Raw genomic sequence first — 243793 nt, forward strand, 5'->3', positions numbered from 1 at the left:
CATTCTGAAGAAGAACCTAGAAAGCAGAAGTGGAAAGGAGAATGTGGAGCTAGGGGTCATTTGGTGTCTGCACAAAAGAGCCAGGTGTTCATTCCACAAGTCTGGTTCGGTCTCTGGGTGCACAGGGTACTGGAAATACGGACAGGTGAGAGCCTGGGGTGGGTATGGCTTTGACTCGCTGAGTTTGAGGCATTTCCTTCCCCCATGGAAACACCCAGCTGTCAAGCAGACGTATCAGTTAGCGTTTCTAACAAGAACCACAGGCAAAGGAGGCCTCCCAAGCTCCAGGCAGGTGGCTTGAGGCTGTCTGTTTCCAAAGGATGCTCTCCAGAGGCCTTTGACAGCTTGGGCTATTTGCTTACACTGCTTAGGAAGACTTGGAGACTCTCCTGTTTTCCTAATTCTCATTTTGTCTGAGTCCTTGCCAGGAATCCCTGATGTTTTCACTTAACACCAGAGTTCCAACCAAAATTAGCAAACAGCCCAGAAGGTTGGACCCAAGGGTGAGAGGCTGACCTCTTCTCCCCATTGTCAGCCCTAGAGAACAAGGGGAGGGTGGTAGAGACCTAGAACCACAGGCCACAGAGGCTTTCAGAGCAAATCCTGCCCGTTCCAGAAGATGGCCTCTCCCTCCCAGGGTTTCCTGATAGGTTTTGGAGCCTCTGGATAGACATTAGAGGCAAGGAAAAGAGCAAGGTTTGCAGAGGAAAGACCCTCTGCCAGCTCTCTAGCAGCCAGCCTGCTGCTGGAGCTGCAGGGTGAGTCTAGCCCAAGTATCACCTGCCCCAGGACACAGCCTTGTCCCGCTCAGAGAAGACAAGACCACTTTGGACGGTGCAGGCCTGGGCTCTGCAGGACCGGGCTCATCTGGAGAAGCACTGTTTGAATTGAGACTGGTGATAGGCAGCCTGTTTTCACTCAGACTCTGGATGTGGCAACTTGGATCTCAGTTGTTTACCTAATCTAGTGTTGGGTTATTTTTTTCCCCCTTTCTTGCTTGCAAGAAAGTGCCAAATAGAATCAGCTCCTCAGTGCCACCACTGTTCTCTGCCCAGAGCCTGAAAAAAATCAGACCTGGAAAAGGATCACTTCCCAAGCTAAAACAAGTCCAGGTGCCCTGTTGCAGCTTTATTTCTTACTTTCCCCAATATGGACCCCACCTAGAGAGTTCGGTCTTGTCACAATCCACTCAACCTACACTTCCTGCTCCAAGCTGAGATCCCTGCCTGCCCTGTCCATCCCATCTCTTTAACCAGCTGAGATCCCATTTATCTCTCAAGGCTGAGCCTGGCCACCATTGCTTGTGGCCCATAAGGACGGGGTCCTCATTTTATGTTTTTTGGTCTTAGTCTGGCTGTTGATCTGTATGTGTGATAATTAACTCTATAAGGACTTATATAAATAATTGACTCTGATGCTGGCAAAAAAGGGAGGGTGGAGGGAAAGAGGGAAAAAGAACTGAGATGTTTCATGTACATGTACCAACTCCCCACAGTGAACGCAATCATTATGTACTGCAAACATAAACCAATTTAAAAACTTTTAAATAATGGGATCTTCATCAACTCTGAAGACAAAGGAAGGATGTGACTGAGACTCTGTCTTCCCACAGCTTCTTACACAAATTGGAGGCAGAATGTGTGCATCAACTACTTAATCCCAGCACTCTGGGACAGCTGTGGCAGGAGGATTACAAGTTCGAGCCCAGAATGGGCAACTTAATTTTGTGAGACCCTGTTTCAACAAAATATAACTACATCACCCTAAAAAAAGATAAATGTTTGAGGAGATAAATACGTTACCTGGATTAGAACACTGCACAATGTATACATGTATCAAAACATCACATTGTAAGCTATAAATATGTATAATTTTATATAGCAATTAAAAGTTAAAAAACAAATATATCTATAGGAGGAGAAAGAAATTCCTCGAGTGTATAAAGGAAATCCTCAAGTACACGTAGCCCCTTGTCTTCCTAAGTTCTCCCAGGAGTGTTTGTTTGTTTGTTTGTTTGAGACAGTGTCGCGCCATGTACTCTAGGCTGGCCTTGAACTCATCACATAGCCCAGGCTACCCCCAAATTTGCAGTGATCCTCCTGCCTCAGCTCCCAAGTGCTGGGACTACAGGCAAGCACCATCAGGCCCAGCACTCCCAGGAGCACTCGCCTGTCCCCTGACCATCACGACACATACTCCCACCCTAGGTTGGGGTATGAGCTAGAGTTGGTCCCAACCTTCCTAAGGTTGACAATTTATGTTGCATTAAATCTCCCTTACTCTCTAGGCTCTGGAAGTACAGTGCTTGCCATCTACTAGCACCTCAAGAGTGTGTGCATCCTCCTGAGTCTCAGTCCCTCATTGCAAAATAGCTACCTCACTGCACAGGAGGATGCAATGATCATTTGCATAAAGCATTCAGTATCTGCATACAGTGCTTATCCATCAGGCCCAAGCTGGCATCGCTGTGCTTCACTGCAGACCACCCCCACGCCAACCCCTACAGGAAAACAAGTGTTTTGTGTGATTGAAGAAGAGAGGTTCTGGAGGGAAAATAACTCAGGCAAAGTTGGTCTTCCTCCCCTTTCTATATCTGCCATCCATTTCCCCCAATCCCACTTCCTCTAACCAGTCCTGGCTTCTCTGCCCCTTTGAAACATACCTGAAGAAATAATTCCAGAGAGAAAGAAAGAAAGGAAGGTAGGTGTCTGTACAAAGATGTTCCTCACATCTTCATTTAAAAGATAAATTTCAGGGCTGGGGATTTAGCTCAGTGGTTCCACCGCCTGCTGCGCAAGCTCAAGGACCTGAGTTCAATCCCCAGTACCAGACTAAAGATGAATTTCAATCTTTAACTATTGGGGAACAATTTAAATATGGCACCGAAAAAACATGAAAGAGGCCCTACAGATATTAGGATGGATCAATCTGAAGACAAGATTATGGAAACATGTTTATAAACTGGTTGTAAGTAAAATAAACAGAACACAAATGTACTTATAAACACTGATTAGAACTAAGAAAAAGTGTGTATTTCTTTGGCACAGATAAATGAAAATGTGTAAGCGTAGGTAGGATCATACATTGGCTGTTTTCCCTTTAAATTTTCCCCTTTAAATTCTTTTAGTGTTATTGTAAAATTATGTTAATAATAAAAATGTCATATAAAATTTAAAATGCCAACCCCCTGTCCCATTCCATGTAAGCTCAACTCAAGACGATCACAACTCGCACTTACCTTCCCCTGCTTGTATACTTGGATCTGACAGAAGTTTCCCAGGAAGGGGACTTCTTAAGTGCAAGAGGAAACTCAGAGCCGAGGTCTCAGGCAGGCCGAGCAGAGCAGGCTGTCTACTGCACCAGCGCTGGCACTTCTGTCTCCTCGCAAGGCTGAAGAATTCAGGCTCCAGTGATCCTGGTGGCCACAGACCACCGCACTCCTCTGGGCTCCTCTCATGGGCTGAGTCCCCAGAGGTCACAATGGCAAGGAACAAGACACTGACCTCAAAAGAGGAGGAAGAGTTCAGAGATGACACAAGCGATGTGGGTGAGGCCCAAGCTGGGAGTCAGGATGCTCCAGGAGAGAAAATAGGGACATTGGAGCATTATTTAGATCCCAGTTCCATCACTTACTACCAAGGTAACCAAGAGCAAGCTATTAATCTCCCTGGTCCTCAGTTTTCTCATCTGTGCAGTGGACATTTAATGCTCCCCACCTGAGTGTGAAGAGAAGTCAAGGACCTGAAAGCCCTGTGCCTATACGTGCCAGATACTCAGTAAATGCTGGTTTCTAACACTTATTCTTCATGGAGCTGGAAGGCAACCAAGGAAGCCTGTGTCCAAGTCCATAGTGTTCCCAGCAAGTCACAGGCTGGGACAAGAAGAGCCCTGCAAATCAGGACAAGAGGCATAGAAACGCCAGGAAGTCTCCAAAAGGACCCAGGGTATGTGTAGCTCAGAAACTTTCTCTGGGCACAGTGCTTTCTTCCATATTTTTACTTATACAGTTTATGTTTTATCACAGCCATCTGTATCAGTATCTGTGACACAAGAATCCTAACTATGTTCCCGAAGATTCGGGTGCTATGTCTCCAAAGGACTTTCCCATTGTGTTTGAGAAAGGTCAGGGGGAGTAGAATGGCGGCTCCATGGTTACTCCAAGCAAGCTCTCTTTGGACCCCACAAGCACTTCAATGCACCACGATTCTCAGAATCCATGGGGGTGAACAAGTGCTTGTCAAGAGAGTACTCATTCCCAACATTTCTTGACTACATTAGGTGCCCACCCAACACCTAAATTGTAAAATGTACAGCTAGAGGGAGTCTCCTTGTGTGTCATTTTGTTAAATAAAATCATAGGAGATCATGGATTTGGACCCAGTACCTGCTCTGGGGCCAATAGACCAAAACCAGGTAGAGTTTAATTACACTGACTGATCTTTGGTAGGTTGCAGAAGGCCCTGAACATGGTTAACTAATGACTGGTTGGTTGGCTAAGTTGTAGCAAAGTAAGTTGTCCTCTCTGTGTTGCTTCCATTTTGCTATAAATGCCACCTGATGATGCTGGCTGGAATTTTGAGAACCTACATTGGTTCTGGGAGCTGCCCCATTCACGAATCATTTTTCTTTTGCTTTTCTTAAGCTCCAATGATTTAATTACTACAAAAATTTTCCTTTTGACCTCTGCCATGGGTGACAGAAAGAAGGTTGGACTAAGATTCAGGACCTGGGGCTGGGTTCATGCCCCAGCCCTGCTGTGCACTACAGGTCCATGGCAAAGGCCTTGACTGCTGGGCTTCGGAGTCCCCATCCGATCAGTGAGGGCTCTGGGCTTGGGCAGTGGCTTCCACTCCTACCCACTTCAGGGTCACCCAGAGAACAAGCAAAACTGAACAAAATGATGGGCACCCCCCACCCCAACAGAATCTGGTTGACATGAGGCCGAGGGATGGGTATTTCTTTAAAGTTTCCTAGGTCACCTTTTTTTCAAATTTGGCTGGGTATTAGTCACCTGGTGTGTGAGTCAGCTTTCCATACTGTCACAACTACCTGAAATAACCAACATGAAAAGACGAACGATTTGTTTCTCTCGCCTTTCAGAGCTTTCAGCCCATTGTCTGTTGCTCGGGGCCTGTGGTGAGCAGAGCACATCCTGGCAAAGGTGCAGGGCAGAGGAATCTGATCACCTCCCTGTGGCAGGGAAGCAGAGAGAAAGAGGAAGAGGAGGGGCCAGGGTCCCAATGTCCCCCTCAAGGATGCATCCTCAGTAACAGTACTGCACCCCTCTCCTGATGATTCCGCCACCTCTGAAGAGGTCCACAGCTCCAAGCCTTCAACACATGGGCCTTTGGCACTGGAAATTTTAAAGAAATCAATGCCTGGGTCTCCCAGAGGTTCTCAGCTGTGGTATAGGCGTAGCCTGGATGTGGGTGGTTTTCAAAGCCCTTCAGGTAATCCTCATGTGCAGCACAACCACATCTGTGTGGTGGCAGCTCCACAGGAGGCTCTCGTGGCACCCGCTGGTTGATGCTTGCTTGGTTTTGTCAGACTTTTAGCGCCCGCCTGCCATTATGGGATTCCCGTACACACTTCACCACAATTCTCAGAACCCAGGCCAGTGAGTCAATGCCTGTCGAGAGAGTATTCATTCCCATTCCCTGCAAAGGCATCCACCACTGAATGCTCCTTAGAGCCCAAGAAGGGACCTGGGACCCTGGGTGGCTGCTCACCCGGGGGTCTCCATGGTTTTCTCTTTATGTGGACCTCAGTGCAGAGCTGCCCTCGCTGTGTGCTCCTGGGGTCTCACAGAGAACTTACAGAAGTCATTATCTCCTGGCCTTGCTGTCCTCTCCTTAGGACAACGCATCTGCCCTGCCTTCTGCCTTTCCTTTCCTTTCCTTAGGCTGAATTCTTCCCCATGAGGTTCCATGGTCTCTCCTAGAAATGGGCCCCAGCTGACCCCAGCATCTGGAATCCTGGGACCCACACATAATGTTGGCAATGGGGAGCACTCAGCACTGAAAGTCAAGCCAGAGAGTTACACCATCCAGTCTCCTGTTTAGACAAGAATCTGGAAAGCAGAAAACTCATTTGCCACTTTTGAGCAGTTGACACCGAGACTGGAGCATCAAGTGAGGAGGTGTCGCCAGCACAACTCCTCATACCTTCGAAGGCTGTGCACCAACTTTTTCTCAAGGGACTCATGACCGGCCTTCGAGGTGGGAACTGCCATGCCTGTTTCACAGCTGAACAGATTGAGACTCAGAGAGCTGAGAAAATTTGTCCAGGTTACAGGGGTAGGACAAAGACCCCAACTCCACATTTTCTGGCTCCAGAAAACTCCTGGCTATATTCAGCTGCTGACAGCATTTCAAAAACTATGAAGTGTTACACACATGTCAGGCATTAATAATTATTATTACTTCCACCTCCCGGATCTTGGCGTGAACACCCAGTACATCAGAACTGCTGCTCCGCACACTCAGCCTTCCCTGAAGGGCCACTCTGAGAGTGGGGGCAGCTTCGGAGAAACCTGTGGGTGCAGCCTCTAACTCCAGCTTTGCCATCTGCTTGTCTGGACCTCAAGTGTGTCAAGAGAATGAGCTTCTGCAAGCTGCATCCACTGTTCCAGAAGCACCAGGATGGACAAGGGCTTCCGGCCTGTCTCATCTGGGGCGAGGCTGGAGGGACCCAGCCTTGAGGCCTCTGTGGCTCCGAGGCAGGCATCCTCTTGGAGTGCAGCCTTGGCATCTCCCCGGGGGTTCGCTTTTGCTAATGTGAATTCCTGTTCTAAAGTGTTGGGAGCGATGTGTTAATGCAGAAGGCAAGGAGAGGGAAGTGGGGGGAGGTTTTGAAATTTTGGGAAGTCAAATACTCCCCAGGAAACATTTTAATGTGAAAAAGACAGAGACGTATGGATTGAATTTTCCCAGAGTATACACATGGATTTTAAAATTTAAAGATAAGGGTGGGGGTGGGGGTTTTTTCCTATGATTTGGTGTTTTTCCCCCAAAGCACATTTTAGGGAATTTTACTGGCAGCCAAAGCACTCAAAACATCCTGAGATGTTAACCAGACACAGAGTCACCTAGGTGACCTGTCACCCGGCTTGGCTGGTTAGCACGCTGTCTGCTCCGCCACACAGCACACCTTCCTGCTTGCCCCTGCCTGGCCGACACTTCACACGTGGTAGCTGAGGAAAGGATGGTTTCCCGTGCCAGGTAGCACACCTTGGCTGTGGCCTGCAAGCTGCTTGCCTGCCTCACCCACTATAAACGCCAGTGGAATCCAGTGGGTCTGACCTTAACCGCTCAGTCTCTCAGGACCACAACTTCCTCACCTGAACAATGGGAATAATGATAGCACTTATCTGAGAGGGCTATTGAGAGAGCTAAGTGGGTAAGTCCATGTAAAATGCTTAGATCTGTGCCCTGTAAACTTCAAAGTACATGGCACTCAAAAAATAATAATCATGGCCAGGTGCAGTGGTACATGCCTGTAAACCAAGGAGGCTGAGGCAGGAGGATCCCCATGAGTTCAAAGCCAAGCTGGACCACATAGTAAGATCCTGTCTCAAAATAACAACAATAATAATTATGAAATGTAGGTCAATAGCCTCAGTGGGGTTCTTTAACTCAGGGGCTTTATGAGGATGACAGTAGAATTTATTGACTATTCAACATAAACTTATTGAAGGTCTGTCTACTGAGTCAGCATCAGCTATATTATTCTGCAGTAACAAACATCCCCCCTGTCACAGTGACTCAAAACAACAAGGTTCCTTTCTTGCCAGTGTTCCCTGTCCATCTCAAATTGTAGGGGCTCTGTTCTATCTGACATGAGGGTTGACAAAGCCCCTCTCCCCCGCCCTGTGAGTTACTGTCAGTCACCACAGCAAATGAGAGAGAAATTGTGGTAAGTCATGCCCTGGCTCCTAAACATTCCTTCAGGAAGTAGTGTGCTTCGCTTGGTTTTTTTTGGGGGGGGGAGTTGGGGCTTTTTTCCCCTCAGTATTAAGAATGGAGCCCAAGGCCTTGCCCAAGCTAGGCAAATACTCTACCACTGAGCTACATGTTTGACCCTTTTCTATTCTCCACTTTCAGACAGGGTCTCATGAAGTTTCCCAGACTGGCCTCAAACTTGAGATCCTCTTACCTCAGCCTCTCAAATAGCTGAGATTAGAGGTGTGAGCCTCTGTGCCCGGCCACATGTCACTTTTAGTCAGTATTCTAGTCAGAAGAAAAAACAAGCTCAAAGGCATCTAAAATCAAACGCAAAAAAGGACAGGGGGTATGACACAGAGTTGGCACTGAGCTCCTCATGTGAACCAGGGCTGTGCTGAGAGCTGCTCCTCCCACCCAGCCAGCCTCATCACGCAAGTCTTTAATTCCTTGTGGACTGTGAGGTGGTCAGGCCACATCAGCCCTACACAGTCAGTTCAGGTTACCCAGAGGATGAAAGTCTTCAATTACTTTCACCCAACCAGCCACAAACCCATCTACCCAGTTCTGATCCAGACCTTCCTCCAGCTCGACCTCGAGGTTGTAGCAAGAGTCTTCACGAAGGATGCGCTGCTCTCGGAGACTCTGAGAGTCTAACAGCCCATGAATCCTCCATCTCGTGATCCCACTGCTAAAGGGAGTAAGACCATTCCCTCTGCTCAGGGCTCACAAATTGAGATTGCTTAATAATCATTTCAAAAGGTTTTGCCAAGGTTCTCGTTTGTTGGTTTTGGAATCGCCTTCCTTTTCCATTTTTATAAAATTGGTTCAGCATCTGCCAGTCTCCTGGTAGCTCTTGCCTTCTGCAGGGCTCCTCATGGAGGACAAGGCAGAGTCTGGACCTGGCCCCAGGCCCTGAAGTGGCTGAGAGGTGCAGGTCATGCCTTCCTCCCAGCCAGACGACTTCCTGAGGTCTTAACCTGCATGTTCTCTCACCGAGACACAGCCTGGCGAAGGCTGCTGGGTCTTACACATTCATTCCCTCTGGTGGGGTGTTCTTTACAATGAAGCCAAAACACAGAGGTACCCACTTGGCCGTCTACTCCAGCATTAGTTGGAGAGATTGTATTTTCAGTGGCAACTGGAAGAGTAAAAGACAGAATTCCCCGAGAGGGAAAAAAAAAGTCATGAAGGCCAGGGAGGCACAGGAGTAGGCAGTGCTAAGGAAGTGGGCAGACCTAAGTCTGGGGTGGCATCATGCCCTGCAGGAGGGCAGAGCACAGAGCCCAGAGTGCCCCACCTCCCCAACAACTTCCACACACCAGTAGCACTGAACAGAGAAAACCTTCAAGGGTCCACTTTGTGTGTAGACAAGGGGGTGTCAGCCATAGCCCTAGCAGCCTGGCACTCTCTGGGCCTCAGTTTCCCCATGTGTAAAATGGGAACACTAGTGTTATTTGTTTCAGGATTGTTGTGAGAATTAAATGAGTTAATACCTGGAAATTCTTAGAACAACAGCACACTGTTGTTGATGGTGATTGATTGTTCCACAGCTCTTGATTTTTAAAAAATATTTCTTTCTTTCTTTTTGTTTGTTTGTTTGTTTGCAGTGCTGGGAATTGAACCCAGGGCCTTTACACTGAGCAACATCTCCAGCCCTTTTTCAGTTTTTTATTTTGAGACAGGGGGTCACTAAGTCACTAAACTGCCAAGGCCAGGCTCAAACTTGCAATCTTTCTGCCTCAGCCTCCCAGAGCTCTAGGACCACAGGCATGTGTCCCCATACTCGGCATGCTCCGGCTAAATTCTGGGGAAAAGAGACAGCCTTATTTCCTTAGTTACAATTTAAATTGGGTTTCCTGAGAGCTGGCATGGTAGGAACTTGGATTCAGGTTGAAGTCAATGGAAAGAATAGAGAATGTGCTTTTGGAATTTGAATTTGTGAACCAAGATTCTCATTTGCTACGCTGTCTCCTTAAAGTTATGTGCTTTATCCTTTATGGAGCAGAGCTTTTGAGTAGACTCTGACATCTACTAACACTTATCACTTTCCCAAACAGTGGGTCACCACTTTCTTTTCTTCAATCTTTCTATTTATCTTCTTCCAAAGAAATCTGTGGTTGCCAGCATGGTCCCCCAAAGATGTCCCATCACAAACCCCAGGTTTGATGAATGAATGTGTCACATGACAGAGGAGGTAGATGGAATTAAGGAAACTAGCTGGAGATAGAAGGCACACAAACAGCTGTCCTTAAAATAAGGAGTTCGCCCTGCATTATCCTGATGGCCCAAGGGAATCAAGAGGGACTTTAAAATCGGAAAAGGGAGTCCACAGAGGGCAGCCTGAGAAAGACATGGCCCGATGTCCTGGCCTTCAAGATGAGGAAGAGGCCACTGGCTAAGGAATGTGCACAGCCTCAAGCGAAGTAGCTGGGGAGACACAGTCTCCGTGGAGCCTCCAGCAGGAACCAGCCCTGCCAATACCTTGACTTTCAGCCACGTTTGACCCAAGTTAGACTTCTGACCTCCAGATCTGAAAGATTATAAACCTGTGTTGTTGTCAGTCCCTAGGTTTGTTACAGCAACAAGAGGAAATGAATACACAAACAATGCCAATAAAGCAAAATACAATCAAACACAAACACTTGTTTCTGCAAAGCTCAGCTTCAGCTGTCCCGACACTGCCCTGAAACTCTTCCTGTCCTTCTGAGTCTTTCCTTGTCTCTCTGCTCCTTGGTCCCAGGACTGATGTGTGTTCTTTTGCATTTTGTGCTCCTTTAAGGAGCGCTGTGCAGATCTGATCAGTCCGATGCGACCCTCCTCTTCACTGAGGTCATTGCTGGCTGTCCTCTGGGGACTCCTTCCAGAGCCTCCATCTCTCCTGAATCAGATTTCTGCTCCATGTCCCTGCGGTCACACCTGCCTTTTCTGGATTTTCCAAAAAAAAAAAAAAAAAAAAAATCCTTTCTAAAGGCCAGGTGCATTGATTGGCTAATTAAGACCCAGTGCCAGGTGCTGAGGACACCAAGATACAGTTACTTGGAACCATTGGGTAGAACCACATGAAATTGCCTTTTTTTAGATAAAAAAAAAAATTCAAGTATCCGTAATTCCATGAATGTTCAACCTAAGGAGAGAAAAGATTCAAAAGTAACTACAAGTTTGGGAAATACATAGCAGAAGCTGAAACGAGGAAGGGGAGAGTCCTAGTGGAGGGGTTGGATAAGAAAAGTGAGTAACAAGAAGTGTTATGAGCGAGTAGAACTGAGCCCTTCGATGGAGGACAGCTGGCACCGCTGTGGAAAGAGGTAGTGACCCGAGTGTCCTGCTCAAGAGCTCGGTGTGGTCACTGTCAAAAGCTCAGGAAGCCAAGCAGGGAAAGTAGGTGGTGGAGGATGGGACTGACCCATTATTTACTTGGTCACTCTGCAGAAAGTGTCCAGTGTGCTGCAGGGACCATTCTAGGGGGTGGCCAGTTAGAGGGGTTCTTGCGTTTGCCCATGCATGGAACAATGGTGGCATAGAGTAAGACCAGGACTGTGGGTTGGGGAAGAGTGGAAAGATTTGGGATGCAGAACACATGGGAATTCCGGCAACTACCTGGTAGGGGAAGGGCAGGGAAGGGAGAGAAAGGTGGCAGGAATGAGTGAATCATTGTTAAGGAACTAGATGGTTATCTTCTCAAGATAAGGGACCCAAGAGGAGGGGCAGATTCAGACGTGTGAGTAAACCTCAGTTCCGGAAAAGAGTGCTGTGTATGGCCGCTGGTCTACCAAATGTGGCCCCAGTGACCCATGCTGTGCCTGCCCTTGTGCTGTCCCTCCCCTTGAAGCTGGAGTCCACAGCCACCAAGTAAGAAGTCTGGCTGCCCTGCTTGCAACCATCACCTCTATCCAGACCAAAACATTTTCATTGCTCCAAAGGAAACCATAGACACATCAAGCATTCACTGTCCCTTCTCGCTTCTCGCCCCTGACAACTACTTTCTGTTTCTGTGGATTTACCTAGTCCAGACAGTTCATATAAATGGGATCATACAATATGGAAGCTCTTGTTTCTGAGTTTTTTCACTTATTTTGTTTGAATGCCTGGTTTTTATTCTTTGGAATACATCCCTAGGAGCAGAACTGCTGGATCATATGGTAATTCTATGTTTAACCTTTTTTTTTTTTTCCAGGAATTGAACTCAGGACCTTGCACTTTCAAGGCAGGCGTGGTGGCACTGAGCTAAATCCCCGGCCCGTATGTTTAACTTTTTAGTGTGTTACCAAATAGTTTTCCATAGCTACTGCACCATTTTACATCACCACCAGCAAGAGACAAGGGCTCCAGTTTCTCTACATCCTTAAACTTTTTTTCTTTTTTTGGTACCAGAGATGGAACTTGGGTCCTTGCGCTTGTGGAGCAGGCAGCAAAACCACTGAGCTAAATGCCTGGCCCTTTCTTTTTTATTATTGCCGCCATCCTTGCAGATGTGAAGTGGCTCTCCCCGTGGTCTTAGTTTTCATTTCCCTAATGATGAGTAATGCTGAGCATCTGCTCATAGGCTTGTTGACCCCTTGTATGTCTTCTCTGGAGGCATGTCTATTCAAGATCCGGATATTTAAGACCCTTCATCCTCACAGCGCCACTGAGAATAAAGGATTTTCCAGGTGTTTCTAGATGAAGAAGCTGAAGCTAAGAGGGGCCAGGCTGCCCCAATACCCATCACTGATGGGAAGCAAAGTCTGCTTACACCTAAGTTTCATACCACACACCCAGACCCAAATTTTCAAGGCCACAGATGCTGATACCAAGTGAGACTTTCAAAGATTTATAGGGTGTGGAGGAGAGACAGCACACACAAAAAAACTGGAGTCTCCAAGAACTCTTCAGATGGGAAGGGGAAAGGAGTTACACACAGGTTTGGAGTGACAGAAGCAGTGGACAAAGTGCAAGGGTCAGGGACCCAGCGTAGCACATTGACAGGGACTCGTTTGGCCAGGCCTGTGTCTGCAGCAGAGAAGGGCAGTCAGTGGGTTCAGTGGGAGCCACAAGGTAGAGGTCACTCAGGTTTTGTGCTGGGCTCCCTTGTGCCCTGGGAATTCTCCAAGCTTGGTCACACTTGGCTCCGCTGCAGGTTCTAAGACAGATTTACAGAGACCTGGCCTCACCAGGTTCACACAAATGCCCTGCACAGGCAGCCACTGCAGCTGCAGGAAATCTGGAGGTGTGAGGAAACATTTCTGTTAGACTGTTGGTTCCATCAGAAATCAGTGCCAGAAAATGGCTTCGCAGCTGTGAGTGTGTGTGTGTGTGTGTGTCTGCACATATGCTCAGTGCTAATACCCGCTAGAAGTCTGCCTCTCCCTCAAAGAGCTTCGAGGTGCGATGGAGGGGTGTGGAATTGGGAGGAGGAATCCTGATGATCTGAGCCTGGAGGACAAATGAGGACCAGCGAGAGCTGCCCTCAGGCCTTGGCAGGCAGCCTTCACCTCTGGAAATAATGCTGAAATATTTCAGCCTCTCTTCTCCTGGGGCTTCCTGTTTCCTATTTGGTCTGTGGTTTCCAGGCAACACTGAATGCCCCCAAACTCCTGAAATGCACGGGTCTCCAAGCATCCCTCTCTCTGATGCTCACATCTGTAACGAGTTTCCCATCTGCCAGGTCTCCCAGGGCAGCTCGTCTATTCTGCTGTCTCCAGAAGACAAAAGAATTGCTGCTGCCTTGTGGTTTGAGGTGTGGGCATCTTTCTCCCTTTGTCCGTTCCTCCAGTCCAATGAACCTTCCAGTGAATTCAGAGTGGCTACATGGGTGAGGGGGTTATCAGATGGGAGATTTAAAGTCTGCTGCTTTTATTTAGTAAAGAACTGCATCTGGCAGGAGCTCAGCGGCTTTGAAGCAAGGTGGGGGATTAAGCAGAAGGCTTGACTCACAAGGGAGCTATTGGTTGGCTTCCTGTCTTCTAGGAGGGACTGTGGGGACTGCCTGCTGCTTGCAGGAACTCTGATGCGCTTGGGGAACTTGAGACTTCCTTGCTTGCTGATGACCCTGTTTCTGAATGCAGAGGGCCAGTTGGGGGTACAAAATAAATCAAGGGGGCAGAGTTTGGGGTTTATTTTGTGGGGGGTTGAGACAAGGTCTCACTATGTAGTTCAGGCTGGTCTTGATCTTGCAGTGACCCTCCTGCCTCAGCCTCCCAAGTGCTAGGATTACAAGTGTGTGCCACCACAACTGGCAAGGAGGCAGAGTTTTGAAGGATTGTTTTTGAAGGATTTTTGCTTATACCATCATAATACAAGTGTGCAAATTTCCAAAGTTAAATATTACTTCAGGCTTAGAACAAAAACAATAGTCCTCTGCCCCCCGCATCCATCTCTCAGCCCCAACCTCAAGGGCAACCTGCTTTTGTTCCTTCTGGCTCCTTTAGCTGGTTTTTTTTGATGCCAGGGATCGGACTCCAGACCTTGTGTTTATGAGGCAGGCGCCAGAACCACTGAGCTAAATCCCCGGCCCTCCTTTAGCTGTTTTGGAAATTATACCTTCATATTTAAAATGCTATTAATCTTGGTCTAGTTTTCATTTGAGATGTTCTTTCTTGACTTCCATCACAGAAGATAGGGATTTATCTCTTCCACACACCTTCCTGCCTACACATACACTTCTACTCTCCTACTCATGATAAACCCTGCCTCAATGGAGGGCACCAACACACAGAAGGGGGCAATAGTTCTGATGTTCTATAGCACAATAGGGCAACTACAGTCTGTGACAATTAATTAGACATTTCAAAATAACTAGAGAAGAGATTAAGAGTTCCTGGCTCATTGAAATGATAGTATTTAAGGAGATAGAAATGTTAATTGCCCTGATTTGTTTATTACGTATTATACACATGTATCAGGCTACAACATTGTAAGCCATAAACAAGAACAAGTACCATGTGTCAATTAAAAGATTTTTCATAAAAATACATTGCCAGGTGTGGTGGCCCACATCTGTGATCCCAGCATCTGGGAGGCTGAGGCAGGAGGATTGCTGTGAATTCAAGGCCAGCCTGTGCTACATAGTGAGACCCTGTCTCAAAAAAAATAAAACTAAGTGAATAAATTAATACATTATATCAAAATATCACACTGCACCCCATAAGTAGTTTATATACAATGATTACATATCTACTATAAATCATTCCAATAAAGTGCAAAGTGACATCCAGTGTTCATATTATTATCAGGCAAACATTACTCCCAGCTGACTCCTTTGATGCCCAAAGATGTTTCTTTGCTTGTTCTGAGCCTCACTCTGCACACTAAGAATTGCCTTCGGTGGTTTGCTCTGTGCTCTGTGTCCCTGTCGTTCACTCCTCCCTACCTGCCCCACAGGACCTGACCCTGGGTCGTGGGCCGTCTGTTTCTGCTCTGAGGTCCCCCTCACTCCCAACCCTCAGCCTCCTGCTCTTATCTGGAGTTGATGGCTCGGTGCATTTGGATCTTCCCTTCAACCTTACTCTGGAGATTTCTGCCCCTCTCCTGAGTTTCTTTTCTCCCTTGTCTTTCTCTGTGTTGGTTTATTCCTCATTTTGGAAGACTTCTCGCATTAGTGGGATCCTGAGAATGGGGTACAAGAGTAAAATTGTTTTAAAGTCTTACCTGTGTGAAAACATCTTTAGTCTGTCCTCACAGAAGTCCAAGCTTGGCTGGGGACAGAATCCCAGAATGGAAGACATTTGCCTCATAAATTCAAAGGTACTGTTTCCCTGTCCTGTCTTTCCCAGAGCGACAGTGAGAAGCCTCAGTCCATGCTCATGACTGGCCATTGTGTGAGATTCCCCCTCCACTCCACACGTGGTCAGGGTCATCTCTTTATCCATGTTCCACAAGTGTCTTTAAATTGGCAATTTATGGTTTCAGTGTTGAAATTGTGTGCACATGCGTGTGTGTGTGGATTGAAACCAAAGTTTCTTTACCACTGATCTATAACCGCAGTCCTTGTATTTCATTTTGAGATAAGGTCTCACTAAATTCTCAAGCTAACCTCAAACTTGCAATTCTCCTGCCTCAGCCTCTTAAGAAGTTGGACTTATAGGCATCGGCCATTATGCTTGGCTGAAAATCTTTCTTGGATTTCTTTATCACTGGATTTCTTCAGTATGATATTTGGACCTTCTTAATTTTTATAGCTCTTACTTTTTGTTCTACTTCCTGGGACAGATCCCCTATTGGGTTTGTTTGAACTATCAGAGTTTTAATTTCTTTTTTTTTTTTGGTACCGGGGATCCAACTCAGGTCCTTAGCTAGTGAGGCAGGCGGTGGCACCACTGAGCTAAATCCCTGACCCATATTTTTAATTTCTAAGAGCTATTTCTTATTCCCTAGATATTTCTTTTTTAAAAAAAAAAATTAGCATTCTCTTTTTTTTTTTAACGGATCTTGATCTGTCTGAGGATCATCAGGTTAGCAATCAGCTGAGGGTTCTTTTGCTCAGTTCAGATAGAAATCACAAATAGGCAAAGTGCAGCTCCCTTGCTGCTAACAGCTCTGAGTTTTGAGCACCAGTGCTCAGGTCTTAGTGTTAGCAGCTCTCTTTACTGTTCTCCTGGCAGGTGAGCTGGCATCTTTCTAGAGCTTTTCCAGCAGCCAGAGCTAGCAGCTCAGCAGGTCTCCAACACTAGGACATTCGATGAGTGCCAGCCACCCCCAGTGTTGCCAGCCCCAGCTACTGGATGCTTTCAGGCCAGCAGCTTTTAGTGCTACCAGCTCTTAGTGCAACCAGCTCAGTCTGCTCTATTCATGATAGAAATCATGAATAGGCAAAAATAAAACCATCTGAAAGAGGTTTTATTAGATCTTATGCTGCAGCATAAAGGGAAACAGCACAGGAGGGACTGATTTGATAAGGGTGAAAGGAAGGCTGGTTATATACACACAAAAAAGGCAGGATCCATTTGGGGGAATATTGTAGATAGGTAAGTTAATTAGATATCTTGTACGCAGTTAGACAGGGCCAGCCCAGGAGGAGCCAAGATGGAGGACAATCAAGACATATTCACTGAATGCCAGCATTGTAAAAGGAGATTAACTACCACACACACACACACACACACACACACACACGTAGGATAAATAGCAGTGATTGATATTCTAAACAGGTATCAATCACCTGGGTGGGAGACCAAGATCTTCCAAGAAAGACCCGTGACCCACCCCTTACCACCGAAAATCCTTGCTCATTCCTTATATGCTTGCTATGTGACTTGTTTCACCATGGGATCCCCATTTAATTAACATTACCTAAGCATCTGTACTTGTAATCTTACTAGTTGACTACAGTTTTGTCCCACCTTAACCTGCCTCACCTCATGGCTTTGTCCCATAAAACTCCTTTGAAAAGCAGGGTGAGGTGGCAACCCACTTTCTGGTCCCCCTTCTGTCTCTCTTAGACAGAAGCTTTCTTTCTCTCAATAAATTTTTCCTACTCTTAAAAAAAAAAAAAAGGCTGGATCATACATGTGCTGAATGTTCTGCTGGCTAACTACAGAATTTCTGCTTAGTCAAGGATAGGGGAAGGGCTCCTAGTGGACTGGGGTGATGACACGTAAGTGGCTGTGCAAGGCTGGAGGCATCCAAACAAGTTGCAGGCTGAGCCATCTGGGACAGACCCACAATTTGAAGCTTCCACAGCCAAAGTAAAAGTTCTCTGCAGTGGTCATAGTGTGTTTGATGGAGCCACAGCTGCAAAGTTGCAAAGAAGAAAAAGCATAAGCACTGTGCTGGGCAAGGTCACGCATGCCTATAACTGTAGCATTCAGAAGGCTGAGGCAGGAGGATCACCACAAGTTTGAGGCCAGCCTGGGATACATAGTGAGCTCAAAAACAGCCTGAGCTATACAGTGAAAACCTGTCCCAAAATTACAACAACAGGGCCAGGGATTTAGCTCAGTGGTGCTGCCATCGGCCTTGCAAGCACAAGGTCCCGAGTTCGATCCCCAGTACCAAAAAAAAAAAATAACAACAACAATAATAAGAACCACCTTTTGGGAAGCATCAGGACCAACTCTGCTGTCTCAGTTATAATTATTTTAAAGTTTTCTTCTGCATGTTACATTATCTTTGTTTCCTGAACTCGCTTTTTTCTACTTTTTTGTTTGTTAAGTCTCTCTCCTTTCAGTCTTTGACATTGAGGGTTGTGTGGTATGGATAAAAAAATACCTAAGCTGAAAATTAAGACAAAAAGCCCAGCAGAATATAAAAAGTCTTTCCTTAGAAAAAAATTCTTAGGAAAAAAAAAAGATGTGTAAATTTCTCCTTTAAGGAGAAATATCAGGGCTTTCTTTTCTAGTAAAATGCTTTGCTAGGTAAAAATTTAAAACTCTTAAATTAGATTGCATCTTGCTATGCACTAAATTTTTAAGCCATATTTTAGAAACTCCTGACACCCAAAGAATAAGCACAGAACTTCATTTGCATTAAAAATTGTTTTTAATATAAGAAACACATAGTAAAATCCTGCACTCTTGAATTAGTTACTAGATTTGTGAAATCTTATTTAGATAATTATATTCATCATAAACTCACAGCTATGAAAATGATTCAAAGTTGATGTAGGTTTTTTTCCATGAAAAAGTGTAGTTCTCAAAACTCAGCACATAATTCTAGCAATAAAAATAGTTTTGCTTGTTCTCTTATGCTGCAGCATAATGGTAGTTGTTTTAAATAAAGTGATAGCTGAGTGTCGTCCCTAAAATCTGAACACAAGCAAAGTTTGTTTTTGCTTGTATTGATTTTCTCGCATTTTGGTGACCCTGGGATTTCTGGGGGTTGAACAGAGCTGCTCTGAGCAGGGGAATAGGACATGGGTTGTGACAGTTAGTTGTGGACTACAGTAAGAACCACTCAGCAGGTTAGTAAAGCTGTGGAGGTATCTGTGGATGATGGGCCTGTAGGCCACAAATTGAGGAGGGACAACCCACCCTGGATGTGGGGGCACCAACAGATAGGCTTATACCCTTGATAGAATAAAAAGGGAAAGAAGGAAGTCTGCCCTTTTTTCCCTCACATGAGCTTTGGTCTTTGTCACTTGTCCTTAGACCTTGTCTCCAGTTCCTTCAGGACAGATTCCTTCCAGTGTAGATTCTTCAGCATTCCACTACCCATTCTTCAGCTTTCTGACACAGACTCACATCAGAGTCTGCAGGAAGCTTCCAGGCTTTCAACTTTTGAATGGCTCCTCCATTCCTCCAGTGGCTCCGACAAACACTTTGCATTCTTCCCCCTCTGATATGGCAGGTGACCATTTGGACTCTTCTGCTTCTGATCCTGTAAGTCTACCTAGTAACCCTTTGTATAATCATACATACATTCTATACTAAATCTGTTCCTCTAGTGAACCTAGTACATGGTCCTGCTGGACTTCTCTAGATCGTGACCAGGCCTGAGACCAGCTTATTGTGTTGGAGAATCCAAGTTTTGGCAGCTACAGGTCTTTGCTCTTGCACTGACAAGTCTTTACAGAGAATAAGTCTCCAATCTCCCCCTTGGAAGATAGCAGCTGGGCTACTCAGAACAAAGTGGAGGAGGTCCCTGAGCTCTCACAGCACAGGATGGAGACCTACATCTACTGCCTTGACTCCAGCGTGTGGCGTTCTCTGCCCTGTGCTGTGCCTGGTGCTCTGGAAATCAGCTGTCTGGTCCATTTCTCCAGAGAGTGAACTTCCAGTTTCCTACAAGGGGTGCTGGGAGGAGAGGGGGGCTCTGGCTGCTCCTGACCCTGACTTGCTGCCCTCTCTGCCCCTCCTGTCCCCATCTACAGAGGGAGCTGGCACCTCCCTCAGCCTTCTTGGCTCTCATGGGCCAGTTTCCACCCTGTTGCATCTTCTCAACAGCTGGTGAAGTCTCTTGCTTTGTCCTTGGGAATGCATACCTTTTTTATTTCTTAATAAAACTCCTCAAATGGAGTTTGAAAGGGGAGGTGAGATATACATGTTTTCAATCTATCATGTCTGACCAAAAGTTCTCTTTTCTTTTGTGAAAACCAGAGCTTATGCCTATGTCAGGCGCCAGCTCCTTCATAAGAGCTGTCCCAACCATTCATTTATTCAGTTGCCTACTTCTGTGTTTATCTAGTATTTCTTTAGTGCCCCACCGGCCTCACAGCTTGGTGGAACACTCTTGTAAACATCAGAGTGCAGTGTGATAAGGCTTGTAATTCAGATCAGGGACTCAAATCTGAATTTTTGTTTTTGTTTTTTGCAGCACTGGGGATCAAACTCAGGACCTTGTGCTTGCCAGGTAGGTGGGGCACCACTGAGCTACATCCCTGGACCCTCAAATCTGAATGTTTGAATCCAGCCCAGAGCTTGTTCCAAGACGAGAAACCAAGGTAAAAGATCACATTCTACTTTCCAAACCCCCTGATATGAGAAAGACAAAAGAAACTGGCTACTCTGGGAGGAGGTGGATGGTCTCCTATGCAGATGCAGCACTGGGAAGTGCGAGAATCATGGGAAAGGCAAGAGCAGTTGTGTAGCCAGCTGCCAGGGGTGCTCTACATGACCCTGAGATGTCCAAGGCACTAGACCATCACAATCCTCTCTGATTCTAAATTCCCTAATTCAGCGATTTTAACCCACTCATTCAAACACTAATATGTGTTCAAGGCCAAGGTTTCCACCTGGAGCAATATCTGTCCAGAGTCACTGATACGAACCTGACCATTCCATCAGCCAGTGATCTTGTCCCATAAAACCAGATTCATACAGTCCCATAACTCAGAATGGGGCTGGAGTAATATTTCCAAATTCCTGACAGATAGTTACCTTCAGGATTTAGGAATAAAAAATCAGAATTCCTGGAAATTCTCAGAAATTCTTCATGGTAAGTTATTCTTAAAATATTTCCTTCCAACATTCCTTTTTCGGTACCAGGAATCAAACTCAAGACCTTGCTCTAGCGAGGCAGGCACGGCACCACTGAGCTAAATCCCAGGTCCCCCAACATTCTTTATATGTTACTCATTATTATTTATATCTTAACTTTGTTTAATATAAAAGAAATATTAAGTGTAATGGTATTTATAAAGAACTGCTTCTTACAGGGAATACCTGAACACTAGAATACTCTGGAGAACATTGTTCAGTTATTTGGATAATGAGACATTTGGATCTTCTAGCAAAGGAAACATCACTACATAGATTCATGGCTTGAAATTATCAATTTAGAAATTTACTTTTGCTTTCAAAACAAGTTGTTTCTTGGAACTCCACTCATAGGATTTGTGAAAAATACATCCTATGGATATGACCTATTGCTATTTATTTTATCGGCAACAATACCTCACAACACCAGACAGACACTCATAATAAAGCAATGGTAATAAGCAAGGGTGTTGTTGGGAGGAATGCGCCATAATTTTAGGGAAAAATCATTTGATTAGCCTAGTTCTCCTGCCTACAGGCCAGCTATGGCATTTTGAGACATGATTCCATTCTGGCCTCTGGTCACAATTGAGACCTCAACATCCCATGATGCTGTGATGCTCCAGGGCAAGACCACACCTGCGGAAGACATCCTGGGAGGAACCAAATCGTCATCTGTATAGTTTCTCATTGATCTAGGAATTCCGCCACTCCCCAGTCGTCTGTTACATTTGTTTCTCCCGAGGTACTGAATAAAAGGTGCTGCAAGCTCGGGGTCTTTGTCTTTGCCACCCAGAGCAGCACTGATCAGGCCCAAAGCTCAGCTTCTTCTCCAAGTCTCATTTTTTTCTACCTTTTCTGTATAATAAGTTAATTCGCCTTGTGCTGCCATGGCTCGCCGGAGACTAGGACTCACTGCAGAGGTTCTAGTAACGTCCCCTTCCCCTGTTCCCTACAGGTGTTTATATGGTGACCAGGTGCTCCTATCTCCGCTTCCAAAATCATTGACCTTAACCTTCAATTTGAGAGTTGTCAGCATTTTCCTGTCCCTGGCTTTGACTTGATGTCAGCAGAGTGCCTCAAACCAGTAACGTTTCTATGCTGCCTGTTAAGCTTCAGTGTTCACAGGAGAGATATAATACTTCTTCCTATTTTACCAACTGATCTTTCCAGGGATTCAGGATTTGGAAAAACATATAATTTCCCTAAAAGTGCCCAAAAGAAATTCCAGCATGGAAACGCTACAGTGGATTTGGGCTTTGCCTGATTGCTAAAGGAAGATCCTTGGTCAAACAAAATAGCGTCATAAATGAGAGCATGCATGGTGTAGAGAAGCAGCATCTGCACTTGAACGCAGTTTTCCATTAAGGGCAGCCCCCTGGCCCCACACACCCATAAAGGGTACCGCGAAGCTCTCACATTCCCCCAGGGGCCACCTGTAAGTAGCCAGTCCCCTAAACTCATTCTGCTCTTCAAATTCAGCATTCATTGCATGTCAACTAGGTACGAATAACTATACTAGGTGTCAGGAACAGGAACACAAATAGGATAGAGGCTCTGCCCTCAGAAGACTGTCCTATCTAAGGAACAACCAAGGGTAGGGTCCATTGGAGCCAACAGGGAAAGTGGCTATGACCCCAGCCCCTCTCCCATCTCTTCCTCCCAGAACTTCAACCACAACTCCAGGGATGAAAGGCTGTCGGCCGTTTGGTCATTGCTAACAGTGCATTATTGACCTGTGTGTGCCTTTGTCATTCTGTGATATCCAAGTGGGAAGAGGAAGGTAAGGGCAGGGTACAAGAATCTGTTTTGTTCCTATCTGTTATTCTAGCTGTCAAGTCAGTGGACAGCTTAGAAGGCACATGTCACCAGAAGAAACGTCAACACTCCAGAGAGGCTGGGGACTGAACTTGCTCTGCCTTCCTTCTGGAAGGGAGGAAATTCCTCCATCAGAAGCAAAGAGATGCTCAGCAGAGAATGAAGAAGGCAGACCAATTCCAGGAGGAGGGAGTGAGGGAGGAAAAAGCGACAGGTCCCAGGCAGGTGTGGATTTAGCATGAAGATAATGAAGCTTAAGCCTTAGGGCCCCTCATGTGCAAGCACCCTTCCAAGCTCCTGGAGTTTGATATTTGTAAAATGTGGGAAAGTGTAACATGGCTGCACTCAGATTACAGTCTTTCCCTGCTCTGACATCCCTTGGTCACTCTGCCTTTCTTGTTAGGTGGTGGCTGGAGCAACTGGAGGCATTTTTAGGATCTGGCTGGGGGAAATTTAGTTGAGAGTATATTTATTTATGTGATTTTTCAGCCACTTCTGAGAGTTCTTTAAATTTGTTGTGATTCTGTGTTTGGATACTTCCTAGTATAGTTAAACTGTGTGCAGAAAGACCCACCCCCATCCCCCACCCCCAGTGTAGAACTGGCTTTCAGCAAAAACCCTACTGCCCAAGGTCCTCACTTATGATTGAAGCATTTTATTGGAATGTGAATGTGACTTTTGACACCTGGCTCCAGAAGTGGGTAGGAAGTGTAAGAGAAACATGGCTCAAAAGTTTGTGGAAAATTCTTTCAGCCATGCTAAATGTAAAAAGCAAGATTTGATTCTCATTGACATCTAGTTCAAGTTTTCTTCTGCCGGGATATTTCTCTTGTCAGGAATATACTTAATAACTCAGCACATACAATTGTAAGCACAGCACACATTTTTTTTTCTTTTTTGGAATCAAAAAAACAGAATGTATCAAATTCTTGAGTTTGCAAGCATAAATTTATAGCAGTATTATAAAAATTTCTAATCAGCCCTGCTAGAAGAATGACTTATCCTTCTATTTTTTTCTACAGAAATGACATTAACAAAATTGTTGGCAAATGAGGTGATCATCAGTGTATACAGCAAAAACACATGGAAAAATACAGAGGTATGTCAGTTAAATATGTTCTTTTTCTAGATTTTGTGATATATGTCTGCCTTTAAAAATGATAATTTGTTGTGATCTATTATTCTAAATAAATATTGAATTTTACACCTAATTTTTAACTTCTAATTTTATATTACTTTTCATAAAGAAATCTCTACATTTATAAGCCTTAATACCCCACCACCACCACCACCACCAAAAAAACCCCTGTAGATCTATGCCTGGGCCCCAGGGTTTATCCTGGCAGGCAATCCAGGTCCTCAGGGGTCCCTGTCCCACTCCTCCCTCCAGGTCCCCATCCTGGTCCTTATCTCTTAGGACCTGGGAGCCATCAGCGACTTGAGGATGAGGAACTCCTTCGCCCCCTTGGCAAAAGGAGGGCATAGGAGCTGGTGAGCCATGCATTTGCTGGGCCAGCACTCTAAGAGCTTCTCCCAGCCATGCTGTGCCTGGCAGGATGGTTGGCACTGTGTCTTACAGCCCTGGGCCTTGTGGCTTGGCCTAGGCTGTGACCCTCACCAGTACCTACACTCATTAAAATCAGGACCAGCAGGAGTGGTCTGTGGTGGACTGGGACCCCCACATGTTCCCGAGAGGCATAAACTTGCCTAATCCAGACTTTGCCCTGTTGTCCTGCCTGCCCAGTGTCAGTCCAAACAAGCCAGAGAGCCGGCAATGGCCTATGTAGAGTACTGTGCCACGTGGTGGCTCCTCAGGAAAGCAGTGTGACCATACCCAACGTGCTGCTCTTCTCCCTACCCGTAGCCTTTGGTCCCTCTGGCCTAAAGAGCCATTTTGCCTCCAACCTCAGGGAGGATTTTGTATGAATCACCCCAGCTGTCTGCAGTCCTGCAGAGAGAGCTGTGGGATCCAGAGCTGTCCTCCAGCTGTGCAGATCCAAGCCTGAAAGAACACTGTCCCCGTGTGGCCACATGTGAAGGTGCAACACTGAGAGAGAACAGCGACCTCAATACAGTAAGGTCCTTTGGCCCTTCGACCTTACCCAAGTTACCCTTTCAGGCCTTCCCTGACTCACTCAGCTCTGTCCCTCATCACAGCACAAGACCCACCAAGGCCTGATAACTCGTTCTTCTCTCAAAACATGTTCTGCACCAGGCATGCTCTACTCCAAGCTATTATTGGGCTATGGCTTCATAGGCCATTTGAGCTCATATGGACGAGATGGGAAGGAGAGGTACCGTGGAGGGTGTGCAAGCAGGCATGAGAGGAACTCAGACAGCATGATGGAGTTTGACAGGCTGAGGGGAAGACAGTGTCTGTTTCTCAGGCTCCCTGAGAGCGATGTCCCAGACAGAGCGCTCCCTCGGCAGCATGGATTAAACAAACACATGCATACCTGCACTGCAAGTGATGGCCAGGCCCCGAGCAGGGCAGCCAGGTAGGGAGTGTGCAGGAGACTGGAGAGAGTGGAGCTGCTTCCCGGCAGAAGTTTCAGGTGAGGCAGAGCACTCAATTGAGTTCTCTAGAAGCCTGAGTCCTAGTCCCAGTTCTATGCTCTTTCCCTGGCCACCTGGCCATCTGAAGGAGGGGGCTGAGCTCTGTAATCTGGGCTAGGAAGAGTCAGGATAGAGCCAGGCAGGTGTAGCGTTTCCAATTCCATTTGATTTGCTAATACATCAAAAGTGGCTCCTGTTTTAGACATTCTGTTTTCATGGACATGGACGAAATGTCCACAAGAAGGTTTCCCACAAGCCTGGGGCACACGAGGAAAGAGAGGCCCCACAAAGTTATATAGCTGTATCTAAGTCATGGCCTCTTGGTTTGTAAGAAGTCAAAACAAAAAGAGCATTTGTCTTGGCCACTAAGCATCGCCCTTGTTCTAAGCACATCAGCCTCCATTCTTCCCTACAGCTACACAGAGCCTCAGGAAGTTCTTCACCCTGCCAGCCTCTCCAGTGGGGCTGCGCAGGGGAAACACCTGGGGATTTTGATAAAATGCAGATTCTGATGCACAAGGCCCGGGGTAGGGCTCTGGGTTTTGAATTTCTAACAAGTTCCCAAGTGATGCCAGTTCTGCAAGTCCACACCACAGGTAAGTAACACAATGCTAAATGCACCATGCGCCGCTCAGCCAGCATCTGCACACACTGGCCCTTTGATCCGGAACTTGCCCGCGTCCCCTTCCCCTGTCTCTTTCACCTGGCTACCAGGTTTACTTCTCTGGGACTCAGCTTAGATGCTTTGCCTGCAGCAAGCTTTCCCTACTCCTTTGAGACTGGCTGGGGCTCATTTGTTAAAGATGCAAACAGAAATAGGGGAAATGACATAATAATTGGGGTTTGTCTTTTAAAGACTCAAGGAGGGCCTGGGATTTAGCTCAGTGGTTCCAGCGCCTGCCTCACAAGTGCAAGGTCTCAAGTTTGATCCTTGGTACCAAAAAAAAAAAAAGTACAATTTAAAGATTCAAGAAGGAATGGGAGTAGGAAATAGATGAAACAAGAATGGCAAAATATTGATAATTATTGAAGTTGGGAGATAGAAACATTGTATTGCCCTCTCAATATTTGTATGTGTGGATCTTTCTAAAATAAGAGGCTTAAAAAAATAGGTAACTCTTGGATATGTGAAGTATGATTAAAAAAAAACATGGTGAATTTTACTTTTTAATTATTACACTTTTTTTTTTTTTTGGTACCGGAGATCAAACTTGGGACCTTGCGGTTTCAAGGCAGGTGGCGGAACCACTGAGCTAAATCCCTGGCCCTTTTAATTATTACAATAAAAGATACATTGCCATTACTCTCCCTCAACCACACTTATCCCATTGTTCTTGCCATTTTCTAAAGCAGATGAGTGTTTAGTTGTGCTGTGGTAGCTTCACTGTCCTGAATGAATTTAAAGTATTCACCTTTCTCAGTCATTTTGACTTTGGGGAAGAGCCAGAAGTCACATGAATAAGATGGATGAGGACACACCGTCGTGTTTTCATGAGCCCGCCTTCCCCCTGGGTGGCACTCAGCCACAGCATTTACTATATTTTTTGTTTGGTTGGTTGGTTTTTCGGTACCAAAGATCGAACTCAGGACCTCGCGCTTGCCAGGCAGGCGCTATGCTGCTGAGCTAAATCCCTGGCCCTGCATTTCCCATAGTTGTGATAATACCTTGCAAAGACATTCATGAAAGAGTGTGTTTCCAGAACTGTTTCAGAAAGTGCCAAGAACAACGGGACGTGGAGAGTGCCTGGAGAGGGATTAATGGCAATGTGTCTTTCATCGCAGTACTTTTTATTTAAACACATCCATTTTGATCGCTCATTGTACCACCTTAGGCAACTGTCCCTGCGTGTCCCCTCAGCACCCACTCTAACCCTACTGCACAGCTTTGTGAGTGAGATGTCCTAGGGCTGACTTTTGCACACTCTCCTCTCATGCTGTGCTTGGTACATAGTATATTCTCAACACATTTTGGTTGAATTATTGAATGAAAATCCCGCTGGCAGAAAAGAAGCAAATCATTTAAAATATATATTGAAAAAAACAGTGCTCGGGCCGAAGATTTAGCTCAGTGGTTCCACTGCCTGCCTCACAAACGGAAGGACCCGAGTTCGATCCCTGGTACCAAAAAAACCCCAAAACAGTGCTCATTGTTCTGCTTTATGCAGAGCTGTGCTCTGCCTGCTCCTGCAACCCTCTGTGAAGGTTACTGTGTCCCCACAAAGACTCACTGGCACTTGAGAGAATTGGTGGAAATGGTTGAGAATACACATCTAGACTCTGGACCTCTTCTGTGTGTGACAGAAGGGTGGATGACTATGCGATTCAAAGCTGTTGGGCTATCCGTAGTAGAGACTCATTCATTCAATCACCTGTATTCATTCAGTGTCCAAGCTTCAGATTTGTCTGCCATGTTGGAGATACCTCTTTTCCACAGTAGCTATTTGCATGAGCTTATGTGAATGGAAGCTTGTGTTTGTTGGCTAAATGAAAGCAGCTGAATGGGGTCTTTGGGAGAAGATAGACTCTTTTGTGCACAGATTACTGCCCCCCGCCAAGAGAATAGAGCTGTGGAAGAGATGGTAGGCATTTGGTCCATTCTAGTTGAACCAAAGCAGTGAGTTACTGCTCGAGGCAAAGGGCTCACTGTACAGGGCTCTGGGCGTCAGCCCAGTGCATGTGAGGCAACAACTGGGACCCCAGGGTTGGAGAAGAAGCCATTCTCCACTTCCATCTGCTCAGGCCCAGTGCTGTCCTAACACTCTGGCGTCTTCTGCAGCCATCAGTGGCAGGGGACAGCAGAGAAGACTGGTTTCCTGGCTTGAACAATGGGACAAACAGAGGTGTCCTTTAAAGGCATGACAAATACAGTGAGAGGACATGATTGAAGGAAACATGGTGAGTTTGCCCTTGGGGACTGCTTGCCAGAGGAGCCGCCTGGATTTGTGTGAATTGTAGGCTTGAGAAAACTGAAGATAGGCTTCACTTGGTTCCCCCAACAGAGAACAAACTTCCCATTCCTGAGAGGCAGGAACACGTTCACAGAATCAAAGCATGGTTCAGGGTCTGGAGGCCAGAACATCATAGGAATCAGGATATGCCATGGTGAGTTCAAAACTTCCAAGGTTGACAATAAGAAAGGCAATGCAGCCTTTGATGGCACATCCTTGACCCAGAGTGACAAAACTTACATATGGTTTTGTACTCAGAAGTTGTCTGGCTTCCACTAAGCCATGAAATGTTTGTAGCTAGGCCCAGTGTCTTACCCATTTCTGTATGCCAAGTCTCTAGCATGGGGTCTAACTCAAAGTAGGTGCTGAGTTAATGTTTGAAAAAAAAATCAATGAATGGAACAAAAGTGCTTGGAATGGTGTTGATTTTTGCTTTTCCTCCAAGCTAGAATGAATAGTTGAGCTCCCTCATATTCTGTGTTATTATTACTACCCTAGTTAGCATCCTTATACAGCATTTAATAACTCTCCTGTTCTCCTGAATTTTAGGGAAATGGAAGCTTCAGTAATAAGGGAAATTTTCATTGGATTGTTTTCTGTGGGACATCAGCCACAGCTCTCATCTGGTGGCCTCCCTGAAGTTCTTGTTGCTAAAGGAATTGTGTATATTTTCTCCTTCCTGCTAAACCTAGACTATAGAGAAACAGACCTCCCCCATTTTTCCATTAAGCGGACGTTTAGTCTCAGCTAGAATCTGGCTGGGAGGGCCAAGTTTAGGTGGGCAAGGCTGACTTCAGCCAAGTAAGCAGAATAGTAAGAGGTTCCCCGCCCCTTGTTTGAGGAGACCTGGGGCATGGGGCAGGGAGGGATGTGGTCATTGGGCATACGCTTCACCCTGCGGACCTCACCTTTCTGAGACCCATCATGCCAGCTCTTCCACACCAGCTGCTCGGTCCTCCAGAGAGCTCAGGTTCCTTCTGCTCCCATTCGTCTCTGGACATCTCATCTAGCTCCCTGCCACACTCCTTCCATTCCACATCCTGGTCTGATGACTTCAAATTTATGAGCAGTGGAAGAATGTGCCCTTTAAGCAGTACTTATTCACTCAATACATATTCACTGAGCACCTGATATGTATCTAGTACTGTAATAGGCATTGGGAACATTGCATTGATACCAAAAAAAAAAAAAAGAAAATACATTAGAGGGCCGGGGATTTAGCTCAATAGTGCTGCCACCAGCCTCAAAAGCACAAGGTTCCAAGTATGATAGCCAGTACCAAAAAAAGAAAAGAAAAGGGAACATAGTGTTGCACAAGTTAGATAAACACCCTAGTCTCATACAGCTTAGATCACAATGGAGGAACTGCTCTGTAATTGCTAAACAAAGGAATGTACTCAGAACTTCTGAAACAGTATGCACAGAGGGGTCATCACTGAGAGGATTGTTGACTCTACTTGTCTCGTTCAACAACTTTAAACAGGTTAACTTCTGGTCCATGTGAAACACTATAACAATAAGCACCACAGCAATGGCTCCCATTAATGATGTACACTGACATCTCTAGTCCTCATAAGAATGTGATGGAATGGTCACTAGTATTTAGACCACTTTATGGATGACTAAGAAAGATTTCAACAGGGGAAGGGTGAAAATTAAGAACCAAGAGAGATTATGTAAAGGTGCAAATTTCTAATGATGAATATCATTATATTATATACCTAAAATGTACCAATGATTAAAATGAATAATTGATAATGCAAAATAGGAAGAAAAGGTCCAAAGGGGTAGAGGAAGTGGGAGGGGTAGGGGAAAGGAAAGAAGGGAAAGGAAAAATTATGAGAGATAGAAAAAATGGAAACAGGCCGGGAATTTAGCTCAGTGGTTTCGCCCCCAGCTGTGCAAGAGCAAGGATCCAAGTTCGATCCCCAGTACCCAAAAAAAAGGAAAAAAAAAAAGAAAAAATGGAAACAAAGTCTTTGTAAATAGGGAAGAGTGGTGGTGGGGGTGGGGTGGTGAAGGGAGGGCAGGGAATGGGGAAAAAATAAGAACCAAGATACATCATGTAAAGGTACAAGTTCCCAATGAGAAATGTAAATGTATTGTATACCTAAAATGTACCAATAAAAGAATTTAAGGGAAAAAAAGAGAAAGGTTTCAAAATGGTAAGGTTCACACAATTGTGCTTTGGCAGAGCTGGGATTTGAATCCAAGCAGCCTGGGGGCAACATTGTTGTATGTGTCCTGTTGCTACCCTTGCCAGAAAGAAAAAAAAGAATAGAGACAATATACATTCTGAAATAGCAAAGGAAAATTTTGGGGTGTGTGATGAGGGAACAGATGTCCTGATTCCCCTCCTTCCTAAATCACTAGTGTGTGTGTGTGTGTGTGGTGTGTTTACATGCACACACACGAATGCACATGCACCCTGAACCCATGGCCAGTACCATTCCTTCTCTGAAGTCTTTGTTGATCCTTCCTTCTGGTGCTAAGAAGAGGACACTCAGTTCATTGTTTGATCAGCATGTCCATAGGACAGCTTTATTCAGTGACATTTGTAAGACCAGTGTTACAGTTATTAGAAGAAACTATCTTCAATACCTAGCATAAACTTTGATGCTATTTTTACTAGAGGAAAACTGAGCATTTACTATGTCTCAGTCACTATATTGGTCCCATTTAAATATGAATTATGCATTGTCTTTGAGAAAGGCCGACTGGACTTTGAAATGTTCAAGAGAACCTGTCAAGTCTTGTATCCAAACTATTTAGCTGCACTACTTGTGCTTAATTTATGAATTAAGCTGCAATTTTAAAGTCACTGTTCATTGGTAGGTGAAATTACTAGATGTTATTTAACATAAATTTTGGGTGATGATCCCATGACTTGTAGATGCCAAGAGATAAGTACCATGAAAGTAACTTTTAAAATAACCCGGCTAGGGCCAGGGATTTAGCTCAGTGGCGGCGCTGCCTGCCTCGAAAGTGCAAGGTCCTGAGTTCGATCCCCAATATAAAAAAATAAATAAATAACTCCAGCTACTTTCTAATTAAGAAACATTAGATCAATAGTACTGGGGTGGAGTTCCAGCCTTACTAGTTGTCCTGTTGAAATGTCTGAAAGCAATGATTTTCACCAGCATGGCTAAGTTTGAAGACTGACAACAGCAAGAGGAGCAATAGGAACACTCTTGCACTGCTGTTAAGGTGAGTGAGCACAACCACTTTGGACAGGTGAACCCTACAGGTGAGTACATGAGCCAGCCATCCCACGTCTAGGTAAATAAGTGAAATGTGTATGTGCATGCATCGAAGGACACGTGTAAGTAGGTTCATAATAACACTTTTTATAATAATCCAAAGTGAAAACAACACAAATGTATAGCAGGGGTGACAAAATCTTGACACAAAGGGACAGCACCAGGAAATATTTGAGGCATTGGAATTATTCTGAGGTGATGGATACAAGAATCTATATTTGTGTAAATATGAATTCATGTACACTGGGAAAAGGTTACTATTAATATATGCAAATATTTTTGATAAGGAACAAAAACCCACATACCACTCAAAATAAAACTACCCCTTCCTTGTGGACTCTGCAGCCTTCACTCCTCTCAGCATAAGCAGGAAGAGCAGAAGGCAGAGGCCTTCACAGATTGGGATGGGGCCTGGTCAGAGCAGACACTCATGAGGTCAGTTTCTTACCCTCCTATTCACGAGGCTTGAGAATGCCCATTGTCCTGTGAGGTGCCATGAGCTCACTGTCCGTCCCTGTGTGTTTACATTTTGGTCCTTGAGCCTTACCTATGAGAAACAGCTGGAGTTCCCCCCAGAAATCCCCAAAGGAGAATCTGATCTCTGAGACCATGGCCAGTGCAGCGCCCCTCTGGGTCACAGAGGAGAACTTGTGGCCCGATGCATAGAACCATCTTGCTCATATTTCCTAATACAGAGACCCCTCATACCTGAAACCTATGGATCTTCCCAGCTGGTGGGACCAGGGGATGAGCTGAGGAGGGAATTACAGGATCCCACACTTCAGCTTCCTCTCCACCTTAAAACTTCCCTTGGCTCCCCTCACCTGGGTAGGCACCTTAAAGCCTGCATGACCAGGCTCCTGCCACTTTCTGCAATCCTTATTCCTTTCCAGACACCTCCCTAACACTCCTGTAAAACCTGTCCTCCTGCCCCTCCACTCCCCCACGTGTCTGCTACAAACAGGCAAAACTCAACTATGTTCTGACCCTTGTGCCCGGAGTGTCTTTCTCACCCCTCTGTCTGCTAGTAAACCATAATCTTCTTTATGATTGTGCTCCAATGCCACATCCTCTAAAGCCTTCCCTGACCCCCTACCTGCTCCTTCCACCTGTCCCAGGAACACTTGTTTATTTAACGATTAGTTGCAGCACACCTGCTAAGAATTAGTCGAGCGCCTGGATGGATGAGGGCCCTGCCCTTGAGGAGTTTGCATTCTCCTGGGTGATATGGATAATAATGACACAAGTGCACACTGTCACTTTAGGATACTGAAAGTGACAGGCTAGGGTGTGATAAGGTGGACACGGAGCTGGGCACACACAGGCTAAGAGTGGAAGGAAGTTTTCTCCCTCCGTGTGTCTCACCACTTCACTTTCTTTGTGGTCTCTCCTGAAAGAGCTAGCCAGACCTCACAAATAAAATATTGCACGGGGTATTCTTATTCTAAAAATTGGTCTTTGTTTGCCTGAAACTCAAGTTTAACTGGGCACCTTGTGTTTTATCAGGCAACCTATTCCTAAGATCTCACTGCCCTGTAAGTTCTGAGATCAAACACTTTCAGGGCCCTGCACCGAGTTGGGCTGGTGGGGCCACAGGTACCCAGCAAACACTGGAAGAACGGTCCATTGTACAGATTGGTGAGCAGCACTTGGTACACTGTACTGCAGAGTGGACCGTGCCAGATTCCACCCGCTGTGCCTAACGCAGGGTCTGGCTAGAGACAGCCTGAGAGGTGGCTTGGGAGAATTTAGCTGCTTCCTATAGCTATCTGGGCCTCCTTTCCTACCCCAAGTAATAAGGAGATAAGAAAAAAATGTTTAAAGGTGGTAAAATATGTCACAATATGGAACACTGACATTTTCTCAATTGGTAAAAGCAGTTTTGAGAAACTGCCATAGTTACAGTCTGCAGCATACAATCTAAAAACACACCGCTTCCCTCCAGCCCCTGGCTACCCTTTTCCACCTGGCTGGGCTCTCCTAAACCTTCCTCTGTTGACATTGTAGAGTTGGCACAAATAGCTGGCGAGTGGGAGTGTGTTACAGGAGTGCCATGAATAGACCGTATTGTGATTTGGGTCTGTGTGTCTAGCTCCCTACCAGACTGGGATCCTCTGCAGGCCAGCATGGTGGCCTGTACAGTCCCCAGGCCCTGGGTGTGACAGGCACTCGGGAAATGTGTGTTGAAAATCTCTCAAGAGCAACGATGCAGACTTGCTGTGAAAGTCGCACATCAGCAGGCTTCCCAAAGAGGAAGCTGGGTCCCAAAGTACACTGGGATTGCCCTCTAGAGGTCAGGGGTTCCATGGAGGCCCAGCCTAGAACTCCAAGTGGCCAGCAGAGCCCCAGGGTGTGGTCTAGAGGCTGCCAGACCTGTGAATGAGCCCAGTCTTCACTGGGGTTCATAAAAGGTGCACTGTCCCAGGGCAGCCTGGGCCCGGCTGGTTTCAACCCCAAAGGAGAATGTTGTTGCATGACTTCTTTTGAGCTTTAGAAAGGACAAGGAAAGGCACTGTATGAAGTGTTTAAGTTTTTACTTTTTTCATTACTACAAAGTATTGGATGTTGAAAACCTTACATTTACTTGTGAATTGCCCATCTGTGTCTGTGTATGGAGGAGGGTAAAGACTTGAAGGATCAAACTGTTTTCATTTTCGTGTAAGTTTCTCCAGTACTCAGCTATTCATCAAGCATCCTTTATTTACTTCTGGGTCATTACATCATCCTTTGGTGCATTTTATTACCTGAGGTGTTGAAAGCTGCCTTCCTTCATGTTGTGTGCTGGAGTCACAAGGGCTGAGACACCAAAGAACACCCGCTGGAAGCTAGAACATGATCCCAGATGAGCACAAGTCAGCTATGAGAGGGAACACAGAAACACTGTATGCAATAGTGTCATAAAATTTATTATTAGCACACTACTATCTTGTATGCCAGGGAAAGCTATAATAGATGTATTTCATACATCAGAGGCAAATTTAGGAGTAAAATGCAAGAAAGAGAAAAGAGAGGACAAACTGCAGACAAGATGACTATAACGAACTTTGCCTTGTGTTGAGTAAGCTGCTGGTTAGCAGGCAGCTAGCTGAGAAGGCAGTCAGATGATTCGTCCTTGGCAGCTGGATGGGTCATCCAGGAAGAGAATTCCAGTTGCTCATGAATTCTTGAGAAGCTCCTAGGAGTGTAACTCTGCCAAACACGTGAAAAGCTGCCCCTGTGTTTTGACCATCAGGGACCTGGGAGTGCACCTTCATCTCTGTGTGCAGGCCTGCCCTGTGACTTCTATAAAAATTCTCAATAGCAAAAGAATGCAAGCAACCCAATGTCCAAAGAGGGACATAGGCTAAATACATTTCAGAAATCCTCTGAACAGAATGCCAAAGATCTTTTAAAATGGTGTAATGATTAAAGAAAATGTTGTAGTAAAAGAATATGTAAATATGTGGGCAGTTCTTCATGATATACTGTTAAGTTAAAAATCAAAAGTAGGCCGGGGATTTAGCTCAGTGTTTTCGCCACCTGCCTCGCAAGTGCAAGGAATTGAGTTCAATCCCCGGTACCAAAAAAAAAAAAAAAAAATCAAAAGTAGATTTTAGGGCTCTGGGTGTAACTCAGGGGTAGATAATGCACAAATGCACTGTTTAACTAAAAAATTGATTCTTCTCTAGAAACTAAGCAGTAATATTAATAAATGTAGATTCTTTGTAAGGCATAACAAGTGAATAAAAATCCACTTTAAAGTAAGATTAAAGAAATACATCCAGTGTGATAAAAAAAAATACAGTGAATGAAGCTGGGTGTGGTGGCACATGCCTGTAATCCCAGCACCTGGGAGGCTGAGGCAGGAAGATTGCAGCAAATTCAAGGCTAGCCTGGGCTACATAGTGAGTTCAAAGCCATTCTGAACTACATAGCAAGACCCTGTCTCAAAAAAAATTGTTTTTTCAAATTTCCAGTGAATTAAGTTTTTTTAAATTACAGCAAAAGATATTGCTATTAATCTTCCTCACTTCAAATACTCTTATCCCATGTTCTTGCCACTTTCTGAAGGAGTTCTGGAAGTCCTCTTTCTTCAGTGTCTTTAATTGCACTGTCATAACTGCCTTAATGTCCTGAATCAATTCAAAATGTTTACCTTTCACAGTCATTTTGAATTTGGGAAAAAGCTAGGAGTCATACTGTGCCAGATCTGATGTCTAAAGCAGATGAGGACACATCATCTGTCAGATGACACTCGGCAGCAACATCCACTGTATTTTTTTATCACACTTCATAAAGACACAAAAGAGAAATTCCAGAACTGCTTCAGAAATTGGCATTAGGGGATAAGTGTGTTAGGAGTAAGAGAGTATTTTGAAGGGGAGGAATGGCAATGTGACTTTTGTAATACAATTAAAAATTTTAAAATATTCACCATATTTTGGTACCAGGGATCAAACTCGGGATCTTGTGCTTGGAGGCAGGCGGCAGAACCACTGAGCTAAATCCCTGGCCCTTCACCATATATTTTGATCACACAATGTAAACCTGGGCTTGTAACTAAGGACCTCGAAGGATTTTTTTAAAAGGTATACACCTGCAAAGACAGAAAGGAAAAAGGAGGAGACAAAATGACAAAATGTTGGGGCACATGAGGAGTGAGTGATTCACACAGGAGAGTCCAAGGAGATGTCCAGAGTGAATTGGAGGCAGACCCTAGGATGAGGGTCATTATAGGCATGAAGGGCAACCAGCCTGTGTGTGGATGAGCCAGAAATCTCTAAGAAAAGATTTCTCCAAGAAAGTGAAATTGCTAGGACAACTAGTGTGTTGAGTTTACAGGGAAGAGCTATAATCAAGGGGCAGACATTTTTAGATTGAAACAATAATAACAGAAAACTGTATGCAAGCAATAGAAAAGCAATTATCAACTCCCCAAAACTAAAGCCAAAAACGGTAATCCGAAAAGCACTTACCAGTCAGGAGCCGATCATAAAACAGAAATTACACAGTAACTTGAACAGAGAAAATTTAATACCAAAAATTATTAACTGTTACACTGATTAGAATAAGCAGGGATTAACTAGTAAAAGCCAAGCAGAACTCTACAGAATGTAAGAATAGTAGATATAAAGAGCAGCCACCTGCCCCTAAGGCTGAGACCTTGACCCACCCTCCTGGGCTGGCATATAAACTGCTGGAAAGGGCATGGCTGTGATTCACAGAGTGACAGAGAGCCCAAGGTGATGCCAAGATGGGGGCTTGTAGAGATCTCTAAAGATGCTCAAAGTCCACACTCTAGGATCTGGAGAAAGCCATTTAAGGAGAAATGGCTCACCAGAAGCACGTAGAGGGGCGTAAGCTGGATGCTGTGCACGGCTGGAGCCAGGCACTAGACAAATTTAATGCGGACCATCTGAGAGCACACCCCTAAGAATGAGGGAGACCCTGTCTTCCTGCACTGACTCTCCAGCGCCCTCTGCTGCCAAGATTAACATGATGCTAATCAATAGAGGAAAAATAATCCTCAGTATCCACCAGTTCCTCATCTTCAGATTCAACCAACCATGGATCAAAAAATATTCAGGAAAAAAACTGTGGGTACTGAAGATGTACCACCTTCTTTCTTATCATTATTCCCTAAACAGTACAATATAACAATTACCTATGTAGAAATTACGTTGCATTAGGTATTATAAGTAAGCTAAAGATGATAAAAGTATATGAGGAAGTGAGTAGGTCATATACAAGAGACTTGAGCATCTGTAGATTTTGTATTGGGGGTCCTGGAACCAACTCTTTGCAGATACTGAGGAAAGACCGTATTTCAAAGGCCTAATATCATTTTCACAGAGCAGGTAACAAAGGGTACATTTGGAGCTGAAAAGCTATAAATTGATAACTGGTGGAAAGGTCTTCTAGAAGTATTGGAGTATACAATGAGATAAAGGGGAGGAGGAAAATGGTGCAGTGGTGAATGGCAGCAAAATTCAGCCTCTCTGAGACCCAGAATCCAGACAGTGGACAATAACAACTTGACAAAGAAAAAAGAAAGAAGTAGATTGTGGGAATTAGGAGGGAACTGACAGGAAAATTAGATGCCACAGAGAAGTTGGAGAGATGGTCCATAATGCAGAGAAAAATAATGAAACAATCTGGACTCTCTCTCCAGCTTGCAGCTCATGGGGAAAAGAGCCTGGCTCCCCAGAAGCAAAGTAAATGCTCAAGTCTGGGAGATCCAGAGGAAAATGGTGGCAGAGCCCTCAGCCATTCTGAATTGCAAAAGTTGTGCTCTGATGGGATTCCTTCAGCCAGAAGGGATTCCAGTGTGGGTGCTCAGTATATTGCCAGAGTGTTTATTCAGGGACCATTTCAGGAAGGGGTTGATCATTTAAATCTGGGACTCAGAACAACTGAAAAACAATTTCACCTCAGGGCTCCCAAGTTGCCCTCCCACAGTGGCTGGGTGAGAGACAGCTATGGGAGACAGCCATAGACAGGGAGTGAACTAGAAAGAGATTCCCTGAAGAGTTTAAACTCAGGCTGGAAAGGATATGGGCCCCATCTCCTGTAGTGAGAAGTCAGGTGCTCTTTGAGTGGCACTCAGAAACCACTGGGTCTAAAAATGCCTGCATGCCACACTAAGTACTGGAGCCCTTGCCCTGTCACCTATATCCAGCATAGACCTAAGATCTGATTGCCTTCACTATCTACCAGTGTGAGCAAGACACATCTCAGAGAGGACATTGCCACATCCTGGGGTAGACCCAGGGGACCCTGGAATACTCCAGGCTATAAAGCTAGGCAGAGAAAACTGTATCTTGCTTGACTCAAAAACTGTGGATCCTGGAAGGAAACTACTCAATCAAAAATACAGAGAATTTTTTTTCTGATTTTGAATTCTCTTTCTTTCTTTCTTTCTTTCTTTCTTTCTTTCTTTCTCCTCTTTCTTCTTCACTGGTTTATTGGCGATTAAGAAATTTTCTGTTGTCTTTCTTATTTTTTCTTACTCATTTTTCTTTTTTCTCTTTTTCCTTTTAATTTATTCTATTTTTATTCTCCATATTCTTTTTTCTTTTTTCCTTTTAGCTTCTATTTATCTTTTTTCTTTTACCATAACCAATTTTATAAATATCTTTCTTTTTTTTTTTATAAATATCTTTCTACTCCTCAATAGGATCCTTTGTCTCACTTTTCTCCTTCTCATATCCCATTGTTAATTTTTCAAATTTTTCTTCTTGCATTTTCCCATTCCCAACCTCCTGTATCTTTAGTAGTATAACCATTAAGCTTTCTTAATTTTTTTAATTCCTTAAGTTTATTTCAGTTAACAGGGATAATTTAAAGTAGAGAGATGGCTCAAGAGAGAGATTATCCACAGTTTTATAAATTTACCAACTTCTCTCTACTTAGGAACCCTAATTTCCCATTTGCTCTCTGCTTTCCCTGGTAACTGCCTGTGGTTTAATAACATATGTTGCCTGGAAGGCTGTGGAAGAGCCCAGGAAGCATTCAATCCGACCTTCATTTGTAGGAATTGGAAAAGGGAATGCTCCATTTTACAATACTGAAAACAATTTCTGGTCAAATTCTAAGCCTTCCCTAGATACATAATAATTCCCAAGATTACCAAAAGCATGAAATCTTAACAGAATTTATCAGAATAAAGAATTTCCTAATCTTTTAATAAAAACCTGATTCACCCTAAAACTTCTTTTTTTAATTAATTTTATTGGTACATTTTAGGTATACAATATAATGACACTCGTCATTGGAAATTTGCACCTTTACATAATCTCTCTTGGTTCTTATTTTTTCCCAATTCCCCTGCCCTCCCTTCAACCCCTCCATCCCTCCCTATTTACAAAGACTTTGTTTCCATTTTTTTCAGTTTCTCATATTAATTCCATTCCCTTCTTTCCTTTCCCCTACCCTCCCACTTCCCCTTCCCCTTTGCCCTTTTTCTTCCTATTTCACATTATCTATTATACCTTTTAGTCCTTATTTACACTTTCAGTTTCTCACACTAGAGAAAATACTTGGTATTTACACATGTGTGTCCTATTTATTTCACTTAAGAGTATTGCCTCAATGTGCATCCATTTAGCTATAAATGCCTTTAATTTCTCATTTTTTTATAGCTGAGTAGTACTCCATTTTATAAAAATGACCACATTTTCTTTATCCAGTCTCCAGTTGATGGGCACTTGGGCTGTTTCCAAGTTTTAGCTATTACAAAGTGTGGTGCTATGAACATGGGTGCACATATATCACTGTGGTATGATTCTTTTAATTCTTTGGGGAAGATACCCAGCAGGGGAATAGCTGGGTCAAATGGGATTTTCAGTCCTAGTTCTTTGAGGTATCTCCATACTGATTGCCACAGTGCTTGCACCAGTCTACACTCCCACCAGCAGTGGAGCAGTGTTCCTCTTGCCCCACAGCCCCACCAGCATTTGTTATTGGTTGATTTCTTTATAGCAGCCATTGTTTCTGGGTTGAGGTGGAATCTCAGCTTTGTTTTCATTTGCATCTCTCAACTGACCAGTGATGATGAACATTTTTTCATATGCTTATTTGCTATTTCTACTTCTTTGTCTGAGAAATGTCTGTTCATTTCAGATGTCCTTTTTTGGATTGGGTCTTTAAATTTGGGAGGTCTGATCTTTTTAAGTTCTTTATAGATTCTAGATAGCAGACCTTTGTCTGAGGTATAGCTGCTAAAAATTTTTCCCACATTGTATGTTGTCTCTTAGCTCTGTTGGTGGTTTCTCTTGCAGTGCAGAAGCTTTTTAATAAGATGAGATTCCACTTGTTGATTCTTTGTGCTAGTTCCCATGCTACTGAGGTTTTGTTCATAAAGTCTTTTCCTTTGCCAATATCTTCAAGAGTTCTACCTAACTTATCTTCCAGCAAGTTTAGTGTTTCTGTCTTAATATTTAGATCTTTAATCCACTTCTATCATAGTTTAGTGCACGGTGATAGATATGGGTCTAGTTTTAACCTTTGCAGGTTGAAATCCAGTTTTTCCAACACCATTATTAAAGAGGCTATCTTTCCTCCAATGAGGGTGGCTGGCTCCTTTGTCAAAAATGAGGTGGCTGGGTATGTCTGGAGTTGTTTCTGCATCTTCTAATCTATTCCACTGATCCTCAGGTCTGTTTCTTTGCCAGTACCATGCTGTTTTTATCACAGTAGCTTTGTAGTATAGTTTCAAGTTGGGGATTGTGATACCCCCAGCCATGTTTCTGTTGCCTAGAATTGCTTTTGCTATTCTAGGTCTCTACTGGTTCCAAATGAATTTTTGGATTGTTTTCTCTAGTTCTGTGAAGTATATTGTTGGAATTTCAATCAGCATTGCATTAAATCTATATAGCAGTTTTGGAAGTATGACCATTTTCACTATATTGGTTCTTCCTACCCAGGAACAAGGGATGTCTTTCCATTTCCCTGTATCCTCCTCGATCTCCTTTTTCAGAGTGCTGTAGTTTACAGTGTAGAGGTCTTTTGCTTCCTTAGTTAGGTTGATTCCTAGATATTTCATTTTTTTGGATGTTATTATAAAAGGAATTGTTTCCGTCATTTCTCTCTCAGTGAGTCTGCTATTTTGTGTACAAGAAGGCTGTTGTTTTTTGAATGTTGACCTTATATCCAGCTACTCTACTGAATCTGTCAAGTCTAGAAGTCTTTTGGTGGAGTTTTTTGGGTCTTCTATGTAAAGTATCATATTGTCAGCAAATAATGACAGTTTAACTTCTTCCTTTCCTATACAAAGGATTAAGATACAATTTATAAGGCAATAATGCACAAATAAAGGAGACAGAACAAAGCTAAGTAGAAGCAGAGTTTTTGTGTGCTATTGAAATAAAGTTGGTATCAGTTTGAACTACAATATTATACCTTAATAAATTAAGAAAATAATAAATATATATGAAAATATAGTTGATACTACACTTTATCTTAGCCAAAAGGCTGAGAAGCGGTTATAAATATATATTTGAACACAGGAATTAGTCTCATATGTTAGATTTTTAACATGAAAAAGCTACTGCTATGGAGAAATAAAGGAATAAAAAAGACATAAGACGTATAATAGCAAATAAATATCAAAGTGGTATGCATAAATCCTGCCTTATCTGAAATTATATTAATTGGATTAAATGATCCAATTAAAGGGGAGGTACTGACAGGATGTATTTGAAAACATGATCTGACTATATGATATCTATAAGAAACTCACTATAGATTCAAAGACACAAATAGTTAAAAGAATAGGAAAAGATCCAAACAGTAGCTAAAAGAGACCTTGGGTGGCAATACTAATGTCAAACAAATAGTCCTTGCAAGAAATGTTGTTGTTAGAGACAAAAAGGCATTTTATATGATAAAGGGTCAATCTAACAAGAATATGTAAGAATTATAAACATATATGCACCTAATAATAGATCCCCAAAATACGTGAAGCAAAAGCTGACAGGATTATAAAGAGAAATAGATAATCCAACAGTAATAGTTGAGGACTTCAATGGCTCATTTTAAATAATGGATAGAAAGACAAAAAGATCAAAAAGAAAATAAGAGACTTGAGCAACACTAAACCAACTAGATCTGTAGAGCTATGCACATTCTATCCAACAAAAGCAGAATACACATTCTTCTCAAGTATACCAGGAATGTTTTCCAGGAAAGCTCACGTGTTGGTCCATAAATCAGGACTTAATATACAATTTCCAACAACAATGACATGAAATTAGAAATCAGTAAGAAAATAAAATTTTGGAAATTTTCAATGTGGAAATAACCAATGGACAAAGAATAAATTGCAATATAAATTAGAAAATACTTTGAGATGAATAAAAACAAAACACTAAATGTATAGGGTGTAGCTAAAATAGTGCATAGAGAAAAATGCATAGCTGAAAATGCCTCTTTAAAAAGGAAGAAAGATCTTGGGTCAATAGAGGATAAAGAGCTGCAGAAGGTGGTAGGGGAATTAAAAGGTGGAGTGTTTAGCTTTTCAGCAAAGATGATATTTTAAAGGATGAGCATGCCTGGAGAAGCTGGGAAGAGAATTTGCAGCACAGAGAACAGTTTGAACAAAAGCATACAAGCATGAATGAGCATGGAGTATGCAAGACAGTAATAAGTAGTTCATTTTTTCCAGAGTGTAAAGTGTGTAGAAATACAGGTAGAGAAAGCTATAGGTACAAGTAGGGCACTGTATTGGTCAGCTTTCTGTATTGGTTGCTTGAGACAGAATACCCAACACTCAGAACTTAAAGGAACAGGGTTTAATTTGCTCATGGTTTCAGTCCATGGTCAGTGGGGCTCCAAGGCAAAGAAATCATGGTGAAAGGACATGGTGGAGCAAAGCTGTTTAGTTCATGACAGTTGAGATGCAGAGCAGGGGAAGAGTTCTAGAGAGGAAGGGGCTGGCGACCACGTATAGTTCCCAAGGTCACAGCTCCATGGTCCATCTAGGGTGCTCCACCAATCCCCAGGATGCTCCACCAATCCCTAGGGTGGATACCAAAGCCAATCAAGTTGAAACTCCACCCTGACCATCACAGGCCCTGAAGGTTTCATATACTCTGCTAAGAACTTTGGGCTTTATTCTTTGAGTCTCTAATGGTTGTAAGCAGTTATATGATTATGGTTTTCTTTATGAAAGCTCTTCCTAGGAGTATTTTCTATAAGGATTATATAGAATAGATTGCATGGGGGCTGCTCTAGTAGGTTACCATAGAGATAAATTGATTTCTCACAGTTCAGGAGGCTGGGAAGTACAAAATCAAGGTGCCGGTAGATATTGGGTGTCTCACAATGACCTGCTTTGTCATTTGCAAATGACCATCTTGTTCTCACATGGCAAAGAGCAGAGAGAGATCATCTGTCTGTCTTCTCTTGTAAGGGTACTGATCCCATTCATGAGAGTTCTACACTCATGGCATAGCTACCTCCCAGAAGCCCCACCTCTAAATACCATCACACTGGGGATTTAGGCTTCAACATATAAATTCATGAGGAACACAAACATTCAGTACATTTCATTAAATCTGTATTAGTTGGATTCTCCAGCAAAACAAGAAAATGTTTAGATATGGCCTTGGACATTTACTGAGGAATACACACCCCAACAAAAAGCACAATGTAGAGTGTTTTTTAAATTACTGTCACCATACATGGCATTTAAGTGAAGTACAGTGTTAAGAGCCGTGAATTTTCCTGCATTCTTAACCAACTCTAGGAGTTTAACCTCCCTCTTACTGTATTTTCCTTTTTGCTCTTACTATAAAGATTTTCAAACCAGAATTAGATAGATAAATGTATTTTCAGAATAAAAGAAAAAATAGCCTATATTACTTTTGGGGGTGGTGAAAATGTTCTAAAATTAGATAATGGTACTGGTTGCTCAACTCTGTAAATCTACTAAAAGGCATTGAATTGTACACTTTAAATACATGAGTTTTAGGGTATGCAACTTATTCTTTTAAAAATATTACCAGAGTAGAAAAAAACTGAAAGATTTCTCCCACTTTTGGAACCCATGGCCTGAATGTCTTAGCAGAGAAGCGGGATGTGCAACATATGTGTGTATGATACTGTCCCTGGGACATGGGCATTCACTCAGATTGCATTGACAGAAAGCTTAACTGGCAGTCCACTGCCATCATCAAGGGGAGAATTTGGAGTAGCACTACAGAGCTTGATGGGAAAATGAAAGAAATGCATTTGCTCTCCTGGGAAAGGAATGCAGAAGCCACTGTCTCCAGAGCACCCAATGCACATGCTCCTGGCTGGGAACTAGAAGGATACATGTGTTTCTTCACTCACTAATCCTCCCTGTCATCCTCTTTCCAGGATTCTAGCACCTCGAAATGGGGCAAGCTTTCCTAGGATTCCCCTGGACCTGCTTGATGTAGAACTCACTTAATTAGTTTCAGGGGGATCCATCATTGTGGGTGTATTAATTGAGTTCAAAGAAAATGTACATGTGCTGCCTTCACATGTACAGGAACCTTAAGACAATACTCCCCTTTATACCTGGGGATTTCTGGACTGCTACTACAATCCTGGAGTTTGGCAAATTGGCAGAGACTTGGAAATTCTGAAATTGTTTTTGAAAATGCTTACAATGATGAAGAGGGCAGGCAATGAGCCCCCAGTGCTCTGTTCCCCAACTCTGCAGGACCAGCTCTTCTCAAACTTCTCTTCTCACACGTCTTATCTACCATGTACATTGTTGGCCCTGTGGCAGACACAGATGTCAGCACAATACTGCCCTAGGCATTGAAGGCTCTAGAGCCCACGGGAACAATGTCAGATCCCTGGCTTCGGTACAAACCATATGCCAGAGTGGTGCAAAAAAATAAAAATGAAAAAAAATGCTGGTTCTCAGAAGGCAAGAAAAGCATGTGCAACTGGAAATGCCATGAAGGCCTTCATGAAAAAGTGGCATTGAGATTTCACATTTCTACATGTGGGTGGTGAGGTAGGACCCCAGAGGAAGAGTCAGTATGATCATAGCCATGCGGGTGAGAGAAAGGAGAGCAAGTGAGCCTTAAAGGGCAGAGGATAAGGAATACACCAAAAATAGGCCTGGAAAGGCACAATGGGACTGTAAATGCCAAGCAACAGACTTTCTATTGAATTCTGCAGACCACTAACAAGCCTCTAGTGGGGTTCCACACTAGGGCTAGTAACCAAAATTCCTCTGTGAGGCTGTCCACTGCCCTCAGCTGAGGGGGACAGCCAAATTCTTGCACTGAATGCACTGTTGCACATCAGTGCAGAGAAGGTAGTCCACAAGTGGGGGGAAGAAAGAGAAAATAAAGTCACAGCCTGTGTCTTGCAGAGTCTTGCAGTTTAAGGACAGGGGAGAGAGAGGCAAAGAGGAAATCAGACAGACATCTGCAAACACAGTACACCGTGTGAGTGGTGAAAAGATCATCACAGGAGTCTTGACAAAGTGATCTGACCTTCCTTGGTCGGGGAGAGGGGGTCCACCTAGCTTATTAAACTTCTCAAGGATAGGGACCCAGCTTTATTCATCTCTGCACGACCTGGGTCTAGCTCAGTGCCTGGCATCTGGTAACATTCTTGAAATGAATGAATGAATGAGCAAATGAACACTTCTCCTGTCATGCATTATCTGCTCAGGATGTCTGTTATAAATTCACATAGTACTGAGTTGGCATTGTTCCTCTCTCCTCCCATCCTCATTTTGCTCACCTCAGTCCTCCCTTCCTGCCAACAACCAGCCCACACTATTTTCCTGGACTCTGATTCTTTCAGCAATGACAGAGTCTGTGCTATACAATTTAAGTGTCCTGTATTCTATGCAGCTGCTTCCTGTGTGCTAGTCATGCAAACTCCCTTCTTGAATGATTGCATTGCTCACAGCACTTAGAATATGTGGATTGTTGATACTGTGACTGGAGGAGGGGGCAGAAACTGAGGTTACAGAGTATCCGACATGATGCTGGTGCTTGGAAAGAGTCACACAGAGCCTGGGTCAAGTAGAAGGAAAAACTGGGAGATGGAACGATTTTGCTCTCTGAAAGGCTTTACACAGAGTCCAGTACCCAAGGCTCTCCATCTCTCAGGACAGAAGAGGAAATATGTCTGTCCTCAAGTATGATGCCTCCCTCTCTGAAAATCCTTAAATGACAGCATTTGTTTAGAACGCTGAGGCTGCAGGGTGAGCTGACCTTCTGAGCAGTGACAGGTGGAAAGTTCTTCCTCATTGTCCTTGTCAGAGAAGAAAGGATGGTTTGTGGTAAAGTGTCTTAGGGGAATTGTTGGCTTACCCTTTTGCTTTATGATCCTCTGATGGAGATTAGCCGACTGTAAACAGACCTACGCTCCCATGTAGAGAAATAAGGTAGGTTCTCTTTACAGTCCAGCTCATTTCCCCAAGAATTATGTATTCCATGGTCAGATAATGACCCTCAAACCTTTTCAACTACATCTAGTAAAAAGCTGGTATGATGCCTTCTGCATCAGACTGTACATTTCCTGCAGTGATTAATGCTCCTATGTGATTAATGCTGCCTTCCTACCTAGACTGTCTTGGGTGGGTGTCAAGTCCAATCATTTCTCTGGGATCTCCTGCTAGAAAGTGCTCAATATATGCATGAATAACAACTAACTTTACACAATAATTTGCAAGTACTTTCCCCACACATTTCCTTATTTATTCCTCACAACAACCCCATGAACCAGGTTCTCTCATTTCTAGATAAAGAAAACAATGCTCACCCAATATCATACAGCCAGTAAGGGAGAGTTCTTTCCAATACACTTTGCTACTTCAATGAATTATATGGTCTGAAAAAAAAAAGCTCAGCTGTCTTGCCCTCTTAAAAAAAGGACCAGTTCAGTTCCCAGCCCCTCTATACACAAACATTATCCCGTGGGGCAACATGAATTGTAACATTTCAGGGTCAGGCACACTAAGTGCAAGCTTACTATATAATGAATGAATAAATGAATGCGTTATACAGTGGGTGCTCGTTATGGAGTCAGTGGAAAACAAGGGGAGGGAGAAACTTTCATTCAAATCTTTTATCTTGAGACCAGTGGGTGGCAGGGCATTGGGGACCAAAATGCGACAAACTTGTTCTCATAAGGCTTACAGTCCATTGCCAGAGACATACGTAAAATAACTAATATTACAGTAAACGATTCATGATTTTTATTAAATGCTCCTGTGTAGCAGAGAGATCTGGTCTGAAGGAAAAGCGATTTGCGCTCCGTGTAGGAAGGCTGGCCTCTTTCGGTCAAAGGAGGATACGTTTAGATCGGCAGAACTTTCAGGCAGAAGTCAAGACAAATTAAAAGGGCAAAAGGAGGAAGGAAATCGCTTCTCGTAAACAGAACTTTACTTAAGCGACTGTAACTCTCCAGTCCCTCTGCCTGGCTGCCTGACTGAGAAAACCAGGAAAGAAAAAGCAAAGGTAAAAGAGAAGCCAAAGCCCAGTTTTTATTAGCGGGGTGCGAAGGGAACACACAGAGTCAAGGACCGGTGCATATAGAGTTAACCCAAGGAAATACGAGAGGGAAAGGGTTAAGAAGGGCAGCCTGGATCAGTCCTGTAGGGCCCGCCTACTGGTAGGCGGTTCGGGGACGGGGAAGCGCCAAGTAAGCCCTTGGATTGGCTGTGGGGAAGGCGTTCCGCTAGGACCGTACCAACAGTCGGAGGCCGCGGAGGCGGGGGGGGGCAGGTGTGGGGCGGCCGGCTCAGCTTGGGGAGAGGCAGTTGCGGAATGGCCCGGCGGGGGGTGGGCGGGAACCGCAGTGGTGGCGGCGGCAGGCGGCCCTGAGAGCGGCGTGGGGCTGCCCCTCCCCGGAGGTGGCGGGGGCGGCCGGGGCCGCGCCGCACCACACCGCGCGGGAGGTCATGGAGCTAGCCTAGGGCCGGACAGGTGAGCGGCGTGTGGTCGGGGAAGGCGCGCGACCCCCGCCCCGGCGCGGCTGGCGGGAAAGTGCAGACGGGCGGGGCGCGGAGCGGGGCGCGCGCCCGGCGGGGGGGCCGCTGGGGGCGGGGCGCCTCCCCGAGGGGCCGGGCGCGGGTGCTCTGCGTGGAGTCGGGGCGGTCGCGGCGTCTCCTGGGCGGGAACCATGGCTGTCTGGAGCCCGGCCCGGGGCGCTCGTCCCTACGGACGGTCGTGGCTGACGGGACGCGGCCTCGGCTACCGCCTTCCTGGGCCGCCTGAGGCGCGGGCCTTACCTGGGGCCGCTTCTGGTGGCCAGGGTCTTTCTGGTGACCAGCTCTCGCGCCGATCACAGTCCCCAGAGGACTGGCCCGGGTTCCGCCTTAGTGTCCTGACAGACGCCAGTGGCAGCTGCCGGAGAGGAGCGCTCACTTGTGGGGTCTCCACGGGGCCCGCCTCGTGGCCGAGTAGCACAAGTGGCCTGCAGGCCCGAGGCTGGAGGCGAGGACAACCTTGCCCCTGGCCCGCGGGCTCCTCGGGTCGTGCATCTGGCGCTCACAGTGGGGCACAATTTAAGGAGATGATGTGATAGTCCAAAGTGGGTTGCACTGGAGATTTCATTTCCGGGTGTGGTAGCCTGGCAATTAAGAGCAAGCCGAAACGTTGCCATTAGTGATGAGCGTGAAGTTGTCAGGCTGTGTCCTTGATTGTGGGGTCTGATAGGAGACATTTTAATCAGCCTTCTGTTATCAGTCTCCAGATAGGAAGAGAAGTAGAAAAATGTTACTGTAGATGGAAAGTGGAAGGGCAGGGATGGATGGTCATCGTGGAATTCGACCTTTTACAGGCCACATCAACATCAGTATGGGTAAGGAATTTATAATTTTGGAAAAGGAGAGATGCTCGATACTGCCGCTAGGATCTAGGTCCAGATAATCAGTATCATCCCCACGCTACCAGTTTCCCTTTGGAAGTTTGATTTCTCACCTGGAGGGAAGGCACTAGCTATTAAAGTTGAGGATTTTATAGATCTGTAATTTCATAAAGTTAAAATTGCTATTTGTTAACCATGCCTATAATTCTTGTAAAGTCATACATAAATTTCCCCGTGGTTGATTTTTTAAATTGGGCTGGTGACCTCAGTGTGATTCTGTATTCCAGACTTTGCTTGAATTTACACAGGACATTTGAGCTAAGCTTAGAGCACTTCCACATATATTATCTGTTATCTAGACATATCATTGAGAAACTGAGGTATAGGTAGTAAAGATGCTTAATTATTTGCCTAGACTCAGGAATCTAAAATTAAATTATTATGTTAAATTAATTTTTTGTACTGGGAATCAAACTCTGGACCTTGCCAGGTAAGCATGGCACCATTTAGCTACATTCCTGGCCCTAAATTAATTTTTGTGTCCTCTAAATCTTGAATTCCTAGATGAAATTTTCTTTCCTTTGCCTTCAGGGCAGACTTCAGCTTTCTGCACTTTGTGTGACTATTGTTTCAGTGGTGTAAACCTTAAAACTAGAAATTTCAGCTCTTAAATTGTTAACTTTTTAAAATAGATAGCAAAGTGGTTGTCTCTTGGTGATTGCTACCATATCATAATAGAAGCAAGAGACTGCTGTTTGTATTCTGTGCTCACAGTTACAAACAGTAAAAAAAAGATTTTTTTTAAAAACAGGGTCTGGCTGTGTAGTTCAAGCTGGACTTTAACTCATTATGTAGCCCAGGCTGGCCTCAGACTTGAGGCAGTCCTCTTGCCTCAGCCTCCTGAGTGCTGGGATTACAAGTGTGCTCCACCTCACCTGGCAAGAGAGTCTTCTAAACCTTCTAAACCAGGTCACTCTGGAGCAGAATGCCTGGTCGTTTTGTGGATTGGGATGGAAGCCATGATTTCACACATTTTGTTATAATAGTTAATGTACCTAATAGTGGCTAATGCATAGTAGGTGTGTAGGAAATACTTGTTTGTTGAATTAATAGGTGGAAAATAGGGAAGCAGAAATATCTTAGTGCAAATTTTAAATTGTTTAATAGTCTTTTTATAAAAAGAAAAGAAAAAGCCAAAAAATATGTTTCAGATTCCTTTTGAAAATGTTGGTAATGTTGGTAATGGTCACATCAATAGCATCAACTTTTCTTCTTTTGTCCTTAAATTGAAGGTGGGTTTTCTGGTAGATCCTCCTTCCACACTTTCCACATCTCTCTTCCTCCCTAATCTGCCTCTGTCATCTCCAAGGACTAGTGAATTCATTAGTGAGGGCCTGTTGTACAGAACAGAAGGCCTTACTTTGCTCCTGAAACCAGCTTTGGCCAACTTAATGTCAGCATGACGGCTACAGTTGCCTAGAAGAGAATGTAATGCAGAGATCTTCTCATTTCTTTTCTTTAATGAAAACAGAAGAAGAAATGTCTGTCTGGACCTAAAGAATCTTGAGGGTACATCTGTCATCCCAGTAAGAGATAGAGATCAGAGGCTGAGGCAAAAAAGAGTCATTGAACTTTGGTGTGTGTTCGAGATCTGTACTTTGTGGCAAGGTAACAACCCCTTGAGAGGAGAGGGTGCTAATTTGGGTACCTTATAAAAGGAGGCCAAGGAATATGAAATTATGAGTGTGTACAGAGGACAGAACCAAGAGCGGGATGAGGCAATAAAGTCTGTCATTTCATCTCTCAAATGTTGACCTGCTGGATGTGTGTAGCCATGTCTCATTTATCCAATGTTGGTGGGAAATAAAGCACATGTAGAATTCTTATTTTAGCTATACTCTTTATGGAATGGAAAAGTTCTTACAGTCTGTTTTGACTTTTTAAACAATGTAGTTTAACCATTTCTTTTATTGTCCAAGGTAATGATTACTAGTATCCTTTACTGATAGTAATTGAGTAAGGGTTTGAATGACTGAGAAATGTAGGTTGTTTGTCCCCTCTGCTTTTTTTTTTTTTTGGTACCAGGGATTGAACTCAGGACCTTGTGCTTTCGAGGCAGGTGGCGGCACCACTGAGCTAAATCCTTGGCCCAAATGTGCTTTTAATAGTAAACCTATCTCTTTCAGGAGTTGGAAAGTTCTACAGCTCTGGTCTTCTATGGAGTAGAAGAAACTCAGATCACTCTGCTTCCTGAAATTGAATGTAAAACAATGACATTTGGCTTGGTTGGTTCTGCTGACCATTCTGTTAATATTAATATGTGAACTATGTAGCCACTGTTTTGGCTGCCCAAAGACCTTTTTTGTTCATTTTTTGTTTCTTATCCTTGGCTTATATAGTGAATTTGTCCCCTATATAGGTACATTTATGTTTGCACAGATCATCCTGTAGAAAAAATAATAAAAGCGTTTCTAGTGTTGGTTCTTCTCCCAGAAACCATTGTCAGTAATACCTGAAGATCTGGTTTCAGCTTTGTCTTATGTCATTCTTGGGCAGTGTCTTCTTGGACTTTCTCCATTCTTCTTAGCACTTCCAAATGGTCATTATTGCCAATCCCAGCCAATATCAGGAACCAGATTAGCAATAGCAGAAGCCTAGAAAGGTAGAAGCAGGGTATACAGAAGGTGGCAACTGTAGCTACCTTTAAATTGAGTATATACCGTTGGAAAACACTATGTATTTCTATATTTTTTACTGCACTATACATTTGAATTCATTACAGGAATTATTTTCATGTGTCTGTAAAATAGACCATCTTTAAATTAAAATGTTGCTAATTCATAAGTGCTTATAATCATAAGGAGCTCTCATTGATGCTTCACTCCTATTATTCAGCAGACTATCGAAACCTCTCACATGAGTACCTCCCACATGCCCTGCACAGTGCTAAGTTTCTTGTAAGTATGAAGACGAAATAAAACGTATCCCCGTCCCCAAGGATCTCATAATACAGAAGAGACAGGTATGCCAAAAAGTGTATCAGCGTGTGTGTCCATATCATTACAAAGTGATAGTGCAGGGAGCCACCCAGCCATCACATCAGCACAGGCCTGTTTTGAGGTTCTGCTCTTTCTGAAAGAGATTTCATGTGTATACCTTTCCAAGAAGTGTAGTGAATTGAACCTCTAAGATGGAAAGCATTTAAAAGCTGGAGGAAAATATTTGAAATTTTGTACGCCCACACTCTATAGAAATTGCTTTCTATAATATAGACCTTAAAAGTGGTTATGTACTGACAATTGAGTAGTGAAATGCCTAGAATATAGGAAGCTTCATTATACCCAGCTCATTTAAAGCAGAGTGCAAATTGTTGCTCAATTCCACTGAATGTGTGGATCACTGAACACTGCCTGTCTTGTTTATAACAGATCTTGCTAGCAGTGTGTGCTAAAATTTTTCTTTCCATTTTTCAAGGAAAAAAGTTAGAGGGTTTTTCTAAATTAAGGTTTAAATGGGACAGTTTGCAGAATTTTTTCAAAGAGGAAACAGGTTTTTTTTGTTTTTTGCCTGTCATTTTCACTCTCATTCCCAGGGAGAAGGACTACCTTAACCTTTCATTGATGCCTGGTGATCATTTTAGTTCCTTCACAGGGAATTGTTAGAGGAGTTACGTAAGGGACTCGTGATTTATAGGTATTATATGAATAAATATTTAAATGGAAGTGAAAACAGTAAGGAAAATCTAATACTCAGGACAACTTAGTATTATGTGGGAATTAGATTTTCTATACTTGCAACTTTTAGGTACTCTCAAGGCTTATTTTGCAAGCTTTAGGACGTGTAAATTGTCATCTTTACACAGTTTTCTAAACTGAAAACTGTTATGAAAGGCATTGTTTTATTTTTGTACTAAAGGGTTGTGATTTTTGTTATTTTTTTATGCTTTGGCTGAAGTACTTTACTATAAAGGTTAGGCATTATAAACTGAACATGTGTAGTTGTATGAATGTGTGAGGTTTGCCTTGCTTGCTTTACATGGGTCTACATAGTATACGAGTGGATTTTAGTAGAAGTCTCTAGTGTTCTTTATCTTCCTAAATATCTACAGTGATGGCAGAAAAGAAACAAGTGGCAGATAAAGTTTGTAATGAATGTATTCCTTCATAGAAGACATTAATAATAACTTACAAATATGACCTAACAATTTGTCAGTCTAATCTTTATTTATACTTAATGGTTAATTTATTGTTTTTCTCTTCTCTAGAGATTTTTTTTTGAGAGATGGTCTCAGTATGTAATGTAGGCTGGCTTTCAGCTTGCTTTGTAGCTCACACTGCCCTCAAACTTGTGATCCTCCTGCCTCAGTCTCCTGAGTGCTGGGATTACAGGTATGTGCCACCTTGCCTGGCCAAGAATTTTTAGTCACATGATTTATTTTCCTATATTCTCTCCCCTCATATACTTAATATCTTCAAAAGAGCTTATAGGAGCAGAATAGATGTGAGAGTGTGGTACAGCTACCCCAAAATATAATTGCTTAAAACAATGATTTGTTTTTTCTTACAATTATTTAAGTCAGCTGGTTTCAGCTGGTTGGTTCCTGACTATATGGTATAAGCTGGGGTCCTGTATGTGGCTCTTCTTTCTGGGAACTCAACTAGGACTGGAATGCACTTGAAAGCTTCATTTCCTTGTCTTGCCCTTCAGCTAGGTGTCCAGAATAGCAAAGGGCTGCTATAGGTCACTCATTTGGTAGTCTGTCCCAAGCAACTTTATATGGTGGCTGGATCCCTAAAGAGTGAAAGTGGAATCTGCCAGGTCTTTCAAGGCCTAGGCCGAGGGCTGGCACATAGCGTTCTGTTAGTCAAACCAGGTTACAAAGCCAGCCCAAATTCAGGAGGAAGAATAGACTCCACCCTTTGGGTGAGAGAAATTGTTGGTATCTGTCTTTGTATATAGTCAACAAAAATCTCTAAATTCAGATCTTACCTCTTCTTACCCTCAAACCTGCAGAGTTTTGGGCCGGGGATTTAGCTCAGTGGTTTCACCGCCTGCTGTGCAAGCACAAGGACCCGAGTTCGATCCCCGTACCAAAAAAAAAAAAACAAAACCTGCAGAGTTTTGCTGAAGCCAACAATTACCAAAGAAGTTTGGAAACAGATCTACTTAGGATAGAGGACAGGGAGATTATTTACTTAAATATGATTATATACTAGTTACTTAATACATTTTAGCACTTTTTGGTGAATCTGTTACTAGTCTTCTTCATGAAATGTTTGTAACTGAATGTTTGCCTTGTGTACAGTACAATCACAGTGCTGTGCTCACTTCAGCAGCACATATACAATCACAGCGCATATTCCACTTATGTGGTAATAAAACTGAGTGACCATTTAATTGGAAACCCTAAAAAGTGAAACTTACTTTTCCTAAAACTTTCACTTTTAGTTGCTTTGAACAAAGGTTGAGATTTCTTTTCTGTAAGTAATAGTGTGAAGTTGTCAACCTAAATCAGAGGGCAGTTCAAAGGAACACTGCTGCAGGTGAGGCTTGGAACCTCACTAGTGTCTTACAGAATCCCCATTAAGTTACTAGGTGTTGGGCAAGATGTTATGTTCTGTAGAAGCTACATAGATCATACAACTTACAGACCTCTGCACTGGCATGTTTTCCTATATATATTCCTCCAGTATCAGACAGACTCTTGAGCAGAGGACTTTATACTAAAATCTCACTTTTTCCAGTGGAATCTATTTATCTTTTCTCCAGAAACAACTTTGTAGTCATAAGTTTGTACTTATAGAATTTATCACACATCTAAGATGGCGGTATCTGTGGGCGAAGAATGAAAATAAATGAGCCTGTGTAGCAAGCAAGCCCCATGTGGCTGATGGAGTTGAGTGTGAAACCAGGGTTTAGTAGGAGAATTCCCTGCAAAGGTTTACTTCCAGAACTCTGAGACTATGCCAATTTTTAGTGTGAAGACTGTTTACAAATGTACCATTTGCACTACCTTTTTATATTTAACATTTTTTGAGTTAAATTATTGCCTTGAGTCTTCTTGTTCTTTGAAGAAGCCTCAGTTCCACATAACAGGAGCAGTAAAATATATAACCATAATATACCTGGACAGTGTCGAACTCTTTGAAGCATTTATAGGAGGCAGTGAGGGCATGAAATATAGCAGGCACACTCTCTGGGGATGCTAAGAAGGTTTTCATAAATAATTTAAATAGACCTAGTGATCTTGCTTTTATTTCCTTGGTATCCATAGTTGGGCGATCATCTGACAAAGTGGTTTCCAGAGTATAGGTATGCTGTTTGTCTCAAATGAGGTGGTAATATAGACTGGAAACACTATCTTGGGCACCCTCTCTCAAACAAAAAGGAGCAAAGTAGATCAAAGGCAAGATTCGGAAAGGGAAATTAAGAACTGTATACGAGATAGAATGTAATTAAATACTGGTTGAAAGGATAGAGAAGTTACCATAGAGTAAAAAGGAGACACCAGAAACAATCTTAGAGATGGACCTTCAAAGAAGGATGAAGCTTTACATAGAAGATAGGAGGAATGGGTAAGAGGAAGAGGGATTTTGTGGTGTTCAGGAGTGAGGAATGACACAGGCAAAGGGCAGTACCATCAAAGGGAGGACCAGAGCATGCTCAGTTGGTCCATTTGGTTGAAGCTGAGAAGAGGAAGAAGATGCCTGGCTTGAATCCATTTGGAGTAGAATTTTGATGCCTTGCTAAGGAATTTGTAGAATCAAAGGTGGTTATGTGGTTAGAAAAATTATTTGGACTGGATTAGCTTCAGGCTGGACTAGAAAAATGATTTGAGCTGGGTGTGGTGGCACACACCTGTAATCCCAGCACTTGGTCGGCTGAGGCAGGAGGATCTCCATGAGTTAGAGGCCAGCCTGAATTACGTAGTGAAACCCTGTCTCAATAAAGTAAAAAAAAAAAAGAGAAGAAAAGAAAAATGATTTTACTGTATTAACTCCAGGCCATAATGAGAGCCTGTTGGGCCAGAAAGTACCAATGGGAGGTGGGGTGCACTGCAATACGTTGATGTCTGTGGAAGTGGAAGGTGGTGGTAAAGAGCAATGTCAAATCATGATCTTACTTATTCTTACTAGGATGTGGTGACTAACTGATCACAAACATGGAAACTCAGTCTCTTTAAAACCTGCCCTCGCTGTGACTCTTCAGAGATAGTGAAATATAACAATTGAATTCTTCAGTTTCCTTAATATAAATTTTTATCTGAATGGAAGAACTGTTTGCAGCTCTGAATTGATTAATGTGTTCTTCTGAGTCCTATTCTAAAGATAATGAGACTTCAATAAAAAACACACAATCTTGGATAGCAGAGTTGAGCCATTTGTCTTATCTGAATTTTGGAGCTGCTCGAACTTCCTGTTGGGTTTGGTCATTTAAAAAAACCCAAAAACAGGCTGAGAGCATAGCTCAGTGGTAGAGTATTTGCCTAATATGTGCAAGGGCCTGGGTTTCATCCCTAGCACCACAAACAAACACAGCCCTAACCTATATGCTGTATGTTTGGATATATGTCTGTGTAGCATGAGGGTGGATTTTCTTTATTATTTTGCATGAAATCAACAACACCATTAGAGGATTGTCGGTAAACCAGATTTTCATCCTGAAGGATGTTTTATAGAAAGGGATACCTGTTTAGCTGACCCCTGTTCCAGAAATCTTCCATATGGATCTGTGGGTATGTGAATTGGGAGTGCTGTGAAAGTCATTGCTGATGGAGTTGGATTTCCACATTTCCTTTTATCATTGCAGCTTGAAATGCGAGTTAAGCAAATACAGTGAGTGGTACCTCAGTTCATGAACTTAATTTGTTCTACAGTTTTGGAAAAGATGATCATGTTTGTGTTTGTGTGGGAAAGATGGTCTTGGTTGTATTTGTCATATGATGCAGTTTGCAAACAAGACAAAATTTTGCCAGACTCTTGTTTCCCAACCAACTTGTTTGCAAACAAAAGCATTCATGAGGGGCCAGGGATTTAGCTCAGTGGTTTCGCCGCCTGCTACACAAGCGCAAGGACCCAAGTTCAATGCCCGGTCACCCCCCCCCCCAAAAAAAGTGTTCATGAACCAAGGTGCCACTCTAATTGAAAAAGTTGTGTCATTTAGGTCCTGTTAGAACTAGCAAAAATATCTGAAATCTTCTCTTCTAGCACTGCTGTTGTTAGTAATCACAGGGAACTGCTTTACTGAGTCCACACCAGATTTGATACCATCACAGTTACATTTTAGATGTACTTGAATTGCTTTTGTTTCAGCTAATAGTGTTAGGTACTTCCTGAGAGACAACAATGAAACAAAACAGGTGGCTAAGGATAATTAGAATTTGAATTTAACTCTCACTTTTTGCTTCCTTCATGTCTTAGTTACTTTTTCCTTGTTGCTGAGACAAAATACCCAACACCCAAAATTAAAGGAGAAAAGGTTTGTTTAGCTCAGTGTTTAGAGGTTTTAGTCCATGATCGGCCAGCTCCAAGGCACAGTGGTTTGCAGACAAGCCTTGCAGAGGAGAAACAGTTTGTGGCAGCCAGAAGGTAGCAAAAGCAAAAGGGGCCTTAACAGTGTCTTTCTGCCCCTTTTATCCAGACTACTTAGGGCATGTAGCATTCATATCCTTAATCCTAGTGCCCTTGAGCCTAGCACTGCACCATGAATTAATTCTCGTATCACACGCTCTAGATCCAGCCACCTCTGAAAAAGCCTCACCAAAGACTGCATAAGGCTTTGAGGGGGACATCTAAACACAAGCCATAACACTTCATAAAGATGAACAGGAAAGGAGTGGTTAACACTGAGAATAAATACATCAGCTGATTTACCAAGGTATTGCTCTTAGAACACATTTTTGCTCTCTTAGGTTGTTTCCAGCTGTTAATAGGGTACCATCTCAAGTTTAGATGGAGAATATCCCAGTCCTGTGTTTGCTCTTTAGTGATTTTATTTCTTCGATTAATGGTTTGAGTTGTTAAATGAATTGGAGAGCAAAACAGCACTGTTATCTTGTCATGTTTTTCTTGCCTCAGTGTTGTGCTGTCTGTAGGCATTTAGCAAAACAAGCTTATGCGTGTTTTTAAATGGCCCTCTGTAATGGAAGGCAACCTCTCAGCATGTAAATGAAACTGAATTATATGTTCTTTACACCCTGGCAAAAATCACATATTTAGAATTTTTAACTTGAGAATTGCGCAAAGTATGGTCAGCCCATACTGGAAGCAGCAGTTCTTTAGCTTTGTGGCATAATATGCTTGTTAATATGCCTGACCATTCTAGACTTAGTAGAGTTGCTATAATACCAGGTTTCATTAGTTTTCTGATCATATTCTACTGAAAGCCAAATGTTTTTCCTTTACTTAATTTATCCAGAGTTATTATCCATATATTAGAGGCATTTTAATTTTGAAAAATAATTAGTGAGGACTGAGACACATTTCTGAGTGTTGTATTTAAATACATGAGCAGCAGCTGTGATCCACCCAGGATTGATGGGTATTTGGATTTGGAGAAGCTATTACTCTCCACTGTACCTGTACCCTCTTTGGCATTTTTAGGAGTTTTTGTCTTACAAGATAATATAAAACTTGCCAGGGATTTAGCTCAATGGCACTGTGCCTGACTCAAAAGCACAAGGTCCTGAGTTTGAAAAAAAAAAAAGATATTATAAAACTTGTATATGGAGAAGATAACTGGAAATTTATCAAATACTGATGGTTTTGAATATTCAGAAGTCCTTTATGGATTTTGAAAGGAAAAAAATGAAAGTTAAGGAAATGTATCTGAATGTTCTGCTTTTGTTGTTGTTTTTCTCATTGTTTGGCTAATTATTATGCATGTGTAGCCAACAAAATGGCATTTAGATAGCTCTGCATGCCAATTAAAACATGGATTTTGGGGCCAGGGATTTAGCTCAGTGGCACCGCACCTGCCTTGCAAGGACAAGGTCCAGTGTTTGATTCATGGTACTGGGAAAAAAAAACAACAGAGATTTTGTGTTAAAAATTTTAGTGTACCCAGTTCTTATTAGTTCCTTCCCCAGACTAGTTTATTTTAAATTAATGCATGTTATTAAACTCAAGATTAGCAAAGTTAAAAGGGTAAGTAACAGAGACTTACAGAATATTCACAGTGGGAGGACAGAATTCTCAATTGAATTTTGCTTTGTACTTGGGCTTGCAGGAGTTGTGGAGGTGCTTTAGTGAAGAAATGGAACAATGTGTGTAATGATGGAATCTCCTTGCTAACCATCACCACCTGCTCTCCTTGATAAGTGAGCAAGAGATTGGGTCAGGGGAGAAGGAAAAGAAGTCAACATGAAGCTAAAGCAGCGAGTTGTGCTGTTAGCAATACTCCTTGTCATCTTTATCTTCACCAAAGTTTTCCTGATTGACAACTTAGATACATCAGCTGCCAACCGGGAGGACCAGAGGGCTTTTCACCGAATGATGACAGGCTTGCGAGTAGAGCTGGCACCCAAGCTGGACCACACCTTGCAGTCTCCTTGGGAGATTGCAGCCCAATGGGTGGTGCCCCGGGAAGTGTACCCTGAAGAGACCCCAGAGCTGGGGGCAATCATGCATGCCATGGCCACCAAGAAAATCATTAAAGCTGATGTGGGTTATAAAGGGACGCAGTTGAAAGCCTTACTGATACTTGAAGGAGGTCAGAAAGTTGTCTTCAAACCTAAGCGGTAAGTCTTCATTGCAGAAGCTGTAAGTGCTAGTTGGCTGGTTAATTTACTTGGGGTTTATGTAAGATTGTTTATCTCCTTTTCTTGGTATTATTCTTTTCAGTAAAATGAAAGGTAGACTGGAAGACCTACTTACTTTCCTAGTTCTGAAAGTATTACAAGTCTTTGAGAAGAAAAAATTTATAGAACCTGTTTTGCTTCCTTAGAAAGACTGAATTTTTTTTTTTTAATGTACCAGGGATCAAACTCAGGCCCTTGCACTTGTGAGACAGTTGGCAGCACCACTGAGCTAAATCCCCAGCCCTGAAGACAGAATTTTTTGACAATTAGACCTATTCTTGATTTCTAATTTATCAGATATCTATTATATGTCACGTATAAGTATAAAATTAATTGCTTAGGAAATAAACAACTTATCACCAAAAAAAAAACATGTGCAGCTAACTATTAGATAGGTACATTTCAGGGATACTATAGAGATGGACTAGATTCTGGATGGGTGACTAAAGTCCCTTTCAGTGGTGAAGCACAGATTCTTGATTCTCTCACCTATTTTTGTTTGATAGGTTTTAGGTTCACAGAAAAATTGAGAGAATACAGAGAATTCCTATTAATTGCCTTCCCACTAAATTTCTCCTGTCAACATCTTCTATTAGTGTAATTCATTTGGTATAATTGTTGATAATTGATTAATTATTAACTAAAGTTTAGTTTGTGTTAGGGTTTACTCTTTGTGTTGTCCATACTATGCGTTTTGACAAATGTATAAAAACATGTGCCCATCACTATAATACCATATAGAATAGTATTCTTGCTTTCAAAATCCTTTGTGCTTCACCTTGTCATTCTTACTGCTAAACCCTTAGTAACCATTGTCTTTATGCTTTTGCTTTTTCCAGTGTAATATACTTGGAATTATAGCATACAGTGTATAGCCTTTTTCATTGGCATCTAGCACTTAGAAATATGCATGGAAGGTTCCTGCATATCTTTTTGTAGCTTGGTAGCTCATTTCTTTTTGTGGCTGAATAATATTCCCTTGTGTGGATATATCACAATTTATCTACTCACCTATTGAAGGACATCTTGTTTGCTTCCAAGTTTTGGCAGTTGTGAATAAAAGCTGCTATAAATATCCATATGCAAATTTTTGTGTGAATTTAAGTTTTCACTTTATTGGAATAAATATCAAGAAACATGATTGCTGCAACATATGGTTAAAGTATGTTTAGTTTTGTTAAAAACTGTCTTCCAAAGTGGTTTGGATTCTACCTGCAAGAAATGAGTTTGTTAGGCCACATCCCCACCAGGATTTGATGTTGTCGATGTTTTGGATTAGAGTCATTTTAAGGAATATCTCATTGTTTCTTAACCTGTTTTAAGCAAAGAAGTAGGCCATGTTAGTTGCCTCAGTAACTGGTGTATATATTATAGTAACTCTTTTGGACTTCTCTGGAGATCTACAGAGATCGCTTATGTGGCAATACTACGGTATAATTAATTTTCTAAAAAAGTTTTCTATGATTATTCCAGTTCTCAAAGTTTGTGCACTAAACATGTTTTCATCTCTTGGTAAACTTGAGAGAATTATGCCTTAGGTTTCTTGCTAGTGTGAGGAAAGAAATATAGGGAAAAGATGTATAAAATTCAACTCCCTTTTCTGCCCAACTATCAGTAGATAAAAGGCAACTAGACCATGAATCTGTTTGGGATTCTGTTTGGGAACCAGTGTTTGTTTGCCTGGAACTGGGAAGTAAGATGTATGGAAGATATGGAAATTAGGTAAGCTTAAAATGCAGTAGACTTTTGGAGAATAGAAAAGTCATCCTGATTGGCTTTTGGTAATGTGGAAAAAGTATGGTTATGTGAGCCTTGGGATCTAACTTCTGTTGAATCCACACCATTTGCCGGGTATTTCATTATGTACTTTAGCATGTGTTAATGTTTTTAATCTTTAGGGCAACTTCAGTTCTTATTTCCAGAATAAGAAACTGAGGCTTAGAGTAACTACCTTGCCAAGGTCACCTCACAGTAATGAGTGGACCTGGGGTTTGAAACCAGATCTGTCAGAGTTGTAAGCAGCTTGTATTCTGGCATATACATGGAATTCTCTTAAATTTCTTTGTTTGCCTTCCTCTAAGTGAGATGATGTGGAACACCCATCATTAAAAATCACTAATTTAGTTTTGAAATTAGCAACATGAGCAAAGTGATAGAAGGCAAAACAAAAATAAAAATTAAATTTATAGAGAAAGAGATGAGTCATAAGTGTTTTGTTTAAACAAAAAGAATTCCTCTGAACACCCACTACTTGTATACTGGAGAATTAAGGGTGAAATGGGAAGTGTTAGAAGACAGAGATTGCTATCAGGGTGCAGTGTAGACCAGGTGCGTTGCAGGCAGGCCTGAAATGTTCAGGGGAGGTATAAGTGGAGGGAGGAGAATCCAGATTGATGAGTAGGAAGGAGGCAACAGAGAAATCAGCCAACTCTAGTTCTTACTTGACTTACCTCATATCTCTTACTACCCTGAAGCCATTCCATTATCTTCCTTTCTCTTTCTCTTTCTCTTTCTCTTTCTTTCTCTTTCTCTTTCTCTTTCTCTCTCTTTCTCTCTCTCTCTCTCTCTCTTTCTCTTTTCTTTCTTTCTCTCTTTCTTTCTTCTTCTTTTTTTGTTTGTTTTTTTGAGACAGGGTCTTGCTACATAGTTCAGGCTGGCCTTGAACTCATTGTGTAGTTCAGGCTGGCCTCAAATTTGCTGCAATCCTCCTGCCTCAGCCTATGGAGTGCTGGGATTACAGGCATGTGCCACCATGCCTGGCTTATTACGTTTCTTTTCATATCATGTTTTAGCATTGGAAATCTGACTATTACTAGTTGAACTGCTTTTCTTCACTCATATTAATCACTCTACCCACCAAACAAAACCCAGCCTCCACAGCCTAATGATCAAGAACCCCACCATCTAGTACACTTCTCCACATTGGGCCTTAGTCTCCCTTCACTCTTTTTTCCTGTCAAACTGGGCCCTATCCTCCCCCACTTCTGCTGAACAGTTCATGCCTACTCCCAGGGGCAGGATAGCTTCCTTGCCCACCCAGCAAGGTGTGTGAGCTTCTGCAGAAGGTGTTAACTAACGTGCACTGTGCATGCTGACCTATGTTGCTTTACACCAGATACCCACAGGCTGAGGAAGGTGGGGGTGTAGGTTTAAGTATTTGTACAAATTAACTCAAATCCCTAAACATCCAGCAAAATACTGTTCTGACCCCCAGGGCCTCATAAGATATTCAGTGCTGCTCTTAAGTGCAAATTAATGTCCTTGCTCAGACTCTGATGTCCTTCACTAGAAGGATAGGAGTGATTAATTGGCAGTTACTTTAGGAATTCTGTCAGTGTCTTAAGATGGATCACTCTGCTGAAAGGAGGATGTAAGTTCTCACAGCTAAATCAAGATATGCACCTTTTTTGTTTTAATAGTGACTGTGGTTTCAGCATTTCTGCAGCCTGGTTGTCCATGTCCTACTATGAGGTAGAAGATACATATGGTTAGATGGCATGTAAAGTAATGTAGTGATATTTTTATTTATGCACTTTTCCTTACATTATAAAAAGTATTTGTTTGCTCTCTCTCTGTTGCTATATCCATTCCGGAAGTAAATTGATTTTTACAGTCCAAATCTGAAGTTATGGTGGAAAAGGAACAAGGCAGAGGCCTAGGATTGGATAGAAGTTAATGAATAATCTTAAGACATGCTGAAAAGGACCTTGCAGATCAGCTAGTCCAACTATTCATTTTATAGGTGAGGAAAGTAAGATACACAATTCTAAATTTCCATATTCCAGCATATGAGCTATGGATTCACCTCCAAACTCCAATGCTATTTTTTCATTTTGATTCTTAGTCCTTTCCATTTTCCTTCCCATCCTCTCCCATCTACTCCCAAAGTTCCTGGATTCTTCTAGGGTTTTACATTTCATTATGAATGTATGCTAAACCTCTCTGATATTTCACTGAATGGAGGGTACACACTCATCACATATCTTCCTGTGACTTACTGGCATCCTAATACATATTCTAGGACATTCCTATCTTCACAGACAAACTAAACCTCTATTTAAAAAGTGTTTGTATGTCATCAGCTTTTACTGCAGTGATATTTAAAAATTGACTTTTAATTTAGAGGCAACCAATATAACCTTGGGAGCCTAAATAATTATTTGCACTAGGAACAACAATAAAAATGGCAGGTGTAGTGGCACACACACCTGTAATCCCAGTATTCAGGAGATTGAGGCAGGAGGATTGCTATGAGTTTGAGGCCAGTCTGAGCTACATAGTGAGTTCAAGGCCAGCCTGTACTACATAATGAGACCCTCTGCAAAAGCCAAACCAAACCATGATATTTAGACCATGCTAATGAGAAACTAGTGTCCACCCATATAGATGGTGATACATAGCTGCCTTTTAACATGAATGTTTTACTTTGCTTTGAAGGTATGTTGTGGAGACATTTTTCATTTGTATTCGAAGATGATTTAAATGGAAGATCATTGGCTTTTATACTACCATTTCCAATTCCCCACAGCTGTTTTTTTTTTTTTTTCTGGTACTAGGGATCAAACTCAGGACCTTACACCCTAAAGCTGTTTTAGCACTGGAAATCTGACTGTCCATAGTGGAACTGCTCTTCTTCATTTCAATCTCAACTTATTTCACAGTTCCTTTGTAAGCCTAATAGATCTCCCTTTGATTCAGGAATGCAGGTGCACAGTAGAAGTCATAAGTGAATTAAATATTTTTTCTTTATAAATAACAGGTTTAAATTATAACTTTAAAAGTGATCAGTAGTGCCAGGTGTGGTGGTGCACACCTGTAATCCCAGCATTCAGGAGGATGAGGCAAGAGGATTGCTAAAAGTTTTGAAGCCAGCCTGGGCTACATACTGAGTTCAAGGCCAACCTGAACTGGATAGCGAGACCCTGTCTCCAACAAAACAAAACAAAACAAAATAAAACAAAAAAGTGATTAGTAGAAAGAAATATACTAGTTTTCATTAGTCTTTGTTTATGTCACACATATGGTATAAAATCATCTGAATGCAGTTTAAGATGAAAGAGACCTTGGAAATACCTCCTAGTCCAGTTCTTAATATTATGGATATGGAATCTGACACCAAGAAAAGAAGAGTTTGCTCAGAGTTACCCACACAGATAATGAGAACCACACCCAGCTCTCACTGCTAGTCCAGTTTTTCTTCCTCTACATCATCATAAACTTAAGAAGCAAGAAAAAGAATATTATTCAAACTTCTTTTTTCCAAAAGCACCTTTGCCTTCTCATTAAAAAAAAAAAATGAGGAATATCAGGACTATTTTTCCCAAGAAATTTAAACTTCTTTTATAAGCCTTACCACAGCCATTCTGGTAAGCAAAAGTTCTTTTGTTTCTTCAGTTCAGTCTAATACACATTTTAGTAGACATTTATTAAGCACTGACTCTAAGTTTTAACATTGTGCTAGTGATACAAAGGTGCTTCTTGCCTTCCAGAAAATTACCTTGTAGTTGTACTTAAACCACATTGAAAGCCCTTTAGAGTGGTAAAAATAGCATCTTCTATGTTTTATTCATAGAATAATTGCTGAGGCAGATATAGAATTCTAGTTTCCTTTTCTACCTCATCTTCCCACCATCTAGCAGCAATTTGGCTAACCCACAACTGTTCTCAGGGTGTATATGGAACAGACTCAACTCAGGCCTGCTAAAGTGTGTACTCTGCCTCCTTTGCTGTCTGCCCAGTACCAGTGTGATTCATGTCTACACCTGTGCTTCCCCTTCCCTTTGCTAGGTATAGCCGAGACTATGTGGTGGAAGGGGAGCCATATGCTGGTTATGATAGACACAATGCAGAGGTGGCAGCCTTTCACTTGGACAGGTAAGTATAATCCTAATAGTCTTTGTCCACTTGGTTGCCTTTTAAAATCGACCTCAGTCTCTCTCTTCCTCTCTGTCTCTGTCTCTGTCTCTGTCTCTTTCCAAGTACTGGGATTGATCCCAGGGCCTTGTACATGCCAGACAAGCATTCTGTTGCTGAACTACATCCCCAACCCTTTTAAAAAATGTATTTTGAGGGCTGGGGATTTAGCTCGTGCCTGCCTCACAAGCGCAAGGTCCCGAGTTTAATCCCCGGTACCAAAAAAAAAAAAAATGTATTTTGAGACAGTCTTGCTAAGTTGCACAGCCTGGTAATCCTCCTCCCTCAGCCTCCTTAACAACTAGGGTTATAGGCATGCACCATGATGCCAGGCAAAAATCTCTCAAAGAAGTCAAAGAGGGCACACTAATAAGTTGGACTTGTTACCTATTTTGGATAGCTTACTAGTTCTGTTACATTTATATGAGTCCCTCGTAATTTGGGTGACACTAGGAATAACAAAGTAAATATTTTAACTTCAGACTTACCTTTATTTCATTTCATTACTGGCATGTTTTTTATCATCCTGACTGAAGATATTCTTGCTAAATAAAATGGCAGGATGAAAAGCAAAGTTTGAACTCATATCCCTGAATTGAATTGATCATTAATTGGGAATTGGCAGTCCTGTTGTTTGTTTTGTTGTGATACTGATATCCCCATACACTGGAAACATCTAGCCTGAAATATATAATGAGTTTTATTGTTCTTTATATAAATTTTTCACAGGTTCCAAAACCAGAGTAATTTTACATATCGGTCAGCCTTCGCATTGCTGGGACAAATGTCTGGTATACACAGTTTAAAAGAGGAAAGTTTATTTGTCTCACAGTTTCAGAGGTTTCAGTCCATGGTAGCCTGGTTCTGTTCTGTGGGTCTGAGGTGAGGCAGAATATCATGGTGGAAGGGTGTGGCGGAGCAAAGTTGCTCACTTCATAGCACCTGGGAAGCAGAGCAGGTTGGAAAGAGCCCAGAGAAGAAAGCGCTAGGAGCCAGATATAATAGTTTCCAAGGTCATGCCCTCATGACCGACCCAGACACACTCAGAGGTATGTTTTACTGATCTGTAAACATCTCTTAATCCAGTCAAGTTGATAATCATGATTAATAATCACATTCCAAAAGAAAAGTAGATATGAATTTAATTTATAACTAGAAAAATTATTTTTTGAGACAAAGTTTCACTGTGTAGTTCAGGCTGGCCTTGAACCCACTTTGTAGCCCAGTCTGACTTCAAACTCATGGCAGTCCTCCTCCTTCAGCCTCCTGAGTTCTGGGATTACAGGTGTGTGCCATCACACCCAACATGAAAAATTAATATGTTTTATTAGCAGATTGTTAGTCAGAAACCTCTTAACTGAATTGTCTGATATTCCAGTTACTCTTTTCACCAATTCTTTCAGACTGGTATATTGACAGACTTTAAAAGAAATTATTTACAATATTTGCTTTAAAAATGAATCTATTCTTAGGAGTCTGAGGCAGGAGGATCTTCAGGAGTTTGAAGCCTGTCAGGGGCTACATAGTGAGTTCAAGGCCAACCTGAACTACACAGTGAGACCCTGCCTCAAAAAAAAAAAGAAATCTGTAAGGATGCCAGGAGAGGGAAGATGAATTTTTTTGTCTTTTTCTGCATTAGGAAGAATTTTCTACATGTTGATACAATCTATATGCAGTAGAACTCTCATAGAAAGTGGGTCAAGAACACAGGCCATTAAAAATAAGCAGCAAGGGCTGGGGATTGAGCTCAGTGGTTCTGCTGCCGGCCTCAAAAGCGCAAGGTCCTGAGTTCCATCCCTGGTACCAAAAAAAAAGAACCAAGATACATCATGTAATGGTACAAGATCCCAATGATGAATGTAACTGTATTGTATACCTAAAATGTACCAATAAACTTAATTCAAAAAAATAAAAAAGAACACAGGCAGTTAGCTGAATAGGAATCACCTGTTGCTAATAAAAATGGGATAAATAAAGTTTATCCTCACTAGAAAATGTTTAAAATTTACTTAAACTATAGGTTTACTATTTTCACCTGCCAAAAATAGCAAAGATTTTTTTTAAAAGAGGATAATACTTTATTGGCACTATATTGAGATTCATATTCTGCTTTTGGCATTGTTAATTTCAATCTATTAAGAACTCTGGCATTTTGTATCAAAAATAATGTCGATTTTGTTTGAATGAATAACTGTTTTTATGTACATATTTAAGATACTTCTAGGAAGATGTTTCTAGGAAATACCCCAGGTGGTAATAAATTTTAAAAATATATATATATACTCCTTTCTTCACTGTAGTACTTTGTGGTCGTGAAAAACTGATAGCAACCTCAATATCTACAGATGTAGAAAAAGTTAAATGTTTATAATAACATGAGTTTTTGCTGCCTCTTTTAAAACCCAGGGGCAGAAAGTTGGATAAATGCTACTGTTCACTTAATGCACACTAGAATCAGGCTATCCAAGACATTATTTATTATTTGCCTGATTTCTTTACTCTCCAGCCTCTTCTTGCTTTCAATTTGTTGGGCATCAGCAAGCCGTAAAGACCCTCTTTTCCCCATTTCTGGACCCGTATTTTCGTATTACCTGATGTAGTAATTTTTGTTAATTTAATGTATGGTAAATAGTATCTCATTTTTATTTCCCCAGTAACTGACAAAGTTTATCTTTTCACAGCATCTCTAACTGTTGAATAAAGTATTCTTTGTTTTAAAAAATGGTTAGTTTTAGGGCCAGGGGTTTAGCTCCGTGGTACCGGTGCCTGCCTCTCAAGTGCAAGGTCCCGAGTTTGATCCCTGCTACCAAAAAAACCAAACAAACAAACAAACAAAAAAAATGGTTTCTTTTGATGTTAATTGAATGTGAGGTTTCAACTTATGACTTATGCTGTAAGTGCCTTACATTTAAAAGCTTTTCCATACCTCAAAGCCAGATGCTTCCTGGTCAACCCCCTACTTCTTTTGTTAACTGTTGTCACCTAGCCAACTTCCAAGTGGCACTGTGATACTGCTCTTTATCACTAAATTGGCTTCTGTTTTTTGGCCTGCACTGCTCAGTGAGGAGAAAGAATATTTCCCACACACCCCTGTGTCCCTGCTCCCCATTGCTTCTGCCTTGGGTTTGCTCTTTCTTCACCACACACAGATTTAGCCACTTTCTCTTGCCTCAGGGGTTTCTCTCAATTTTTATGTTATTTTGACAAATCTGTTTGACAAATCTTGCTTTTGTGCCTTTTCTAAGATTAGATTTAGGATAGAATCAGCAGCCCTAAACAGTGGTTTATTATAATGTAGCCATTTTTTTAAAGTTTCTAATGACATCGGGAAAGGTTCATGAATACAATGATGAGTAAACAGCAGGATACAACACTGCATACAATATAAGCTCAACTGTATGTATATACATAAGTATATGTTTATGTATACATGTAAAGAAAAAAGGCTTATGTACCAAAATGTCAGTAGTTATGTGTGTAGAATTATGGATGATCTTTGTTTTCTTCATTATCAATTTTCTGTGTGTTCCAAATTCTACTCATCTTACTTTTCTTCATAGATTATGTGTATTTCAGCCAGGAAATTTCTCTTACAGAAAAAAGATTGTTTTTAGTCATAAGACTGTTTTCAGACCATCAGAGAGAGGGACCTTCAAATGAGTCTCTAAGTTGTCCTGTGGGTTTGTCCTTTTAGGACAATTTGTATAATGTTCATCTGCAAAGCTTTGAACCCATTATGAGTTCAAGCCTAATTTTTTTTCTAATGCTTTATTAAAATTTATTTTTAAAAAACCCATATACTCCATAGATTTAACAGTTATTCACATTTTGCCAGATTTTCCTGATCCTTTTTGCTACATTTTGACATTAAACTCCTAAATATATGTTATCTCTAAGAAAGGAGCTCAGTGGCACTGTGCCTGCCTCGCAAGTGCAAGATCATGAGTTCAATCCCTGGTACCAAAAAAAACCCTCTTACCTTCCAACTTGCAGTACCTTTACACATCTAACATTATTAACCATAATTTTTGAGATTGCTATTTAAAGATACATTCTCAAAAGGTTTGTCTCTTCTTCAATCTTCCAAACCAGGATTCTGGGTTTCCGCCGAGCTCCTTTGGTGGTTGGCAGATTTGTTAATCTACGGACAGAAATCAAGCCTGTTGCCACGGAGCAGCTGTTGAGTACCTTCCTAATCGTAGGTAAGAAGATTATAGAGGACATTTAGATAGACTAGTTAGATTAAATGAGGCACAACTGAGCAAGCTGGTTTATCTTTTAGGACTTAAGGAACTAGAGGGAATGCAAAAGCAAATAGGCATACTGGTCTCTGATTAGTGGGGGAAATGGATTTAGAGGTTGATGGCAGGAAATTGAAAATTTTCTCAGAATATACACACTGTTGTGTCTCTGATGTAGGAAATGAGGTCACTTACTAATAGAAAGGAGATAATAACTTTATTTCCTACACTGAATCTCAAATTCAGAATTTGGCCTAAATCAGTTATTGTCTGCATATCATTGTCTCAGTTATTTTTTCATGTACATGTGTTTTCTTGGGAACTCCATCCTATAACCTGAGAATTTAGGGAATCTTCAGACAACTCTGTAAGGGGATGGTCTCTTATAGTGTTGTATTTGGGCCTGGAAGATCACTGCCTTACTCTACTGCTCTCCAAGGGTTAGCTTATAACTCATTTGCATGTAGCTGGCTATGGTGCATGTGGCCTCACCTTTCTGTTTTTTAACTCTAAGGTAAAGGATTTGAGCTCAAATTTCTATTCATTCCTCTCCACCCTCCCCCCATAACTGTTGGCCTTTTTACTGTCTCCATAATTTTGCCCTTTCCCAGGCGTCCTCCATTTTCATCCCTGCTGCCACAATTGACAGTATTTTATGGCCAAATACTATTCTATTATGTATTTGTACCACATTTTTTTTATCAATTCATCTATTTGTGAATACCTGGGTTGCTTCCTTATTGTGGCTATTGTGAGTAGTGCTGAAATAAATACGGGAGTGCAAAGTTGTCTTTGACATGCTGATTTCCTTTCCTTTGTAGCAGGATTGCTGGATCATATGGTAGTTTTATGTATAGTTTTTAGTTTTTTTGTTTTGGGGGGTTTTGTTTGAGACAGGGTCTTACTATGTAGTAAGACCCTGGCCTTGAACTTACTGTGTAGCCTGGGTTGGCCTCAAACTTGTGATTGCCTATCTCAGCCTCCTGGGTGCTGGATTACAACTGTGCGCCACCATGTCCAGCTTGTATAGTTTTTTTTTTAATCCCATTTCCTCCCTCCCCTCCCTGTGTACAAAAGCTTTGTTTTCATTTTTTCCTTCTATTTTCACATTTTTTTCCTTGTCCCTTCCTTCCTCCCTCCTCCCTCATTCCCCTTCCCATTTGAACATTTTCTTCCCATTCCCCAATATCTATTATACATTTTAGTCCTTATTTCCACTTTCATTTTCTCACTCCAGAGAAACAATATGGTATTTAAACATGTGTGTCTGATTTATTTCACTTAAGAGTATGGTCTCAAGGTCTATCCATTTAGCTATAAATGTCTGAAGTTCATCCTTTATGGCAGAGTAGTACTCCATTGTATAAAAAAAACCCACCTCTTCCTTATCCATTCATCAGTCTGTGGGCATTTGGGCTATTTCCAAGATTTAGCTATTACAAACTGTGCTGCCATAAACATGGGTGCACATTTATCTCTGTGGTAGGATGCTTTTAATTCTTTGGGGAAGAAACCAAGAAGGGGAATAGCTGGGTCAAATGGAACCTCTAGTTTTAGTTTTTTGAGAAATCTCCATACTGATTTCCACAGTGGTTGCACCAGTCTACACTCCCACCAACAGTGGAGCAGGGTTCCTTTTTCCCCACAGCCCCGCCAGCATTTGTTATTGGTTGATTTCTTGATAGCAGCCATTCTTTCTGGAGTGAAGTGGAATCTCAGTGTTGTTTTAATTCCCATTTCACGAATAACCAGTGATGTTAAACATTTTTTCATATATTTATTTGCCGTTTCTACTTCTTTGAGAAATGTCCGTTTATTTCAGATGCCCATTTTTGGATTGGGTCTTTAAATTTGGGGGATCTGATTTTTTTGAGTTCTTTATATATTCTAGATAATAGTTCTTTATCTGAATAGCTGGTAAAATTTTTTTCCCACATTATGGGTTGTCTCTTCACTCTGTTGGTGATTTCTTTTGCTGTGCAAAAGCTTTTTAATAAGATGAGGTTTTAATATCTAAATCCTTGATCCATTTTGATTTTAGGTTAGTGCGTGGTGAAAGATATGGATCTAGGCCAGAGATTTAGCTTAGTGGTTCAGCTGCCGGCCTCACAAGCACAAGGTCCCGAGTTCGATCCCCAGTACAAAAAAAAAGAGAAAGATATGGATCTAATTTTAATCTTCAGCATGTGGAAAGCCAATTTTTCTGGCACCATTTATTAAAGAAGCTATATTACTTCCAGTGTAGGTGTTTGGCTCCTTTGTCAAAGATGAGGTGGCTGAGTATGTCTGGAGTTGTTTCTGTATCCTCTAGTCTGTTCCATTGATCCTTTTCTTTTCCAGTACCATGCTGTGTTTATCACTGTAGCTCTGTAGTATAATTTAAAGTCAGGGATTGTGATACCTCCTACCTTGCCTTTGTTGCCCAGAACTGCCTTTGCTATTCTAGGTCTCTTCTGATTCCAAATGAATTTTAGGATTGTTTTTCTAATTTTGTAAGATATCCAGCGTATATAGTTTTTTGAGGAACCTCCATACTGTTTTCCATAATGGCTGTACTAATTTACATTTCCACCAACAGTGCATAAGAATTTCCCTTTCTCCACATCTTTGCCAGCACATTTTTTTGTTTGTTTTTGTTTTTATCTTTCTGATGATAAATACTCTTAACTGGGTTTATATGGTACCTCATTGCGTTTGTTTTGTTTTTGAGACATAGTCTTGCCATATAGTTCAGGCTGGTCTTGAATTCATTATATAGTCCATGTTAGCCTCAAATTCACAGCAGTCCTCCTGCCTCAGCCTCCTGAGTGCTGGGATTATAGGTCTGCACCACCACAGCCTGGCTCTCCTGTTTTGATTCTCATTTCTCTAATGATTAGTGGTGTTGAGCGGTTTCCATATATTCTTATTGTTTGGCCTACTTTTAAGTCAGGTTAGTTATTTTCATATTGTTGAGTTTTAAGAATTCTTTCTAGAGTTGAGAGTATATAGTTCAGGGGTCATATTTGCCTAACATATGGGAGGCCTTGGGTTCTTTCCCCAACCCCAAAAATAATCCTTTATCAGATGTGTGTTTTGCAGATACTTTTTGCCAATCTATGGCTTGTCTTTTCATTTTTTGACACATTTTTACATGCTGTTAGATAAGTTGGAATAATAATGGCCTATGTGGGAAAGGAAAATAAATGTAAAATATAGTAAGTTCAGGATCTTTATTTTGTCAGTGCCTTTTTACTCAGCTGATCTCTTCTAGAGACCAGCTCTTCTAGATTGTTTGGAAGAGAATTTGGTTTCTTCATTTTTTTTCCCTTAAGTGTATTTGGCTCCTTTCTGTCCTTTAGGAAACAATACTTGTTTCTATGGGAAGTGTTATTACTGCCGAGAAACAGAGCCAGCGTGTGCCGATGGAGACACGATGGAGGGATCTGTCACACTTTGGCTTCCAGATGTATGGCCTCTGCAGAAACATCGACACCCCTGGGGCAGGACTTACCGGGAAGGCAAATTGGCCAGGTAAATGCTCCTCTGAGCCACGACTTAATTCTACCTGTGCCTGGCCAGGTGCCTGTCCTTAATAGGAGCCAGCTGTGCTGTTCAAGAATTTTAAAAATCCTTGCAGGGTCAGAGCAAACCTGCTAAGTGAGGACTCTTCTCTTTTTTTTAGCACTGCCACTGTGTTAGCTTTCCATCACTGTGACAAGTACCTGAGATAAATCAACTTAAAAAGAGGAAAGACTTATTTTGGCTCACAGTTTCAGAAGTTCAGTTTATGATTTCTTGGCCACAATTGCTCTGGGCCTGTGTTAGCACAGTAAATCCTGGCAGAAGTACATGGTGGAGGAGGCTGCCAGGAAGCAAAAAGAAAATGAGGCCAGGGTCCCATATCTCTTCAAAGACACAACCTTAGTGATCTAACTTCCTTCTACTAGGCCTCACCTCCTAAAGGTCCTACTATCTCCCAGTAGCACCACATGTTGGCAACCAAAATTTCCACACATGGCTTTTAGGGAGGATACTTAAGATCTAAACCATAATATGATGCCTTTGGCCTCCAAAGGTTTATGCACATCTCAGTATACAAAAGGGATTCAGTCCATTTCCAAGAGTCCTCCAGATTTTAACTTCTAGCATAGCTGAAAAGTCCAAATGCAAAGTCTCTGAGACTCATAGCAGACTTTTACCTGTAAGCCCTCAAAAAAATAAAAAAACAAAGCTGGGTGTGGTGGTACATGCCTGCAATCCCAGCACTCAGAAGGCTGAGGCAGGAGAATCACTGCAAGTTCGTGGCCAGCCTGAACTGCTTAGCTAGCAAGACCGCGTCTCAAAAAAAAGGAAAAAAGAAAATAAAAAAGTTGCATACTTCCAAGATAAAATACACAGAGTAAACATAACCTATTCCAAAAGGGAGGAATAGGAAAATAGCAAGGAGAAACTGGACCAAGACAAGACTGAATCCCAGCAGACTTTAAATCATCCAGCTCCCATGTCCATTATTTGGGGAACATGATGGTATTATGTGGGCTCCAAAGGGCTTGGGCTGCCATGCCCCTACAGCTTTGCTGATTCAGCCCACGTAGCCTCTCTTGGGCTGGCCCTCCTTGCTGCCTGCAGCTTTCCTTAGCAGTGTTCCTATTTCTGGCGTCAGTAGCTTCAGCTTCATACATCAGCCTCTCAGGGTCTGCTTGTGAAGAATGCAGTTCTGCCACATACGATCTGGTCCCATGTGCTTTCCTTTGAAATCTCAGTCATAGCCTCCATGACCCTACAACTCTTGTATTCTGCATCCCTGAAAAATAAACATGGATGACACCAAAGTCTGCCACTCACTAAAGCAGTAGTCAGATCCTCTTGGACTAGAGTAGAGGCCCACCGCCGTAGTGAGTGGCCTCTGAGTGCCTTGATGGCTGGACATAAGAGAAGCGGATCCTAGGGAAATGACTTGCTAAGTCTGTTTGAGGGAGGTTCTCTTCTCAAGTGAATAACTTACACTTTTATACCCTTGATTCTGTAATGGGTGGGGTCTCACTAATTCCTGAGATGTTCTCAAGGTATCTTCCCTATTATATTGGAGCAAAGTACCTGGCTTCTTTTAAATTATGCTAATTTCTTCAGCAACTGTATCCTCTTTGGCCTAAATTTTACACATGCTTCTTTTCTGGTCAGATTGCAAGTTTTTCAAATCTTTCTGCTTTGCTTTTTGCTCCCATTTCTTATGGCTAAAAGCAGCAGTCAAAACCCATTCCACTGCCTGAATTCAGTGATGCCTTGAAATTTCCCTGGATAAACCAGTCTACTACCTTTAAACTCAGCCTCCTGCAAAGTCTCAGCATGGAAAAAATGTAGGCAAATTCTTTGCCAGATTGTAACACAGATGCCCTCTAGTCCAGTTCCCAGTAGAGGCCTCATTTCTATTTGAAACCTCATTAGCACAGTCTTTGCTGTCTGCATTTCTGTCAACATTGTGATCTTCTGAGTTCCCACCAGAATCGCCCATTACTCTCTGCTTCAAGAATTCTAGGCTTTCTCTAGTCTGCTTCTCCAAACTTTTCCAAACTTCTGCAGAGCAGTTCCAAAGGCTTCTGAACCACAACATCAGATAATAGTCATAGCAACTATCTCATTCCTGGTACCAATTTTCTGAGTCACCTTTCCATCCATGTAACAGAATCCCTAAGATAAACAACTTAAAAGAAGGAAAGGTTTATTTCCGGCTCATAGTTTCAGAGAATTGTCATAGTTGGTTGGCTCCATTGCTTTTGGACCTGTGGTAAGGCAGAACATCATGGTGGGAAGTGCATTATGAAGTAAGGCTGCTTACCTCATTTGTTTCCTCTGGGAAACAAAGTGATGGAGAGGCTGGGGTCCCAATCACTCTTTTAAGGGCACACTCCCAGTGATCTAACTTCCTTCCACTTGGTCCCACCTCCTAAAGTTCCACCACACCTTGAACACATGGCCTTTGGAGGACATTTAAGATTCAACCCATATTGTGAGAAACCAAAAGTGGAAATAAGGACTGAAATGTATAATGGTTGTTGGGAAATGGGAACAAAGTGTTCAAATGGGAAGGGGAATGGGAGGAAGGAGGGAGAAAGGAAAGGACAAAGAAAAAAGTGAAAATAAAGGAAAAAAATGAAACAAAGCTTCTGTACATAGGGAGGGGAGGGGGCTTGAGGGGGGAATGGTATAAAATAAAATATTTTTTTAAAAAAAGATTCAACCCATAATAGCCACGTACATTGTTGGCACTCAGTAACACTCGTGGTGTTGCTTGCCTCCAGGTGGGAGTATGATGAGAGCTACTGCGATGCTGTGAAGAAAACATCTCCATATGACTCAGGCCCGCGCCTCTTGGACATCATTGACACCTCTGTCTTTGATTACCTGATTGGCAATGCTGACCGCCATCACTATGAGAGCTTTCAAGATGATGAAGGAGCTAGTATGCTCATCCTTCTTGATAATGCCAAAAGGTAGGACCAGCAGGACTCTCTGTCAGTTTCTATATATAAAAGAAGGATATTTTCTAGTGTATCATGTTATGTAGCTCTTTGTTGCTATAACAAATGCCTGAGATAAATCCACATAAAAAGGAAAGATTTATTTTGACTATTTCAGAGATTTCAGTCCATCTTTAGTTGGCTCCATTGCTTTTGGGTCTGTGATGAGGTAAAACACCATAGTGGAGAGCACATGTTAGAGAAGAGCTGCTCCCCCCATGGCAGCTAACAAACACTGAAAGGGAGGGGTGGGGTCCCAGGTTTCCCTTCAAGGGAAAGCCCCCAGTTCCCTAACTTCTATCCAGGCCCCACCATCTAAAGGCTCCACCACTTCCCAGGAGCACTATATGAAGGCAGCCAGGCTTTTAGCATATGAGCCTGAGAGACCATTTCAGACCCAAACTATAGCAGGTATCCTGGAAAACATCCAGAGCACAGTTGATACAGTATGTCCTTTTTCTGCTTGGGGCCTTTGCTATTGGCACCCATCCTTTTCTGCCCATAAGGGATTTTGGGACTTTAAAAAAATGGAAAAGTGGCCCTCTTCACAGACAGCTGGAAGGCAAGTCCTTAATTTGTCACTACCTACATTCTTCTTTCTCAGCTATGATGCCTACAGAGCATCAGATCTGAGAAGTACAGATTTAATAGAAAATAGACTTTATTTTCTGTTAAATTCATCTGTCAAGAGGTTCATGCAGTTTAAAATTTAATCTGATCAAATAATAGGATGTTCTGGCTTTTTTTTTTTTGGTACCGGGAATCAAACTTGGGTCCTTGCGCTTAATGCAGCAGCCGGCGAAACCACTGAGCTAAATCCCTGGCCCTAGGATGATCTGTTATTTTGGTGGCAGTCTATGCTCAGACTTGCTATCATGAGAACTATTGCATAGTGATTATATATTAAAATACAAATTACTTTTGTCTTGAATAAGGTAAGTTTATTTTATTTATTAGTATTATCCTTTTTAGGCCTAAGCTATTTGGAGAGCACACTATATTTCCACTTTGCATTCTGCAGTCTCCATGGTGGCCAGTTTAGTGCCATACTTTTAGTTATATATAAATCGAATTTCTTAAAATAGAATGCTTCCTTGGAGTCCCAAACTGTTCAGGCACTAAGCCATTACTATTAACATCAGATGCTGAGACAGCTCCTCGGTAAAGAATGCTTGGGTAGCATTAGGACATGATGCCACCATCGTATCTGGAGCAACACATACCTCATACTCTGTGAAAGATGGTGACATTGACAGAAAGTAGTGGACCAACAAACACTGCCTCTCCCTCTGACTCATCACAGCAAAGCAGCTAGTGACCAGGGCTATATTTGTTCCTGAAAATCTTCATCTTTGCTTGTAAAAATGGTTGCTTTGTTTAAAAGATCATATAAATTCTGATATACATAATACTTGGTACATATCAAATTTGTTGATTAGTCTATTCCAGCTGCCTTAGCCTGGGCAATTTATACCTTAGAATGGGCAATTTATAAACAGCAGATATTTGTGGCTCAGAATTCTGGAGACTAGGAGGTCCAAGATCAAGATGCCAGTAGATTCGGTGTCTTGTAAGGGCCCGTTCCTCATAGATGATACCTTCTGTGTGTCCTCACATGGTAGAAGAGGTGAACAAGTTCCCTCACGCCTCTTTTTTTTTTCTTTGGTACCAGGTATCTAACTCGGGTCTTTGCACTTGCAGTGCAGGCGGTGGAAACACTGAGCTAAATCCCCAGCCTCCTCACCCCTCTTTTTTTTGAAAGGACATGAATCCCCTTCATGAGATTCCAAAAGGCTCCACCCACTTCTTATATTAGAAATTATTTAGCAACATGAATATTTTGGGAGGGGTGGGGCAGCCTTTAATATTGGAGGACTTGTACTGTACCAAGGGCTGGCAGACTCTCCAGCCATTAAGGTGTGCTTCCTGGAAAAGAGTGAAAAATTGAGTTCTTCCGGAATCATCTCTATTTCCCTAACTCTGAATTAGCTAGTAACACTTTTATATCTGCTTTGAATCAGTGTTTTCTGAGCCCCTGTGAACAGTTTTTCCAGCTTGAAGCTTCCAGTATACTTTCTTGTGGAGAATAGGATACTGGCAGTTTTGGAGTAGGACAAGTAATGGCCATCTGCTCGTTTGGGGGATCCTAGTATGAATATCCCTTATTTCTCTCCCAGGCTTTCAAATTTAGGGGTTTTCCTATTCTCCTTTTAGTCTGTGCATTCCACACTATTACCATAGTTATGCTCCAGCACCTTGCAGTATCTTGGAAGGAAAAAGGGACCTTGTAAATGAGGTTATTTGTTGTTTGATACTTCAGCACAGGCTGTTAGGGATCCTGTGTCTAATTGGTCATGCCCTGCTTATTTTTAAGTGATTGGAGCTGCTAGCACATGAAATTATCTAGGATCACATTTGGGTTTCTTACAGAATTTGATGCTTTGATGCTAAGCAGGGAAATGGTACTTCCATCTAATTCACCAAGTTTTCATTTAATTTTCAGCTTTGGGAACCCCTCGCTGGATGAGAGAAGCATTCTTGCCCCTCTCTATCAGTGTTGCATGTAAGTTATGCACAGCCAATACATATGCCTGCATTGCCTTCCTTTTTAGGCTCAGGTAACAACAGTACATCCATTTCCTTGACCTTAACACTTCCTAAAGGCAGCCCAGGCTACATAGTTCAGGGCCAGCATAGAGTAAGACCCTGTCTCAGAAAACAGACACACACACAATTTCCTGCTTTCAGTTCACAACCACTGGAGATCCTAAGATGGGGATGAGGGAAGGTAGAGGCAGGTGACACAAAGCACAGAATTCATTTTGAATTTTGAGTGAAAAGAACTTTGTAGTCACCTAGGTGCAGTGGCACATGCTTATATAATTCTATCACTCTGGAAGGCTGAGGCAAGAATATAACAGGTTTGAGCCCAGGCTGGGCAAGTTAGCAACTCATCAAGAAAGACCCTGTCTCAAAAATAATAAAGAAAGGGCTAAGGCAATGAGGAATGTAACTGTATTGTATACCTAAAATGTACCAATAAACTTAATGGAAAAAAAGGGGAAGGCTAAGGATACAGCTCAGTGTGAAAGCCCTGGGTTCAGTCTTAGTACTGGGGGAAGAGGTTTGTAGTCCATGTAGTAAAACTTATCTATGCTTGGCTTCATATCAGTATAATCAACCTCTTCTTATGCTAACTATGCCCCTGCAAAAAACCCACAAAAACCCCAAAACCCCTCACCAAATCATCTAAAAAAATCTGTATTGCTGCATCTGGTTTACTTCGTGATTTTAAATCCTCTCATCACATAAAACCTGGGATTTGCGTATCTCAATTTGAAATTGTCTGAACTAAAAGTACATTTTTCACAAGTATTTAATAATTGGGGGTCGGGGATTTAGCTCAGTGGTGCCGCTGCCTGCCTCGAAAGCGGAAGGTGCCGAGTTCGATCTCTGGTACCAAAAAAAAAAATTAATAATTGGGTTTTTTATTCATTAAGTTTATTGGTACATTTTAGGTCTACAATATGATGACATTCATCATTGGAAATTTGTACCTTTACATGATGTATCTTGGTTCTTATTTTTTTCCCCATTCCCCTGCCCTCCCTTCACCCACCTCCACCCCACCCACTTTCTTTCCCACAGAAACAAAGACTTTGTTTCTGTTTTTTCCTTTTCTCATATTTATCCTCTCCCTTCTTTCCTTTCCCCTACCCCTCCCACTTCCCCTTCCCCTCTAGACCTTTTCTTCCTATTCACATTATCTATTTTACATTTTGATCCTTATTTACACTTTTAGTTTCTCACACCAGAGAGACTATTTGGTATTTACACGTGTGTCCTATTTATTTCACTTAAGAGTATTGCCTCCATGTGCATCCATTTAGCTATAAATGTTTCTAGTTTCTTATTCTTTATGGCTGAGTAGTACTCCATTATATTAAAAAACCACATCTTTATCCAGTCTCTAGTTGATGGGCACTTGGGCTGTTTCCAAGCTTTAGCTATTATAACTATGCAGCTATAAACATGAGTGCACATATATTGCTGTGGTATGATTCCTTTAGTTCTTTTGGGAAGATACCCAACAGGGGAATAGCTGGATCAAATAAGACCTCTAATCCTAGTTCTTTGAGCTATCTCCATACAAATTTCCACAGTGGTTGCACCAGTCTACACTCCCACCAGCAGTGGAGAAGGGTTCCTTTTTCCCTACAGCCCCACCAGCATTTGTTATTGGTTGATTTCTCTATAGCAGCCATTCTTTCTGGAGTGAGGTGGAATCTCAGCTTTGTTTTCATTTGCATCTCTCAAATGACCAGTGATGTTGAACATTTTTTCATATGTTTATTTGTTGTTTCTACTTCTTTGTCTGAGATATGGCTGTTCATTTCAGATGCCCAATTTTGGACTGGATCTTTAAATTTAGGAGGTCTTTTCTTTTTTGGTACCGGGGATTGAACTGGTCCTTGCACTTGCACAGCAGGCAGCGAAACCACTGAGCTAAATCCCGAGCCCTAGGAGGTCTGATTTCTATAAGTATTCTAGATAGTAGACCTTTGTCTGAGGAACTGCTGGTAAAAATTTTTTTCCCACATTGTGGGTTGTCTCTTCACTCTGTTGTTGGTTTCTCTTGCAGTACAGAAGCTTTTTAATATGATGAGATCCCAGTTATTGATTCTTTGTGCTAGTTCATTTGTGACTGAGGTTTTGTTCATGAAATCTTTCCTACACTAATGTCTTCAGAAACTATACTACAAATCTACTGTGATAAAAACAACATGGTACTGGTAAAGAAACAGACCCGAGGATTAGTGGAACAGATTAGAAGATTCAGAAACAACTCCAGACACACTCAGCCACCTCATCTTCAACAAAGGAGCCAAACACTCTCACTGAAGGAAAGATAGCCTCTTTAATATATACTGCTGGAAAATTGGGTTTCAACTTGCCAAAGACTAAAACTAGACCTATATCTCTCACCATGTACTAAAGTAAAATGGAAGTGGATCAAAGATCTAAACATTAAAACAGAAACACTAAACCGACTGGAAGAGAGGTTAGGTAGAAGAACTCTTGAGGATGAAACAGAATTTCGGGTTTGAGGCCAGCCTGGGCTACAGAGTGAGTTCAAGGCTAGCCTGGGCTGTCTAGCAAGACCCTGTCTCAAAAACAAAAAACAAAGGGGCTGGGGATTTAGCTCAGTGGCACCTTGCCTCCCTCGCAAGGGCAAGGTCCTGAGTTTTGTTTTGTTTTTTGGTACCGGAGATCAAACTCGGGTCCTTGTGCTTGCAAGGCAGGCGGTGGAACCACTGAGCTAAATCCCTGGCCCAAGGTCCTGAGTTTGATCCCCAGTACCAAAAAAAAAAAGTGTATATTATTAGCAAACAAGGAAATTGAAAAGTAATTCAAGAAAATAAGATAAAGACTAGGCTCTAAGGAGCTCCTTTTCAGAGCAGATTCCTGGTCTGATTTTAAAGTGTGCACATCAAGAGTCAGCTGGGATTCACCTTGCTTGTCTGCACAGAAAAGCAGGCCCAAGAGTACCACTTAGCACTAGGCAACTCCTGGGCACATTCATAGCATGTAAGGCTGCCCCTTAGAGCCATTGCCACCCCCCTTAACTCACAGTTTACCAAGGCAACCCTTGTCTTCATTAATAATTGGGAAACTGGTACAGATAATAAAAAATTAAAGATGTTTTTGTATTAGTATTGTCAGCCTGATCCAGTCAGGAGATAGAAAAGACATAGTGTGTTAAACAGGGATGTTTTATATAAAGAATTATTAAATTTTAATTTAAGAGTACCGGACAAGGAAATCAGGGATGAGGGAGAGTACCCAAGGACAAACTTGAAGTGGATCCCCTGCCCATGGTGGAGTTTGGATTTCAGTGGAGAAAGTGCAATTCAGCCCATCAGATAGGAGTGAAGTTTGCCGGTTGCAGGTGCTGGGCAAGCTGGAAGCAACCTCCATAATGCACGAACCTGGTGTCATGGCCTACAGAGAGCAGCTACCCAGTAGGAATCTTCTGTGCTGCAGGCGAGGCACATCTGTGGGCCTGCAGAATGAGTAGAGGGTTGAGAGCATGCACTTCAAGGTTGTGGTTTCCACATCAAGAGAACCTCAGGAAAGTTATCACCAGTCCAGGCCAGGGCTTCAAGGTTACCAAGGGGCCTGTACCTTCTGGGAATGTGGGTTGGGCACAGTTCTGTTGGATGACCTCCCATCTTTACCACTGGCCCACTATGCAGTATGGTATGTAGTGGAGACCCCCTTCCTCCTGCATTGTCCCTCTAATGAGAAAGCTTAACAAGAGAGATGCTTTTAAAGCAATTCTGTCTGTTATGGCAGGTCTTATCTTATATTGAAGGGTAAATTCAGAGCTAAGAGGCAATAAAGTGACAGTGTAGTCATACTGGGCATTTGTGTTAGAATTCAGAATAAGAAAACTCCCGAAATTTTTGCTTGTCCATCCCTCCTATGCTTTACGCAGAGAACTATCTTCCTTTTTAAATGGTTGCAGAACAGGCTCAGAGTCAGACATTTCTGCCTACTTAGTAATTTCTGTTTTACCCACCAGGAGGTAAGAACTTTTCTTCTGAGATAATAAAAGGTTCTCTTTACTGGTATCTTAGTCTGTTTCATGCTGGTATAATGGAATACTACAGACTGGATAATTAATAATGAACAGAAATGTATTGGCTCGTAGTTCTGGAAGCTGAGAAGTCCAATATCAAGGTATTAGCATCTACTATGTCATCACATGGCAGAAGGCAGAAGGGCACAGAGACGAAATGAGGGGGCCTGTTTCACATCAGCATCAGTTCCACTGAGAGTTCTGCCTCATGGCCTAATCACATTTTAGAGTCTCATCTCTTACTGTTTTTTCACAGGCAGCTAAATTGCAACATGCAATTTAGCAGCTGGTAAAATTAAGGAAACCAAGAGTGGTGGTGCATGCCTTTGATCGAAGCATTCTGGAGGCTGAGACAGGAGAATCACAAAGTTCGATCAGCCTGAGCTATGTAGTGAGTTCAAGGCCAGCCTGAACTATGTAGCAAGACTCTGCCTCAAAAAACAAAAAAAGCCCAAAATTAAATTAAAAAACAAACAAAATAAGGAAAACAGCCTTAAAATAATTTTCCTATGTATGATGTTAATGGTAGAAATTTTTAAAATTCAGAAACATGAAGAAATTAAAATTACCCATTAATATGTAAAGAACACTCCTTTTAGCATTGTAGTGTACTATAATCCTATAGTCATTCTAATCTTGCACACACATTCTGTTTCCTCACAGCTTTGGAGTAAGTGTGTAGGTCTTTGTGTATGCCTCTGATTAATTACCCAGAAAAAGCATAAATGTATCAATGTGACTTACTTATAATACAGAATTCTGAATAGAAATGACTTTTTAAATTTAAAATATCTTACATAGCCAGATGTGGTGGTGCACGCCCATGATCCCAGCACTATGGGAGATTGAGGCAGGAGGATTTCAAGGTTGAGCCTAGCCTGGGCAGTTTAGTAATTTGGTAAGATCCTGTCTCAAGGGCTCAGTTTGAAGGCCTGGGTTCAACCCTCAGTACTGTCAAAAAAAATTTTTTTTAAACTTTTGTGTGCCAAGCAAATTTTGAACTCCATTTGATAGTGAGAGCTTTTATGTAACTTGTACTAAAACTTTTTCTTCCAGCATTCGAGTTTCCACTTGGAACAGACTGAACTATCTAAAGAATGGAGTGCTAAAGTCTGCCTTAAAATTTGCCATGGCCCATGACCCCATCTCCCCTGTGCTCTCCGATCCTCACCTGGATGCTGTGGACCAGCGGCTGCTGAGTGTCTTGGCCACCGTGAAGCAATGCACTGACCAGTTTGGGATGGACACTGTGCTAGTGGAAGACAGAATGCCTCTCTCCCACTTATAATTCTCAACACAAAATAAGTGAGACTTATTTTTACAAAGATAGAGAAACAGCACAATCAATTCCAAATAGTATCAGATGGCTTTGGAAGTTGTCAGCAGCAAATTTTGGTAGTAGAGGACAGGTTGGCGTTGGATGTCTGTGGTGTTTTCTGAAATAGAAACTAAGGCAGACATATTTCAGAGCATGAGATGTTCCTGCAGAACCACCTTGACTTCCTCGGTAGTGGCCCATTTTAGCAGTGGGTATCGGCGTTGGTCAGTTTTAAGTCCCATGCCAAAGGACAAACAGAAGTGTGACATTGGATAGGTGGATGCTGCAGTTGCTTCCAAGAGTGTGTTTTAAGGTGAACCTTACAGTCCTTTCTCCACACTTACGGATTTTGTGGAAACACTTTACAATTTCTTGTCTTTTTTTTTTTTAACCAGGACTACTCAAATTGGAAAGCATACTGCTACCCACAGAGTAGCAGCAAATAAAACTTTGCATTCTGTTGAGCCAAAATAGAACGCTGTATTGAAGGGGGATACATTTGTAAGATAGAATTGGTGGGAAGGGCAAAAGCAGGAAGATATTCAGTATGTTAAGCAGTTGTGTTGTATGGTTTAGATGATTTTAGAGGAGAGAAGAAGAGAGACACTCAGAACAAGAATCAGCAGAAAGTTAATTCCCCTGTGATTAGGATCTAAGGTATGTAAAAGGCAAACATGACTTGGTACGTAAGTAAAATCTGCATTCTCTCAGTTGTGTCCAAATTAATCAAAACATTGTCTCTAGAGAAAATATTTTTACAACCCAAGCATGATTCTCTTATGGAGACTGATTTTCCCTTTTGCTTAAAGCAGTCAGATCCTTTCTAAATTAACAAAGCAAACTGAAATACTGCCTTGAATAAGAGTCAGGTTGTGTGATCTCTACAATCCTCATTTCACTTCTGAAATGAATTTCCATTTCGTTTCTAAAGTATTTGGTCATTGAAGACGCTGTTCCCAGGAGATCAGTGGCCCTGTTTCTGCCTTTCTTGTAAGAAAAGGCAGCTATGCCACAGGAGACAGTATACACCCTGCTGGCGGATAGACCTAGTTTCTGAGCCATGCAGAAGACTGGAATCAAAGATATTAAGCCTTCTAAGCCTTGAAATTAAGGGAGTTACCAGAAGTAGCCTTAAGATTTTGATTTATATCAAATCCTAATTTTATCGTTAGTCTCATTTGTAGTTAACACTCTCGAATTCATGTTGCTAAAACATAGGCTTAGTACTGTGTTCTGGCAAAATCATCCTGACATGTAGGCAGCTGCAGTAAATTATAGGGCCAGAGGGGACAGGCCTGGCATGCCCACTTGCCTGTGCACTCGGAGCTGTGTGTGTCCCTCCTGTGTCTTATCCAGATCCCATTTCATTTGTATTTCTGTCAATTAGAGACTAGTATTTAAACAGTGTAGTTGAGCAAATTTAATGCCAGTTACCTTTGACCACTACCCTTTCAAAAACAGCTTTGCAATTCATGCCCCAATTTTCTGCCATTGAAAGATAACTGAGTAACTTGTAACTACTTTAAAATAGCATGAAATTAGGAAACCATTGTAATCTTTATAGACATTTTGTGGTGGACATAAGAATGGCTGATTTTAAAAAAGGGTATTGAATTTAAGAAGCAGATACTGTACAAAACATTCAAATAGTGTTAACAAAAGAAGGCATCGATTCCGATTTTAAGGCCACTTGCTATGTGTGTTCAGGGAAATTCACAGTTCAGATTGAGAATACCTTGGTTTAGTGCTTCCCTGAAGCTTCTAGGAGCCAGCTGGCAGAAGGGAGTACAAAGGACATCAGTCAGTTCTGCTCTTCTCAAAAGTGTTAATTGAAATAAATTATGGTTTAGTGTTCTTTCAGACACATGTTGCCTTTAGTACACCACAACGAAATGAGTAAGAACTGTTCTCAGACTGGGAACTTCCTGAGGCCGAAGGCAGTAGATTCTGCTAAGGGGGAAAAAAACAGGAAGGAGATTTGTTTGAAAAATGCTTCCTCCACAAGCCCAAGGTCCAGAGTTTGATCCCCAGTACCAAAAAAAGAAAGAAAGAAGGAAGGAAGGAAGGAAGGAAGGAAAAGAAAGAAAAATGTTTCCTCCTTGCTTGAAAGCATTTGCAAAAATGTATCATCTTATTCTTTTCCTTACTACTTTAAAACTCAGAATCTTAAAAGGTACTCAGATTCACAGTGGTTAAGTTAGACCTAACACACAGCATACATTTATGTTCTAAATTAGGATTGGTTTAAGTTAGAAAAAGTGTTCAGATGAATCTTGGAGAAAACCAACCCTAAGCTTACAGTCCTAAAATTCAGAAACACTAAGTTCTGTGTGAAAAAAAAGATACTTAAAAAAAAATGTTTAGTAATGCTGTCCTCTTTTAGTTTTGTTTATTAGAATCTAGCTCAGGCTGTTACAGCCAAGTCATTGGAGGGTTTTTGGTTAGGTATGGCAGCTGAACACCTAGATAGATGTGGATACCTTTTAATACTATGAAAGTAGGAAAATCAGAACTGATTTCCATTTCCTGTTCTACTTCTTCAAAATGTGTATTTTGAAGTTTGAATGTAGATATTTGGGTGTAGAGATTTTGTTTTAAAACTTCTTTAATGAGGCTACATTGTGGTTTAGGGAAAGGGGTATAATTTTCCGTGCTGAACAAATTAATACAATCTAATTTGCTCAGAGTATTGTTCAGTATATTTTGAGGCATTTATCCCTGTTTGCACTCAGGGTTAATATGTCAAATGAAATTTAAGAAGAAAATGGAGAAATTTAGGTGTATTTATTTGCATAGTATTTTGGGAAAGTTGAATCCCATACATGGCAGTTTTTCAATGACACCTGGGCACAGCATTATCTTCCAAAGAAGTCTATCTTTTCTTTAAAACACAAACTTTGGACTCCTCTTCCCATACACCATATTCCTTAGCCTCCCTTCCCAGCCCTACCTGTCACCTCTCTGGGTTGGCAGAGCAGGCTCCTCAGTGAGCCTGTACGAGTTCTCCGTGAGCTTGGGCTTCAGGAAACATGGGTGAAGCTGTACATACTGATAAAGGTGGATATGTGTTCTACTAAGGAGCATGTATTTATTTTGACACAGAAATACAGACATCACAGAGGTACTTGAAACTGTTAAAAGTTCTCTTTTCAGTCCCTGTGAGTGGACTGTAAGTGACATAAAGACAGCACATACCTCCTGGGCAGCTCTGGTGAGCCAAGTGGGCCTGAACCTGACTCTGAAACTTGCTCTGGGAGGGAAGCCAGCTTGGCTGCCTTCCATTCCTTAAGCGGTGAATAGTCTGGGTGGTGAATAAGGACTGGGTACCATACTGTCACAGATTTTTTGGAACCAGAGTGTTCCTCACAAACACAAAATGGGCAAACTGGGAATAACTTACTGGGGAGCTAATTTATTTGCTTAAAAGGAGGTGTAGAAATCACTACCCTCTTGTTTGATTGCCAAGGATTTCCTCTCAGAGCTGTTGCACAAGTAGAGGTACTTGGTAAGACACCAAATAAGAGACCCTCAAATTTCTGATGTGTTCTGTGGGTTCCAATTCTGAAAAAAACAATAAAGATTTTAATAAATATTGAGATAACGTCTTTTTCTATTAATCCTTTCCCTCTGCCTTTCAGGATTTTTCCAGTGTTTTCTATTTCAATTTCCTACCTGTTTTATAGGGGGCAAAAGATTACATCTTTTGTTCCCACTTCAGCTTTCACAGGACTTGCTTCTCAGTATCTGAAAGACAAGACTAAATTGCCTCACCAGTCTTCAGAAGGTCCATACAAGGTAATAAGTGTACCAAAGCTTTCCATGGGATCATTCTTTGTTGCTTTTGTGTATTCAGTAGTTAACTCCACCCATGCAGCTTCTTAGTGGTAAAGAATTATCCTAAAGAACTTGTCAGCATAGTACTATGCAGTTGAGGCAGGGAGAGAAGGTCGGGTGCCCTGATCAGAATTCTTAGAACACCTTGATTTTTAATTTGTGAAGTGGAAACCCAGCACCATGTGCCTCAGGCAATAAACAGAGTTATTTTTGCTTGATTTGCAGAATATTTGCCAGTTTTAGTCATTTGTACTGGAATATATGTGGGAGGATGAAACATGGTCCGTGTTCCTCCCTGACTCACCACATACACATTCTTTTGCAGGCTGTACTTCAGGATTCATTTGCTTTCAAGCAGATCAGATTGTTGTTAGTACTTGAAAAAGGTAGCTGGGAGTACGGGGAATGAGGTTCTGTTCCTGGGTAGTTTGACCCACTGTGTGTGCCATAAAATTGATTTTTAGCAGCCGTCATCTTTGTCTTGTGACATAGACAATGATCATAACCACTGGTTTTCCATTGGAGAGGTTTTATAAGGTAAGTTGTAGTATAAACCTCAAGGAAAAATGGATTGAGTCACGGTATGCGAGGTGCTTGGTCTTCTATAGACATTTGGGTGTTGTGTGAGCTGTGGATGCCACCGAGGTGGCAGGGACTGTCCCTTCCCTCAGCCTCTAGTCCTGGCAGAGAACTGCTTGTGAGGCACCAAATGCTTTGGGAAGGATGTAAACTACTCACCCTGGAGATGAGAAGGGAAGAATCATGGGGTTAGGGGAGGCAGCACCTACATTAAAGAGGGTGAAATCAGTCCAGATGTGACCCGGGGTGTGTGTAGAATCCCTGATTCCACACACGAGAGCCATGTGCTTAGGAGATGCAGAGCCTCTGGGCCTGGGTGTGCCCTGTTGATGTCTCAAGTGCTGTGCAGCACAGATGCTAAAGGAACTACAGGCAAATACACGAGCTGTAGAATATTCATGCTTGTATGAATATGTTTTACATTCCAGGGTGATTTAGAATAGAGACTTGATTTGGAGCCAAAGATTGTTTTCAAGGCAGATAGTTCTGCCTGCCTTCAGTGAGGCTGGGGAGATGTCTTTTCTAAGCTAGGTTTCATTCAGATGACCTCAATAAAGGTGTTGTGTGCCCATTTTCTCTTAGATCCTGCTAAAATGCATATTTTGGTTCCATAGGTCTGGAGGCTGAAATTCTGCAGTTCTGATAAACTCATGCAGTGCCACACTCCAGTGTCATCCAAGTGATGCTTGGTGAGGAACTTAGCTGCCTGTAGTTTTCCTAACAGCCTGTAGATGTCCGTATCATCCATGAGGTCTTGCTCCTAGAGTTATAGCCATTAGCCTCCAAGCCCCTGTGAATGAAATGTAGGTGATTTACTGAAATACCTAAGAGATTACTTAGAACCTGATGTTTGGATTTGTTTTCCTGTGGGCTGACTCTGGTGAAAAAAAAGTTTATCTCTTATTTTTTGGGGGAAAAAAATGTCTTGAAGTCATTTTGGTCCAACAATTTCCCAGTTACCTGCTTACCATAAAAGGCTAAATCTAAACCAAAACATTCTTTACAAGAATATTGGCAGGCGTGGTGGTGCATGCCTCTAATCCTAGCACTCGGAGGCTGAGGCATGAGGATCACTGTGAGTCAAGACCATCCTGGGCTACATAGTGAATTCAAGGCCAGCCTGAACTACATAGCAATACCCTGTCTTAAAAAGATTTCCACAGTCTTAAAACTTGGATTGTTTTTATAACCTATTACTAGTAATTTTGGGGGTGGTGCTAGGATTGAACCTGGGACCTTGAGCATGCTAGCAGGTGCTCTACCACTGAGCTACACCTCATCCCTATTATTGGTAAGTTTATCACCATAAATTCCCCAATGAACCCAGTATTACCCAACCCTCTTCCAATAGGCTGTTTTATATATTACATAAACATGAAAATGAAAGTTAACACAAATTGGGTGTTTATGATGCACTCAGGTCATTTCATCTTCACAAGGTGACTATTCAGTAGGTGGGGAAATCGAGGCATGGGGCAATTTACTAATACCCAAACTCCCACAGACAGAAAATGGCAGAGCCTGTTCTGTTACTCTGCTAGACTGCCACTTAGGCTCAAATAAAATTTGTTGAGTAATGTTTCAATTTTCAGTAAGCACATGGTGTGTTGGCTTTCTGTTACTATACTATCTGAGATAACCATAAAGGAAAAGGTTTCTTTTGTTGCACATTTTTGGAAGTTCCAGTCATGATCTGGTGGAACCATTGTTTTGAGGCCTCTGACAGCAGGTGGGGAGGGAGGTGGGAAGTAACACTTGATGGTGGGAGTGTGGGACAGAGCAAAAACCACACCTCATAGCCAGGGAGCAAAAAAGAAGAGAACACATCTCTATGATCCCCTTTGTGGTCATAACCCAAAGACTTCCCACTAGGCCTCATCTCTTAAGTTTTCATTACCTCCCATGAGCACAAAGCTAGTGACCAAGCCTGTAATATGGGCCTTGGTTGTGGAGGGGACACTGAAGATCCAAACCATAACACAGTGTGTTCAGAGTTAGCTGTCCTCTGAAGGGTTCCACAAGATTCACTGCAAATAATGCACTGATGCTATCGCTGCGGCTCCATGGGAAGTTGGGTTTCACTTTTGGACACAATATGTATACATAACATTACTTTTCAGGTTAACTTTTTTTTCTTTTTGGGGGGGTACCAGGAATTGAACTCAGGACCTTGTACTTACAAGGCAGGTGCAGTGCCACTGAGCTAAATCCCTGGCCCTCAGTTAACTCTTGTGTCCTAACAGAGGTGCTTATATGGTTTTGGAGGGCGATTGAATGAAAGGAGAGAGAAATTTGGTGAGCTGCTGAGGTTGGAGCATCCCTGGCATTGAGTGTGATCGACTGGGTGAGCAGCAGAGGCAGTTTGCCTGTCATGTTTGTGAGGCATGGTGCTAGGATTCACCTTTCTGTCTGGAGAGCCTACCTCAGAAGACATTAATCAGGTCCTCTACCTTTCTCGCCAGCGGTTTCCAACTAGGACAAGGTCACTGATTTTGGTGACTCCAGGCTGATTTTGGAAAAATCAGTTAAGCTTCTCTGAAATCGACCTTGTTCAGCCTTGTTCCATGCTCCCTGTTAAGGAAGCCTGGGAAAGAGGCCCTCAAGTCTCTTGCCGGTAGTGTCTAACGGGCTGCTCCATCGCAAGCACTTGAAAGTTGCAAACCTGTAGTTACACAGTACTTAGCCTTCTTTTGTGAGATATGATTACATTGTAACTATGGGGATTTACAAAACCCCAGTGTCTCCAGACTGGAAACCATCAGCTGCTTCTTGCTTTTGGTGGAAGCCTGCCGGTTCCTTGCTGTTTCGTTTCCCTCTGTAGAGCAGCAAGGCTACCTCAGTCTGACAGGCCCGGGTGCGCGTTGTTCTCAGGGCTGCTTCTCCCCTCAGCTAGCTCCCCTGCCAGCATAAAGCGCCTGACTGAAATGGTGTCCACAGCTTCGTCTAACAGGTTGGCAGGAAGCTGACCTGCAGATCAACGACCCGGCAGCCTTATTTGGTTAGCCTCATAAGGGCCGCCAGGGGTGCTTGCAAGTAACAGCGGAGTGATTGACAGCGGCCGTTTCAAGGCATGGTATCACCTTTGCGGCAACTCCAAGCACGCCTCAGAATAGACTGCTTCCTGGGAGGCGGTAGGGTAGAGAGGGTCGGACACCTGCCTCGGGATGCCGTTCTAGCGCGTAGCCTAGGTTTCTATTCCCCGCCCGGGTAGCGTGGGCGGCGAGTGGGCGGGCTACGGACAAGACGCGCCCGGAGTGGCCGGCCGGTCGCCATGGCGACACGGATCCAGTCCACGCCCAGCTGATAGATCCCCGCCCCGCCCTCTCCGAGCCCACGAGAGCCGGAGCCCGCCGCCCGGAGCGCGGGGTCGCTGGCCATGCCTCGCAGCTCGCGTTGCGCGGTCGGGCTCAGCTTTCTGCTTCTCCTGCTGCACCCGGGCGCGCCGGGGCACTGCGGCGCAGAGAGGCCTCGAGAGGGGGCGGACCAGCCGGGCTCGGCCTGGGCCTGGCCGGGCCTCCAGCGCCTGCGGGAGCAGCTGAATGCGGCCAAAGCCCTCTCCAGGCGGTACTGGGCGCTCTTCACCTGCCAGGTGTGGCCCGACGACTGCGAGGAGGATGGAGAGGCTGCGGCGGGCCGCCTGGGTAAGAGCCGTTCCTTCCTTCCGTGGCTCTGAGCAGCGCCTCGGCGCCAGCTTCCCTGTTCCGCCCAGCCTCTGGCCGCGGCTGTGGCAGGGGCAGCCTCAGGGCATCAGGAAGTGCTGTCACTGTTCCCAGCCCAACTCCACCCCTGGGGCAGCCCTACCCCAGCTCCCGGCTCCTCCTGACCTGCTCACACTTCCCCTGCCCTCCCAGCGCACCCCTGCTTTGTCTGAGGTGCTGCTTTCCCTCCCCTTCTTGATGGCCCAACAGGGTGGTGTCTGTCCCCTACCCCCAAGTTCCCTCGGTGTTGCTTATGGAGACAGTGCTTGAGTACTTGCAGTGGGCCGAGCCTGGGCCGGAAGCTGGGAGCCGAGTTCTGGTTTTGGTGCTGACACTGACAAGTTGTCATGTCACTGTTGTGAACTAACAGAGTCTCGGCTGTGCCTCATAGCTCCTCTTTTTCCAGGCCAGAGACTTGTCCAACTGGGCCAGAGGTCCCTGGATGTCCTGACCACGTGGTACTGCAGCTTCCAGGACTGCTGCAATGGTGGGGACTGCAGGATCTCCAACGACTTTTCAGGTTGGACCCAGCAGTGTCTAGGGGTCAGAGACTGTGGGAGGAGAGGTGACCTCGGGAAATGGCTGCCGTGCATCTTGCCCAGCCTCCCACCAAGTGGGGATTGCCACAATAAGATTGAGGTCAGGTCTGCAGTTATTTGAGGCCCTTTGGGGAAACTACTAGGTTTTCCAGAAACCACACCCTCCAACAGTGAGAACAAGGTAACGCGAACATCAGTGGTGTCATTAATGGTGTTACCGCATTCTCCCACCTAGGAACAGGCAAAAGCATTTCTGTCCTCTACCCCTGAGCCCTCCATCTTGCTTTTTGAAGGAGCACCATGACACTTGAATCAGGGCTGAGAAGCCCCCCTTTTACAGTTAGTTTGATAGCTCAGAGCTTGTTGAAATTCATGGGAATTCTCTGAAGATGTCACACCCAGCTAAGACAGCTTCGAGGAGGGAACCCTGCCAGGTGTAGAATAGGTGCTGAAGTTTTTCCTCTGCTTATTTGCTACCTTCCCCATGTCCTCCTGCCATCCCTGGGAGTGGATCCAAGAGGAAAAAAAATAAGAATAGTTAATATTTCCAGGTGTGGCAGTACATGGCTATAATCCCATCACTCTGGGAGGCTGAGACAGGAAGGTTGCAAATTTAAGCCCAGTCTGAGCTATTCAGCAATTTACCAAGAACCCTGGCTCAAGGGCCAGGGATTTAGCTCATTGGTTCTGCTGCCTGCCTTGAAAGCACAAGGACCCGAGTTCAATCCCCAGTACCAAAAAAAAAAGAACCCTGAGTGAAAACTTTTTAAAAGTAGGGCTGGGATATAACTCAGTGTAAAGGTCCTGAGTTCAATCCCTAATACCACCAAAAAAAAAAAGCTAATATCTACCGCTATTACATCTTCTATGTACCAGGCACTGTGCTGAGTTTTGTAGGGATTAACTCATAATATATCCTATGGCCTTTCAGAGGAGTCAGGCCCAGAGCACTCTGTCTCTTTGAACAGAATCAGCAACCTTTCAGACATGGTTAGGAGTATCAGTGAGAGAACTGACTAAAAATGATGGGATGTGATTATCCTTTAGTCAACAAAGGTCTGGAAAATGCAACATGGGTTTCCTAGTTTATCTGGGAACAGTGGGGATGCCTCAGTGGCTCCTAACCCTGAGAAAAGTAGATTGTTCCTGATTAATAAACTAGTTGATATTAACTACCACCACATGGATTGCAAACTGCCCTGCCTGTATGCTGTGAATTCTCCCCCTGGGCTCCAGCTGCTTATGACTCACATTAACCAACCTCCCTCCTCTGCATTTAAATTAGGTCAGGTGCCTTTATTTGCATATAGTGGCTGATTTGTATTTTAGCTCTCAGCGAACCTCAATTACGGAACCGTCTGATAAAAGACCAGTAGGTTAGTCCCTTGGGAATGTTTCCTGTTTTCCCCAGGAGAGTTTGTTCCCTAGAGTCCCCTGATCCCAGTTCTTTCATCTTCATAAATGAGGCCCACCCTATAATGTAGGACCTAATTGGAAGAAGTGCCAATGACAGTGTGTCTAGCACAGGACCTATAAGACTACATTCAGGTCAGGAAGTCTGAATTTGGATTTCTGCCAATTTGGGATAAGACCCTAAGTAGGCACCTAGCAAGTTACCTCCCTATCTTCAGCGTACTCATTGTCCACGAGGGGCCTGGATATCCAGCTTGTTCTGGCTACAGCAGGCATCAGAAATTCCTCACTGTGGAAATCAGTATGGAGATATCTCAAAGAACTAGGACTGGAAGTCCCATTTGACCCCACTATTCCCCTGCTGGGGATCTTCCCCAAAGAATTAAAAGAATCATACCACAGTGATATATGTGCACCCATGTTCATAGCAGCACGGTTTATGATAGCTAAAACTTGGAAACAGCCCAAATGCCCATCAACTGGAGACTGGATAAAGAAGATGTGGTTTTTTATAAAATGGAGTACTACTCAGCTATAAAAAAATGAGAAACTAGAGACATAGCTAAATGGATGCACATTGAGGTGATACTCTACGTGAAATAAACAGGACACATGTGTAAATACCAAATAGTTTCTCTAGTGTGAGAAACTGAAAGTGTAAATAAGGACTAAAAGGTATAATAGATAATGTGAAATAGGAAGAAAAGGGGCAAAGGGGAAGGGGAAGTGGGAGGGGTTGGGGAAAGGAAAGAAGGGAATGGAATTAATATGAGAAAATGGAAAAATGGAAACAAAGTCTTTGTCAATAGGGAGGGATGGAGGGGTTGAAGGGAGGGCAGGGGAAGGGGGAAAAATAAGAACCAAGAGAGATTATGTAAAGGTGCAAATTTCCAATGATGAATGTCATATTGTATACCTAAATTGTACCAATAAAATAAAATTTTAAAAATTCCTGTGTGAGTCCCTAGTCTTGCCTCTTACAAGATTAGCTGCCAGCCTTTGGGCAGTCTTTTCCAAGTCTCAGTTTCCTCAGCCTTAAATGCAAATAATATGTGCCTTACAGAATTATTGTGAGGATGAAATATGAAACCACACTTACCTGTAATCCCAGCACTCAAGAGGCTAAGGCAGGAGGATCACTGAGAGTTCGAGGCCCAGCCTGGGGTTCATAGTGAGTTTAAGGCCAGCCTGAACTATACAGTGAGACGCTGACTCAAAAAACAAAGAAAAAAAAGAAACCCACACAGTTCTCAGTACAGGGAAAACAGTAGCAAGTGTTAATTTTCCCTTCTGTGGTAGTTCTGAAGCAGTGTACTTGCAGTGTTTCACAGTGGATCTTGACTTGCCAAGGCCCTGGAATGCCCAGCCTGGGCTGGCTGGAGATGCCCAACCAATCGATCCTGTGCTCTAAGCAGTCACTCCTCATGCCAGCTGGCAGCGCACCTCCCCTGTCTCCAAATCCTGCAACCTCACAGCTGAGAGCTAGCAAGGCCCAACATAGGACTTGGGCCACAGTAGCTGTCTGTACAAATGTTTGCTGGATTAAAATAGGACAGGGGCCGGGGATTTAGCTCAGTGGCACCACGCCTGCCCTGCAAGCGCAAGGTCCTGAGTTCAATCCCCAGTACCACAGAAACCAGAACAATAACAACAAAAATAGAAGGGAGAAACTGGGGCTTTTCTGTAAAACATTTAAGGAGATCTGAAACTAAAGATGGGCGGGCTCCGAGTGGAGGTGGGGCCTTCCTCCTAACTGCTCAGTGTCACCCATTGTGGCATGTCCTCCAAGGGTGATTCTGTTCTCTGAGTTCAGTCTTGAGTCCTCAGATTCTTCAGAAAGTAGCTCTTGAGTCTCTTCCGCTATAAGGGCTGTCCTCTAGCTTCTTCTGATAACAAATCGGATGAATATGTGATCCTACCTCAGAGGTGATCAGAAATTCGGCCCAGCCTGGTGGGGAATGTGCCTGTGCGTGCCTCTCACTATGTCTCTCTCTGCCCCTAGGCTTAGATTCAGACCTGAGTGTGCGGCTGCATGGCCAGCATTTGGCCCAAGCGCTGGTCGTAAGAACAGTGAGAGGCTACTTAGAGATGCCCCAGCCAGACAAGGCCCTGGCACTCTCCTTTCACGGCTGGTCTGGCACAGGCAAGAACTTCGTGGCACGGATGCTGGTGGAGAACCTGTATCAGGACGGGCTAAAGAGTGACTGCGTCAAGGTGTTTATTGCCTCGTTCCATTTTCCGCACCCGAAGTATGTGGACTTGTACAAGGTGAGGCCAGGCAGTGCCAGGGATGGGCCGAGGCTGAGCGGGGCTTCTGTGAAGAGGGCCATCCTGACAGCAGCCCTTCCTCACAAGGTGGTGGCTCTGGAAAAGCCTGGGGGAGGGTGGGGCCAGGCAGCTGGTGTGACAGTCACCTGCCCATGCACTGGGCACAGCAGAGACCCCAGCAGCCAGAGGAGAGACTGATACTTCTGACACCACTCCCAAGTTCTGCCTCCACGAGAGGCCAGACACAGCTCCAAGAGAACTGCATGTTCAATTTTGCACTGTAGTAGTGAAATCTCAAGGAGATGTAAGAGAAAAGCAAAGACTTTACCATAATCTCCCCATGTGGACACAGCCTCATTACAAACAGTAGCATTCTAGGGAACTGCCCTTAATGTCAGACTTCTCCCAGTGCCTTTTCATACTGTTGTCACGTTATTGGACAGAAAGTTGCCAGTTCTGCGTGTGTGTGTGTGTGTGTGTGTGGTGTGGTACTGGGGATAACATCCAGCACCTCCAGCACGCTAGGCAAGTGGTCTACTCCCGGGCTGCACCCCCATCTGTGTTCTTTCTTAAGAAAGATGCTTATATCGTAAGTGGTTCTCCGTGTCTTCCCATAAAGGCTTGTTATATATATGCCAGCAAATGGATGGACAGAAAGATCCTTTGCTCTTCTTGTATTTCTGGCCTTTCCCATTTAGAGATGTCGTGTTTAAAATTAGCAAACTCCCATCGTGGCAAGACTGCCCCTAGCTTTGGCTTCCAGTTCTAACATTTGGAGTGTTAACCTGGGAAGATTACTAAGCATCTGAGGACAGGGGTTGCCCAAGTCACCAGACAGTGTCAGCATGGCTTTGGAAGGCAGGGGTGGGGTATACTGTTCTGAACCCCCGCTGGCCCAAGGGCAGGTAGCTGATTGGCTGGGCTGTCCTATGAAGAATTGTCTAGCTTTGCCTATGCCAAAACTGCTGTGGATCCCAGCTTCTGCACTGTGAAAGCTGATATACACACTCTCATACCCACCTTCTTAGTGACTGGGGCCTGAAACCAGGCTCTAGAGAGGCTAGAGATGGACAGAGAGCTGGCCCCGCTTAATATATTCTTTGCCCATAAAGAAGCGTCTTCTCAGTTGAGGTTTACTTTTGCCTGTGGTAGGAGCCCACCCCAGCAGCAGCCCCAAGTCACAGGCTGGCTGGGAGCAGCCAGGCCCTCAGCAAGCTCGGTCCTCTGAGATTTCGGCCCAGCGTATGTGCCAGTGGGCACTCTTCTTCTGCCAGTCAGCCCCACAGAGGAGTCCAACGCCTGCCCCCAGGGCAGGGTGGGCTGGCAGTCAGTTCCAGGACAAGACTTAGTCCTGGAGAGGGAGGAGCACAGCTGGAGCTGAGGCCGGTTCCCGGGGACAGACAGCTTCTCCGCATGTTCTTCGGGGCCTTGCGCTCAACCCCAACAGGGTCTGCCAAACCTGAGGGAGAATCACCTGGAAGCTTGTCATCCAAGGTCTGCAAGTGCCAGCTGCAGGCTTATTCCAGGGGGTGGGCCGAGTGCCAGGCGAAGCAGGGCAGATGCCCTGGGGAAATTGGTCCCTCTGCTAGGGCCCTTGTGGCTCGAGGCGGATCATGTCCCCAGCACCTAGTAGCTCCATGTATCCTGTACAGGAGCGGCTGTCGGACCAAATCCAGGGGACGCAGCAGCGCTGCCATCAGAGCCTGTTTATGTTTGACGAGGCCGAGAAGCTACACCCGGAGCTGCTGGAGCTGCTTGGACCACACTTGGAACGTTGGGCTCCTGAGGGCCACAGGACAGAGTCTCCACGGACCATCTTTCTTTTCCTCAGGTGAGGTCTGAATAGCAGCAAAGGAGCTGGGCTGAGGACACGGCCGGCAGGGGAGGGCTTCCCCACTCCTCTAGGCACCAGGCCTTCTGCTCAGGGAAAACTAACACAAGCTGTGGCTGGGGAAACTGGGGCTCAGCTGCTTGCCCTAGCTTGCCCTGACTGCCCGAAGGCACTTCTGAGGGTCTCTGAAGCTCAAGCCAGAGTGGCCTAGAGAAGAGAAGCTGTCACCCATTAGTACAAGACTCTGAGAGCCGCCACTCTCACAGTGAGGCCTCTTGAGAGGGGACTGTGTTTTCAAGTCAGCTTGGTAGTTGAAAACCAAGTACAAACCCTCCTTGAAAATTCCCAAGGAAGGCCTGGTCAGAGGATGGAATAAGTGTCCCACTAAGTCCCACATGGCCCATTCTTCCTCCAACCTTGAAAGGCCTCTGATCAGAGGAAGTCCTGGGCTTCAAATTCAGGACGTGGTGTTAAACAGCACCATCACTCTCAGCACTTGCAGTTAGATTTGCGGCACTGCCGAGCAGTGTAGCCTGTGTACCCCAGGCTCTTAAAGTGGTTTTGAAGGACGCAAACTTGGAAATACTTGTCCAGCTTTTGTTTTGAGACCAGGTCTCACTATGTATAGACTGGCCTTGGACTCACTATGTAGCTCAGGCCAGCCTCAAACTCATGGCAGTCCTCAGACCTCAGCCTCCCAAGTGCTGGGACTGTAGGCATCCGCCACCATGCCTGGCTTTTTATATTTTTGAGACAGGGTCTCACTATGTAGCCCAGGCTGGCCTCCACTTGTAATCCTTCTGTCTCAGCCTCCCACCTGAGGGGTTATAGGTGTGCTCGTCCACACCTGGTCTAAACTGTCGTTTTATGGAGGCTCCATCTTGGACGCTTCACAAAAGCTTCTTGTAGACTCGGTAGAAGTCAAACCCATTGCTTCCTCCCCATCTCACTCTACCCTCACTTCTGCTGCCAGCACTCATTTGCAGGTGGGTTTTCTGGGGTTTTAGGGTGCAGCTGGTGGGGATAGGGAAGTGCGGTGATCTCACCAGGCCTGGTGAGTGTGGAGGGCTGACCTTATTCCAGTGCAGACCCTCAGAACAGGATGGAGCAGGTTGGAAGTGTTACTGCTGGCTGGGATCCCCGGGTCCTTCCTGGTGTGTAAAGCTGTGGAGGGTTGTGAGAGACAATGTGGGGTGAGGTGGGGATGGAAGTGAAGCTCCCAAAGGGATTTAAGAGAAAAGAAGGATCTTCTGACTTGGTTTGAGTGTCTTCAGTTAGTCCTCATCCCCAGGTTCTATACTGCTGGCCGCCTTCTGGGGCAGGAATTCAGGCGGAGGCTCTGAGCTGCAGGGGCTGGTAAGCGGGATCACCTGCGCCCGAGACTTCCAGACTCCAGCCCTTCGCACTGAGTGCATGAAGCCTGGTGACCACTGTCGAGTCCCTTTTGCACGTAAGCTTCTCCTGCTGCTGTTTCCGCCTCTCCCAGCTCAGTCCAGTGGCGTGCAATATGTCCTAGCCTTGAGGAGCTGGCTGTCTCTTCTACCTGTACCTCAACTTGGAAAATCCTCACCAGGCCGTGATTGCTTAATGTGACCCAGTGACCCAGCTATCTCCAGATATTTGCCTTTGTAGTATTTTGGTCATGGACCAGCTGGCAGTGCCTTTCATCCCCTGGACAGTGCTGCTTTTCCCCTAGTGACCTGACCTCGGTAGACTCACTGAGGCCACATAGTCACACACAGCCAGTCGTCCTAGGTAGGAACAGGGCCTGGTGAAAAGGCACCCTGCTAGACTATATTTCATTTACCACCTGATGAAGTGGCTGAGCCTGGGGGGCAGGATGGAGGACACACACTTGTGATAGGGACTTAAAGGGCCACCAAAAAACATGTGGCCTTGAGTTCCAGTAGCTCTGGTATGCCCTTGAGCCAACAAGAGGTTGTGGGCTGGGCTGCTAGGCCATCTGGACACACAGAGCCACAGCCAAGCACTCCCACCCTACCTTTCCAGGCTGAGGTGCCCCAGAGTGGCTCTAAACCCTGAGATGCTCCTAGCATCCTCAGGTGTCCTAGTAATGGGGGGGGAGGACACTGAGATTTGAGTCTCTGAGCTTGATTCCTACAATGAACTTCACTTTATCCCCCTTTGTGATGAGGATTCTTATTTGAAGGACAAGTGCAGCTGATTTGAACTGCTAGTATGACCAAGCCACCCTAGGTTAAGACATGCAGTTTATTCCTGAAAAGTGTCCTAAACCAGCTTTTGAAATGAGATGCTGGTGGCCGCCTTCTGATGGCAAATGGGTTAGGATGAGGATTCACTGCCCAGGTGCATAGGCGCCAATATCACGGCACCTGGTTTTTTGCAGAGTGAGTTGTACTGAAGGGTCCTCTTGGCCCTCCAAGCATGTGCATTTAAGCAGCCTGGAGTGAGGGGAAAAAGGGATGATTGGCTGTAATAGCTGGAGTCATCACAGAATAATCCAGGTGGAGCCTGTGGATATTTCTGGTCCATCCTATAACTATTGAGAGCACCTCTGGCTTCTAATCTAGGTTCCCATTCCTCAGGTTCTGTTGGTTGGGGTCTTTTGGTTCCACCAGGCTAGAACCAGGTTGGTTGTAGGGTTCTGTGCCTGTGTCTTGAGGAACAGCTGGAACCTATTTAGGAGCAGGGGTTGCTGTTTACTGCTTGGTTTCAGAGGTGGCAGTTCGAGCAGCAGGAAGTTTAGTGTGTAGTGGGTGACGGCACCTGGGACTCAGAGCCTGTCCCCGATCTGGGTGGAAGAATGAGGGTGCCTACGTCTGGTTACTGGAAAACTAACATTGACTACTTTCCCCCACTTCTACCAAGTACAGAAATGTGGGAATGGGGTCATGTGGTAAGACCAGAGATCGGAACTACTGAAGCTGTAAAAAAGGAAAACTAATTTTTGTTTTCTTTGAACCTCGGTCAGGATAAGAACTGAAATAACTGAGAAATGAAAAGAGCTGTACAAATATGGATTACTCATGGCCTTGTACCTCAGCATGTAGAAAATGCTCAGTGTGTATTTGTTGGCTGTTCTTTACTGACCAAGCACACTTGATTTGATCTAATTCTCACTTTACAAATAAGGAAACTAAGGCTTAAAGAGATTTATGACTAAATCTGTATCTGTTCTTTCCTTCGGTAAGGAAAGACTTAGCAGTTGATGTTGGAGTTTGTTATCAGAGACAGCCGGTTCTGGAGAGGCCTCCTGTCCTATTCCTTTGGGGTCAGGGGCTAAGGGCTGGTGAGACGAGACGATGTCCTGTCCCAGGGCCAGAGGAGAGGGCTGGTCTATCGAGCTGCTTTTCTGGCCCCTTGAGGCAGTCAGCAGGTGGTCTGGGTGCACGTGGAAGGGAACTGAGGTGCTCTAGGAAGGCAAGGTCTGTCACTGTTGGTGCCAGAGTGGAAACCCTGAGGAGCTGAAGGGGAGGGTGGGCAGTGAAGGGCTCCCAAGTTACAGGTTACATCTTGGTGGTACATAAAGCCTGTAACATGGTAGGGGAAAGATGAATTAGCTAGGGGACAAAACAGGAGGGGCATTCAGAAGGGAGCTGGAGATAGTGCAGCGCACTTGTGGTGTGCTGAGCACTGTTAGGCACTGGGGCTACATGGATAACTAGGCTAAGCTTCCTGTTCTCAAGCAGCTTAGAGACAGCGGCTTTCCCAATAGAAAGAGGAAGGCACTGGAGTCTGTCCCCTGGGGCTGGGTGAATGAGCCCCGTGAGTCTCCCTCACTCTGGAGGCTGGCCTCCAGCTATGCCATCGGAAACAGCTCCATTGGAAACAGCTTCCTACCTCTGTCTCCTTCGGAGAATGCAGGATGGGGCAATCCCTTGGCCTGGGGCTGTCTTGCCCCTGCTGATGCAACTGTGGCCCAGATAACCTGCCTGGCAGACTTCCTGGGAGGCAGAGGCGGGAGTGGGACAGCAGCTTCTTCTCGTGCAGGTGAGGCAGGTATCAGGGAGGTCTGGTGGAGTAGTTGATCATGAGGAAGGAATGGGAGTGTCCTTGCTTGGGGGAGGACAGTTCATGGCCCTGGTACAATCAGGCAGGCAGGTAGGGGCCCCACCCAGCTCCTCCCTGAATCCCAACAGCTGCCCCACAGAGCACACTCGAATGCTAAATGAGCAAAGAAATGGGTTACTACAGTGGAAGGTGTCAGAGAGATTCAGAGATTTGTGAGGAGAGATAGGAAAGGAGGTATTGGATCCCCACACTGAGTTTTATGCCTGCTTTCCTTAGTCCTGCATCTCTCTCTCTCTCTCTCACACACACACACACACACACACACACACACACACACACACACCTACCTACACCTACCCATTCTCTTGGCCCTGTGGGAAAAGCAGGGAGGAGAGCAAAGGCAAAGCTTGGTTTAAGGAGCTGGTCAGGCCTCTGGGGCTAGGGGCTGCAGCCACTGGAGAGAAGGGTACAGGGGCTGGCTAGCTGCAGCTCTCTAATCTTCCTTTCCAGCTTCTCAGGGGGTGGCTCTCTGGGTTCCTCTTTTCTCCTTACTCCCTTTCTCCCTCCTGCCCTAACCCAGTCCTCTTTTCTGTGCTTCAGATCTGTAATTCCTGATGTCTAATGACATCACAGCCCCTACAGAGGTCATAGGCAGTGGAAAATACTCAAAGGCATATAAAACCAAGCTCTCATTTCCAGCCTTCTCCTGTCAGGTGGAGCAAGTAGCCCATAGCAAACACCTTTTCTGACCTCCTTTTTCTCACTTCTCATTTTCATCAGTTGCAGCACCCTATCAATGGTGTTTCCTAAACTAACTCTTAATCCTTCTCTTTATCACCTCTAAACATGGACTGTTGGCAAAAAGCTCTGGAATTAGCTTTCTGCAACCATTCTGTGCCTCTTCAACCTCTGTAGCCCTGGAATGATTGATTGTCTTAGGACATAAAGCTGATTAGGTCACAGGCCCACACTTAAAATTTTTCAGTGATTCTCCATGGCCCATGACACATGAAGGCCTCCTCCCCCAGCCTTGGCAACCTCTCATGCTGTGTTCCTCCAGTCCCTGGACCCCATAGCCTGTGATGCCTTGATCCTGGGACATGTACCCTTCCCTCCTCAGGTCTGATAATCACTCCTCAGTCTACATCTGCTCAGAAGCCACATCCTCCCTGAAGCTGTCTGCCTAGACTGTAATTGATTAGTACTCGCCACCCTGTCCTGGAATCTCATACACATATGGCCCTTGTCATCACTCACAACTCAAGGGAAAGAACCACATGAACCACAGAATGCACTGGGTTCAGTGGCCATTTGGAAGTATAGACACCTGCCAACAAGCTCTTGTCTCTTTCAGTAATCTTGGAGGCAATGTCATCAATGAGGTGGTCTTGAATTTGCTTAAGGCTGGATGGACCCGGGAAGCAATTACAATGGAACACTTGGAGCCCCATCTCCAGGCAGAAATTAGGCAGTCCACAGGTGAGTGGCTGATTCCCAGTCAGGCAGAAAATAAGCATCTGGTGAGAGCCATGGTTGGATTTGATTAGTGTCTGTGGTGATTCTGTGTTTATAAGGTGGACACGGTGCTTGAGACCCCAGAGGACATGTCACAATCATGTTGAATTGTCAGTTTTTGGTGGCAAAATAAAAGTGCCAAAGAATGCCTGAACTTTTCTGAAAATGCTTTGAAAGGGCTGTTTGCACTGGAGATACAGGCAGCGGTCTCTGAACCCCATAAACTCTAGTCTCACTGTGAGAATTGGAGTGTTTCAGCCTTCAGACAAGGGTAGAATTGTTCCACCTTCTGCTTTCTGACATCAAACCAAGTCACAGACCTGGCAGTCATGTCCCCACTCTCCCTGCTTCACTGCACATTCATGTTACTATGTGCAGTGCTCTTTACCTCAAGGCATAAAGAGCTGTATGGCTCTTGGCACATGCTGCAGAGCCCCACTGGAGCTGGCATCTGAGATCAGATCTTGCCGAGGCCTTAGATTCAGGGACACCTTAAAACTCCAGCTGGGTTCAGCCCCAGGTCAGAGTTCATGTAACTTTGGGTCTTGGTTTCAGAGAGTAGCTTTGGCCACAGCCATCTTGTGAAGGAGAACCTGATTGACTTCTTTGTCCCTTTCCTGCCACTGGAGTACCGTCATGTGAGACTGTGTGTTCGAGACGCTTTCCTGAGCCAGGAGCTCCTGTACACAGAAGAGGCCCTGGATGAAGTTGCCAAGATGATGACCTATGTTCCCAGGGAGGAACAACTCTTTTCTTCCCAGGGATGCAAATCTATTTCCCAGAGAATTAACTTTCTGCCTTGAAGGCTTAATGAAGACTTCTGAAGATGCTTTGCTCCACTAACAAAACTCTGGGACCCGCCAGGCCACTAGTTGGCATCCAACAATGGCTAACACACAACTGGTGCATAAAAGGAAAGGCTTACTTTCGAAGCAGAGTCAATTCTTAAAATCACTTGGTGCCTTACAGACCCATACTCCAAAACGTGGGCCAGGAAGCTGGAAAAGCCAGAAGGAGATCAGCAAATTCCAAGGGCTTGTTCAGCCTCATGATGGTCTCCTTGGCATTGCAGCTCTTACTGGCAGATGGCTGGTTTGGGTTTTGTGCTTCCAAGGGTGCAGGGTTCTTGGTTTAGCAAAAAGAGAAGAAAGAAGTTCTATGGCCTAGTGAAGGGGAGCATGCCATGAGTTTGCAAGCTAAGTGGGCTGGTTCTTAAGTTATTACTCTCAGAAAGCTGAGCAGCCTCTATTTGTGAGTGCATCAGCAGAGTATTAAGCTAAAAGTGCACAGAGGAAGATACTTTTAAAATCATGTGAGGGTTGTTCTGGTCTGCAGATTGAAAAAAAAATTTTTGGGGGGTACCAGGGATTAAACTCGGCTTCCTGTGCTTGCGAGGCAGGTGGCGAAACTGAGCTAAATCCCCGGCCCTGAAAAAAAATTTTTTAATTAGGGGCCTTGACATAAATGATTATGTCATATGTGAAGATTAAAATTTTGTATTTTTTAAACATATGTGACCTATTTTCTTATTGAGAACTAGTAATTAGGCTCACTTAGCAAAACTTCAAATGGCAGGTAGTCTTGGTGGGGACTGGTGGAGATGGGGTGGATGCTGGCAGCCACAGAGCTGGCAGAGTATGTAGCTGGTCTGCCGAATTGTTTTGAGATTTGTTTTGGGACCATATTAGCTGAGCTGGGTTATAATAAAATTTTAATGAAGAGGTTTCGAAGGCACAGTGCTGTTAAATATGAAAACATTCACTCTTATATTCTCAGCTTTAAAAAGGAAAAAAGTCATTTTTGGGGATTAAATGGCAATGTGCACACACCTCCCATTTCCCCCCCATTTCTTGGTTCTTCCCTTCTCCTGCACTTTTGGAGTAACACACTCATCTTTTGTTTTTGTTACCATCTCAGGTCCTCTCTTATTTAATGCCCTCTTCAACCCTCTCACCTTTAGCCCTTCTAAAATGGGACATTTCGGGCTGGAGATTTAGCTCAGTGGTTCCGCCGCCTGCCTCGCAAGCACAAGGTCCCGAGTTTGATCCCTGGTACCAAAAAAAAAAAGCTCTAAAATGGAACATTTCTGTCTCCCCCAATTACCACTTTACTGTGTTCAAGTACTTAAGTAACTGCCTCAAGGTTAGGGAGTACCTAGCCCAAGCCACATTCTTAAATACATACTCAAATGAGTTAAAGGAGTGTAGTTTCACACCATTCATGGTACATCAGTAAACTTGTCTAACTGTGCAATCAGATGGGGTGAGTTTTAGCTGCTGGCTCACCATCTTTCAGTCTAGACAGAGCACCTGTGGAAAAGCATGCAACTGTGGTCCAACCTGGATACACACTCAGCTGTAAACACTAAATACACACTTTAGAAGGTATAGTCTGTATCTATAAACCTCAGGTGCACAAAACATTGTCTTTTAGCACTGACCAGCAGTGTTTGGGGTCATAAATACAGGTCTGAACTCCCACCTCAGGAACTAAGACAGGGAGGAGAACACAGTGGTTCCAGACACATTCCCAAGCCAGCCTGCCTGGGCAGGAGTTCTGATTCCACCACTTACCACTGTGAGACACCAGGAAAGCTACTTAAAACCATTTTAACTTTAGCTTCCATTCAGGCATAACTACATACCTCACTGGGTTGCTGGGGGAATTTAATGATTTAATCTTTGTAAAAGCGCTCGGGACACAGAGCTTCAAATATATAAAGAAAAACTATTTTCCTCTACACATACCAAAGGTGTGGGTTTTCTGTTCCAAGCAAGTCTCCAGTTGCAGGTGGATACCAGCTGGATACCCTGCAGTTGCCTTAACCCCCAAGCCCAACTCCTTGAGGTCAGTGGAGGTCAAGGTGGTCTAAAGACTGCCATCCACTTCAGAGCCAACTGCAAGTGACGGGTCCCCTGGTTACCCAAGCTTCAGTCCAAGCTGGCTACAAATCAAGGGTTTCCATTGAAGAAAAGTCTATTTAGTTAGCTGATGAGTAAGGCAGCTAGGTAGGGGAAGGGCCTTTGATGGAGTTGGGTGATCAGCCATATTGATAAGAATTAAAATAAGAATAGACAGTGAACTAGGACTTTGGACCAAGAATGAAGAAATGCAGCCCCCTCCCTACTATAGGGAGTTCCCCCCACTTTCTACTAAGCTTCTGAATTTTAAGGTATTTAAAATGGAAAATAACCATTTTTTCCCCCTCTAAAATCCCAGTTTCCTTTAAACCCTACAGGTTGAAGAACTGGGTTAAAGAGTCTGATTTCCAACTGGTGATTTTAAATCCACAGAGCCACCTAAGATAGGTGGCCACTAAACAACTGGGCATTTCCTGTGGCCTGCTTATCCATATTAGCTCTGGATTGAGGGGCCATGTGGCCACACACTTGGAACCCCTTCTGGAAATCCAGAAGCTATCCTTTTTTTTTTTTGGTAACAGAGTTCGAACTCAGAACCTTGGGCTTGCAAAGCAGATGTCTGAGCTAAATCCTCAGCCCCAGAAGCTATTCTTATTTCCAATAAATAAAAAAAACCCCTAACATCCGCCATTGGTTTGTGACTTCATTTTTCATTTGTGGAACCATAAGCTCCATCCACACAGGTAACACACAATCCCTTCCCAAGCTGGATAATTTGCACAGAACTCAAGCAAATACTGCTGGCAGCCATTATAAAGGATACAACTCAGGAACAGCTGATAGAAGAGCTGCATAGAGCAGAGCGCTTTGGGTCTGGCAGTGGTGCTGAGGCAGGAGATTCAGGCTAAGCGAGTGGGCATGATCTGTCAATGAGGGACATCCAGGAGATGCATAGAAAATCAGTTCCCAAGGTCCTGCACGTGGGACTCATGAGAACTCCAGCAGGTTCTGGCTAGGATGGCTTAGATCATCTATCAGTCAGCCTGAGGAGTGGGAGGTATAAAAAACAGCTGCCATTAAGTACTTGGCCCCTGTGCTGTCTTGGCCACCCTGTAGAGTGTACTTCTTTCCCACACTCCCTCTTGCAGTGCATATTTCTTCTCCTACCTTTAATAAATGTAAAACCTTGCTATCATTTTTCCTTGTTTTGTCCAATTCTTTGCTCAGGACAAGAAGACCCTAGAAAGAATCTCTAGAAGTAGTCCTGAGTCCCCAGGATCCCAGAACTCAGTAACAGTGCAGATCTTCCATGCCCACTTCTAGGTTCCACTCTACCAGTACCACCATGTATTTAACCAACCTGGAAGCTCTCCGAAAACCATCATTTGTTTGTTATTTTTTGGTACCGGGAATCAAACTCAGGACCTTGTGCTTGTGAGGCAGGTGGAGGCACCAATGAGCTAAATCCCCGGTCCCATCATTTGTTAGTTTTATAGAGGCTTTATTATGTATTCACAATTGATGAATCATTGGCCACTGGTGATTAAGTCAATCTCCAGTCCCTCTTCTCTGCCAACAGTGGGGCTGAAAAAAAGTAGGGGTGTGAGGCAGAAAGTTCCAAATTTCTTATCACATCGTTGCTTCCTCTTGCAACCATCCCCAATTCTTCAAGAGTCAATCATTAGTACAAACTTTGGTAGGGGTGAAAAGGGATTGTAAATAACAAAAGATGTTCCTCTCACCACTAGGAAAATTCCAAGGGTTTTATGAATACATGTTATAAAACAATGTCACAAGGTGTTTAATAAAAACAAACCTAATAAAACTGTGTTAAATTTCTTGCTCAAAGTTACAAAGTTAGCAGGTTGATGGAATGGGGATTCAACCCCAAGAAGTTTGACTCCATCTTCTGTGCTTTAATGATGTTTGTTTCTAGAACTAATTTCCTTACCAAATGCTAGATCAGGTGTGGATAAAGTGACAATACAAAGAGGGAGAAGATCACAATGGGAGATTCTCTCTGGAAGATTCTAAAAACAAAACTTCTTAAACTCAACTGAAAATGGATGGAAGAAGAGGAAAAGGAGTGTAAAGAGGTATATAAACTCTGCTTAAAACCCATTCTAACTAACCTAATTGTCTATTTGTACCTAGTTAAGGTAACTTCTAAAAGCAGTAACTCATTAAAAACTTTTTAAATACAGAGTCAACACGAACGTAATGTTCGCTTTTGAGCACCTACAGTCTATTAATACTGTTCTGGCGCAAAAGATTTTTAGAACTTATTTGGAGTTTCCCTCAGAATAGATTTTGAGAGAATTAAAATTTCCTATACGATCACCTCCTATTGGTGACACAGACAACACACACAGACACTTTGTATGCACCAGCCTGGGCTCCAGAAGATGCCTTGTGTCCACTTCCAAAAATGAAGACATGATGTAGAAAACAACCATCTCCTATTCAATAAACTAGGAACCAACAAAATGGCAGTAGTAAGTCCTTACCTATCAATAATTACCTGGAATATAAATGGACTAAATTTTCCAATTAAAAGGCAGAGAGGCTATAGGGATTAAAAACAGGATCTAACAGGGCCGGGGATTTAGCTCAGTGGTTCTGCCACCTGCCTCGCAAGCACAAGGTCCCAAGTTTGATCCCCAGTACCAAAATATTAAAATTTAAAAATAAATAAATAAAACAGGATCTAACAATGGCTTCAAGAAGACATGTCACTGTTAAGAATGAAACTGAAGAGCTTTAAAAATTACGAATACAAGGTAAACTATTTGTCCCACTTCTTCATGCTCAGAGTGACAACTGCAACCCACAGCTCTGGCACCAAGGAAGTTTCAACAGAACGAGACTTTCAACATTGTTCTGGACTAGCTGCTGGGCCAAAGCCTGGCTAAAGCCTGGCCAAATCTACATTCCCTATTTCCTCACTTTTTTGGGAGGGGTACCAGGAATCAAACTCAGGGTCTCGCAATTGCCTGGCAGGTGCTGTGCCACTGAGCTACATCCCCAGCTTTTCCTCACTTTTATTTTATCCCTCCTTTTTTATTTATCCTTCTAAGTGTTTGGCTAGATTGTGAATAAACTCATTTTTCCTTTTGTATAGGCTTTTACTCTTGATGTTGGGTAGGCAAATGAATCCAGATAGTTGGGGTCCAAATTCAGGCCTCTGGCTAGGTTCCCATAGCAAGGACAAACATAGACTGAAAGTGAAGAGATGGAAAAAGATATTTCATGTAAATGGAAACCAAAAGAGAGGAATGAAAATATATATATATATATATATATAAAATTAAAAACCATAAAAGAGACAAAGATGTCATTATGCAATAATAAAGGGTCAACTGTGAGGATGTAAGAATTTTAAATATGTATGTATCCAGCAATGGAACACCTAAATTATATAAAGCAAACATTAACAGATCTAAAGGGAGAAACTACAATACAAAAATAGAAAAAATAACACCCTCTTAGAGCAATGGACAGATCAGACAGAAAATCAACAAGAAAACACTGAATTTAAACTGTACTCTAGACCGAATGGGCCTAACCATTTATTTATGTAACATCCCATCCATTAGCTGCAGAACACACACTCTTTCCAACTACACATGGGACATTCTCCAGACACATCATATATTAGACCACAAAACAAGTCCTAACAAATTAAAGAAGACTGAAGTCATATACAGTAATTCTTTTTCCTTTTTCTTGAAACAGGATCTTACTCTGTAATTCAAGCTGGCTTTGAACTCACAGCCCAGGCTGGCCTCAAATTCAGAGATCCTCCTGCCTCAGCCTCCTGAGTGCTGGGACTACAGGTGTGCACGCCCACATCTGGCTCTCAAGTAATTTTTCTGATCACAATGGCTAAAACTATCCAGGGATGTAGCTCAGTGCCACTGTGCCTGCCTGGCAAGTGCAAGGTCCTGAGTTCGATTCCCAGTATGGAGGGGATTAACAATGTCTAAAAACTAGAAATCAATGTGGGGTAGGGACTTTGGAAACTACAAATACACAAAAATTGAGCAACATGCTCTGGAACAACTAATGGGCCAATGAAGAAATTAAAGGAAAATTTAAAAATTTCTTGAGACAAAATTAAAACACAACATAACAAAACTTAAATGATACTGCAAAAGCAGTTCTAAGAGAAAACTTCATTTTCATTTATTATTATTATTTTGTTTTTTTGAGACAGGGTTTTACTGTGTAGCCCAGGCTGGCCTTGAACTTGGCAGTGATCCTCCTTCCTTCGCCTCCCAAGTGCTGGGATTATAAGCCAGTGTTACTACATCTGGCCTAAGAGAAAACTGTAGCAATAAATGTCTATATCAAAAAGATCTTAAAAGTAAATAAACAAAAATATCTCAAACAACCTACCACTGCACCTCAAGAACCTAGGAAAGCAAGAACAAACTAAACCCAAAATTAATAAGAAGGAAAGAAATAATTAACATCAAAAAAGAATGAAATGGACCTTAAAAAACACAAAAGATCAGGGCTGGGGATTTAGCTCAGTGGTTCCGCCACCTGCCTTGCAAGCGCAAGGTCCCGAGTTCGATCCCCGGTACCAAAAAAAAAGACAAAACAAAAAAAACCACACAAAAGATCAAGAAATGAGCTGGTGTTTTTGAAAAGATAAACATAATTAACAAACTCTTATCCAGACTAAGAAAAAGAAAAAATGAAACTTGAAAAAAGAGATATAACGGATGTCACAGAAACACAAAAGATCATATGATACAATTATGAGCAACTATACACCATCAAACTGGATAACAGAGAAGAAATGAATAAATTCCTGGACACATACAGCCTACCAAGATTAACTCATTAACTCATGAGGAAACAAAATCTGAACAGACCTATAATGGTTAATGAGCATTATGGTTTGGTCTAGATGTCCCCCCGCAAAGCCACATGCAGTGATAGGTGGGGCCTTTTCAGAGGTGGGTGTGATTTTTTTTTCTTTTGGTACCAGGGATTGAACTTGGGACCTTGAGCTTGCAAGACGGGTGGCAGAACCCTGGGCCAAGGGTGTGATTACTAAGTTAGTCCACTGATTAGTTTGACATAGTTCTGGGTAGAATTAAAGATGCCCCACACTGGGTGTGAGTGCTATCCACTCTAAGCGTTGGTAGGCCTGGCTAAGATATAAGGGACAGAAAGAGAGTTGGTCTCTGGTCCCTTGTCACTTGATTCCTTCTCCATGCCTCCCTGCCTTGGAGCCAGCCAACTATGCACTGAAACCTCTACAAACTGTGAGCCAAATAAACCTTTCCTCCTTTAACTTTAGGTGTTGGGTGTTTTGTCTTAGCAATGAGAAAAGAACTAAGACAATCAGTAATAAAAAAAAAAATTGCCCATCAAAGAAAACCCAAGGACTTGGTAGCTTCATGTTGAATTCTACCAATTAAAGAACCAATACTAGGGCTGGGGATTTAGCTCACTGGTTTTGTCACCTGCTGCACAAGCACAAGGACCCGAGTTCAATCCCTGGTACAAAAAAAAAAAAAAAAAAAAGAACCAATACCAATTCTACTCAAATTGTTCCAAAATACTGAAACTTAACTTTATGAGGCTCATTGTACATCACTTTGATACCAAAACCAGACAAGGATACAATAACAACAAAAAGAAAACTATGGGCTAATATCTCTGATGAACATAAATGCAAAAATCCTAACAAAATACTAGGAAACAAAATTCAACAGAACATTAATAAAGAGCATATATGGCCAGGCCTAGTAGCACACACCTGTTAATACCTGTAATCCCAGCACTCAGGAGATAGGCATGAGGATCCCAGCAAGTTCAAAGCCTGCAGAGGCTCCACAGTGAGTTCAAGGCCAGCCTGAACTACATAGTGAGACCCTGTTGAAACAAACAAACAAACAAACAAAGCAGAATAAAGGACATATATAATAACATGGATGGAACTGTGTGTCACACAACCTCACTCCTATGTGGAAATCTAAGAAAGTTGATCTTACAGAAGAGTAGAATGATTACCAGAGGCTGGAGAGGCAAGAGGGAAGGAAAGACAGGAGAGAGGCTGATCAATGGGCACTAAGTTATAGGTAGGAGTGAAAAGTTCTAGTAAGCTACTTAATAGTAAAGTGACTTCAGACAACAACACATTGTATATTTCAACAAGCTGGCAGAAAGGACTCTGAAAATTTTCACCATAAAGAAATGATAAATGAGATAGGTTTAACCTGATTTAAACATTATATAATGTATACAATATCAAGACATCACGTATAGCTCATAAATATGTACTAGTTTATGTATTAGTTAAAATTTTTAAACTTAAATTTAGAAATAAAATGCACTTTCAGCAGGACTGTTTTAAATACATTATGATTATATATATAATCAGATATACATATATTCTTTAGAAATGTTGAAAAAATATACATACATATACGTACACACAAATTTAAAATAGAACTACCTTATGATCTATCAATCTCACTACTGGGTATATATCCAAAGGAAACGAAATCAGTATGTCAGAGAGATATCTGTATTCTCATGTTGTTTATTATAGCACAATTCACAGTAGTCAAGAGATAGGATCAACATAAGTTTCCATCAGCCAATGAAAGGATAAAGGAAACACACACACACACACACACACACAAATGGAACACCATTCAGGCATAAAAAATGAAATCCTGTCATGTGTAGCAACGTGGATGAACCTGCAAGACATTAAGTTAACTGAAATAAGGCACAGAAAGACAAATACTGAATGGTCTATTCAAATATGGTATGAAAATAAGCCGATTTCAGAGAAGTAGAGTAGAGAAGACTAGAGGATAGAGAGGGGAAGAGCTAAGTGAAATAACAAGAGACTGGTTAATGAGTACCACAAAGTTAGACAGGAGAAACTAATTCTGCTATTCTTTTGCACAGAAGAGGGATTACGGTTAAAAATACTGTAACTGAGTATTTCAAAACAGGTAGAAGAAAAATAAAAAATTTTAAAAACAGCTACAAGAGAGAATTTTGAAGGCTCCCACCACAGAGATACCAAATGTATAAGATCATGGATATTCTAAATACCCTGGTTTATTACACAATGCACACATGTATTAAAAGATCACACTATACCCTATAAATATCTACTGTTATTTATGTGTCCATCAAAAGCAAAGTTTTTTGTTTTTTGGGTTTTTTTGGTAATGGGGATTGAACTCCGGTCCTTTCACTTGAGCAGCAGGTGGCAAAACCACTGAGCTAAATCCCCAGCCCAAAAGGAAAGTTTTTTAATAAAAATTAAAAAAGATAAAAATAAAATGTTTTTAAGGGTCTATATTTACTCTATGAATGCTACTTTGGCTGAAAACATTTTTAGAACTTATTTGGAGTTCTCAGATGGATTTTGAGAGAATTAAATTTCCCTTTAGCCATCTCATATTAGAGACACAGATACTGAAGATACACACATAACCCACCTTATTATGTATACCAGCCTGGACTCCAGATGATCCCTTGTGTAAAAAAATGCAGTTCATCAAAGGACGAGGATTCATCCCAAAGAGGACACTGTAAAGGCTGTGCCAAAGGGAAGCGCATTAAACTCAGCTTCTTCCCCTTACAGGCATCTATTCTGTGTAGCTTGCCTACATTCCCTGTCAATTAAAATCAAGGGAGAAACACTCCAATCTCAAGGCTACTTTGCCAATAAAATATTGTAACCTTTATTTAAAACAAAACACAACTTGCAAACCTTGTAAGACAACAGGCAGAGAGCGGTCCCTTTCAAGGGCATCATTTATTTACATCAAGTTTAACACTGTTAGCAGTTCACAGTCAGACAACAGAGTGAGAGAATTAAATTAGAAAAACAAAGCAACTGAAAATATATTACAATAACAATTAAGAACAAATACCTGACAAAACTGGTAGTGTGACCCATGACTGACGCAGTTAAATCCCACTTTGTCTCACTGTGTACTGTGTCCTCTTAGCAATGCACACAGTGCCCAATGCTCCAGACCTCACCCTCTGCACCACATACACCTGCAGAGCACAACCTTTGGTATAAACATTAAATGAGTTTTAAAGAATTTGAATTGGCATGTTTTAGGACAAGGTTCTGTTATTCATCATGAAGTGTTCAAACATTTTTACCAAGAAAGCGCAAAACTGGGGTTTCTCCACTGATAGTCATTACACAATCAGATTGCAAGAAGGCAAAGTGTAGGGTCTACAAGGGAGACTGGGGTTGCATCTGCATTAATAGCTCAGTCCGCCAACACACCAGTCATGCCACTGCTTCTGTCCACTACAAAGAAAGATGTGATTTACTCCTCTTTCACTCATTCCCCCTCTTCTTAATGGGCACAGCAAGAGCATATGTGCACTTACATAAATGTATACCTTCATGTAGATGAGATGTGATGGGGTTTTTTTTGTATGGGGGGTCGAACTCAGGACCTCGCATTTGTGAGGCAGGTGCAGTGCCACTGAGCTAAATGCCTGGCCCTGTGATGGTTTTTAATTTCCCTAACGGGTTTTCAAATATATGCACCGAAGAACTATAAGGGTGAGTACCTCATTATCCTTTATAGTTTCTGAGTACTAATTTGCCTGGCTAATCAAGGTAATGTCTCAAGATCTCAGAAAATGCTTTTCATAATGGAGTCCTAAGTGGCTACAGTAAAAACAGGCTGTCAAAATGGAAGAAAGCTGTCTTATCTGTCCCTCACCTATCAGAAGCAGTTCTGTCTCCTGGCATTTTTGCCACTCACAATACATGGTATGGTTCTTGGAAATAAAATTGAGCAGTATTTGGGATTTTTTCATTGATAACTCTGAAGCATTGCAGTGTACTGCAGTATCTTCTAAATCAAGAATAAATTTGGCCTACCTCTTTATTCTTTTTGTGTTATAACGGCAAAAATTAGGTACCCAGATGTCAAAATTTTATTAACCCCAAGTCCCAATCTCCAGCTAAATTTTGTGATACCTAAATGATTTAAAACTCCTATTTGGAGGCTCAGAAGCAAATCTAATCAATTTCCAACCACAAAACTCCCTGTATTTCCTATCATAAAGCTTGCTAGCATTTGAATTTGCCTGCAACATGTCCTAAAGGGCTCACAGCCTGCTCAGAGTCCTCTATGCACACAGCTCAGCAGCTTAGTCATATGCAGGACCCTAAAACTTGCTGTTGTACGTACAACGATGAACAAAAAACCCCACAGGACAGAATTTAGATATCATAATTCTGCCTTGAATGTGGTATGGTCTAAGGACAGAGTTGTGCTTAGTCTTTCAACTTACAGTAGAGATCATCCATCCATCCATCCATCCATCCATCCATCCATGCATCTTTTAGGTGGTCTGCAAGTCTGAAGACACACTCAACATGACATCTGTTACCTCTGTCCATGTTAAAAGGACTCTGCTACTGTGTTCAGGTCGCTCAGCAATGGAGAAGTTAAAAGATACAACTTTTCTAGGAGAGGTAAACAATTTCAAATTTATAGTTGTACATAGGAGCAAAGAAGTAAGTGCATTTGGAAGGAGGGAGGGAAGGAACCAATGACAGCACCCTTCCCTCAGCTCCAAATAGGATTGAGAAAAGTGCAGCAACCTGCCACATCAGCATTCTGTGTGAGGAAAACACCTCAAGTGGGGCAGTCACTGACATAGGCTGAGACCCAGTGAAGCGCATTTCTACCAGATCTAATTCAACACTTAATGCAAAATCAACCCAGCAGACAACACTTTTCCTTTGCAAGACTCAGAAACCCATCTTTGAAGGCACAAATCTCTACGGGTGACCTCTGCCACCCCAAGTCAGCTTAGAATCAAACTAACCTGCTGTCGGCCTCCTTACCCAAGGAGAACCAGAGAAACTTCTTACCCTGATTACACAGGGTAGAGCCCTTCCTAAATCCTGGCCTTTGGATCTAAGATAGTAAGTCAGACATGGAACTCTCATCTTAAATACACTCAAGACAGACCACGTGACGCAGGTGGGTGGCACAGAGAACAGCAGCCCCAGAACAGAAACACATGAGCTGGACATTTCAATAAGCCTTCCCAAAGACAAGCTGGAGCTGAGTGTCTCCCCTGAGTGACTGTTCTGCAGCAGCCTGATCCATGGCCCTGAAACCTACCCATGCTTCCTTAGCAACAGGTGAGCGGAGTGAATGGCAGTGAAGTTTGCCAACTGTAGTTGTGCTGAACAGGGCAGATAACTGTTACTCCAGGGACTACTGACTTGCTCCCCCACAACGCCAAAAGCTAGTCTTGCATTCAATTTTTAAAAGTCTAGTAACTGGAAAACTGGAACTCATTCCAAATAATGAAGAGACCTTTGACTGTTAAAGAACAGATTTTAAAGCAGCCCAAGGCCTCACCTCTTGACTAGTGAGGCTACAGCTAGCAGCATTTTCCCCAGCTGTCACATGGAAGGTGCAGGGACCCTTGGGCTGCCTATGTCAAGCCTGTCAGCAAACAGACGCTCCCTTGGAGTAGCCCACAAATTCCAAGCTGAAGCAAGAATTTTCAAAGGTGCTCAGCTACTGGCTTGGCAGAAACTAAGACAGAGATACAGTGGGAGTCTTTCAACCCAAGAGAGGAAACTTAAGCCCAGAGACCTACCTCTGAAAGAAGTACTGACCATTACATGCTTCAGGCAGAGATGGACCCCAGAACCAGGTAGAGCAAGTTAATGCAAGCAAGATGACAAAACCCAAAAATCACCAGAAACAAAAATATAGACAACCCTGTCAGGCCAATATGAACTCCTATTGGAGGCATAGCCTGCTAATGACATCAGTAGCAAAAATGGAAAGGAGTAAGAGAGGTAAGGATGTAGTGTAGCTGTAACTCAAAAGTAGCCACCACTGCCATTTATTCTTGAGTATTTCATAATCTAACAAGCGGATTAAGTTCAGCTACTCATTTTAGAATGAAGATACCATAGATGATAAACGTCAATGCCATTTTCTAGTGGGAAATCCTATAAAAGCAAAAATGCAAGTGCACTGGTTCTATGGCCATCCAGCCTCCTTCCCTACCTCCTCTCCCAAACTCTCACAGAACTACGCAGGACATAGGTTTAAAAAGACACTGTCAACACCAACAGGTAACAAGTCTGCCCCTACCACATTTAAGATGTTAATGGCTGTGTAGGGAGAAATAAATGTTCAAGAGTAAGAGGGCTTCATCCTTCTTGAGTTAAGGTCCTTGAAAGAGCTTCTCTATTCTGAAGTGAATACTCTTTACTGCTTTTAAAGATCAGAATTAAGCCAAAAAGTTGGTCCCTATTTTTGTGAAGCTATTCAGCATGAACAACTTTAGCAAAACACTATAGTTTTTATATTTATAAATGTGATAAATTACAGAGGTGATGCTTTATATATCTGCAGTTTCAGGTCCCACACAGGTAAAAGTCTTTAAGTCAATCATCCTCTAATCCAATGTTTTATCTTCTACACAGACATTCATAATACAACTTTATAGTTATATTAGATACTCTCTCAAAGTGCTTTCATGTACATTATCTCACAGTCACTAAAATGATACTGAACAATATTTTAAGAAAAAGGAATGTAGGACTAGTTTGTTTTTAAACTTGTTATTTCCTTACTACAAAGTGCAGGACTCTGTGTTGCTAAGGTCAGTCCAAAAGAATGCCCCATATAATCTTTTAAATTACTGAGTTCTCCTGAATGCTTCTTTTGCTAGTGTCGCCATTATTCAACATTCAAGCCCCTTAAGGTTAGACTGTGCTGGGAGCATGTGCTTTAGAAGTGTGCAGATTGCAGACTGATTGTCTAGCTGAGCCACTTTTTTTTGCAGTGTTTCACAAGGCAGCAGGCATGTTGGAAAGATCCCATAACCAGAAGTCAGGAGACCCGAATTCTAACCTCAGCTCTGTCACTAACAAACTCTTTTGGATAATACTAGTAACTTAAACATCTCTAGTTTCATAACCTATTAAGAAAAAGATATCAATAGTTTTCAAACAATGTGAGCTTTCTGGTACACATGGAGAGATCCTTGGAAAACACACCGACCAAGACTTCATTCCATTGTTAATTCTGATCTGGGGTGGGGCTATTTAATCAGGGTTTTTTTAATCCTTAAGGGATTCCGTTGCACATTTCTGGATTAGGTATTATTAGCAGTTAGCATTTATGGAGTGCTCATTGTGTGCCAAGCACTTGAGCTAAGAATCTTATGAACTTTTATTTCATTTAATCCTTACAACAACCCTGAGATAGTGACTATTTATCCCTGTGTTACAATGAGGAAACTGAGGCCAAGGGAGGTTTAAAAAGTTGCTTCCTAGAATGGCTGTAGAGCGAGCCTGAACACCAGACCAGTATCTAAACTGCATCCTTTAATCTCAAAAGCCCCCTGACTTTAGTTAAATAAATATGGGTTATGCCTTAGCAAAGTCAGCATGTTTTATTAACTGAGAATAAAGTTTTCAACTGAATTGTAAGAAAATTCCTAATTTAAACTTTTATTTTTTACAGTACAAGGAAATGGACCCAAAGCCTTTGCACTGAGAAATATCCCAGTCCTTTTTTAAATTTTGAGACAGGATCTCAATAAATTATTAAGTTGCTGGGTTCCAACTTCCAATCCTCCTGCCTCAGCCTCTCCGAGTGCTGGAAAGGGTTTCCACGACAACGATCGCTATGTATAGAGGTCATCTAGAAAAACACTAAATAAATTTTTTGCATACCAGACCCAATAGCTTCGTACTGATGTCAGTGTACTGTAAGAACATGTGCAAGAGTTTTTTAAGGCTAAATCTCTGAAAATCACGATTGGAGTGTGCAGGAAAATGTAAATATTTTAATTTTACACCGTCTTTTAAGAGAATACTTTGTGTTAAGTACAATCAAGATGTATCCAACATGAAACACAGCATTTTTAAGGTGGGAAATCTAAATTGTAATCACATTATCTGTTCATGAAAACAATCAGGCTGTGGCATATATATATATATATATATATAGATGGACAGATATATCCAATTTAAAAATTTGTCAACACTGTACAAAAGCTTTTTCTCTTGCTATCTGCTTTCAGACTGGATACAATTAAACTGTAAGTTTCTAGAAGCAGTTTTCTGTTTTAGAGTCAAACATTTTCTTTACATCAGGTTTTTTTAGGCTAATCCTTTTCAAGTAGAAAAAGGAAAAACCTAAATTTTACTTTTATAGCAAGTTGACAGTGCCTCTTTAACCTGAACCCTAAACCCTCAACTCCTGAAGTTACACAGTTCAAGGATCATGTGGATGGTATGCTACAATACTTATTACTCATGACAGTGTACAGAAAAATCAATTCAATTTATGAATTTACTGAGCACCTACTGTGTGCAAGACAGAACTAGGTGCTGTCCCTGAGTAAGACAGAGCCCCTACCCACCACCTTTAAGACTGTTCTTCGGTGAGAAAACTAGGGAGCTGAAATACACTCAGTAGTGTTTCCCAATGCTTATTTTCAGAACTCTTAGAAAAAAAATAGAGCCTTTGCTTTTAAAAAAAAAAATCTCCTGAAAACAATTGTAATCCCTTTGCATTCCACAATGACAGGGATAAACTTAAAAAGCAGCATAATAATGTTCTAAAATTTTAGCTTTCCCCTCCCCACTTTTAAAAGACTAACTGCTAAAAGTCAGTTCAAGTTTATGGTCTGATGAGGGGAGAGGTAACGAAGAAGGTAGGAAGGAGGACTGGTAGGTTAACCTGATCACCAGCCGCCTATTCTCAGCTGCAGGTACCACATTGGCAGGGTCACCTGACACCTGCCAGGATGCCCAGTATCTCCTCCCTGCTAATCCTCCTCTCAACCTGGGCCTCCTCTGAAGCAGCAATGATAAGAAGAATCAAAGTGTCCTTTCTTTCTAACAAAAACAATTTCTTCCTTGGTCAAAGACACCCAAATATAGTTTCCCCTTTACTATGCTACCCTGATTAATATAAGCTCAGCAGTTCCAAATTTCTTTAGTTTCTATTACTCAGCAAAGAAGAGAATGATAAATTCAACATAACAATACTGCATTAAAGAGCTTTTGCAGAGAGGCTCTCAAAGGGGTAGCTGATACACTTATTTGCAAAATACCCTTGAGAACATGTGGTTCTGTTACTTTCATTCAATAGATCAAGAGATGGAGCTATGGCTTAACAGTGGATGGATGACAGAGCCAGGGAGAAAGCTCAAAGCTCAGTGTTGAATTCCTATCTTCCTAGGCTAACATCCCTTTGAGAGAAAAAACATTTTTATTGGGTTCTCTTTAGAGAGTGTGTGTGTATGTATGTGGGGTTATAGAACTTTAAAAAAAAACAATGAAATAACTGAAATTAGACACAACACTAAGAACATCAGTAATATATTATCCATTCGATTCAGTTCCTTCCTAATTAGCTTCCACAATTATAACTGAGTAGGAAAGGAAAAGGCCTATTTTTCAAGTGCAAAATAAACTTAAGAGTTGTCATTAGGTTTCCAGGATCTAACTGGTCCTCCCTGAAAATGACCTACTCCCTAAATTATGCACTCATAGAAGAGAGGTGAAATGACAAAATAAATAAAAAATATCCCCAATATGAACTATACAAACAAACATGATGGGCACGGGGACAGAAATTTGAGAGGAGAAAAGCCTGTGAGAATAATAAGAGGGTAATTCAAGCACATAGGGAGAGAAAATGCCTTCTCCAACTTTCTACCCACATTGGGAGTAAGATGATAAAGGAGGAGAAAAGAACAGAAAAACAGCCATTATCACCAAGGCAACTTTTTCTCTCAGTCATGGGGCTCTGGACCTGGCTGTCCCTTTCAAGAAGGGATCAGCACCTTAGTACTGTATTTTAGTTGACAAATATAGAGCTGCTCAAGTCCTTTGCCAGTAGTCAGTATGCAGGGGCACTGTGTCAGGAAAGACTTCCCAATGAGAACCTGTAGTGACCACTATTTTCAAAATCAATGTTGGTTAATGCCCTGTATGCTGCCAAAAATAAAGGAAGACAGCCTGCCCAGGAAGAAACACCAAGGAGACTCCTATACCTATGGTTTACAGATAGCCACCAATAAGCAGAAAGTCAATACTGGTCCATTAGGAAATAATACAGTAGACTGGGAGACGTGACTGCTAATCAATGTCAGATTTTAGAAGGAGGTTTCAATCTCCCTGACTGAACTTCCCAGCATTCTTTACTTCCTGCAACAACTAATACATCAAGGTGAATCACAGACAGGGCCACATTTCCATTTCATTCTAGCAATCTTATCTGCAGTTCTTAATACAATAGTAATGACCCATGGAAACAAGGCAAGAAGCTGCTTCCAACAGCCTTGAACAAACCTCTGGATACATTCCCAGTTTTCCTTTCTTCCCTCCCACCAAATCTGTTAGGTGATCACTCTTAGTACCTACCAGAGCCCCAGGTCAATGCCCTCTTTTGTGGTACAGAATGACTGGGAGCAGCCCAGTCTAGCATTTCACATGGTTCCAAGTAGGGATGGGCTGCATTTCTTTCTTTATGAAACAAACTTTCTCCCTGATTTTCCAGTGCAGTTTCCAATTTTGTCCACTGCTGCCTTTCCCCCATCCAATTTATATCTCCTATATAATGTGATTTGCTTTTGTTACTTTTGAGATGAACCTGTAAACGTGAGAACTCAGGGATCTGAGGTACTTCACTTAAACACACTCAAGTATCAGTCTTTCAATTTGAAAATAGGAACACAGGAAAACAAGTCCCTTTCCCTCTCCCCTCAGAAATGTGTGCATCCTCCCACTAGGCAGACAGTGGCTACCTCTGTACCACATCGCTGATTTCCTGTACACATGACAATAAGTTATTAAGGACAGGGTTTCCCCCGGGCACACCGGCAGCTGCTGAAGATACCTGCAGCTCCTGCAAGCTGAGTTCCAGTTTGCTCACGGCCTCACGGAAGGCAAACTTGTTTCGAGTCTGAGGGATGCAGTCCACATAGCCTGAGCAGTAGTCGAGCAGCTGGTGCCCCGTATCTACCAGCTGGCTATTGGGCACAGGTTCCGTGATTGCACTGGACAGTAGGTCAGCACATTCTAGAAGAGCCTCTTTGCTGATTTTGTCTGCTGAGATTTTCTCAGCCGCCTGTTTGGTTTTTCTCAGAGCCACTTTAGTACCTGCTGTGCCATTGGCCATTTTGGCTGGCGAGATGGAAGGTGTGGGCAGAGGCACTTGAGGCGGAGGCATCACTGGCCTCCCAGCTTTCCCACCTACAGGCACTGCCCCTGGAGATGCCTTTTTCCCTCCTTCCTGTATTTCTGACATGGGCTGTCCTGCAGGAGGCTCTTCTCCGGGGTCTGGGCATACAGACGAATGCTGCAGTAGTCTCATCACTGGTGGTGGGGGTGGGGCACACTTTGGTTTTACCCGTCGGGGTCGGTCCTTGTCTCCAGAGGATGTGCCCTGATGCTCAGATAAGAGCTTGAATTTATTCCCCTGAGAGTCTGTGCCGATGAGCTGCACGTCAGCTGGAGTGTGTTTTAGGGTGGGTGAGATGAGGACTGGCACTTTGTGGTTGTGGGTGGTAGGGAGGATGGCTGTAGCCTTGGCTGGAGAAGACCAGCCTGGCTGCTCTCCATCCTCTGGGACTCCAGCCATCCCAAGTCGGGCCCCACCATTCCTCTCCTTGCCTTTGGGGGCAGCTGCCACTCCAGCCACTCCTATCCCTGCAGAGTCCTTCTCTGTAATGGCTGGGTCCCCAGAGAGGGTTCTCAGAGGAAGAGGTGTGGCTCCTCTGGGCAACAGTTTGGCTTTTGGTCTCTCCCTGGTTGGAGCAGCACCTTCCTCTGATTTTTTTGGAAGCATGTCATTGGCCCTGTCCACATTCTCTTCTGGCTGAGAAGAGGTGGACACTGTCCTTTCCAGCTGGAGCTTGGACCTCTGGCAGTTCCTGGGTAGGGTCATTGCCATCCTATCCTGCTCTGGAAGCCCTGAGGACATGGAAGATGTAGAGTTTGACCTTGGAAAAGGCTTGGAAGTGTCATCACTGGCTGTGGGTTTACCTGCTCGTAAGCCCAGTGTCTTTTTGATTAATCGAGGTGTAAAGAAGCCTGTGATGCCAGACCACCCACCCCCAGCAGTGCCACTGCCCCCACCCCCACCACTGTCGTCATTACAGAAATTCCTCTGGGCAAAGCTCCCCCCACAGCACTTGGGTGGCACCAGATTCGTCTCTTGCTGGGCAGGAGTGAAAGAGAACCCATCAGCATGCTGTAGAGAAGCAACAGATGAGAAGTTACCCGTGAGTTCATATTTCTTATGAGGCTGATTCTCCATTTCTCGGAAGGAGCTACTGCGTTTAGGGGGTGTGGGAGCATTTCTCTTTTTCATGAAGGAGCTGAAGAAGCCTCCCTTCCTATCCCTGGTGAAGCATGTCTCTTTGGCATCTTCCAAGAGGCTGCTGGGTGACTTATCTCTTTGCTTTCGAGGCAGGGCTGGGGACCCTCCAGTCTGTGTACTTCTAATGAACCCTGAAGAAAAATGGGCAATCAATAATGTGAAAGACAAGAAATGAATCCAGTAGAATTACAAAAGGTCTGTCAGCATCTAGTAAATGTTAGGTGTTGGCAGTACTGAGGAAATAAATTATCATTTCACAGTGGTTAATATTCCAAATGTGATAGGGATATAAATGGGGGGAGGGTAGTCTGTTGCTTATTACCTCAGTATTTAACTTGTCTTAAAAATGAATACAGCTCAGTGAAGTTTTTGCTAGGACTATGAAGACAGTAATTATTTGGGTGCCAGAATCTCAGGAAATGGAGTAGTGACAGAGATGCATGTTGAACCGATAGATCAGGACTGCTAGCACTGGCTACAATTGTCCAAGGAATAAAGTGGGAGGTAAAACAGATGCCATATTGTCCACAGGGAAGATGGACATAAAAGCATCATATCCTATGGTCTTTAAATAAGCAGTTTCTATTTCCATCTTCATGGCTAGCAACTCTTACCTGGTGCTGAACTGGAAGCAGGATTTTCTGTGGCATCTTGTGCCCCTTCAATGTTCTCCTTGTTCTCCGCCTTTTTTAGCGTCCGAGTTTTGGAAGGAAGTATAGGTAATCGGGGCAGATATGGAACAATAGATGAGGAGGAGGCAGCTCTCCCGAGCTCCTCAGCTACCTCTGTGAAGAAAACAACAGCACTGATAGAAACAAAAATTTTATGGAGAAAAGTTTTTCTTTTCAGAAAAGATATAGAACTGAAAAGGAAATGGAGTATAAAATAGTATATAAATGCAGCAAGGTGTAATGGCATGTGCCTATAGTTTCACCAACTTTGGTGGGTGGGGTGAATTGCTTGAGCCCAGGAGTTGGGCAATAGTGTGAGATCCCCTAATTAATTAACTAAAAATGGAATTACAGAGTATTTATTCCTTTGACTGGCTTCTTTGGTTCAACATAATGGTTGTAGAAGCACATGTTGTTGCAATTGGCAGGGTTTCTTTCTCATTGCTGTGTAGCATTCCAAAGTGTGATTATACTAAAAGTCATCTGTTTTCCTCTTGATGGATATTTAGGCTCTAGCCAGTTGTTAGCTAGTATGAGTATGTTTGTGTATCCTATGTGTCTTTTGGTTCACAATTCAACGGACATCTGTTTTGCATAAACCTAGAATTGGTAGGTCACAGGGTACACATGCAATCAGCTGTACTGGGTCCTGCCAATCCATCCCAAAATGGCTTTAACAATTTATACACACACTATAGAGTATAAAGGCTCTGCTTTCTTTGCATGCTTGCCCAAATTGGATGTTACTGGATATTTGGGTATGATTTTAATTGTAGCCATTCTGGTAGGCATGTCATAGTAGCTGGCTAGGGTTTAATTTGTACCTCTCTAGAGAGGAGGGATGTTGAGCACGGTTTCATATGGTTCGTGGTCAGCTGGACATCCTCACTTACTAAGTGCCTATTCAGAGTGAACAAAGTGGATAAATGTCTGCAGATATTTTAAATTTTTTTTTCCATATATAAAAAATTAACCTCAACCCTTTATTTCCATACATGAAAATAACTTGAAGGGATCTACGAACCTAAATATGAAAGTCTAAAAGTATAAAACTTTAAGAAGAAATTATAAGGGAAAATGTTTATGAATTCAGGGTAGGCAAGAACTACCTAGTATACAAAAGACATGATGTATAAAAGAAAAAAAGTGATAAATGAGATTCCATCAAAATTTAGAACTTTAAATGACATCATTAAAATGAAAAGTAGTCCTTAAACAGACCATATTTACAATGCATATAACCTATGACCAGAATACATAAAGAACTCTTACAGCTCATTAATAGACAACCCAATTAAAAAGTAGACATAAGATTATAAATAGCCAGTACGGCACAAGGAAAGGTGTGCAATTCTAGAATCAGAAAAATACTAATCAGTACAATAATAAGATTGAATTATACACTCATTAGGGAGATGAAGTTAAAAGTTTTAAAAGCCTTGTCATGACTTTTTCTTTTTGCTGGATTCTCCCCTTTTGTGTTTAATTTGTCACGCCCAATGGATTCATTCTGCTGGGTTTCCTGGGGTTGTGATCCTCACTATCTTCTCCTAGGGTATTGTCTAAAATTTTTTGGAGTGCTGGTTTGGTATTCATGAAGTTCCTGAGGTGCACTTTATCATCAAAGTATCTTATTTCTCCATCAATTTTGAAAGATAGTTTTGCAGGGTACATCAATCTGGGTTGGAGGCTGTTTTCCTTTAGGGCTTGAAATACATCACTCCAAGCTCTTCTTGCCTTGAGCGTTTGCATTGAGAAGTCTGCTGTGATTCTGATGGGCTTTCCTTTGTATGTGATTTGTTTCTTTTCTCTCACTGCTTGTAGAATTTTGTTCTTCTGTTGGATTTATGGAACCCTAACTATTATATGCCTATGTGTAGATTTTTTTTGATCAAGGCTATTTGGAGTCCTATATGCCTCACTTATCTGTATGTCAAGTTCTTTTCCCCTGCTGGGGAAGTTTTCTGCCATCACTTCTGTGAAGAGTTTTTTTATGTCATCTGCACGCTCTCCTCTTTCTTAATTGACTCCAATCAGTCTTATGTTATTCTTCTTTGCATCATCTAGCAGCTGCTGGACTGATTTCTCATGTTCCTTTACAATTTTAAAGCAATTTTTCTTTTCCTCCTCACTAACTGCAATCTTTTCTTCTATATGTGAAATTCTATCCTCACACTGGTTCATTCTTATGCGTAGACTTTCGATGGAGTTTTTAATCTCCTGGAAATCTGTTTGCATCTGTTTTATGGATTCCATTTGTTTCCTATGTTGGGATTTCATCATGTTCCTCAGATCCTCTATTTTTATATCTGTGTCCTCTCTAGATTTATTCATCATGTCTTGCACCATGAGCAAAATTTTTGCTGTTGTCTGAGTAATTATTTCTGATTTCATTTTTCCCAGATCCTCTTTTGTTGCCAGTTCAGAGTCCAGGTGGTTGAGTATCAGACTGTTCCATCTTGTTTCCCTTTGGGGTTGCTACAGGTGATCCAGTCTGTTTTTGAGGCTTGTTTACGTGTCTTCTCATTTCCATGGGGGGTGGGGTGGGGGCGGGGTGCTTCTGGTGCCCATGCAGCTCAGCTTCTCTGCCCTAGGAGCTCGGGATGGCGGTGGGGGAGCTTGCTTCCGGGTGCTGGGACTGGCTCAGCTTCTCTGCCCTAGGAGCTTGGGATGGCGGCAGGGGAGCTTCCTTCCAGGTGCTGGGACCAGCTCAGCTTCTCTGGTTTAGGAGCTTGGGATGGCGGCGGGGGAGCTTGCTTCCAGGTGCTGGGACTGGCTCAGCTTCTCTGCCCTAGGAGCTTGGGATGGTGGCCAGATATTTTAATTTTTAGTATTTTAATTTTTTTGTACCTTGCACCAAAGAAGGAGGGTAATTACAATTCAGGCTCTTGAAAAAGTGTTCATCCCATTTGTAAGCCTTGCCTGATTTAAAGCTTGGCCATGGGTTTTGCAACTTTTACTGAGGCAAAGACATACTTTGCTCTCCATTCCTGAACAAAAATGAAGTAAATAACATCAATTAAGTTGTGAAATTTTGTAATTATTTTATAACGGTTTTTGGTAATTATCTTAAAAATCAGCCTCTCATAAGAGTGGGTACATGGCACATAATCCAAGCCATACCAATGGGATTCCTCTCGCATATGAGGCACAGCATCTGGAGCCAATCTCTATTCTGATCATGAGCTCTAAAGGCATGACTTCAATGACGTTGGCACTATGTCCCACATCACTGGGAAGAGTGTAAGGATGATCAATGCAGAAGCAGAAATAAACAAATTGGATGGGAGTGGGTGTGGGAGTGAGAGGGAAAGCTACTTGAGTGCATGGCTTCAACCATCTCTATTTCCCAAAGCCTGTAAGTTATAAGCCAATAAACCTCCCTTTTACTGCCTAAGAAAGTTTGAGTTGGTTTTCTTTCACTTACATCTGACTAATAAATACATCCTTTTCTTTCTTTTTTGTACTGGGGATTGAACTCAGGACCTTGCGCTTGTGAGGCCGGCGAGGAGACACTGAGCTACATCCCCAGCCCCAATATATCCTTTTCAATGTAGGGATGTGACCATCAATTGTGACTGTCAACTTGGTTGGATTAAGCGATGCAAGCAGAGTAGTAAAGTACACTTCTGGCTGTGTCTAGGTGGAGGCATGCTTTAAAGGGTTTATCTCTTGCGGGCGCTGTTTGCTTGCTCTGCTTCCCAGGCACAATGAACTAAGCAGCTTTGCTCTACCATGCTCTTCTGCCATATTTCTGCTTTGAACCCTGGCAGCCATGGACTGAAACCTCTGAAACCTGAGTCAAATAAATCTCTCCTTGGGCTGGGGATTTAGCTCAGTGGTTTTGCCGCCTGCTGTGCAACCTCAAGGACCTGAGTTCAATCCCTGATACCAAAAAAAAAATACACACACACACACACACACACACACACACACACACACACACACCTCTCCTCCTTTAAATTGCAGATGTCAGGAATCTTGTCCAGCTACAGGAAAGCTAACCAATACAAGAGATTATGTCTTACCTGTGTCTCCTGACCTAGTATAATGCCTGCCTCAAATGAAATAATCAATAAAATGTGGGTTGAATAATGTTAAATTCCTTTTTAAAACAATTTTGAATTGAAACTAGTCTTAAAAAATTGATGTGTTGGTGTTCTAAAGAGACTCATTTTGGGGCTGGGGATTTAGCTCAGTGGTTCTGCCACCTTCCTCGAAACCTCAAGATCCCGAGGAGTTCAATCCCCAGTACCAAAAAAAAAAAGAGACTCATTTTGTTTTGGTTTTGAGATAGAGTCTTACCATGAGCTCATGCTGACTTTGAACTCACTATGTAGCCCAGGCTGGACTCAAATTCATAGTGATCCTCTTGCCTCAACCTCCCAAAAACTAGGATTATAGGCGTGTGTCACCAAACCAAGAAATAAGGAGTGTGTGTGTGTGTGTGCGTGTGTGTGTGTGTGTGTGTGTGTGTGTGTGAGGCAGGCATCGGAACCAGAGCTAAATCCCTGGCCCAAGGATTCATTTTTAAGAGAAGCAGAAATATTGAATTAAGGACTCAAGAGAGATTAGAAGTTGATGTAAAGTACAAGAAATGGACCCTATGTTCTGGCTGATGTTCACCATTTCTAGTACTTTGATTCCATAGGAAATAAAGCATGTAGGAGAGTGCTGTGACAGGCACTTCAACTTATACAAGTGTAATATATCAAAGGACGAGAAAGTATTTTTCATTAAGCTCTGATACTGTACTTCTCTTTTCCTTTTCTTCTTAGTTGATGTTCCTTTAGCTGATAAATCACTAAGAGAAGCAGACAAAAAAATCAACTTGCCCGATTTCCTCTTTGAATATTTTAAAACTGGAACTTAGTCAACTCTGTTCAATTTATGAAGGAAAGGAAATATTTGAAATATATGCACAAAATACAAGAACTACTATCACAGTATCTACTAGGCAGATGAAACTAAGAATTATATATTTTTAGCTCTCTAGAAATAGGCACTCTCCTTAAACAAGAAAGTTTATTATTTAACTTTTGTGGATAACTTTAGAAGTATTATATATAAAAGAAACTGCATGTGTCCATACCCTTGTTTTTGAAATAAGGAAAGGCTTATCTCTGCTGAGAGCTTAACTTACTCTAAACCCCTTTCCCTCTCAATTAGTATGATTAGTCAATTATATTAATTATATTAAAATTTTTAAATATTCAATTATGTAGTTATAATGGTTAACAGCCCACTAGATGTTTAAATTGTCCTTAGTTTTTCAATATTATAAAGTATACTGATGGACTTTTGTTCCCTTTATATCCTTATATAAATTTCCAGAAATAAAAATTTCTAGACACTGCTTTTACAACTTGATTTTGTCTTGATGTGGTTTGAAGAGAGTATTTTTATACTCTGTATTTTCCTCTTCTCTTCCTTTACATATCATAAATGGTATGTAAAGAACTATCAAACATTAATTTTCTTTATAGTGAGAAAGAATGAATTTCTAATAAAAATGTAATTTCAACATTAAATACACAAGACAGAGAAGTAAGTCATAGTTCAAAAAGGGCAAAAAAGCAACAACATAATAATAATGGCCAATCATTAACTTGGTATCTTGAAATAGTCACAAACTAACTGTAGGAGCTGACCATTTTCGAAATGTAATTATTGTCACCCCCACCCTGCCCCGACTAGCTACCGAGAGTAAATTAAATTCACCAGATGCTCACCTTCAGAAATGCTGGAGTCATGGAACATGGTTTCAAAAGCTTGATGGGTTTCAGCAAAAGAGGGCCTGTCCGCAGGGCTCCACTTCCAGCCTGTATGACAGATAAAAGAGAGTATTGACAGAATTATGTATACCCAGCAGCATACTAAAATCATGTATGCTCATTAGTTACAGTATGTTCATTATGGTAGCGATGCAGCTGCTTCTCAGTTCTAGACTCAAAAATAGAAGAACTCACTTCCTAAGGCTGGTCCTTGGTTCCCATTCCCTTTACCATAAGGATGAGGAGAGGCAAGGAAATGATTTTTTACAATGGCAAGGTTTTGGTTTTTTTTAATAGAAATGAAGTTAGACAAACCTGCCCTCATATAAAGTCTGACTTTACAATAAAGAATCAAGTGTATATATCTATAATTTATTAGGGAATCAGAAAGAAGACGCTTAGAATTCCCACTGACAAAAGCCAATGCTCAATGAGAAAACAATATAAAACTTACATTCAAACACAACTGCAATTTACTACTGAACTTCCTAGTTTTTCATCTTCTGGCAGTCCAAAGCTTTTGTTTACTTATCACAGAGGTTACTTTTATGCATTCTCCATAGTCTTTAGCAATCATTCTTATTTAGTTGAAAGTATACCTCTCCTACCTTAGTATGCAAATCCAATTTCTTAGCACCTTATTATAATATACAAATGTTTTTAAGAAACTGGATAAATATTTGGGCCACAGACAACTACTCTTAGGATTCCAATAAGATTCAATGGTGTATCATGTACTATGGCTGATCAATGACACACTATTTAAACATCACGAGGTTAAATTCAATCTAACAGTAAGAGAAGTGTTTCCAATTTTGCTAATCATCCCGACTCGCTGGTGTTTCAAAATTAAAATATGCAAAAATACTCACATGCTCTCATAAGTTCATAAACCTTAGGAGGACATCCCTCAGGCTGCTCCATTCGATATCCTTTTTCCAGCAGATCATAGACCTGAGACAGGTCAATACCTGGATACGGTGACATTCCATATGTAGCAATTTCCCACAACAGTACCCCAAAAGCTGCATAAGGGATTAAGAAAAAAGAAAGCCTAATGTTTCATCTGATTTTTTATATCATTAGATACCTTGTCTTTAAAATTCTGGATCACAATCAAACACTGTTACAATATTAACATACCCTTCTACCAATTCTTAGCACAACATGTCTCTCTAAGATGTGTCTCTCACAGGAATGCTATAGAACATCTCAAGACAATTTTCTGTAAACATCCCAATTTTACTATAATCAGGGAAAATACACTGCGATCATATAAAAAGTCTGTGGCATAATCCAACTAATCTTAGAACAGTCTTTGATCTATTTCATGAGTTGTTTGTTTTATTTTGTTTTTGTTTTGAGACATGGTCCTGCTGTATAGTCCATTCTGGCCTTGAACTCATGGTGATCCTCCTGCCTTAGCCTCCTGCGTTCTGGGATTATAAATGTGTGTCATCACACCCAGCTAAGTTTCATGATTTTTGTTTGTTTGTTTGTTTGTTTTGCTTTGTTTTTTGAGACAGGGTCTTACTGTATATTCAGGCTGGCCTTGAACTCACTATGTATCCCAGGTTGGCTTTGAACTCACTGAGATCTTCCTGCCTCAGTTTCCCAAGTGCTGGTTTATGATTATAGTTACATATGTTATTTCAAAGTTAGCTAATTACATTTTCATGATTTCAAAGTCAGCTAATACCAGAGGAGTAAAATAAAAAACTGATTCATTTAAAATCAGGTAAAATTCACAGCAAAAAAAAAAATTTGCTTAATTTTGTCAAAATTCTATTAACTCTGAATTTGAGCTTTCTGGTAAAAAATGACTTAGACTTCTGTAACTATTTCTATTTTTCCATAACCCAAATTTCCTGACTTGTCCAATTTATTAATCTTCTACGAAGTCATTCTGCTTCTCAGCAGAATAAACAAGATCAGCTACAAAGATAAACTACCATAATGCTTTCCTGGAACAAAGTTTTCTGTGTTACTGTGCTTTGCAAATGAGCAATACGACAGTGTGAAAAGTAGGGAGCTTTAGAGAAAGAATCATTAAAACTCAATTTGAGGGGCTGGGGATTTAGCTCAGTGGTTCCACCACCTGTCTCACAAGGACAAGGTCCCGAGTTTGATCCCCGGTACCAAAACAAAACAAAACAAAAACTCAATTTGAGATATAGACTGTGACATCTTTGAAGGCACAGACTTTTTACTGACATGGGATCTTGCTATTTGCCCAGACTAGTCTTGAACTTGTGACCTCAAGTGATCCTCCTACTTCAGCCTCGTAAGTAGCTGAGACTACAGCCATATGTCATTATGCCCAGCCACAATACTTTTTTGATCTTCATACAGAAAGGAAGCTCTAAAGAATTAAGGCATTTATGGCTGAGTATAGTGGCACACGCCTGTAAGCCTGTAATAGTACGCAGGGGGCTGGGGCAAAAGGATCACTGCAAATTCAAGGCCAACCTGAACTACATTATAAGACCCTGTCTTCAACCCCTCCACCACGAAAGAACAGAATTAAGGAATTTATAAAGACAATATAAACTGGGTGTGGCTGCATACACCTATAATCCCAGCACTCTGAGAGGTCAAAGCAAAAATATTTCAAATTCAAGCCCAGCATGCATAATTTAAGGAGATCCTGTCTCAAAATAAAAAAATAAGAAAGGGGTGATGATATAGCTCAGTGTGAAGGCCCTGAGTTCAATCACCAGTACCAGGGAGGGAAGGAGATAGAAAAAGAGAGAGGCACGTGCAGAGGAAGGAAGGACAGAAAGAAGGAAAGAGGTAAGAAAAGAAAAAAACAACAACATATGAAGGAAGTCCCTTACAATCTTACCCCAGACATCTGATTTAATTGAGAAGGTATTGTAGGCAAGACTCTCTGGTGCTGTCCATTTAATGGGAAATTTGGCTCCAGCATGAGCTGTGTAGGTATCTCCAGTCATCAGTCTACTTAAGCCAAAGTCAGCTACTTTTACCACATGGTTTTCTCCCACTAGGCAGTTACGTGCTGCAAGATCTCTGTGGGAAAGAAAACCCCAGTGTGATTCCATTCAGACGGTAAGAAAAATGGTCATGAATACTCTATTCTTGGTTCTCTGTGCTATAAGCAGAGTTGCTAAGTGCTGACAAATGTAGTATTTTATGATAATCACTAACATGGTAGAAAGCCACTAATTTATATCATTTGTAGAATACTCATCAAGAGGCAGTTATGTGATGCAAGAATAAAATAAGTTCCTCTGTATAAGTACACTGGGACAGAGGAACAATAGATACTTTTCTACAAGGCTTTAAACATTTTAGTTTTACTAAAAGAATGCTATTTTTAAATTTCAGCCACTAGATGGAGCAAAAGTAACTTGGATACAGTGCTGGGCAAAACAGCTTTCAGTACTGAGGGAAAAAAAAAGTCTCTCCTTACTTAATACTTCTATCAGAAAAAGAAGTCTAAAGGTTGGAAATAACATTATAATAGGCCCTGTGAAATAAAGAATTTCTTTCTTTCTTTTTTGGGGGGTACCAGGGATTGGATTCAGGACCTTGCGCTTGCAAGGCAGGCGCTGGAACCACTGAGCTAAATCCCAGGCCCAAGAATTACTTCCCTAAATCATCTGAAAATTTCTGAGGAGGTTTTCTTTCCTTCATCTTTTTTTTTCTTCCCTTTATTTTTATGTCAAGCAAGATGGCTTTGCAGTCAGTCACAGGCAATAATCAGGTTTTACACACCTATGGATGAAATTTTTCTTCTCTAAATACTCCATTGCAGAAGAGATCTGAGTGGCCATGTAAAGCAGTACAACTGCAGTCACCTCTTCTCGGTTGCATTCTCGGAGATAATCAAGCAGATTCCCGTATGGCATGTATTCAGTCACAATGTAAAATGGTGGCTCCAAAGTACACACACCTGGCAGAACAGAACTTGTTTTATCAGCAGATATTCAAATATTCCAAACCACTCTGGCCAAGAATAATTTGACAATGTTCAGGTCCAGTTTGCCAGTAATTTTATCCCCTTACCACCATATTCTCTGAAAATAATATATAATGTAGTAAAAATTAAGAAGTTGGTTGATAGGGGATTCTTTGCTTCTATTCTAGTGTTCTCTAAAAATTCATATGCCTTTGAGTATTTGCCTGCTTGAAGAAAAGCAGAGTTACCTATATTAATTCTGTAAGGTTACTAAAACTTAGTGCCAGAATACTAAAATTTCCAGTTCATACATGCCCATGAGTCCCCTCCTCAGCTGCATGCTGATAATGACTATCTGAAAGTAAAAACAGCTGTGCATATGTCAAATACTATGGGAGCCCTGCCTGTAGTAATGCTTATAAAAATATTTTAACTATTTCTGTAGACAAGGATTTCACTCATAAATGACAGTTGCTTACAAAGAATCAATAACAAACCATTTCCTTTGAGACAGTTTGGCTCAATGAGAACATTCAAAGAAACTGGCCCATTTTGAAAAAGGCTTAGTCAAAGGTTTCTCTGCGACCTGAACAGATAAGTTAATCTATTCCAGTAACAGCATTTCCTGCTTGCTTGGTGCTTGGGAAAACTGATGGCTGTGGTCACAATTTCTAATCTGCTTCTTTTCTATTGTAGAATAATCTCTGCATTTTGTGAAAATGTTTTGTACCATTTTAAATGCTTCTGAGCTTTGATCTCCATAAGTTGGAGTTTTATATATTGGAATCAACACAGGCCATTGTTTTTATGTTTGAAACAGAGCTGATTAAAATTGTGGGGGGGGGGGCAGTACTGTGGATTGAAACTATGGCCTTGAGCATGCTTGGTGAGCACTCCACTCTACCACTGTTATTTGATGTCCTTTTTGTGGTGCTGGGAAGCGAACAAGGGCTTCACTTATGCTAGGCAAGTGGCCTACCACTTAAGTACATCTTCAACCCATGACAACTGTTTAGTGAAGTTGATTTAAACTTGGGAGTTTCCACTGTGATTCAAAAGACGAACTTGAAGATAAGGTGCTAAGGGACAAACATCTTTAAGGAAATCGATAGTTCCAGCTTCCTTACCTAATAGTTGGACCAGATTAGGATGCTTGATTTCCTTCATCACTGCAGCCTCTTTTAGAAACTCCTCCACCTCCATGGTATCTTCCTAGAAAAAGAATAAGGTAAGAAAGAAAAAAACAAGAAGAATATGCCCCCTTCTTAATCTCCTGACTCAGCTCACAATCCTACAACTTCAATTTTAAAAGTGAAAGGAAGTATCTTTTAATATTTAGCAAATAACTTTTTCTTTCCCGCATCTATTGAGATACTCATGTAATTTTTTTGTCCTTACTTTTGCCTATGCGGTGTATTACATGTACTGATTTGCATATTTTGAACCATCTTCTCATCCCTGGGATAAAGCGTACTTGGTCCTTTTTGGTGATTTGTTGCATTCTGCTTGTCAGTATCCTGTTAAAGATTTTTTTTTTTTTTAATCTATGTACCAAAAGATTGGCTTGTAGTTTTCTTTCATTTGGGACTCTGTCTGGTTTTGGAATCAGGGTAACGGTACCTTCCAGGAATGAGTTTAGAAGTACTTCTTCCCATTCAATTTCATTAAAGAGTTCTGCAGTATATTGGTGTTTTATCTTTCATTAAGTTCTTATAGAATACATTGGTGAATTCACTGGGTCCTTGGAATTTCTGGTCAGTAAGTTTTTTATTACTGCTTCAATTTCACTGTCTGTTATTTGACTATGGTTTTTAATGTCTTTTTGGTTCAGGTTTGGTAATTCATATGTGTCTAGCAATCTGTCCATTTCTTCTAGATTTTTTGTTGGAAATATGATTTTTCATAGTATTTACTAGTGATCATCTGGATTTGGGCAGTGTTCTCCACTGTGATTTCTGTCTTTTTCTTTATTGGACAGAGTCTTGCTAAGTAGTACAGGCTGGCCATGAACTTGTGGTGATCCTCCTGGCTCTGCCTCCCAAGTGCTAGGATTATAGGCATGCACCACCATACCTGGCCATTCATTTTTAATTGTATTGATGTGGATCTTTTATTTCCTTCTTTTGTAAGTTTGGCTAAGTGTCTATTTTATCCTTTCAAAGAAGCAGCTCTTCAACTCATTGTTTCTTTGCATTGTAATTTTAGTCTCAATTTCATTAATTTGTGCTGATCTTTCTGATTTCCCTCATTGTACTAGGTCTGGGTTTGGACTGCTCTTGTTTTACTAGGACCTTGAGGTGGTGTATCATTAAGTTGTTTATTTGAGCTTGGTCTCCTTTTCTAATGTGAGCATTCACAAAAAAACTTCACTCTTAGGACTGCTTCACTGTATCCCATAGATCCTGGTATGTTGTACTGGCATTAGGGTTTGATTCTATAAATTATTTAATTTCTTCCTTGATTTCTTCTCTGTGATCCACTGAGTGTTCACGAATGTGTCATTTAATATCTGTGAATGTACAATTTCTGTGATTTCTACTGGAATAGTTTTTTTAGTTTCACTGTGCTATGGTCTATTTCTCCATCAATTTTGAAAGATGGTTTTGCAGGGTGTGGGGGTGGGTGGGTGTGTGTGTGTGTGTGTGTGTGTGTGTGTGTGTGTGTGTGTATATATATTTTTTTTTTTTTTTTGTACCGGGGATCGAACTTGGGACCTTGCGCTTGTCAGGCAGGCACCAGAACCACTAAGCTAAATCCCCGGCCCAAAGGATATATTAATCTGAGTTGAAAGTTGTTTTCTTTCAGGTCTTGAAACACTCTAAACTCTCCTAGCCTTTAAAGTTTCTGTTGAAAAGTCTGCTCTATTCCTAACAGGTTCACCTTTATAAGTGATGTGTTGTTTTTCTCTGACAGTGTTTGAGATTCTGTCTTCATTTTGGATTTCTGACTATGGTAGGCCATGAGGAGCTGCTTCTCTCTTCATAATTATTTAGAGTTCGATATGCCTTACCTACATGTACTGAGTTCTTTCTCCAGACTTTGTTTTCTGCTATGATTTCTGTAAGCAGGTTTTTTTATTCCATGTGTGCTGCCCTCTAATTTTTCTTTCTAACTTCTCAGGTTAGTCTTAGCATCATCTAATAGCGATTGGATCAATTTTCCTTGCTTTCTTGGGTTTTTTTAGGTATTGCCCAGTATATCCTGTTGTGCTTCCAATCTGTCCTTGAAGCCTGACACTCTCTCCTCACATAGGTCACTTCTGCTATTCTTATATATTCAACGAATTGTTTTTTTCTCCAGAATATTCATTTGGTACCTTTTCATGGATGCTATTGCTTTGGTAAAGTTATCATTCATATATTAAATACTTTTTTCTTCCAATTTTTTATGTGACTCTTCTTTAACTACAGTGATCAATTTGTTTGTTAGTTCCTCTACCTGTTTGGTGATAATCTGAGTTCACTAATTTTTTTTGCTTCTTCTCTGATCATTTTGTACAGCTTAGGGATTTGATGTTTGACTTTCTTTCATCAGTGCCCCTCAGATCTGCTTAGGGAGAGTTAGGAGTCTTTAAGGATTTTGTTGCCTTGTTTTTTCGCGTTGCTTTTTTTGTGCTGAGGGTTAGGTTAAATATAGCGAAGAAACTGTTGCTGGCACAAAGATCTCTTTAGTTAGATTCTGTTTTCCAGTGATGTGATCTGAGCTTTAATTTATTTGTCAAGAGGTATTGTCTGCCACTTCAACCTACTTAGTTTAATTTGGGTTGGACTCAGTCATATTTCGGCTTCTAGGGTTTCCAGCAATATGCCTGTGGATCTTCTACCCCTGTAGGTCACAAGGTAACATACTATGTGGCAGAGCCTGTAAGCCTCCAAAATAGAAGAAATGGAGCCTGGCAAACAACCCTGTAGTTTGATACCAGGATGCTTAAAGAAGAGACAGGGAAGGTAGTGTCAGGAAAAGGATTTCTGTGAATTTAAAAACAAGAATGATCTAATAGCGTGGAAATGGGAGGAGCAAGAGGCAGGGAGATAAAGAACACAACAAGAAAGCACCAGTGATTCTTAGACAATGCATGAAGAATTCTGTCCAGCAGGCGTCATTCTCAGGAAGCATAACAACTTGTTTTGTTTTGTAACTTATAATTTGCTTCTAAACTCCCACTAAGATCTACATTGACAGCCTCACCAGAGACAAACCTTTCCCACATGTGGGTTTCACTGCCTTGCAGTGAATAATCTACCCCTGCATTGTCAGCAAAGGCACTAAGGTTAATCATCAGTATTTGCTAATGCGTTTGGCACCAGTGGGTGGAAAGTTCCAAAGTTAAAGAAGGGCATACTGATATTTCAAAGTGATTCAGCACACACACAAAAAGATGGCTGAAAACTGTAATTCTCAGCAACCCACCTTCAATGTTTTCACAGCAACTGTAAGGCTATACTTTTTCCAGACACCAACATAAACCTCTCCATACTGACCGCCCCCAAGTTTGTGCTTCATGGTAATATCTGTTCGTTCCATTTCCCATTTGTCATGGATGGGAGACACACCATAGACTGTTGGCTTATTACACTTGGGTGCTGGGTAGTGTAATGTTGTCACCAGCCCATCAGCCACTGTGGAATGATGGTGAACAAGCTCTGCCAAGGTGCTAAAACGGCTCTCAGCAGTCACATACACCTGATGAGAAAAGGGGGGGGGGGAAAAAAAGCTAAACAACTTGAAAAGAGATTAGGAGTTTTCAAAGAAAGGAAAAAAAAAGTCCATATTTCACTGGCCTGATGATATAAAATAGGAGGTTATCTTTTTGGTACCGGGATCGAACTCAGGTCCTTGCGCTTGCGCAGCAGGTGGCGAAACCACTGAGCTAAATCCCCGGCCCATAGGAGCTTATCTTAACTGAGATAAATAGTTAAATGACTGTGGCAAGGGGAAACACAAAACTTCAGTTTGTTTTTCGCCATACTGGGGACTGATCTGAAGTCTTTTGCTCTGAGCTACATACCCCTTTTTATTTTTTTCATTTAGAGACAGAGTCTCGTTATGTTGCTAAGCTGCCCAGGCTGGGCTTGAACTTGCAATCCTCCCTCAGCTTCCCAAGGTATTAAGCTTAAATTTTATTTAAACCACCCTTCCTATTCTTCCTAAATTAACTCAGACTTAGGGGGAAAGCTCAATGTTTCTCTGTGGATCATCAAATTCACTGGTCTCTAAGTAATTTCTTAGCAACAGGACTGTAGAATTCAAATATATAAGAAAGCTAAAAAGAGAGATGTTCTGATTAAAGTAGATGACAGGGATTGGTATACTGCTAAAGTTAATGAAATGCTACCCAAGAATCTTGCACAGAGCATATGGAGGAGGGTATTATAATTTTAATTATCTTGTAACTTAATTTAATTACAATGTGCTTTTGAATATCTAGGCTATTTTTTAAAAAGAACTACAATTGGACCATCAGAGCATTATTAACAAAATGGTTAATTTGTAATAAGCAATAAGAAGGGTAAAGTAAGACGGTAGTCTCCAGCTTTATCTTTCAAGGGAGCTTGTTGCTTTTTAAAAAGAAACTTGTTTTATTGTACACACACAAGTATACAATTCACAAATGGAGAAGTGATGATGTTTAAAAATAAACTCCGCATGTAAATATTACCCACACCAAGAATTTTAATACAACCAGCACCCCAGAAGCCCCAGCTCCCACCAGCTACTTACTCCTGCAAAGGTAACCTCTATACTAATTTTTAACACCTTAGATTAGCTTTGCTTGAACCACATGCACATGAAATCATACAATATGTATTATTTAAGATCTTCTTTCAGTCATCTTTTACTGCAATATAATTCACATATCATAAAATTCACCATTTATACAATTCAGTAGTTTTTTAGTATATCTACAAAGTTGTCCAACCATCACTATCTAAACTGCAAAATATTTTCATCACCTCAGAAAGAAAACCATACTTATCCCATCCCAAACCTCTGGCAATCACTAATCCCTTTCGATCAATCTTATATGTATGAGGTTCATCTACAGGAGGGACCAGCAAACTTCTATACAGGGAGAGAAGACACATATTATTGCCTTATGGCTATAAGGTCTCTGTTGCAACTACTCAGCTCTGCCTAGTAATAGAAAGTAGCCATAAATTTAATATATAAACAAATAGATGTGACAGTATTGCAACAAAATTTTATTTATAAAAGTAGGCAGCTGGCAGGCCATAGTTTTTCCTGTGGTGCTTTGTGTAGAACTCTATATTCATTTCTGTTGTTGTTAGAGATTCCATTTAATCAACATATCACAATTTATTAATCCATTCTACTATTCTTAGATATTTGGGTGTTTCCAATTTGGACTACCTATTGATTCTTGTACCTATCTTCTGGCACACGTGTGCTCATTTCTGTTGAAACTGCTGAGTCTCTCTTACATTATGGCTCACTGATTCTATTTGTTTGAGCCACAAGGCAACATACTATGTATGTATGCTGGTGCAAAAACAGAGAACTAATAATCTAATTATTTTCAACTTTGTACCAACAGTTATGTTTTACAGAAATAATGTCATTTAATCTTTTTAAAAAATTCTTTTATTGGTACAATGTCATTTAATCTTTACACAATACTATGAAAAGTAGGATTTCATAATAGGGAAACTGAGGCTTATGTAAGGTCACAAAGTGAATAAATGATGCTTGCTCCAAAGCCCATGCTTCCCCCCTACGATGCATACCACACAGAGGGGAAGAATGGAAAAAAAAGGACTCAACCTAAATTACTGTTCAATAGAAGAGAAACTGACACAAGCTCAGGCTTTATAATTTATAAAATATAACAGTTTCATTATAACACATTAATGCTCAGATGGTTGGTCTTCCCAACATACAAACTGCTAAATGACTAAATGATCTACTTACATGAACATAAATTAATGATCAACACCAGTCTCAAGAAGTCTAAATTATTATTCTGTGAACTTACATTAAAGCTCATTCTAATTTTCAACACAAGGTTAATTTAGAAATTTTACATTAATGTACTGAACATCTGAGAATTGATGATTAGAACAGCTAACTTATATAGAAGTTTCTTTCATTACCTTCAAATCTAGCTTATGTTTATTAATATACTTGTTTTTAATTTAATTATATTGTTTTTGAAAAGAACAAAGTCTCTCTAACATGACAAATAACCTGAACTCACAAAGCAAATATTTTAATTTCATATTGGACATTAAAAACTACAGTCCACTTTATCAATCTGAGTATTGTTTCTACAGAGCAGCCAGCCCACACCTAGAGGGGGTTACTGGAAAGTCTTACCTTGCCATCTGCGGTGCTATTGATCCTGTAGTGATATACACGGCCCTCGTACCTGAGCGAGATGGACAGCTGCCCAGGGCTGCTCTCACTTTCTCGCACCAGGAAACTGCCATTGATTAGGCTGCTGAGTAGATACTCTGCTGCACTGCGTGACACTGGTCCATGATACCAGGAATGCTTTTCCAGGCTATTTACTGGAGTGATGTAGTTGCTTGGCACCCAACCTTGTCCATTCTTAGAGCGAACTTCACTCCACTCACCATTCTGGTTGTAACCAAGGACTCGCAGCTTTTCACCTAGTCATGAATTCATCATAGAACGAAAGGAAAGATGTTAAGATTTTATTTCAAATGGATGCAGTGTAATGTCAAACTATAAACTCACCGAATCAAAGACTTTTACATCCCAATTTTTTTAAATGATGAAAAAACAGTTGGCTGCTCACCACATCCTGACTGATTTCTTTAGTAGCTTTAAACTGCATGGACATAGTCAGAAATGGCTTTCTGGTATTTAAGGTTTTTAAAAGTTTATATATACCATCTAAAAACTGTCCTCAGGAAACTGTATGGCATACAAAGATGACTGAAATGGCTAGATATGATAGTGCAAGAAAAATAAAATTCACATTCCCTCAAAATAGTTTATATGGTTCAGTGTTAACAACAAAAAAGGATTAGCGGACCTGGGATTCAGCTCAGTGGTTTCGCTGCCTGCTGTGCAAGCGCAAGGACCCAAGTTCAATCCCCGGAACCAAAAAAAAAGGATTAGCGATAAGACATATGAAATACAAAGTTACTTTTAAATTTCTCTTGGAACAGGCAATAAAACTATCGATGTAAACAAACAAAACCACAGACCAAAGAGTTTTCAGAAATGTTTTCTTCCGCAAGAAAAGTGTTTAGTGGAACAAGGGGTGGGCAGTGAGGACTCCTAAAACACAATCATTTCCAGGACTCGGTTTTAAAATAGTTCCAGTTTCCCAATATAGTTTTCCCTTCCCATTTTCCATAAAGAATGAATCACTCCCATCCATTCTTCTAAAATTAGTGTGTGGAAAGGGAAGCTGACTCTGAAGTTGGGAGTCCAAATCCAAAGTCACTTAGTGTATCTTTGCTGTAAACTTCAATGAGCTTGGTTTTTTTATTAAAGTTGTGAACATTAAGTTTAGATATCAATATATATTTTGCCCTTATACTTGTGGAGATTAGAAGCTTTGTGGCAAAACAAGGAAGGTGAAAGAGATATCACTAGCAATACATAAATGTTAATCTAAGGATCCTTGTAGTGCCTTAGGCTCTAATCTCTAAGAGATGCAAGTCTTCCTACAGAGCTCACACCTATTTCCTCAGTGTTAGAAAGCAAAAGAAAGCCAAATCTATCTGAAGCATATGGCCCAGAAGTTACCAGCAAAGGCTACTGAGGAAAAATTCAAAATAATTATTTAGGTAGCCATCTATCTTTTTCTAATGGCCTACAGGAATGTTTACCATAAGATAACTTTCTATCATCCTCTATTACCTCATCTGAGACATCTGGATATGAGAAAAAACACAAAAATGTGTATGTACACACATACACAAGCATATATGTAAACACATACACTGTATACAGACAGCAGTATGTGTGGCATAGTGGTGCATGCATGTGTGCGCACATGTGTGTGTGCGTGTGTACTTGCCAATTATATAGAAAATAAAAAGGGAAAAAAGGAACCTTGCCAGAAGAAATAAAATAAACTTGTTGTTCTATAGCTTTTCTGTATTGGCCTATAAGGATAAGAATTAAAGACTTAAGTTTGTGAGTATATTTTGTTTATATTGCTTTGTCTTTAAACAGAATTGATAAATACAGGCTATCATAATAAGGATATAGTCAAATATCCTAGGTTTTTGTGTGTTTTCTTTTCTTCTTGGTAGTTAGAATTTTCTACTACAGGAGGTTTTTTTTGTTTGTTGTTTTTTCTGGTACTGGAATTGAACTCAGGACCTTTCGTTTGTCAGGTAGGCATGGCCACTGAGCCACATTCCCAGCCCAGGAGTTTTTATTTTTTACTACCATGGAAATAAATTGGGCAATACCTGGTAAAGAGGCAAATGTTGGGGCTTTTGGCAGAGGAATCCTAAAAGGAACTTTCTTTTCTTTTTTAAGACAATATCTCATTATGTTGCCTATGCTGGCATCAACCTCCTGGGCTGAAGAGATCTTCCTGCCTTAGCCTCTCAAGGCACCATTGTGTCCAGCACAATTTTTCTTTTTACTTCAAGCAAAGTATCATCTTCAAATTGTTTTAATTTTAGAATATACTGTCTTTTAAAATTATAAAGTAGCTTTAGCGTGGTATCATTTTATATTAATAAGAACCCAGCATTAAAATCTGGTATTTCATGGATTTTAAGAGAACCCACTGTTGGCCATGAAATAAAGGGAATCCCAGTCCTTAAGCAGCAAGTACACTACTAGTTGCTGTAACTGGTAACTGAGAAATAACAGACTTTATTAATGTTTCCTTGGTGACTGAGCTACCTTGGAAAATACTGAAAAGAAAATTATACATAGGAAAGAATGTTCTGAATCATTGCTTTGCAAATTTCTGTGTATATACACATATTTTCACCACCTTGCCCTAAAGCTACCCAAAATCTTTAAGCAAAGCTGATACCAGAAGATAATGTACTTTTACTTTTGCTACGACTTTGAAACTCCTGACACATGCATATATGTAATCATACTCATTCAGGACATACCTACACCTCAGTTTGAGAAACTTTTAAGGCGTTCTGCTTTTGATGAATCTGACTGCTTTTAAAAGATGATGTATATAAAATTTTTATATAAAAGGTAGTATGTTCCTTAAATGGGAAGAAGCTTGTCTCCTTGATTTAAGATAACCATTACCACCTGAAACCTTGCTCCGAACCTTACATATCATCCAATTCATGTGGACAATGAGAATGACCCCATTTTCCTGTTTCTCATAAAAGTTCCACTTTTTTCATCCTTGTTCAAAAAATAATTGGTGATTTTACTTGGTCATGTTCTTAATATTCCCTTTTATAAGAATTTGCTACTGAAATAAATTACTACTCTATTACAACAGAACTCCTTTCTACTATTTCCTTCATTAACCCTTAGCAACACAAATGGTAGACATTTAGATTGTCTAGACCCGTGCCACTCAAAGGTGGTCCACAATGAGGTAAGAGCCTTGTATCACAATGTAAACATTGGGCTATTATCTTTGTGCAGAGTCATGTTCCAAAACTGAAAATGTTTGCTGAACAAAATAGTTGTGTGCTTGATGATATAGTTGGTTTATATTTGGGGTGCAAGTTCTTAATCTCACTGTGGACTTGGTAATGAACAGTTCTCATGAGCAGTCAGTCCACACATAGCACTTATGAGTAGCACTGGGGCCTGGCACTTTGACTTAAACATAGTTCAATTAGAACAGACATTTAGTAAGTCTTACCTTAGTGGTAGATGAATGCTAGCATATTATAAATAATATAGAATTCTGAGAATAGGGATTTTTTTCTAAGGTGCTTTAACTCATTTTATCCGTAATAAACCCTAAAAAGTAGAGTTATATAAAAAAAGTAGAGTTATTAGGGCAGTATCTTATACAAAGTAAAAGAATGAAACATAAGCTTCTGGGCCCAAATCACTATAATTTTAGTGGCAGAAACCAAAAGAGACCTCTTTATTTCTTAATAAATGAAAGCTAGAAAGTGAGAGGATGCCACATAGAAGCCTTACCTTTAGTAATGCTGAGTGTGTTATCACCACTTGCTACAAAATCATAAAGTGCAACAAAGAGATTAGGGTCACTCTCAGTGGCTCCAAGTAAGTTCTCCTTGGAGCTCCACCTGATGGCTTCATTCAGTGCCTGGGATTCAACATCACAACCATAGGGGCGGTGCAAAGCTTCTGAAAGACACAAAAAGGGAAAGGAATTGGTACACGCAGTATTTCAGCTGCTGGTCTATACTGACAACTCCAAAGTAGGATAGAACTGTACAGTTTATGGAGTCATGAAGAAGGAGCAAATAGCTACTGCATCTCCTAAGCATGAGGCTGCCATTTATTTGTTGAAAATATAACAAAACAGAGAAAAGACCACAAAACAAGACTTTAGTTCTGATTTACATGCATTTACTAAAATCAGACATAAATTCATAGCAAAGGTACAAGTTTCTCAAAACAAAAAAAATTTTAAAGACTACTAGCTTTATAAAACATAGGATATTTTGTTGTAAAATAAGAAATGGTTATGTTTTATAAGTATATTATAAATCCAGGCTCTATTTATATATAAAAAAATATAGAAATAGTGCTTCTGGCAAGACAATCCTAAAATTATCTGGTAAGTGAAAGAACACGCTGTGGTTTAATGCAGAATATCCTTGACACTACAAAATATCTTTTTATGTTATAATGGTTTACAATTATTCACTGTTTTAATAATTTTTTTTTAAACTGAAATTTCTTTTCCAGGGCAGATTTTTGTAAAATGTTGATAATGTAATTAGTCCTAGAAAACATTACCATCAATTGAAGGTTTGTAAGACCTATCTCTTTCTCAAAGTTTTATAGCTTCTGTATTTATTTATCCTACATAGGTAATCTCTATATCATCTTAAAGATCACCTGTTTTCCACAGCCCTAGTCAGTTATACACAAATACACTGCTCTTCCAGTAGTGATTTTCTTTTTTTTTTTTGGTACCAGGGATTGAACTCGGGACCTTACACTTGCAAGGCAGGTGGCGGCGGCACCACTGAGCTAAATCCCCGGCCCCAGTGGTGATTTTCTTGATCTTTGAGACTGTTTTTAGTGGCTGACTGCCAAAGCAAACTATCCAACTATCTATGTCACATAATATTATGCCTCTCTCCATTCATTTTTTTTTTTTTTGGTACCAGGGATCAAACATGGGACCTTGCACTTGGGAGGGAGGCGCCGGAACCACTGAGCTAAATCCCTGGCACCCCCTGCATTCAATTTTAATTTAAAATTGGTTTCATCATATTTGAGGGAAAACCCCTTGAATCTGTGATTTTATTTTATGTCTATTCCCCTTCTCTATCTCTACTTTCATGCCTTAGTTCAGATCCCCAACATCTCTCACCTGGACTACTGCCTCCAGTCTTGTCTCCCTCAAATCCATCCTCCACACAGCTGGCAAAGTGATCTATTTAAGACAAAAATTTGACCACATCACTTTTCTTAAATTTTAACAGTTCATCATCAAGCTAAAGTCTCCTTATCATGGCCTTCAAGACTTTTCTTGATCAGTAAGTGAAGACCTACTTCTCCAGCTTCCCCTCTCCCTCCTCCACACCTCTTTAACACACACGATGCTGCATTCCACCTTTTGGCCTCTGTTCATGCAGTTTGGTATGCCTGGAATGGGTTGTCAGCCTCCTTTTCTTGTGACTAGCTGACTTCTCATTTCACAACACTCTGCTCCCCTAGGAATCAATAATCTCTCCCTAGGAAAGCTCATACACCCCCTCAACTGTCCTCAAAAGCCTAACACCTTTATCTACCCTCTATCAATCTGCCAAGGTAAATTATCCAATTGTCTGCGTCATATAACATTTCTCTATTATGCCTGTCTCTTTCTACTCAATTTTAATTTAAAATTTGTTTTATCATATTTGTAGAGGAAAAAAACCTTTAAATGTGTGGTTTTATTTTAAATCCTTCTCTATGTTTGTTTTTTGAACTTCACAATGTACTCCTTAGGGTAAGAACTGGATCTTTTGGGGGAAGGGGGACCAAAGATTAAATGTGTTCAGTAAGTACTGTATTAGCTGAATGAACTAACTTACCCAAAAAATATAAGTGACAGGAAACAATATGATGTATTTTAACCTTAAAAATCACATTAGCCAGTGTTTAAAAATGGGCTTCAAAGCCCGATACAGTGGAGCATGACTGTAATTCCCACTCTTAGGAGGCTAAGAGAGTAGGATCATGAGTTCAAGGCTGATGTGAGCTTCATAGTGAGACCTTGTATCTAAATACATACATACATACATACATATGTACATACATACATACATACATACACAGATTTACTTAAATTAAATTAAAATAGGGCTGGGATGTAGCTTTGTGTGAAGGCCTTGGGTTCAATCCATAGTACTGCAGGGAGAGGGCTTCATAACTATATGATATAGACAGAAAGTCTTACTGTAGGCTGAAATCTGTAAATTTCCCAATAATTTTAAGAGTTTGTTTCACTTCCCCACATGTCTCCCTGCTCTGAAAAAAAATACTGTATATGTTTAAAATTCTAGAGTTAATTAAAATTTGTTTTACATTAGACTATTAGGTTAAACTTAAAGATGTCCTGAAAAGTGAAAACAGATATGTTGCTCCTTATTTAACAGTTGAACTATATGCCCAGATAACCAATTTAGGATTACCAAATAAACAAAGTCCCATATGATAAGAAACATTCTTTAAACGGGTTCCATGTTCTGTATTCTTCTTTATTCTAAAGAAAAAATTATCAACTCTAGCAGAAGTTCCACTGGATTACAAAATGTCTTCTATTAAAATCAAAAGACTTGCCAAAAGGAAGTATAGGAAAAAAAATTCACATTTATTATGGTTCATACTAAACACCACATGATCCATGCTAATAAATGGTTTTTGCCCATGACAGAGGTAACACATTACAATGTTTTCTAATTATTACTCTGTCTAATGATTTTCAACAACTTTAAGTACATTTCATTCTTTTTAGAAGAGGAAAAAGTCTCCCATTTGAAAACATGAGAAAAAGAAAACATCAACCCTGAGGAAAACTTCTGAACTATCCATGACCAAGTTAGAGATGTTATAGTACTAAGCAGACACTGAAGCTAACCTAAACCCTTCAGGACAAAAAATAGTATACATCTTACTTGGTGAACCCAATATATTTAAATTTAGGATTTTAATTTGAGGGGAAAATCTAATGTATGTTAGGAATTGTGCTGGGCTTCAAACTTAAACCCTAATAACACTATTTGAACTTAATATGCAAAACTACTTTCCATTCTGCTACCCCTACCCCAAATCCCCTTCTGCAACAGAATTCTCCATCTAGTTAATTTCATTTTAGGTGCTGAGGCCAAATATTTTATAACCATTCATGACTCCTTTCTTGCTCTCACAAACCATCTAATCCACTCAGAACTGCTATTAGCACTGCCTTCAAAAATATATCTAAAATCTGTTCCTTTCTCTCTCATCTCCACTGCCACCACCTTGTCACCCCCATCATCTCAGACCTAAGTTATTTCACTAGGCTGCTAATTTCTATTAGTTTCTATTTCTAGACTTGCTCCCTGCTGTTTATTATCAACATATCAACCACTTTTAAAAGCCTAAGTCAGATTGTGTTACTTCTCTGCTTAAAACTCTTCAGTGACTCCCCATTTTAGAGTAAAGGCCAAAATCCTTAAAGAGCCTGCAAAGCCCTTCACAATTTGTCTTGCTCAGTTTCTCTCTTATTACTCTTCCCAGCTTACGTCATTCTGATCACTGGCCTCATTGCTATTGCTTGAACACGGCTTTTCCTTCTGCCTAAAACACTCGTCCCCATGACACTTCACTCAAATAATATTCTGACTATGGTGTTTTCTGACTACCCCTCTTTATCAAGATTTTTTTTTTTTTGGTACCAGGGATTGAACTCAGGTGACTATCCTTCTTTAAAGTACATCTGTCTAAGAACACTCCCACATTCCCATGTCTCTCTTCCTGATTTTTCTCCACTGCTCCTATGATCAGCAAACATATTATTTAATTAAGTAATTAAATAATTAAATTCATGTATATTAGCTAACTCCCCACAATAGAATGTAAATTTTAGGAGGACAGGAACTCTTCTGTTTTGTTCACTAATTAGTGAACTTAATGTCTATATATGAAGCTTTTAAAAAAGATTTGTTGAGCCAGGCATAACATGCCTCCAACCCAGCTACTCAGGAGGCTAAAGAAGGTTCACAAGTTTCAGGCTATTTTAGGCAGTTCAGCAGGACTCAGCCTCAAAATAAGAAAATAAAAACAAATCAAAAAGGACTGGAGATGTAGCTCAGTGGTAGAGCACTTAGTATGCACAAAGCCCCAGGGTTCAATCCCCAGTACCACCAAACAAAATAAAAAGTTGACTGAATAAATTATGCAAACTGCCATACTCATAGAGGATGCCATGAGAGGACAGAATATGAAACAAAACTCTGGAGCCAGGATGATCAGTTATTCTGTACTGATGACTGTCAGGGTATAAGGTCATATCTGTAACATGTGGTTCAACTCTTCTGGGGAAGAACGCCAACCCAAAGGAAGACTGTTAAAGGCAGGTTAGTCCCTTAAAACCATGCTATTTGACGAAAGGAGAAAGCAGAATGAGATCCCACAGTGCAAAGTAATAAAATACAGGATAAAAATCATTTCTGAGGTAAAAGTACTAAAAGAACCACAACTTGGAAAGCAATCATTTTCATTCCCTACTCCCCTTCCTCCCTTGTCTTTCTGAGTCTGAAGATCTTCATCTTCTTTCCTTTCTTTCTTCTTTCCTCCCACTCACTGTTTTGTTCTCATAGAACTGAGGGCTAATTTCCTGTGTAATCCGTCTGCACAGGATATCCACTGAAACATTGTCCTACCCACTAGCACAAAACAAAAGAAAAACTTTTCCGAAGGAAAAAAATCCAAAATTTTTCTGAGGCCAAAAATATATACACATACTGAATCATAAAGAGTTAATTAAAGAGAGGGGAACATGCTAAGAAATAAAGACAGGAACAAGATAAAATAAAAGCCTGTGGGAAGAAGGCAAGTAAATGTCACAGTGTTACCCAGCGGGTCTAGTCTTTGCCACTTTTCTCATCAGTTACCACAGACATGTCTGGATGATTCAGATGTGCTGTGCCCCCGCCCAGAGTGTGTAGGCTGAGATTGTTTTATTTTTGAACAACATGAGAGACTACTGAGTGTTAAGATAACTTAGCAAGTTAACTAATCTTCCAATTAATCAGTCATATAAAGGTAGATCATGGACTTAAGGTGAGACAGTAGAAGACTCTGAATTTTATTTATATTTGGAAAGTACCCAGGTAGCAGAAATACTTTATGACAATTAAAGTAATTCGGTTATTTTTTCTATTGATACACTTTTAGGACACAACAAAAATAAAACTGAAGTAACAACTTGTACAAAAGTATCATGATTAAACAAATTAAAATTTAGAATCAAACTAACTAAACTTAAATTCTGAGGTAATTCTGAAACTTACTGTTTAATTTCATTAAAAATACTTTCCCCCAATTGGTCATTCAATAATTTTTATTAGTAATATTAGAAATCTGTCAGGTAGTAAATGGAGAAATTAAAATACAAAATTTTCAGTTTAGGCATTTTCAAGTATTTTATAAACTTATTTATCTTGCCAGAATTGCTTCATCTGATTATATATTCTCTAAGGAGCTAATAATTTTTAATATTACTTTAAATCTATTAGCTAGTCGGATAAATTCTTTAGTAGTTTTTGATACAGTTTAAGTTCTTCACATATATCTTAATATAAATTACATTATTTAATAAGATTCCTACTATGAAATTTTTTAAAAGGCACATAAAGCTTCACTGACCAAGAATGAAGATGATAAAACAGTAATATTAATTTTTAAGTATCTCTTCATACTTGAATATTGTGCTTATTTACCTTCCCCCCAACTATCATCTCTGAACCATACCTGTCCAGTTGGGGAGAGCAGATCCTGAGGCCTCACTGCACAAGCAGCAAAGCAATGTGTCCTGATCCCTGCCATAATTATTAGCTGGAAGCAGAACTGTACCCAGGACCATCCTTTGGCCAGAAGCACCAAAGTTAAACTGTTCTCTAAGAGGAAGTCTTAGAGTTCCACTCAGATAAGCAATAACACATGGATGTGGCATTTATTCATGTACGCAGTGGCCAGAGGGAACCAATAAAAGGATCAGCATTCACAACTCCCTAAGTGGGTGGAGAGTAACCTGATATCTGGTAACCAGTAAGACAGAATAGGAATGAGGTTACTTTAGAAGCTTTGGAATATTTTTAAAACATGTAAATAAAATTAAGACATGAGGCTATATCAAATACATATGAGTAACAGCTTAATAATAAAATACACTAAGGATCTGTATATCCGGGAAGGTTTTCATTTTAAGGAGATGATGAGGTGAGACCTCAGAGAAATGTTTCCTTGGAGAAACCTGTTTACCAGAAAACACCCAAGTACACTTTTAAAATAAAAGAGGAAACGCCGAATAAGACTCATCTTTTACATCAATAAAGTTAGTTCAAGAAACCTCAACTACAAAGTCAAAGAAATAGTTATGATCTGATTCAGCTGCAGAGCCAAAGCCAGGAAGTACCTGCCTTCACTTTGGTTCTGTAGCTTAATATATTTTAAAAGACTGGCACAGTGGTACTGAAAATTTTCAAAGCCTCATCTTCATTAATACAGAGGAACAAAAATAAAACTTAAGAACTTGAAAGTGAGGTAACCTTGTAAGAATTAAACTAGTAAAATCTAATGGATGACTTTGGTGGTGTGTCCTACAAAAATAATATAAAAAAGTATTCATAATTGTGTAGCTGACAACACTCACTGCTTCAATAAATATTTATTAAGTGCCTGCTATACATCAGGTACTCTTTTTGGTCCATACAAGTAACAGGATAAAATTACATGACGGCAGGACTGAAATAGCTAAAAGTTAAGGTTACAACATAAATTATACTTTAATGTTATTAGAGAAAGAATGACCTGATGTTTATCAACATTTTTTAAAAACCTATGTTTAATGAAATTAACCTTTATAACTGTCAATGTCATGGAGAAAGAGTAAATGACTAAAGCTTACCTCAAGAAATGACTCAATTTCAAACACCTGACTGAATTTCTTCTTCTCTGGATTATTAAAAGAAAAATTATGGAAAAGGATCTCTATAATGCATATTCTCCCCATATGTAGATTCTATACCATATGATTTATTATTTAATCAATAAAATCTGGTATTTAGATTACTAGTATATTTTAATTGCTATTATAGCTAAGAGTAAAGAGATTAATAAAATGTGTTAAGTACATAAAATATTATTCAACATAAAAAGGAACAAAATTTCAATTATGCTATAATACAGATGAACTTTAAAACAATATACTAAGTGAAATGAGACATAAAGAGGCAAATATTGTGTGATTTCATTTATGTGAAATAGCTACAATTTTTAAGTTCCCAAAATCTAATTCAACAAATGGATGATTGTATAACATTGTCAGTATATTTACAGCTAGTCAAGAATACAACTAAAAACACTTAAGTGGTAAACTTTATGTTATGCATATCTTGTCAAATTGATAATTTAAATTACTGGGGTCTCCAAAGATCTTTTCTATGTGTGAGTTGCATTTGTCATTATTTACCATATTTGAAGCTAAGAAATGTTAATAATATTTATTAATTCTAAAATAACAATAAACCCATTAATATAAATAATAATAAAAGGAACAAACTATTGACATCTCAGGCTACTATACACAACTTAGATGAATCTCAAAACCATTATGGTGAGTCAGTCACCCAAAGAAGCCAATAGCAAAATAATACAATTTTCAAAAGACAAAACTATTGTGGTGGCCAGGCGTTGGGGAAGGCATGATCAACAAGTGAATTTTATGGAATTTTTTTTGTGGGTTGATGAACTATTCAATACCCCGACTGTGGTAGCAATGACACAAATCTATATATGGATTAAAACTTATAGAACTGCACAATTAGAAATGGTCCATTTTACTATATGTTCTTTTTTTTTTTTGGGTACTGGGGATTGAACTCAGGACCCTGCCCTTGCCAGGCAGGTGTGGTGCCACTGAGCTAAATCCCCGGCCCTACTCTTTTAAAAACAATTTTTCAGTGCAGGATCCAAGAGTAAGCACTGAAGAACTTCCACATTTAGAGAGCACAAACAGTAAGAAAGGAGCAAGTGAAGGAGACTAAGAGCAATCATCAAGGAAAGACAAGAAAGCTATGAGAAATTGAGAAGGGTGGTATCTGAGGAAGGAAGGAATGATCAATAGAGTCAACTACTGTGGAGATATTAATAAATGAATACAGAAGAGTATTCATTTCTTATTAAGACTAGAAATTTTCTGTATTCTTAGAAATCTTCAAAAGCTTTATTAGCCAGGCATGGTGGCACACACCTGTAATCTCAGCACTTGGGAAGCTGAGGCAGGATTGCTGCAAGTTCAAGGTCACCCTAGGCTACATAGTGAGTTCAAGGCCAGCCCTGACTGCATAGGGAAACCTTAGGGGCGGGGCGGGGCGGGGCAGGGCAGAGCAGGGCGGAAATTCTTCTTTACTGGAAATATATCTAGACTAAAACAGCAAAAAACCATTTTTTTTCCTATTTAGTTTCATTCCATAAATTCACCCTCAGTTTCTCCACTCTAGGAAACCTAAAACCAATTTCTTTTGTCTTGTCATTTCTCTACAAATTTATTCTTCTTGAAGATGCTACATAAACCAGAGTCCCAAGCTATTGTTTTGGATTACTTATCACTATGGTTTCTCGAATCATGTGTACTGCCTGAATTAGTAAATCTGTTAGCTTTCTTTTGTTAATCTCTCTTTTGTTACAGGAGTCTGTCTCAAGTACAAATCCATAGGGCTTGTAGAAAAAAGTATATTTCCTCCCCAACAACGTGAAACATTTCCCACCTCTTTTGTTAACTATATTTCCATTTATTTCTAAAACTCATTTCTTTTGCTGTTTATTTTGCAAGCTGTTAGTGACACAGACATCAACAAATGGGAAATATACAAAGCACAACTTCTACTGGCACTCTTATTATTACAGATAGATGAGCTAGGTAGAAATCCCATAGGCAGTCAGATAGGGCCAGGTCCTCAAGAGGGTCAGGACAAAGGCGAAACACCCCACAGCTGCACCAGAGACACATCCGCTGAACACCAGGCCTCAAGATAAAGGCAAGACGGCCAGACCTGCATACTTCCTCAAAGGACAAACACTGGGCCTAATGAAGCCTAGATAGACATTTACCACCTCAGTGGGTGACCAAAGGGCTCTGGACCCACCACTTCCTAGGGGAATCTTTGTTCTTTCCATCCACACTTGTTACGTGACTTGATTCCCAACTGACCACTATGACCTAAGTGACTACACTTGCAACCTTATTGGATGATCATGGCTGTGGCCCATGTTGTACCCATATGGGTTTCACCCTATAAAACTCCTCTGTAAAGTGGGGTCCCCGGGCTACCCACTCAGGACTCTTCCTGCCCCTCAGGGAGTTTTCCTGTCATAAATACCTTCCTACTCTTTTTTTTTATCCTTTTATTGGTACATTTTAGGTGTACAATATAATGACATTCATCAGTGGAGATATGCACCTTCACATACTCTCTTGGTTCTTATTTTTTCCCCCTTCCCCTGCCCTCCCTATTTACAAAGACTTTGTTTCCATTTTTTTCTTTTTCTCATATTAATTCCATTCCCTTCTTTCCTTCCCCTACCCCTCCCATTTCCCCTTCCCCTTTGCCCCTTTTCTTCCTACTTCACATTATCTATTATATCTTTTACTCCTTATTTACACTTTCAGTTTCTCAAACTAGAGAAACTATTCGGTATTTACACATGTGTCCTGTTTATTTCACTTAAGAGTATCACCTCAATGTGCAACCATTTAGCTATAAATGTCTCTAATTTCTCATTTTTTGATGGCTGAGCAGTACTCCATTTTATAAAAAAAACCACATTCTCTTGATACAGTCTCCAGTTGATGGGCAATTGGGCTGTTTCCAAGCTTTAGCTATTACAAATTGTGCTGCTATGAACATGGGTGCACATATATCACTGTGGTATGATTCTTTTAATTCTTTGGGGAAGATACCCAGCAGGGGACTAGCTGGGTCAAATGGGACTTCCAGTCCTATTTCTTTGAGGTATCTCCATACTGATTTCCACAGTGGTTGCACCAGTCTACACTCCCACCAGCAGTGGAGCAGTGTTCCCCTTTCCCCACAGCCCTGCCAGCATTTGTTGTTGGTTGATTTCATGATAGCAGCCATTCTTTCTCGGGGTGTTGTGTAATCTCAGTGTTGTTTTCATTTGCATCTCTCGAATGACCAGTGATGTTCAACATTTTTTCATATGTTTATTTGCCATTTCTAACCTCTGTTGTTCCTAAGACTTATTCTTCCATTTCTAGAGAACAGGAACTTGGTGGATACAGTTAACAGGTTGGGAGATATAATATTTCATATTTTAATATTCCATATTTCATCTCCAGTATTATTTTCCATAACATTATGACTGGATATGACAAATAAAAAGTTTGATTCAGACCTATGCAGGTCCACAGTTTCAAAAGGACTCATAATGGAAGCTCTTTTTTTTTTTGGAACCGGGGATCAAACTCAGGACCTTGCACTTGCAAGGCAGGTGGTGGCACCACTGAGTTAAATCCCTGGCCCAGAAGCTCTTCTTTTTATAACACACATGGCCTTGAGTCAGAGAACCATCCCAGAGGAACCACCCTACAACAGACCATCTTTTTCACCTTTTTCACAACAGTGTGAAACAGAGAACTTTGTTTTTTAAAAAAAAACTATGTTTTTTTAATAAGAGATCTAGGCACAGGAAGGTGCCTAAGACAGGAGTCCTTTAATACTTCAGGATCTCTTATCTTAAGATAGGATCTCTAAACTGGCAGCTACCCTGCCCACTGTTAGGGCTCCCAACATAGTAGCTTACTAGAAATTCTAAGGAGAGCACCAATTCTACATTATACAACTTTACTCTGAGCACTTACCTCTTTCCTGTTTATTTCATGAACTTAGTACTTTAGGAACAAAAACTGGCTTTCCATTACAAAAGACTATGATTCCTATTTGTCAATAAACCTTTCTTTCTTGTGTGTGTGGAGTGGGTGGGAGAGGAGGGGTACTGGTGATTGAACCCAGGACCTTGACTGTGATGGGGAAGTAGGTAACATAAAACTTGTTGGGAACAAGGTGGAAGATTTGGTATAGCTAACAGGAAATTAAAGGTATAGCAACAACAAAAAAACACATTAAGATTAACTTTAAGGCTGGGTGTGGTGGCACATGCCTATAATCCCAGCACTCAGGAGGCTGAGGCAGGAGGATCATCCAGAGGTCAAGGCCAGCCTGAACTATAGTGAGACAGTCTCATAAGGAGGTTCTCTAGCTCTCATAAATTTTCACATTTACAAAAAATCATGATGACATTTTAATCAGGACTATGCTTATCCTTCTTTATTCAAATCTGGCATTTCTTTTAAGGTGTATTTTAAGTTCTTAGATCCTTTTTCAACCTGACAGATCCAGTATTGCTTGCTTTACCTATGCTCATATCATCCTTTGCCTAAAACAGTAGTTGCTATACAAATTTGGTATATCTTTGGTACCTTATTTGCCACAATTTACTACTTCCTGACTTTATGGGGGGGCGGGGTTCCCTTGAAGTAAGATTAAGTATTTATGGCCACTGTACATACTATATCAATTCCTCATTTAGCGATCAATTCACTTAACAACCTCATCACAGGAATGGAACTCAGTTGTTAAATGAGGAATGTCTGTACTTATAAGCTTGAAAGCTGTACTGAAGGAGAAAAGAAAGCAAAGAGAAGAAAAAGCCTGAATGTGCTTAATGCCTCTTCTGTGGTCCTGAACAATTCATCTCTGGCCCTCAACTTGGAGTCCTAACTCACCAAAAAGCCCTGATATTAACCAGAATTACCAATAAAGCAGGCAGTCTAGCACAACCTTTGCCGTTTTATAATGTCCTAGCCCAAAGTGCTTATGAAAATATTTCCCAAAGCTACATAATATACTTACTCTGTAAAAAACTTTTAGTAAATAATGTTACATTTCCAGTGAAACTTTACAAACCAATATTGGTCCAGGAGACACATTCCTTAATCCAGCTCAGGAAATTTGTTACATAAAATTTGTCCCAAATTAGACCTCGGATGTGTGTCAATAAAATAATGATAGATGTTCTTGACATTTAGACAAAAGAATTCAGACTTGTCACAGTAAACAATTTGTGGCCATGCAAGATTTGTAAGAAGTAATGACACACTGTGCTATTTAAAGAGACTGTAAGGCTCTTGGTAGACCACTAGAGTTAAGAGTAAGCTCTGTTGAAAAAGCTAAATGGAGACCATAGGGACTCGGCCATGGAAAGGAGAATAAAGTGAAAAAATATTTTGAACAAATTTGATAATTGCCTGGAAATAGAGAATATAGAAAATAAAACAAATATTAAATTCCTGGTTTCAAGCAAAATGAATATAAAATAGCATTCAGAAAATATCAGAAAGAGTTACTAAAATAAGAGTAAAATGTAAAAGAGTTCAACTTTCAGCACTAAGGACACAAATTTATAAGTTATTGATATGACTCACATTTTATACAAAAGATAAAGATTATTAGCATTCAATCAGGAGATTATTAGCATTCCATCAAAATATTTATCAAATATAGCAATTATGAAACTATTTTATATTCAGTTTCTGAAATACACTCTAATCCAAAATAACAGATTTCTGAGTGATGCCAGTAACAAGAACTTCTATCTTCATTCCTTTTCATTCTGTCATTCTTCCTAAGTTAAGTCATTCATGCTCATTCCTTTTCATTACAAACTCCACGCTAATGGCTGCTGTACTGTTTCCTATGGCTGCCCCAATTATAAACTAGGTATTTTAAACCAACAAAAACACATTCTCTCGTAGTTTTGTTTTTTGTACCGGAGATCGAACTTGGGACCTTGCGCTTGCAAAGCAGGCGGTAGAACCACTGAGCTAAATAAATCCCTGGCACCCTGCTTTTTTTTTGAAACAAGGTTTTGCTAAATTGTCCAGGCTGGCCTCAAACTTGTAATGCTGACAGGGAGACTATACTCTTTTTTTTTTGAGACTACACTCTTAAGTGAAATAAACTGGATACACATGTTTAAATGCTGCATTGTTTCTCTGGTGTGAGAAACCGAAAGGAGAAATAAGGACTAAAATGTATAATAGATACTGGGAAATGGGAAAAAAATGTTCAAATGGGAAGAGGAACAAGGGAAGGGGAGGGAAAAAGGAAGGAAGGGACAAGAAAAAAAACAGAAGGAAAAAATGGAAACAAAGGTTTTGCATATAGGAAGAGAAGGGGGACTTGCGGGGAGGGGGTAATAAAAAAGAAGAGGCAGGATATATCATGTGCAGGTGCAAATTCCGTATGATGGGTGTTATCATATATATCTAAAATGTACTAATAAATATTTTGCTTAGAAAAAACAAAACAAAATAAAACCCTGACTCAACCAGCCTCCTGAGTGGCTGGGATTACAGGTATGTGCCACCACACTTGGCCATTCTATCACAGTTTTAGAGGCCAGAAGTTGGAAATCAGCACCACTAGGACAAAATCAAGAGATCAGCAAGGAATCCATACTTTGCTTCTTCCCATCATTGCAATAATTAAAGCCAGTAACTCCAAACCTCTCTGTTCCACTGTGTGTGCAGAAATCTCACTTTTACATATGTGATGGCGGCATTTAGGATCCACCCCAGTAACCCAGGACAGACCTACAACACTTATAAAGAGCACACCACTCTTCTGTTCCCATCCCCACCCCACCTCTTTGGTCACAGAAGGTAACACTCACAGGTTCTGGGGATTAGGACAGACACACCTTTTGAAATATAAGCCTACCTCAGCTCCCAAATCCCACTGATTCAGACACTCTCCTGAGTAACAGATCATTTGACTCTTATAGCCTATGGGTTAGCAACCAAAACTCATCTTGTTTCTATTCTTGGGTTCTTTCTTTTTTGTTTTGGGTATTTGTGTGTGCATGTGTCTGTTTTGTTGTTTCTGGTCTATAGCCCAGGCATCTAAAGCAGAAAATCTGCCATCATTTTAGACTCCTTTCTTTCCAATTCCTTTTATCACTATATCCTAAAAATTCTATCCTATCAGTACTTCTCATATCTAACTGGTCTTCTGCATCCATACCACACTGTCTTTTTCAGGATCTATTTGTTTCCCTGCCTGAAATGTTACAACATTTATCTATCTCACCTTCCTGATTTCCATCTCACTCTGTTCCAACTTAATATCTACATTGACTCTAAACTAGTATTTTCAAAAGGCAAATCTCAAGTTATGGGTTTTTGGGGTTTTTTTGTTTTTTGGTTACCGGGGATTAAACACAGGACCTTATACTTGCGAGGCAGGCAGTGGAATCACTGAGTTAAACCCATCCCTGGCCCTTCTACTTCCAATTTTTGATGGGTTCTACAGTGTACAGAGTTAAGTTTCAAATTCCTTAGCATAGTATACAAAAGATCTTCTATGGTCTGGCCATTGCTTGTTCCTTCTGGCTTCATCTTCCACCATTCCCTTTCTTAGACCTAATGCTCAGACCTATACAGTAGTCCCTCAGTACCCACGAGAGATTTTCCAGATCCACTGCAGATCCCAAAATCTGTGGATGTGCAAAGCTCTTATATAAAATGGTATATTTGCATATAAATGAAGCAATCCTCCTGTATACTTTAAATCACCTTTTGATTACCTAATACAATGTAAATGCTAAATAGTTATTATGGCAAATTGTTTAAATGACAAGAAAAAACTCTGTACATGTTCAAATAGACACAATTTTTTTCCTAAATATTTCAGTTTGCAGATGCAGAACCCAGAGGGAGACGGCCAAATGTATGTAGCAATACAACAGTTCTCTCAAGATTTCAATTTGTTCATTTTTGAACATGCTAATCTCTTCCTAAAAGTCTTCTTTCCGTCCAGTTATCCAGTGAATTTATCATTTAACATTTGATTTATATTTCATCTCTTCTGTTCCATGCTCTCAAAAATGTTTTCTCCCACACCTAAGTTTATAACTCTGGGGAGAAGAAATATTACACATTACAGAAAATATAAAGTATGATTACTTATGTTTTACCTTATTCCCACCTCTGCCCAGCCTCACCCCTCAACCCATCCAATAAATGGCAGAGGTTATGTGTCTCACTCATACAGTGGCACCTTGGTTCACAATCTCAATTCTCTCTACGATTCTGGTCACAAACCAAACTGGATGAGAACTGAATCAAATTTCCCCATGAGGTCATCAAACCTAACCACTAAATTTCATTCAGTTCTTGTCCAACTTGCGATTAGAATCGTGGAATCAAGTTTGTGAACCGAGGTACCACTGTATTCATTTTCCTAGCATATGTATTCAACAAATATTTGTTGATGCATCATTTCTTCTTACTCAGAGAAGCAATACTTGCCCATTTTCTAGAATTCTTTTCTTAAATCTTTATTTATTTATTTATTTATTGGTACCAGGGATCGAACTCGGGACCTTGCACTTGCAAGGCACGTGCTGGAACCACTGAGCTAAATCCCCAGCTCTTAGAATTCTAAACATATAATAATGAAGACAAAAGCAGCCACGATCCCTGTGCTATGGGTTTGTGACCCCTCAAATTTCATGTGTTGGAAACCTAATCAACAAAGTCATACATTAAAGATATTTGAGCGGTGGGACCTTTGGGAAGTGATTAAGTCATAAGGACTCTGTTCCCATTACGAAATTAACACATTCATGAATGAGTGAACTAGTTCAGGAGTAGTTTCATTATAAAAATGAGCTTTCTCTGGTTTGCTTGCCCTATAGAACCTTGGATGTTCTCTGCCCTGCCATGAATCAGCAGGAAAGACCTCACCAGATGACGAACAGATGTCAACACCATGCTCTTAGACTCTCCAGCCTTCCAGAAACATGAACTAAATAAATCCCTATTCTTTACCCAGTCTTGGGGTATTCAGTTACAGCAATAGAAAACAGGCTAAGAGAATCCTGTTGTCCAGAAATACTTACTGATAACTTTTTTTTTTTGGTACCGGAGATCGAACTCGGGTCCTTGTGCTTGTGCAGCAGGCGGCGAAACAAGTGAGCTAAATCCCGAGCGCCACTGATAACTTTTCATACATTTTTATCTAGTCTTTTCCTTATCTTGCTCTTAAGTTCTCCAATGTCCACTCTTACAGCCATTTTTAGTCTTCAGGTTAAAGTTAAAAACATAACCTACCAATTCCTGTAACATAAGATTTGAAACCTGGCAACAGACAGAATTGAGTCTATAGATTTGTCTGGAACCTGTGCCAATCTGATTTCATTTCTATTTTTATCATAAATTCCTATCTATACACCCATAAAAAGTAAAATAATTTTAAGAAAGAAGCTCAAAGCAAACTCTACCAGTGGCTAAGTAGTTTTAATATATTCGCAAAGCTATATGAAATTATTTCAACTATCAATTTTCTTTTTTTTGGTACTAGAGATTGAACTCGGGTCCTTGGGCTTGCACAGCAGGTGGCGAAACCACTGAGCTAAATCCTCAGCCCTCAACTATCAATTTTTAAAAGTTGAACAAAATTTAAAACATATGTTATGATCCATCCTTAAAGTAAATCCACACATTCTCACTGGGTGGCCCAAACACCAGCTCCCCCAAAATATAAATAGTTCTCAAGCTCAATACAGTTTTCCAAGTTTGAATATTTCAGAAATTTATTCTAAGGGCTGAGGATGTAGCTCAGTAGCACCACGCCTACCTGGCAAGTGCAAGATCCAGAGTGGTTCATCCCTGGTACTGGAAAAAAGGAAAAAAGGAAAAAAGAAGGAAGGAAGGAAGGAGGGAGGGTGGCCAGGCAAGAAGGCAGGCAGGCAAGAGAGAAAGAAAGAGGAAAGAAAGAGAGAATTTTATTCTAATTAGCTTAAAATGTTGTTTAATTGTAAACATCATGCTTATTTATGTCTGTGAAAGAGAAACTGAAAGTATAGTCCCAGCTCATTCAACTCTTCATTATTCTCACAAGGATTTATCAGTAACTCATCTTTTAACTCCACTCTCAAGGAAATGGAAGACCTGATATGATTTATTATATTCAGAAACACTGACTGGCCACATTTTCTTTGTCTACTGTGTCTTCCTCCTGACTCTCAGAAAGTATCATCTTATCATCTAACTAGAGAGCTAAATTTAAAATTCAGTCCGAGCTAACTGCATTTCTTCAATGGGATTTGAGGCCAAAACTGCTGTGGTATCCTGCCTTTCCTAATTCCATGTGCAGATGTCATCCCTGAAAGATGATCATGGATAAGTGAGTGATTTGGGGTTGGACTTAGAAATTCTTGTGTTCTGGCCAGAAGAATCTCTTAATATCATCTCCCTAATAGTACCCCATTTTGATTATTTCGTACATTATCAGTTGTCCTGATAATTCCTTTTTAAGTTGTATTTGAACTTGGGAAGGATTTATCCAAAGATTCGCAGATGAGAATCTTTAAAAAGAAAGCTGTTTGCATTTTACAATAAGATTGCTGACTTTTCTCTGTACTGATCACTGTATTTTGCACACAGCAGGAACTCTAGTACTACTGATACTATTATAACTTATATATCGGGCCGGGCTGGGGATTTAGCTCAGTGGTTTCAGTACCAAAAAAAAAAAAAAAAGATAACTTATATATCATTATCTACATCCCTGAAGAACAGGCATTATTATCACCAACCTACAGATATTCAATGAATGTCAAGTCACTTAAGTCCCAGTGCCAGTTGGTGAAACCGGGATTTAAAACGGGTCTTGCTTAATTCCAAAGCCCATATTCTTTCCATTGTACCAAGCTACCTCTCTAATGCAGTAGAGATTACAAGAAGAACTGAAAATGTCCTTGCTGTAGCTTCAAATTAACAAAATTATTTTGGGTCAGGACACATTAATATTATTTTTGTTCAAATAATCTATAAAAGTTCAGGATTCAATCTCTGTGCTTTCATTGCTGGACTCCATTTTCCTCCACCTTAAAAACAACATTATAACTAACTGCATGGATTTGCGCCTTTTCTTTCCTTTTTTTGATAAGGTTGGCTAAGGGTTTGTCAATTTTGTTTATTCTTTCGAATAACCAACTCTGCTTCATTGATTTTTTTGTATCATTCTCTTAGTCTTCATTAAACTGATTTCTGGGAAAAAAAAAAAAAAAAAAAAAAAACGGAGCCAGGGATTTAGCTCAGTGGTTCCGAACCCTGCTTTGCAAGCACAAGGTCGCGAGTTTGATCCCCAGTACCAAAAAAAAAAAAAATTTGATTTCTGCTCTGATCTTTATAATTTTCTCCCTTATACAAGCTTTGGGTTTGTCTTGCTCTTCTTTTTCTAGAAGCCTGAAGTTCAGCATTAGGTTATCTGAACTCACTCTTTTCCTAATTTGAGTAATTCCCTGCTATGAATTTCCCTCGTAAGACTGCTTTCATTGTGTCCCATAGATTCCGTTACATTGTACTGGCATTGTCATTTAATTGTAGAAACTGTCTAATTTCTTCTTTAATTTCCTCTGTGACCCATTGGTTGTTCAGGAATGTGCTGTTCAATTTCCATGTGTTTATGAAATTCTTGTGCTTTCTTTTGCTAATGATCTCCAATTTCATCGTAATATGATCTGAGAATATACAGGAGATAACCTCAATTCCTTGGCATTTAGTTAAACATGTTCTATGAGCAAGTATGTGGTCTATTTTGGAGAATGACCTGTGTGCAGCTAAAAAGAATGTGTATTCTGATTTTGTGGGGCGGTAAACTCTGTAAACAACTGTTAAGTCCCTTTGTTCAAGAGTTTGGTTGAGTTCTAGTATTACGCTGTTTATTTTTTGTCTAGTTGGTCTATCTATTTGAGACGGTGGGGTATTGAGGTCCCCCACTACTACTGTATTAGTGTTTATTTCATTTTTCATGTCCGTTAATATCTGTTTTATATAGTTGGGTGCACTAGTATTTGGTGCATTTATATTTATGATTGTCATCTCTTCCTCTTGGATTGTTCCCTTACAAGGACGTAGTGGCCTAAGGAAAGACAGCTTCTTTAATAAATGGTGTTAGAGGGCCTGGAATGTAGCTCAGTGGTGCCACTGGCTATCTTGAAAGCACAAGTTCCCAAGTTCAATCCCTGGTACAAAAAAAAAAAAAAAATGGTGCTAGAAATACTGGGTTTCAACTTGCCAAAAATTAAAGCTAGATCTATATCTCTCACTATGCACTAAACTAAAATCAAAATTGATCAAAAATCTAAATATTAAAACAGAAACACTAAACTGACTGGAAGAAAGGTTAGGTAGAACTCTTGAAGACACTGGCGTAGGAAAAGACTTCATGAACAAAATCTCAGTTGCACATGAACTAGCACAAAGAATCAACAACTGGGATCTCATTAAAAAGCTTCTGCACAGCAAGAGAAACTACCAAGAGTGAAGAGACAACCCACAATGTGGGGAAAAAATTTTACCAGCTGTCCCTCAGACAAAGGACTACTACACCTAGAATACATAAAGAACTTAAAAAAAAATCAGACCTCCCAAATTTAAAGACCCAATCCAAAAACGGGCATCTGAAATGAACAGACATTTCTCAAAGAAGTAGAAACAGCAAATAAACATATGAAAAAATGTTCAACATCACTGCTCATTCCAGAGATGCAAATGAAAACAACACTGAGATTCCACCTCACTCCAGAAAGAATGGCTGCTATCAAGAAATCAACCAATAACAAATGCTGGCAGGGCTGTGGGGAAAGAGGAACCCTGCTCCACTGCTGGTGGGAGTGTAGACTGGTGCAACTGTTGTGGAAATCAGTATGGAGATACCTCAAAGAAATGGGATTAGAGGTCCCAGCTATTCCCCTGCTGGGTATCTTCCCAAAAGAATTAAAAGAATCATACCGCAGTGATATATGCAATATATGCACAACCATGTTTATAGCAGCAGTTTGTGATAGCTAAAACTTGGAAACAGCCCAGTTGGCCATCAACTGGTGACTAGATAAAGAAGATGTGATTTTTTAATAAAATGGAGTACTACTCAGCCATAAAGAATAAGAAACTAGAGACATTTATAGCTAAGTGGGTGCACATGGAGGCCATACACTTTAGTGAAATAAATAGGACACACATGTGTAAATACCGAATAGTTTCTCTTGTGTGAGAAATTGAAAGTATAAATAAGGATCTAAGTGTATAATAGCTAATGTGAAATAGGAAGAAAAGGTTCAAGGGGGAAGGGGAAGTGGGAGGGGTAAGGGAAAGGAATAAATATGAGAAAAGGAAAAAATGGAAACAAAGTCTTTGTAAATAGGGAGGGGTGGAAGGGTTGAAGAGAGGGCAGGGGAATGGGGAAAAAATAAGAACCAAGATACATCATGTAAAGGTACAAGTTCCCAATGATGAATGTTATCATACTGTATACTTAAAACGTACCAATAAACTAAATGAATTTTTAAAAAAATATTATCACTAAAAACAAAAGTACTGCACATTTTTCAAGACATATCTTAATCAGTAAATTTCCCCAGGGGTTGGGGGCATAGCTCAGTATCAGAGCACATGCTCAGCATACCCAAGGCTCTGGGTTCAATCCCTCAGCATCAAGGGCAACAAGAACAAAAACAAAGCAAAATCACTCTTTTAAATTTATTTTACTAGAAAGTCTGTCAGTATCAAACTGATAATGACTCCTGGTGAAGGATGTTATTACACTAGCTTAATTTATGATGTGAGGTAAAAATAACAGGGCAGCAAAAATTTCTGCTTTAACCCCACCATCATTACCAAAACTATCTCTGCAGGCTGAGTGTGGTGGCTCACGCCTGTAACCACAGCGTTCAGGAGGCTGAGGCAGGAGAATCGCCCTGATTTCGAGGCTAGACAGGGCTACATAGTGGGTTCAAGGCTAGTCTGGACTTCATGGCGAGACCGTTTCAAAAAAGCAATCAAACGAACAAAAATGACAACAACAAAAACCTCTTTGCACATCTCTATTTCACAGACCAGGTGAGAGGCGTGGGCCTGCAAGGGTTGTCTGTTTTGAGACAGGGTCCTGTTTATCATGTACATCACTGTGAGGGTATAGGGTGGAAGGACATTCACTTCATGGTGGTCAGGAAGCAAAGAGAAAGAGGCCAGGTTACCAATATCCTCTTGAAGGACACACTCCCAAAGGCCTAACTTCTTTTCATTAGGCCCCACCTCCTAAAAGTTTTACCTTCTCTCGATGGCACCATAAGCTGGTGGCCAAGCCTTTAACATATGGGCCTTTGGGGGGACATTCAAACTCCAATCTATAGCAATGTGGTATGATACAGAGATACAATTTTGGAATGGGACTTGGAATTCTGTCTCTAGAACTTATGAATCCTGAAATCTTAGGTAGTTAATCATTCCAAAAACAACCAAGCTCCCCATTAATAGCAGGGAACAAGCTGCACATGATGATGCTTGCCTGTAATCCCAGCACTCAGGAGGCTGAGGCAAGATGACCACCAAGAATTTGAGCCAGCCTTAGCGGATAGATTTCCCTCACCCTAAGACAGCTACTATATATAATAGCTGCCATCTTCCCATAATGCCCTGCTCCCTACCTAAAGTCACCCCAAGATCGCTTCTCCCATCCAAGAATGACAACCTTCTTCTTCCCAACATGCCCCTATTCCCGCCAAAAGAGTAACCTAATACTTGCTCTCCTCCTAGCAACCAGTGACGTCACAGGCTCCTCCAGTCCCTAGCCACTACCTCACTTAACCTCACCCCATCCCCTACAAGCCCCACTCCAGCTCTTATAAGAAGCACTCCCGCCCCGGCCATAGTGCTTTTTGTCTCTCCTTTGTTCAGAGACAGCCTGGTAGATCGTCCCTGCAATAAAGGCTTGTTGTGGCCTGGTCTGGTCTTGGTTTTCAGCTCTTTTACCTGACATTAGCTACATAGTGAATTCAAGGCCAGCCTGGACTGCAAGGAGAGACCCTGCTTCAAAAACAAAAAACAACAACAACAAAATGTAGCAGGGAACAACAGAACTGCAGAAGTATAAATGCCTTATTAAATTCTCCTGTGCCAGGGATCACTGGTCCCAGACTGTTTTAAGGGCCCTCAAACCATCTCATTATTTAGCTTTCTATACTTCTTTGTAAAATCAAATTCTGATCTGAAGATAGAAATGATGAGTTACAATAATGTCTTTTACATGATGAATGGATGAACGGATAAATAGATGGTGGAGAATTACTGTAAGTTAAAGTGAAACAAAGATTCCACAGGAAAAGAAGACTTTAGACTAATATTCCTGATTCCAAGATCTTCAACAAATTACTAACAAACCAAATCCCATAGTAATTAATATGACTACACACCAGGTGGACTTCACCCCAGGAATGCATGGCTGGTTCAATATATGAAAATCAAAGTAATATATTAATAGCATTCATAAGAAAAAAATATAATCACTTCAATATAACTTACATGAAAAAAATCTAAAGCAAGTATTCTTGATTTAGACACATACTGTAATTCTGGTTTTTAGAAAGAGATGTTTAGTGGGGCATGGTGACACATGCCTATAATCCCAGGTACTTGGAAGGCTTCAGCAAGAGGAGTACAAATTGAAGCCAGCCTGGGCAACTGAGCAGGACCCTGCTAGGAAGCTGAGAATATAGCTCAGCACTCCCTAGGTTCATCCCCACGAAAGAGGAAGGAAGGAAGAAGGAAGAAGGAAGGAAGGGAGAGAGGGAGGGAGAGAGGGAGGGAGGGAGGAAGGGAAGGTTGGTTTAAAAGCCACACTTTGCAGAACTTTTCCTAGCTGGGCTTAACAAGAGCTAATAATAAATCTGCAAGATCCCGAGTTCGATCCCCAGTACCAAAAAAAAAAGAATAATAAATCTCCCTTTTATTGAGTACCTAATACATATAAAAGTATAAGAAAAATGAAAGTTCATTTAATTACCATACCCCATTATAGGCAGCTATAATGAGTACAAACAGTAAAAACAGTAAAACTGAATGGTTAAGAACATATATTCTAGAGCCAGTTTTCCTGGGTCTAAATCTAAGTTCTACTACCTACTAGCTATGTGACCTTCAGGCTGACATTTCTGTTCCTTGGTTACTCATTTAAAAATGGAAAGTACTTAAATCATAAAAGTGATATGAGAATTAAAGGAGCTAATATATAGAAAGAACCTGAAACAAAATAAGGGCTGTATAAATGTGAGCTTATTGATGATGAAAAAGTTGAGTAGAAGATATGGAGACCAAGCCCTATCTTCAGACATTAATAATTAAATCTTAATTTTTCTAATTAGATGGCACTGGACACAAGCTAGAGTGACTCATTCATTCATTCATTCATTCTTCTTGGGACTGAACTCAGGAATTGAACTTTGCACTGAACTGCACCCTCAACCCTTTTAAAAAAATTTTTATTTTGAGACAGGGTCTCACTAAATCACTAAATTGCCTGGGCTGGGATGAAACTTCCAATCCCCCTGCCTCAGCCTCCCAGAGGGCTAGGATTACAGGTATGTGCCACCATGTCCAAAGATTTAGTAGAATATGGATTTAAAAGTACAGTAACAGGTAATTTCTTTAATTTGTAATCCATAAAACCTAACGTCTCACATCAATTTATTTTCTAATTCATAGAGAGGGTCTATGCTACTTCTCCACAAGTAGGTAATATATAGTAAAGTAGTCATAAAATACATCAAGGTTGTGACAGCTTGCTGACAAAGCAGTGGTATGTAGTCTTAGTCAAAATGCTGGCTCGAAGGTACTAACACTGTTTCATAAATGAGCAGCAAAGACAATTTCTAGCTTAACCAATTATCTGATTTTCTCACCATAAAGTGAAAAGACTAACCTGTTTATGAGAAATAGAGTTGGAAAATATGATGGCTTATCCCTTCCAAATCTGCCATTTATAATTGTTTTTGTAACTGAGAATCGTTACTTGGAAGCTTCCTGGAATCTGATTAGTATCCAAGGATTTCTATACATGTTTATACTTGACTAACAATAGACTAATACAGAATTATTTTATAATTCTATTCATATATTATATGTTTAAATACAGGCTTCTCTGAAGCTGCTTGCATTGATACACAATAATTTCTTATACAAATACTTGTGTAATATATAACTTGATTATCTAGTATATTATATATAAATTGTATTATAGTAACAATACTTATTATAAATTGTATACATAAAATAGTACTTGGTATAACTGTTAAGCATACAACTTCAGGATTATTTCTATATATTAAAATACTACTTTGTTGCCACCTGCCTCACAAGCTCAAGGTCCTGAGTTCGATCCCCGGTACCAAAAAATCAAAAACAAAAATAAAAACAAAACAAAAAACTACTTAAATTCCAATTTCTTGGAACATGCATCAGTATATATATCTAATTATCAAGGGCCAGGGATTTAGCTCAGTGGCACCATGCCTGCCTGGCAAGTGCAAGATCCTAAGTTTGATTCCCGGTACCAAAAAGCCCCAACGTACATATCTAGTTATTAGATTAGAATGTATCTAATTAGTACATATTTAATTATCTAGTCTCATAATAATGCTGTAAGGTGAATAATTTATCCAAGATTATACAGATTTGCTTTGATTCCTTTCATCCTCCCTATATGCTATATTCTATGATAAAATTTCATGTTTTGAAAGTCTTTTTCTTCTTTTCTGTCTTGTTTTATTATGTTGCAGCAGAATGCCTAACACAGAACTGCAAATATTCAGCCTTGATGAGAGAGGAGCTAGTGCTCAAGTACAAATGGAAGACATTTCTTTTTTGTTTCAAGTTAATACTTAGATACAACTTGGGTCCTATAAGCATCTGCACCCCAGGTATAAGCAGAGGAGCTGCCTTATCCATGCACTTGCAATGACATCCTGACTTCCTTGTCTACTCACAATCAATACACAGAACTGTGGTGTCAATGTACCCAGGGCCTTTACACTGAACTATACCCCCAACTCTTTTTTAAAATTTTTCATTTTGAGGCAAGGTCTAAGTCACTGAAGTGTGGGGCTTGAACTTAGAATCCTTCTGGCTCAGCTTCCCAAAGTGCATAAGCATTCCAAAGCTAAATAAGATTGGAAAAGAAATGTCATTAAGTATTCCAAAGTCAAATAAGACTATAACAAAGAAATGTCTAGCTTATTAAAACCATTAATATACTCATGTTTACAGTAACCTTTAAAAAGCCAGCTACAGCATGCAGCATGTCAGATATCTCATGGAGTCCCTTTACACTGAGCATTTCAAAAGCCTAGTATTCCAGAGAATTGACTCAGATATTAATTGAGAGAATGTTTTGTGTACAGATATTTATGAAGCACTTCATGTACGTTAATTAAAATTATTACTCAATTCTCATAATAACCGACAAATAATTAATGTGCTCAAAATCACAAGGTGACATAGAGGAGCTCACAATTAAAACTTGGCCACTGGATTGTCTGTGAAGTTCCATAACACTATCTCTTAGTAAGAAAATAAGAAAGTGATACGAATAAGGAACATTAGGGCCAGGGATTAGTGGTGCCATCGCCTGCCTCACAAGCGCAAGGTCCCGAGTTCGACCCCTGGTACAAAAAAAAAAAGAATAAGAAACATTACTTATTGATGATGTACACTAAGAAAACAAGCATTCTAAAAGCTGACAAATGATTTGAACAGACACTTCACTGAAGAGGTCATATAAATGACAAGTAGGAACGCGAAAAGATTTTCAATATCAGTGGTCATTATAGATATGCAAATTAATACTACAATGAACACGGCCCTGGGTTTGAACCCCAGCATGACAAACAACAAAATAAACTACAATAAGATACCTCTAAATGCCTATTACAACAGCTAATTTTTAAAAATACATACAAACATACATATCTACCTCAAGTGCTGGCAAGGATGCAGACCAACTGGATTTCTCAAACTCCGCTTAGAGCTGTGGTGGTGAACCTATGACACAAATGCCACAGCAGGCAAGTAGAGCCCTCTCTGCAGGCACTGGAGCCAAGTCGCCCCAGCAGCCGAGCAGTGGATAACAGTTGTTTTTTCTAAACTAAAACCTCATATATTCAAGTTTAATTGCATTGCTGGCACTCTGTAATAAATAGGTGGGTTTTGGGTTGCAGTTTGGACACTGATCTTTAAAAGGTTCACCATCACTGGCTTAGGGGAATGAAAAATGGTACAGCCACTCTCCAAGGCAACTGGGCTGTTTCTTATAAAGTGAAATACTTGCAATATGACTAGCAATCCTATTTCTGAGTATTTACTCTGGAGAAATGAAAATTTAATTTCACACAAAAACCTGTACACAAATGTTTATTGCAGCTCTATTCAAAATTGCCTCAAACTGAAAAATATCTAAACGTTCTTCAATGAATCAAAGGATAAAATGTGATATATCCATCCAATGGAATACCATTCAACAATAAAAAGAAATAAACTATTATTGATAACAGTTTGGATGACTTTCAAAGGCATTATCTGACTTTCCCAAAAAAGCTATCCTCAAAAGGTTATATACTATATGAATGTATTTGTATGACATTCTTGAAAAGACAGAACTATGATAGAGGACAGATCAGTGGTTGTCATGAGTTAAAGGTAGGGGGAAATGTGACAAGGGGATTATTGCATAGGGAAGTATTTTAGGGTGATGGAACTGTTCTGTGAATTGTGGAGTTACATGAATTTATACATATTAGAATTCACAGAACTACACAGTAAACAAAAAAGCCAATCTTACTGTGATAATTTTTAAAATAGAAAAAAAGCAAAATATGTTGAATCATATTTTAATACCAGTTATAGGAAAATGACAGTCATACCATAAATATCATATCACAGAATACTACATTTTAGCAGTATCTACAGATAAGAATTTGCAACGTGGCCCAGGGATTTAGCTCAGTGGTGTGGCACCTGCCTTGCAAGTGCAAGGTCTTGAGTTCCATCCCCGGTACCATAAGAAAAAAAATTTGCAACCTGAATTTAAATTTCCACACTTATTTTAGATATAAATAAATGTCTTTTGTTCATATTGTAACAATGGTTTAGAAGAAAGGAAAATCCTTCTTAAACATTTAACGTTTGTGAAATTTAGCATTCTAGGATCTGTGCATATTGGCAGAAACACATCATTGCCTAGGTTGGGGAGGCAAAAAACAATGAAATATCTAAAGAATGAAAGGAATGTGCCAATCCTTCCTAAAGTCAATGTTGACTAGCACTGGGTACAAGGACTTCAGTGCAAGCTCAGAGCTGACATTCCTAGGGAGGGACTCACAAATAAAACTAGATCATTCCTAAAGATCTATAATACAATCCTTGGTAATCTAAGCAGTCAGCTGTTTCACTTAAGACTACGGAAGTATGCAACAACTGCTTATACACACAAACACACACCATGTGTGGAATGTATATGACTGTACTTAAGAAACAAAAAACTCAGCCCACAGGAAATTCTAGAATGTATAACTACCAGTAGTAACTCAATGTATTAATTAAAAAATTTACAGAACCATTTTGTGCCAAGCAAGATATCAAAAACTAGGGATATATATTATTAAACTGGAAAGATGAGATCTGTGTCCCTATGTATCCCTCCATTTTTAATACACTAACAAGTCTTTCTTTTTGGGGGGAAGGGGATGGGAGTTACTATATAGTCTAGGCTGGCCTTGAGCTTGCTTTGTAGGCCAGGCTTGTCTCCAACTCATGGTCCTCTTGCCTCTGCCTCCCAATTACTAGAATTATAGGAAGGCCCCACCATACCTGGCTTAAACAAGTCATTCTGGAAATCAACCACCTAAAGCAGGTAAAGTGAATGAATAAGGCATTCTAGTTAAAAGGTGTCTTAATACATTCTGAAAACTGCAAAAAAAATAAATACAAGGAATTATTATGGGCTGGGCTGGGCTGTTGTACATGCCTATTAATCCCAACTACTAAGGAGGCTCAGGAGTTCAAGCCTAGCCTTGGCAACACAGTAAGACTTCTTTAAAGAAATAAGAATTTAGGGCTGGGGATTTAGATCAGTGGCACTGCGCCTGCCTCACAAGCTCAAGGTCCTGAGTTCTATCCCTGGTGTGTGTGTGGGGGGGGGGGTGTTTAAAAATTATTACAGCCCCAGGATTTGATCTGTGTGTGTGTGTATTTGTGTGTGTGTGTGTGTGTGTGTGACAGAGAATGTATGTACAGAAAAGGAACTGCTAAGAATGCAAAGACAGAAAAAGTAAGCAAGGACTAGATCTTAGGAAGCTTTGAACATCATACCAAGAATTTCAGATTTATGTTGTTGACAATTACAAGGCATAAAAAAAATAAGAATTTCAAGGGTTCTTTTTGATGTATATGTAATTTGAATTCTCTGGATTATCGGGGAAGGTTTACACAGTTACACCAGGAAAATATAAACCATACACAATACACACTAAGTCACTGAAATCATAGTTTAACAATGATTCTCTATCCCTCATATAACAAAATACTGTTTGCAAGGTATTAAGAGTATATTCTACATAATATCAGTCACTGGCTGAAAATAGTTCAAATTAATTTTTCATGCCTCAACAATATCTCTTTCTGACTCTAATTCCATTACTTCAGTTTAGGTTCCCTTCATCCTTCACTTGAGTTTATACAACGGTCTACCCACTGGTCTCTCAGCCTCTGGTTTTTTCTAACATCAATCTAATAAGCTGAAGATTATCTTTTATTCTAGACATATGCAAATCTGATCACATAACTACTGTTTGAAACTTTCCAATGATTTCACCACTGCATTAAAGTAGAAGTCTCAACTCCCACATGGCATAAAAAGTTCTTTTGTAGTAACCTCTGCATTACTCTCCTGCCCATTCTCTTTTTGGCAAACACCTGACTAGTTTTATCTCATGTACAGACTCTGTGGCTCCCCAAGTCCTCTTCTATTTAGGCAAATGTTCCCTCACTCTCACATATTTTCTGCCTACTGTCTCCAGCCCTACTTTGTCTGCTAACTCCTACTGTGTCAGATCTCAATTTTGATGTCTCTGTCCAGTAAGTAATATCTACAGACACAAGGAAAGAAATTTTTTTAATGCATAAAGAGCACTAGGTTCAGTATCTAGAACCACCATGGAGGGGGGCATAAAATGGGTTGGGCTACTGTTACTAGTTCCTCGGTTCCTCCTTATTATAGAATTACACATCCATATCCTTTGCCAAAAAAACCCAGCAGCACTACCACTAGATTAAGCAAAGTATATTTCTCTGCCCCATTAATGCTGGGCTTGGTTTGTGACATCTTTTGCTAACAAAATGAGCAGCACGCCAGTTTTGGGGGTATTTTAGGTTGCTGTGTGTGTGTCTGTGTGTGTGTGCGTGTCTGTGTGTGTGTGTGTGGTACACGGTATTGAACCCAGGAGCTCATACATGCTAAGCAAGTACTTTATCACTAAGCTACATTGCAGCCCGTGGGTGCCAGTTTTAAATGGTAACAGGCTTCACATGTTTGGTTCTTATTCCTTTTGTGTTTCTGTTACTGTATCTCCATGACAAGAATCTGAAATACTTGGAACATGACCTGTGATGTTAAGGCAAATGCAGCTGAACTTAGCCGCACTCTGCTGAGATCATCCAGATCTCAGCTGATCCACAGCACACACTCAAGGAGGAAAAATGTTTCAGATATTGATTGCATAGCATTATTGTAGTAATAGCTGATACAATGCATTTCCAGTAAAATTTTACCTTTAATTATCAAATATGTATATTGTTTTGATTATGCACTGATAGGTTAAAATCTCAAATCAATAATAAAAAATTTTAACACAGAGAATCTTTAAAAATTCTATTTCAATTTATGTAACTATTTTAGGTACAGAGAGTGATATGGTATTTTAGGTGGTCAATAAAATACATTAGGATAAAATTCTGTGAGGAAAGTAAAACAGAAAAGCAGGACTAATTTACAACTTTCAGCTGTTAAAGAGCCTGTTTGTGTATTTTTTGTTTGTTTTTTGGTTTTTTTGATACCCACGATCGAACTCCGGACCTTGCGTTTGCAAGGCAGGCGGTGGAACCACTGAGCTAAATCCCCGGCCCTATGTATTTTTAAAAATGGGTAATGGTAAGTAATAAATTATTGTGGTATTCAGGTTTCTACATACATTTAAAACGATGTAACATTTTTATGTTGAAATGTCATTATTAATAACATGGAAAAATAATATAATTTGTGATTAAATCTATAATGAAAAAAATTGAGATGCCACCTGAAATATGTACCAAAACTACTTTTTAATTTGTATACAGTTATGAATATTAATACATGTACAGACTTGTGTAATCATCATCTGTTTGGACAGGATACAGAATCGATAAATCTCCTTCACATTATCCCTTTTACAGTCACATCCTTTTCCTACCTAGAGAACTTTTAGAAATTCTTTTAGAGACCATATGAACAAAAAAACGTATGAAGAACACTGTTATATGACTCTAATTAGTATGACTTAATAGTCCAATTACTGAGGCTTTAAATTTTCAACAAAATCCTCGCTCATTTAATAATATTAACAATGCTAAATATATCTGAGAAGCAATGGTAGAAATCTATTTTTTGAATCAAATAACATACAACATTCAAGTCAATCAGGAGAGTTGGCTAATATACTAACTCATAGACCCTTTCAGTAAATACTGGCTTAGGGTTCTCCACAATATACACAGAGGATGATACAGTCTAGTTTCATGCAGAAAGCAATCATATCTTTAAACAGAAATGCTTGGTCACATGGGATAGTATTAAAAGAGCTTAGAGTCAAAATTTTCTTCTATTTTCTGCTTGACTTAATTTTGGAGGGAAGCTAAGACTTAGAAATAAAAATCACAAAATAGAAATGAAATCATAAACGTATATACAAACAAGAGTAAATTCTTTTCATAAAAAAGGGTTTTAACCAGTCTTTCTTAAAATGGCTGACATATCATCAGCAGCAGTAACAAAAATCAAGACTAATGGACCTTTATGAGAAATATTAATGGGGAAAGGCAAACACAGAAATAACCTGAAGTAATTCTTTTTGAGTTAGGATCATTTACATTCTACCCAACACTACAGAAAAACCTGGTAAAAAGATGGATTATTTTAGTCACTATGACCAAATACTAAATATATTTTTCTTTAAAAATGCACAAATTCCCAATATATCTGAAAATACCAATGAATTAAATGGAAAGTGGGGATTTAAGTAATTTGTATTAGCATTAATTAATAGAGGCAGAAAAAGTGTTCAGCACTACAAGAGATTACAGGTTCTGATACAATTAGTGATCTCCGTGCAGAACCACACTAAGAATTTCACTACATCTTAATATTCCACATTTGTGTCCCACTTACAGCAGGGTTTCATTGTTAGCTAGATGGTATGGAGAATACAAAGCTGAGACATAGAGACTCTGCTCTCAAGGAGTTTAATGTCTCAGACATTGGGTTAAAAAGTTCACCTTACTGGGCAGGGGATTTAGCTCAGTGGTTTCGCCACCTGTTGTGCAAGAGCAAGGACCGGAGTTCGATCCCCGGTACCAAAAAAAAACAAAAACCAAGTTCACCTTACACTGTTATGAAGTAAAGTACAATGCTACACCTAGGTGCATAAGAGAGATAGAAATAAAATTCTGCAAGTAACTCAGTGAAATCTCTAAGAATTAATTTTCATATCCATATTTTCACAAATCCAAAAAAATTCTTGTATGATTTCTTATATCTGATAACAGGTCACTGATGGGAGAAAAAAACCTCAGACTTAACTACTATTGGTCATAGATGTTCCTTATTGATTGTTGATATTTCCCTAAGAAATAAATAAATAAATAAGGGAGAGTCAATCCCAATACAGTATAGACTACAAATAAACATCTTTCTCCTTATTAAAATTATTCACAGAGCTAAAGCCCAAAATAATTCAGGGGAAAGTAAAAAGTAAATTAATTCACCTTAAAAGTCATAACTAATAGGTTATTAGCATTTTCAAATAGAAAAGACAAGAATTAAACTTGATATATACTTCACTTCAAAAAAAGGAAATTCTTTCATCAGATGTCATCCTAGAGAAGACTGCAAAGCAGTCCCTGAGCAGTAAATACCCTCTTTTCCTGGCCTGTCTTATGCAATGTGCCCCATTATGTTCAAAGGAACATTTTTTTTTGGTACCAGGGATTGAACTCCGGTCCTTTCGCTTGCAGGGGCTGGCAGCGGAACCACTGAGCTAAATCCCCAGCCTATTCGAAGGAATTTAACCTATCATGGTACTCGCTCCATTTTCTGTATGCACACAATACATGACTGTATGTACACACTGTCCCAAGTCAGTCTTTTTCTACCAAAAGGAGTGAAGTGACTTTGTCTTTGACTGGACCATGGTAATAATGGGAACCAGAATAGACTGTTTATTTTAACTACACAAGAGCTCAAGGTTGAGGGTGTTTAGTCCTCTAGGGGAAAGTCTCCAGTGTAATTATGTTCTAGAGAGCTTTAGAACTTATAACTAAGTAACTTGCTCTAATATACAAATGATGGCTCTAAATCCTCCCCAGCCCAGATATATTTACATTTATAGGTTACCCAGTTAAAAATAAAAGAAATCCCACTAAAGAAAGAGGCCTAGGCATTGACAAATAGGCAGGGAGACATTGCTGGTGTTTCTTCAATAAAGCTATTCTGGGGGCAACCCACTTTCTGGTCCCCCTTCTGTCTCTCTGAGAAGCTTTCTTTCTCTCAATAAATTTTTCCTACTCTTTTTTTTTGGTACTGGGGAGCAAACTCTGGTCCTTGCACTTGCGGGGCAGGCAGCAAAACCACTGAGCTAAATCCCCGGCCCCAATTTTTCCTACTCTTAACCTCCGTTGTTTCTAGAATTCATTCTTCCATTTTAGAGAACATGAACTCACGTTTCGGGTATCTAGTAGGTGTGGGAGTTACATCTCTTCTCCTGTAGCATTTTGGAGGTCTTCCACCAAGATTACTGGTCAGAGGTAAGAGTTTGCTTTTGTTCCATAGGTTCTAACTTTGGTCTTTTTGCTTTATAGATTGTAACTTTTGTTTCATAGGCTCTCGACATTTGTTTCATACATTCTGGTTTTTGTTTCGTAAATTCTGGCCTTTATTTTGGCTTTTGTTTCAAAAGTGTCTTAATTTTAAGTTGTTTTAAATGTTTGCAAATTTCTTGGTTTTTTTATGCATTGTCTTTTGGTAAAATTGTTTTATTGTTTTGTATATGTTGCATTTGGACATAGTTGCTTAAAAATGTTGTAAAATGTATCTCTTATAAAATCATCTCAGATAAAGACAGTTCAGGCTTTTATCTGTCCCTTATAGAATGTCAAACAGTGGTTACTCTGCCAGCTAGTAATTGCCTTTAGGACAGTTGCCACTCTCAAAGCAAAGGACAGGTTTCTCCAATTGCCCTCCAGTGAATTCCCATTCCCACTGACACCAATGGCGGGTGGAATTGACCAGATAGGCAACTGTGTTCCTTTCAGAGATAGATCTCTGATTGCGTGGAACTAGCGGAAACTGAGGTGACAACTGAGGGGTCATGGCCAGGGCTACCTTCTGGCGGATAGCCAAAGATCCCTCAGAAGAAACTAGCTCCCAACAGCCGATCTGGGTAATCAGCAGAAAATCTCCACATCTTGTCCCTATCTGGACTCCTCAGTTAGGTGAAGGGAACTCTGTCAGTGATCATCAGATATCCTCTATCTCAGAGTGATCTGAAACAATGTCGGTCAGAGCCCTTTCTTAAACCTCCATTAAGAGTTGAGCTACAGGTTTGGGCTGCTTTCTCTACTACTAGTAAGACCTCTAGACAAATGCAGAAAACAAATCTTTGATAGAACAAAAATACCTGAACCTTTTCTCCCACCTAGGCATGGTCTTCATCATTTATTTGAGTAGGGGAGAAAAATGCCTTTTCTGATAGGTTATGGACTTTGGAACGTTCACTGTGGACTTATAGAATGCTGTATGGTAATTTTTGGGGATGTTTAACCAGCTCGAGCTTTATTTGGGCTTTTGCTCTCTGCTAATGAGTTAAAAACTCCACTTTAAATTTTTCTCCAACTTCTTGGGAGTTCATTTGAAAATCCCTTGTATCAGAGCACTCCTCCTTCCAGAAAGTCAGACTAAGGCAAATTGCAACAACTGTTCTGTTTCACACTAGGGAAAACAGCAATCAGTAATTTGCATTTGTGTTTTTACTCCTTAGCTAGAATATGGCACTATCTTACCCAGCCTTTCTCTTCATTCATGTGTGCATAGAAGTCGGTAAGAGTGCCTTTATTATGTAATTATGGCTCCTAGGAGGACCTAAGAGTTTCAAATACTTAGTGAATTTAAAATGGACCTTAGGGGCTGGGGATTTAGCTCAGTGGTTCTGCAGCCTGCCAAGCAAGCAAAGGACCCGAGTTCGATCCCTGGTACCAAAAAAATTCAATAAATAATTAAGTAAAATGGACCTTAAAGGAGTAGGCTTGTATTGCTGCTAATAAAAGTTGCCTAAATGACTGGACAGACAACAGAAATGTCTCAGAGCTTTCTCTGCCCTAGGGCCCAGGGCAGAATCTCTGACTTACCATCTCTGGAGGTGATCTCTTTTGCAGGAAAAGTACCCTAATTTGACTGTAGACCTATTCCCCTCTCTCTTTCAAGGAACTAGATAGCAGTGGTTTAAATCTCTTGGTTTGCTAGCAATACTTCCTTCTCTAAACATGATTGTTATGGCTTAAATCAACTGTAACTTGTGCTTTAAGAGTACCTACTGGAGTAAGGATATGAGTTACCTGAGGAAGATAAGATCGCCTGGGGGTAAAGGGTAGATAGTCCAGTCTGGTTTTATTTTCTGGTTCTCTCTCCAAAGGTAGCTACCTACCCTGGAGTGGTACAAACCTTGGGGCTCCCTGGATGCCCTAGGGGGCACAGGAATCAAGCAGAGACTTATGGGACACCATATTTGTTTCTCTTGTTTCAAATTGGGACTCTATATCTGAACCTCTTACTCCTTTGGAATGTATTAAGGAGCAATTTAGTATTTCTCTACACCCACGTGTGGTGTGCCTACCTCCTAAAGCCTAGTACACAGAGGAAAGTACTGTGATGCTATCTCACAATTAGAATTATACTGTAAAAGAGAGAAAATGGTCAAAATAATCTTATGTTGAGATTTTCTTTACATTAAGAAGTAATTCTTGCTTGTGTTCAAATATAAATGTAGGCCATAGAAAAATGATAGACACCTCACCCTTAAGGCATTCAGTACTTCTAAGCCTAAGGCTACTCCTCACCCTAACCACCAGGAGCTGAGGGTAGAATTTCTAGGCCAACTATAATCTCCATGAGGCTATATCCATCCTTAGCTAAATTGCTGAGGTTTCAAAGACAATATCCCTTGCAGGAAGTAAATGGCAAATATGGGACTACCTGTGTTCATGTGTCTTTTTCTCTCAGTAATCTTAGACAGATCAAATGAGACTTGAAAGTTTTCAGGTGACCCTGATACGTACATTTAGGTTTGTAGAAGACTTACTCAAACCTATGGACTAGATTAGAAAGATGAATGTTGCTCTTAAATCAAACATTGATTTCTAATGAGAGACAAAGTAGTATTACAAGGTGCTACTACATATAGAGACAGATATTTTAATTTTGGAAGCTCAAAAAGACAGGCAGCCAGGGGAACAACTGGTTTCTACTAGAACACAAGCAATTCCTATACAAGACCGCCACTGGCCTGCCAATCAGATAAGAGATTAAATAGAAGACATTTTCAGGCATGTATTCTTGAAGGTCTAAGAAACATGAGAACTAAGTCCTTCAATTATTTTAAATGGTCAACTATTTATCAGGAAAAATAGGACATCCCTACATCCTGATTCGATAAAAGGAAATACTATAGTTTTTCCCAAGTCACAGTCTTGCAATATGTAATGGTATGCTATTATGTGCCCCCTCAGAAGAGCTTTCTAGCCAAGACATCTGCTCTGCTGAATTTTCTAAAAGTCAGGGGTTATAATATTTCTAGATCTAAGGCACAACTTTTCAGCCTTGAGGTAAAATATTTAGGCCTTATTATATCTAAGGGAACCCAAACACTGAGGGAAGAAAGAATTAAACCAATTCTTTCCTTTCCACAGCCCAAGACTCTAAAATAGCTAAGGAGATTCCTGGAAATTATAGGCTTTTGTGGCCTTCAGAGAGCATGAAATAGTGAGATTGTGTGACCCCTCTATTAGCTTATAGAAAAACCCAAGAGACAGACACCTGGGGACCTCATTCCCAGACTGCGCTCTAGAAGTTCAAACAAGCACTTCTAAGTGCCTAACTACAGGACACTGTTTCAGTTTTGTATGTTAATAAAAGGTGAGACATGGCTTTGGGAGCGTTTCTACAACATCAGGGAGCTGCTCAACAGCCTGTAGGGTATTTTAATCATAAATCAGATATTACAGATTCAGAGTGACTCATTAAAAGGGTAAGCCCTAAACAATATAGTTAGAACACTTTCATTCTCTTTCAAGAGGCAAAAAGCAGCCATTTGGTTTCTTTGATTATTGGTTTGATTTTTCTCCTTGGTAATGCAGTGGGAGTCAATCACAGCTCTTGTCTCTGGAGACATGTTTTGCTAAGGATCCCAGATCCACTCTGGAAAAACTCCTGATCTTAATTGTCCTTCTACCCCTGAGATGGTTAAGATTTAGTTCTTGTGCCATACTCAAAGGCACTCTTCTGTCCCTTCTCCACTGCCTTGCTCCTGAGAAATAATACCATTTGTTTCAAGGTACTTCCCTTTTCTGTGGCTGCTGGATTTCAAGACAAAGCTTCCAGAATGGTGAGTTTCGCCTCCCTGGAATCCTTCCAGAGTAAAGCTGACCTTCATTTACCTCTGGGCCATACAGGAAACTGGTCTAGGTTTAATCCTGAAACTCTCAAAAGATAAAGGTAAAAGTTTTAGTTCATATTTATCTGTCTTTCAGCCCTCAGGCAAAATGAGAGAATGGTAAGAGCAGCTAACCTGGCTCTGGCCACTTCCTTGAACCTCTAGTCAGCCGCCACTGGCACTGGAAGAGATAAAGTCTAAGGGGTACCTTAGATTGGGCACAGAACAAGAGAGATAGACAGGGATACCTTCTTTCCCTTTGTTTCTTTTCAAAATGGGAAAACCTGTCATAGGTAGACATCTGCAGCACAGCAGGTTGGAGCCTTGGCAGGCCTTCTTCCCTCACTGTTTGAAATTCAACTAGTGAATTTCACTGTTTGAGTGTCACCTAGTCTCTTCTACATGCAAACCTGGCCTGAGCAGACCCCCACTGGAGATAGTTAAAATTACCTTTAATAGTCTGCCTCTTTAGAGGGAACAATTAATTACATGTGGCTATTGAACAACTATGGTTATCAAAGGAACAATGAGAAGCCTGTATAGCGGGGTATTCCAGTCAGATAAACCGTCAGCTTAGGGCTCATCTTAAAATGGTCTTTGCTTTCACAGGTGTAGAAGATTTTTATTCCTTTTGATTCTTATTCCAAGAGATCTCTGTTAATTGATCTAAAAGTTCTGACTCGTCTTATTTATAGTTATAAACCTAAAAATTATAAAAATTATAATTCAACTTGACCAAATACATCTGAGTGCACTCTGGTTTACAAACAAGTTGTCTTATGTGTGTGTCTGTCTGTTCGATTTGTTACAACATGTACAGCTGTTATGTTTGAGCTATTTTCTTTTGGCATTTTGGACTTTTTAAGATGTCTGCCTGTAATTCAAGTTGGCTTATAGATAAATGTAATTAAAGATATGATTCCCCCAGGTTGCCAGATGATCCAAATAATGTCAACTGGTTTTACAAATACAGTACATATTGTTGTCTATGTATAACTTGGGAATCTTTCATTGGTCAAAATAATGTGTTGTTATGATCTGGCTCTCACAGGTCATCTAAAAATTTGTTAAGATAATTAAAGACTCTTGGGCTTAGGAAAACTACGGAACAGGACTCCCCTTGGTAAATAAGGGAGCGGCTGCCTGGAACAATTTTATTCTAGCCTTTGTTCACAAAGGGAACCCCAATAATTTCCATAGCCTTGTGGGAAATACATAGCTAAACATATCATTGTGATAGGTATACACTGGTCATGAGCTAAGTTTTCTGTGAAAAAACAATAAGGTTTTATTTAAAATGTTCTTAGTACAAAACAAAATTAAATGACAAGGAGTTTCATGTAACTGATATTCATGGTCATTTCATTCATGCCTTCTGGGTGTACAGGTCTTCTAAGATATTGTTTGTGGTGATGATCTTTTTTGACTCAGGTATCTGCCTTTCTCTTGCGCTCCAGCTACTTGTGATAAGAGGTACATGTCAAGCCAGCATGAGAAAACCAGTCAAATAATAGTTATCTTAAAAACTTATGTGATGTATGTTATATGTGTCACCACACTTAGGGATGCTCAGTAACCAAACAGTTGAAACAATGTCACACACTAAAATTAGAGGCTAAACATTATGAACTCCTAAGGTACATTTACAGGCCAATATGTATGTTCTTTTTAGATGACATTCTACTAAAGGATAACATACTCTTTTTTTTTTTGGTACCAGGGATCGAACTTGGGGCCTTGCGCTTGCAAGGCAGCCGCCGGAACCACTGAGCTAAATCCCCAGCCTCTACTAAAGGATAACAAATAAGAGTTTTCTTTATGTCATTTACTGTCTTGTGATCTGATGAAGGTGTCTGACTGAAAGACTATTCCGTACTAAGACAGACATGCGTTACAAAGACAATGTCATAATTGTTTAGATATCCCTCCAATTTAGGGTGGCTGATGTATATAATAGCTACCTTCTTCTTCCCAACATGCCCCTATTCCTGCCAAAAGAGTACATCACAGGCTCCTCCAGTGCCTAACCACTACCTCACTCAACCCCACCCCAGCTCCTACAAGCCCCACCCCCGCTCCTATAAAAGGCACTCGCTGTCCAGCCAATATTGCTTTTGTTTCTCCTTTGTTCAGAGACAGCCCAGCAGATCATCCCTGCAATAAAGGCTTATTGCAGCCTGGTCTGGTCTTGGTTTTTGGCTTTTTTACCCGACAATTGTCATGCTAAAATACAATGTGTGGCTCTTAATCTTAAATTTCTCTATAATATATAACTGTTGTCAACATTCTGCAGGGATTCAACTACTAAAACAACCATGGTTGGTAAAAAATAACAGCCCTCTAACTGTGCTTTACACTTTAAAAGTGCTTAATGTCTTAACTATTAAATTAAGCTCACTGCTCCTACTGATATACTTATCTCACTGATCTTCTCTTCTGGGTGTTCAACAACTAAAGTTTGGAGAACAAAACTAGAAAGGTAACTGGGTTATGAAGACAGCCAATATTTTGGCCCTGGGTCCTCAAGGTCAACAAAGAATCCAGGACATGAGGGAACCTTTTCTACAGGATCCTACATTATTGGTAAGTCACTCAACCTCCTGAGCAGGGAGATTGCTGGGCACCAGAGGACAAATGTACTGTGTGCCAAAGAAGAATCACCAAGAGGGAAAAATCTCCCACGCTTTCACTGAAAGTAACATGGTCAAGCAAGGCCGTGACCCACCCTGACAGCTGACACTGACAGAGGAGCTGAGAGGCTCTATGCATGGTTCCAAAGTAATGCCTGAGGAGACTTAACTGACCTTGATAGATAGCAAGAGGTTCATACTGATTGACTGGTTTCACTTTAACTTGGTTTTAAACACCCAGCAGAAAAGATTAACCAAAAAAGGTATAAAATAATGCCATAGTAATAAAGCTAGATGTAAAAGGGGGCTCCAGTCACTGACCCCTTCTGGCAGTTTCCAGCTCTACCAGTAGCTGACCATGATTATGGATCATTAGAAAAAAAACTATGGTAAAATCTATAAGAGCTCAGCTAGAGTTTTGTATTTCTTATTCTTAGTGAAAATTATTCTTCAAATTGTCTCTTATCATCTTACAGCTGAAACTAGAGAGACTTATGACAAAGTATTAGACTTACAGATAACCTCTTATCAATAAAAGAATCAGCAGGTTACAATAACTATTTCAATTTCTAAGTGAGACTTTCTCCCCAACCTGCCCGCTCATTCTGTGCTCATGCTTAGATTATGCTCTAATTTCTTAAAAGTTTTGTTTATTCTTGCCTAGAGGCTGCCAAACTCCAAGCAGTCATACAAATGGAACCAATGACAAATCTGCTAGACTTCATTTACTGGGATTCACCAGATCCACCTTGTAAACAGCTCATAACTGCTAAACTATACAATATGACTTCTACTTCTATGTTGGATTCTGAACTCACCTGGACCTTCTCCTTCTCCTCTTTGTAGGAGGTTATTACTAGTTCCTCCCAGTGGAAACCCTTGTTGGCTGTATTCATAGCAATCCTGCTGACCTTATTAATTTGGCCCATGTATTCTTAACTATTTCTTTGGCTTTGTCTCCTCCAGACTCAAAGCTATAAGCCTACCCAAGACGACAGTGCCTGTCGCCCATCGAAGGCCTTTAGATAGACCCTCTGTAGAGTAAATCTAACTGCTGATCACAACTACGACCCTATTTAGCCTGAAGTAGCCAGACCTGTCTTCGCCCTTTGCCCCCTCACAGCAGTTAGGGGTACCTCTTCAGAGGGGGGAATACTGCAGATAGGTAAGTTAATTAGATAACTTGTAGGCAGTTAGACAGGGCCAGCCCACAAGGAGACAACATGGAGGAGAGTGAAGACACATTCACTGAAGGCCAGCATTGTAAAAGGACAGAAATTAGCACACTTATGTAGGATAAATAACAGGGATTGATATTCTAAACAGGTATCAATCACCTGGGTAGGGGGCCAATGTCTTAACCCAGCCTCTCTAGGAAATACCCCTGACCCACCCTTACTGAAAATCCTTGTATGGTTGCTACATGACTTGCTCCTCCATTTGATCCCCATTCAGTCATATTACCTGGGTGACTGTACTTGTAATCTTATTGGTTGGTCATGGTTTTGTCCCACCTCACACCCACCTTGTAAAATTCCATTGAGTCTTCTAGCTTTGTCTCACTTTGTACCCACCTCACATGGCTCTGCTGTATAAAACATCTTTGAAATGTGCGGTGGGCGGGCAACAACCCACTTTCCGGTCCCCCTTCTGTCTCTCTTAGACAGAAGCTTTCTTTCTCTCAAATTTTTCCTACTCTTCAAAAATAAAGAAATAGCTGGGGATTTAGCTCAGTGGTTCCGCCGCCTGCCTTGCAAGCGCAAGGACCTGAGTTTGATCCCCGGTACCAAAAAATAATAATAATAAATAAATAAATAAATAAATAAATAAATAAAAATAAAGCTATTCTGTCCCTCTTACAGAGCATGGTCTAAAAGCAAGCAAGTCTCTTTCTAAACACATTAAGCTAACAAAGTCCAATAAATGTCAACCCAGAATATTATAGGATACTTTTATATTATAAAATACAGGTGTAATTAAACCCCATCTAGACAGTCACAAACAATTAAACATCACAAGTTATTAAGAAAAGCCTGGGCTGGGGATTTAGCTCAGTGCTTTCACCGACTGCTGTGCAAGTGGCAAGGACCCGAGTTCGATCAAAAAACACCTTCTATATGCATTCTTCCAAAACTAAGAAATAACTGTGAAAGCAGGTGTGGAAAAAAGCTCATCCATTTAGAGCAACACATAAACAAACTTTGGTTTTAAAAGGCCTTTAGAAATAATAACCACTTATTTTCCCCAAAACAATAGAAAGTGTCAAGGCAGAAAACCCACAGACCAAGAGACTTAGTAAGACTTTCATTAAATATCATATTAATAAATATTAATTAATTAGTAAATACATCATTATGATGTATAGATCTTATCTGAATATTAATTCAAGTAAACTGAAATAGAATGGCATCTGAACACTGACTGAATATGCGACTACATAAAAGCAAAACATAAATATAAAAATTGCAATGCCCTATTTTTTCCAAAAAAAAACCCCAATAAAGTATGGTTATTATAACTTGTAAGAAAAAAAATAGTTTCAAAAATACAGGTAAAGCTGAACATGTTGGTCCACACCTGTAATCTCAGCACTCTGAAAGGCTGAGGTAGGAGGATCTCAAGTTCAAGTCCAGCCCTAGGCAATTTAGCAAGATCCTGTCTCAATGAATCAGGGCTGTGGAGTAAATTAGTGTTTAATACATACACACATACACAACTGTATTCCCTTATCTCTAACTCCTCAGCTTGGAATCCAGAAGAAATCCACCCCAACTTCTAACATGCAAACCAATGCTTTTCTAATAACACAGTTCTAACGACATTCCTCACTAATATACCCTAGACCTATGTACACCCAAGAATAAGTTTGAGACACTGTGAAATACATATATGAAGAAATGAATAAACATGACTTCATTCAGTTCACAGTGATCTTAAAAGGTTCTACAGTGGAGGGGGCGGGTAGCACTGGGGATTGAACTCAGGGCCTTCACAATTTGCACTGAGCTATATACCCTTAGCCCTTTTTATATTTTTTATTTTGGCACAGTCTTGTTAAGTCACTAAGTTGCCCTGGCTGAGTTCGAACTTATCAAGATCCTCCTGCCTGAACCTCTCAGAGTGCTTATATTATAGGCATGCACCACCATGGCCTGCTCTACAACTTTTTTGTACCCTCAATTTTCTTATTGGTTCTAACCCCCCCAAAAAAGGACAATATGGAAAAATATAAAGAGGAGTTTACTTCTGTCCTTTTAATTCCTTCCCTCTTCGTAACATCCTGTGAAATTTCTAAATTTCAAAAAATGGAAAGATAGAAGATAATTTGTTTGTTTTTTTTGTTTGGGGGTAAGGTAGAAAATACACATGGCCACAGCAGCAACAGGATGTCAAGGCCAGAGACAGAAAATAAAGAGGGGCAAGATGTTAGATCAGGCTGAGAAATGTTCAGCAGGTTCCTTTACCAGATCCCTTAAACCTCTTCAATGGGTCTTTTGTTCCTTGCCTTGCCTCATAACAGAATAGCTACCATCAGTCACTTAGAACCAGAAAGGCCAGATTTTCACTGCCAAGAATGTTTCTCATAATAAAAGCTCAGTACATATCAGGAGGTTTAATCAGAATATCAGAACAGACAAATTTGAGGCCTAAAAGAAATAAATCAGCTATTTAAGGGGTGAGACAGAAGAAAGGTACTCACTCCTTTCCTTAAAAGAATGTCCTTCAGGAATACACACCCTGATCTTAATTTTAGTATCCTTGAAAGTTTTACTACTGCCTGGCTTGCCACTGTCTTGTATGTCTAATAAATGAGAATGTGAGCTCATGCCCCAGGCAAAAGGCTAATAATGAAAAGGAATGGTTAATGTAAATTAACAAAAGAGATTAACTACTAGACAAATCTTACCATAGTCTCTAAAGTCAAAGGGGTTATAAGAACTTTATCAAAATCAAATCACCACTCCTTTTTAACTACATTAAAGTTCTGTTTAGAGTATGTCACTTTGGGGGATGTAGGCAAATATCCAGCATATTCAGGTGTTATTCAAGAAAACAAAAATAGTAAGATGTTTTTTAGCAGCAGTTTTCATTTTTAGTTTTGTTACATTTTCCTACTTTAGGAAAGATGCAAGCAGATGAGCTTTTCTTAGAAGTAAAAACCTGCTTCTGATGTACAAAATTAAGGAATGAATCAACAGAAATAACACACTAGCAAAGGGGAAGAGACAGAGGTGTGAGAAGGATGTTCCTATTTCTGATAAGAGCAAAGATTAAAAACACCATAAGGGCTGAGCATAGTGGCGTGTGCCTGTAACCCCAGAACTCTGGAAGGCTGAGGCCAAGAGGATTGCCAAATTCAAGCCGAACATGGGCAATTTAGTGACTTGGAAAGACTATTTTTCAAATAAAAGGGGGTGGTGAAACTGGAGATGTAGCTTAGTGTGAAGTCTCTGAGTTCAAACTCCCGTGCCACCATCAAAATAAAGAAATAAATGAATAAACAAAGAAACTCTGAGATAAACAAACAAAAACTACTGATGGAGCACTGAGCCCTGCAAGCCAGGGTGCTACTATACTAAGCATCCTGATTATTCCAAAGATGCCACAAGATCTAACCCAACCCTCTTAGCTTCTGCCAAAGAGACACAAAAACAGCCAAGTTAAGTTCCAAGAATAGTCATGACATACCATCTCTTCCAACTACTGTCATCCCCACGGAGACTATCATTTTGGGATTATCTTGGCCTAGAACTAATGGTCAAAATTTAGAAGAGTGGTCATTTTTACTACTGTTTCCTACCTTACCCAATGATATCCCAATAGACAGAAGATTGAGGAACCTCAATGAATTCATTTACTGCCAATTATTTTTTTTTTTTGGTACCGGGGATCGAACTCAGGTCCTTGCACTTGCGGGGCAGGCAGCAGTACTACTGAGCTAAATCCCCGGCCTCAATGAATTCATTTAATTTGGGGAGGGAAAGGAGGACCCTAAAAATGGCCACCTCTTTGGTAAATCTGCTCTCTCAGGGACTACCTCTAAAACCGTACGTGCTAAAAACAGTTTTTAAAATACTTGTGTATAAAAAGTACCCTTCTTGCAAAGCTGAGGTAGACTATGTAAGCAGTCCTGTAAGCAGTTTAATAGTAGATTTTTGGTCAGAGAATAAGAACTGTTTATAGTCTTCGCCCTATTCATTCATCAGTAGTAAAGGAGCAAAATCCCAGTCAAAATTATTTTTCTGGGGCTGGGAGTGTAGCTCAGTGGTAAAGCACTTGCTTAACACCCACATGGCCCTGGCTTCCATTCCCAGACTGCAAAAGAAAAAAACAAACAAAACTTCTCCTCCTTAGAACATTAAGGTATATTTAGGTATCATAGCCTTCTAATAGAATGCCTATAATACATATCCAAGATTCTGGTTTCCCTACTCATTCCCTACTGATTGTATGTGTAATACTTTCTGTTTTGTATTTGAGGTGTTATACAAATATACTTGTACCACTATATCTGCAGAGATATAATTACATAGAATGGAACACACAAATTTCAGGAATGAAAGGTACAGGTTCCAACATGTCAAAATTCTACTGAAAGTAACACCTGTATTAAAGCTTATAAAGCTTTTAAAACCATATTAAAGCTTCAGCTATTGTTCATATGCCAGCTAAATTACATTTTTCCCACAGTATTGGGGATTGTATCCAGAGACTGCTGAACTACATCCCTATATCACCAGTGTGTTTTGCTTTGCTTTTGAGACACAGTCTCAGTGGGTTGCCCAGGCTGGCCTCAAACTTGTTATCATCTTGCCTTAGCCTCCCAAGGAGTTGGAATTGCAGGCATGTGCCACCACGCCTGGCTTCTATTTCAAATTTTCTATTTTTTGTTGAGAACTACTCTTCTTTCCAGTTTGAAATCTGCAGTTCTTCTTGGTTCCTTTTATACTGAGGTTTCATTAAGTACCAAAAGAGAATTATCTTTATGAAAATGCTGCTACTTCCTTTAAAACCACCTTATAAATGTCAAGTATTTATTGTATATATCATTTGTAAGAACATTGTGGAGGGAGACCTTTTCAACAGAGATTGTACAAAAGGTAAGTTTCTGATTAATGATTTTTACAGAGTACAAATTAATAAAGTCTATGATATGCCAATATAAATGGGCCTTTCCACCAAGCTACATCCCCAGCACAGATCTTTTTGTGTATTCATTTTGAGACAGGATCTTGGTAAGTAACTAAGCTGCCCAGGCTGCACTCAAACTTGACATCCTTCGTTCTGCCTCAGCTTCCCTGAGTGTGCAGATCGCAGGTGTACAGCACTATGTCTGGCTGAGACAAAAGAAGTTATAGTTATGTAATTCACACTCCTTTTTTTTTTTTTTGGTACTGGGGATCAAACTCGGGTCTTTGCGCTTGTGCAGCAGGCAGCAAAACCACTGAGCTAAATCCCCGGCCTCACACTCCATTTTTTAAAGTTAAAGGACTCGTCCAAGATCATATAACTAAAGACCGTGTAGGAAGAATCATCACTTCACAATGAATCTCTGTACATTGCTGGTAGGAATATAAAATGGTGCTGCCACTGTGGAAACAATTTGGCAACTCCTCAAAAGTTACACAGAATCATCACTTGACCTAGCAATTACATTCCTTGGTATATACAAAAAGAACAAAACAAAACAAAACAAAAAACAAGGACTCAAACAGATACTTATATGTGCCAAAGATCACTGAAGCATGATTTACACAGCCCAAAGCTGGAAACAATCCAAATGTCCATCAACTGTATGCATGTATGGCATATTAGTCATAAAATGTTCTGATATATACTATAATATGGATGGACCCTGAAAATATTATGCTAAGTAAAACATACTAGACATAAAAAGATAAATACTGTATGATTCCATTTATACAAAGTATCTAAAATAGGCAAATACAGAGAGAAGGAAAGTACATTAGAGGTAATCAGGGACTCTGGGGAAGGTGGAATGGGAAGTTATTGCTTACTGATGACAGAGTTTCTACATGGGTTGATGAAAAAGTTTTGGAAATTGCAGTGGTAGTTGTACAACATTGTGAATGTAATTAATCCCACTGCACCGTATATTCAGAAATGAGTAAACTGACATTTTTGTTATATACCCTTTATAACTATTTTTAAAAAGTGAATGTCAGGGTCGGGGATTTAGCTCAGTGGTTTCAACACCTGCTACACAAGCGCAAGGACCCGAGTTCGATCCCCGGTACCAAAAAAAAAACCAAAAACTGAATGTCAAAAACTGATCTTCTGTGGGTAAACAGATCTGTTAGGGAAGAGTTGGCTACTATCAGGAAAAAGTTATCAGAAATCATCTCAATTCTACATCCTAAATTGTTAATTTAGGGCTGGGGATTTAGCTCAGTGGTTTCACCACCTGCTGCGCAAGCGCAAGGACCCGAGTTCGATCCCGGGTACCAAAAAAAATTGTTAATTAAAAAAATTTTTCTAAATAAATTTGGATTTTCAAAAAAAGTATTTGAATAATAAATTTTATTGTTTAAATTCATGCCCAAAGCATCTAAGACATTTTTAGTATGCTTAGTTTCCCTGACTATTGCTCTCCCTAAAGCTTCTCACTAAATTAAAATTAGGAACAGACAGAAAGAATAAAAACTTACAGTAAAATGATTAAGATTCTAGACTTTTTTTTTTTTGGTACCCAGGATTGAACTCAGGTCCTTGCACTTGTGCAGCAGGCTGCGAAACCACTGAGCTGAATCCCTGGCCCAAGAGTCTAGACTTTTAAAAGGAAGAACATTTAAAATAAAGCCTTCTTTGGGAAGAAATAATTTATCACCCACTAAGTCATTAATTCTAATACCTAAATTATACAACCTTTGACACCAGAGCATAAAAGAGCAGCATTGATAAAAGAGAGTAGAGATTAAGAAACACAATCGTTAGGGGTAGGGGATTTAGCTCGGTGGTTCCACCACTTGCCTAGCAAGCACAAGGACCCAAGTTCGATCCCCAGTACCAAAAAAAAAAGTAACACAATCGCATTAACAATAGTTACATTTTAACTAGGAATATAATTTAATTAATCACCAGTTAAAAATGTGTAAAACTCAAATGTAAGAGTAAGGCTTATATAAAATACTGTCCAATTATTTAAATGTTCAGATAATTCTTCTATATGAAAAATAAACTCTACAAAATTCTAAACTTCCTAATCAACATCCCAATTCCATAACAGGCAATCACATTATACTAATTATGACTGGTACAATATATACTCATTGAATACTGATTATTTCACAAGTCAAGCAACTAAGCAATTTTCACCTTGAAAAGACCAAGGATGGGCTGGGGATGTAGCTCAGTGGCAAAGTGTCCCTGGGTTTGATGAACAGTACTGGGGGCGGGGGGACCCAAAGATATGTAATATTACATACTATAAATATTAGGTAATAAGAGCAACAACAGCTATTGTAAAGTTTTTCGGTAATTACAAAGTACCTATGAAAAACAGGCCTGGAGTTGGGAGGTACTAAGGTGAATAAGACATGGTTCCTAGTACTCAAGAATCTCACATATTATTGGGAGAAACAAAAACACAAATCAACCATTATAATATAGACATGTAACCTGAATGTTTTTGGTATCAGAGTGTCTGCTAGTATAGACACAAGTAGACAAGTCCTTTTTCAAGAGCGGGTATTTTTTTTTTTTTTTTTTTTGGTACCTGTGATCAAACTCAGGACCTTGTGCTTGTGAGGCAGGTGTGGTGCCAATGAGCTAAATCCCTGGCCCCAAGAGTAGGTATTCTTTTTTTTTTTTTTTTAAGAGTAAGTATTCTTGATCTGAGTCTTAAAGAAAATTAAGAGTTAACTGCAGAATAAAAGTTAGTAAGTAGGTAAACATGTCTAACACGTATATGTGTGATATACATGTGTGTGTCTGGGCCCAGGGATTTAGATCATTTCCCGGACAAGAGCGGTTACCTACTATGTGCCAGGGGCAGACTGTGTTTAGAGAAGTACATTTTATGTATATTCAACATACATTTTAATATGGCTAGAACCTAGGGAGCATGTACAGGACTGAGCCTGCACCAAATTATAAAAGCCACAGATGCTCTGCTAAGTTTGGACTTCATCCTAAAGATGGTAAGAAATCAATGAAAGCTGGTAAGCAAGAAGTACCAAGATTGAAGTTCTACATACTATGATAAGCTTTCTCATACATCTTCAAAGGAACTGTCAGGAGGGCTTCAGAGATGGAGTAGGCATAAAGGAGAGGACATATCTTATGTTTCACAGATACCACATTACTGAGGATCAGATTTTAAGGTTCACCACCTCTCTACTGCTCACTGAATAAAAAATGTAAGTACAAGTAGCAAGTAGGACATAGACAAGGTAACAGAGAGAAAAGGGAGTTCTCCTGGCCAAAGTGCATAAGGGTCATTCTCAGGAAACTATTCACATTTTAAACAGGCTATTATACCAACAAAATAAAACCAAGGTATATTAAAACATTAACTAGGCCAGGCACAGTGGCACATTTCTGTAATAATCCTGGCTACTTGGGAGGATCAGGCAGGAGGACTGCAAAGTAGAGATCCACCTGGATGACTCAGAAACACCTTGTCCCAAAATAAAACAAATATAAAGGGCCGGGGATGTAGCTCAGTGGTAGAATACTTGCCTAGCATGCCTGAGGCCCTGAGTTCACTCCCCAGTACTGCCAGAAAAAATATAACCAAAAAAACCCATTATGTAGTAAGATGATAACTTACGTTGAATTTTGCCACATTTTTAAAAAAGAAATTACCTGAAATTTACCATTTTCCTACTATGGATGGCAAACAGTAAATATTAATTCATATATTTAATATTAATCTCACTCTTTCTTTACATTTTGTTTTATTTTTTGGAGACAGGGTCTCAGTATATAGTCCAAGCTAGTCCTGAACTCGCTATATAACTGTCCTTGAACTTGCAACTCTACTGCCTCACCTTCCCAAGTGCTGGGATTACAGGTGTGCACCACCATGCCAAGCTTCTTCCTTCACATTTAAAGAACTCTTCAAAGTCTTTCTCTACCACATAGGTAAATGTGTAAAAGCACAAACAAAAAGCATGGTATTATTTCATTAGTGTAGAAAGCAAAATTGTTTCTCAAATAGACAACATTCAACAGCCAGCTATCCTGGGGACTTGTAATGTGCAAAGTGTCACCAAAAAGAATGGACATGGATCTGGGCAGACACATTCTAACAGCACCGCTGTCTGTTCAGACATACTGCTGAAAGAGCATTACATTCCTATTTGGTCTGCCCTATATCCACCTTAAACCCCTATGAAGGGAGTTTAAACAAAACTGTCATTTTTAAGCCTCCAGGATGTGTGTTTTCAGTAAGATCAGGGAGATAATAACAGTAGCAGTGAACCCCTCTAACATTACCCTTAGATTATTTCGTGAAGAGTCCTGAAGATGACATAATTTTGTTAATGTACTTTTTAGGGTTTGGCCAGGGGAGTTGCTCGATAGGAAACTGCTTGCCTAGCACAAGTGAGGCCCTGGGTTCAATTCCCAACAACACAAACACATGCATACATGCACACACACACACTTGCATGCACACACGCAGTCTTGAGAGTGCCATTTAGGTTCAAAGACAGATAAATAGGAAAATCAGATTAATGGAGTCTGAGTCCCAAGTAGGCAACCTATTAGCTCTGTGACCTTGGAAAAATTCCCCACCCTCTCTGGGATTTAGGTTCTCATCCACAAAACACAATAATGCTTATGCCATCTATATCTGGGGTTGTCATGAAGATCAAAGAACTCTATGCAACAGTACTTCAGCACGCACTCCAAAGCATTCTCTCAATTTTATGCAAACTTTTTGAATACTATCTTTCTAGCTTATGCCTCGTAGTACATTTGACCCCACCAGAATCTTTTTACTATCCCACAGTTCTTGAAGTCCTTTCTTCTCTCTTCAACCAGCTTAAATTCCATGACATATCATAACACCATTTGCCCTCCACCAACTTGAATATACTCTCCTTGCAAAATCACAAGCCTGAGCAGCACTGGAGGCTGAGCTGAATGACCTTATGTGACTTTGGGCCCACTTTACATGCCCTATGCCAGCCCTCGGTCCCCTTTCTCCACAAAGACTTGTATTTTCTAGAGCTCCACATAGAGAAACACATTATTTTGCAGAAACAGGTGTTTTTAAGAGGTTTTACTACAGGAAAGTCTACTTTTTTAAGTGACATAGTGTTATGGGAATTGGTGTGCTATGCCAAAGAGCTCAGCAGAGCCTCGCATGTAGTTGAGACTGGATATTTGTGGTTTCTTGTCACATAGTAAGGGTTATTTTCCTTTGGGTGATCCCTTTAAATACTGCAGTATATTATTTAGGGTGAAGACTCTGGGAGAGCCAATAAGACTTAAAGAATGATATACCAAGAACCTGGCATCTTGTCTTGCTTTCTCACAGCTGAAGCTGAAGTTCTGAAGGATTTTTAAATGAAAGAGCAATGTACATGTGTATAGAACAGCAAGAGCTACAGACAGCCTACAAGCCCCCAGCTGATTCCATGTCCCTCAGAGGACCTGCGGGTGACCTGTGGCCTCCAGCATGGGTCCCTCTGCAACCTGGGCTGCCAGTGGCCATATCTTCCCACCATGGGGGTTTTGATGAACGGCGGCTTCCCTTTTCTTGGGTGGCCTTATACTTCTTTGAGAGATCTGCTGTAAAGTTTTTGTATATCTATTTCATATTTGACCCATAAAACATTTTTCTTTCATTTAATAAAAAAAAACCACAAGCCTGGTTTAAATTAAATTCTCTATTATCCTACTCCTTAAGTGAATGCAGCTAGCAAAAAGCACACAAACAGCTTTCTTTCACCAACAGCTAATATTATTGCTTAGAAAATGAAAGTAACCAGAAGAGAATATCCCAGGATTGCCACTAATCTAGCCATCTCATTTATACATATAAGCCTTGCCTTGACAATAAATGAACAACTAGTTAAGCTTCCTTCAGCATATGAAAATGTAACTTCTCCCATCACGAAACTGTGTAAGCATTAGCAATGCCAGGTGAAACAAAAAGAACAGAGAGAGTACAAAATGAAAAGGGGTCTTTATATTCCCACATTTCTAAGAGCAGAAACAGGCTAAAAAATGTAACATGGGCTACCATTTTAGAAAGGACATTTCTACTCTTTAGAACAGAAAGAGGCTAAGGGAAATATAAGGTCATACAACTCAGAAAGTCTACATTCTTAACCAGTATCCACCATGTGCCAAACACTTCACATATATTATCCCATTTAATTTTTATAATTCTGTGAGGGTATATGCTAGCACTACCCCCATTTTACAAGTGGGGATTCAGTGACCTATAAAACTTCTACCCCAAAAATTGTATTTTTAAAAACATCTATGCTATAATCAGAATTGAGGAGATAAAATTTTCAAAGAAAAAGACATATAGCCAGGCAAAGTGTAGCATGTTTGTAGTCCCAGTTACTCAGGAGGCTGAGGCAGGAAAACACTTGAGACCAAGTGTTCAGGGCTTTGGGGCATCCTCAGCAACATAATGAGACTCTGTCTCCTAAAGAAAATTTTAAAAATATACTGTCATTTTTCTTAAGTATAATAAGACTGTAAGAATACATTACATATATCCTACATCAAAAGTTCTGAAGAAACTGTCTCAAAAATAAGAAAATAGAATGTCTAAATCCTTAACCCATCAAAACTAAGTGTTTGAATCTGATAATAATAGTTACTGTTGCTAAATGACCACTCATTAAATCTATTTACTATAGAACAAATAATCCTTTTTCAGTCCTAACAATTTTTTTGATTACTTATTATGTTTACTACTGGAAACTATCTCAGAGCTATACTTACTGCATTTATTAATAGTAACTAATTTTTGCAGTATGCTTTCCAGTTTAAACCTCTCAGGTAAATGAGGTAGATACTGCTTTTCTCTTACAATAAATTCTTACCCTTGAAATGGATATGACTAAGTAATTTAAAGTCCATTACACAGAACACTACGTATACTTGTTGCTTAAGAGTAACGCGTCTTTCCTTTGCCATAGACTCTTGTAACTTTCCTGCCAGTTATTTACTTTATAAGCAAATGTCAGTATAGCTGATACGTGTTTGCCTCACACTAATGTCAAACACTGCTCAAGAAAGCGATTTCTTCTACAATTCTTCTACAAATAACACACTAAGTTATAAACAGCTTCAATTTTTTTCCTCTACTTTGGCCAGAATCATATACATCAAAAGGCTGCTTTAGAGAGCAACATTTACTGATCTTTTCTTTTGGTACTGGGGATCGAACTTGGGACCCTGCGCTTGCAAGGCAGGCGCCGGAACCACTGAGCTTAATCCCCGGCCCTTTATTGATCTTTTAATAGCCTCATTATTTCAAAGTTCTGAGAATGGTAAATACTTGTAAAGTACACTTCTAATATCTATAGATACTGTATCTGGCTTGCTAAACAATGTCAGTAAGGTTTCAGGGATGAAGTTATTTAAGATTTAAAAATAAAAGAAAAAATTGGGAAAAAAATATTTAAAACTTATTTGCACAAAAACTTCATTCAACTTTAAACTATCATGAAAATTAAAATGCCATGAAAATATCCTTTGCTATTTGTTAAATCAGATATTTCAATGATTCCTACCAGCAATAATTTACTTTCAGATTTTTGTATCTCAAAACAAGGTATGAATATCCTAAAATAGTCCATAAATCAGACAACCTAGTCAAACTGGTCCTTCTTCTTAAAATTAACTTAAGCTTTTAACTTAAAAATAAGCTTTTAACAGAAAGTTTCACTCATATTTTGTATACTTATCATTACTAAATAAATTTATACAAAATGTTAATTCAAATTAAAATAAATTTTAAGTCACGAATACAATCATAAAGCTAGAAACTAAGATGAAAAGGTTTAGATAAATGATATATTCCTAGAAATTACAGGTTGATTTTCACTTGGAGGAAGACAGTAAGTCTGTTACTTTCTCAACATCAAGAAAGCATCTTTATAAGTATGCATAAAGGACTCAAGTTCATTAGTCACAGAACAGTAACATAACAGGGCTGGGGATTTAGCTCAGTGGTGTCGCCGCCTGCCTCACAAGCACAAGGTCCCAAGTTTGATCCCCCGTACCAAAAAACAAACAAACAGAACAGTAATATAACAAAAAGACAACTCCTATCATTATTAAAGCACAATTGAAATTAAATAATTATAATACAAAAGCAATTATACTTCAACATTTATTGATACTTTAACATTAAAGTAAAATGTTGTAGAGCACTGAACTGGAAGACCAACAAGTTCCCATCTTTTCTCCACCATAACTACTTTATTTTTCTGTTCCCTTTATCTTTTTTTTTTTTTTTTGTACCGGGGATCAAACTCGGGACCTTGTGCTTGTGAGGCAGGCGCCGGAACCACTGAGCTAAATCCCCAGCCTGCTCCCTTTATCTTTATCACGTCTGTCTCTTGTCTTCCATTATCCATGATTCCACTGACTCAAAGTGCCTCTTAGCCAGGTGTGGTGGTCTTGCTATGTAGTCCAGCTTGGCCTTGAACTCACTAAGCAGCCCAGGCTGGCCTCCACCTTACCACACTACTCTTGCCTCGGCCTCCCAAGTGCTGGAATAGCAGGCATGCGCCACCATGCCCAGCATATATGTATACTCCTTTAATCTTGAACTATGTTAATGTGTTAACTTTTTTTGGGAGATAGGGTCTCACTATACAGTTCTGGGCCTGGCCTCAAACTCGAGGTGATGATCTCCGGGGTGCTGGGATTACAGGTATGTGCCTCTATACCTGACAATAACTTTTTTATTTAATAGTAGTAACAATTACATTAACTTTAACTTTCCAGTTCAATTCTGCATTCTCATGATAATATAACACTAATGAAAAAAAAACCCACTACATTCTTCTGTTGTTCTACATGTTTTAATATAATTCCTTCAGGAATTTCTCAGAGCATAAGAAGTTAAATGGTTCCTTCTAAAATGTTTCCCTATTTTTTTATATCACAACTAATAATCACCTTGTCACTAGGAAGTTGTTAGGTACATCCATTAGTTCATTCATAGAGGATAAAACAGTCATCAAAATGCAAGTAAAACAATGCTTTTACTAATTATAAAGTGTGAGGGGAAAACCCAACCTAGAAGTTCTCCCCTTACCCCCCTTACCCTGCCTCCCCCTCTCCCTCTCCTCTTCTTTCTACCAGTGATCAAATTCAGGACCTTGCGCTTGCAAGGCAGGTAGCAGCACCACTGAGCTAAATCCCCAACCTAAAAGTGCTTTTCTTATTCTCACAAAGCACTAACTACAACTCTTCAGACATCAGAAACCAAGCAAGCAATTCTGACCAGTTGGGTGTCTTTCTTAAAATTTAACTCAATTCTGGCACTATTTACCTGGAGACAGCCTCAGTTTCAGAACTCTCCCCACTTCAGATGCTTATGTATGACTTGTGCCTCTGACTGCGAGGTATGAACTGGGGTTCCAACAACACTCTCCTTTGGTCTGATCAACTGCTTTACGTATGTTCACCCTATTATTATAAAGGATATTACAAAGAATACAGACAACTGCCAGACAGAAGAGCTGCATAGGACAAGGTGTGAGGCAGGAGACAGAACTTCCATGCCCGTCCTGGGAACACCACGCACCAGGAACCTCCACACATAAGTTATCTGGAAGCTCTCTGAATGCAGTCTTTTGGGGGTTTTATGGAGGCTTCATAACGTACCCATAATTGATTAAAACACTGGCCACCAGTGATGACCTCAACCTCCAGGCCCTCTCTCCTCCGCAAAGACTGGGGTTGGGGATAACAGTCTCAACCCTCTAAGCTTGCCTGGTTTTTCAGTGACCAGCGCACACCCTCAAGCTATTTAGGGGCCCTCAGCCAACAAAACAAAGATCACCCAAGGTTTCACTGTTACAAACTTTGTCACCAAAGACTACAACAAAAAATTAAGTGGGTTGGATGGGAAAAGGTTTGAGAAGAGAAAAGCAGAAACAGCAATCTAGCCACCTCTTAGGTACCTGCTCTCTGCTTTTTTAATTTTTAATTTTATTTTTTCGGTACTGGGGAATGAACTGGCTTAAATTTATGATCCTCCTATCTTAGCCTCTCAAAGTGCTGGGACTCAGGGATATGCCACCACACCAAGCTTCAGTTACTCCCTTTCTCATCATTAGTCACTTATTAGACAGGAAGATATTCCCAGTTGTCTCAAGAACTATGTTCTTCTCAACTGACATGAACACCACAGGAAGAAGGTCACTTCAGAAGAGGAAATATGGAATGACAGTAATGAAATCTTTCATGGACCAATATTAGATCTAGTGGCCTTCTCAGTACTTCATAGACTCCTATAGTATCACAAAGGTAAGAATCATAAAACCATAATTTAAAAGAGTAAGTACTGAGGCTGAAGGAGGATCATCTCAAGTTCAAGGCCAGCCTAGGCTACATAGTGAGTTCAAGGCCAGCCTAAACTATAAAGTGAGACACTGTCTCAAACAATAAAATAAAATAAAATAAAAATAAGCATTGATTTCTGCTAGCTGAAAGGTCTAATAGCAATAGTCAATTGACTATTCTTAATTATCAATTTCAGACTATGCTATATACTTGTCCCCATCTTCTACATTAGACTTTGTCTGACAGTATAAGAATCTTAATCTTTCTGTATGAAATCATTTCTTATACATATATTTTCCAGTCATTTAAATAATCTACACTCAAGATTTTTAAAAATCACAAGTTTCCCCCCCAAATTATTAAGTCTATGTAATATTAAATGAAAGATGGAACAATTACTCCCTCAACTGAAATTAGAAAACTTGACAATCAATTGGAAACTGTCATATAAAAATCAACACTTGGGCTGGGGATTTAGCTCAGTGGTTCCGGTGCCTGCCTTGCAAGCGCAAGGTCCTGGGTTCGATCCCCGGTACCAAAAAAAAAAAAAAAAATCAACACTTTTGGAGCTGGGAAGTAGCTCAGTGGTAGAGTGCTGGCCTACCATGTTCAAAAGTTACCTACTCAGCACCAAAAAACAAAAACAAAAAAACTTTTAAAATTAACAATTTGGATATAAGCAAAAGCACTATAAATGGCCTTCTGTCTTTTAATTCTTTTCACTGAGAAAAATACATTTTGTTGCAAATAAATGAAAAAGTATAAAAACGGGAGTGTAATGTGATACTCTGATATTCTTTCCCCTACAGTCAAAATACAAACAAAATATGAATCAATCATACTTGACTCATAGTTACTGCATATGGCAGAGAACTTAATTATCAGAATACTGAAGTAGTTATAGAACTAGTTATGAAAAATAGTCCATACAAATGCCTTCCCTCTCACTCTACCACAGGTATATATTGATGTCTAGAGTACGCTAGTCAACCTACCCAAATACACAACTAAAAGGCTAATTATCCTGATGCTCTCTAGTTTATTCCGTTTCATTAGGTAGATACGGATAAAACAAAAATACAATATGAGAATGTCAAGTGCAACCCTTCCACCTAACACTGTTCCATCTATAAAACTTCATATTACCCTGGCCTAATTAAAACAAACTCAATAATTTCTATATCACCTTTATTTTCACTCGACACAACACTGCATGAATTCCCATTTTCCAAATCATGATGACATAATGGCCCACAATTTAAACCATATGTTGTACTTACAAAATAACATAAATCAGGCCAAGTGTGGTGGTACATGCCTGTAATTCCAGCACTCTGAGGCTGAGGCAGGAGGATCACTGCTGTGCTACATAGTGAGTTCAAGGCTTGCCTGAACTACATAGCGAGACCTTGTCTCAAAAACCCCCACAAAAACAAAACAAAACACCCAAACAAGCAAACAAAAAACCAAAATAACATAAATCAGATGAATTATGAGTTAAATCTGACAATTTGCTTAACTTTTTAAGTACTCATCTACAACACAGAGGAATTAAACATAGTATGCAGAAAAACTGTACAATCATACCATATTGAAAAAGAGATTAGGAAAATTAAATTAAAAATAAGCTTCTGAGCTGGCATAGTGGTACACACCTGTAGTTCCAGGTATGTAGGAGGCTGAGGCAGGAAGATCACTTCCACCTAGGAGTTTGAGGCCAGCCCAGGCAACATAGCTGAAAAATTATTCTTAGTACATATAAGAAACTTAAGTCTGGTCCTGGGGATTTAACTCAGTGGTTCCAGTGCCTGCCTTGCAAGCGCAAGGTCCTGAGTTCAATCCCTGGTACCAAAAAAAAAAGAAACTTAACTCTTTTCTGTAAATTTTGCTATTTTAAGGTTAGAACACAACTTTTTATACAATTCTCTTTAAAGCATAAGTCTTATTTATCTACTTAATTACTAGAAAGAAAGCAAGTTAGTGTTAATCTGTTAAATACTTTTGATAGGAAGTATTCTGTGAATTTAAGGCCACATATACATAATTTTTAAGATAAATGTTTAGTGGAGCACACATGATATAATGGAGAAAATTATAACAAATTCAAACCAAGTACTACCTTTTCTGACCTTGCAGGGAAAAGCACAACTTAAAAACTAAGGGAGCACTGGGGATGTGGCTCAGTGATAGAGCCCTCACCTAGCATCTGTGAAACCCTGTGTTCCAACCCCAGCAAAGCAAACAAGGTCAGAGCCTCTGTGTTCTTGCAGCAGAGAAGAAAAAGGTAGTAGTCAGTTTGAGGTAATACCAGCAGAAAACTTGGCCAATGACTCACACTATGAATTTCCATATTTTAAAAATGCACCAAATCCTTCCTAAAAAGTCCAAACTAGCACTAAAAGTCTACTTTTTTATATAAGTAAATAATAAAGTGATAATTATATTAAGTGAGAGATCATTTTTAAGCTATGACAGCAACTAGATTTTCTTCCTAAGTACTGGAGTATCCCCTAGTGGATTGGTGAGGAACAGTTTTCTTCATTAACTAAATTTAACTTTCTAAATCTTTCTTAATAAATTCACTTACAATCTCACCTAAAATTATCATTTTTTTCATGCCATAGCATTTAACTGTTTTTTGTAAACTCCATAATTTTTAATTTGATTGGGATCTAGAAAGAAACACATCTACAGTTTTTTTTAAATTATTGTTTCCAAGGTCTCTAATAAGCTCTTCTGAGAATTTTTTTATAAAAAAGTATAAACTTAAAAATTTTAAACCAATCTTCTTTAGTAGTTTCCTAATAATACAATTTAAAGTACATAAGTTATGAAAATTAAACTATTTCACTGATTTACATGTCAATAATTAAAACATGAATATTTACTAGAGTACTTTCTAAAAAGCTAATGGTTACCAAAAATGAGTCTGAATCGCTTCTTGGCATTTTGGCTAAGATCGAGTATAACAAAAATGAGTTTGGAAAACTACTGCAGGAGCTTGAAAAAAATTTTTTTACATATAGTTTCTGCTAGCATGTAGAATATGAAGGACTAAAAACAATTTTTAAGGCATCAATAGGCCTGTGCTTATTCCACATGTTCTTTGCACATTCTGTTTCCTCTACCTAAGACACTTTTACCTCTATCCATTGACCTACTTCATACCTATCTATTCATCAAATCCCAACCAAATCCACAAACTGTAAAATTCCACTTATTCATCTTGTAACACTATGCATTCTACCTTTTCTTGATTCATTTAACTAATGGATGTTAATGTTATGGTGGGAGTATTTAGAGTGTTCTATTATCTTACATGCTTGTTATTAAGATTAAATGACATATGTATAAACTATCCAAAATGATATCAGATACCATGTTAATATTTTTAGTAGTGGCCCAATCAAAACCTATCAAATGAGGGCCGGGGATTTAGCTCAGTGGTTCTGGCGCCTGCCTCACAAGCACAAGGTTCCAAGTTCAATCCCTGGTACCAAAAAAACCCAAACAAACAAAACCTATCAAATGATAAAATATGCCTCTCTCTCCTGAAATTATTCTTTGATTGGGGTTTTATTTTTGTTTAAAAAAATTTATTATCAACCACTGTTTTTTGCTTTTGTTTTGTTTTCAGTGCTAGAAAATGAACCCAGGGCCCTGTACATGCTAGGCAAATGTTCTACCACTGAGCTATATGATTCAGCTCCGTGGTTCTGGCGCCTGCCTCACAAGCACAAGGTTCCAAGTTCAATCCCTGGTACCAAAAAAATCCAAACAAACAAAACCTGTCAAATGATAAAATATGCCTCTCTCTCCTGAAATTATTCTTTGATTGGGGTTTTATTTTTGTTTGAAAAAATTTATTATCAACCAGTTTTTTGCTTTTGTTTTGTTTTCAGTGCTAGAAAGTGAACCCAGAGCCCTGTACATGCTAGGCAAATGCTCTACCACTGAGCTATACCTCCAACCCTTCAACACCTTTATAATAAAGTACAAGAGTTGCTCTAAAGGAGTGGTGGTGAACCTGTAGCATGCATGACACAGCGGAATATTTGTATCATTGAAAGCTCTAAAAGGTTCATCACCACTGCTCTAAGGTATTCTTTGTCAAATTATGTCATACCTTTCCCTTCAAGAAGTGAAGCTTAATTCCCTACTCAGAGGAATTATGAACTCACCCCTAGCAATTAGAGTAAGATAGAAGTAAAGATATATGTCTCAAGTACTAACTCATAAAGGGCTTTGTGATGTTTTATTCTCTCTAGGATCATTTACTTTAGGGGAAGCTAGCTGCCCTGTGTGACTATACTCAGGCATCCCTGCAGAGACTTTTGGGACAAGGACTTGAGGCCTCCCACTGGTAATGATGTGAATGAGCCAACATGGAATGGATCCTTCAGGTGACTGCAGCTCCAGCCAGAAGCTTAACCAGAACTTCACAAGACACCCTGAAGCTAGAAAGGACTCTAGCAATACAAGCAAAAACAAAAACAAACAATCATGGGAACAGGCCTTAAAAATTTCTCCAACATTTACAAATGACTAGTAAGTAGATTAAAAGATACTCACTAATCATTAGGGAAATGCGTATCAAAACCACACTGAGATACCACCTCATATCTATCAGGATGCTACTTTTTAAAAAGATTTCTTAAATACAAAATAACATTGGTAATGAGGATGTGGAGAAATTGGAACTCTGCACACTGTTGATGAGAATGTAAAACTGTGCATCCACTATGCAAAACAGTATGGTGGTAACTCAAAACACAGAATTACCAGATGATCCAACAATCCCAATTCTGGGTACATATCCAAATGAACTGAAAGTAGGTACTGGAGATACCTGTGCACTTAGTTCATAGGAGCATTATTCACAATAGCTAAAAGATAGATGCAACCTAAGTGGTCCATGGACAAATGAATGAACAAACCAAATATGGTATATAATACAACAGAATACCATTCAGTCTTAAAAGGAAAGAAATTCTGATATATAACACAGATGAAACTTGTGAGGACATTATGATAAAATAAGCTACACACAAAAAAATGAATGCTATATTATTCTACTTGGGTACCTGAAGTGGTCAAATTCATAGAGACAGGAAAAAATGGTGGTTGCCAGGGGATTAGGGGAGGGAGGAATGGGAGTTACTGCTTAACAGACACAGAGCTTTAGTTTGGGAAGATGAAGGGTTCTGGAGATAAACAGTGGTGTTGGTTGTGCAAAAGATAAATATATATAATAAATATAAATATTGTAAATAAATATAATAAATGAACTGTATATTTAAAATTGTTAAAACAGAAAATTTCATGTTATATGTATTTTACCACAACTAAAAAAAAGAAGCATCAGGGCCGGGGATTTAGCTCAGTGGTTCCGGCGCCTGCCTTGCAAGCGCAAAAGGTCCCAAGTTCGATCCCTGGTACAAAAAAAAAAAAAGAATCAAATGAAAAATATAATAATTAAAATTACAAGTTCAAAGGATGGATTAAACAGATTAAATCAGCAAAAGAACACTGATGAAATAAACAAAATGTTGCTTAATGATACAAGAACTGAAACTACAGAACAGAGATTAAGCAAAGATGTAAGAACAGAAAGTCCAACAAAGTATAAACAACATTCAAGAAAGAAAGAATGAGAAAGTGGCAATATGTGAACAGATAATTGCTGATATTTCTAAAACTGCTGTAATTTTAGGAAGCACAAAGAACTGCAAGCAGGACAATTATTATTTCTTAATAAATCTATCTAATTACTTTGTAGTGAAAATGCAAGATACCAGCCAGGTGTGGTAGTGCATGCCTATAATCCCAGCACTTGGGAGGCTGAGGCAGGAGGATCAACCAGGAGTTCCAGGCCAACCTAGGTTACATTCTGAGTTCAAGGCCAGCCTGAACTACTTAGTGAGACCCTAAAGAAAAGAAAATGCAAGATACCAAAGATAAAAAAAATTTACAAAACCACTACATGGAAATGACAGATTATCTCCAGAAGCTCTGTTATACAGACAGCTTACCTTTTCAATAGCAATAATGGAACCCAGGAAGTAATAAAATATGAAAAAAGCTAAAGACTAAAATACATTTCAGATCTGTACACGTAAGCCTACTACAGAGGGTTCCTCTGTTTGTTCCATCAAAAGAATACAACTCACCATCATATCACAGTGAACTAATAACCTGATGATAATAGCCAAAGCATGAGGGAGGATGTTTGGTACTCCTCCAGAACACACCTGCTTGGATCAATAGGATCACATAACTTAAAGGAATATTTTCCAGGTGATTTTGTTACATACTACTTGCTAAGGAGAGAAAAAGAAAGGGAAACAGAAGAGAGAGAGAGATCAAGTATGATGAAACATAAAATACTAGCAATTGGAGAATCTAGGCAAAAAGTAATGAGAGTTCTTTGTGCTATTCCTGCAACCATTCTACATTCTTCAGTTACTGAAATTTACTAACACATGTCGACTAATTCATGACAACCTCACCATAAAGCTACAAAAAACATTCGTAGTTTTTATCCCATGGACTTTCTTTTTTTTGGTACCGGGGATCGAACTCGGGTCCTTGCGCTTGCAGGCAACGGAACCACTGGGCTAAACCCCCGGCCTTCCCATGCACTTTCTACATCACAGTGCTTTCTTGAGTCACATTTATGTTGCCTCATTTAGTTGTCCTTTCACAATTATAGTCTAAAATATACAGAACCTCAGCAGACCATAGCTATCAAGCTACAGCTTCAGAAAGATAGAACCTTAGAAGTTTTTTACTCACAAATTTTTATTTTTTATCTCCTTCAGACTCCAAAGTTACTTTTACTTTTACCTACTTCCTACCATTCTAATTAGGCACAACTTTTTAAAAAATCACATCTATTCACTGGCTGCTTGCATGCAGAGGCTTTCTATGAACACAGATTCTACTCACAAATGTATCTGATCATTGTGTCAGGGGGTCCTCAAAGCCACCTCTGGTTCAATGATTCAGTAGACAACTCAGAATTCAACACATAACTACTCATGACTGTGACTTATTATAGCAAAGCAAATGACCTCAAAGCAAACTTGGTAACGTGAAAGGCACATGGGACAAAGTCTGGAGGAAACCTGGCACGACCTTCTGAAAGTCTTCTCCCACTGGAATCACACAGAACTCACTTAATTCCTCCAGCAATGAATTATAAAGATGTCGAATCTTTTAGAGCTTTCAATGAACGATATAAACAGCCTGCTATGGCACATGTGCCACAGGTTCACCACCACTGGTCTAGCCTGTATCAAAATTTCAGACTCCCAGAAAGCAAGCAGGTGTCGAGCATAAACCACATTGTTAGCACAAACAGTTTAGGGATAGCAAGCCACTCTGGGAATGGTGAGAACCCTCTCAAAATCCAAGTTCCCAAGGGCCAATCTGGCAAGCAAGCCTTTCTAAGGATGAGTCTCACAGCTGCTATGTTACCTCTTTTTGCCCAACTGAGGTGTTCCCTTTGGAAATAAGATGTTTTGGGATTTTCTGTTTGTTTTAGAGGGCATTGCTTGGTTGGGGGGGGGGGGAGTGAGCGGCAATCTGTGTTTTCTACCCAAAACTTGTCCCCATTTCCTGTCATTTTAACTAAAATTTACTTTACTGAGATGTGTATCATTTTTATAACTTACCAGTTTTTTGGCACAACTTTTAAAATTTTTGCAAGCCACAAATGCATTACATACACTATGGAATGATTAAACAATATATCTATACTTAAGTAGGCTATCTTTAAGATTTAAAGACGGTACGGGCCAGGGATTTAGCTCAGTGGCGCGGTGCCTGCCTTGCAAGCAGAAGGTCCTGAGTCCGATCTCCAGTACCACAAAAAAAAAAAATATATATATATATATATATATATATATATAAAAATATGATAAAAAATTAATTTAGCACACTGGGATAAATATTCAATACAGTTTAACAGATATTACTGGCCATTGACAATTTAAATGAGTTGATAATTGGTAGTACTTTTTTGAGAAGGATAAAAAAAATGGCTGTGGCACAGCTCAGAAGTGGAGTACTCTTGCTCAAAGCCATGGGTTCAATTCCCAGCACCATAAAAAAAACAAAAAGCAAGGGCCGGGGATTTAGCTCAGTGGTTCCACCACCTGCCTCGCAAGCAAAAGGTCCTGAGTTCGATCTCTGGTATCAAAAAAAACCAAAAAACAAAAATATTAAATTGTGCCTTAGTTCCAATAGATTTCTACTTATCACCAGTTAATATATACATTTACAAACTGGCTACTTAAAACTGGAGGAGTGCTATTCCTTTATAAATCATCACTAAAAACTAGACGGAAAACCCACGAAACCTTCTTCTTGAAAGAAATTAAACTCATGACATTTAAAAAGGAATAGAATATAACCTTGCTGTCCTCCCACACACTTGTTTCAGTAGTTAACAATGCCTTCCTTAGACTAAGTACGTTCTGTTCAAAGGGTCACATAAAAATTAATATAACAAGGATACTTCATTTCAGTTTAAAATATAACTAGCACCTGCCTCGCAGCACAAAGTCTCAAGTTTGATCCCCGGTACCAAAAAAAAAAAGTTTCAAAATATACAAAGCGAAAAAGAAAATTAGAGATAGGGCTTAGTGGTAGAGCACTTGCCTAGCTCACACAAGGCACTGCGTTCCACACCCAGCATTGCACACACACACAAAAAAAGACATACCCAGCATTGCAAAAACAAAAGCAAAACAAACCCCCCAAAACAGCAAAAGAAAATTAACAAAACATTTGCACTTATATTTTGCATACATTTTGGTTGGCAATACAAATGAAAAACATTTTAAAAGAATACTAGAACTTTATTGACTATTCTCCAAGTAGGAAGACTGGTTGAGGGTTTATTTTTGGGTTTTGGTGTTTTGTTTTGTTTTTTTGATACCAAGGATCGAACTCAGAATCTTGTGCTTGCGAGGCAGGCAATGGAACCACTGGGCTAAATCCCCAGCCCTATTTTTGGTTTTTGCTTACGTTTTGTTCCCTGTAATACTTATTTATAATATGAAAAAATTAATTTTTTAACTTACCCTACGAAAATAAAGAGAAAGGCCGGGGATTTAGCTCAGTGGTGACGGCGCCTGCCTCTCAAGCACAAGGACTCGAGTTTGATCCCCGGTACCAAAAAAAAAAAGTAAATCTCCAAAAATAAATAGAAAGAGTAATCAATAAATACCTTATTTTTTCTAGTTTAAAGACAAAGCAAGAGGTCTTTATATTTTAACATTTTATATTTGAACAATTAAAATTTTTCCATTTTTCTGTTGGCCTTGTAAGGTATCCCCTTAAAACTTAGGGCTCAAAAATGAATGCAGTAGAGCCAGGGGAGTAACTCAGTGTGGCTTGATACCCAGTACCACCAAAAAAAATTTTTTTAAATAAATTTAATTCAATTACACTATTTCTCCAGAAAAGATTTCCGATTTGAAACCAGTTAAAATGCACTATTACCCTCATTATCAGTACAGACTGCTATCTCTTCTCAAGGTAATTTTCTTGATTATATTTTACTTTTTGTTTTTGTTTGAAACAGGGTTTTGTTATGAACTTTAAGCTAATCTTGAATTCAAACTAGCAATCCTCTTGCCTCAGCCTCGCAAGTGCTAGAATTACAAATGTACACCACCACGGCCTGGCTTCATTTTTCACTTTGAACTATTATTATCACAAAGATCATCTTCCTCAAAGTTATCAGCCTTTCTTGTTGCTATACTCACTGCAAATAAAGAAAAAAAAACTACGTTAATATTCTTGTTTCATTATATACAGAAGCCCACAAATCGAGAGAGGCATCCTGGCATACTGGAAAGCACAATGGATTAGAGTTAAGGCTTATGATCCAGCTGTGACTATGCCACTGATTACACAGTTTCATTCAGCACAACTGGGTGATAAGAGAATTATTTAGTGGTAGGCTGTTGTAGACACTTAAAATACTTCTTTTTAAGCTGAGTGTGGTGCCATGTACAACTGCCTGAGCCCAAGAGTTTGAGCTAGCCTGGGAAACAAAGTGAGACTTCATAATATTTTTTTTTTTACTGCGAGTGTAGCTCAGTGGTAGAATGCTTGCTTAGCATGTATGAGGTCCTGGGTTGGACTCTGGCACTGAAAAAATAAATAAATAGTAAAACATCATTCAGATATTCTAAAGTTTCAAACAGTGTAGTTACTAAATACCAAGTGTGATGGAAAAATATGATGAATGTTTAAATTTTTAAAATGTATTGTGATAGAAGAAACATTGTCATTAATCCCCTAAAAATACTCCCTGCTTCAAACACAATGTTCTTGTCACTTTCTGAATTAGTTCTGGAAGTCCTCTTTCATATTTTTATTAGGTGTGATCAAAAACACAGTGATGGACTGGGGATTTCACTCAGTGGTGCCACGCCTGCCTCGCAAGCACAAGGTCCTGAGTTTGACCCCTGGTACTCCAAAAAAAAAAAATACAGTGAATGCTGCTGACAAGTGCCATCCAATAGAAAGGTGGGCTCATAAAAACATTATGGTGTGTCCTCATTCACCTTATTCTCCCCATCCGGCACTGAGCAACTTCTGGCACTTTCTAAATTCAAAATGATCATAAAAGGTAAACATTCTGAATCGATTCAGAACATCAACAGAGACACAACAACACAAATAAAGACATGAGAAAGGACTTCCAGAATTGCTTCAGAGTGGCAAGAATAATGGGATCAAGTGTGTTCAAAGTGAGGGGTGGGTATCTGGAGGGGGATTAATGTCAACGTGTCTTTTACTGCAGAAAGTTTTTTAAAATGTAAATACCGTACACTGTACTTTTTGATCAGAAGCTAGTGTTTTCTCCCTAAAGGAGGGGGCTATTGTGTAGCATAAGACCAATTTATGACAGTCATTCAACCCTGCATCAAATATTTCCAGCTGCCTCCCAGGCACAGAACAAAACTGCACCTTCTCCATCCTCTTGACATTATATAAGGCCATACGACTTGCTTTGGCCAATAAAACATAGGGAGAAGTGATATATGTGTATGTCCCCTTCTATCTTTTAAATTTTCTACTAGTATTTGATTTCTCTTTCTCTCCCTCTGCAACAGCAATAGCCAGCATTCTAGAATAATGTTTGAAGACTCTACCAGTGGCGGTCTCTGGATAGCAAAAATGAGCAGATCCACATCCCACCTACTGCCTTCCCCACTGATCTCTGAATACAATGAACATGCAGTGAGTGACACATTTTTGATGTGTTAATTCATTGCAACTGGGGGAAGACACTGTTGTTAATAACTTATAACCCAGTTTCACCCTGATCAAACAGATCAATTGTATAAAATTAATACAAAAAATAAGCAAACAAAAATAGCCAGGAAAATTCTCAAAAGCAATAGCACTGAAAAAGAACTAGCCCTACTGGACAGCTCCAACAAAAGAAGACCAGCAGGGCATAATGGTGCATGCCTCTAATCCAAGCACTATGGGAGGCTGAGGCAGGAGGACTACAAATTCAAGCCAGCCTGGGAAACTCAGCAACACCCTATCATAAAATTTAAAAAAGGGTGAGGATGAAGCCCAGTGCAAAGGCCCTAGGTTCAATCCCCAGTTAAGAAAAAACAAAACAACAACAACAAAAAAGACAGCTCTAATACACAGCTAACTATACAGTGAGCACTGTTCTAAGCACTTTATAAATTAACTCATTTAATCCTCACAACAACTCTACTGTAGTATGTATTATGCGTGTCTAGTAACAGATGTTACTATCATCTCTACTTTACAAAGAAGGTCACTGAATTACAGAGGTGATAAGTAACCTGCCCAAGGTCACATTCCTAGGAAATGGTAGAAAATAGACTCAAGGCCAGGCAGGTTAACTCATCTATAATATCCTTTCCATCATGCTATACTGCACACTGTGAAAGTACAGTAAGAATTAAAATAGTGTGAAGAGCTGGGGATTTAGCTCAGTGGTTCCGCCGCCTGCCTCAAAAGCGCAAGAACCCAAGTTCGATCACCATGAGTTCAAGGCCAGCCTGGACTACATAGTGATGGTTTAAGGCTAGCCTAACCTATGTAAGAAGACCCTGTCTCAAAAACAAAAAAGTCTATTCACTAACTTTTATTTTGAAATCCTCATACCCTTTCTGTAAGTAGTTCCAATTCTAGGCATTTATTCTAGCACACGTCTAAAGCATCACAACATTTCTCACTGCAGCATTTAAACAATCTAATGATATAATCCATCTATACAATGAAATGCTATATACCCATTTTTTAAAGCAAGTTCATTATTCACTGATAAAGAAGAATCTCCAGCACCAGGCGTGGTGGTGTATGCCTGTAATCCCAGCACTTGGGAGGCTGGGCAAGAGGATCACAGTGAGGTCAAGACCAGCCTGAACTACATAGTGAGACTGTTTCAAAAAAACAAAACCAAGAAAAAGAACAAAAGAAGAAAGAAAAAGAAGAATCTCCAAAATAAATTAAATTTTTTAAAAATTTAAAAAGCAAGGTGCAAAACAATACATATAATGTTTGTATTAGTCTAAAAAAAGGGTAGGGGGAAGTCAGGGGACATACACGTATGTATCCATACATATACTTATATGTACATATTATCTCTGGAAGTACACATAAGAAATTGGTGATTTGGACTGCCAAAATTAAGATGGCCAGCCAGACATGGTAGTGCATACCTGTAATCCCAGCACTCAGGAGGCTGAGGCAGGAGAACTGCCACGGAGTTCAAGGCCAGCCTGGACTACACAGTCAGTTCAAGGCCAGCCTGGCTACACAGTGAGACCCTGTCTCAAAAAGCCAAAAAAAGGAAAGAAAGAAAAGAAAAAAAGATGGCCAAGCAGCAGTAAGAGTTATGAACCTTTTAAATTTTTAATCACTTAAATGTACTGGCCCTTCAATCAACAAATGACTTAAATTTTAAAAGACAAAGCCACAATAATATATTGAAAGTGCTCATGATAAAAAAGACCTGAGGAGTCCTTAAACTCCACAGACAAGCTAAACCCAAGAAAGCCAGCTGAAAGAAAGGAAAACTGAACAGATGTAGAGCAAAAACTATGCCAAAACCTCGCAGCCCCTGGATGAGGAGGAGGGAATATGCAGTCGTAATTTCTAACGGTTCAACAGCTCCAGTGGCCATGACCGATGTCCATGGAGTGCCACCTTCTGGACTTAGCTCCACTAGTTCTACATTCCTTTTGTTTTTCATTTTTGGTTTGATTTGGTTTTGTTTTTAAGGATTCAACAACTAGCTTTTCTCTATATATGAATGAGAAGAAATTTCAGAGTCATTTTAAAGCATCCTTTGTGAGATAAGCAAGAAATGAAGAATAAAACAGTAGAATAAAACAACTGGTGGCCAGGTGTGGTGATACATGCCTATAGTCCCAGCACTTGGGAGGCTGAGGCAGGAGGGTTGCTGGGAGTTCAAGGCCAGCCTGGGCTACATACAGTAATGTGTTCAAAGCCAGACTGAACTGCATAACAAGACCTGGTCTCAAAAAACCAAGTAATAATAATGATGATGATGATGATGATGATGATGATAGTAATCCCCAAGTGGTACACAAGTACCCAACCCTTAAACCACCATCCTACTATTAAAACATGATAATTCAAGAGTATAACTCTTACAGGTACACATGTCTCATTTTGGACCCATTTTTATGATTTACTGGCTGAGGATTAAATGAGAATAATTAAAATTTGCAGCAGAGATGGCAAATTAAGTGTTCAATTAGTGTAATTTTATAACAATACTATCAAAAGTAAAAAATAGGTAACAACCAACAAAAGATAACTAGAAACTATCTCTAGAAAAATAGGTTACATACTAATTTCTTTGTAGCTCCACAATAGAGTTCAGGACATTCTACTCCAAAATATAGCACTTTGATACTTTTGCACCACTGTCTACTCTTCATCAGACCTGAACACAAAAATACATAAGTTTGCATTTTGGGGGGACCTTCATTTCTGATGGACCTGGTATTACATAAAGCTTATGTAAATTCGTATGCTTTTCTTGTATTAATCTGCTTTTTGTTATAATAGACTCAGTCATGAACATAACGATGACTAAGAAAAAGCTATTACTTTTTCTCCCCTGTATTTACTACTAGGCTATGTGTCCGTAATCAATTGGTCAACACTCCAAGTATCAGCTTACCTGTCTAACAGTATATTAGAATACACTATTTCTAAAGTCTCAGTTCTAAAGTTTTGCACCGATGTCTAACAACCAAAACTATAAATTGTTGTTGTTGTTGGTTTTTTTGGTACCAGGGATCGAACTCAGGACCTTGCGCTTGCAAGGCAGGCGCCTGAACCACTGCTCTAAATCCCTGGCCCCCCCCCATAAATTGTTTTAAAAATAACCAACATTGGGCTGGGGATTTAGCTCAGTGGGTACAACACCTGTCTTGAAAGCATAAGGACCCGAGTTCAATCCCCAGAACTAAAAAAAAAACTCTAAAAATAACCAACGTCTACACACACACACACACACACACACACACACACACACACACACACTCCCAGGGGAAAAACTGGCAGAAGAAAAATTCAGAGAAATGATAAAAAACGGCAAGCTAAAGCCGGGTGCGGTGACACACACCTATAATCCCAGCACTCAGGATGCTGAGGCAGGATGATGGGTTCGAGTTTGAGGCCAGCCTGAACTACAAAGGGAGACCCTGCCTCCAAAAACAAAACAGCAAAAAAGGCAAGCTAAGACAGGCATGGTGGCACATATCTGTAATCCCAGCACTCTGGGAGGCTGAGGCAGGAGAACTGCAAATTCAAGCCCAACCTGGGAAACATTGTGATACCCTGTTTCAAAATAAAAAATGGACTAGGGGTGTAGCTAAGTGTGAAGGCCCTGGATATAGTCCCTAGTATCCCACCCCCATATACACAAATGCAAACTCTTAAAATTCCAATTAAAAGATTTTAATTTTAAGAAACAGAGCAAAAACAAATACTTTCAATGTAAAAAAAAAATTTAAAAGAACACTCAATAATTACAAAAAATGGTGCTTAAATTTACAGTTGTTAACCAAAAACATCTACCCAGTTCACAAAGACTCCCAAAATGTCCTTCTCACACACTGGTAGGTCCACAGCAGCCAAAGGCATTCTAGATGAGTGGATCTCAGCCAGGGTGATTTCCCCTCACCTCATGGACACCTGGAGACATTCTGGTAGTTACAATTGGAAGGGGAATGCTACTGACATTTAGTTGGTAAAGGACAGGATGCCTACGAAACATCCCACAATACACAGGTTAGCGCTCACAACATAAATCATTCAGCCCAAAATGTCAGCATTATAGAATTAAAAAACCCTGTAACAGGTGAGGTGACCATCAATCACAGTGACACTCCTGGAACTTTGGAATCTGGCCTAAGAAATTAACATTTATAATATATATACTGTCCTCTTCATCAGTGCAGAGAATTTTTAAAAAATAGGAAATATAATCTATTGAATATCTAAGAAAGAAGAATAAAAAGAACAAACAGAAGCTAAAACAAAAACTAAATAAATATTGGCTGAGTTTCTAGCAGGCTTCTACTTCCTGTCTCACTCTTTCCATGTAGTTTTCTATGTATCGCGTAAGTTGGACTTGTCTCTACTACTTATAGCCGAGAGTCTAACCAACAGAAAACCTCTGAGGTAGAAGAAGAAACTACAGTACTGCAGAGTATATGATAGCTCAACACAGCAAATCAAGAAGAAAAAAACAGATATTTAAATATAAAAGGATATGCATAACCTCAGACTTGAAAAGGGTACACTTTGACTATTTGCTCATTGCTGAAGCTACTTTCACAACCACAGCCCTTGACCAAAATGATTTTTCTCTCTGAAGATAGTTGATAATTTCAAGAAAGAGACTTAAAACCATTAGGTCAAAAAAACCTATAAAAGTGTTAAAATTTCCCCCAAAGTCTGAGTTAATTATAGAACAAAATAAAATAGAAACAAATACAAATATAGGATTTCAGGCTTTCATTTTAAAGACTTAAAGTGCAGTGAAACTAAAAATAAGGTCATCAAAGGAAAAACACGCTGGGGAAAAAAGGGCAAACTTAAAATGACTTTTTACCAATCAATAACTACAAAGAAAACTCAGGTTGGTTCAAAAAACCTTCATTAGATGATAGACTGCAACATGCCAGATATAACACTTCTGTAAGTATAATGAAGAAAGTAATAATGTTTTCCCTACTTGCTAAATGTACCCATTCATTTACATTTTCATTGTTGCTAGACATGGAGGCACACACTATAATCATAGCACTATGGGAGGCTGAGACAGGAGGATTTCAAGTGTGAACCCAGCCTAGGCAACCTGGCAACAACCTGTCTCAACATAAAAAATAACAAATGGGGGCCGGGGATTTAGCTCAGTGGTTCCGGCGCCTGCCTCACAAGCGCAAGGTCCTGAGTTCGATCCTCAGTACCAAAATAAATACATAAATAACAAATGGGCTGAGATGTGGCTCAGTGCAAAGGACCTGGGTTCAATCCCCAGTATTACAATCAATCAATCCCCATTGTCTATGGTATATCTGGTCTGTTCTCTCTCTCTCTCTCTCTCTCTTTTTTCTGGTTTTTTGAGACTCCCTATGTAATTCAGTTGGCCTTCAACTTGCGGTGATCCCCTGCCTCAGCCTCCCAAGTGCTGGGATTACAGGTGTGCGCCACCATGCCCGGCTCTGCTACTTTTAAAGGGAACAGGGGCTACAGTGTAAACAAGACCAAGATCTAGCGCTTGCAGAGATTACAACCTAAACAGCACTGTCCAACAGAAATACAAGACACATACATCACTGTACGTTTTCTAGTACCTACATTAAAATATTAATTCATAAAATTAATTTTAATAATAAACTTTATCTGGGAGCAGGGGCTACAGCTCAGTGCTAAAGCACATGCTTAGCAAGTACGTGGTCCTAGTTCAATCCTTACCAACAAAAAAATGTATCTACATATATATACTTTATTTGTTCTGATATATCCAAAATGTCACTTTAGCATGTAATCAATATAAAAAAATTAAAGTGGTACTTTATTCATGTTTTCATACTGTTTTTGAAATACTGTGCATGTTTTTTCTTTTAGACAAGGTCTCACAATGTTGCCCAGGCTGGCCACCAACTTAGGATCTTTCACTCTCAGTCTCCCAAGTACATTACACCTGGCTTCAGTATACATTTCACACCTGCAGTCCTTACCAATTAAGATAAAGGATACTTTAAGTGCTGAACAGTAAAGTGACCTGAACCTATCACAATGGACAATGCCAATCTATGGAATAAAGATGGAGATACTGTTTTGTTTTTCCATTTTTAAATCTTATTTTCTCTGATTTTGTCACATGTACATGTATTAGTCTGTTAAAAATAATTGTAAAGAGGGTCAGGGATGTAGCTCAGTGGTGCCGTGCCTGCCTGGCAAACACGAGGTCCTGAGTTTGATTCCCAGTATTGAAAAAAAAAATTACATAGTTTTCCAGTCAACACAAATAGAAACTCTCAAGTGTCCATTTTATCCAAAACTAGAAACAATCTGTCATCAACTTTAAAAATTCTAAATAAATTCTGATAGCTTTACAATGGAAAACTACCTCTATATGTATTTCAACACAGGTATATAACATAAGTACACAGTATGGTTAAAAAAGAAGAAAGTTGCCAGAAGTGGTGACAGATGCCTGTAATACCAACACTCAGGAAGCTGAGGTAGTGAGTTCAAGGCCTGCCTGGGCTACAAGGCGAGATCCTATATCAAACAGGCAAAAGTAAATAAGACAAAACATTTATGTAAATCTTTCAAGTATAAAATATTACATGTTATGCCATACATATATTAGGTAATTATGTATGGAATAAAATGTAACTACCTGAAGGAAAAGAATAAACATCAGAGTAGTCTTAACTTCATGATAGGAAAAGAGAATGGGAATGAGGAACAGAGATTATTCAACTGTTTCTATAATGTGTTTTTAGAAAGACAAAGTATTTTAAAATTAATTTTATCGATACATTTTAGGTATACAATATAATGACATTCATCATTGGAAATTTGTACCTTTACATAATATATCTTGGTTCCTATTTTTTCCCACATTCCCCTGCTCTCCCTATTTACAAATAATTTGTTTCCATTTTTTCCTTTTCTCATATTAATTCCATTCCCTTTCTTCCTTTCCCCAATCCCTCCCACTTCCCTTCCTCTTTGGGCCTTTTATAGAAAGACAAAATATTAACATGTATTAAATCTGAGTGGTGGGTATCTGGGCATTCTTTCATGTTATACACTATGCTTTTCTGTGTGCTTGAAATACTTCCTTTTAAAATACATTCCCCCCCCCAAAAAAAAATACACTTCCTTCACATATTAAAAATAAACTTTAGAATTTACTGACATCAGAAAATTAACTTCTGGTGATTAGGAAGAATTAATTACTTTTGCAAAAGAAAAGATTGTTTCTTGAGACTTCCCTAGAGCTAAATATCAGTTTCACAATATTAATTAATCCACACTGAATCAGATATTAGAGTTAGTTAATTGACCACCAGCAGAGTTATGAAACTATGTTGTGAAGCTAAATCCAAGCAATATGGGCAGAATCTGAAACTCACATTATCCATACAATACATTACATATATCTTCCATACCTAAAAAGTTTATACTTGCGCAACCTATTCTCAGAATTCTAGAAGTGATCTCAACTATTAATGTAGCATTTTAACTATAATCGTCATCAAGTTCATCAACATTGGAAATCTATTTACCTAACTCAACATTCCTGGGCCAGGGATCTAGCTCAGTGGTTCCACCGCCTGCCCTGCAAGCGCAAAGACCTGAGTCCAATCCCCGTTACCAGAAAAAAAAAAAAAAAATTTCCCTATTTGTGCAAAAACATCTGTACAATATTCCCCAATATTTGTGCAAAAAACCCAAAGTAATCAATAAATGCATGTTTTATTTTAGATAGTAACCGCAAATAATGACATTTCTTTATGCTGAATGTATACAAATAGCCACAATGTCTCTCACTATTTATTAAAATATACCACTGAGTTTCTCTGTTATACATATGTCTGTTTATGTGTGCACTGTAGATATATGTACTACATATACTTCAGGTATTGTATAGAAATGGAGTGAACAAAACGCGTTACTATTAAAAATATCTGGAATTTATTAATAAATAAATATAGACAATCTCTCCCAGCAACCCACCCCCACCTCCAACATGCCTCCTCCCAACCAAATGCCTTAATGTTATGTATCACAAAAGTGTGGCCAAGATAGCAATGAAAATTTAAACACTCTCTCAGAATAAGCCTTTAAAACTACAGCAGCTATAGGGGTCGGGGATTTAGCTCAGTGGTTTCGCCGCCTGTTGCGCAAGCGCAAGGACCCGAGTTCGATCCCCAGTACCAAAAAAAAAGAACAAAATAACAACAACAGCAGCTAAGATTATCAGTTTTAAGAAAATTTAAATATGGCAGAAAGTTACTATAGCACAGAAAGAGAATTAAGTAAAAAATTACTAGATACAATATAAGAAACAGTAAACCAATGAGATCCAAGATCAACATACAAAAATCACTGATCTTTCACATATTAGCAAGAAGCAATTAGGATACGTAATGAACTAAGATAACACAATAACAAAAATTACAAAATGCCCACCAACAAACCTAATAAAACATGTGCAAAAACACTATGAATAAAATAAATCTTTTACTAAAGGATTAAAAAATCTGCCTGGATTGGCAAAAGGATATTGTGTTCTTGCATCCCCAAATTAGCCTATTATTCAACACACTGTTAAAATCCCATCAAGATTTCTAAATGTTAACCTGATACAACATACAAACAAATAATGAAAAAGAACCCAATGACTGGGAAGGATAGCCATAAATACATACATTTTAGTAGCTTATAAAAGTTAAAATAGTATATAAATATGCAGGAAGAGACAGAGATAAATATAAGGACAGACATTTTTTAAAGGCCTATTATATGTATGAGAATTTAATATATAATAAATATGAGTATTAAATGAGTACGGAAGTAATGGACAATTAAAACACTAAGTTGGTTCCAAGCTCAAATAAATAAATTTCAGATAGATTCAAATTAGAAAAATAAGGTGCATGCCTATGACCCCAGAACTTAAAGAGGCTGAGGCAGGATTGCCATGAGCTCAAGGCCAGCCTGGGCTACCTGAACTACATAACCTGTCTTAAAAAAGGAAGGAACATACATAAGGAAAAAATATCAGGGATGGAGTGTTGCCCAATGGTCCAGTGCTTGCCTAGCAGGCACTAAATCCTGGGACTACTCCAGCACTGCAAAAAACAAATAAACAAAAAAACAAACAAAAACAAAAACTTAATCCCAGCACTCTCAAGGCTGAGGCAGGAGAATTGTCACAAGTTCAAAGCCAGCCCATCACGGGCTACAAAGTAAATTCAAGGACAGACTGAACTACACAGTGAGATCCTATCTCAAAAAACCAAAATCAAAACAAAACAAAAATAATCTCAGGATGGGGATGTAGCTCAGCAGCAGAGTGCCTGCCTGGCAAGCTCAAGGTCCCAAGTTCTATCCCCAGTACCAAAAAAAATCTTAAAATCCGGTGATGGGGGGAGACAGGAGAGTAGAGAGGAGAAGAGACAGGGAAAGTAAAAATGATTAAGATGCAGCAAGTACATTTACCAATTCCCCAAGATAGATGAATGTAATTACTGTGTATCACAAACACATACTAATAAAAAAAACTAAACAATAAAATAATCTTATAAACAAAAATCATCAATAAGGAAGTGGTTATATAGGTTATATATATGGACTATATATAATATATATATAGGTTATATATATGGACTATATATAATATATATAGGTTATATATATAGGTTACATAGGTAGTGCAAAGAACTCTATAAAACTTTGAAAAAGAATGAGAAATTTATACATACTGGCATAGAAATTTCTCACAGTCATTTTATTTATTTTGGTTTTTCAAAACAGGGTCTCACTGTATACTCCAGACTGGCTTTGAATTCAGGTCTATCCTCCTGCCTCAGCCTCCCAAGTGCTGGGATTACAGGCATGTGCCACCACGCCTAGCTCCAAACATTTTATAGGCAAAAAATTGGGGGGGGGTCATATAGTATGAATATATATGACATGATGAGAAAAATATTAATATATATATCCAATATTTGTAAACACATAGAATGTTTTGCAAAACATCCATCACATATAGAGTAGTTTTCTCTAATAAGAGAATATGTATTGAGGGCAGATATGTCAAAGGGGACTTTCACAATTATTCTATATATTCCTCTATTGTTAATTTTTTTTACATTGAGACATTTTTGTATCTTACTATGCAATTAAAAATGATGGCTGTTCAAGTAAGCCATCATCAAGAACGCTCACCAGAAGGGCCAGTGAGGGCCGGCCCTCCCGCGCCTTCGGTTACCAAAGCTGCCTATAGTTAGGAAATAAAGCCTGTCAAATCTCAAAAAAAAAAACCAAAATGCAAATTTCAAAAACCTTCATGTATCAACCTTCCTTTTCTATAAGGAATAAGATAGTTCATAACAGCTGTGCTTGTTACTACTGTTAGTTTTAGAAAAATATTTCTCAGTAATTACCTAGAACCCTAGAACCACAAAATGCTAAGTGGCCCTAACTCAGTATTGTCACTTTAATTTGCTGAAATTAGCATAGAGGAGAACACGTTAACAAAATTGTATGTGTAATATACATGTATACACACACACACACACACATTTTCTTTGACCTTTACCATATCAAGTAAAAGGTTTCTAAACCCTTCCACTCCCTGGACAGCAAAACAGGGAATACAAATGGCCTGGGTGTACTGAGCTTTGTGTTCTGCTGGATCAGAAGCCAATACTGGCAGAGTTCACTATGGAAGAGCTGGCAGCAGCACCACCACTGCAAACTCAGCACATCTACAGCACAGAAAAAAAGTGGGAAAAAAGCCCAATGTTCTTACTTCTTTAAGCAACCAAGATTAAATGTGGGATAGTATTTAATGTGTATTTTTCCTCGCATTTGAGTGAAAGTTCAATTGAAAACAATATTGAGAAAATCTGTTAGTTACTATAATGACCACAAATTTACATTCTGAAATTATGCACACAATTCAAAGAAGCAGTGATTAGTAACCAAGAGTTACTGTACAAAATATCGCACTGTCACACACAGATACACAATGCTCTTTTTAGCTTCATAAATAAGGGCATACATCACCTTCTACCTGAGGAACAACATTCTTTTGGACAAAAGTTCCGTCTAAATTATACCTAAAAACTCTCTCAGAGCTGTTAACCTGAGCAATTAGAGTATAATGCATAAATATATAAAATCCTCTGGAGTGCTAAGCTAAAAAAAATTGTTTTTAAATTCTCCTGGGAGGGCCGGATTTAGCTCAGTGGTTCCCCTGCCTGCCTCACAAGCGCAAGGTCCTGAGTTCAATCCCCAGTACCAAAAAAATCGAAAACCTAAAGATGTTTAAGACTAAAGTTGTGATATTAAATTCTTCTGGGAATAAAAGGCTTCTTATAATTTGCATACTGTAATAACAAACTAAATATATCATTTTTAAGTGACTATTGATTCTAATACAAGATCATTGGATTAGTTCATTTTAAATATTAACACTCTATAAGATAATGCCCTCCCTACAATTTTATGTTTCTCTTCAAGACAAACACCCTATCAGAAGTTCTTACATCTGAATATTCCAATATCAAGCAAAAAACAGCTACCTAGAAAGCTTTATCAAGCAAAACCATTACTAATCAGATATACTGTAATTTAAAATGTACTTAACTGATATTAACGATTATAGAAATATACAAAAAAAGAAATCTACAAAAGGATGCATATAATTAAAAAATAAAGTTGTTCCATAATTATTCAAGAACATCTGCTATGCAGCTAGTACTATGTGAAGGATACAATCAATCCTAGCAGCCTAGTATCTTAGAATCCAAGAGTCATATACACAAGTACAGTACTTAGGCAATCAGTACCTTACTCCCTATATATACATATCTATATAGATATGTATATATATATACATAATATATAGATATGTATAGATATACATACGTGTGTATATATATACGTGTGTGTATATATATAGAGAGAGAGAGACACATAATATTATCAATCAGTAGTTCTTTAAAAACATTCACCAGGTGCTAAGGCAGGAGGATCACCAGGAGTTCAAGGCCACCCTGGGTTATGTATTGAGTTCAAGGCCACCCTGGGTTATGTATTGAGTTCAAGGCCAGCCTGAACTACATAATAAGACCCTGACTCCAAAAAAAGTATCATATATGACATTAATAGATTAAAGAAATAAAACCATTTGGTTGACTCAGCAGATAGATTTGCTAAGTACTATAATTCTCCTTCATGATAAAAACGTAGCAAACTAGGAATAGGCAGACATCTTTCCTAACTTGATATACATTTCTTTTCTTGTTTTTTTAAATAGTGAAACATTTATTGGTACATTTTTAGGCATACATAATGACAACACTCATCTTAGGGAACAGGCACCTGTACATGATATACATCCTGCCTCTTTTTTCCCATTCCCCCCCTCCCCTCAAGCCCCTTCCCCTACATACAAAAGCTGTTTCCATTTTTTCCTTCTATTTTCACTTTTTTTCTTGTCCCTTCCTTCTTTTCTCCCTCCTCCCATGTTCCCCTTCCCATTTGAACATTTTCTTCCCATTTCCCAGTATCTATTATGTACTTTAGTCCTTAATTCCACTTTCAGTTTCTCACACCAGAGAAACAATGTGCTATTTAATCATTTGTGTCTGATTTATTTCACTTAAGAGTATACTCCCAAGGTCCATCAATTTAGCTATAAATGTCTGAAGCTCATCCTTCTTTATGGCAGAGTAGTACTCCATTGTATAAAAAAAACACCCATCTTCTTTGTCCATTTGTCGGTTGATGGGCATTTGGGTTGTTTCCAAGCTTTAGCTATTACAAACTGTGTCACTATAAACATGGGTATGCATATATCACTGTGACATGATGCTTTTAATTCTTTGGGGAAGATACAAAGAAGGGGAATGTCTGGGTCAAATAGAACCTCTAGTTTTAGTTTTTTGAGAAAACTCTACACTGATTTCCACAGTGGTTGCACCAGTCTGTTTTCTGGTTTTTTGAGACAGAGTCTTGTTGTGAAAGTCTGGCTGGCCCTGAACTCTCAGAGATCCTCCTAACTCAGCCTCCTGAGCACAGGCATGCAGCACCATGCCTGGCCTGCATTTCCATTTTTAAGGGAGAAATATTAGTAGCATTTCCTTAACTATCAGAAATGAGGTGAATACTTTAGTCAAAGTTCTAGCCACCCACAATTCTGAAAATCTCCTCACTGATCTTAAGAGATGAGATAAAAATCTTGCATACATATATATATGTCCACAACTACATACTCCAAAGGTAACAAGCCACTATCATACCAATACTATAGAATCACAAATAAATATCCCAATGTCTTTGTTCTGTGATAGTTTCCATTTGGGTAAATAGGGTTTTATAAAGTGCTTTAGAACATGCCAGGCACACATAGCATTTTAAAAATGACATTTTACCACCCAATTCTTCCAGGATCTGAAACACATCCTACTCTAGCATAACTGTCCCAGAACCCTATGTTCCTCACCTTCCCTTTCCCCTGATAACTCCAGATTCTTTCAAAAGTACATTTTTTCACAGGCCTTCAACATATAAACACTTAAAGATAAAATATCAAAAAGATAGTCTTAAGGCAGTGGTCACTCGCATGCAGATGGATACTAGACCTGGAACACAGACATTTGCACTAGTTTTAAGAAGTGAAACAATATATTGTTTCCTGACAAACTTTGAATCACCTTTGATCCTACTCTTCTTCACTTCACAACAGTGGCTTTCAAAGTACAGTATGGCCCCTATCCTGCAGCAGAATCAAGCCTTAGAAACCTGTCAAAAATGAAAATTCTCAAGCCCTTTACACTCAAGCCAGAAAACTCTTGAGGTGAGACCCAGTAATCTGTTTTAACAAAGTCTCCATGCTAAAGCTTCAGAACAATGTTCTATGCTTTAATGAAGTACCTACAGTGAGGCTCTGAAGTTACCTACTCCAGTCAGGCAGAACCCAGACCAGATCTTGACTCTTCCAATTTTTGCTCGAGGATTTTTCCCCCCAGGGGGTAAGGCCACTTCACTCTTATCTCCTCACTAGGTCATCAACAAGCTCCACAGATCCAAATCACATTGGGATTTAGCTCAATGGTTCCGCCACCTGCTTTGCAAATGCAAGGTCCCGAGTTTGATCCCCAGTACCAAAAAAAAAAAAAAAAGATTCAAATCACATCCACCCTTCAAAATCTTCCTACTCGGGCCGGGGATTTAGCTCAGTGGTTTCGCAGCGCAAGGGCAAGGACCTGAGTTCGATTCCCGGTACCAAAAACAAACAAACAAAATCTTCCTACTCTATTCTTCATGACTTCTTCCTTCTCTGAAAATCTTATGCCCTGAATAAGATACTAGAGAATCACTTTTGTCCAGTGGGCCAAGTTTAATCCATGGTAACAGTAATGCTTCCCACAAGTTACTTGGATGACTTCTCTAAAAACTACTAATCCATTCTTTTCTCCTATATTTTAGGAAATAATTCCAATAAAGACTAACATATAATATTCATATATCTTGAAGACATGCCTGAATACATCTTAAATAGTAGACACGTAAAGCCTGGATGGCCCCAAATCATCTGTATTTCTTCCATTAAGGAGTAAACTCAGTTTATTCACAAGTCCAAACACAGAACACTGACTCACCTAGTAGCCACAGGGCTCATCCTTGGGCTCATCTCTCTTTGTATGCTACCATCTATCATTACTTCCTCCCAAACTTCATTTCTTTTTTCTTTTTTCGGTACCAGGGATGGAACTCAGGACCTTGTGCTTGCAAGGCAAGCGTGGTGCCAGAGCTAAATTCCTGGCCCCCAAACTTCATTTCTAATAGTTTCACTTTTTCTTCTTCCTCTTCTGTAAACTGTGTAGAACACTCTGAGCCTGGCTTGGTGGTACTGCCTATAAGCCCAGCTACTTGGGAGGCTGAGCAGAGGCAGAATAATTCCAACTTTGAGGCTAACCTGAGCAAATTGGTAAGACTCTGTCTCAAAATTAAAAGGGATAAGGATGCAACTCAGTGACAGAGTGCTCCTGGGTTTGATTCACTCTACCTCTTCTTCCTTTATTATATTATTTATATTATTTCTATATGCATCATCAATAGAAATCCAGTTTGTTACTTTTTAACTCAATTTCAATTATCCACATAGCAAGGTCTTCAGTTCGATCCCCAGTACCAAAAAATAAATAAATAAAACAAACCAACAACAACTATCCACATAGAGAAGTCACATCTGTATCTCCAGCCCCTCTTGGGTCTCAAGGTATTGTAATCACATGGTTAATTTTGGTTTTCCTCCTTTTCTACTTTGTCCTCTAGAAAGGTGATCTCAAAAGTGGTGTAAGAATAATGCTGAAGAAGGGCAAACGAATCTACTGGGTTGTAGGAAAACAATATTATAACTCAAACAGTCCCTTTTTTTGGTACCACGGATCAAACTCAGGACCTTGAGCTTGCCAGGCAGGTGCTGTGCGGCTGAGCTAAATCCCTGGCCCTCATATGGTCCATTTAAAAATTTTTTCTATTTTGTGTGTGGCGGGAGGGGGCGGGAATTGAACCCAGTGCCTCCATGCACTCTAACTCTGAACCACATTCCCAGCTTTATACTTATTTTTTCACCATGGTGGGGGGTTGGTATAACTGAGGACTGAATCCAGGGCCTTCACACTGAGCTACATCCTCAGCTCTTTCATTTACTTATTTATTTATTCATTCATTCATTCTTGTTCTGGGGATCGAACCCAGGACCTTCACATTGAGCTACATCCCAAGTCCTTTTTTATTTTGAGGAAGGGTCTGGCCAAGTTGCTAAATTGTCCAGTCTGTTCTCAAATTTGCAATCATCCTGCCTCAGCCTTCCAGAGTGCTGGGATTACAGACGTAAACCTTCGTGGCCAGGTATGTCATTCCTTCTTATACTCTATTTCTGTTTATAAATTACATATTAGTACTGCAACAAATATATAATTAATAAAGATACTACGTTATTATGCCCATATTTTTTACTAATAAGAGTGTGCGACCTAAGAGTCTGGTGGTAACTCTTCTAAAAATATAGAGAGAGACCAAATAGGCTCCAGACTATATAAAGGATACATATATGTATGTATTTGCATACAAAGACACACACAAAATAATCTTGTTCCTATGCACACTGAACCCCTAACCATGCCTACCAACCTATTAGCCCCTTCCAGCCATCTCAGAATCCTGTGTCCCACTCAAAGGCATAGAATTCGATGGTTGGGAAAGCCCTTCATTTCTAATTTAAAAAACAAAAACCAAAGTGTCAAACGTGATGACATACTGCCCTTATCTTTCCTATAGAATGGTATGCCAGGGAACTGTTCACAATTCACCGTTCTGACACTCATCGCCCGACATATACACATACTTTACACGCCATAGTCTCCCGAGATTCAGTTCCTATTTGCCAATCCCTGGGGGCACAACTCATGTTCCCTTCGCTAACAACCGGTCTATCTTCCCACCTCCCAGACAGCGCTCACACCTCCCTTCATCCTTCCCCTAGGGACACTATCCACTGTCCTCCTCCAGCTGCACAGTCGGGTCCCAGGGCAGAGGACAGCCCATCCACGGTCCCTAAGACCACTGCTCCTCCACCGCTCCCAGGAGCTGCCAGCCAGGCTGGACACGGGAGGGGGGAGGGGTGTGACTTGCCTCCCGCAACTGGCCCAGATGGCAGCCGATTCCGCCCACGCTCTCAGGCACCCCTCTACCCCGCGACCCCTTAGGGCTGCCTTCCACTTCCTATCCCGCCCCGACCGCACCCCCGGCCTCCCCCAAGCCGTCATGCCGGCTCCAGGACACACTCACCATGCTGGGTGAAGATATTAAAGCCGGTCTCGGTGGTGCGCCCTGCCGGTTCCCGCCTGCGACCGGAGGGCCTGGCTCCACTGCTGCCCCGGATCCCGCGAGGCTGAGGCTGCTGGAGCCCCGGAGCCTCCCCGACGCGGCCCACCTGCTGCCCCATCCCTGCGCTCGCGTACTCCCGCGCCCCCACCGACCCCTGGTCACATTCCTCCTCCGCTCCGGCCTCAGGCTCCTGGCGCGGCCCAGGTCTGTTGTTTCTGCCCTGGCTCAGGGCCCGGCCGCCGGCAGCTCCGCACCAGGACTCTTCACACAGCCGCCGCGCTAGCTCTCGGCGACTCACAGAGTCTCCTTTTCCCACCCACTCTGGCGGATCCGTGCCCCCAACGCCGCCACTGCCGCCGCCATCTTTAAACCACCGAGCACCGGGCGAGCGTGGGACAGAGCGTCTCCCGCCGCCCGCCCAGTCACCTCCGCTACTCGGGGGAGGGCCTCGCGGCGGCCCCGCCCCACACCCCTCCTCCCCGCCGGGTGGGTTCCCCGGGTGCCCACCTCTTTTGCACGTCTATGACTGACTCAGGTCTTTTCGGACCCTGGGTCCCTTCACCGCTCTTCGGCCTCCTAAATTGGAATCCGCCGTAGTCTACCCTCTCCCACATTCGGCTCCACACGCTACGGCGTCCGGCCTTCCCTTTCCCCCCTCCACCTGTCAAGTCAGTCCAGTGTGAGTCCCCACCACGTGCTCAGCTCATTAGCAAACACAGCTGGGACTTGTGAAGCCTTGTGTTTTTCTGCCGTCCAACTAAAAATCCCTTTAAACACCCTTGTCAGCAGCCGGCCTAGAGTAAAATTTAAAAGTCTACAAAATTCACAAGAAGATAGTAAAATGTTATATTATTATTATTTGATTTTAATGTTTTGAAATTATGTCTTGATCTAGGTGGGTTGTATACACTCTACAATCTCAGTGTGAAGCAATTGTAGCCTCATTCCTCGTACAGCCATGAATTCCTCTTGAACTCCTTTACAGTCTTCCTAACCGTATGAATTTCTGTTTCCCTTACAATGCTTGACAGTAAAGTTAAATCTTCCTACTGGCATGCTTCACTCACGGTGCACATGGTCAGGATTTCTTTTCATGACAAAGGGAAAAAATATATATATCTTCCACTCTGTTTCTGAGTCAGAACTTGCTCATCTTTATTTTATGTTACTTAAAGAGAATGTATTAGACAGAAAGATAAGTGATTTATATACACACATTGCCATTCATCCCCATTATGCACTCTTGTATCTTAAGACTGATGCAGTCTTTCATTCTCAAATAACTTGATAATGATTATTCTATTTCTGTTTTGGTACTGGGGATCGAACTCGGGTCTTTGCACTTGCAAGGCAGGCGGTGAAACCACTGAGCTAAATCCCCAGCCCCAATTATTCTATTTCTTTGGCTTTCCTAGTTGCTTTATTAAAAGTATTAGTTACCACCTGAAGTTTGGCTTAAAATTTGAGACATTGGGAACCATTGCAAAAAAGGAACATAACAGTGAAAAGACTGGGTGGAAAGAGATAGATGCTCTCCTTTCCAAGTCTCACAAAATCAGGCTGACTTTAGATGAACTGACACACAGTTCACCAAGAGCACCATGAAACTATTCCATTGCTATTCAGGTGTGTGCAGAAATAACCCCCAAAATCAGAAAAGAAACGCTGCTTTATTATTGCGTAGAATATGAATTTTCATTTGGATCAAAGTTTTTCTGTGGTTGAAATACTTTTTTTCTGGGCCAAGCATGTAGCTCAGTGGCGCGGTGTCTGCCTGGCAAGCATAAGGTCCTGAGTTCAAGCCCCGGTACTGGGGAAAAAAAAACTTTTTTCCACTGGACATACAGTACGTGCCTATAGTCCCTGCTACTGGGAACACTGAAGAAGGAGGATTGCTTGAATACAAGAGTTTAAGGCCAGCCTGAGCAACATAGCAAGATACTGTCTCAAAGAAAATTAATACATAAATACATAACTAAAATAAAATACCTTTTTTTGTTTTAATTCTCAAAGTGTTTACAGATACTGAAAAAAATTACAAAGGCTAAAATGATAATGATAATATAACTAGAATTTTTTTTTATTTTATTGTTTGATTTTTATTATCTGTGAGAATTTCAATTTGGTGAGAATGGTTTGGTTTCTCTGCTAAGCCATAGGTGAACACCATACAGGTATAGTGAAGTGGTTAAGGGCACATAGTCTGAATCTAGACTTCTTAGATTCAAAACTTAGCTATGGGGGCTGGGGATTTAGCTCAGTGGTGCCATCACCTGCCTCGCAAGCACAAGGTCCTGAGTTTGATCCCCAGTACTGGGAAAAAAAAAAACAAAAAAAACTTAACTAGGATACTAATTAACTATTTGATCTTGGGCAAAGCACTTAATCTTTTTGTGTCTCAGTTCATCATTTGTAGGGTGGTGATATTTATTACAAGGCTATTGTAAGAAACTAGTTAATACACGCACAGTATTCCAAACAGCACTTGACATATACAAGTGCCATATGAACATACACTATCAGTACAAAAAAAATAATGTTTTAAGAGTCCATTAACTTTTACAAACCTAACTTCTTCAAGAAGTGTGTATTCTACATAGATCTTGGAACAAATTTATTATTATCTATTCAGGTGAACCCCACCTGCCACCCTGCATATAACTAAAAACAAAAATGCCAACCAAGGGGTGGGGATGTAGCTCATTGGCAGAGCACTTGTCTATCATGCATGAAACCCTGAGTTCAATCCTCAGTACTAATATATATATATTTATTTAAATTTATATATAATTATTTATAATTATATATAAATTAATGGTATAAATAATTTATAAATATAAATAATTAATATATAATTATATAATATATTATGTATTAATTGTTTATATATATAAAATGAAGAATCATATATCACTTTGTCATTCCTACCTGACTACCTGATGTGAATTATTTCATAGTATTTTTATTTTGCATACAAAGATTCCCTTACTATGGCTTCTTTATGTGCATGGGGGAGGTTCTGAATATTGAACCCAGGTCTTCACAGTGGGTTACATCCCCAGCTCTTTTTCAATTTTTTTTTTTTTTTTGAGACAGGTTTCACTGAGGGAGTCACTAAATTGCCCAGGCTGGGCCCTGGGTTCAAAAGAGCCTCCTGCCTTGGCCTCCCAGACAAATAAATATCCTGTAAGTGTAGATCTATGTTTACACATTTTCTGCTCGTTTGTTTTCAAAGTGAAATGGGAGCTTTCAGACTGAGAAGTTGGAAGCAGTGTATAAATAGGAAAAGACCTGGTTGGTATGGGGAAACTACCTCACCTCAATATAAATAAGCCAAAATGACTTACCGGAGAATTATTTAAAGATTAACATAAGCAGCTTGGCTCAGCATTTAAAATAATTGCAAGTAGTAGCATCTCAATCTCAATTGAAGGCAGCTGGGAAGCTCAAGGCAGGGGCAGAAACCAGGGTAAATAGGGCAGGGGTGATTTAGCTCAGTGATGCCACCGCCTGCCTTGCTAGCGCAAGGTCCCAAGTTGGATCCCCAGTACCAAAAAAAAGAAACCAGGGGAAATAGTGGGAGGCTGGGGTTATAGCTCAGTGGTAGAGTTCAATCCTCAGGACCAGAAAACAAAACAAAACAAAACAAAAACAAAGGAGCTAGGACTAAGTAAGTGGCCTGGGGACAACCTTACCCAAGACTCAGCTGTTAAGGATTCTTCCCTCCTTATAATGGGACCAGTACCACTGTTTCCAAAAGCAAAGAGCTTGTGAGCAATACTATATTGATCCTTGTTTTCACCAGTCAGCATTTCCAGGCTATTGCCATATTTTTAGTTTCTACATCATCTCCCATGTCCACCTCTTTTCTACGTCTTTATGGACAGTGTTATTTTGGACACTGTTAGTTGAGGCTCATGTCACTCTGCTGGATTCTCCTACTACTAACCTCTTCTTTCTAGACTCTTCTTTAAAACCAAGCAATTTATTAAACAGAAACTCTTTCTCTCACTGCTTTAATCATGCTTATTCTCCTTTTCATTATGTACAAAATTAAAATTTTTTCACCTAATGCTTCAAGTTATTTTCCAAGATACCTTGGATTATAATTGTCTGATGTTATTCATCTCCTGTTCCTCCAGTGGCAAGCGTCCATGCCACCATATTCAATCAGCCTAATTCTGGGATGTCACCTTTCTAACTATGACTTTTGAAATAGTCGTATTCTTCTCCCCAATATAGCTCCTGAGTGCCTTCCCATTCCACTCAATCCTGCCCTCTTCATGTGAGAATCTCACATTTAGCAACAGACCTAACAGTTTCCCAGGACTGTACCCAGCCCATACCTAAAACAACCATAGCAGCTAATAATTCTTTACCTATCAAATTCACTTCTCTTCCTCTACATCCTCCAAATATATGTAATTTTTGACATATGGCTCAGTGTCACAGGGTTGGAAAGAAACTTAGAGGTCATCTAAGCTAATCTGGAGTCCTCTCTATAGTAACTCCAATGACAAAGTCCATTTATTTTGAAGGAGTCTAAGTATTTCTTCCTAAATTTAAACTGAAATATGCCTCCTTGAAACTTCCACCTGTTGCATCCCAGTCTCAGTTCTACCCTGAAGCTACACAGAACAAATCTAACCTTTTTTTTTTCTTCATAACAGTCCTTCAAATATTTGAAAGCTGTTATGCTCCCCCAGCTCTTTTCTTTCACTGCATATACACATATGCTTGTATAGTTATGTTTATCTGAGTCTATATTTATCTACCTGGGCTGAAAAATGTTTATGTAGATAAATGGAAAGAAAAAACTTTTTGCTGTCATTTTATGTGTAGCATTTTTCTTAAGCTATTTGTGTATGCAGTACTTCAGATTTTATGTGTACTTTGTCTCTGCATTGTATTAAATCTTTAAAGGCCTATAGATGCCAAATGCAGCTCCATTTACAGAACATCAGCACTTTAAAAGTTTTTTTGGATTACAACAATGGGGAGGAGAAAGAGAGGAAGAGGAAGAGGATGATTTTTATCTGGCTGGGATAGAATAAGTCATTCTCTTTGAAGGTAAGGAGATGGATTAAATGACTTCTTGTTGTTCCATTTAGCCCCAAGAGTCTATCATTCAATATTTCTTTGATTAAAATACCTTATAAATTATTAACAGGCTATTTCAAGCAATTGGAAAAGTGCTATATAAATATTACCAGTAGCAATATCTATTCATTTTAAATTAATAAGTTAGTACTGACTTCCTTTTGAGTGGTAATAATGAAATAGCTGACTAAACAATCCATTTTACATGCAACCCATCATTAACTATAGTGTAATAGACTTGGGCCTGAAGTGGAAATGAGGTTGCTCCAGTTACATATTTCTGTATAACAAACCATGTGTGAAAACTTAGTGGCTTAAAACAACAGTGACTTATTACTTCTTGTAATTCTATGAATTGGATGGACATGCGGGTCTCACCTGGGTTCGCTCATGTAACAGCATCAGCTAGACGGTCAGCGAGGCTGGAAGGAACATGATGGTCTCATTCACATAGCAGGCAATCGGCACTGCTGTCTGCTGGTGTTTCTTGGTTCTCCTCCATAGGCCTCTTGTCACAGCTGAATTGTGCCCCTCCTCCATTCATATATGGAAGTCCTAACTCCAGTTCCTCAGAAAGTAATTATATTTGGGGACAGAGACTTTATAGAGCTGCCCAAATTAAAATGAGGTCATTGGGTGGGCCCTAATTCAATGTGACTGATGCCTTTATAAGAAGAGGAAATTTAGGGCAGAGTGGTGATAGAGCTCCTGCTTAGCATATCCAAGGCCTTGTGTTCAAATTCCTAGCACAAGAAAAAGAGTTAAGAAGATGAAGATGACATCCACAGAGGGAAAACCATGTGAAGACACGGAGAAAGGTGATCTTTTACAAAAAAGGAAGAGGCCTCACAAGAAGCCAACCTTGCTAACACCTTGATCTCAGACTTCCAGCTTCCAGAACTGTGAGAAAATAAATTTCTATTGTCTCTGCCACTCAGTTTGTACTTTGCTAGGGCAGTCCTAGCAAACTAGCACACCTTTTAGATTCTGATGGGTTAGACTATTAGTTGTATTAGTTTGCTAGGGCTGCATTAAGGAATTGCTACAAACTCAGAAGCTTACACAAGGCCTGGAGAGGTAGCTTAGTGGCACAGTGACTCCCTGGGAAGCGCAAGGTCCTCAGTTCTACTCCTGATACCAAAAAAAGAAAGAAAGAAGGAAGAAAGGAAGGGAGGGAGGGAGAGGGAGGGGGGGAGAAAGAAAGAGGGAAAGAAAGAAAAGAAAGAAAGAAAAGAAACTAACACAACTGCTCTCTAGCTCAATGTCTCGCAGTTCCGGCAATGAGAACTCCAAGATGTTGTCAGGGTTGATCTCCCCCCCACCCCGCCATTCCCCTGCCCCCCCTTGAACCCCTGTACCCCTCTCTATTTACAAAGATTTTGTTTCCATTTTTTTGTTTTCGGTTTTTTTTTTTTTTTGGTGCTAAGGATGGAATTCGGGACCTTGTTCTTGAGAGGGAGGCGGCGGAATCACTGAGCTAAATCCCAGGGTTGATCCTTTTGAGGGCTGTGAAGAATGTGCTCCAGCCTCCTCCTGAGCTTCTGGTGGTTTGCCGGCAATCTTCAGTATGCAGAAGCATCATCTCTATTTCTGCATTCACCTTCACATAGCATTCTTCTGTGGGTGCCTGTGTCCAAATTCCCATATTCATCAGAATACAGTCATTTTATCATCATTAGAGTTTACTCTAATGACTCATTTTAACTTAATGACTTCTGTAAAGATGCTATTTCCAAGAAAGGTCATGTCAGGTCCTGGGAGTAAGGACTTTGCCCTGTGAGTTTTGTGCAAGCCACAGTTCAGCCCACATCCCTGTACTTCCTCACAGCATGGTGGTCTCGGGATGCTAAGAGCCTAAGTTAAAAAACTACAAGGCAGGGCCAGGGAGTTAGATCAGGGGTTCTGCTGCCTGCCTCGCAAGCGAAAGATCCCGAGCTCGATCCCCGGTACCAAAAAACCCAAAAACTACAAGGCTGGTTAGGGTGAGGCTTCAAAACTCTCACAGTATCACTTCTACCAGGGCCTATTAGTCAAAGCAAGTCACAAGGTCAGCCCAAATTGAGAGGATGTGGAAATAGATTTCACCTCCTAAAAGGAAGACCAGCAAAATATCATGGCCATGTTTTCAAACCACCCCAGGATTGTATTGGGGGGAGAGGGTGGTATAGGAATTCAATCCAGGGCTTTGGCACTGAGATACAACCCCAGCCCTTTTTGTTTTTATTTTGAAAAGGGTCTTGTTAAGTTGGCAGATTGCCCAGGCTGGGCTCAAATCTGTGATCCTCCTGTGTCAGCCTCCCACAGAGCTTATAGACATGCACCACCACCTCTGGCCAAAGCATAGATTGTATAATCAGAAGGCACCCACACCAATCTCGATGCCTACCACTTAGTAAATTTCCTCTACCACCTTCCACTCCCAAGCTCTTCTCTTCCCATTCTCTGAGCTTCTCCTAGAAGGGGATCTCACCAAGCCTCTATGCCATTGCTTATGCTGTTTCCTCTGATTTGAAAGCCTGTATCCTCTTCATCTTTTCTCCATTTAAAAACTTGATTGATTAACTGATTGCAGTTCTAGGGGCCTTGTGCATGCTAAGGCAAATGCTCTCTACCACTGAGCCATACCTCCAGACCTGTCCGATTTTTTAAAAAAAGAAGTATAATGTTGATACATAAAAGTATATATGTGTATATGTATGCATACATTATAGCAGAAAAATGTGTCTTTCATAAGGTTGATGAATTTCAAAAACTACACACAGCTATGTCATCAGCGTCAAAAAACACAACAGTACCAGTGCCCCAGAAGCCATCTTCATATTGTATCCAAAACTCTTCTTTTCCTAAGAGCACCAGTTGTATTAGATAACCTTATTTTAACCTGATACTTTTGTGAGGATCCTGTTTCCATAAATTCACCTCCTGAGGTACTAGGAGCTAAAACTTCAATCTATCTTTTTGGAAAATGCAATTCAACCCATATAATGAGTAATATTAGAATTTTGAATATCTCAAATTTGATTTAAAAATATTTATAAGCCTTTTTTTCTTAAATTAGTTTGAGCTGCTTTTCTTCATAATAATAATTGATACAATCAATTCTATCAAAGCAAATGCTCCAGTACAACCATGTAGATTTAATGCAAATGACTCATAGAAAATTGGTAAATTGGAGAATGCCATCAGTAGAAAAAGTAAGTTGTGTCACTGCATTTCTCAGCATGTTAAATTTTTAAAATAATCAGTAAGAGCTGCTGGGCGTGGTGGTGCATGACTATAATCCAAGCATTACAGGCATTAATCCCAGGGAGGCTGAGGTAGGAGGATTGCCATGAGTTCGAGGCCAGTGAGTTCAAGCCCCGCCTGAAAAAAAAAATCAGTAAGAAACTTTCTTACAAAGAAAGAGAAAGCTTTAGCATTGCATGAAAACTTTTAAAAAGTCTTCACCTGCAAAGTGCTGTCCTTTGCTGTGAATATACGTGCCTTACTTTCTAAGTGCCTTCCTTCAATGAATAAGAGCTAGTTTAGTGTTTTTTGGGAACCACTCTGTTTTCCATTGAGCTCTCTGGAAGGCTGGGAGTAAAGATAAAGAAGATGCAAAGACATTTTCCTATGTTTTCCTCTAAGAGGACTTGCCAGACCTTCCCTGGCAACTTTGCTTCTTCAGCAACTTTATAACTGCATCTCTGGTGGCTGTTTTCTACAAACAAAGCAAGCCAGATTTATTTATCAATATTCTCTCTGCCTTAAATGCAGTTCCCTTTCCATATCATCTGGGTAACTCCTATTTATCTCTTCCTTAACGTCTATGCCTTCCCTGATGATCTTACCTTCTCTTGGCTAAGTTCCATAGTACCTCACTACCCCTCCCCTTATTGTGGAGGAATTACTTATTTCTTGTCCATCTTCCTCACTAGGTTCTAAGCCCTAAGATGCCAAGGAGAGAGCTGGCCCTACTCTCCAGTGCATCCCCAGAAATTACTACATCCCTGCTTTACAAAGCGCTCATAAATATCTGTTAAATAAGAAAAGGACATTTAGAAATCACTATTTTCTACCTTTTCTACAAATAATTTTGTCAATATACTTCCTTTGAAAATTAAAATTGAAACCAGTGTAATGACTGCTCACTTAAGGAAATTTGGAAAATCCAGAAAGTCATGAAAAAGAATGCAAAAGCTATCTAGAACTCCATTATTCAGATATAAATATTTTTGGTGTTTTCCTTTTCCTTTTTGCTTTTGTGCATATCTGTATGTGTTCAAGTTTTTGTTTTTATGTTTTTTAATAAATAATACATTACTTGAGAGAGTCGGATGGGGAAATGTTCATCAATGGTAGTAAGTTACAGTTAGATACAAGCAAGAGATTCTAGTGTGTTATTGCACAGCAGGGTGGCTACAAATAACAAGAATATACTGTACCCTTCAAAATGCTATAAGCAAGGATTTTGAAAGTTTTTATTATAAAAAAGTGATAAATGTTCCAGTAGATAAATATCTTCAACCTGATTTAAACATGACAATATATACAAGAATTGAAACACTACATGGTACAATTTTTGTTTTGGTTTGTTGGTGTTTCAATTTTTGTTTTTATGTATCAGCTAAAAAGTAAATTTAAAAAAGATATCACTCAGGGCCGGGGATTTAGCTCAGTGGTTTCACCACCTGCTGCGCAAGCGCAAGGACCCGGGCCTGATCCCTGATACCAAAAAAAAAAAAGATATCATTCATTGTCTCATAAGAATTAAAATAGTACAGAACATAGATTTTAAAATGATAGGGCTCAGGACGTAATTCAGTGGTACAGTGCTTGTGTGGCATACACAAAGTCCTGGGTTTGAGCCCCAGCACAGGGGCAAGTGTGGGTTAGGGGGAGGCATTTTACATTACTACTAGTTCATCCAGTTACACACGCATCTACATGCACAAACACACACACGCACAACCATATGACTAAAATTTTCAGGAAACCACCTTTACTCTGACTGTGATATACTCATGTTTTGTAGTCTAGTCTAGACTATATCCTTTTGTTTGAGCACTATACAGAGAGAAGGTCAGCCCCCAGTGGGCTGTGAGAGAACAGACTAGGTAAAGGAGAATCCATGTTGTGGGGAAGGCCAGGTGGGAGGACCAGTGCAGGACCCAAGTGGGCTAAGGACACCATCCCCAAGGCAAATCAGTGTTTGTGACTGACAGCATTTGAATAGGGGAGAGGTGAGCAGGGTCCAGCATGAAAACCCCAGGTACTAGGAAACCCTTTACCAGGACAAGAGTAAATAAAAATAAAAAAGTCCTGGGACTTTTAGGTCCCAAAGTAATTCTTTCCGGGTTCTTGGGGTCCTGAACAAAGAACTGGACAAGACACACAGAAAAGGTATTGAGGATGTACATTTACTGAAGGTGGAAAAGAAATACGCTCTACAGAGTGAAAGCGGGCTGGTAAAAAACTGCTCACAGAGACCAGGAAGATAATGGAGGGGATCTTTATAACTGGATTCCTGGATTGGTGTCCTCTGCCTCCAAGGCATTTGGGATGGCTGTCCTATCAAAAACTCACTTGGCCTGGAGCCAGAAGACTCATTTGGTTTTGTACCAGAGGTAAATGAAGCTTTGAAAATGGCGCTTTTCTGATTGGTCCCATGTACAATGGTGAGGAACTACAGAGTCATCTGGAATCTGTGTTCAACTGTGTCATGACTTTGACAGGATACGCCCACTTATTTGCCTGAATTTGCCCCAGCCCTAATCTTCTACCTCACCAGTGTAGCCAGGTATGATGGCACACGCCTATAATTCCTGATATTCAGGAGGCTGAGGCAAGAGAATCACAAGTTCAAATCCAGTCTGGGAAATTACCAAAACCCTGTCTCAAAATTTTAAAAAAGGGTGGGTGTGGTGGTGCAAGCCTGTAATCCCAACACGATAGGAGGCCAAGGCAGGGATATTTCAAGTTTCAGCCCAGCCTAGGTGACTTAGCAAGACCTCGTTTCAAAGTAAAAAATAAAAAGGGATAGGGATGTATGTATCTCAGTGGTACGGATTCCTTTGGTTCAATCCTCAGTATGAATTAATTAACCTAAAATATATTTTTAAAAAATTTTAAGGGCTGGGGATGTAGCTCATTTTGACAGTCCTGGGTTCAATTGCCAGTACTGAAAACATAAAATTAAACAAATAAACAAGGGGTGGGAATGTAGCTCAGTAGTAGAGAGCTTGCTTAGCATGCATGAGGCCTGAGTTCAATCTCCAGTGTGTTGGAGATGGAGGATAAACATCCCAGTGTAGAAGTTCCAAGGAAAGGTGCAAAACCCATGTGGCATCTCAAAAAAAAAAAAAAAAAAAGCTGATAGCAATGCTGTAGAGTCTGCAATAACCAACAGAATTCATCCAACTTCTAGAGTTGCTGACTCCCAGTCCCAAAACCTCAGGCTGCTGTTTTCCACCTTGATCAGCAATTCACAGTAAGGGATCTCCCATTGTTGCCTTACTCTGAGGGATGCAATAAAAGTGAACAATTTACCTGTTTTGTAACAGCCTGTGACTTTGCCCATGGATTAAATACTGTGCTTTGTATGAAGATGATGCTAATTTAATTTCTAATATTGCGACCATGTTTTCTAAGAGTTCAGATAATAAAGAACAATTAGAATACCCATGCCAGCATGACCTACACAGCTTCTCAAAAGAAGGCTAAGCGACTATTATTTTAATGCTACACAGAAGAACTCATATAATACGATTAAAGAGGTAAATAAGCAAAACAACATATTGCACAATTTGCAGCAAAGAATTTGGGGTTGGATAGTGAAAGCTGAAGCTGAGCTGAACACTGAATCTCACAAGTTCAGAAAGAGAAAGGTGAGTACTGTACTTTTACTCAGTCAAGCGTCTTTTCATCTTTCCCGAAGACATCAATGTTCACACTGAAATAGTTGCTGCTGAATTAGCTTGGGCATTACGACAAAAGCTAACATGGTTTAACAGGCATTCTTGTATATTTACTTGATTGTTCTATAAAACAGTAAAGTTATATTATCTGATTTTAAACTTGCAACCAAAATGTCTTGTTGGCAAACAAAAGGGAAAATTTTGATGACAGATGGATGGGCCTCTTTGAATGAATCTGACAAGTTCTACCAACAATCATGCTTTCCACAGTCTGTCAAAGTGATGCCTCAAATCACAGGAACAATGACAACAACAAAATGTTCTTCGTAGCTTTTAGATTTGGATTTTAAAAAGGAATTTCAAGTTATTTTCTTGGTTTGGGCAAAGGTTTTAATGAAGTGGAAGAACACATAAAATAAAAATTGTCTTGCCCAAATACTAGACTTTAGTTATCCATTTCTATACTTCATGGAATTTTCATTCTCTATAAGCTTCTTACTAAAGAAGATAGGGGGAAAAAACCCTACCAATTAAATGTTCTGCACTGTTTGTCTTGTGCACAATATTGCTTAGAAAAGGTAGGTATGTGTTTACCTGTGATTTTGAGACTTTCTTAATTGCTATGGTTTGAATGTTTATGTCCTGAAATTCATATGTTGAAACTCAATCCCCAATGCACTCCTTTAGGGAGTGATTAAATCACATGGACTCACCCTAATGAATGATATCAGTGCCCTAATAACAGCCCAAGGGAGCTCTTGGCCCCTTCCACATGTGAGGACACACAGGAAGGGACCATTGATGAAGCAGAACCCTTACCAGACACTGAATCTGCTGATCTCTTGGTCTGAGAGCTCCCAGTTCCAAAACTATGAGTAATAAATTTCTGTTATTTATAAACAACCCAGTCTAAGGTATTTTGTTATAGCAGTGTAAATAGACTAAGACAATTTTTAAAAATGGTGACTTTTTGGTTGCTTTAAAACATGCAGAAGCACTTAATGAGATTTTTTTACTTTCTAGAAATGGAAGGAAATACCCTCCTTGAACATGTGCCTATAAGATGACTATCATTGTTGCCTGCCATATAAAAAATGTTAAAATGTTTGCTACTATAACATCATATTTTCAAGGTATAACATGAGAAGAATGTCCATTTGTAATTTAGAAATTAAATTGAGGATGAAGATTAAAAAATAATAATAAAATAAAAATTTATATGCTTTTTCTCTCAAACTGATGATACTTAAAGAGGCCATAAGGAGCCTACAAAGGGGAGGATACATAAACGAAGTTCTGAGTTGTTGAGTAAACAACTACCTCTGAGATGTTTACTGTTATGTGTAGGTTGGAAAATCCAGAGAGTGTGAAAAAATCCAGAGAATCACAGTGAAAAGGATGGCTTATTTTTTTGGAAGTGGGACTATTTTAGAACTTGAAAAAGAAAAGAAAGTGCCATCAGGAAAAGATAGCCAAGTTAAACAAGACTTTCTCAATTTCAGTACTAAAACTGTAACTTATTTGCAATCCAACTTTTATTTACAAGTTCACATTTCCTCTGTGTTTTAAAACTATTTTCACTAAAAGAGATTAACTTATGATGACTTCTTGTGTGATTCAGAGTGTGTGGTTTCATTCTCTGTTCTTTGAATCTGGGCTGGCCCTACAGTTTGTGTCTTAGCCACTTTTCTGTCACTGAGATAAAATACTGGACATCCACAATTTAAGGGAGGGGAGGATTATTTTGGCT

At 40.4% G+C, this 243793-nt stretch overlaps 3 protein-coding genes and 1 pseudogene across 19 annotated transcripts; 2 read left to right on the plus strand and 2 right to left on the minus strand.

Annotated features, from left to right (window-relative positions):
• Positions 1-41306: 41306 nt before the first annotated feature.
• Positions 41307-41378, minus strand: LOC147823112 (U2 spliceosomal RNA; annotated as a pseudogene).
• A 6236-nt stretch (positions 41379-47614) lies between these two features.
• On the plus strand, positions 47615-87722 carry Fam20b (FAM20B glycosaminoglycan xylosylkinase). Of its 6 annotated transcripts, none has more exons than XM_004853367.4 (8): positions 47654-47821; positions 58932-59442; positions 65290-65376; positions 69508-69617; positions 72998-73169; positions 75938-76129; positions 78660-78719; positions 83856-87722. In XM_004853367.4, exons 2-8 carry the CDS (start codon positions 59066-59068, stop codon positions 84085-84087), a joined length of 1230 nt encoding a protein of 409 aa, XP_004853424.1. In that variant the 5' UTR covers positions 47654-47821; positions 58932-59065; the 3' UTR covers positions 84088-87722. The 6 variants fall into 6 exon arrangements, with proteins under 6 accessions (XP_021121019.1, XP_004853424.1, XP_021121020.1 ...); XM_004853366.4 differs by lacking the exon at positions 47654-47821 and adding an exon at positions 48515-48698; XM_021265359.2 differs by lacking the exon at positions 47654-47821 and adding an exon at positions 51706-51726.
• On the minus strand, positions 86747-230466 carry Abl2 (ABL proto-oncogene 2, non-receptor tyrosine kinase). Of its 11 annotated transcripts, XR_015444542.1 has the most exons (14): positions 151515-152794; positions 146887-146949; positions 145515-145685; positions 141756-142051; positions 138831-139103; positions 135548-135632; positions 134237-134414; positions 133344-133528; positions 131371-131523; positions 130457-130546; positions 124668-124838; positions 122569-124184; positions 112425-112540; positions 86747-89320 (listed from the first exon to the last, which is right to left on the minus strand). XR_015444542.1 is itself a non-coding variant. In XM_087194376.1 (13 exons), the coding sequence occupies exons 1-13, from the start codon at positions 151714-151716 to the stop codon at positions 112526-112528; spliced, it is 3498 nt and encodes a 1165-aa protein (XP_087050502.1). In that variant the 5' UTR covers positions 151717-152794; the 3' UTR covers positions 108129-112525. The 11 variants fall into 11 exon arrangements, 10 of the variants coding, with proteins under 10 accessions (XP_087050502.1, XP_004853418.1, XP_004853419.2 ...); XM_087194376.1 differs by lacking the exon at positions 86747-89320 and having other exon boundaries at positions 108129-112540; XM_004853361.4 differs by lacking the exons at positions 86747-89320; positions 112425-112540; positions 151515-152794 and adding an exon at positions 230009-230466 and having other exon boundaries at positions 114352-123644; positions 123954-124184.
• On the plus strand, positions 91907-105512 carry Tor3a (torsin family 3 member A). 2 transcript variants are annotated; one of them, XM_004853365.4, is made up of 6 exons: positions 91907-92171; positions 92635-92748; positions 96183-96448; positions 98101-98279; positions 103627-103751; positions 104343-105512. In XM_004853365.4, exons 1-6 carry the CDS (start codon positions 91907-91909, stop codon positions 104588-104590), a joined length of 1197 nt encoding a protein of 398 aa, XP_004853422.1. In that variant the 3' UTR covers positions 104591-105512. The 2 variants fall into 2 exon arrangements, with proteins under 2 accessions (XP_004853422.1, XP_021121021.1); XM_021265362.2 differs by having other exon boundaries at positions 104417-105512.
• Positions 230467-243793: the final 13327 nt, after the last annotated feature.

This window comes from Heterocephalus glaber, unplaced genomic scaffold, assembly GCF_053883595.1.
Source record: "Heterocephalus glaber isolate CG9 unplaced genomic scaffold, H.glaber_assembly_v1.0 deba00001600, whole genome shotgun sequence".
NCBI lineage: Eukaryota > Metazoa > Chordata > Mammalia > Rodentia > Bathyergidae > Heterocephalus > Heterocephalus glaber.

What these genes read in the sequence shown, in the direction of transcription:
- Fam20b (XM_004853367.4), top strand. Translation starts at nt 59,066, where the DNA reads ATGAAGCTAAAGCAGCGAGTTGTGCTGTTAGCAATACTCCTTGTCATC. An exon ending in GTTGTCTTCAAACCTAAGCG is followed by an intron (nt 59,443 to 65,289) that starts GTAAGTCTTCAT and finishes TCCCTTTGCTAG; the next exon opens with GTATAGCCGAGACTATGTGG. An exon ending in CGGGAAGGCAAATTGGCCAG is followed by an intron (nt 73,170 to 75,937) that starts GTAAATGCTCCT and finishes GCTTGCCTCCAG; the next exon opens with GTGGGAGTATGATGAGAGCT.
- Tor3a (XM_004853365.4), top strand. Translation starts at nt 91,907, where the DNA reads ATGCCTCGCAGCTCGCGTTGCGCGGTCGGGCTCAGCTTTCTGCTTCTC. An exon ending in ACCATCTTTCTTTTCCTCAG is followed by an intron (nt 98,280 to 103,626) that starts GTGAGGTCTGAA and finishes TGTCTCTTTCAG; the next exon opens with TAATCTTGGAGGCAATGTCA. An exon ending in AGAAATTAGGCAGTCCACAG is followed by an intron (nt 103,752 to 104,342) that starts GTGAGTGGCTGA and finishes TCTTGGTTTCAG; the next exon opens with AGAGTAGCTTTGGCCACAGC.
- Abl2 (XM_004853359.3), bottom strand. Translation starts at nt 151,716, where the DNA reads ATGCCACATCCATGTGTTATTGCTTATCTGAGTGGAACTCTAAGACTT. An exon ending in GACTGGAGGCAGTAGTCCAG is followed by an intron (nt 145,686 to 146,886) that starts GTGAGAGATGTT and finishes TGTGTCTTTCAG; the next exon opens with AAGCTTTGCACCGCCCCTAT. An exon ending in ATAGCACCGCAGATGGCAAG is followed by an intron (nt 139,104 to 141,755) that starts GTAAGACTTTCC and finishes TTTTCTCATCAG; the next exon opens with GTGTATGTGACTGCTGAGAG.